The sequence below is a fragment of the Hydractinia symbiolongicarpus genome, chromosome 8, assembly GCF_029227915.1.
Source record: "Hydractinia symbiolongicarpus strain clone_291-10 chromosome 8, HSymV2.1, whole genome shotgun sequence".
NCBI classification, from domain to species: domain Eukaryota; kingdom Metazoa; phylum Cnidaria; class Hydrozoa; order Anthoathecata; family Hydractiniidae; genus Hydractinia; species Hydractinia symbiolongicarpus.
Window position 1 is genome coordinate 6,102,589 of NC_079882.1, and position 204,309 is coordinate 6,306,897.

Genomic DNA, 204,309 nt, shown 5'->3' on the forward strand with positions numbered 1-204,309 from the left:
TAGGTCTTGGTAACATTTGGAGATTTCCCTACTTGGTACAAAGAAATGGAGGAGGTAAATGTTTGACATCTTTTTTTAACAAACTACGGTATTTGTTTTTTACATGATCGCAATACAAAATCAGTATAGAAGCTTTATTATATACAAGTATTATTTATTTATGAGATAAGCTGCATGTGTTCTTAGGGCCATCCAAACATAACATAACATCAAGGGGAAGGAACGTGTTTCCATGACAATGCGCTAAATAATGTAGTAATCTAACATTGTGTATGTATTAATGATACTTCGTATATGCAAGGAGGTTTAAAACTCCTTGGTATATGTTATATATAGTATTATTGGAGCATTATTTTTCTGTTTATAGGTGCGTTTCTCATACCCTACTTCATTTTTATGATCATTGAAGGACTGCCTTTATTCTTTATCGAATTTGCAATTGGCCAACGTTTTCGAACTTCTAGTGTTGGTTCATGGGGTCGACTCAATCCTGCATTGCGCGGACTTGGATGGTCCTGTATTTTGGTTTCGTTCTGTTTGTGCATCTATTATATTGTTGTGCTCGCCTGGTGCATATATTATTTTTTCATGTCGTTCACTTCCAATCTTCCCTGGGATGGAAAAGAATCGTGCATCAATTATCATCAGTATCAAAACATTCTTAATAAAATCTCCGAATTTAGTACGAATGAAACGTTAAAAGCACCCTGGGAAAAATTAAAAGCTGATTTTCCTGACTGCTGTGTGAAGGACCCTGCTCAATGGTATTTTTATCAGCGTGTATTAAGAGTATCAAGCGATATCGAAGATAACGGAGTTGGTATAAATGCCAATTTATTGGGTTGTTTGATAATAGGCTGGGTGGTGACGTATCTCTGTGTAGTAAAGGGAATCCAGTCTAGTGGAAAGGTAATTAGGACATTTTAACTAACAGCTGATATTAATTATTGATATGCTAAAGTGTTGTAACTATAACAATGGAGGTATTAAATAACCTCCTTCGTGCTATGACATTGTACGACTGTTTTGGTTAACATTTCTGAATGAAATGATATTGCAAAATATTTCTATCAATACATTTTATATTTTCACGGTTTAAGTCTTAAAAAGTTGAGATCAACATTACTACGTTAATCTCACCTACAATATAGAAACTAAAGGCCAGTAGGAGACAACATAGTCAGTATGCGTGCCAGGTTTTGAGTGTTTTCATCAAGAGAAAGCAATTTAAATAACACTTTACTCTGCAAGATAAAATTAGATATTATTTTATCTATCTTAGAGTAAAAAAAACCCATTTTTTTTCGCACAAATCAGGCGTTTTAAGAGTGAACATGTTCTTGCCATGTAGCTTTTTTCACGAACTATTTAAGCTTATTACTATATACCTTGCGGATAGAAATTTATAACTTATATAATTAGGAAAAAAAAGTTTAGTACGACTTTTTTTTCATTTCAGGTTGTATACTTTACAGCGGTTTTTCCATACATTGTCCTTGTCGTTTTTTTCTTCCGTGGTATTACGCTTGATGGTGCAAAAAATGGAATCGAAATTTTCTTTAAACCAGACGTAAGTACCTATTGTCGGCAAATATATCAATCATTTATTGAAGAATAAAATTTTTTAAATATTGTGTTGCTCTCACTAGTGTAAGACAAGATTTGGGCCTAGAAATTACTTATATAAAAGCAGTAACTCCATAGTCACATAAAAGAAAAAAATATGCTATCAAAAGATAATAGCACATTCAATTGGTTCAATAGCTTCTGGTAAAATCTCCTTTAGTCCTTTTAAGCAACCTTGTAGCTGATATAATAAATATATATGCCTTGCCAAACTTTCTTCGGCACCGGACAAGGGATGCACTAAGAACATATTTTCGCTTATTTCAATTCTGCTGAACTCAAAATTTTTGCTTACTTTTAGTGGAGCAAGCTCACAGAACCGAGGATATGGTTAGACGCAGCTACTCAAATGTTTTTTACGTTAGGCTTGGGTTTTGGAGCGCTGGTTGCATTCGCCAGTTACAATCCTGTTAAAAATAATTGCGTTAGGGATGCATATACAGTTGTGTTTATAAACTGTGGAACATCGCTATTTGCAGGTGTGGTTGTGTTCTCCATTTTGGGTTACAGAGAATTGAAAACTGGTCTCAAGGCTACAGAGGTGAGGATTTAAGGTTGCTCCCATATTTAATGCAATCCAGTCTGGAATAGCCAAGAACGTTTTTTTGTCTTAACTTTGAATATCTTTGGTAATAATTTCTGTTCTTTACAATAGGAGGAATTATTCCTTTCTGTATACCTGTACACCAGACCTTTTATATCTATATCTCGTATATATCTCTGTGTGTTCAGCATGTTTGCGCCGCACAGAATAGCAACTAGTCTCTATATTACTAATACCCGTACCCTGCCTGCGTGTGCATGTGCGCACACAAGAAAAAATTCTTGCTAATTGCACATAAAAGGCAAATATGATATAATGTCCAATTTGTTTAACCGGTGAAATTCCGTGGAATTTTAAGGACTGGTGACCCCGTGGATTTCGCACGAGCTTACTACTATTCTTTTTAATAATACTTTTATCTTTCCACTGCGTGCAGCAGTGCCATGGGTTGCACGAAGTATGTGAGCGTTAAACGGAAAATTATATCAAAGTTATTTTTACCATTGCTGTCCTTTTTCTAGGTCGGATCTGGTCCTGGTCTTGCTTTTATGGCTTTCTCTGACGCTATTTTATTGATGGAAGCAGCGCCATTTTGGTCAATGATGTTCTTTATAATGTTAATCCTTTTGGGAATTGATTCAGAGTTTGGAACTTTGGAAGCTTCTATCGCGCCGTTTTATGATATGGGGTTAGTGAAAATGAAAAAGAGTTATTTTACAGGTAAGCTGCCACTTCGGTTCCTGGTCTTGGATACAGTACACGTCCATCAGTTCGAACACGCAAGAGACCAAATAAATGTTAAAATTAGCGAATGATCGAATTATCGGATAATAGGGAAAAATAAGAATGTGGATATAATTTCTCAAAAATATTTACTAAAGACTGGGATGTATAAGAATTTGTTACAATTCTTTGAAAAACATTTATCTGCTTGTTTTTTCGCTAACAAGGTGCAGAGTAGAAGTAATTGGAAAATGAGGTGTGATGGAGATACCTTGTAAAATTAATTTTATTAATAATGTAAAATTTATTGAAAGGTTTTGATTACGAGTGCGCAAAAATTTAATAAGCGTTTTTTAGCCTAGGGACCAAAAAAAAACTGTCCGAATTAGCGAATTGTACGAATTAACGAATGTGTACTTGATAACTTACATGATAATTATAAATACTGCAAGAAAATTTTACTTTTAAAGCTACCATCTTTCTTGTAGATATTTGTTGCTTGCTTCTTTGTCTGTTCAGTCTATTAATTTTTTTAGCTCTTGTTGCTTTCATTATGTTACTAATTGGTTTATGCTTGGTGGCTGGTAATGGATTTTACATATTTCAAATATTTGATGATTTCTCCATCACTTTACCGTTATTGTTCATTGGATTCTTTCAATGTATTGGGGTGACTTGGATATATGGTTCGGATAAGTATGTATGCATGTGTATGCTCGTATTCTGTATTTGGATTAAGCTATCGTACAATTCGATTTTGTTTGTTCTTATTGATATCATTTTTACGTGAAATACGGTCTGGTAAGCTTTAAAAAAATTTCCACAACAGCTTATATATGGATTAATATTAACAAATGCATTTTATTAAATTTATCACGATTTTGTTTTGCTGTCAACTCCTGCAAAGGACGTCCTGCTGAAAAATAATATTTTTGCTAAGGAAGTCGTACAAGCTGACCGCTAAAGCACACAACCATCTTAGTCATAACGTTTGATTCTCATTCTGATTGCTAAGCAGAAACCCTGTAGTTAAACTGCTGTCTTCGCACACCTGAACTATACAAAAACATCCAAAAAGCGGGAAAAATGGTTATATATTGTAAAGATTTACGCATGGAAAGTTCGAAAGGGAAAATGGTAGCGAAATAAATCATGCAAAAAAAATTTTTGATAAAGTAATTTAAAACACACGGCTCTTATAAGAGTAAAACACTGCCACTGGATCTTTTAGTTAAGAAGATTGTTCCTGCTTTTAAAATTTATAGCGTAAGTGCTACTAACAATTCGGATGATGGAAAAAGTTAATAAAGTTAATTTTTTTAGCATTGCAAATGATATCGAATACATGACAGGAAGTAGACCAAATGCATTCTGGTTAATTTGTTGGAAATATATCTCACCAATTGCACTTGCGGTTGTTTTCGTCACCAACATCAACGATTTGAGTAAAAATGTCGCTCAATATTCTGCTTATGTCGGGTGCACGAGTGTAAGATTAAGTTGACTTTTTATTTATATTTCTAATTTGGGACTACTTCAAGTGCAACTTAGCTGCAAACATTAGAAGAGATAACTACGACTTAATTATCAAAATGGTAGCTATGTAACTGTTGTTTTGATTTTTTGTTTCAGGATCCCCACTCATCAAAACACGTTGGCACAAAAACATGGCTGACTAGTCTCAATTACCCAACCTGGGCGCAGGCTTTAATCTCGATCATCGTGTCAGCATCATTCTTGCCAACTCTAGTGTACTTGGTGAAAGATTTTCTTTCCCGTCCAGATGAGTATGCCAAAGGCTTTAAAAAGCGATTCTTTTCGAGTTGGGTTGAGTATTTACCAGATCCCTCGTGGGCAGACCAAAGTCGTAGAAAGACGAGGGCCGAGATGGAGGAAATTTTTAGAGAATCGATTCTACAATCAGAAAGGGATAGAAAGACAAAATAAATAATACATAATAATGTTTATCATTCTCATAACCAATCTTTCTCACTGCTTGGTTTATGACGCACACTTGTTGCACTGTGAAACTTTAAGTAATCGCAAGAAAGAGAAATTCAAAACAAACAAACAAACAATTGAATTTAAGGAAAGTGTTTTCTTAAAATTTAAACACAAGAAATAGAAACCTTAAAACTTTGGGTAACTTCTCTATAATAGTCAAATCTGTGTTTTAAATAAAAGAGAAATAACATCAAAACTTTACTCATGTTTTTAAAGGATTTTGTACGTTAGTTTGCTTCATGATTGTGCATAATTCTTGTATATTATTGTTTTTAACTGCATTTCTTTCTTTCTTAGCTATATATTGATGCTTAATCCCTACTGCAACTTAAAATTGGATAAACGCAAGGTTTTTTTCCCCTAGTATCTAGAGTATCTAAAATTTCATAACATCTTTCAAAATACCAATTCTAAAAATTTGTCACCAGACAAAATAAAAACAAAGATCAATCTAAGACTGAGCTTGTTGCAGATTCGGTTGCGAACCCCAGAGATTAAATGAATACTATTTCAGTGGTTTTTTAAAGCAGTTACGTACTTTAAGCATTCAGCTTTACTACGATCATTTTTTTATAGTCTATAAAGGTAACATTTTGCAAGGAGAATTTTTTAATTAAGGCACTGAAGAGATTTTTTTTGGACACATTTTCACACAAAATGCGGAACTTATTTTTAACTTTTGGCTACTTTGGTGGAACTTATTTTGCGAATAAGAGTCAATTATAACTCGTTTTTTTGTGTGTCATAGAAATAAGAAATACTACACACAGCTAGCGAACTAATTAATGCATGCTTTTTGGCTTTTGAAAAAATAATTTAACGCATACATTATATTTTATATAAAACTCTGGCCCATATCTTTTTTTACTAAGAAAAAACAAAGAAGAGAAAGAGTTCTAGGAAGATAAAGAGACCTGATAAAGTTTTGAATTGGAAGTATGTCACCCTCGTCCCGAGGATATTTTGCCTTTTAATATGGGAGAAGACAAAGGCAAAAAAGCCTGGGGACAAGGGTGGGAAGCATGTTAAATAAATTTAATGATCGTTGTTGTCATAGCAGCAATAAAAGTTTTTAGAAAGAATGTTTCAGTCAAAATATACGTAAGTTCTTTAATTACCAGACACGTTGTATTTTGTTTTAATACTTAAACAAAAACGAAATGTTAGCTTTCTATTGGTTGAAAATGACATCATAATTTTCACTAACCAATAAGTTTCAATAAAATGTTTTCATTATTTTAGCAGGCTAATTTCTTAATACCAAGTAACTGAAATTTGGAATAGATAAAAATAAAATCGAAGATGGAAATCCTAAAAAGAAAACATGTATTATATTTATCTCTATGTATGTTGTCATTATGGTTCGGTATAGTCATTTACACGGCTTTTGCTAATCTCGACGTTGAAGACGCTGTCTATTTTAGTCAGCATCCCTTAATAGCAGTGGAGGAGTTGCTACGAGGATGGAAAGATACTAGCGAGGATTTAGCGAATCAGTTTGACGAAGAGGTTAAACAACAGCTAAACCAACAATTTTATGACTCGCTTCACAAAGAAACTATGGAACATATAGAATCTTTGAAATCATTTAAACCAACCCCGAAGCATGATACTTTTGCAGAAGAAAAAAAGAAAAATGAAGTCCTAAGGAACTGGTTAAATGAAAAGACGGAAAAGCAAATAACTAAGGTATCCGTACTGCGCAAAAAGAAAGAGAAAATAATGTTTATACGAAAGAAGAAATGGAAGCATAAAAACATTAAACGAAAGATAACACCATCAAAATTATGGCCTACACAACAGGTAGTGAATTTTACATTGAAACTAAACTTTGAAACAGCCACTAATTCAAAGTCAATTACATTATCAAAGGCTTCAATCAATGCCACTACAAATTTGATTCGAGCACAAAGGAATAGTAAATCTGCAACGGCTACCACTAATAGGAAAATACAGGAAAATTTGCATACTCCTAAATATTTCTTATATTCTTTGACAGAAACTGAAGGATATAGTATAGATAACGAAAAAAAAGACCTTAATGGATATAGCAAAGGTAATCATACCGAAAATACTTTGGAACTTGTAACTTCCAAAGAACAAATAGAAGATGAAAAAGAAGATGGTTCAAAGGAGGACAAGCCTCATAATAAAATCACATACAGTAATAATGATAGAACAGAGATGAATATAGATACGGAAGAAGTAAAAGACGACGAACACTCGAAGATGACTCCAGTTGAAGATGACTTAGATAGTAAAACTGAAGAAGAAGACAAGATAGAAAATGAAGAAACCAGTAAAAATAAAGAAGAAAGGAAGAATACTAATAATTACGAAGAAAATACATTGGACACAAAAAATATTAATATCCATGAGGACAAAGAGAATATTGAGAAAGAAATCGAAAACAAGTTAAAGGATAAGGAAGCATTTGTCGAAAATTTAAATTCTAATCAAAATGACGAGGAACTTAATTTAAACAATGTGGACCCGGGGATAGATGAAACAGAGATTTCGTATGAGGAAGAAGAAAAAGATAATAACGCTTATGATATGGTCATATAGGATTCGAGACCAAGAAAGAATATACCGTAATTCCTCTTCTTAGCCCCCGGGGGCTTATAAATTCTTGAGGTTTTAGATGGGGGGGCTTAATAGAAGGGGGGCTAAATAAAGGGAGGGGGCTAACTATTTTTCAAATTAGTTTTATATAAGATTTATACAAGATGTTAACTTCATCTGTTTCATCATCATCTTCATCTAACAGAAGTTCTACGTCTTCCTTGCACCGCTCCTCTTCTGTGACGTCAAACGGATCAACTGAATAAAAAAAATGTAACAAAATACCTGATATCTAAAATCCTCCATAAACATGATATGTGTTGCCAACACAGCAAATATTTACATCCATGAAGACAAAAGGAAGTATTGGGAAGGAAATTGCGGGTTATTTCATATTGATAATCGCCGAAACAAAAGACAGTGCTAAATCTTTATTTATTCTGGAATAATGCGCACAATGTTTCCAAAGTTAATTGTTTCGAAAAAAGATTCACAAAAAAATATGGCGATGCATATTAATATTGACACGCACAAAAAATATACTAAATATCAGTCAGTTCTTTTCGTGATGTTAAAACACATAAAACTAAAGGTTAAAGGTAAGGTTAAAATGTACTATTTATCGCTCTGCCCTGGCAAAGAAATAGCAGAAGAACTTCCGTTATTTGATATTTTTATTTTGTCGGTAAATTTAAGCGTTCCACCCTAACGGAACCATGTATAAACTATGAGAAAACGACATGTTAGTTTTAAGCCGTTGACAGCCTTTGTCACTGGCGCTAAATAATCAATATATAAGATATCAACACATCGTTTACTAGTTAAAATCACAATTGAAGTGCCTTTAAACTCCTTATCATTTATCCGGGTGTTCAACCCATAACAACGTTATTTTAAAACAGATCCATATTCGTCTCCCTCTCACAAACAACAGAAACACTTATCATTAACAACTTTTAAGGAATTATAAATTATTAATCAACCAATCAAAGAAATATTTTTCGACCCTCCTGTTGTTCCTAAACAGAACAGAATTCTCATACAAAGTATGAGGGTAATTATAATTATTGACGTTATTTACGCAGGATAGCCTCTTCAGTTCCTGTTGGTACTGCTATCAACGAGGGTCCTGCGAAGGTGGTCCTAGTGTATTTAAAGCTTCCTTTAAGCCACAAAAGTCGTACAAGCACAGCAATAGATAACCGCCTAAGATATCAATCCTATTCTCATGCTGAGCGCTAAGCAGAAAGAATAGATTCACACTTTTATAGTCTCTGGCATGACTCGGCCGGGGTTTAAACCCAAGACCTACACACTGAAAGCGAACGCGCTACCACAAGGTACCAGTCGGTGAATTGCAGTGTTGGTAAATAGAACTGTAGTGGATCTGCTTGATTTTGATCTTAGTACTGATCTTAGTAACTGCAACCCTAAATTAACTTAAAAAATATATATTGGCGTGGCTACTTATAATTTTTTACTCTACCAAATATATTTACATTTAACTTTTAACTTTAAATCGAACTTGATAACTTTAATGCATTATTAATATCTAATAAATTAAGAAGAGGAAAAAAAGGAGAAATGAAAAGATAAAAAAGAAGTTACAAGAGAAGACGACGATTAAAGGTTTGCTACTTGTAATATTATCTTGTCAATAAAATCCTTCTCCAACTCTTACGTAACTAATTCCAAACTCACATTTCAACAAGACATTCCCTCAAATGATGATTTCCCAACGACGCTTTTTATCCATTGAAATTCTCCCCGACCAAGACTTATTTAATAAGTACTTCCCAATGTGTCCTATCTTCTATCTTATCGGTAAAAAAAAGTCAGGAAAAAGTGACTAAATATTGGCTAGGTGACTAATATTTTTTGCCGAATAAATTTAAGGTACCTGATGTTTTCACCAACAAAAAATGGTCTCAGACACAAAAACAACAACAACATTATTTTCGCGCCAACTACATTATTAGAATTAACAAACATACAAAAATAATAGTAATAATAATAAAATAAAGTTTTAATTATTTGTTTTAATAGAACAGCTAACTCCTTTTTGATTCTTTCATGAGACTACACTGACACCCGTCGAACACGCGAGTGTCCTGATTTTTACAAATTTAAATTCAATGCTGTATTTTCTGGTACTAATTCCTTCTTCTAATCTTATGGAAAAGTTCACTACTAACCCAATTTATCAGGGAATAACACTTGGTGATTTTCTCAGTATTTGTCATTTCATAACTTTTTATTGAATTTAACAACCTCGTCCCCAAGACTATTTGATTCCCAATGACGCTGTGCTTTTTCAAAGTTCTAGCGAATTTTTCACCGTCCCAGTACAAGGTGCTGGGGTCGAATTTATCCGATTATCATAATATAAATTGTTGTATTTAATTGAGAGCTAATTTCAATGCTGCACAGCCTGACTGCTCCGTTGGAAAATAATAAACGGACAAAGTAAGATATAGGAACAGTCTGACTAAACTCTCCTTATCTAAAAAAATTCTCACAATGATCAAGATGGTGTGACTAAAGAATTACGACACCAATTTTTATTCTTTCTAAACTTTTTCTAGGGAAGTGATAAGCTTTTATAATATTCCTATGCATCTCATTAGTGCATTCACAAGCTTGACATTAAGTGACATATTTTATCGCGTGTTACGATAGAAAGTATAGCAATGACAACTTGTTTACGTTCAATACATCTGCGTAAAATGACACATTTTAATAATTGGTTATAAATATTTTGAAATCATATCAATGCGTTTAAATTTTCCTTTTAAATTATGCATTTGAGATTACATCTTTTAAATGGATACTTTTTTCATTTATTTCTACATATTCTAGTAATTTTTTGCTATATTTATTACCTCTATTTTCTACTTTAATTGCAAACATCTAACACAAAGTCGTACTCAAGATCTTTATTAGACCTGTTACAACTACAGATGTAAAGAGTGGGCACTAAGTTAGTTGCACATTTTTTTTCTCAACCGAAACACACGCGAGTTAAAATAATTAGTTGTTGTATCGAGTCGAAGGTAAACATAGTTTTTTACGACTTTTTTTGATTTATTTATATATCAAAGGTAATATGTGGGTGACACCTTTTGAAAATAGCCTTTTAAGCAGCAGTACTGATTGTTTGAGAAATTTAAGGGGAAAAGTATTTAGTATGGGTCATAAAAAGGATTCTAATCAGGTTAGTTACTGATCTATTGTTCTTAACCTATAATCCCAGCCTGATATTCTTATTAATCATATTTTTTTTAAATGAAAAAGCATGCATACTATAACATATGGAAGGATGGAAAGAGGATTGCAAATAAGTATTTGAATAAAAATTAAAAAATTTTTCGACAAGAAAGTTGTTTTCGCATCATTTCTCCAAGACATTCGGTTCTGTGTATTTTGCCGAACTAAATAAATTCCGCAAATTTAAAAATTTGCTGGTAACTATTGTAGAACCCTTTTTTGTTTAATTTTAGATGGCTTCTAACATATTTAAACGTGTATCCTTGGTGTTCATATTTCTGACGTTCGTATCGGTCGTGTCGTCGGAAGGTAAGCGTGTTGACGTTGTTTTTATAACACAGGTTAAAAGGTTATGCTTCAAGATGTTGGCACTTTCGTAAATGAGGGTCTTGTGGCCCCTGAGTCGTTATTAGCAAGTCGCTACCAACTTTATCAGCAAGGCAAAATGCCCTGGGAATTTTTATTTCGTTTCTCATTAAAATTTATTTGATGTGCAAAATATAGGCCTAAAAACGTCACCTCCATCCTCTGTTCTTATCATGTGCAAAGGCAATGTCAAGTCCTTGTTGTTTTACCAACAATTAATTATTAACATTTTAGGTCTATTTTATTGGCAAGAGTGGACGCTGTGGTCAGCTTGTGAAGTTGTGGAAAGTGCAGTGACAAGTCAAATAACGTGTGGCGCGGGAGCAAATACGACACGATGGAGGACACAACCGACTTGCGTCAATCAAACAACTAGTGACGCAGGACAAAGTTCTTCAGTTGTAGTCGATGAGTCATTTTGTAGTTTTAAACCTTATCAAGTTGAACTATGTATTAAAGTTTGTCCAAGTGAGTGTTTAGTCAAATTAACTAACCAAATTTAGGAGAAGAGGTCATCGAGAGAATGTTTTAAATATAATTCAAAAAACGCGGAATACTTTTAATGAATTGTAGGGTATGTTTTTCACTGAATCACCAATGTTTTTTCACGCAATCCGGAGTGAATGCGTGGTATTATAGTTAGGAAGCCTTTACATGGACCCAACATGACATTTCAAACCGCTATGAAAAATATCGTTGTGTTTACATGGGCTTTTTCATATCGGGTTTCCGTAAGCTATACACGCGCCATGACTTTGTACACATGATGCGCAAAAACTTTTTGAACATGCGCAATAGATTAATTTTGTGTTAATCGTGTTTACATGAATATTTTGACGGCGAAGACTGAAATAAAATTAACATTGAAATAAGTTTCATTTTGCTTTCTCAAATCATGTAAACTTTTATGACTACACAAGATACTGAAATAAAGTTTTCATTTTGCCCCTGAAATGAAACTTCGTGTAAAGGCTGATCTCCATATGTTGAAACAGTTTTTGAGCAAAAAATTTCCATCATGGCCATGCGCATTGAAATACGTTTGCAGCATTACCCGGAAATATTTTAATGGATTGGACGAAATTCCGAAAGTTTAAAACAAAATCTTTAGAATTGATATTTGACTTGAAACAAACAAACTTGAAACATTAGAATCAAAATCTTGTTCCCAGGGCTTCTTTTTCGCTTTCTGATATTTGGCTAGCTACTTCCTTTGCGGTTGTACACGCGCATATTAGATATCCAAATAAAAGCTCTGTGGGCGAGATTGATAGTAAACACACAGTAAGTTATGAAACTGCGAAGAAAAGAAGTTTAATATAGGGATTTTTTGGTCGGAAACATTTCCTGCCCTCGTTTTCCTAAGCAAGGCGAAAAATAAATTTAGGTGCCCATTTCTAGAGAGGGTCGTCGCAATGAAAGTGTCAATGTCTTTACATATTTGTGACCAAAAACTTGGAGTGCGGGGCATAGTAGTAGTAGTAGTAGTAGTAGTAGTAGTAGTATTTATTTCGTGTTAGATAACTGTATATTTTACATTAAATAAATACCTACGGGGAGACCATCAGATAGTATAAATACTAATGTAGGTGATGGCCACCTATATAAGATCAAACGATTGCAATAAGCAGTATGACACTACAAAAAAAAATTTTTTAGTAAAATCTTAGGACTCTTAAAATTTAGGACTTTATAAATATATAGAAATGTATAGTTTAGCAGTTCACCACTTTTACTTTACTTAATTAATGACTCATCATCATCATCATCATCATTCTCGGCTTAACGTCCGTATGCTAGCATGGGTTGGACGGGGTATATTAATGACCCTCTTCCAATCTGATCTAGACTGTGTTAGATCTAAACTCAACTTCCTCTCTGTCAAGTCTGTCCTTATAACCTCCTGCCAAGTCTTTCTCGGTCTGCCTCTGGGCTTTGCCCCAGGAACTATCAAGTCTCTACACTTTCTTACCCAATTATCCTCCTCCATTCTTTCCAAGTGCCCCAGCCAATTCAATTTTCTTATCTGGATAACATCTTTAATTATACGGAGACTTAGCCTGCTTCTTAGCTCATCTGAACTCTTTCTGTCTCTCGGACTGGCATTACACATCCACCTAACCATTCTCATATCATTCCTTTCTAAACGGTCAAGATCTTCCTGCTTCACTGCCCATGTCTCACTACCGTACAACATAACACTTCTTACACAGGCCTCATACAACCTACCTTTTACCTCAATTGACAGGACTCTGCTAGTCAATAAAGGAAGTAACTCTCTAAACTTTTTCCAAGCAGAACCTATCCTGCAAGTAACACTTCTTCCAACACCCCCTTCACTGCCCAACATATCACCTAAGTACCAGAAGTTCTTAACTATCTCTAACGAGCCACTGTTGTACATCATTAAAGCTGGAAATACTTCATTCTCTATAATCTCACCTTTGCAACGCTTGCATACAAACTGTATGCCAGCTCTTAAGACTGTGGTACTTTAATAATGTGAAAACTAAACAAAAACTTTATGCTAAGCTTAATTAATTTTTGAACTTAACTTCCTACTTCATGTTATAGTCCACAGTGGAAACATGTTTAATTTGTGTTATTTCGAAAAAAAAATTCAAATCAAGGAATTATTTTCATGCAAATGTGAGTTGCAAAATATGGAGTTTGAGAATTTGTAAGATAAAAATGCATTTTTAAAGTTTAAAAGGAATTCTTATGTTTTTTTATTGATATATATATATATTATAATACCTATGTGCGTCAGTCTGTCACACAAAATGGTACCACAAGTAGCAAGATGCACGCCATATGATAAAAAAAGAACAGGCGAACCCGTGGATTTTTCCACGGTCTGCCAACTGGTTTTAATAAATCATCTGAAACATGACTTCTACCTCATTTCTGAACAGAATTTAGAAAAGGCAATAGTTTTCTGCTACATTCACTCCTCTGAAAATTATTGTTATCAGGACTGCGGGTTAAAATGTTTGTTTTGTATGGCTATTATATTTTGTTCAGGTTAATAAATTTTGTGCATTGAAACACAGGAAAGTTTGATATTTGATAGATGAAAATACGTGTGGGTGTTTCCAAGTGCAACATCTCTTTTTCTTGTGACTATGCATGGGGGTAACAACTATTTTAACTGAAATATAATTTCTATTTTCTTCAAAAAAACAAACATTATCAGTGACATTTTTTTTCAAAAATGCCATGCACCTGTTGGTTATCTTTACCATAAAATTAGCTTTCTCTTTAGTGGAAACTATATATACATAAATGTTGCAAAATAAGAAAATATGTTTATTTTTTTACGTTATATACTTTGTTAGTCACCATTGCAGTCTTTTTCAGGAATATTTGCGATATAAAACGCACATGCCAAGAATGTTACACATGCGATACGGGCTCCGAGGTTATTTTTGTTGCACATTCATTTTGCGGTAGAAAGGTGGGGACGTTTTAAATTGTAAACCGCAAACACGATGATCGAGTGTCTACTGGTATAGCGACTCTCTCAATCTTAACTTCCTTTTCTACATGTCTGAAGCATGACTATACTGTCATTTTTATATTTATTGTTTATTTTTGAGGTCATCACAAGCAGATAGGCAAAAATATGCTTTTTTTTCAAATTAAAAAATCTTTATCTACATAAATAAAACTTCGAAATTCATTCAGAAAGTTCAGCTACATTTTAACAAACTTTACACACAAAAAAGAATTATACCGCACATGGGTTTCGTTTTTAAGGCATAAAGAAATAATCCATTAAATTCGGACCTGCTATGGTTTCCAACTGTTTTGTCAAATATAGAAATTATCTACAATTATTTCCATGATAAAATGTCTATTCCGCTTGTAAGTTCAGTTTTGCAGTCTTGCTTAGTCCGTGCTCCTTCAGCGTTCGCCTCCATAATTAGTTAAGGACCACATGGGTGAATTTCTTGGTAAGACCTGGTTACCAATGACAAAGGGGCCAGGCAAAAGAGTGTGTTCTGACCAAGACGGAAATCTATTTTATGGGTTGGTTTTAAAAACTCAATATTTATTTTTTAAGCATGAGATTAATCACACGCCTGAAACTATTTAGGCGTGTGCAAAGGTGTGCGCGTACGATTGCACGCCTCTCCTGAAAAAGACTGCCATTCAAAACCAAGCTTTTATAAATATATACATATCAAAACGCTAAACTGTTAAGTGTTACTGGATTGTGCGATTTGGCTACTTTAACGAAAGAGGAAATCATTGCACATATTGCTTCTGCGAAAATTTTATTAGACAGCTTGGTCGACTAACAAAGCTCTTTAGAAAACATTGAATTTTCTTTGCTTTCTTTTAATATAACTGATCTCGTTGTCTGGCAGGCAAACTTTTTTGTTTTGTTTTATTAAAAACTGATGCTTGCAAAACTTCACTAGAAAAATTTCCATCATTAAGATCCTCAATGTTGGAGGAGGTATAAATATACCTCTAGTTGTTATCCTGGAACCAAAGTAAAGCTGGTTCACCTTATTTGTTATGGAACAGACGGATTGATGATATCATCAAAAAAAATTTGTAATTTAAAAGTCTTATGCAGCAATGACTATTTGTTGATTTATACAACAAAGTGAGCATCTAAAAAAGTAGTCAATTTTTTGAGCTGATTTTAAGGAACTGTTTATTGTTATACATAGTTCATTGTTAATCTATACAACTTTACCAATCCACACTTATGCACTTTGTTTCTGTTTTTGTTTAAAACTTATACTCCAGGACAGGATAGTTTTTTGAGTTAATGGGCAGTATTATTTTCGCAATAGATACTTAGGTATATATATACCATTTGTGTACATTCACCCAAGTAAAAAAATTAAATAGACAACCTTGATTAAAGAAATCACATTCAAAAATGCAAACTGTTATATAAATAGGTAAAATTTGCTTTAGAAAAGTAAAGTAAATAATAGATTTAATGTGTTTTTGGTCCTGCATAATATTTTCAAAAAAGTCTAAAGCAATTTACACTATATATATGTAATGCTGCCTTTTCTTTCTGCCTGGATAAGCACAAAAATGCATGAGTTTCAATAAGCTTCAGGGCTTTCCTGAATCTTGATGGGGTTTGTTTGTTTGTTCTGCATGCGTGCCTGGGGATGTGACTAGCAAATTGTACACATTGTCTACCAACTGCAGAGCTTTGACCATTTGGCACTCTTGTACATATTTAGAAATTGACATAGTCTTTTTCTCAATATTTTTATCCAAGAGTGCGGATAAAGTATACAATAAACCTTGGTCTATTTTATTTATTTGGACTATTTACAATTTTTACCTTTTTATCATTATGTTAATTTCTTGAATTTCAGGCCATCTATATGTTTAAATGTTTCTTCATTGCAAGTATTGATATAATCAGTTGCATACTTTTTGTTGATGCATTTAATAATAAATTTTTTTAATCTGCAAGAGGGCATGAAATAAACCAGAAGTTTTTGTTGCTGATTCATTTCTATAATGTACCAGTGCCCACCTTTATAATCTGTTTTATATTCACATACTAGTTAATTTTCATTTTGCGTGATAAATTTTCACGACTGTTGATTTGATTGCATTGTGTGTCAAACAACAGATTTTCTAGTTAATTTTGTAAAATAAGCATTTTTTGTAGCATCTAAAGTACCTTGATCAATGAAAAATACCCACAAAGAATTAGTACTAATAAGGTAATTACTGGAAGGAATTGTTTGCCAGTGCTTAAAATAAATATTTTATCCCTGGCAGTTACTGTTACTGGGGAGAATATAAAGGGACTGGTTTGCTAATTTTATCTAACTTTTGCTTCTATTTCAGATGATGCATTTAAATATCTATATATATAAATTGTAATTTATCTTGTACTTTGTTTTAACATTTTTTATAAGCACAAAAGCAATAAGCTAAAAGCCGATCAACAATAAAATTTCCTTAACAAAAAACTAAGTATGTGTGATATCCCAAGGGTAAACAAATACATTAGGCTATTTCTTCAGGTTTAATCACCTTAATCAGTAAGAATAAGATATATTGGGCAGAGGGAAGGTATTTAACGGCTTATTTGTATGCTCAAAAAAATTGAGAAAAATGTGGATGCCGTAAAATTACCATCTGCAAAATGACATTTAGGCTTGATGTTTAAATTCTGGAAATGTTAAACATAATGGTGGTTGAAGACATTCTTATATCTGGTGTATGGTGTCTGTGTAGGAAAGTAAAAAAAGTAACTTTTATATTTTAGTCATATGTGAAGTAAACAACCAAAGCTGGGCATCGTGGGGAGTTTGTGAAGTGAGTGGCAATTGTGGCAATTGTGGCAATGGCTTCAGAACACGCCAGCATCAATGTCTTTGTAATGGGGTTCCTTCAACCAGTTGTAACACAACAACTGCACCAATACATGTACAGAATTGTTTTATCTCCTGCAATGGTAAGTGAAATTATTATTACATAGTTGTTACCAGAGATCAAATTAAACTTAATATTGGATATGCATGAGAATTATTATTACTAGCCGAATTCCTGTGAAAAAATCCACTAAATCTCTCATTAGATCCATGAAAGGAATACCAAACAAAAACAGTAATTTGAATTTTTTAAACTCACAATCCATCCTCGACCCCTGGCCTTTTTTATAACAGGAATATGTTTGTAAAATTTTCACAATGTGCAGTTTGTAATGCATCATACCAAATCAGCTATTTAGTCTATTGCATACAGCAATGCTCCCAATGTTTTACACAAAATATGAGAAATCAATAATTTACAACAGATAAAAGAGAAATTAAAAAATTGAATAATTTCTGTATATGTATATCTACCGTAATATTTCAATCCATAATATTAAAAGAACAGTTTGCCCTAAAGACCGAAACTCATAATCAAGAAAATCATTCATTTTGCTTTTATGTATAAAAAAAACAGTGCAAACGTGCCGTTTCCAATTTAAGAATCAAATATATTTCAAAAAATTGTGCAACGTAACAGATGTAAACATTGATTTAACTTTGTTTACATTTAGGTTTATTATAACGACATCAACACTGAATCAGTAGTGTTAAAAACAGTAACAATGGAAAAATTAATTTTTTCATTTTATATAAATTCTACCCTACACAATGTTTTTTTATAAGAATAGTGGTTTTCTTAGTTTCAGCCTCCATGTTCCTAACTTTCTTGACAAATCCTATCCTCATTATTCTTAGTATATTCTTAGCATGGCTATAGCCTAAAATATATAATGCCTTAAAAAAATAAAGGTTGCTATAAGTTAATATAGCTATTGCCAAATTTTTTCTATATTTAGAACAAACAATCGAGGTTAGACATATATATTTTTAGGATGTTCTTAACTTCTGACCCATTTTTTGAGAGTACATTCTTAAAAAAGTGCTTAAAGAAAATACGTTCATGCTAAAGACACAGCAAAGAACTTAATATTTAAGGGAAAGTTTAGCTCTGAAAGTTAAAACAGCTAAAAAATCGGTACACCTAAATTCATTTTTGTACCAGATGTTCTAAACAACACACCTGCTTTTCTTTGGTTTTCTCAGTAGGTCGCTATAGCTAGCATTCTGTGGATAAAAATCCAATCATTTTTTTACTTCAATTACTAAACTTGCTTCGTCCCGTATGTAATTGTCTGATACATTTCCAATCGGTTCTCTTTGTGACGTTATACCATCATTAGTTTTTCTTCTTTTTAGAAAATATTTCTGCCAACAAAATTAACATTTTACACTGGCTCGACAACAACAGTTTTGTTTTTTACATTTTAGATTCGAATTATTTATATTCAAATGCGATAAGTTAGCAACCTTGGTCCCAGAACACAAAATTGGAAAATGTAGAAAAACAAAAGTTGAGCTAACCTCATCATGAGTAAACATTGGCATTCCTTGTTTAAAATAACTTTTTTCAGGATTAATTTGAAAATGAGTCAACTTCTTTGCCTTTTTTATTATTATTATTAATGATTAATTCTAAACGAGTTTACATTGCCGTGACGGGGCTACATTGACAGACGGGGCTACTTTGTAATTTTTTCCCATATCTTTATTTCTCTTTGTTTTTTGCTATATGAAGTGCTTCTGTGATGTTAATGTTCAGCATGTCTTTCAATTGTTGATTCATCATTTTTTACCAAGTTGTTTTTAACCTTAGTGGTGTAGTGGTGTATTTTTTCGTTATGTGTGTTTTAGCATGTAGATCTTCATTGCTTATGGTATTTGGCCATTTTATGTTTAGAACAAATTCTTTACTTAATCTTCTGTGAAAGATGCCTATTTCTTCATTGATGGTTGATGTTATTGTACATGTGTCTGAGTTGTATAAGAAGAATTGCATATATTTTTGTCATGATGGTTTTCTTGTACTAATAAGCAAGCTGTTTTCTCATATTGGTGGTATTTTTAATCCAATAGCGACCCTAGTAATTTGCATTTTCTCCATTTGTTGTCGCTGTTCTTGTTACTGATTTTATATTTCTCTGTATTCTCTTCATTTATTTGTATCCCTCTTAATTTTTCTGGTAGTTCACTTTTAAATTTTTCTTTATTGATGTATTTTGACTTTATTTTACTTATATCATCTGCATATCTCTTATAATAATACGCCAGTTTTGTCTGTCTGTCTGTCTGTCCGTCTGTGACTTTCGCAAAGACGATATTTTTTACCACTCGAATGCGCAAGTTTTTCAAGTTTTTTTGTCAATATCTTTTAACGTCAATATCTTGTATACTAATTTAATGAAGCCATTACAGTGCACTTAAAGCTTTGAGGCCAAATAACTTGGAAACCAGGTGGTGACGTCAATGATTTTTCACCGCGTGGGTAACTAGGGACCACCTAGGATCAATTTGGGTAATTTTCCCAAACCTGGGTTGCCAAATCCGTTTCGGAATAGACGGGTTGATGACGTCATCAAAAAAGCTTCAAATCGTAATATCTCTGCAATCGTTTGTCAAAAGTACATGATCTTATACATTTTCTTGATCAGCGTTTCAAGATCTATATGATAAAAACATTAGATATATAAAATTCTGGAAATTTTTTTTTGTGTTTTTGCAGGTCTTTGTTGACGTCAGCAAGATTTTCAAACCCCTATATTTCCTTATACGTTCGTCTAAAACCCACGATCCTATACATTTTTCTCATCAGCGTTTTAACCTCTACACATTACAGGCAACGAATACACTAAACTTTGCTAAATTTTATTGTATTTGTAAAGTTTTGGCTGTTTTCATATGTATGGTCTTGTATTGGTGGTGTATAATTATTGTTGTTTGATTCGAGTGGTTTTGCTAGATAAAAGGTAAATTCATTTGCACTAGCACAATCACCTTGTGGTTACCAGTATCAGTTAAAAAAATATTTACTTATGTATTGACCACATTTTGCTGCTATAATTTCACATTTAAGAGAATCTGAACTAGATGTAATTCGTTTTTATTGATAATGATGTTAAGGTCGTTTATTAACATTTGACAGCTTATGCTGTCAAATGCCTTGCTCATTTCTAGGAGAATAAGGTATACAGTTTTATGTTTTCATGTTATTGTTCTATCAGTTATCAGTTTGGTGGTAAATACATGTTCAGTTGTTGATCAACTTTTTTGGTATGCAGTTTGGTTGATTGGAATTTTGTCGTTTAGTCTTGATCCAATGCGCTTCATTAAACACATTGCTAGAATTTTTCTAAGAATGGATAGTATTATGATTGGTCAAAAGTTGGGAGGCGGTCCCATGGTTTTTGCTTCAGTTTTCTTTTTTCAGTTGATAAACAACTTGTTTCCGTGAGATACAGTGTGCACATGGTAAACCGGGGTAAAATTAAATTATTCTATCCATAACGACCCAGTACGGCTTTTAAAATAAACAACAAATAAACCCTGTGTGGCAATTTTAGCATAACGCCACAATTTGGGGACACAATGCATGAGGCATAAGAAAGTGACCCGCGATTTTAGTACTATGAACTCACATAGTTACTTACTTAAGTGTACTATTATTATTGTAACTTGCACTAGGTTTTTGAGGTTTCAAATATCCCTGGGAGGGAGACAACCAAATATAAGCCTTAAAATAACTTAGTTGATACTTCTTGTGTATTTACCTTTTACAATATTACCATTTAGACCAATGCAAAGGGTGAGTAACAATGCTCAAGAAAGTGACCAAATTTTAATCCTTTTGAGCAGTATTTTAGAAGTTATGACATGACAATGTCTTGGTGCAATCGTTATAGTTATTACCATGCAGACACAGCAAACTCATTCATGTTCATACCATTTTTTAGATACTTGTCCGGCTGAAAAAACGAATGGACTTAGTTTGACATATTATCAACTTAACGAAACAGACTATGGGAATGAATCACACATTGCTTACACGGTTTGTGGCAATCCCTACTTTTGTTTGTCCTTGTTTAATGATACTTTTTCTTGTTTGTAATTGGAAATGGAAAGATACTATTTAAAAAAACATTCTAAAATGTGTTTGAAATCCCCCCAAATATATTATAAAATTGCTAAAATCTTTATACCTTTTTTTGAGTTTATATAAAGTGAAATTCCAGATTGGAATAAAGTGAATGCTCCAGGGAGGTGCATCTGTGCATCAAGGTATGTATGTATAGTTACAGTTTTATAGTGCTTTTGTTTGTTTGTTTTTCTTTAGGGATGTTTGCCAAAGCTGTCATATATTTATTTACTTAAATACCAATTGAGTGGAAAGCATGGAAGCAGCAACAATATCCTAACTCAATTTTTAAGATTTGGAAGTTTACTGCAAGTTAAGATGGTGAGTTATTAAATGTTGCTATGTGCTGCATTTCCTCCCTTAGTACAGACTTGGGAACGTAGGAGATAACCCTTTGTGGAATTTAATTCATGTTGCTAAGTTTCTCAAAGCTATAAGCCATTTAAATATTGCACTAATAAGTGAGACTAAAACCCTATCTATACAATCTGAGACAATTCTTTTCAAGTATGGTCAAACTGTGAAGAAAATATACAGTTATTTTTTGTTAAGCCACAAAAATGGAAAAATATTGCATATAGTAGTTATAGCAAATTTTTAACTTGTACCCAAGAAGTTAACCAGATCTTTCTTATAGTCACCAGCCCTTTCTTATAACTCACCCACATTCTTGTTCTAAGCTTGTGTTTCTAAATTAACACTTGTGTGATGATTTCATTGACACAAAATGTGTTTTTTATTTAGACCTGGCTAATGGATCCTATTGATTTTGTATTGGCTCCACCCGTACTCTCACAGTGTGTCATGGATTCCTTTAACAAACTTAATTTACCTGCATATAAAACAATGTCTGTGCGAATCATGTACTGCAGTAAGATTACAATTCTTTCACATAAGCGTGTTTTATTGAATTTGCCATAACTTTTATTATGTAAAGTTATATATACGTGAATTTTGCATACAAAGCACTTGTTTTACACCATTTTCATTAGCTGTAGGTTATATATGTGCTTATCTTTAGCACAAAAAATATCTTAAACATGATTGGCTCAGAGGAGTAAGATATACACCATGCTTCTGATTTGGAGTGCAATTTTTAATGATCCGAATCCAATTTTAAATATTGGAGTGCAAAATGTTTTCATAATGGCAGGAATTTGCTGAGTTAAATATTATACCATTTACACCAACAAAGCGTTGTTTATTACTAATGGTAAAAGATGAATTGAATAGTTTAAAATGAAAACAATGTTGGCAACAGGAAAAATTAAAGGCATAAAACACTTAATAAAAAGTTTAAAACAATATTCCAAAACCAGGTAACGAAAAAAATTTAAATTAGTAATTGCTAGTTTATAGCTACCTAGTTCTAAATTGTCACAAGAAACGTTAAAATAAAATTTTAAATGCTCATTGACTCAACATGAGCTTACTGCGCCTTCTACTGTTTTGTTTTGAAAAATTTAAATGATTATTTTTTTCTGAATTTTCTGGAGATTTCTAACTGTTTTAAAAATCCTTTTATTTAAAGAACTCAATAAATACTAATAACATTGTTGGAAAAATTGCCTTTTAGCTGCACCTATGTTTGGAGAATGGAGTCAATGGTCGTTATGCAATAGTGAGTGTAACATGACTGGCACAGCCAATCGAAGTAGAAACTGTGTTCGTGAGGGACATAACGTGTCTGCAGATTACTGCTACGGAATGCATCTAGAATACAATGTTTGTCTTGGACCATGTTATGGTATAACTTTAGACTTTTAGTTCATGTTTTTAATTCTTCTATCGATTTTAAGAATCTGTTGATCGATTTTAGAAGAGTATGAGTGCATTTTTATAGGAGTCTTTCCTATTGTTTTTAAAACGTTTAGAATGGTCCGAATGGAGTCCAATCGGTCATTGCAATGGAGAATGTGGAAATGCAACTTTGCAGTATAACCGCACATGTTTACTTGATAACTCCACTGTTGCATTAAGTGAATGTGTTGGGAATCATTCTAAAGTTGAACCTTGTTACACTGGCACGCCCTGTTACAGTAAGTATATATAGCTATGCGGTGCCCTAAACTCTAACATGAATTTTGAATCCAGTGATTTTCAAAAGATCACTTTAGCGATGCACGATTTTTTTAAAAAAACTTAGTGAAGGATCTAGTTGTGAAAGTTTCTTAATTTTGGTCTAAATTTAAAGTGATGTTAGTTTTTTATTCGGTTTCTAATTGTTTTTATTAAAAATATGTATCTAATGATGCTAGTTTAAATATTTCCTAATTTATAGGGACTTGCTTTATTTTCAAAATTATTTTGTAGTTTTTTAAATCTTAACTTGAAAAATAAAAACATTGGATTTTTTAATTGTATTTGAAACAAATTTGTCTCTGCAAATTTGTCTCAGCTTCATTTGTATAGAAGTTTTCCTTTCAAGATAATTTCCTTAAATAAGAAGTCAATAAAAAAAGTTTCTTTACCAAAAAATAGCCATAACAATGCAGTTGTAATTAAGTTATAATTGTAATAATAATATAAACGTGTATCTTTATTAATTCCAAGCAACTCAAACAACTAAAACATTAAAAGTACTGTTCTACAGAATTCCAACTCAGAAGGCCATTAATTATTCTTTTTTTCTAAGGCAATGTACAACAAAAAATTTTATTACAAAAACCTTTAGCTTAAAAATTGCTTTAATTTAGAATTCCTAGCAACTTTTTCAGGCTTTTGATTTTGCAGGAGCAGATTCTTTTGGTTGATAATTTGCAAAAAATTTGGTACAAATTTTTACATAATAAGCGTAGATACAAGATGTATGGAATTTGTAGCCGTTGCTCTATTGTAAGACGAAAATATTTGTTATGCCATACACTTCTCTTGCAATTAAATACCTTGCAGTCGTTACATATTTTAAAAGAGTCATTTGTACAATAATGACCTCCTTTTGCCTTTTTACATGATACTTTTTATTATGTTTGTTATTCTTTCTCCACAGACTTCGATGAATGGACGTCATGGTCAACTCATTATTTTGGTTTGACAAGCTATTCAAATCGCAGCAGGGACTGTTTGGAAAACAATGTGACTGTCACTGATTCACACTTTTGTAATGGAAGTAATAATGAGACTCTAGGTAGCTGGATTGTTGTTGCACATATAAAACAAGGGGAAGGAACTGAAAAATTATTTTCATGCGTAGCACATGCGAATTTTGATTAGATACGTTAAAAATTGTGGCTAGGATCTTTCTATAAAAATAGATTTCTGGAAACTCTTTTGTTAATCTTTTTATCACCGTGTTTTATTTATTTTTCTTTGTAATCTTGCTCCAGGCATAAGGGATTTGTGACGACAAAATTTTATGTGTTAGAAACTTCTAATTTTTGAAAATCGTGAATTAACCCCTTTTATATATTAACTTTAATTCTAAATTAAAAATCTTTGTAACCTGTTATTTTAATTTTTATTGTAGCAAAAAATATCTTAGTCTGCAAAGTTAAAATGGTAGATCGTTTGGTAAAAAAATGTAGTCAGTAAAAGCGTTGGTCACTAGTCCAAAGCTTGATAAGGTGTAAATTTTTGTCAATATCCGCACTGTATGAAGTTCATTTGAAGAAAATTCCTAATTTTTAGTACTGACATGGAGTGAATGGTCTCCCTGTGTCGGGCCATGTGGTTTCAAAAAAAGTAACCGGACAAGATCATGCCTTTCAAATGGTGATGTCATCTTCAATGACACTATTTGTGGTTTGTTAGAAGAAGTTAACTCAACTTGTGCCATAGAGATTTGTTATGTCTTCAGTAAGTATTGTTCGTTTTGTTTGCACTTTAAACAAATAAATAAATGTGATTGGAATCTTACATGATATTTCCTGTTCAAAATAGACAAGAAGTGATTTATTTTTTTATTCTTTGGTTATACTAACTTTTAAATGATTATAAAATTATTTAATTCATTCCTATTTGCCAGTTTTATTATCTATTTTAAGCAGAACAGTGTACTGTTACCAGCAACCTATAACTGCTCAAAAAAATATATATGAACCTGTTTCTTCTGCAAAACTGAAATTGCTATTCTAAAATTGCTAACTCGATTAGCCAGTTATGTGGTTATTTAAATAAAGCGAGTAAAACGTTTGGAGAATCAAGCGGCTACTGTCTGTAAAAAACTTTCTTATAAACCTTTTTAGATGTTACTTCTTGGAGCGAGTGGACTGAGTGTAACGTATGCGGATTTGGGAACATAACCCGAAATCGTACATGTCTCAGAAATGGAACAGAATATGAATGGCAGGGGTGTGCCACTGACAATCAAACTGAAACAATATCATGTTTTTCTACAGTTGAATGTGCAAGTAAGTTTTCTAGCATATTTATTACATATACGATTTTTATACTAGACTGTTTTTTTTTACATCTTCTAGGATTTTATTTTGCGCATTTTGTGCATTATGCCCTGCATGACATCCTGCAGACTTTTTAATTTACGTGGGCACTCTACAATTGTCCAGCTGAATGTCGATACGTTAACAAAAATTCTTTATTTATTTCCGCAATTTTTTTGCCAACGTGGTTTTTACTGACTTACATATAATATGAGCATCAAAAGTTTTGCTTTCTTTTTTTAAAAATTTTACTGTTGATTCTGCATAGACGAATGCAAAAAATATGTGTTGCCCGACGTGAAACGCATTTTTGCCGACGTAAAGTAGCCAACTAGTCTTCGAATCTAGCATTATTTTCTGACTTAAAATAAATTGTATTAGAAAGGCTGCATAGTACTCCATATGATATTCTGTGTAACACCAACACAGAAATCACTCAACTAGATTACCGGCTAACATGTCAATCTTGTTTTCATGCTAAATGCTAAAGAGAATTCACACTTTATGTCTCTGAAAAAACTCGACCTCGGTTTGAACCCAAGACCTTCGGCACTGGAAGTGAAAGCTCTTTCACTAGACTATCAGTCGGCCAGTCTATTTTAGTTAAGACATACCATAAAGCAGGTTAATAAATGACAAAGGTAGGGTACAAAATATTTCAAATATTTTTAGATATTACTTTGTGGAGTGAATGGAGTGACTGCGCAGGCGAATGCGACTTTGGAACAAGAACTCGTTCGCGAGAATGTATGAAGAACAATGCTACAATTGAATGGATCGTGTGTAATACAACGGAGCCGCAAACTGAAACAGAAAATTGCACGATGGACATTTCATGTCCCTATATACGTACGTAAGGCAAAGATCGCAAAAAATAGGACACCAGAGTTAATTAGAAATATCTAAAATTCTATATCAGAAATCTTTTAAAGTATTATCATTTAGTACACTTTGCAACACTTTAGTACTATTGCACACAGTCTGAATCTAAATTTTCTTTGTTTATGTGGACAAATTTCTCTTTGGTTACTGTTGTTGCAGATTTTAATTATTATGCAAATGCAAGAAACGCTTTCTGTATTTTAGTATCCCTTTGGAGTAATTGGACAGAATGCAATGGAGTATGCCCTGATGTACTTGCAACTCGTACAAGACAATGCTTGAAGAGTGACGTTGAATTCGACTGGTCTAATTGCAATACTACAGAACTTCAAACTGAAGAAAAATCTTGCTTTACTGAATTTTGTTTAGGTAAGAATTACATTTACTGTTTCTTTGGAAGGGTCAGAAAGAATACTTTTTAAATTAGATGTGTGTGCTTCAGCAAATAGAACTATCTGTGGTCCATTTACTGTGGTGGATTTATGTTCTACATGGCACAATGTGCCCTGGGATGCTATTAAAAATTCTATTTATTTTTTTTTACCTGAAACATATTGAGAGGTTTACAAAGATTTCGATGTATTGGTATTTTTGATGCCTTACATTTTTTGTCTTATAAAGATGTATCCGAATGGAGTGAATGGTCGGAATGCATAGCAGATTGTGAGGCTGGTGTCAAATCACGAAACAGATCGTGCATACATAATGAAACAGAAGTTGAGTGGGATTTGTGCTCAACGTTCGGTAATGACACTGAAACCGAATCATGTGATACTGGTATTGAATGCTTGGGTAAGTGCGCTTAATGTACCTACTGGTATCTTGATCGTACTCGTACCGCCTCTCTCTTTGTCATTATGTAAGGCAAGCGGGATAGAATAATCCAGCGCAAACGGATCAAACATTTCATCAACTATTTTTGTTTCTATATTGGATGGAATCGAATTTTTGATTTGCGTATTTTGATAAAGCATTATTAATGCAGTCTGATAGTTCATTCATTCGCATCTTCAAAATGGATGGTAACGCATCAATGGCGATGTTGGTCGTCTTAAACGAGTTACCTAGTAGATTCTAGTGACGGAAAAAACACTCGAGAAAAAAACAAAGGAATGAGTAAAAAAAGAAGACAAAATGTATTTTATAATGATTCAAGAACTAAAAATGATGGACTGATTCGGTTTCAAGGAGATGTTACCGATTGACCTTTTGAACTTGAGTTATCTTAGAAAAAATATTTTTACTTTTGAGCCTCTTTGTCTTTTTTTGCTGTATCGTAAAAGCAACACCTGCTAAGAACTGTTGTTCTTTATCCTCACTAAAAGAATCCAATTTTACACTATTCAGTATAAAATATTTATAACCAGTCTTCTAAAGCACTTCATAGCACTCACTCTTAATGAAAGTATCAACAAAACAAATATACAATTCGAACGTTTAACGTTCGTAAAAAAAAATTTAAAAAGTGGAAATATTTGATGAAAAACTCCATCAAATCGATCAAACATAAAATTTTTCCATTTGAAGAAGAAATATGTGTGGTGAAATATGTTCGCGAACATATTTCATCGAACATTTTTTTTTATATTTATGAAAAAAATTGCATATACACAAAGTGATCAAACATTCCACCAAAAATCAGAAAGTGCTGGTATTTGATGAAATGTTTGATCGGTTTGCGCGCCGAACGTAGTTTGTAAAATTACTTGTTATACTACTTGTTTCAAAAACGTGGTTATTATTTACCTCAGGATGGAGCGAATGGACATATGGAAAGTGTAACGTAACATGTGGTGGTGGTAAAAAAGGGGATACAAGAAAATGTTTACAAAAAAATGGCATCTGTATAGGTCAAAGTGTTAAAATAACAGATTGCAATGAACAACCCTGTCCAGGTAAAAATGTATACGTTAAATTTAGCAGGTTGTTGTATTATATTGCAAGTTTTTTGTGTTTATTAGCTCTAAGGAACCTTTATAGGGAATAACCAAGGAGAAAATTAGTTTTGCGCGGAGTAATTCAACTGATATCGAAGAATTTTAGGGTTTTTAATGTAAAAAATACAAAGTTTTATTGGCTTGGTTGGGCTTCAATAGAGCAGATTTTATTTTTGTAAAAGGGACTGATTTTTATGGCTCATAACATTTTTCGTATAACGTTGATGTCAAACAACTTTTTATCGCAGAAATGAACGGAAGTGTTTACAAAGGTCATGCTACAACTCACCTTGATATAGATCATTAACACATAGACTCCAAAGGATGCAAATTGGCGCCAAAGCAAGTCGTCCATTAGCCATAATTCGTGATCACGCAACTTTAAGTTATCAAAAAGTGGCTTTATTTCTTATGCAGCAGTGCTCATGTTCACCAACATTGAGGTAACAGGTGACTAGAAATCTGGTTCAATAACGTTTTTGGTGAAAAACCATAAAACTTCAGGGTTTTCGAAAAACGGCTGCAAGCTCCTGCAGTTAAATCACGACACGGAAATTGAGTAAAACTTTTGTTATCACCATTTAAAGGGCCTGAGAAACCTTTCGCACTGACATAATATGCAAAGATATATAACAGTGAGAGTCTCGGCATGCCGATGTCAGCATCGGAGATACCTCACCTAAACATTGTGCGTAGTCACGTTATCTGATAGCGAGAGAAATTTTTCAAAACCATCTGAAAATTTGGCCGCCATAATCAAAATGAAGAATGAAGGTAGCTAAAAAGTATTAAAATGTAGGCTACATCTATTTTATAAGCAAATTAAAAAACCAAAATCCGGGTGAGATATGCGTATACAAAAAAACACAATTAGCCTTAAACTTTGCTTACGTTATGCTTGTTATGTTATACCTCATTCCGTTTTTCATACAACTATCTTCTTTTGCATACGGACGGGCAGAAAATAATATGTATAAATTTCAACTTCCAAAGTATCGAAATCTCTTTAGACGGTTAGTAAGCTGTAGTACGAGTTCAGATGTTGTCAGCTATAATTAGGCTTTTGGGGACTAGCTTTAACCCTTAGATTCTGAAATACCTTAATTGATGTCACAGTAAGGCTGAAATACCGATATGCCATCTACTAGCTGTAACTCATGACTCCTTGAGATATTGTAACAGCAGGTAGCCAGATGTCGATGAAAGATTGTCAGCGAGGATCATGGATATTTCAAGTTTTTTCTTTCTTTTTGAGTCCAAGGTTAAATTAAATTTCCAGATATATAAAATAGGAAGTTTGCTGAAACAAGTTTATTCTATCGCAAGACATTCGAAATTCTACATGTTTGAAAGAATTATTATTACGGATTACATTATTATTTCTCAACCTGAAAAAGTTGAACTTTAGCAAACTTCCTTTTTTAATATTTAAAATGAAGATTTTCTTCTTTTTTACGTTTAAGAAGGCGGAAACAACTTCTTTTAACATTTAATGTTTTTCTGTTTGTAGTACATGGCAACTGGTGTGAGTGGACAGCATGGACAGTGTGTTCAGCTAGTTGTAATGGAGGAGTGCAAGTCAGGGCTCGCACGTGCACAAACCCACCACCTGCATTTGGTGGTGTAAACTGTAGCGGTATAACACAAGAAAGTAGATCTTGTCATACTGGTATCTCATGTTCTGGTAAATGTTTTTATGATAAAATATCTTAAACCAACTGAGTTCGTGCATATTTATTAGATATGAAATGAACACAATCTGACCTTTACCGGTGTTTTTCAGGTTGTGCAGCGACTCCTAAAACCACAAAAAAAAAGCTGAAAATATTAGAGAATTTCAAAGTAGATTAAAAAAGACAGAAGAGTCAGAAAAATGATAAAGAAAATTTTTGTTTTGTAGTAGTTGTAATAAGTAAGAAAGTTCGGCAAATTTTACATAGTAAAGTCAAAGAATTTTAATTGAAGACTAGTTAAAACATAAAACGAACATTGGCTCTGCTGCACTACCAACCTGTGAGATATCCTAAAATCAACTTGGCTAAAAATATTTAAGCAGGTCTACCTGTAATAAGTAAACAAGGAGCACTTATCTATATTGGCTGATAAAGTATTAACATTCAAATATAAAAATTTTCTTAGGGTTATACTTAGCCGCAGCAGGCAAGGATTGTAGCAGCCACTGCGATTCCTTTGGCAAGGTATGTTGGCCGCATGTTAGGAAATACATTGGAGAAAATGCAGCAACGGCTTTTGCAGCAGTTGGTGTCCCGTGCAGTAGCTCTGAAACCAGCGAAGTGATATGGTCAAAGCCTTATCATCCCAGTCTCAACACCGTTACAGGTGGTTGTGAAGGTGTTAGGAATGTTAGCACAGATATCGTTTGTAACAACACGAACGTGCCACCATCAGCCAGAAGGTTATGTTATTGCAAGTTACAAGGTACATTGTATGACGCTTTATAAAAGATTGCAGATTCTCAGTTTTTAAATATACTTCAGAAACAATAGAGACTGCTTTTAGTACGATAACTTCCGGTTTTCCGTGTTTGGTAAACATAAAAGTTTCTAAACATTTTATTGTAGATGATATCATGTACGACGAATGGTCTCTTTGGAGTGAATGTAGCACCACCATGTGCGGTCATGGTTTTAAAAAGAGACACCGAAGGTGTATAGACACAAGGTTTTGTTCATCAGAACAGATTGATAAAAAAGCATGTAACGAAGTGCCCTGTCCATTAGATGGAGGTTTGCATCAACTTTATTAACTTTTATTTTATGATCTTCTGTCTAATAAGGAAAGCTGGTTGGTCAACAATTTTGAAATAAACTCCTTGCTTATAGGATGGTCAACATGGAGTCCGTGGAAAGAGTGTAGCAAAGAATGCGGGAACGGCGAAAGAAAAAAAGTACGTCAATGTACCTCGCCTCGCCCGCTTTATGATGGAAGACTCTGTTATGGAATGTCAGAATACACTGAAGGCTGCAATTATGGTCTGTGTCCAGGTACGTTTGATTTCTTTTGAATTGTTCTCAAAGGTGTACAGCGAACCATTAAGTAAATACTGGAAATGATTTTGCGCAGAAAGTTGTTTTAAGCCATGTAATATAATGTGCAGCGCTGCCAAAAGTTGGTGCAGAGAGACTGTTTTTATTAAATAATAATAGATAAAAAAGATTATTCAAGGAGGTCAATTATCTTGACCAATCTTATACCTGGTCACTACCCAGATGTGTAAGAGACTCGTTATATATTTTAAATGTCTTACGTATTTTTAGTCCATGGAGGCTGGGGTAACTGGTTGCCATGGAATTTTTGCGACAAACCATGTGGAGGAGGCAACAGAACTCGCTACCGTGTGTGTGACAATCCAACACCAAAGCTTGATGGGATATATTGTCAAGGAAGTGAGAAGGAACATCAAAAGTGCAATAAACGGCCATGTAGAGGTCAGTTGAAACTTCATTTAATTTTTATCATATTTACAGAAGAATGTGAGAAATTTTGTTGTGTTAATGTACTAAATGCGTTTACAATTTCTTTGAATGAAAGTTTTTTTCTTGTCATCAAAACAGTTCCTTCTTTTTGTCGTTTTTAGAGTCAAAGATAAATATTCGTTTGGCTTTCACCAAAGAGAAATTTCATCCATTGATGAGTAAAGAAAGTATGCCCCACGATTTGTTGAAGGAGAAGATTCTTCACAATGTACGTATCTGGTTCACCTGCTGTTTTTTATAATTTTCTTTCATTATCAAAATCACTGCAGTGTCAATATCAACATTAAAGTTCCTCTCTAATTTTGAAACTTTGATAAATGATAGAACCACATATTGTTTTAATGCATGTTGGATAAAAATTAAATCATTTTCATTTGTTTTCTATTTTGTTCAACTTTTGTTGTTGTTTTAAATTTTTACCTATATGACGACATCCATTTGTTTGATGTTAACGCACACGTTTTAGAAATATCTAATACTTTTTCCTCGATTTTTCTCACATGTGTGCTTGCTTATTCAGACTTCTTTTTCTTTAGATTAAAAGCCTTTATAAAGACAAAGGATTAAGGGTAAAAAAGATCATCATACATAGTTTCAGGTATGATTTTTTATTGTGTGTTGTAACTGCAGGAACAAATGCGGGAATAGAGGCATGGTAACGAGTTTTTTGCGTCAATGTTTAAATAACTGATTCCATTTCTTCCAAAATCAATTCGGTTTGTGTTTTCAGTAGTGTTGACTAATGCTTTGACAGATATAACCTTGGAAAATTTTCTCAAAGGAATCATATTATCGAATGTCAGTTTAAACATCTTATTTGATCCAAACAAATGGTATTCTTGTGTTATAGTGACGGTGGGGATTATTCTGATGACTATTTACCGAATGCTACGTAATGAGACCAATCAGAAAGATGTGTGCCGAGAAGACGTAATGTATTGGTGTCTAGTAATTAAGTGATCGTTTTATTTTTTAAAAAAACGAATGGGAACAGGAAGAAAAGCTATTTGGAATAGTTTATTTAAAATCTTAACTTCTTCGACAATGCCAAAAAAATTGCAACTTAATTGAATAAATTTTCGCGAGAATTAATTTGGGCGAAATGATTTTGTTGCCAATGTCGCCATTTGTAAAAACATGTTCTTGCGATTTTTTGTAAAATTTATTATTTGCGAAATTAAATGCCCTGCGAAATTCATTGTTTCGAAATCTTGTTTTTGTGTAGTCTGTGTATTCCCGTAGATGCACCAATTTTGAACCGTACATTGTTTATTTAGTAGCAGAAATATTTTTTATGATTAGAACTTATTATCAGAATGAGAAAGCATTGGTACCAGTAAAAAGGATAAAGAAAAGTCTTACGAATAAATATTTTTACTGTATTTGTTAGAAAACGGGTTGAACGGTTTCTGTTAGAACGTTAATTGTTGATCTTTCGTGGATTACGCGGTTTCAGGTTTGAGAATATATCGTTTTCTTTGATCCGACGTCGGTTTCCAGACATTTGCAGCAAAAATAGCAAAATTCTCGCAAAAATTTATTCTATTAAAGCAATTTGTTTAAGTTGTTGCATGTTTACACACAAGCTACCTTTTGGTAAAAAAAGTCAGAAAAAAAAATCAGCAAAAAATTTAGTCACTTCAGCATAATTTATTCACTTTTTTCCGACTAAATTTTAGGCTGGCCAAAAAAGTTTGAAGTTTTTTTTCTTTTTCACCAATAAGGCATTTTACTCTGTATTATTTATCAACAAATTTTGCTTGATATTTTTTTGTTCATATATTAGCATGTATATGTGTGTGTACATTTTGAATGACGAAGGTTTGCTGACTTCAAGATTTTTTAGCAAAAAGCCTGAGATATGTACATTTTGTAAATATTTTATTTGTTTTCATAGGTTGTTCGTTTTGTTTATTTTCATTGTAATAAACTATTTACTTTCTATAATTAGTTATGGCATGATTTGTAGATATATAGCACAGCCGTAGCATCCTAGGGAGTGAAGGTTAGGAGAAACCATGGCCCTAAAAGTTTATTTTAATCATGGATAATATGGGTGTAGGATGCGTTTTTTATTGATCAAGGGTGGTGCAATCTCAAAACTTTTCCCTCAGGCTTCAACACAACCATGCTGGGACCACATACAACGGTAAATTAAGATCCCACCGTTCCCCCCCCCCCTCCCCCCCAAAAATAATGGTACGCCTGCTACGGCTCTGTAGTATATACCAAAAGGTATAATATTTATAATATTTTTTCGGAGGGATGGAGATGAAGCCGTTATGGTGGAATACCCACCTGTACTTAAGTAATATTTTAAAAGATGTGTGCTTTTCGATAAAATAAATTGTATGCTTAATAATCCAAATAAATGAGTTTAAATGAGTGTAAAAGTATGTTTGTTTTGGCAGTGCGTTAGACGCATTCTTGGCAGTGCGTTAGACGCATTCTATCTTCCTTCGATTACTTAAAAAAATGAGCTTATTGTGGTATAGCTTCCTCTTCCGACCACACTGAGCAAAAATTTGAACATGTTATCTTTATACTGTTTATTTTTCAACGGATTCGTTCTAAACGACGAATTAAATTACACACTGGCAATTACAATATCTATCAAACCATACTCTAATTCTGTCTGCCTGTGACAGGCAAATCGACCTAACAGACTGTTGAACATTTTCATAATACAACACTCACCGTACGTTCGTCTGTTTGTCTGTGGGTGAGTGCGTGAGCCAAAAAAGTAACTGCGAATTGCGCGGGTTTCTCTAAGGGCTATAATGTACGTTACTCACAGTATTAGCATAAAAAAGGGTGTTTAAATTCTAATCCGGCTTATCCACAGCTTTTTTTTTTGCTTTCTTGTTTTGTATCTCCTTTAGTCAAAACCGTAATTTGTTCAACATGGTTGCCGAAGCGCTACTTTGTGCTGAGGAAGCACGAAACATCGATGCCTAGGATATGTACAACGGCGTACTACAATGACTGATCTAAAGGACCAGAATATACAAGACCAGCAAATCCGCGGTTTTTTCACGGACTAACGAATAGTCTTTTAGGTTTAAAGTTCAGTTGGACTTTATCACCTTTTTAAACCTATATATATTAATTTAAATAAAATTTATTTTAATTTTTTTAGCCACCAAGGGATACCTTGATAATGATCTCAAATCACCCAAGCTAATATTACATTACTTGTGATTTTTAGATACCATAATTCCTCATTTTATATTTTGCTTATTAATTAGAAAATATGAATTAAAATATATCTACAATCAGGGAATAAATATGTGTCCAAACACCAAAAATACAAATTCATCATGCAGAAACTGTCTCCCTGCCCCCTATATCAATTTTTCAACGAAATTCAGTGCATGACACAAAACAAAACATGGATAGTGGGGAAAAGGTGGGCTACAGTTGATATTTTCACTATTTTAATGGCTTGGCCACATTTTTTGTCCCTGATTGTAGTAATTTAAAGTATTCTCTCATGGTTCATGCTAATACCAAAAGTTTAAACAGGTTTATTTTTGCTAAATTATTTATGGCACACGGATAAATTGTGTTACACTGGTGTATTATAAGAGGTATTAAACCCTATTCAAACTGAGTCGACATCAAAATGTAGAAGAAAAAGATTTACACTGTTTTTTTTCTGATTCAAGAACTACATAAATATATACCTTATCGATAAAAAACAAAGTCGGGAAAAGGTAACTAAATATTTGTTAAGTGACTAATATTTTTTGCCGACCAACAATTTTAGCCAATGTTCTTTATGTGACCACCCTAACCTTGTCGGCTTTTGTTGACTTTCAGAAGCACTTACATTGTAAAATTTTGTCTGTATGATTATGAAAGTTTGTTTATTATTCTTCAGTTAAATCATATAAACTTTTAACCTATCATATCAGATGTACAATATCATTTCTTGGGTTTCATTTGAAGTATTTTCCCTTCACAAACTGTAGTTGTCTGTCAGTTGAATTAGCCTGCGTAAACAACGGCACTCTAGGCGTGATTTTTATAGTAGTCTACATTCTCAGATCTTTTAATCTTAACTATGCTAAAAACATGCTAGGGATATATCAGGAAGATTCTTCCAGAAAAAGATTGAACGCCATCGTAGCAGCAACGAGAACCTACAATGGAGTTCCTGTTTTCTGTGCACAATTTAGAGCAAATTGTGTAATACACTTTTCAACGTGTGAATGTTGGATCTTCTTTTTCGATGTCCATAAAGTCTGTCTAACAAACTTTTTTTGTTACACCACTTTTCGCTTTTTTGATATTAGGAACGGTATTAACAGCGATATTACCGGCGCTGTTCTCGAAATCAAAAAAGTGAAAAAAGGTCCTGGGAACAAGGTTTAATTCATGACGAATAAAAGCACCTGGTATGTAACATTTAAACATTTTGCTGCAAATATGATGTCGTTCACATAAAAACAAATATTACCTCCACAGCATGTCATGATTATTGTACTATACGTCGCACAATTATATGCAACTTTGGTCCCTTCGTTTTCAGAGCTATTTGCCTTTTTGATATGACAGAAATCTTCTCTTTTATCAGGCAGGCGTAAAGTCCTGGGAACGAGGGTGTAGCTTTGGAAAACTTTTTTTTTGGATCGCAGGACTGCAATTTTTTGTTCTTCTTTTCATGCAGTGCAGTATATGTTTAATTTTGAATTTAATATGTTTTGATTTCTCCTGCGAAGAAGTTTAAACAAATCGCTTAACATGAGTAATAAAATGCAGAACGGTACAAAACAAAGAAGAGCAAGCATAATTTATTTATCAATAAAAAGAGAAGAACCAAATAAAAGAGAGAAATTGCATAAAGTTTTTTCTCTGTATCAATTTTCTTATCAGCAATTTTGTCATTCTCGACCCCAGAGCTCTTTGAGATAAACTTTCGAGGTTTTGGGAACGAGAATGCAATGTGTAAAAAATTTTCACTCTAAAAAACACTTTTTTTGGTTTGTTTTTTTTCCATATACTTGATTGGCTAATTTTCATACAGTGTCGTGCGAATGTTGAACATGTTCAACGGATTTTATTTTGCCGTATACGACACAGTTATAGCAATGATATATGTGTGTACAATTTTTAGTATATAGATGACTTGCTAGCCGGGACACCCACCATAATTTTTCTTACCACCAGAAAATCGGAATAGTTAAGGTGAAAAAAGTGAAAAAAACGCTGGGTTTCAAACGATTATTCTGCGGCGATTCTCATCGCCTTTTTTGATTGGTTAATTCCATTGTTCTTTGCTCACGTGGTCAAATCGGGAAAACTTCTTTTTTAAGCGAGAATGGCTTACTCACCTGAACAAATATAATCAATTCTTGTATTGTTTAAGAGGGTAACATGTGACCACACCAGATTTGTGTACTCATTGGTTGATTGTAATTCAGGGTTTGCTTGAGGTGGATTAAATTGTAGAGATTTGCTTTGACATTTGTTTCCGTCAAAGCTTTTGTTTCAGAGAAACTGAATTAGATATCTTCGAAGAAAGCTTAGTTAACTAGGCTAGTGACTTGCCAATGTTTACAAAAGTTATAAAGTTTGCGGGTTTTCTGCACATGGGCAAGCATTTTTGAAGGTAGAAAAACACCAAACTACAGTAATTAAATAAATCCATTTCTTTTTTATCTTTATTAATAGCCATTTTACTCTGTGAGAATCCTAATTTTTTACCTACACAAAAGTGCGAATACTCTTCTCAAAATGAAATTAAAATAACTACGTCACGCGAAAAGTGCTCTAAACACGGTACGATATGTATGCCGTATCTATGTCGTACGATATCACATTTGTACACATGCCTACCTCAAAAGATTTACATTTTGTCCTTAGTAGCTTAGAGTGAAATGAAAAACGAAGTTGCTTATAAAACATTTGTATCTTAGAAAAGGATAATTTGAATCCGCCATATTTAGTAAAAAGAGCCATTGCACTAAAAATTCACTTGATCAAAATTGCTTAGATGTGCGACTGTTGAATTTTGTTCATATTTTGGCGTGGACTTGCGCTTTCAATTTAGCGTTTAATTTTGGCGCATTTTGAAAACATTAACATATATTCTCGTCATGTTTTAAAATATGGATATATGCAATTACTTGTGGCGACACACTTTGAAATTATCTCCACATTTTTTAACTAAGATTAATGTTTGCAATCTATGACAACAAAACAGAATGAAGCATTTTAAACTTTCTTAAATTTTCGAAAAAGTACTGCTTTCGTGTGAAAAAAACACGAAGTGCCTACTACATCCATTTCGAGTGCTGGAACAAATTTTTCATCGAGAAATCGCATTTAATACAGGTAGTGCTGAGATATTTTCTTGCATTACTTCTTTCACAATGTAATTGTTGACGCAAAGACGACCCACAAGTAGTTATAAGTGCAAGAATTGTACATTTACTTTTGTAGCAGTTTGCAGATGGCTAGTTGTCATCAGTTAAGATTTTTAGCCCACACACATTTGGTATGTACTCTTCCTTATAACATATTAATTACTATTCTTACTAGTTTTATTTTATGACACTAATAAATATTATTAGTTAATATACTAACTTATGCATAACTTATTAATATTTATAAACTACAGAAGAAGAAAATCTTACTACAAGGAACCCCGCGTAGAGACTGCGTGGTTGTAAACTTTCAATTACTCATTTATGCATTTGAACTGATCGAGGTCTGCAGAATCTGTAGGCACTTGCACAATGGAAATAAAGATGATGTTTTCAAAGACTGTCAATGCAATGTGTTTTCAACGCAGGCGGTATGTATTATATTTATAAAAACATTATAAAAAATTTATCAGCCTCCGCATCAAGAAATGTTATAAAAACTCATCCATCAACAAGTTGCAATCATAAAATTGCTTCAAAAGCTTACAGCATAACACTAAGTGAATATTTTTCTTACGACAAAATGGTTGGAGCAAATATATTATTTCTCTTATTCGTGCATGCAACATCTGGATATGTTCTGGTAAGTATTCACTTTATTTTTATTTTTTTTAAATAGTTGTACAACTTATTCGTCTTGAATTATATAATACATATTTCTAATTTATTTTGTCTTTATTTAGCATAAGAATGGAAAAGATATAAATGGAACCAAAGGTAAATTTGTTCAAAATTTTTGTAACTCAAAGTTTCACCAAAATTTTAATCCCATGTGCTGAATTATTTTTTTAATTTGTTTAGGAAATTCAAAAGATGAGTTTGTCAAATTATTTGTGAACACGAGTAAGTAGCTCTTATTCCTCTTTGTATACGTTCAAATTCTTGTTAGAACTATCTACTTCTTTGTTGACAACTTAGCTCAAAGGGTATACCACAATTGCAAAAAAATAATGAAGGCATAAACGTAAATGCAATTCATTTTTTCTAACAGAAATATTTACTAGTTTTTGTTGCTTAGATAAACTGTTGACAGATCAAGATTATCATCAACTACAGAACAATCCAAACTTACCTTCACAATGTGAACAAAGTAAAGCTTCGATTGGAGGAATGTTCGCGAGAGATCAGAATGGAAAATTAGCTCTCCTGTTTTATGTTAATAGAATTTCGGCACCAGGTTGGTGTATTTTTAACGACGTATTTCCTAAAAAAAAGAAAGATTCGTTCGTTTGTTTGTTTTGTAGCATTCTACCAGGAAAATAGATCTGAGATTCCGTGACTAAAATATAATGCCAATTATCAGTACAAAATAAGGAATATCAAAATGATTAATTTCAGGCTGTTGGGGATATTATCTGCATCTTCAGGAAGGATCAAATGTCCAACAAGAATACTTTAATTTCCACAATATTGTAAGTACTTTATATTTCTTTTAACTGGTTTAAAAAATCATCTTTTTGCTTTGTTAATGAGTTTACATTTGTTCCAACATTGTAGAACAAAGACTTTCAAAAAGTTGCTTATCTTCAACTTTCCACTTCGTATAACTTCACTGTGATACCGCTACCTAATGGTCCACCAAAACATTTAGTTTTCACATCACCAAGTAAGTTGACATTTGTGTACTATCTCACGAATTTAATGTTTTCGTTAAATCTTCTGTGAGGAATATACGCCTCATCAATCCTAAATTCTGTTTCCATACTTTAATTTCTCCGCATTATCTGTTTAGGTTCATGTGTGTTTGATTTGATCTATGAAATCACTGTTCGTAAGTGTAATTATATTTATATAATATTCAGTTCATAATTCTTATGTATAATATTTTATTTGAACTTTTTAATATGTTTATTTTCAGAAGTGGGAAAGTCAAGTATGTTTGATAGATGCGGTGTACCAGGTAAATGTTTTAAAAATACTTTTCCCAGAATATTCTAACAGAGACTGAGGGTAGAATAAGCAGCTTTCAAATTTCTTCTATATTCAGACGCCTCTTAAACAATGTTTAAACAGATTTTGTTTTGGTATTTAGGATTCGTAGAGAAGAGAGCAGTTGCTGAAAAAATTTGTAAGGCGTATCCTAGCAACAAACAGAAGCAAAGTCATGCTGTTAGACGCGAGTTACAAAATACGAACTGTATGCTGGAATGGAAAAATCTTTAACAATTATATGCCAAAAAAGTTGAAAGTTGATCTTTCAAGTTAAAAAACTGTACATTGACAATGGAAGTTGATCTTTCAAAAGAGAAGAAAAGAACTGTCTGGCTACACTGTAATTTGATCTTTTAAGATAAAAAAAATTGTGCAGTGAAAATTTTTACTTATTAAATATAAACTATTTATTGTAATCCTTCTTATACTGTGTAAATAATTATTAACTCTTGATGAGTATAGATAAATGTAAACTAGAAGAGGAATAAAATCTGAATATTTAATATGTGTATGTTTGTTTATATTTATCATTTGGCTAAAAAAGAAAGCATAAAATCAAATAATCAGATATAGTGCCACCACACTATATCTGATTATTTGGTAGTTATCTCTTTACTTCTCACTTTGAGTTGCTTTTACTGATATTTGATAATGTTTTGATTTACTAGCCTAAATACCTAAAAGGGTAAGGTATATTTCTGCCACAGCTTGTAAGCAAAAAATAAAAACGTGCTTCTGTCTGTAGGACTGTAGTTTATTTTATGTGTGCAGGTGCTACTGCGCCAACTCCACGATATTCTTCTGTGGAACAAGTCGTTGCATGGCCTTTGCCCATGGTTCTCTATTGTATACAATAGTTTCATTTCATATACCCCTTGTCACTGTCGACCCTAATCCTTAACTTATACTGTGAGAGATGTCTAATATGTTAAGACATGTCCATTTTTCTATAGCTGCTACACCATGTGTATATGTAGTTCACGAATACAAGATTGGAGCCTACAAACATAACTAGCGCGTCTCGATTATATAATTTTCCCTTTGAAATAATCGATAATAAAGAGCGGACATGAAAGAATTTTTCTTTTTTATCCTCCATTTAACAGGCTGTCGATTTGTAGATCAAGAAAACACTAAAAATCACCTTTAGATGGCTTTTCCTGCATTTTTATGGACATCAATAAGCACTCGTATTGTATACAGCTTTATATAAAGTTATTCCCTTTAGCACCTGAATTTTTTTTCATTTTTGCTGTTACTACTTGTATTTCTAAGTTGCCTTTTCATATTTCAAAAAAAATGCAAGAATGGAGTTAAAATTATTCTTCGTTTTACTTTCTTTTTAACATGTTCCACATAGAATACATTAGACTCCAATGCAACTCAGGTGCTATATTTAGTAACAAAATATGGCTGCCCCTATTTCTTCTGTGTCTGCACATAGTCACAAGAAAAATAATAGTCTGGGTAACCGGCCATTTCGGGCCGTCGTAATGAAATGCGTGGTACTTAAAATGGAGTGACCAGAGCAGAGAAGCATTAAAGTAAAAAAAACAAGGCTGCGCAGCATGAAGATTACCTTGTTGGCGATGATGTAGAAGCAGTTTTGGCTTTAATTGACGAGGATATATTGGCAGAGAATTCTGATTTACATCAATAGTCACAGAAGATGTTAATAGTATCTCAAAAGTAGCTGTGTTTGCAAACGGGGTTTTATCTTGACATCAAACCGCCAAACATAGCTCCAACGTTGAAGGTAAAAAACCTACTTCCGTTCCTAAATAACAAGCAGAGGAAAAGTTACATCCATTGTTTCTTAAACGGTTCATGGCAATGCTGTGGTAAAACTTTCTAATGATGAATGCTATCCACCTTCAGTAATGCCAAAGTTTAAGGTTTATAATGTTGCTTCTTTGGATGCTATTCTTCCAATGTATCAATTAATCAGACATGTCATCGAATCTTACAACAGAGTTGCTGAGGACGGATCCAGGTATTAAGGTAGTTCTTGTGTCATCTACAATAAAATATATGTTTACATAATAGCTATCACGTCAGTCAAATATGAGGAATAATCACACAAATATGCTACTTAAACTTACGCCTGAGGATTGCTTTCTGTGGGAAATAAAGTTCACATGCATGTAAGCAACGTTTTTCGATCTGCAATCTTAAAGACTTGTCAATGACACGATCTCTTGTTATTACATTCACCATTTTCTCTCGCCGAGCAACGTTAAATCATCGTTTTCTTTAGGAATTCCAAATATAGAGACTCCAGCGGTGTCTCTAGATACATTACAATTAAAAATTGAACCATTAGCACCAGGCATTTTAAAAGTTTACTCAGTACTAAACACTATTAAAATGGTTTAAATTTTCGTTCTTTTTAAATTTCATGCACCTAAAAGTGGACTGGGCAATAAAAAATCGAAGAACACAACATAAAATGCGGAAATCGGCTTATACGCGCGAGAGTTACCAGTCTATTTTTTCTCTTGTGACTATGGTCAACACTGTGATCCATAAATTGCAATTAAAGTAACCAGTGTTAAGATATCTCCTTCTTATCCCTTTTCCTCCGGCTTAAACACAAAGTTTTTGTGGACAGAGGGGTAATTTCAAAGATTATTTCCAAAGGAAATTATGAATGCACTTTCCATTTCATTTATCATTCTCCATTACGTATTAGGATTTCCCGAAATGTCATGCAATAATATATTTAATTAACAAAAAATCATAAATTGTATGAACTAAACATATTTTTATATACCTTCGAAGTAATTTTTTGAGATTTTATAAGTGTAAAGCTCTTTAATTTTAAGTATAATCTAAATAAGTATAAACTGGCAATGCTAGAGAATGTAAGTTTTTTCTAACGTCGGCATTATCCATTTCCCCATGCTTTTTAGGCTTTAGGGGAAGTAACATGGATTGTTCCGCAACGCACGCATGTTAGAATACACAACTAGTACTTTTTGACAGCTGCTTATCTGCGAAAGAGACGCTGTTATGGCTTATTAGCAAAGTTGCAAAGTTGTTGTTAGCTGCAAGCGCATAAGTATAACAAAAACACGGGACCTGTCTATATACTTTTCATGGGAGATCGCAGATTGGTATATTGTATGTAATAATCTTATTCCTTTTGTTTTGTATGCCCTTAGCCTACACAAATTATATATATATACATTCACATTATTATTATTTTTATAAAACTAATCCAGCTTATTAGTCAATATACTAATATATGCATAACTTATTAATATTTACAATTTGCAAAAAGGAGGAAAATCTTTTGTTTTTCAATGAACCCCGCAAAAAAACTGCGTGGTCTAAACTGCCATGCATCTGCCCTAATTTAGGTTTTGCAGAATCCGGAGGCAGCTTGTAGAATGGAAGCATAGATGACGTCTGCAATATATGTTTTTAACGCAGGCGGTATGTCATTTTTATAAAAACATTACAATAAATTCATCTGCCTCCGCATCAAGAAATGTTATATAAACTCATCCATGAGCAAGTCGCAATCATAAAATTGCTTTAGAAGCTTACAGCATAACATCAAGTGAATATTTTTCATACGACAAAATGGTTGGAGCAAATATACTATTTCTCTTATTCGTGCATGCAACATCTGGATATGTTCTGGTAGGTATTCACTTTATTTTTATTTTTTTAAATAGTTCTACGACTTATTCTTCTTGTGGATATACATATTTCTAACTTCTGTTGTCTTCATTTAGCATAAAAATGGAAAAGATGTGAATGGAAGCAAAGGTAAATTTCGTCAATTTTTTTTCAGTTAGAGTTTTACCAAAATTTTAGTCCCATGTACTTGATTATTATTTTATTTGATTAGGAAATTCAAAAGAGCAGTTTGTCAAATTATTTGTGAACACGAGTAAGTAGCTCTTATTTCTCTTTGTATACGTTCAAATTCTTGTTAGAACTATCTACTTCTTTGTTGACAACTTAGCTCAAAAGGTATACCACAATTGCAAATAAATAATGAAGGCATAAACGTAAATGCAATTCATTTTCTCTAACAGTAATATTAACTAGTTCTTGTTGTTTAGATAAACTGTTGACAGATCAAGATTATCATCAACTACAGAACAATCCAAACTTGCCTTTACAGTGTGTACAAAGTAAAGCTTCGATTGGAGGAATGTTTGCGAGAGATCAGAATGGAAAATTAGCTCTCCTGTTTTATGTTAATAGAATTTCGGCAGCAGGTTGGTGAATTTTGAACAATATACAGTTACTCCTGAATGGAGAACAAAAAGTTTTTCTTGTCTACTGTTTCTTTATACCTGTCGACTTTGATATTTATTTTCACACCAGCGAAACAAATTTGACATGTTGTCACCAACGAAATGTAATAACGACTGCCATTGCAATGTAACAAACATTGAAATAATTTATTCAGGCTGTTGGGGATATTATTTGCATCTTCAGGAAGGTTCAAAAATCCAACAGGAATACTTTAATTTCCACAACGTTGTAAGTAATTAAAATATGTTTACGTCTAAACTGAAAACATTCACTCTTATTAGTTACAAATTCATTTAGCTTATGTTTTTAACCAATGTGTTTTTTCTTTCAACATTATAGGACAAAGACTTTCAAAAAGTTGCTTATCTTGAACTTTCCACTTCGTATAACTTCACGGTGATACCGCTACCCAATGGTCCACCAAAACATTTAGTTTTCACATCACCAAGTAAGTTGACATTTGTGTACAATCTCGTGACTTTAATCTATTCGCTAAATTTCACATATGGAACCCATGCATTATAAATTCTAAGCCTCCACACTGAAATTCTGTTTCATACTTTAATTTCTTTCCATTATCTGTTTAGGTTCATGTGTGTTTGATTTGATCTATGAAATCACTGTTCGTAAGTGTAATTATATTTATATAATATTCAGTTCATAATTCTTATGTATAATTACTTTATTTAAATATTTTAATATGTTTATTTTCAGAAGTGGGAAAGTCAAGTATGTTTGATAGATGCGGTGTACCGGGTAAATGTTTTAAAAATACTTTTTACAGAATATTCTAACCGAGACTGAGGGTAGAATAAGCAGCTTTCAAATTTCTCCTATATTCAGACGCCTCTTAAACAATGTTTATATAGATTTTATTTGATATTTAGGATTCGTAGAGAAGAGAGCAGTTGCTGAAAAAATTTGTAAGGCGTATCCTAGCAACAAACAGAAGCAAACTCATGCTGTTAGACGCGAGTTACAAAATACGAACTGTATGTTGGAATGGAAAAATCTTTAACAATTACATGTTGGAAAAGTTGAAAGTTGATCTTTCAAGTTAAAAAAACTGTACATTGACAATGGAAGTTGATCTTTCAAAAGAGGAGAATAGAACTGTCTGGCTACAGTGTAATATGATCTTTTAAGATGTGCAGTGAAAATTTCTACTTATTAAATATAAACTATTTATTGCGATCCTTCTTATACTGTGTAAACAATTATTTAACTCTTGATGAGTATATATACTTGAAAACTACTAAAGAGGAATAAAATCTGAATATTTAGTAAGTGTATTTCTGTGTAAGTGTGATCGGATGATTTACGAAATTGGTAGCTTTATTTTGATTGAAAAATTACGAAATCTAAACGCGCGAGGTTTATGTGAAAACATCTTATCTGTTAATTTAAAGTTAATCCAATGGATAAGTGCATATTGTAAATAATAATTATTATTTTTACAAAATCAAACATAGAAGGGCATAGGTGGAAGGATGGCAGTGACCAAGGATGTTTAAAGAGAGACCTCCTTGCAATAACGTTTAAAAGTTAACATTACAGGACGAAACGGACCTAAATATCGATTTAACATTCAATTTTGAACATCAAGTTTTCTATATAAACTTCTTCAACCTCAACACATCAAACTGGATCTCAACAGGTCAAAACGAATTTTTGTTCTGATAAACATAACTGCAATTGAATCAGGAACTCTCTTCTCATAAGCTACCATTTCTGGCAAACGACTCTCTATCACAGCAGGCGCACGTATGAAATATTAAGTTTTATGTATCTGTTGGTAAATTTAATAGTTCATTAAACCTACTGACCAAAAAAATCAGAGATTTGACTAATGTATACATTCATAAGACATTTAAAAGGCATCTTGATAAGCATCTTAGTCAGGTTGGTGATGTACCCAGTTACCAAACGAAAGTTGTAGAAGATTTAATAATGACATCGTTATTGCTTTAACCTACCGCAAAGAAGAAATACGCCAGATGCCGGAGAGAGCAACGCTCTCGACCCTTTCTGGACATTAAAAAGAAGATGACAAAGGTGAGGTCATAAACTTCTTCAACCTCTTAAAAGAATCCTGCTTGGCAATATGCCGGTTTTTTGCAATTCGAAGTGCAACAAGGTGTGGCAAAACCTGTTTCCCAGCGGAATGATAGGACAAGTAAATAATAACACCAGTAAATTCATACATCCTTTGCACCTTTTGGGGCAGAAAAAAACTTCAAAACAACTGCAAACAGAAAAAAAAGAGAGATATGAATTGGAACTTCTAAATACGTTGGAACAAAATTTTGTTGAGCAAAGAATTTTGAAAAGTTTTGAGATGGCGATTTTTTTAGAAAGCGCAAAACCATAAAATTTTGTGTCAGATAAAGTAAGATTAGATTCCTAATATTCATTTTTTCATAATTGATAATAATGCAAAACTTTAATATTAAGATTTTTTTGGTAAACCATTCCTCCTCCTCACAAAGCGCTAAGTTTATATAAAGCACTGGGGACGAAGTTAATATTTGTCAATTCGCGTGTGTACTTCAAGTGTTCGGATATCTCCCGAAGAATTCGGGGAAATGCAGCAAAAAGTGCAGGAAAGCCAAACAACCTAGTAAATGGATTTAGGAAAAGCATTATCTGAACTTCCTTTACCTAAACTTTTCGTGTTTGACCTAGATTATACTCTTTGGCCTTTTTGGTGTGATACTCATGTTGTTCCACCGTTCCATAAAAATAAGAAAGGAACTGTAACTGATAAATGTAAATTCCCAATTGTGTTATACAATGAAGTATTGGATATACTACCAGCTTTAAAGGAAAAAGGATGCTTATTAGCAGCTGCATCAAGAACACATACACCAGATATTGCAGAAGAACTACTACAATTGCTTGATATAGGAAAGTATTTTGACTTTAAAGAAATTTATCCTGGTTCGAAAGTAAAGCATTTTAAAAAGTTTAAGGAAAACAGTGGAATACAGTATGAAGAGATGATATTTTATGATGATGAGCAAAGAAATATTGTTGAAATTGGTAAACTTGGTGTAACAACACAGTATGTCAATGATGGTCTTACTATAACAGATGTAATAAATGGTATAAATTCATATCGTACAAACTTGCAGCTTTTGTTTAGTAAAAAATTAGATAAAAAATGATTTTTTAACTGTCCAGCAAGCATTTTTTTGTTAAAAGGGTAATCAGGTTGGTTTGTAATAAACTCCAGGCATTGCTGACTTTTCCTAAAAGAGTTGATATATATAAATATAGCTACGTGACTTTTTTGCCAGAAGAATGGACATGCGCACGCATGTGCACAGGCAAAAAATAACAGACCGTGACGATCAAAAAATTAAGTGTAAAAAAAAACTGACACTAAAATTGGTAATGTCTGCTCTTAAACAGATTCCTAATTTCTCAAAATCTCTAAATTAGCATAAAGGTTCAATTTGGCTATGTGGTCCTTTTTTCTTGCCTGTCAGGATGCGCACGCATATACGGAACTTTGTAAACTTTCGCAACTCATCTATTAGGACTGGGCATTTATTAAGAAACTAAAATGCTTTAATATTCATTTTAAATTCAAGACATATAAATTATACTTTAAAAGGGAAGAAGAATTGTGCAAGAAAAGAATACGGAATTAAAGATTGCAAATACATCGTCAAAAAAAATCATAAATTGCAGAAAGATTGCAACTGATATTGTGTCAAGAGATTGCAGAAGTTAAAATTGTGAATTAAAGCAATGATCCATGAAATTTCCATGAAATCGCTTGTTAATTTTTTTCATCTTTGGCATTAAGATTTTTTCCCTTAAAAAAAAAGGCAGGGGTTTTCCCTGAAAGCCTTCATATAGCAAAACAATTACAGAAATACCTCATCTTTTTCTTGGAAATCGACAAAATTAGATCGCCAATTTAATTTTATTCTTGGAATTGCAGAAGAAACGATAGATTTTTTTATTGGAATGAATTTGTACATTTTACAACTGCTAAATTTTTATCACTGAGGCATAAAGTAGTTTGGGATATATATGACCGAAAAAAATGCATAATTATGTTGAGAAATGCTGATGAGTTCTTCCCTGGAGATCTGCTAATCTAGTCAGCGGGCGTAAAAAAGAACAAAATTTAGAAACTTTTAGTTTAAATAAAAACTGCATATATTCTGAATTTTTTTTGTTGCCAAACGTAAGAATAAGGATAGGGGAACAATACCAAAAAAGGTTGATCAAATTTCTTTTAGAGAAGTATGAAATTTTTTGAAAATTGTGATGTTTTTTTAAACCAAGAATGGGGTAAAAAAGAATAATTGAAAGTTAAAAATAATATATTTCTTTTACCCCAACTGTATATTTTTTTTTACCCCAATGTCCATAAAGTACATTTTCCAGAAGTTAACACACAACATAAAGTTAGAACAAAAGATTAGATTTTTATATATATATATGTATGAAGATAGTTGTTGAAAATATGAAATGCACATAAGAAATGATATTAAAGTGTAGCTCAGTAATATATCCAAGTAGAAAAATGCATACATATTTGAGTTAAGTTTGAAGAATGTTCAGATTCGATTCCTGTATCAAGCAATATTCACAGTATATATAGTTTAGTAATGGCAAATGGCACCCATAGCTTGATAGTCAGATAATGCACAGATAAGACGTTAATTCAAATTAATCATATATTACTGAAGTTTTGATTTTGATACCATTTCTGCAACAAATACAAACTTATCTTAACAAAAGAACTAATAATATCAAGAGTGTATATATACTGTTAACTGTAACTTTTCATTTGAGTCCTTGTTTTGAGATTTCATGAAATTTCTTTATCACTTCCTTCTCAATTTCAAAGGTCATGTGCACCTTTTTACGACTCGCATCTGTAAGATTTGGGATACAAGCACCAGCAAAACAAAGTTTTGCATCAACTATTCCTATGTCTTCTTTCGTCGGCCAATCCCATTTTAAGTGAGAAGGGTCACTTGAATTTTCTACTTTCTTGAAAAACTGCATTTCCACCTGATCAGCATTTGCTTCAACATCTTCTGCAAAAACCTTCAAAAGCTTGCCCCAGTAATAGGTTCTAGGCTTTGTCCAGAATACAGCGAAGAATTTTCAGTTGTGATCATCTAAATGATCAAGGGTAGAGTAAGTGTTTTCTTGGCCTTGGTGATCGGTGTTTTCTTGGCCTTGGTGATTGGTGTTTTCTTGGCCTTGGTGATCAGCGGTTTCTTTTTTATCATTGGCTTCATTAATAACTCCTTGGTTTTCATTGTCTGACTCTCCTGGGATATCTACATCTTCACCACTTCCCTCTTTTTCTGATTCAGTGTCATCACGTACCATGCCCTTAAGCATTTTTCGGAAATCATGGCCCCTGTTTTTATATTGTTTATTTTTCTTGGCTTGGCTCTTAGCCTTCTTTGCCTTTGCTTTTTGTTGTTTTGTCTTTTCGTTCGATCTCTTCTTTTCTTTTTTTGCATTTTCCTCGTCTTCTTTTGCTTTCTTTTTGCCTGCAATTTTTGCTCAATACTCAGGACTTGTCAATACTGCTCCATTCATTGAAATTTTTTGTCTCTTTGGGGCATCTTTTCCACTTGACGTCGGTGTTGTTATCGATGACATTCTTCTTTTTAAAACCTTTTCAAGACTGTCCGTCTCTTTTAGGACAAGTGTAATTGCATCCTTATAACCTGGCGTTGCATTACGCTCTAATAGCTTCAAGATCTCCTCTGGTTTCATTAATTGGTTGGATTGTGGTGTACCGCAGGAAGCCATCTGATCATCAAAACTTGAATTGACACTTTCCTCATCAATGGAATCTTGAAATGAACGCACAGAGAAGGGTAACTTCTTAGCTTTTTTATACACCGTCGCCCCGTTCTTAACTTCATCTACAGCAGTGTTAATAGAGGCTTCAGTGTATAGTTTGGGTTTTGGTCTATATGACCTAACCATTTTAGAAAGTTTGTTGATTTACTTAATAATATGCAATTATATAGTTAGTAATTTAAAATGAATAGAAGTAAATAATTATTTTACACCTCCATCTCCAATTTTACCATTATTACTGTAGTGGGGTAAAAAAAATAAACATTGGGTAATTAAAAATATATTATTTTTTACCCCATTTATCAAAAAAAAATTGGGGTAAAAAAAACCATAGTCATTCCAGAATAACAGCCTACTCAGAGTAAAATCAATATATACCAAGTAACACCCTATGATACTTGTATTATGACAGCATTAACAAAACTTTAACCCAAGTCTACCAAAAAGCTGAAATATAAAGTTAATGCATGTTGTTTGAAAGTTGTTTGTCATAATTTTTCAAACATCCAAAGTTAAATAATTATAAATTAAAATTTATTAACCTTGAAAACTTAATACTTGCCCAAAATATGCTTCAGATATTCGTATAAATGAAAAATCAGCCAAAACTAAAAATTCACCATTATTCCCTATGGAGCCATTGTTTTTATTTTTACCCTGATTTTGTTGATGTTTTTTTTACCCCCGCTGACTATAAATGATTGTTGGTCACTCATTATTTCATCTTTCAGCCTTTTTTCCTAAATGTTTATATTTATATGTAGAGAACAGTTCCTTTTTTTTTAATTTTACTTTAATTGAACCAACACTTGTACACTGGATCAAATGATCTAGGTATTACCATATATGTAAAAAATGGACATCAAATTAAACACATTTTGATAAACATAGGTATTTTTTGGAAGATATATTTTACATCCCCTGTATTTCCATTTGAAGCTATAAAATAATAAACAACTTCTCAAGACATTAGTTTAAATTATATAGATTGATGTTTGTTTCTTTTGATCAAAGTAATGATTTTTTTTTCTTATGAGTTCCAATGGTAAATTGAAAATAAAAACATTTATATTAGTGAAGCTGTCTATAGTGTAAAAACAGTACAAAGATTCCGTCCTAATTTTGTCCCTGTGAGTTATTTAAATTTTCTTGATGCTTATTCGAATATCATACAAAAGCTAACATGTTTTTATCAAGTGAATAAAATTAATTTACGTCTTGTCAATTTTGATAAAAGAGGGAATATTTATTTTCATGATCCTGTCGTGAGAATTTGTTTATTTTTAGGTCAATTACATATAATCATTTTTATATAATAGCATTACGTAAAAAATAATGGAGTTTAATTTTGAGGATGATCTGTTTGAAGAGAAAAAAAGCAACGTTCGTGTGGAAAGTGAGAAGATTTTTTATAGACCCAAGCAATGTACTGATGAGGTATACTGTGGCTGTATAGAACAGTTTTTTCATGTAATATGTTATTACTAGTCGATAACCCCATGGAAAAACCCAGGTCTGTCTTCGAATTTTGATGACTTTAGCAATAAACCGTCGGAACAGAAAATATTTGTTTTCCTGTTTCCTTTTGAGCTTGAAATGCTGATCAAAAAATGCATGGGATTGTGTACTTTTGACAAACAGAGATATTTTCGATTTAAATGGTATTTTGTTGACTTTATTAACCTGTGTTGATTCCGAAATAGTTGGGTTGATCAAGCTTTAGGAAATTGGTCCTAATTTTGTTCCAGGTTGTCCCTAGTTACCCACGTGGGAGATAATGTCAGTTCTAATCACCCGTTTCCAATTTATTTAGCCTTAAACTTTCAAGACACACACAGTCTTTGTATTATTATTAGATGCAGGAATAGTTTATCAGCTTTATTTATAGTAAAAAAACCTTAAACAAATGGTATGTTATTATATGTAAAAATCATTTTAGTGGTTTTTGTCAGCAGACACTGTGGAACTATTGAGTCCAGAGGATATCCAACAGATAACTTTTGCAGCAAACCTGTTATATTATAAAGGTAATTACGAAGCAGCATTGAGAAAATATGAAGAGAGAGTCAAAGTTTTATCAAATCTGAGGAATGCGCCAATGCTTCGTGAAATAAATGAATCCATCATTCGCTGTTACCTAAAGCTTAAACAATATGACTTAGCTGAGAACAAATTACAAATGCTGGTATCTATGATTATGGCATTTTTTTGTTGTTTATAGATATGTTTGTTTTGTATTTAATGACCAAATTCTGAAAGTTTCATCTAGTTTTATCAACCAAAAATTTTTGTTGGAATATACAGCAGTTTAATTACTAAGTTAAGAGTTTTTCCAGGCCACAAAATTTAGGTGTATTGATTGGCTTTTTGATGCACACCGAAAAAGTGAAAAGAAATATACAAAGCAAATTCTTTTTGAATTAGCAAAAAAGCATGAGAGAAAAACTTTACCATTGTTTATGATAGCTTACAAAATAAGAATTACAATTGTATGCCAAGGCATCCATTTTTTTTCAAAAATTTTACTCACCTCTGAAGATTTGAATGATTTTTGGGATGTACTAATTGTAACCTTAACATGAGCATTTTCAGATATTGTCATTAGTAATATGAATTAGGAAAAACTATAAAAATGACAATGGTTTTGTTTTACCACTTCCTTACATTAGTTGGTGCATTATTATTTTATTTTTTTAATTTTAAGTTGCGTGGATATAACAACCCTGCAGATTCATCAATGTATAAACTGGCTTATGATGTATACATTGTAAGTGGAAAACCTCATGGTGAGTAAACTATGCCATAAATATGTTATGATCTTCAAACCATATTTACTCTGTAAAAAAATATCGTTGTAACAAAAATGCTTAGTAAATAAATCATTTCCTTTACAGAGGCTGCTGTACAGCTTGTCAAAGCTATTGACATCAACCCTTACTATCCTGCATATTGGTTGGCGTTATTTAATGTGTTAAAAATACTACATGCTAATCAAAAGATTTTTAGTTTTGAGGATATTAAGTGTTCTTTAAACCCAAACCTTCTCTGTCATATCTTGGTTCAATCAAAGTAAGATTTGTCGCATAGACACATTTGTTACATCAGTCTTCACACTCAGTGATGATTATTATTATTACTATTGTTTTATATTTATATATTTTTACCAGTAATGGATTTTAATAAAAAATAGCATATATAAACATATTTATCTGCCTATCAAACTTTTATTTTATATAATATCTATATATATATATGTTATGTTATGTGTTAAAAATATAACGACAGTCACTTAATTGGACAAGTTTAGGCTTGCAGATTAAATCTCTTTTTCTCCCGTCTGCACTTTTTTACGGCTTATCGGCACGTTCGTAAGATTCTAGGTGAAAGTTTTGACCCCTTTGCACGCTTAATTTCTTGAATTGCAGGGTGTAAATATTCCATGAAATGTACATCCATGCTTTACAGTGAAGAAAAATTGTTAATTCTCACTGACTCTCATTTTCTCTTTTAGGATCCTGCTTACTGACTCTCTAAAGGGTCGCAAAAGTTGTGATTCTAATATAAAAAACAAGACAATGTTAAACGAGGCAACTACTTATTCAATTTGTATTTACTTTATTGTGCTTACAAATATGTTATAGTTGTTGTTTTTATGTTATGCCCTTGCTTTAGATTGAAAGAAATCTAGACAAGTTTACATCGGTCTCTTCAGAGCAGAAATTACTATTTGAAAAGGTATTGTTCCACAAGACATGTTCCTTTTTTTAGATGATGTGACATTGCTTGCGATATTTCATTATAAGAGTTACCTTAAGGAAGGACAAAAAATAATTTTGATAAATTGTGCGATGCGAATCTTTTTTTCGATTTTGGGCCCCATTCACAAAAAACTTCCTAAAAATTGACAAAAAATCACCTTAAATCACATCACAAAAAAAAAGTTCTGAAACTTTTGAATCAAAAAACTATAAAATCGCAAAATTATTTCAAATTCTTAAAAAAGATGCTGTTCCAAATATGTAAAGAAATAATATTAAGGCTATACGTAAAACTATTTCTTGATCTCTTCGAAAATAATTTAAAATCAAATTATTATTAAAAAAAAAGCATTCCAATCAAAAACATCACTTCCGTATTTTATTCACGAGAGCTTTTAATAGCAAAAATATATGTCATTAAATGTCTTTAGCTTAAGACATCCAATACGTTATAAATTTGCTTTCTTGTTATAGACGTGTCGGAGTGGTTACGTCAACGGAACCGATCTAAATCAGGATAACAATGAGAAAAAGAGTGGCAGTTTTTTTAAAAGATGGTTTTATATAACGGACGAATACACGATCAATTAACGGCTGTATATTTCTACTTTTCATTTTGTTTTCAATTTATACTCATTTCTAGAAGTAACTAGAAAATAAAATGGACGACACGAATTACTTCGGAGGAAATACGTTGGATAGGTCGAGCGAATTAAGGACGAACTTAACAATGCTAGCAAATATGATATCCAGTGAGAATGCTAAGTTCTTGGTTTTTAAACGTTGTAATCCACTGGTTGAAAACATTGGTGAGGAATTGAAGTTATGTGTGTTTAACTATCAAGACGTGAATGCCCTATTATTGGATCTTGTAGATGGTGATATAGACACTTTGAAATCACGTTGGCCAGTTAATTTAGTGTTTCTTGGGAAAGAACGAAATGATGCGAAAGCCTTTTGGTTTGCGTTTAATACAGAAAATGAAAGCAAGTCTATTATGACGTCATCACGCGTGTTTGCTCACCAACGGTATGATCTTTTCCGTTTGCGCGTAGAACACGCTTCAATTGTCAGTCAGGCGAAATCTCTTTTTCATTGGTTAGATCGTTATCGCTTTTGTGCAACATGCGGAAAGAAAATGATAACCGAAGAAGCAGGGTATAAACGTACTTGTCTCGATAATGCGTGTAGAAGTAATCGAGGTAAAGATCTTGTAATGTCTCTATTTTTAGTTTAGGAATCGAGTTTGTTTAGAATTATGTAATGGTATACAGATATTGGTGGTCATCATCAATGTTTAAAACATTTTATTCAGAGTAATTTTTGTCGTGTTATTGTATAATTTTGAAGTATTTTTGGTGCTTAATTCTGCGAAGAATGCAAGGAGCGGTTTTGGTTACTAGTTTATGCTTCGTGCGAACTCTGCAAATTTGTGTAGCTAACTTGCTAAGTTAGCAACCCAGTGAATTAAGAAAATGGAGAAAAACACCTGTTCAAAAATAATCAGCATTTTTGATTGAATTTCTGGAAACAAATTTAGTCAATTATATCGTGGTTATTATTTTATTTCCAAAGTGTCGATCGTTTTTCTAACTTAAGCTACTGGGTTTTTGGGTTGTTTTTTATCGTACAAAAACTTTGGATTTTAAGCTGAAATTTTCAAATAGAATTATGAAAAATAGAAAAAAGAAAGCCAGTCATAAACGGTATTATCATTTTGTTAGCTAACTTTATTGTCGGCTGAAATTGTTAGAGTTTGTAATTTTAGCAGCATGTTCCAGCAGCATGTTCTTTCGACCAATCTTAGTGTAGTGAAGAACACTTTTCAGCAAGTTCCTTTAACGTATTACATTTAGGCGTACACAACACGTGTTATCCGCGCACAGATCCTACCGCCATCATGTGTGTCGTGTCTTCAGATGGCGAGAGATTTTTGCTGGGAAGGAAGAAAGTTTTCCCTCCCAAAATGTATTCATGTCTTGCTGGCTTCATTGAACCTGGTGAGACAGCGGAGGATGCTGTGGTCCGTGAAACAAAGGAGGAGAGTGGTAAGTTTGCTGCGCCAATTTTTCTGACCATAATATGTTGTGTGTTTAATGAGGCTGGTTTGCTTAGTAGTTTTACCGTAATCCCACCCTCTTCTACTATAACTCGTGCTTAATGCTGTAAACCTCCTAAATATTTTATATATAAAATTAATAAAAAGCATATATTGTATTTTTACTATAAAAATCCATAGAATTATTTTTAGTGAATGCAAACCTCAGTAATTTTTCTAAAGAATTGAAAAATTTATGTAAGATTTTGATATATAAAGTTTGATGCAAATATTTCATGATTAGTTCGCGTTCGTTTTGATAACTTTTCCTATAATGATCCGACTGTGACGAAAAATGTTACTCAAGATTTAGCTTGATTAAAATAGCATCAGACGGATTTTTTTTTCGTATAGGCATTGATGTGACAGATGTTACGTATGTTTCGTCTCAACCCTGGCCATTCCCTTCCTCGTTGATGATAGGTTTCACGGCCGTTGCAACTTCTGAGGATATCACCATATGCGAAGAAGAGATGGAGGACGTAAAGTGGTTTCCGAAGACGGAAGTAACTCTGGCTTTACAAAACGAATCAAAGATTTTAACGATTCCACCAAAGCAGGCAATCGCTCATCAACTAATAAAGACGTGTGTCTTAAAAAGTAAAACTGTGAGAAACAGTTCCCTGTAGTGTCGTATAAAACTTTTAAATGTGGGAACTATTAGTGTCTGTAATTTACAATAATTTTTTTTAGAATAATAGTCCACCAAAGTTTTTGGTATTATGTCATTGACATCACACCTCCTTGACGGCGCATGCGTTGCGGATACATCTCTCTCGTTGGGTTTGTTGCGTAACGTTAAAGCCGTTTGTTTAACCTCTAGTTTTCTTATGGAGGTAGCTTCTTTTATACCTCCTCCCATGATTTTCTGGAGTGATAAAACTTTGCCGGTAGCATCTGTCTTTCCAGCCGATGACTTTGGTAAAAACAAACTGAAATCAGAATCCTCGCAGAGATTGCGACTTTAAATACACATAACTGCATTGCATTGCAAGACAGCCCTAAATATTTGCATTCTTTTTCAAATTTTATACTTTATTTATTCTTCTGCATGTTACGTGGAAACAATTATAGTTAGAAAAATAGATTTTCCAAGTACGATCTCTTGCGGCCCAGTCCTTTCGTTCCTCACTTTTCAGTATTTATTTATTTATTTAAAAAAAAGAAGTTTACACAGCTACTGTGCAATGCCGCGGGACCAAAAGGGCTGATATTTTGCTACAAATTTTAAGCGAGATTTGTTCTTCAAACAATTTGTTCTGCACTAAAATTTTCAAAAAGAAATTTTCATTTCTTGTTTAATTTCTAGAACTTTCTCCAAATGAACTTCAAAAAACGAAACCTCGAATATCACAGGTATTTTGCTAACACTTCGCGCGCCGTGATAAGTGTTCATCATTCGATGGTAGCTATGGTAACATAGCAGGTAACTAAATTCTTTACATATCATGCTCAAAAGAGAAAAAATAGAACGAACTCACATTCGAAATGGTAGACCTCATGGTTCAATAAACGTTCGAATAAATATGGCGAACACAGCTTTTCTTTTTCTTTTACTCGCATTTCTTCACAAATCATGGCAGGTAGAATGCTTTCCTGTTTTTTTATTATTTAAATCTTGTTTCCCTGACCCCTATGTTTTATCTATTTTTTTCATGGAGTTAGTTCCTTTTGATTTTACGGATTTTTCCCACTACTTGTAGATGGCCGAAATTATCGAGATTCCATTTTCAAGGCTTCAAGATATGGGTTTTGTTGTGGAGCCACACAAGGATAATAAAGTAACTTCAAAGCGTATGGTAAGTAAAAAGATACTGCGACCGACATTAAAGATTTTTATGCCCTGTATACGCCTTACGCCAAGTATTTCGTCAAAAAATGTAAAAATTATTTTTTTGAAATACTATGCAAAAGGTTTTAAGCGATGCAAATCGTGATCAGTAAAGTTGTTTTTTTTTTCATTTTCAGGATATCAATTCTAATTCAAATATAGAGGTACCTATTGAGATTGCTAAACAGCTTGGCTTACTAAAACCCGGTGGTTGTCCGCCTTGTCCTAACCCACCATGTGGAGGCGCTCCGCCCGGCTGTGACGTTAAAGCAAAGTCTATTTCCGAAGTGCAGATTAATGGTCATGGTGATTATAGTGCTCCGGTTGGACCTGTGTTCAGTGTCGGTGATGCACCGCCACCCGGTATAGTGCATCCGGTAGGTCTTTAAAAAGTGGTGTAGCTGTATTATTTTGCCTGCATGATTACAAAATCCTACGATTCTACTAAAGGTTATCTCGAAATTCAGAACCTAAGGATTGTGTAAAAAGGGCTTCCTTTGTTGAATGAGATCAAACGTTTTTAGGTTGTCTTCTGCGAATTGATTGTAGAATTAGGCGTAGTCCCCAGTTGACTACTTAGCTAAAACACTCAACTTTCTCTTTTAGGAACTATTAACGCTAAATTTAAAAGGTAAAGATGGCAGAATCGGTAAGCCAGGTCCTAAGGGACCACCTGGTGATCCTGGACCACCCGGACCGCAAGGACCAATGGTAAGTTATGCGCTTTTGTATTTTTACACACAGATTTTTACATTTGTTGAAGATTGACCTTAGAGTTTGCGTTGGTATAACGTGCACCTTTTTGCACCATTCCCCTGAAAGGACGTATATGTAATGTCAAGATCACGGCTGCGTTGTGATCACCTTAGCCTTAAAAAGAGACAAATAAAATGTAAAAATTGAAAACGGATTAAAATAAGACAATCTAATCTTAATTAAGATTTTAGACTTCTTTCATTGTGTGCTCCATAAGAAACATTCTAAAAAAGAAGTTAAATGCGCTGTGGAATGTTCCCAGATATTTTTTTCAGCAAAATAGCATCTGTTGTCCGCACTACAATTTGTGTTTTTAGCGTTATTTGTTGTAGCTTTTATTTTTTGCCTTTTCTAAGGCGACGCTTACATGAACAATGTCATACCGGCATTAGTTGGTGCCGGTATGAAACTCGTACCTACCTATGGTAAAATTCCCTTTCGTGTTTACATGATTTGACATAACGAAATGAAACTTATACCGGTACAAATCTCAGACCAGTACAAGAGACAGGTATGACATTTTGTACCAGTTCATCTCGCGTCGCATGTAAGCGCTGCCTAAGATGACCTTGAATTCTCTGCTTATCCTTTTTACTAATATTGAGTTATGTCTTCCAGGGACCAAAAGGTGAGCAAGGAGATGAATGCATTGCTTCAAAAATGCCAAAAGATGTGAGTTCACTTTTTCGGTAATAACTCGTATGAGAAACGTCTTACCTATACCTTTAATTACTTTTTATACTTTATTATTTTCTGCAGAAGCAATGTTCTCCTGACATTGTCAACAATCTGCTGCAACGACTTGATAAAATAGAACACAATTGCGCATGGGTAAGTTTTTTTCACCTGTAACATACGAAGAGAGGATATTTGATTTTAATCGATAGTATGTTGTTTTTCCAGAACACTACTTTGCTGGCTTCTATCACCCTTAATGTTGTCAACACACTGGCAAATCAAAAACATCCAAAACCAAAAGCAACAGTAGTTAAAGATCAAAGACCTCCTCCTCCAGAAAAGAAGGAAGATAAACCTGCTTCACCTGCCCCTCCACCATCACCTCCTTCCGCACCACCACCACCACCTCCACCGACATCGGCGGCTCCGCCTCCTCCCGCTCCTCCTGCTCCACCACCACCACCGCCTCCACCAGGACCACCTCCAGCACCATCTGGCGGTGGCGGCGGTGGAGATAGTGATCTTAAAGGAAGTAAGTGGTGTTGTTCTTAAAGCTTTTTTAAAAATAGTAGTTTCGTTATAGTTTTAATGTAATTTTATTGGAATCACAATTTCAATCCGTTGCAATATTTTTCTGTTTAGACGCCAACGTGCAGTCCGATGTAAAGATCAATCTAAATGGAGCTGAAAAAGACAAAGCTGATGCAGCCTGTCGAAGATCTGGTGTATGTGGTCCGGAACTTAACAAACCGCTATCTACTCAACCTGTTGCTGCAGCTCCTGCACCTGCTGCTTCTGTAGCAGATACCACACCACATGAAACTTCTTCTGCAGCCAGTGCGTTACAAGCTTTGCAGCAGTTGGTCAGTCAAGACAAAACACAAAATGGCGTCACTAAAGACACGGCCACCGTGATGATTAACGGCGTGCCGGTAAAAATTCCGTTAGGAAAATAAATTGTTTAGGGTGTATTAACAAAATTAGCAAAGTAGTACTTAGCTTTCTCACAAGTATAGAAAATACCTTTTTTCAATGCTTTCGTGTCTTTGCTGCAATATTTAAAATGGTGATAATTTTAAACCTTTTACGCTTGCCTGTTCGATTTACGGTGCTTATTTTCTTTTTCATGCTATTTTGTTTCCTATCCTAATGAATCCCCATTTCTTATAAACCTTGTTCCCAGGGTTTCTTGCTTTTTTCACATTCAGGTCTGGCATCAAGTAAGCGATGCGGCTCTGACATTAAGCAACAAACAATTGGGACGGGGGTAACTTCTTATAAAAACATATTACCTATATTTTTGTAAACTTTTTTTCAATAAAAAAATATGTACATACAACAATGCTTGATTGTAACATCTTTTACTGGTGTGAATAATGACAATTGCCATGCCTCCGTAAATCTCCTAAAGTTTAATTATTTAAAGCCTTTTTTCTACATTTGCTAGTTGGCGATCAAAGAATGCACGTTATGCAAAATATGTTTCGAATGGCATCCATTAAACTTTAGAAAGAACAGCAATAGTTTTCAGTGAGTAACTTAAAAAGTTAAATCTTCGTAATTTTGAGGAAAACATAAAAAACTGCTTAAATGTTGACCCTTATTACGCGTTGTACCTACGCTGGTATTAATTTGCACAGGCAGAGTGGCCACTCGTTGTTTAAAAAGAGAGTTCCAGAAAATTTTCATCTTGTTTGACAAATAAACAAAAATTTGCATGAAAAAAGAAATTCTAACAGTTTGTATAACCTGACTAAAAATGAAAGAAAACAATCCAGAGAAATTTTTTTCCAGAACTTTATCATTTTTGCAATTTTTCTAGGAAATTTTTTCAGGAGTATATTTCATGAGTTTTTTTCTTAGTGTTTAGGAGTTATAGCCACCTTGGCAAGTTATTTTTTGACCAATCTACCTAGTACGTCTTTTTGGCTTAACTTTTAGGCAAAACTTTCCACATGGCATAAATTTAAAACAATAATATCAATTTTGTCAGGTCCTTTCTCTATCCAGTGGGTGAATATTCAGGTTTTTCGTTTTAAATTTATCAAAGGTAACGGAAAATTCACATTCACAATTAAGACAAGTTATATTTCTAAACTGCATTTTGTTACGATACATTACATTCGTTAGTTCGGTTTTTCTCGTAAAGATACCGCTACGGGGCAAATGTGCCGTTGGCATTCACATTTTGTCGCATTTAGTTCTTCAAGTAATTCGTTAAGATTTTTTTTAGGGCCAAAACTGGGTCCGGGACGGATCGGATTGCATCGGAAAATTATGATTTCTTTAATCAGATTGGTTGATAAATTTTTTGTATACGAAACAAATAGTATTATTGTCAAGAGGAGATGCATCTCCATGTTAAATTGTTTATCAAAAAAAAAAGGATCGGTTGATAGAGTAAGCTATCAACACTATAAATTTTTACACGACTAAACATTTTTACATTTAAATTTCTTCACTACAATTAGTTAAGATGCAAATTACAGTGTTGTGAATATTACCACGCTGTTCAAAAATTATCAAAATATTATACAAGTTTCTTCCAATTAAATAATAAAAAATAATAAACCAAAAAACTGCCCGTGAGGACTTAGAAGACTTATATTATTTATCAACCTCGTCCCCAGGGCATCTTGTATCTTTTCTGACCCCGGGACGGCGATATGTTCGTATCGCCGTCCCGGGGTCAGAAAAGATACAAGATGCCCTGGGGACGAGGTTGATTATTTATTTAGTTATTATCTTGAAGGTAAAAAATAAATAAAAAAAACAGCAACTAATTAATTTCGTAATATATTGCATCTCCTAAAGTATATCTGATAGTTAAGTAATAAAAAATTAAGGAAAAAAATATTGGAAAAAAAATATTGGAAAATTTATAATTTATAATTTTCTTTTTTCGTTTCGTTACGGGACGATTCTTTATGTTCGTCATCTGAGAAAAATAGCAAAGGAAACATTCCGACAATACAACCAATTACAATTCCAACTGCTCGACCCTGAAAAATATAAAAGTAATTACAGCAAATACACAAAAAATTAGAATGATAATTAAGCTAAGGCGCCACGAGGAACATTTTCATGCGCGTGCTATGCAACATTGCTGCATAGCACGCGCATAAAAAAAATTACTCGTGTCCCATGCCTATTTTTCACTGCAATGCAGCAAAAAAATGTTGCATGGAGCAAACATTTTGCTCCACAACTTCGGGGACAAAATAGATCTGAATCTATTTTGCTCCCGTGCTCCGGGGACAAAATGTGCTGAAAAATTTGTTGTGGAGCAAATGTTGCACGTGTCCCCACCTTCTGCAACAAATATTTTACAAAATTATTTGAGGCATTATTTTATTGACCAATCAAATCACAGAAAGATATAAACAAGTTTTTTTCTTGAGAAGTTGAACTGCAAGTGAAGAGTAGCTAGTGAGAAAATAGCGAAAATGGCGGATGAAAAGAAAAAACTATCAGACGAGGAGAAAGTTACTTTAATAAACTTTTATAAAGCGAACCCAACGTTATGGGACAGTGGGAATATATATTACAAAAATAAAGACAAAAAAGAAGCTGCGAAAATAGACCTTGTCACTGAATTTGAGGGGGCGTATAGCTGTGATTTTCTAGAAAAAGCATTCCATTCTCTTCGTTCATCGATGCTCCGTGAAGTTAAACGTAATGCTGGAAGCGAAGTTCCATCGAAAAAGTGGAAGTTTTATGAACAAATGGAGTTTATCGTAACTGATCTAACAAAAGAAAAGAAAAAAGCGCAACTTTCGTCCGACGAGTTGTAAGAATTGATTGATTTTTATCGTGAAAATCCCGCGCTTTGGAACCACACTCTACAAGATTATAGAGACAGAGTGTTGCGCGAAGCTCTGATGGTCAAACTGAGTGAGCGTTTTGATGGGAAGTATACCGTAAACGAGCTCAAAACGTCATGGCATAACGCATTGACAAAGTATAGAAGTGAGCGCAATAGGGAGATTGGATCAAGATCCTCTGGTGCAGGTGTAAACGAAGCATATTTTTCTACCTGGGACCATTATAATCAAATGGATTTCGTTGAGATTACTTGCGATATGGATGAGACCGTCGATACAATGAACGAGGATGAACCACGTACCCCTGCTCCTAAAAAACGACGGAAGAAGAAGATGACGGAGGAGCAGTGTGCCAAAGCCGAACTGTGGAAAGCGTTGACAACTTCCATCACACAAAGGGCTGATCACCATGAAATCCGGCCGCAACAAGCTTCTACATATGGATGCGAAGCGCAATCTGCTGTCGAAAAACGTGCCCAAATTTTTGGAAGTACAGTGGCCGACAGTTTGGTCCAGTGCGAACTAAAAGATTGGCCAAGGTTGAAGAAAAAAATCATGGATATTTTTTTCGAGTATGAAGAGCAGAAACAACACCAATCTATGCCTACCAACCATCATGCTCGTATGTTCGCAGCTTCAACGTTTACTCCATACACCCCATCATAAAAGGGCATCATGTTATGCATATGTTCTCCAATTTCTCAAGTTCTTTCGGAACTACTAAATAAATTCGACTTTGGGGGCGTAAACGCAAAAAAATACACGTATACTTCATTTTTAACTACATATTCGACAATTCTTCCAGCAGAAGAGAAATATATTATCATACTATCAACATGAAACCGGTGTGGGATGTCGGGAAGAAAAATCTCTTCTAAATGAAAAGACATTTTCATTGAAGTAAAGAAAGTTATTTCTCAAAAGTATGTATGTGTCTTTGAAATAATACCCGTATTCCGTCTGTCTGTCTGTCCGCAAAAGACGCGTCCTGTAACGAAAACACGAAATGCCTTTGTCTTTCTGTTAGGGAAACACAAAATGTGATATATAAAGGATGGGCGACCCCGTGAATTTTTCCATGGGTTGACGACTAGTTTGAAAAATATTACCCGTATATGTCACGTAAAAGGGTACCGAAAGTAGTGAGGCGAAAAAGGACGGGTCAACCTGTGCATTTTTCCACGGACCACAGACCATTATATTTAAAAAATCCGAGAAATGCAAAATATTTCAAATAATTTTAGATAGACATATCAAGTTGCAAATTTTATTTTAATTTTCTAACCCTAATTGGAAAAGTAGAAAAACCTCTTACAGTATGGCATGCAACACGAGTTGCCCTCATTGTTAGTTGCTTTGAAGTTAACCTTGGTCCATCGAACCCCATACGAGCAACAAGTGCTTCCACATAACCCGCCAATCCGATTCCAGCAACATCGGAAATCATGTTACCAAATGCAGCAGCTGAAACAAACACAAAAAAAATATTTCTAATGACACTAAAAAATGTTGTTTATAAAGTTCATATAAAACATGTCATTTTACCAGCCATAGTGGAAATTCCTAGCATGGCACCCACTTTTATATCAATATATTCGCCCTAAAATAATAAAAAACAAAGAATGGGATAACAAGTAAGACACAAAAAAACATTTCACAAAATATTGTGAAAAACATACCGCTACAATCATAATGGCGTTGTCAAGGAAACCAAATCCAATGAAAGGTAGGGAATTACTAAACGCCACTAGAATTAAAAATATTAAGAGTAAAAACGCAGTGATGATGGGGGGTAAAGTTTGTGATATAAAAACAGTGACGGCGATCACGTACACAAAACAAGCGATTGAAAAGATGGCGCTTCTTCTTCCGAAATTTTTTCCAAATATATTTCTTCTTTCAAATCTTCTAAAGCTCTACTTAGACGATTCAATTCCGCTTCGTCCATGTCTCTAATAAGCTGGTCGGCAGCCAGCCGCGACGTTATCTTTACCGGTCGAATATTAACGCCCAGGTCACACGCTGAAGTAAAAATCCAGCGTTCTCTATACGTCATGGATGGAGAATGTAATCTGAAATAGTTTTGTGTAGTGTAACGTAAGCCATTTAGTTTGTAACAAGTTTGCCCGGGAGTGTGGCGTGACGTATGAATACATTTCATGCAATTATTTAAAAGTTTGTTTCCACGTTGAGTTCTCCACGATTGCTTGAAGCAATTGGTCATTCTGAAAAACATTTTTTTGTATTTTTTTAATCATGTTTTGTAATATTCGACATAATAAAGTTATTTCTTTGTGTTCAGTACCTAAAAAAGAGAAAAATATCATATTACAACCGCACAAGTAAATATTGTAGTTAATTTCAATTTTAAACACGTGTGAATATAACCTTAAGGGGTAAAGTGACAACAAATCTCGATCTAAACTAGTTCCTGAAAGATGTGGAGTTAAAGTAAGCGAGTTATAATAAGTTTTAAACACAAAAAAACTGACAAATTATTAGACGATAACAAATAGGGTGAAATACGTCGAGACTAAATAAAATGAGGAACTTAAACAAACACATTAAAAGGTTATGGGGCTGATAAAGATGAGATATGAATATAATTTTATATTTGTCTAACTACGATACATAAAATATAGCAAACACGAACTACTAAAAAACAGTGCAAGTTAAATGTTAAAATTGTGTTGTAAAAATAAGTGTTGGTTATAAATATCAAAAATTTAGTTTTGAATAAACAGAAGAGGGTCTTGTTTTAAATTTCAAAAGTATAACAAGTCAAAATCAAATTCAAGCTTTGTGAAAAGTTTCTTTAAGCTGCAAATGGAATCTTTATATAACAAGCACCGACTTTTTGGTTATCTGTCAAAAGTATAAAACTCTTTGTGATGGAAATAGCTTTTAGTTTTTATTTTATAAAATGAAACAATATCAAATTGATAGCATTTTATAGATTAAGTAATATTTTAGATAATGTAATACCATCATATTTTGCACAATGTCTTATAGCATGATATAACTAAATTAGGACATTTTATCTGAATCATACTGGGCAAATATTAGCAAAACAAATTGCAATTGATATCCATGCGAAAAAATGGTCAGCGGATTAATTTTCTACACCAACCACTAGTGAATTTTTTTTAAAACTATTATTTACCGCCATTCAATATTACCGCGTTCTCGCGACCAAGTTGGACATTGACCTGATCACACACATAATTATACATGGTTATCAAACCTAGCTATTTAAAAAAATATAAATTTCAATATTAGAAACAAAATTTAATAAAAAGGATATACAAGCTTGATGGTATAAATATTACTGATACACAAAAAAATATATATATAAAAAAAGAAATATTAAGTTGAAAATGAAACTGTTTTAAACTTTTAAACTAAAACACCATAACTCACTTACTGTCTTCCTCATTCCCTACTTCAACAATATATCAGGTATTTGCAAAGTGTTGCCTATTTCAAATGGATCTCGCGAGACAATATTACTTCCATACAACTTCATTCCACAAACATCAGACGTGTACTGACCATTACTAGGATCGCCTCGATCAACCAAATAACAAATAAATGGCATTGGCCCGTCCGGCAGTTTAAGTTTTTCGTCCAAAGTACTCACATCTAATCGTTTTCTGATTTTCCCTTTCTCTAAAGGTGGAAAATGTATTCCAATGTTAAATGTCAGCGATTTAAACCGATCCAATAATGAAGTTATGGCACTATCCATAGCATCTCGGAAATCTTTATCAAAATTCCAACCAATAACGAAAAAATCGTAACCAAACGAGGGAGTTATATTGGTTACTATGTGAGCTGTACCAAAACTTTTAACTAGTCCCATCAATTTTGAGATTTTAATCAAATCCAAAAAATAATTCTGACCAGTTGCATTGTTGTATTGCTTTGCGCAGTGACGAAAAAATTCCCATCGCCCATAGTGGTATTCCTCAGCAAGCAATAAATGTGCATGACCGTGGCTCTGTGATGCACCGGCTCGACCTTTGCAATTCCAGCTGAACATTGGAAATATTGCTTTCGGATTACTCTCATTCGCACAGTCAAACCACTCTTCGCAAATGCTAAAGATGTCGTTTAACTTTTCCTGTTTCAGAGACAACAATTGTATATTTAAATTTGAGAAAATTGAGGATAATAAATTTTGAATGTGTTTATTTTCGCAAGTTGAAAATAGCATCTCAGTAGCATTATTTACTAGGATTTTATTTTCCAGTAAACAGCACCAAGTTTTTTGTTTAAAATGTAGGAAAATGTAGTTGTCAAAAAAGAAGAAATTTCAAAGTTTCTGTCATGCCTTCGTTTAAAACTAATATAGGTTAACAGAAAGCACTAAATAAACCAAAAGATTTTTTATATTGTTTTAAAAGTTCCAATAAAGTATTTAAAATTTACCCTGATATTTTTTCAGCTCTTTACTGTTGCAAACAATGAAAATTCCCGAAAACAAGTACACATATCAAAGGCAAATTGCCTAATAATTTTATTGATGTTTATGATGTTAAAAGTGAATTTTTTTCTTAACATTTTGTCAGAATTACTGTGATGTGACATATAAATTCGAAAAACAAATTGGTAAATTTATTTGCAAAACCGTAAAGACTGGATTAAGCACCTAGGCGCTCATTTGATATTTCAGGGGAGAGGGCGCTTATTTGAAGGTGCTTATTTGAGTCTTTACAACAAATTCATAATCCTACCTTGCAATATTTAAGTGGGGAATGATCTTTAAATACTATGAGACTATGAAATCCATCATATTTTGCACAATTTCCTGCGGTTAAGCATGTATCTCTTTCAATTCTTCCCCACAAATCTAAAGTTCAAACTGTTATGAATATTTACACATGACAATAGTTTGGAGGAGGCCACTGTGCATGGCTTTAATTTAAGTTTAAGTGAAAACTGTTAAACAAAATCACAAACTTTTGCAAAATTTTTTCATTTTTTTTTTCAAAAGTTATTTTTTATATAATATTTTTTTACACGCTACTTTTGCAAGTTTTAGGCTTTTTCAGAGGAGGCATAATCATGCGATAAAACGCAGACGTTCCAACATAAATTGTTTAAATAAGAACGAATATATAAGCAGAATAAGCTTTTTATATGCGTAACATTGAAATAAAGCGCACAAAATGAAAAAATTGAACTTATTATCAACATTATTACACTTTTCATTTGTAACTAATCAATAGTTTGTGAAAGATTGCAACTGTTTGTTCTTAAACAACATCATTGGTGAGGTGCAAACATTTTTTTAATACAAAATAATGCAAAAATCTTTGATTATTTCTTGCAAATGTATACAAAAAAGCTCACAAATTCAAAAAATCTGATGTATATTGGATGGAAATAGTTTAATTTATTAATATTTTCCTTTACAGATTGCCACAAAAAACAAATGCTTGCATACCGACAGCAGTATAGCTCAATGGCGAACAAAAATCACATTTTTCTGGTATTTCTTCCAAGGAATCAGCAACTTCAGTGTGTGATTTTATCTCTAACTGATTGTTCATTGGCCTAGAAGCTCTCAATGGGTTAAACAGGGTTTGCTCATACGTCCATTTATTGACAATTCGAACTATATAAGAAATTTATGTACCATTCTGTTAGTTCCTTGTTTCTCTCTTTTATAGAAGACAAAAGTTGTGAGTAAAGCAGTGCGGCAACGAGAAATTTTAATTGGATCATATATGAACTTTTACTACTTGGACTCCTGTTAATACACTTTTTTTACATAAATTTGTGTTTGATTTTTTTCACATGTTCAGCCTGAAATTTTTTATTATATATTAGACTTTGAGCTATTTTTTTCACAATAATAAAAATATTTGTAATCCAAAATTTAAGCACAAGTTTCACACTTTTTCAGAAAAAAAAAAGATATCAATACAGCAAAATTCTGCCTTCACATCGTTTTTCTTTTGTTCCTATTCCTAGCCTTATTGTTCTATAAAATTGTGCCTATAAAAACAGCTATTAAAAAGCTAAGAACAGGCTGAGAGTATTTCAATATTAAAAAGAAAAGAAATAAACCAAAAAAAAACATCCTAAATAAATAACTAAATAATTGCTTAACATATTTTTTAAATCTCAATTAAGAAGACTTTGGTAATTTGGATTGGGAAGTTATTATACCAGTAAAATTCTTACCAACAGTTTGCATTTTAAAAGTTTATAAGCGAAATGCGACGATATAAATGTTTTTTAGATCGCATTTTAAAAGTTTAAAAACGAACAGGCTGAGAGTATTTCAATATTAAAAAGAAAAGAAATAAACCAAAAAAAAACATCCTAAATAAATAACTAAATAATTGCTTAACATATTTTTTAAATCTCAATTAAGAAGACTTTGGTAATTTGGATTGGGAAGTTATTATACCAGTAAAATTCTTACCAACAGTTTGCTTTTCAACACGCAAAACTGCTTCTTCAGAAGAGTTGTCATCTATTTTTCCAAACCATTTTTGTACTTTAGAGTTAAATGTTTCGGGTACATAACATTGCCCAATTGATATATGGGCATCGAAAATACCAAGAACCATTTTCCATTCTTCATCCTGAGATGGCATTGCCTTTGCCTGTGCTACTGCTTCTGCAAACTCCAACACACTTTTGATTGTTTGACGAGACATTTCGAAACTAAAGTACAAAGAAACATGAAACATTATTAATAAGAGTTGGATATTTAAATATAAAGCAATATTTAAATTTCTGCGGAACTTACTTTTTGCATTTAAGAGGCAAAAATAATATTATATTTTATATTTTGTATACATAGGTTTTATTTTATTTTTAAAGAAAAACATTATTTTGTTTTACCTTAGTTTTTATTTTGTAGAAAATTGTGTAGGACTTATGTTCACACAAAATTTTATTGCAAATGGGCATGCTGATCCCAAGTAATCGGTTTGCCACCAAAAATTCAAGAGGCCAGAAATAATTGATTTAACTATACATTGTTACAGCCTTTGATTACAATATGTCAAACTTGCCTACATGTGTTTGAGCACTTGCATGAAAAAGTTCATTATTTTCAAAATTCTAACTTTATGCGTAAAAATTTCCATTTTATTACGATAAGCCATTTGTTAGTCATTTTCATCATTTTCTTCACCCAACACAAAATCCTTTTCCAATTTGCTAGTTATTCAGTTAATGACAGACATAATTCAGCATAGTTTTCAAAATTGTTGGACTGCAGTTTACTAATTAGTTTCTGTAGCTCACCAAGAGAAAATCGAATTTTGTTGTTAGTAACATACATTCCCAGAAGTTAATAGACTCATTTGGATAGAAAAAGAAATCTCCAGTATCAGTGAATTAAAAGATAAAAAATCAAGTTAGATTTTCTCACCCCCTTGTGCTAAGCTAATTTCGGATATTTCCAAGTCTTGTCTTTTGCTCAAAGCTAACTCATCAGAGTAGGAGTCATAGAGAATCATGTGGTTTTTATTCGTAGCAATAAAAGCTAAAATGGCATGGCTTTTAACTCAAACGAAGGTGAAAATAGGTCAGTGGTGAAAATGTGTCACTATATATAGTAAATTCACACAATTCTGCAATTCTTCAAAAGTACTTTTGTGGCTGAGTGAAAGCACTGTTTTGCATTTCAGAAATAAATCAGGCAAGTTCAAGAATTAGATCGAGAAGTTTGAGAGAATCAACGAGAATTTTATTCAACGTTTTCTAAGATCACCCTCATATATACAGGCATTTTTGGGCGACTGGACACAAATTTTAATTGGAAAAATAACGAATAATGAATAATAAAATTTTTCTGTAGCTAGCTATGTGTTTTTAATGTGTCTAAAACAATAACCTGTGATGTAATTTTTCTTGGTCTTGTATGCAAAAAAGAGCTATTCTTCACGCAAAAAGAGATTGGGTTTTACTTTTAACTAGCTATGTAGCTAGCGCAGCTAACTACTAACATCTGTTATGGATATCTACCATAACTTGTTTGCTTAGACAAATATAAAATACTGAAGAGCAAATTTGTTGTTGCCATCAACAAGAATATGTGACTTATACAGAATTTTGTTTACTGTTATAATAGGTAAAGGTTGGGAAAGGAAAAAGGTATGACACACGTTCAGTCAACAAAACAACCAGTCACGCCATCTGCTTGTCCTTTTAAATTAAAAACGTCTGAGCAAGCGAGATCAAAACATTATCGAGACAATGTTTTCGTTAAATGTCTAGACCAGACAGACATGAAAGTTGAATGTTGTCTCGTATGTTGTTACTTATTCATCTAAATTAGCGCTAGTTTTTAATGTGTTTGAGGACAACTTGCTATTGGTTTGATAAAAGTTTGAATCCGTTTCGTGCATGTTGTTACCAGATCACAGTTTGAATTAGCAGCATACGTCATTTCATCTCGTTGAGCCGAAAAAATGTTTTAGCCTTTTGGCCTTTATTTCAAAATAAGCGAGTTAAAAACAATCAGGTCATCTTTTCATAATGGCTTACGGAAAAGATTTCGAAAGACCAGAAGAAAAAACAACACGAACGTGAAGAAGGCTGTATCGTTTAGGTTTATTAAGCTACTTTTAGATGATTTTAAATTAAAATTAAATGGCAAGCCCAAGAACACGAAGAGTGCTTCGAGAGTTAAAATTTAAAGATGGAAATAATGTATGGTTCGTTTTCCTAGCTATATTTTGTGCTTTCAAAGAAAAAGAAAGCGAGTCTCTAACACGTGACGTGTACAAACACTAAATTTTTTGTTGTTGTAGGAAATTACCAATCTTAATTTAACTTTTTTATTTCTTTTTTATCATCAGTGCTTTTTTGTTTTTTACATTTTTAGCTAGCTAGCAGGGATAACCACAAATTATGCCATAATAGCCTAATTTGTCTATGACGGGCTATTGAGACAATTTATCTACCCTAACAGATGAATTCCAGCATGACGTTTTTTGTTTACTTTCAAGTTGTAAGCTCTGTAGCTCTGGCAATTGCTTGGCAGAAGAAAGGATTTGGTAAAAAGAGGTCTTTTCCCGGGATTCCCACTGCCTATCAGGTTCTTCCACGCACGATGATGCCGTCACAAAAGACAATTTTTTTAACATTGTTTTTAATTAATTTGTGCATTTTTATTAAATAAATAAATCAGAAGCATTTGGCAAAAAAGATCAAGAAACAAATATTAAATATTTAAAGTAAGAATGTTCGTTATCCGCCCCACATCGTTTAAACTTTAAAGGTCTGACGTTTAAAGAAGGTTTTAAAGAAAAAAAACAAATTAAACAAATTTTCGGCCTTTTAAATGAACGTCGTAAAAGTACAAAGTGTTGAAGGTTTTAAAGATTTATTTCTATATCTAGTATTTTTCAACCCATAATTTAAGATTCACAAAATTAATTTCACAAGTTTTAAAACACTGTTTAAAATGAGTACGCAGGTTTTCGGTACTCTGCAAATCACTACCTCCAGGTGGCCTGTAAACCCCACACACGTAAATAAGTTTAGTTTTTTTCAGGCACACTTTCACCCATAGTGATTCAACCTTTTTGAAGAATACAGTGCTGTTAAAAGGTTTGTTAACATCGTGTTCGTGTAACAAGCGTGGTGCACACGAACCACAATAAAATCGCGGTCTTTATGTATAACAAACATTCAAACATTTTATCGTGGCTACCACGCTATTATTATTATCTTCACGAAGGATTGTGTGTCCCACGATTATTTTTGCGAGCTCCACAATTTTTATAACCAGTATAATTTAATTTTTTTCTTCTCAAAAAAGTCTTTTATTAAAGTTAATTTGTTTGTTTCAGGTTTTATCAAGTTAAAAAAGCATATTCGTAGTTTTTGCTTGGTGTATACTTTTTCGTCATGGACGCGATCGTATTTTTCCGAAATGTCATTTATCTAGAAAAGTTAAATTTGTCTGCGCCGATAGAAATGCTTTTAAGATTGCATTTTAAAAGTTTAAAAACGACAAGCGGCGATAGAAATGTTTTTTAAAATCGCATTTTAAAATTTTATAAACGAAAAGTTTAAAAACGAAAAGCGGCGATAGAAATGCTCTTTTAGATCGCATTTTAAAAGTTTATAAGCGAAATGCGACGATATAAATGTTTTTTAGATCGCATTTTAAAAGTTTAAAAACGAAAGGCGGTGATAAAAATGTTTTTGGGATAAAAACAATTTACAGTACAGTCTGAATGTAATCTAACGCGGACACGAAGCTTGCATGAATAGTTACACAGAACAATAACATTGTGATAGCTTTTGTTTTTTTTTAGAAAATAATTACCTCGCTGATAAACAATGACCCCATCGATTGTTTAATCACAATAGGTTGCAAGATCAATTTTAGCAATCTATTTTGCGCGAACTCTTTTGAAATTTTTAATTGCAGTAATTAAATATAAAAGGTTAGATTCCATTTTAAAAGTTTATAAACAAAAAGCGGCGATAGAAAAGGTTTTTTAGATTGCATTTTAAAAGTTTATAAACGAAAAGCGGCGATAGTAATGTTTTTATTTGTTTCAATAAAACAGTATACTGAAGGATTATTTTACGTTGTTTGTTAAGAAGGAAATGTTTTCATCGAGAAATGTAGATATTGTATTTATTTCAGAATATACACCATTTGTTTTACAAAAATAAACCGTAGTTGTATTCTTTTAATAAAAAAACGCGCAAGTCATTTAATAGTTCTGAACATATGTTTTTTAAATTAAATGCGCTACTGGCGCTACTTTTTAAGTAGTTAAATCAACAATACATTCTCGCGCAATGTATTATAAAACTTTGTGAAAGATTTTCATTATTTAATTACTTCACGCTAATACTTAAGGGAATAGCTTATCAATACATTTACACAATGCATCTCGCTATTACAAGAAATATAATTGCTCAAATATTTCTCCGCGAGCGCATTGTTTTTTAACACGCAAATATAAACTCGCAAAACCCTTAAGAGATTTAATTATAACAAAAGACAAACAACTGCCGTCCTCCACGCAAAGGTGGGATATTAGCGTGTACGCGAAAGATTACATTCAGACTGTACTGTATTAACAAAAACAATAATTTAAAAACTAACAAAACAACAAATTAAAGAAATGAAAAAGATATAAATGAAGTAAAGAAGGCAGTACAATATATAATAAATAAAAAAAGACTGAGCTGTCAAAGCGGGAGCTCTTCAAGCTTTAGTCTTGTTTTTTCTTTCTTAGACTTAGCGTGCCAAGACCGGAGCATTTTAGATACGTCCAACCTCAACCAGAGCTGAGCATAGAAGCATGAGTTCACATATATAACTACAGAAATATTTAATAATAAACCAAGAAAATTAAGGTTTTTCATTAAAAACTAATCGGGATTATGTTTATATTCTATTGCAAAAGTTTGATATAATGAAATTCTATCAAGAAATAAAATCTAAGCACATGCAGCAGATTACTAATGATTTTCCTAAGTGTTTAATGATGAACAAATTGGTAATCTAGTCGGGATAAATTATTTTATTTATTATTTTTATTTATTTTCTATCTTAATGTTTTTTAGAAAAACTATAAGCTCTGAAATCAAATGATTCCAAGAAAATCTAAGGAGCATATACTAAGTGTGATAATTTTCCATAGGCGTGTTTCGAGTGTAATGGGCATAATCCACAATGGGTTAGTGTTACATATGGTATATGGATTTGTTTGGATTGCTCTGGAAAGCATAGAGGTTTAGGAGTACACTTAAGGTAACGTTTATTTAGAAATTCATACAGTAGGTAAAATTCTTGTGACATATGTATATATATATATATATATATATGATTTGTGATTCTGTGTTGATCTAGCTTTGTACGCTCAGTTACAATGGATAAATGGAAAGATGCAGAGCTTGATAAAATGAAAGTGAGTTGTGATTTGTGTAGAGTAAAATCTGCATTTTCTGTTTAGTATTAGGCAATATTTGATTTTTAATACACATGCGAGAAAAAGCAGAAATTTCAGTTTATATTAAATAATTTAGGTTGGTGGTAATATGAAAGCTAAAGCATTTTTTAACTCACAACCAGATTATACAGAAGGGGGATCATTAAAAGAGAAATATAACTCTAAAGCAGCTGCTTTGTATCGAGATAAGGTAATTATTTCTTGTGATGTGTTGTTTAACCCTTAATGACAGGTCTGGTATATATACAGTTGACCACCACAACTGAGGACTTGGTTTTTATGAAAAGTGCCCACCATGGTTTTAAAAAATGATGAATTGAGTTACCCAACCGTCCCGAATATGACCCAACTATGTCTTTTTCTCGACCACCAAGTGCAACTCAAGTTTTAAAAAGATTTTTTTTTTCTGTCCAAAAAGGGTTCTTTTCAGAGACATGTGTATATTTTAAGAATTTAGAACCTTTTCGATTTTATCATAGTATTGTTCTTGTTTAGATTAACACTGAAGCACAAGGTAAGACTTGGTCAGAAGCAACATCATCAGCTCGAAACTATACAGCACCTGTTCTAAATGGCTCAAATTCATTAAAATCCAGTCCTAACCCAGCACGGAGCAAAATGTCATCAGCCAGCTCTACACAAAATGGCATTAACAGTATGGACGACCTTGAATCATTTCTGGGAAAATCAAAGTAAGCAACAAATTCTTTATATTTGCTGTATTTGTTTACGTCAAAGTTGTGGTCTTATACCTTATCTCTTTTTATGTTAGGAACGAAATCAACCGTGAAAAAGATGATTATTTTAAAAAGAGGCAACTTGAAAATGAGGCACGACCAGAGTAAGAATGAATAGCATTAAATAATATGTTCATCACAACAAATATTATTTAAACTGTGTAATATAAAAGTTAATGTTCATGAAATCATGATCATAACAGAAGATTGTAGCCTAGTTTAAACCCATATCTTAAAATTGTGATTCTATAAACAAATACTCTACGAAAAAGATACTTTATGTTAAATTTGAAGGAATTCTTTTGAATATTTATGGAGCCTGACTACGAAAATGCCTTTTAGCGTCAAATGCTTTGTCAATTCATAAGTTTCATTTTTTTGGTTACGTTCCCACTCTGTAGAAGGCAAGCAATGCGATATGCATCACATGTAACCCAAACTGGGTATCCCTGGACAAACAAGCAAAAAGAGTCGACCAGTGTGTTTTTGTCCCTTCCGCAGATGGTTTATATGATCTCGTGTTTTTAAAAAGATGTTTCTTTTAAAATAACCTGTTTCGTTGTCCAATTAGAAAGAAAAAAGTTCGCAAAAATGTCGTAATGCGAGAAAATAACTGGCACAGAGATAAAACACGTTAAAAAATTTCAATTATTAGGGTTTATTCCTTCTTTATTTCACAGGCAATTGATTGACAATTAGTGAATACTAAGAGATGATGGTGTATTTTATAAACCAAGATATTTGTTTTGTTTCTTATTAGCAATTTGCCACCAAGTCAAGGCGGTAAATATGTTGGCTTTGGAAGCAGTCCAGCCCCACAAAGTTCAAATGCAGATTCAGGTAAGTGTGACAACATTGTAAATACATAAATTTTGAATAAAAAACAATTTTATAGAATCGTTTAATCTTTTTGTCAATAGGTTGGGACAGTACGTTATCCACGCTCCAGTTTGTACGTATTTTAAACAGCTTTAAATTTGTTGTTGTTGTTGTTGTTATACTTTTTGTTGTTGTTGCTTTGCTTGTTTTGATTTATTTATTTTTATTTATTTTTTAGGGATGGTCTTCTTTTTCTCTTGGTGCTCAACAGCTCGCAGCAGTTGCATCAGAGAAGGTATTGCAATGAAGAAGTTACCTTAATTTTTTTCCCGTTTATTATCCTGGGTACAAATAATAATTTTGGTTAAAATTTTGTAGGCTGTTAAACTCGGCAGTAAAATGAATGAAAATGTTATCAAACCTGCCTCACACAAGGTCGGTTGATTTTTATTTACTTGTTATTTTACTTTTCTTACTCTTTTAGTATTTTTCTTTTTATAACGGATTGCTTTCTATGTTACAAGTTTATAAATTAAGAAAGTTACGTTTATAAAACTTTTAAAAAAAATCCACTGATAAATTTATACCCATACCAATTTTTCTCCGTCATTCCTAGTGTTACTCGTATACACTTCATCCCTATAATGTCAAAGTTAGCTTACACATAAAAGCGAAATTTTAACTGCAACAATAATTTCGCCAAAACCGACTCTTCCTGAAGTTAAATTAAGCTGGTCTAAGTTTCACAAGAAAAATATGAAATTTGGAGAAGGTGTATTTCATTCGAACAATGACACGTGGCACGCTTATGATAAATTTTAAAAAAATTAATATTTTTTTTACTAGCTACTTTACGCTGCGTTTAACTTAACTGACTGTACGAGTGCTTTGAACACCAGTGACGTAGACATGGATTGTTCTCGATCCCCTGTGAAACAAAACATGACTCGACAAGGCACTAGCACTGCATGTGGTAACGAGTACATGCGGGATAGATACATAAAACATTCATTAACCGGTAGCGTATTTACTTTCAAATTTTTTTGGACGTTGCGATAATTATAATTTTAACAATACCATTAAAGTTGAAAACAGTAAATATTTAATATAATAAATATAAATACCATATAAAGTTTAATTTAAACATTAAGATACGTTTTTTAAACTTTTCTGGGTTCAGCCTGAATGTTTCTTTAACACTGTTGACCCCTATATCTTTAAACCTTAAAAATGCTGTTTAGCAAGAACTCTGTTTGTTTATTCATTTTTTTGAATATCATTGAAATTTTATATAGCTAACAGTAGAGTACCTATAACCTGAGCCTCTTGTTTCTTATTAAAAAAGACGCATGTATACCTTTATGTGGTGTTTTGGAACGGTGACTGACCTTTTGGGTTTATTTTTAGGCCAAAGAGCTAGGCACAAATATTTCAACGAAGGTGAAACTTTTGTTTTGTACCGAATTACTTTGTTAAGTTCACTTCTTTGTACATTCTTTTCACTTTGTTTATATTTTTTTTCACAACGCAGGCAAATGAAGGAAAGTTAGTTGATGAAGTATCATCGTCATTGCACGGAGCAGCTTCAAAGGTACGTGTGGCATACGAGTACTCCTACGTAGTTCTTTTTATTGTGGTTCTTATCAATATAACGAAATTTATGGATCGTTTTTTTTATAGGCACAGGAGTATGGTGTGAAAGGATGGTATAATTTGCAATCTTACTTAGGTTATAGTACAAGCCAATCCATAACAAACGGGGGAACCGCTGGGAATAGTTCATCTGAAATGCAAGAGAAGAAAGATGCGGGCGGCTATGGCGGTTTGTCTGCAGACAATGGTGTGAATCCATTTCAGGCTGCGATGGAGATCAGAAAAAAAGAAAAAGAAGAGAGCAAAACGGAAGATTTGCTGGACGCTTCGTCGTCGGGTGCGAATGACGGATGGGAAACCGCTGATTGGGGTGGCGAGTCACGCGATGATTGGAACAGCGATGACTGGGGAAACGAGCAAACTCCTGTGAAGACAAAAAAGAAAAACATAATTAAACAGGACAGCTGGGGCAATGACGTAGACGAGTGGGAAAACTGGTTAAATGACGATTCTACTACGTCAGCACCGAAGAATCGGTCACCAGCTGTTAGGAAGAAGGGAGAATAACTAATTCACATCAATTTAAAAATTTGCAAGTTTTGAAACCTGTGTAACGAAGTGAAACTTCGCGAAGAAATCTTCCTGAAAGGACCTGTTGTTATGCAATAGGTGGTTATTTTTGTGATTTTATTTTGTGTCTTTTTTTATTGTCAGAGATAATGTGTCGGAGGTTCGACGTATTTCTGTCAAAAACCCAACGACTTCATTTTCCTTGATAAGTTTTATAAATTTCGTAATTTTCGCAAGATTTCTAATTTCACGAATGTGTCAAGCCTCAAAAGAGCCAAATTTTTTGAAAATTATTTGAGGTGTTAGTTACATAAATCGCCCTAACGTAAAAATAGCCCATAAAAAATTCCTGGAAAAACTTCGATTCAGCGTTTCGCGAAAATTTAGATATTGGATGTACTTTCTTATATTTTTACTTTGTAGAGAAGCAGCATTTTGTGGTCGACACTTCTCTTGCATTTTAAGTAACTTTCACAGTAATATATTTGATAGACAGGTTTTTCTCCACCTTGCAAAATTTACCATATCGGTGGATGCAAACAGTCAATATTTTCCCTTAGTAATCCTTCTCCATAATAAACTTTTGTGTTTTGTCCTAATAAGCGAGAGTTCGTGTACGTAAAGTTTTATGTGAAAGAAGTATATAAGAAAGATTTTCATGATTTTATGGTGAAGTATATATTAGTAAACAATTTTTTGTCAATTTGTAGTGCGCATGCGTAGTAATTTACATTTATAGAATTATATTTATTTATCATTTTAAAATATGTCTTTAATTCTACCCCAGCTTGTTTCTTCAAACAAATTATTAACTGCAATCTTGTTACAGCTATCGCTCTTTTTAAAATTAGGCAGTACAAAATAGTATCAGTTCTTCGTCCAATTCTACAAATTGGCTAAAAGCAGTACCAATTTGCAATATTTCTTAGCCGGTAGACGAGCAGATGCGTAGGAAGGTACCAAATCATATAAAGAAAAAGTTTTGAAAAAATTTTTATTCATTGCAAAACATTTAAACTTGGCTGGAACAACAAGTCCAATTCTCTTTTTCTCTCCCATCCATTACATTCACTATAATTAAATTAGAATCATCTGTTTGAAGATTGGTTGTTCAGTTTTGATAACTCGATTGGTATGTGTCCAAAAAGAAGTTCTTGTTCATCTTTACTGTCTGCATCTCCAGGTGTGTTCTAATTTTGGTTTTTGTGCTTTAATGTTTGTAACCCGAAATTCTTAAAAGCAGAAATATAATATAAGCGCCGGTCTCTTATTAGCACCGCCTCTATTAAGTGCAGCATCAAAAAAGTAAAAGTTTAATACGCGGCGCTTATTTGAGGAAATACGGTACACTTTGACATAATTAAAATCACTATTGCCGAATTTTTTAATTTAATCGCTTTTTGCCGACTAATTTTTAGATAAAAAACGACCACAAAAGTTTGAATTTACAAAAAGGTTTTCTAATAGAATTTCACTAAGAACACGATGAAAACTATAAAATCAATCAATTTCAATGATTATTTTTATTTTTATTTCATCTGCTTTCGTTTTCAGCTTTTGCTTCGTCCTTTTCTCCTCGGCACTCTTTCCTCTGCTACGTTCACTTGAAACTTTATTCAGACTGATACAAGGCTAAGTTTCGTGTTCTCTTTATTACCGTTTCATAGTTAAGTTGAAAAATGGGCAAAAATCAAAATGTACAAATAGGAAAAAAAATGGCAAAAAAGTTTAGACAACAAGAATTGTAGGTTGGGAAATAATATTGGTCATTCAGCAAAAATTTGGTCACTTACCGTTAAACAAGTTCGCGTTAAGTCGTTCCCTTAAACCTTCCGTATTTCGAAACCGTTCACATCAGAGGGAAAAACCGGGAAAAGTATTATGTTGACTTAAGCAAAAAACTTGAAATTTCCTATATTATCGAATAACTAAATCTGTGAGTCCTAATTCGTTTGTAAACAGGCAAGAAGTAAGCGGATCGTACGTATGTCTTATATAGAAGGAATGCATAATTATTTTCGGGACAAAAAATATCAAAACGTAGTGCAAGATGCGAGCCGAAACTGATGCTTTATAGCCTCCACTTATAATTTATATATATCCAAATAAAATGACCAACAGAGCCTTGCTTTTAAATAATAAATTTTCTTTTTTGATAAAAATCACCGTGTTTTTTTTTTTCTTAACTAACGCCCAAAATGTACGTCACGGTTCGTTACATTTCAGCTTTTTGCCTCGTTTAGCAGCTGCCATTTTTGTTTCAGGACTCACTCACATAAGCATGGAAGTTTATCTCAACTTTTACAGCTGATAGTCAGCAAAACGCATGTAAAAATGTTTTTATTTACATTATAGCAACATGCGTTTACTTTTTTTATCGTTGCTTTTGTGTATTGAAATCATAAGCAAACATCAATACGTACATTCAAGTTACTTATCGCATATTGTGCAGAAAAAAACTTTGATAGAACTTCCTGTGGATGTTGAACAAAAATATTATGTCGCAAGCACTGCTCGAGCCAGAGTTCAACAGATATCGAGTTACAGTTCGGACCATGTTGCTGAGCGGACGTCCGAGGAACCTCTAAACAAAGAACAAAAATTAACTAACGTAAGTGCAACCAGAGATGTCAGTAAAAACAAGACAGTCGATGGACAATCTGACGAACCTGAGGAATGCGCGGAAGATGATACAAGCGCGGATGGTAAAGAAGATGAATTTGTTAGTGGCGTACAGGCGATTAACAGTTTAACGAAAGATGAGAAACTTTTATATAAGAAGGACAATAAAAAGAAATCAGAGAAAAAGAAGAAGAAGAAAAACGAATTTTCTACTGATATTGACTTGAAAGAAATACAAAATCTATTCAAAGGTAAAGACATTGAAAAGTTCCAAGAAAACTTCACTGCAAAAATGAAAAAGAAAGCCTTTGAAGAAATTAAAAAGAAACTATATAACAAAGAATCTAAATTAAAAATTTTAGACTCGTTTGATTCAGTTGATAACAACACCGACATAAAACTCCACGAAATGCTGGAAAAAGCATTAAAGAAAGAAGAAGACAGTATTAAATATAAAATAAATTTCCCGATGTTTTATCACGCGGTAGGAACTATAACTCTGCCGTTTGATGATCTAGTGGAGCCGTTTGAAACTTGGTACGCTGGTGAATTAAACATGAGCAGAATTGATTATTATTATGGTGAGGTTAAACTAAATTTAAAAGGACTGGCGTCAACTATGATGTCACAAAATTTACTTGTGCACCTCTCGTAATTTGCAGAACTGAGATGAAACAAGTCAGTTTCATCGCAGATGGGGACAATTTTGAAAGAGCACTCTTAACTTCAACAGAAAGGAAATCTCCGGCTTCACAATGTTATTGATTTAAGATCTTCCATCTTATTCTAATTTTTTAATGTTTTATAAATATAAATATACTTTTCGTTGAAATATGGGTATTATTAAAGGGACTAGTCGTCAACCCGTGGAAAAATCCACAGGGTCCTTTAGCATTTTGTGTTTCCGTAACACGACTTTTTCCTCGCGCACAAACAGACAGACGGAATACGGCTATTTTAAAAGAGATAGTAATATATATTCCAACCTGAATGAATAGTGTAAGTGGACCACTAAGGAAAGGTTCTGGCATATTTGATTAGGGGTAAAAAAACACCTTTTAATCCCATCTATGACATGTGGCAACACCTTTTCCAATTTGATCTTGCCTTTTAACTTTCTTTCTTTCCTTCTTTTTCATTATTTTTTCTTTTTTAATTATTTATTTTCAAACCCAATTTGACTTCTCTTCACATCGTTTTCATCGAAGTCTTAACAGGTAAAACCTGTGTCTTACCATATATCTTTTTTCACACAATTTTCTAGGTATGGATAAAAGCTATCAACGAGGTGACATTGGTAAACACGGAGTCGTAGTGAAGATTACTCCCGCTCACTGGAGCAAAAAAGCAGACCTGGATGAGAACACTATATCCTGTTGGTACAAAGAAGAATCAAAATGGTCGAACAGAAGAGGACAAACCGTTATTCCCATGAATGTAAAAAAGTTTAAGGTACATATATATATATATATTTAGATACATTTGACTGGTATATACATTGATATATTTTTCGTAAAATTATGTTTGCCACAATTTGAAAAAACAGCACATATACAACTTCATATTAAAAAGTTTTTTTAGTCACCATTTCTTAACATCAAAAATCTTTCTTTATGAAGAGTTGCATTTCAATTCATTTATTTTAGTATGCTGGCCCACATCGATTCAATGGTGTTCCTGCTTTTAAATTTGTTTATCAAAAACGCTTCGTGGATAAAAATAATACATACACATTTCACGTTAGCCAATCAAAACCGTATAAACCATTGCGCTACGAAATGATTGGCTACGATCATTTATTGCGGTCTCACTACGACCACTACATTATTGATTACTTTTCATTCGAACCGTGGAAGTTCGACTATAAAGTACTTCAAATTCCGAAAGGTTAGTTCTGTTAAACAACCATATTTTGTCTCTATAATAATAGGCCCTTATCTGTCTGTCTGTTTTTCGGCCAAATCCGGGCTATGCTAAGCTACGCTCGAAATCTTAAAGCTACATATAACAAACGCGATACATTTTTATCGACTTTGCTTCGATAGGCGAATTTCGATGGATTTTCCACGACTAACGACTAGTGGTGTAGGTAACAGTTAACTACTAACTCCAAGTCCGTGCTCGAATCAGTGTTTTTGTTACAGTAACCAATGGAAATATGTACGGAACTTCCCTAACTAACTCACCTCACCCCTCCATCTAATAACCCCCTTCCCCCCCCCCCCACACACACACACACACCAATAATCTTGCACTCTCGTAATCATTTTTGCCAAATAAGCCCCCGGAGTACTTAATCGAGTATTTACCGTATGTATTTATTTTTCGTAGAGTTTAAATGTTACAAAAAATTAAAGAAAATGAAATCACATTTTGAAGCAAACCCAATGTGGGATTTTTTACATAGTGAAGAGCCGGGACATCGAGAAAACGAACTTAGCGAGACTTACACAACTTATAAACACAAACATGATAAACAATACGACGATTTGGAAAATCAGAAACGGAAAGATATATTTAGACATAACGCACGGTAATGACTATAAAAAAGTTTATGAATTATCGCAAAAGTAACATACAACAAACCCAGCTCAGACAAGAAAACAACTGTTCAAGTTTTAAGAAGACTGCCTGACTTCTTTTTCTCTACTTTTTTTACTGCTGCATTTTTGTTTTGTTTTCTTTTCTCACTTCCTTCTCTAAACGGCAGGCTCATCAAACTAGAACGTCTTGTACGTTATCAACAATTTCAATATTCTTTGAGATGCCTTGAATTTAAGCCGATTATTTGTCGTGTAATTTTTAATGTTTCACGGTAAAACTTGTTAGGGATTTTTTTAAGTTCTTTGTGCATTCTAATAATCGAGCAAAATTTCTCTTTTACAGCTTCGTACACTCTCATAATCGAGCAAAATTGAATTATTCTTTGGAGTTGAATCATTTTTCTGATCTCTCCGACGAAGAATTTGAAATGATGAAAGGACAACCCAATGTTGATACTCCAGATATGCAAAAAGAAATAAATGATATTCCTCAACTGCGCTTGGAAATTCCAACAACGCCTTTGCCAACAAATTTAGACTGGAGAGATTACGGTAAATATGTATACTTTTTTTACTTTATACGCCAATATCACAAAAAGTGCACCGATTTTAGAAAGTATAATACCCGCGAAACTCATTTTAAAATGTGCTTCTTACGCAAATAAATGCATAGGATTTTGTCTCAATTTTGTGATTTGCGTATAGAACACGAGATAAAAATACAGCATAACGGATTTCGGTTTATTTTTATTTTCTCTTGCCATTGTTCTTTTTTGTTTTTATTTTTTATTATTCCCAACCTTGTTGTACTTATAAAATTGTTCTGAAAAAAAGAAAACTGTAACCAATTACAATCGTTGGTTCCTCACCTCCACAAATTCCTTCCATTTTGACAATTCGCAAAAACTTACACCCGCAAATTTGAACCTTAATTTTTCGCGAAAAATTATCCATTTGCATCAAAAATGAATGCACGCTACAATTTGATCCAGTATTTTTGCTTAAGAATCATTTACTCAGATCAATCAAATGGTATTAAAAAAACGCAACTCACTTTTTTAGGCGTTGTAAGTGCAGTACACAGTCAAAGTTTTTGTGCTTCGTGTTGGGCGTTCTCTGCAGTTGGAGCAATCGAGGCTGCCTTTGCTATTCAAGTAAGTTTTTTTGATTTTTTAACAATGTATAAAAGATATATGATAGATATATATATGATAGATATATAAAAAATCATAAGCATAAAGCTAATCCGTCAATAATTTTAAAACGGCCTGAAGTAAATTGTGATGCACCTTAGAATGGCAGTTTAGAAGAATTATCTGTACAAGAGCTGATTGATTGTAGTTGGGGATATGATAACAACGGGTGTCGAGGAGGATGGTCATGGCGTGCTCTGAAGTTTGTTGGTGAACACGGATTGGCAACAAGAAAGAGTTATGGAAAATATTTAGGACAGGTAAAGTACATATTCTTCTTCGTCCCACTCTTTGTGGTGCTAAACTCTAACTCCAGCTTTAAAGCCTCTGCGAGGGAGAGTTGAGAGCACTTATTGGAGAGGATGTTAATAAGCTATTTTTATAATAGAGGCTCTTGGTGGACAGGCATACTCAACCAGCGTAAGCGATTAATAGATGGATACTGTGACACAGGCGGTTCATAATTTTTCATGTTTAACCATTATTAAAAAGAAGTAATCAAGCGGCTATGTTATTGTAAGCAGTCACTCTTACCTAGAATGTCTTATTGAAGCATAGAAGATTTACCGTAAGCGAGTAATATAGAGGCGAATTGTTCCCTTCATATTTATTTTCATCTTAGGAGAGTTACTGTCATTGTGGAAAGAAGGACAATTGTGAAATGATAAAAAAGATATCTTATCGAACTATTGAAAAACATGATGGTGAAAAGTTAAAAGTTGCTCTCTCGATGTTCGGTCCTGGAAGTATATCAGTGCAATGTGCAAGAAAGACATTTAAATTCTATTCTTCAGGAATATATGATGATCCCAAATGTGGTAAGTGTGACCATATATTTCACAAAGTGTATCAGAGCTAGCCAAAATTGGTTCCAGTAAAAAAACTTTGAATCTGGTCCTTTAAACCAACGAAGACAAATACATGCAATAAATAGCTTTTGGATATAAGTTATATTCTTTTTATATAGGCAACCTTCGCCTTCATATCTAGTGCAGCTTAATGTCTTTGCAATTATTTTTTCAGGAAATAAAACAGACCATGCAGTTGTTATTGTTGGTTATGGAGAAGAAAACCAAATTCCATACTGGTTGATAAAAAATAGTTGGGGAAAACTTTGGGGAAATAAAGGTTATATAAAAATAGCGATGAAAAAAGACTTGTGCGGTGTATTACAAAATGGAGCTCTGATGGTTTCAATGGGAACCTGGAAAGAGAACGGATTTCCTTTTCAAAAAATGAAGAAAAGAAAAAAAGAAACCACAGAAAATTTTAGTAAATTACAGAACGAAGAAAGCATATTAGATTTATTTTCACCTTCTGATCACGTGACTAGATACATCGAAGAAAATAAATATTAATACGCACCTTGTTCCAGACCTCTCTCGATATATCCAGATATCGCAATATTTTATAGTTTTCGTTTATTATTCATAATGATTTACAAAAACAATAAACGTGTTATTCACAAGAGAATTGATTTTATCAATACTTCTTTTTACTACACCTTATGCACCTGCGACTTATTAGGATAGATTTTTTTTCCCAGTTTTTCTTTATTCTTATTTCATATTTTTGCACCTGCATTGGAAAACATTCGAGACCAGAAAAGAACATGTATTGAGTGTTTCACAGGTAAACTATCTGTTGTTGCCAATATTTGTAATTATTTATTTGTTTATGCTAGTTTTATTTGTTTGCTTGTGTTATATTTACTTGTTTGTTTTTCTTCCAAACAACTAGTTAATACAATTTCGCAAATTATAATTTTAGAAGATTTGATTGAGACTGAAATCACTGAAGATGACGATAGACGTGAAAGGATTGGTTCGCGAGTATATCCTCATTATTGTCCTTTACTGTATCGATTTGGGTACAGAATTTGCATGTTATTCTGAAATACAGAATTCTCGTTCTCGCTACGAGAGCCATTTGTCTAAAAGTGCGGTTTACTTGTTCAACAGGACAACTAAGTTTGGAGTATGTCAATCAGGAGAATGGGATAGAGAAGAATTTCAACTCAAAGTTGATGTTTACGGACGAGTCGTTGCGGCTTATCTCTTCTTTCTCGTCATCTCTGGCTTCATATTTATTTGTTACTGTGCTGCGTATTTCTGGTTTGTTCTTCGGGCCTGGCATCGTGCGACGTACGTTGAAGACAACCGCGATCAAATCGTTCGAGTGAAATTTGCTTTTGGCTTCCTGCTCAGTTTTGTTCTTGATATTCCAGGCTCTTGTATTGCTGTTGTGTTATATTCAATGCGTTACGGAGAGCGCGGCTTACACTGTTGGGATTGTGCCCAAGATCCGACAGGTTGTTTTAAGAAGCAGGAGCTCGAACATCGTATCTACATGTCTCAAGTGGTAATTGTGGTGATGCTTTTTGGATTAGTCGCTGTTTCTTTGTGGAAGGGAATAACAACATTTTACAGATGGTCGAAAACAGATAAAGTCGATTGCTGGCAGATACGTGGCTGTGTAGCGCTCTTTGTTGGAACATACTATGTCGTGATCATACTCACGCCCGCACTTGGTGTATTCAAGTACAAGTTCTTCATGCTACCTTCACAAAAAGAAAATGTTTTCGCCAATATCACTGATAGTTTGTTCATGATAGGAATGCTTGGCTGGGTAATCTTTCTCGTTGTTGGTTGTTGTTTCCCGATTCTCAGGTGTATCCGAATCGGTTCGCCAGCGAATTTGTTAAATTCAAAGAAAACATATCAAAATGTATAAAAACAATGAAATGCAACGCGAAAAAGGTTTGCCAGCATAAAGATACATTCACAGAGCTAAACAGCGTTATTGGAAACGAATGCAATGTCTTAAGTAAACTTTAGAATTAACTAATTTAAGTAAGGGTATCATATCATTGTATGATCACTTCAATAATATATTTATTTTTACATATTATTAATATATAATAATTATTACTACCCTGATGTCAAAATTAACGATTTTAGGAGGAACATTTTAAATGTATTTTTGACGAGTGAGGAGAAAATATACAAAGAACAAGTTCCCTTTATGTGTGAGCAAATTATAAATGAAACAGTAGCTACCTTATAACTAATCCCGCTTACAAAATACGACAAAAACGTTCACCACTGGAAAGATAATGTAAAATTGTGATGTATCAATATTATTTCATCACAACAAGCCACGGATATTATTTGCTGGTTAAGGCATAATGAGTATATGATACCACAAAAAAAAATTAAAAATTTATTCCAGTTTTCACTCGACTACGATAGGTTGTGTCAAAATCTTCCTATGTATGCACATTCCTAATCTTTCTCCGATATTTTTGTATATCCTAAGAGATGAAAATTTAACTTGTATTTAATTTGGCAATTGGTCGAAATCAGATCTTTGGCATGGATTAAATTTGGAGAGCGATAGAAGATGGTACTTGCTTGAAAATATTCTTATATTAAGTCTTATTTAAAAAATCTAAAAAAGGCAGTGTATATTGTGTTCATTCATCATTGATTTTTTTGACACCAGCACTGTAGATTTTTGAAAGAATTAACGAATAAAGTTTTTATTAAATAAAAATATTTTAAATTTCCCATGCAGTTTGGCGTATTTTTAAAAAAACTGAACTCTAAGATCTCTAAACTTTTTCCACGCCTAATTATACCTCTTTTTCCCTTCTTCCAGAAACCGTTCGTTTTCCCTGATAACCATTTTGTTATTTTCAAGCAAATGGTCATAAAGTATCGATAATCATCGATTGACCTATTCCTGTGTTACGGATAAATTTTGAGAGGGACTGTTTTTTTTGCGGACCGCGAAGAGAAAACTTTCGCAAGACTATGTTTTTTGCAAATCTCCCGGAAAAACTTTCGCGAGAAAACATTAAAACTTCGTCTATACGTCAATCGTCTCTTCCAACCCATCGCTACTTTCATCGTGATTCAGACCTTCAGGAGAAAGGAGCGGAGAGAGCATAAGAGCTTGGAAAAGTTTCAAACCATAAACCTTTGTGAGAACCGCAAAAATTGCGACCCTGCTCGCGAAAATTTCTGCTGGTCGTGTTAATTATTCACAAGTTTATAATGTGATTTTTCCCTGATCTAGCAGACACTAAGTACGACTTTGCAAAAAGAAAATTTAACAGTTGAAAAAGTGATTCTGCGAGGATTTATTTTTACGTTCAAAGAATATCATTTGAGACATAATCTTTTTCCTAAAATAAGACCAGAAAGTTTTAAAATAAAATTAAATAAAAATAAATTCAAATTTTATATTTAAACCAACTCTTTTAACACAGGCATATTTTCAAGTTGTTCCTCCCTAACTAAATCCCACAACACACCAGTTATTGGTTTCCGTAATTTCTGTCTGACGTTTATTATTCTTGTCGGCGTCACGATAATATCAACGGGTAAATCATGCGTCTCTAACAACGACGTCGAAAGTTCTTTTTCCGACAATACTTGACAATCATGCACAGTAGTGACAACTGTCGTATCTTTTGACACAGCCCCCATTGTATATAAAACCGCCCACTCCATTTCGGCATAACCCATGCCTTTACCTAACCGAACTCCATTTGGCGAGCATGCGACAGAGGCCACAACAAATAAATCTATTTTGATTTTTTCTTGCGTCGTTATAGCTCGACCTAGTTCTTTAGATCCAGCTTTACTGGAGGCACGTTTCAACTGCCAAAAACGCTTCAAAAGTTTCGGGTCTACTTCATACATAAAATCCTCACTTAGTGAAGGCGAAGGAACATATAATGTTTTTCCATGTTGCAAAGTTAAAAATCTCAAGTGCATTTGCGCGAGAGAAGGATTGATTTTTACACATTTGGCTTTTTTGAATTCACGCAATCGACTCAACTTTGTAGCAGCCATGCCGCATCGTTTGAAGTTTGGGATCTTGTTATGGCATGGTCTTGGGTAATCTTTCACGAAATTTCTTTTTTCCATTAAATCCCATATCTTTGTACGAATAGCCATCTTTAAATCGCCCTGACATGTATCACGACGCGACGGACGATCATGAAGTGAGATGTTGGTTATATGACGCGTCAAACTTTCGTCGTTAATATCAACTCGAGTCGGTTGGTATTCTTTCTTTTTTATTTCGGTCATTTTACTTTTAGTTCCCTTTGAAAAAAAAACAGACTCGAACAATTGAGAAGGAGTTAGGGATAGCAGTATGGCTATTGCTTAAAGAGGGTGGCAAATACATAGAATTGAAGTTCTTGTTCAAATGAACAATCAGTTAAGGAAACAATCAATTTAACAATTTTTCTTGATATGAACTTTTAGTTATTTTCGGTCACGTACAAGCGTACGTGACAGAAACCAATCTTCGTGTTACGGATGAATAAAAATCTATTATAAATACAAATTATCAATATAAATTAATTTAAAGAATAAACACATAAAAAAATAACGCAAAAATACTTAATGAAATTTTGGCGAATTAACAAATTTTAAAGTGACAGCTAAATTTTTGCGGACGATTTTTACGTAAACTTCAAAATTAAATCCACGTTGATTCCTTTCAAAACTCAAGAACAATCTTGGTTGAGTGGATTGCGCTTCATAATATATAATTGTATTTTCAGCTTTTTCATTAGCAAATATGAATCAACACCACAGAAATTACCTACGAAATGAAATCTCCGCCAAATCTAGCAAAACACAGTATACTCTCGTTAAGTGGGACCGCGGATAAGTAGGACGCCCATTATATACACAGTGGACTCTCTATAACTCGAATAGCCACGGGGAATCGGAAACCGTTCGAGTTATAGAGAGGTTGGGAAGTTGGGAGTTTTTCCAAGTTTTTGTACAAATTTTGTATCCTACTTATTCGCTTAAGTAGGACGCCCGCCAAGTAGTACATTTATTCTCCGTCCCTTGAATGTCCCACTTAACGAGAATCTGTATACGCTTCCCAAAAATTAATCTGCACTCAGAATTTTAGTTAGTCACTAAATTCACTCCAAACCAAATCATTAATTTAACAGCATCACAATCTGCATCTTGTTACATATGTACATGTTAAAGTTACATAATTTTAAAATTGCGTCAATACAAATAAAAAGAATAAATAACTGTTATCAAAGTAATATACACACAATAAATAATTTAATTTAGATAGTCGTAAAATTTAGGGAAAGCGATGTAGGAGTGGCGTATCTTTGTCAACAAAATCACTGCTTTCACAGTATGTAAGACTTCACAATATTGATATATACTTCATACTAGATATCCCATTTTTTCACTTTAGAAATCTATAACACACCAACTTCCCACAATTTAATAACTTAGGAATTTTTTATAATTTACTCGTATTTCTATAGAGGGGTATAAAAGCATTTCATATTTTAAGCTTACTGACAGCAAATAATTTAAGTGGGCTTATATACACCTAAAATACGTGTACCTAGACGTAAGAGTTGCCTATGAATGCCTAATAAATTTTCGCAGCCTCTAGCAAATTAAATACACTTCATCAAATCTCCAACTAAAAAATTCATTCTACAGTTTTTTTTCTGGGGAAGCCTTTCAGTTTCAGATCAGAAAACACAAATTCACTTTCATCAATTGTTCCCTCTAGGAATTCCCCATTTAAATAATCTCTATATCTTCTCAAGGCTTCAAAAAATGGCACTTTGTCGACAGCCCTCGGCAACTGCGCACATCGAGCGCTTGAAGAAGGCATCACCCAAATTCTTGTCTTCGTGTCTTCCACCATTTTTTTTTGCAGTCCAAACTGAAACTTCTTTTGCTTGGAATAAATTTCATAACTAATTTTACCGTTAAAAACAACAATTTTCGGTTTAAATAATTTCAATTTCTCCGTCAAAATCTTCCCGCCTTCCGCTATTTCCGCTTTGCTCAAATCGTTGCTACCTTTCGTCGTCCTAGCAACCATGTTTGTGAATCCAATCCCATAATCCATCATTTTAACATCGTCATTAGAGTTCATTTTCGTCTCAACGAATCCAGACAAATACAAACAGCTCCAAAAATGATTCCCAGGGCCTGTATAATAATGCCCTGTATAAGCAGCAGCCAGCCCGGGGTTGATACCGACAAAGACGATATCTAAACCTTCTTTCAAGTGGTCAGGAAGACCACGTTTGAGTACTTCCTCCTCCGGCATCCCATTAAATCTGTCAAATTTCCGCTTGCTCACTGGAAATTGGTCAGTTATCTTAGATTGTTTACGTTTGTTGCAAGATTTCTTGGTATCATGTGTATTATCAGAAACACTTTCTGTAGTAGTGAAACAATGGAGTTCTTCATCACCTTGTAGCACATCCATTGTTGTAATTGTTTTAACCTATAAAATAGACAAGTCAGATTTCAACAAGGTTAAAAACGTTTTTAGTATCACCAATGGCGACTTTGAAAATTTTGAACATTACAAGCAATGTCTGGTTATTATGCAAGTCCTAAACATTAACTCGAAACACTGCAACTATTTTTTTTTATATTTATATATGACAAAAAAATGGTACAAGAGTATATAAAATGAGTATAAAACTGTCTCTATTCTACACATGCAGAGAATGCTGGATGACGCGTCTAAAAACAACTAAATACAAAACCAATTTCAAAAATTTACACAAACCATCAAACTGAATAGAACACTCCCGTGTAGGAGACACATGGAGATTTTCTTTTATTTTCCCTAGTCAAGTCACATTTTTCTGACTTTTGGCAATTTTCCAATATTCCCAAACCAATTGGCTTCTCTGTAGTAGATGATATAAAAGTACGATGTGTAAAATGCCACGAAAAAAGATGGCGCTTTTTAAAAAAGAAAAGCAGAATAACGTTGAGTACTAAAAATTAGCGAAAAAATATATTATGCAGAACCGTGATAAAAATTATCAGTTTTAAATCTTTCTTTTTTTATATATATATAATATATATTAGAAATCACATTTTCATTTTTTAAATTTTTAAAAAGACATTTTTATATATATGCGTATGTTGGGTATAGTACCAAATAATATATAAATGACAAATATAAAGAAAGTCAATAAAGAAATAATAATTAGCTTTTCATAAATTGTTGCATAACTATTGCATAGTCAATGTTATTTAGAGCAAGGGACCATGTTAAAATATCTCTGCACGCTTGCATTTAGAGAATCCATGCTATGGACACAACATCTTGGAAGTGATAAACTATGGTGTATAAACACAAAGTAAACCGGCAATCCAGCCAGAATAAATAGTGCCACTAATGTCGATTCTAACGGATTCCTAAAAAACGGGATAATAACTAGAAACAGTGAAATCAATGACATCAAAATCGGGATCAAAATAAAAACTTTAAACGGTCGATGTGCATTCGGTTGGCGTAATCGCAAAATAACAACACCAAACAGAGATGCGCCATACATCACCCACTGTGCTTGACTGAATATTAAAATCAACGAATTCAAGCTGCTTGCACTTGGAAGAAGCATCAGAGATGAGAGCAAAGTCAACAAAATAATAGCCGGGATAGGAGCACCACTGCGCCTGTGAATAAAGGAGAACATTGTTGGCATGTGACCTTCCCGAGAAGCTGATAAGGTGGTCCGAGGGCATGAAAAAACTGTTCCATTCAATGTACCATACGACGACAATCCAACTAACACCATCATTAGATAAGACATTTTTTCGCCAAGAACTACTTTCACAAAATCGACGCCAACTGCTTTCGAAGTAGACATGTCCTTGTGACTGAGCACTGATAAAAATGATATGTTGACCATCATATAGCAAAGGATTACGAACGGAAATGAAGTAATTACAGTTAGCAGCAAGTTTCTCTCAACGTTATGAAGTTCCTCAATGATGTTATTTATAGCCGCCCATCCATCAAAAGACCATAGTGCACCAAACAATGCAATACCAATATGCAAAGTGCTACCTACATCCAGATCTGTCCCATTGAATATATTATGGAAATTTTCAACATTGTGTTCCGACAACTTCCAAATACCCAAAACAATAACAAACACAACTGATGAGATTTGAGCAACGGCAAACACACTTTGAACTCGATTCGAGAACTTCACACTTACGCAATTGATAAGGCAACTAATAATAATAACACCAAGTGCAACCAGTTTTGCAGCAGTATTGGCTTCTTCTGGCGAAGAGTAAAATGGCTTTGTAAGGTAGACACCAATAGTCAATGCAATAGCAGACGTACTTGACGGGTCGATCACAAAACACGTCGTCCATGCACAGAGGAACGCACATACATTTCCATATATATTCAATATATTAGCATAGTTTGAGCCAGTCATTTTGATAAGGCAGCCTAGTTCACAATAACAGAGGGATCCCATTAACGCCAAAATACCAGCACACACCCATATAATTAGCATCATACCCGTCGAACTTGTATCATTAGCAACTAAACCAGGAGAAATAAATATGCCACTACCCAGTATCAACCCAACCATGAGGGAAAAACCTTGTGGTAAACCAAGCGTACGCTGCAATTTCTGTTTTGACGAACTCACCAGCGATTGCACACTTTCCGTGTGGCCATTCTGCCTCAAAGAATCAACAAACTCCAGATCAGCGTTTAAGGATGACGAATCTGCAGTTTGATCATCATGTTCAGAATTGTTCATGTTGTTGTCCTTATAAAAACTAATAAAAAATTATGCTATATAATGTATATATATATGACAGATATAATAACTTCTCTTCAAATCAACTTTTTTTAGCAATTGCAATCAAAGTAAAAAAAAAACTCATAAAAATGCATAAAGGCCTGAGCCTTAAAAATTTTAATACATGTTAAAACTCTAATTTTAAAAATAAACTTCGTAAATCAATTATGTAAAAAAAAAGATTGCGTCATGATAATATTGTCTAAGCAAACAAAATCAAACAAAAATTGGACTTATCCTATTGTATATGTGTCAGAATTTCGCGTCAACTTTAAATATTTTAAAAGCTTTTATTTATCGTTATTGCAAATAAACAAGCCATTTATTTGCTAACACTTTAGTGACTATAAAAACAAGAAAACCCTGAATCGCATAATAGTAAAAATTCTTTAGTTATAAACAAAATTAGTACTATAATCAAGATAGAAGTATTTTAGACATTTCTGTTACTCTTGCATGGAAACTTAGTATTGAAACAGATTTAATAAAAACAGGCAAAACAATCCTAAATTAATAAACAAGCATGGTCTCTGAAAATATCCAAAGTTTCTTATTACAGAAGACCATGAAGCCTGAGTGTTCAACCATGTAAATTAGTGATGTAACGCAGTTACGTTATGATTAAAAACAGGTGTTTATAGTTTTCTTACAGTCTGTTATTAGTACATAAACGTATTTATTATCTTTATTATATATTTAATATACTATATTTTCATAAGAATACTCACATGCCAAATTAAGATAAGACCATATGCTGACAAAAATAAACAAGAACCCCAGATTGTCAGAAATCACAATCAAAAATATTTAGCAATGTGACATCAGCCTAATAATAAATAGCTGTTTTGTCTGTCATGTGATGCAAATGTGTGTCAAGAACAATGTATACATGTGTACTGCAGAGGGATAAAAATATAAAGCAAAGATTGCTATAATTAGAGAAATTGCATAAATTCAACAATCATCCGAGACGGTAAACTGCCGTTATGTGGTTTTAAATATGAATCCTGTAGATTTTTTTACACATGAGATAACCATCAACGAACTAGCAGAAAACACGTTATGATGAAATGGTTTAAATTTCCTGCAAAATAAAGGATCAATTTGCCACTAAAAGACATTGTACCAAATGACGAAGTTCTTACTAAATATGCCACAATTATTCATAACAACACATTCAAGCTGGAAAAATAAATAATCATTCTTCCTGGACTAGACTGGTAAGATCATTGACTTGGGTAAAACAATTTATATTCAAGAGGTAAAATGTTGATAACTAATACAAGAGTTGTGAATATGAAGATAATCCTTGAAGTTCAAAAAGATTCTTTTGCTGATGAATACAAGCTTGTTTCAAAAAGTTATTTCATCACAGAGTTCGATATTTTGTTTATTGTCAATCGTTGATGAAGATGGAATTCTCAGAAATGCAGAATATTTTTCAAAAACTGCACGATTTCCAATCATTCTATCCAAGAACCAAAGGTTACAAAGTTGATTATAAAACACCAACAAGAGATTGATGATCATTTAATATGGCAATAATGTCAACTTGTGTTATGAAGGAAGTTCTAACCCTTGCTATGTGTGTAAAGCCAGGAAAACGAAAACTCTGGCCCTAAGCAACATTACGTGTATTTGAACACACAACTATAGATTATAATGGACCCTTTACTACTATCCAAGAAGATAACATTTCGCATGGACACCAACTCATTCTTAAATATAATTATGAAATGACATGTCTACTGACTACCAAAATTATTTTATCAGATAATGGAGATAATTTTGTTGGTGATGACAAAGAGCTATTTAAACTAGTAAAGTTTCTGGAAAAAGATAAAATAATATCATCCACAGCAGACAAAAGGAATCAAATGGGATATTACCCCCCATTGAAGTCTCATTTAGGTGGAGCTAACAAAGCCATCATAACATCTGCGAAGAGAGTGATCTATGCTATTCTCAAGAATTTCAACATGACTTACAAGGAGTTGACGACCACTATTATTGGTGCAGAAAGTTTACTTAACAGCTGCTTGTTAACGTATCAGACTTCCCATTCAGCTTCTTAACAACTAACCATTTTTCTTTATGGTCAAGCATGTGGTGAATTTGCACCAGGATCTGTTGATTGTACACCTTTCAGTTTGCTTGAGAAGAGTGCAAGAGTTTCTAGGGACAGTGGATCAAAAAATGATAACCATCAATCGGATCAACTTAAAAATGGAGGAATGCAACTGTAAATCTAAAAACTAGCAATCTTTTGGCTATATATGCCCCCTGATTATAACAAGGGCATCAGAAACTTAGAAGAATTCAAGTTTTTCCTTATGTAGATGGTTGCATTCATGTAGTTCAATTAAAGATTAGAAAAAAACAAATATAAACGTTCAATCAACAGAGGAATAATGTGAAGAACTGTTAACTCATTGTGTTTAAAAAAATATTGTGAGACGTATCACTAGGGATTTTATGAGTTAAATAAATTTTATTGTTTGGGAATTATTCATACTTTTACTCCTGTAATTGCTTCACAATATTGTCATATGGATTTATAATATAGAAAAAGTATAAAAATGAATTCTTGTAAACTTGTAAACAATGATAAGGTGGAAACATAAGAGTTAAAAGCATCATCAATCAAATATCTTCTTTGTTCATAAAAAACAATTTAGAACAATCAAGAAAATTGACTTCTTCTACTCCATGTCTATTCTGCCCCTTTTCATATTCTTTTAACAACAAGTATCAATGTATGATGGCACCTATTACTTCTCTTCTTGGTCAATACACTTTTCTTCTTTCCTCTGAAATCTTCTCTTAAGTTCCAAACACTTTCTTCTATGAATTAAAAAAATTCCCAGACCTAATTCTGGTCCGGAATATTGATTAAGCTCATATTTTTGAATAAATGACCAAACACCCTCGTCCTCAGGGTTTTTTGCCTTTTTTATACATAATAGATATACGCAAATCCCTGGAGACAAGGGTTAGTAAATGTAGGCGAACAAATTAGCTCATGTTAATTGTGGCGACCACAGTAACTTTTATGTTGCCTTGTTGTTTATGTTGTCTTATGTTGCCCAGATATAAAGGGCTTGGGGTTTTAAGACATCTTATACAAGGAACTTAACTTGGGGTCATATTGGTTAATACACGATGGGAGTGTTGCCTGGCTTGTTAGGACAGGGTTGTAAATACCTGTCTATGTCTATTTCAATTTTGAATTTATCAACAACAGTTAGAGCTAAAGATGCCCACTTACACTTCCTATAGTATTAGTGATGCTGTATCTGTTTTGCCAAAGCGATAAAGCATGTAGAAACATCCACTTAGGCAGAAATTAAGTTGTATTAGGTGTATTGCTGACATGAGCAATGCATATACAAAAATTGATGAAATTCGTTTATCTGTTGCCTGTAATGTGTAGCTATAGCTTGAAACGCTAATAAAAAATGTATAAGATTGTGCGCTTTTAACGAACGTATAAATAAATATAGGGGTTAATAATTATGGTGACATCAGCCAGGACCCCTTAAACATAATTTTTTTTTTTAAATTTACTTTTGACGAACAGTTACAGAAATACAGCCCCGTAAATCTAGGTTGGCACTCGGCAATGCCGACCTTCATTAAATTAAAGTCAATTTGTACATGCCACCCTATTATTCTTTCCATGGTCGGCATGCCAAGAAAATCAACTTATTACGTTGGCAAAACCGACCTTGTTTCATAAAAAAGTATCAAAAATGTAGCTTCAACGAACTGTTACTTGCTATTAACAAGATCTTCGAGAGCACTCAGTCTAGAGCGTCTATATTTTGTCAGTGTCAATCAAGTTTCCTGCATTTATAATATTCGAAAACCCCGTGAATGAAAACGAGGTGAAAAAAATCAGTTTAATTTTTTATTATCATTATTAATTTTATTTGTTAACATTAATTTTCGAATGACAAGTGGACCAATTTCAATGGTGGTGAAGATGATTAGTTTGAACAATTAATAGTTTTACCGTTTAAAACTAAGAAATACATTTTTTATTTAGAACCACATTGTATATAACTTTGTTTTGATGAAAATTAAACCAGTATCGTACCAAGGACTATCCCCCTTCAACTGCACCCATGTTTTTTTAGCAATGCAAATGAGCTAGGATCCTCCATACCTTGCTAAGGATAGCATTGTATCTATATAAAAAACGGAAGTGGCTTTGGACCACAACATTTGCTGAGTCTCAAGAAAAGCACATACTCTGTACTTGTATAACTCGTAGAAAGCATAGGTTTAAAATTGCAGACCAGCTGTTTGCATTTAGAAGAGAAGTGCTTTTAAATTAAAAGAGAAGTGAGCTGTAGGGGACATCGTAAAATGTGGGGTCTTGGCCTCAAACTGGTGTGTCTCACGCATTACCTTTTAGAAAGTTGGGTGTCGCTGATATAAGGAATAATGAAATTTTCATGTAGCTAGCTAGCGTTTTTGAATGTCTGATTTCCTTAGCCAAAATGTAAATTAGAATTAGCAAATTTTATTTATTCAATTTTTTATTTTTCATGACGTGAATTACATCTTTTATGGGCAGCATGAAAAGAGCAGCAAGAAAACAGAAAATAATTTAGTTGAATAAAATATAACCTACGACAACGGAAGGATATCAAAGTGAGTGCCATTAATTCCAGATACATATCGAACAGTGCATAAAATAGAATTTTGTTTTGTGGTTTGTTGTCTTTCTGTTTATTGTTGTGGCATCTACAGCGCCATTATTAATTTATGCACCCTAATATATATCGTGTTTCTCCGAGAAACGCTGCATAATTTTACCCCCGTGCCCTCTTTATAATCTCCAGCTTCTTCGTGGTGTGGTTTTCTTCGCAGCGTTATGGTTTTCGTCGTGGCGTATTACTATTGTTGGCGCGATCTCATGTTTCGTCGTGTCGTATGTCACTTCGTGGGGTATTTCATTTTGTGGCGAAATAGTTATGCTTTTTTTACACGGAATTACTAATTTCGTGAAGCTTTTGCACAATATATTTCACTTTTTTTCTAGTGGCTTTGGTCTTTCCTTTCTACTGGGTAGAGCTAGCTATTATTTTTGCCATTTTCTTTTAATAAACGATACATTCTTAGCTATAGATTTAGCTAGCTATACATTTTTAGCCTTCTACACTGTATAATCTATTATCTATTTTGTATCAAAAATCAAGTAAACTAACTACATAAACATAAATTGCATAAAACTCTTACACAACACATAATATTTCTTCATAATCACAAATGTAAAACTAACTTAAAAATAGAATATAATTTTTAGCACTAAACTAAAGGTTTTGTTTATTTTACTGCACTTTATTCATATGACTTGGATTTCTTGTAACTGCTACACAAACTTAGTAATTTCGTGTTAAAAAAGCATAACAATTTTCGCCACGAAGTGAAATACGCCGCGAAGTGAAATACGCCGCAAAGTGAAATACGCCGCGACGAACACAAATACGACTCGACGGAACGTAAAACCACCCCCCTAAGAAAGATACGACTCGACAAAAATCACACCACGATGAAAAATACGACACGACGAAAAGCATTTACGACGCGACGAAAACCCTAACGAATATTGTCCCATAAATAACTCGTGCTGACGCGAAAGATTCGCACTACCCACTCATATCAGAAAGGGAAGAATGGTCACAAAAACTTTCAGCCTTCGTTATATTTTCTGTTTTAGTCAATAAATGTTTGAACTAAAAAAAAAGGAAAGTTTACAACAAAACTTTACACAATGTATGTATGTAGTACCACACTTCCCCACAGTTTCAAGATGAATGGCTAACATAGCAGTGCGACTACTAAAATTATTAAAATGTTTCTTTACCCAATACTTATTTACTTATTACATAATTCTGGTGCCACGAAGGAGACTAACATGACCGAGTCGACGCTGGGGCTTTGTCAACAACTTACTGAGCACATGGATCTGCAAGTGTAAGTGTGTTGCATGGCTATGCTTTTGGATGGATGACAGGAAGGGGTAGTGATGGGTCAGCCGGTTGATGTTGATCTAATTCGGTTCCATCAACCTTGCCATTATCATCCAGTTGAACGGCCACACTAGTTTTGTTACATTTTCTAGGAAACCTGCCATTCAAGTTCTAAGTCCAACAAGAAGAGCCAATTTTATTAAAACGGATGATTTTCGTCTTAGCCGCCAACGATTCGGTTGTCTTGAAAATTTTTCCAGCATTTTTTCTAGATGTTCTCCCATAAGGAATTAAATGGCAGAGTCGTCGTAAACCTGGCCCTTGGCTGAAGCGACAATGCATCATGAAGTTTCCCGAATATCACTTTTGTTGGCGAGATAACATTGGCAGGATCATGTATTTTTCAAAACTTTAGTATTGCTTGATTATATATTCTGAGTCTATTTTTTCAAAGATTGTGACAACATCGGTCAGAAGCCTTTTAATGGACTTAACCCTTGTATTTAGAAGCAGGAAAAACACGTCTGTGCGTTACTCTATATATTTTCAACTGAACTTATGTCTAGATAACCTCAAACACAATATTTCCTCCCTCTTTATTTCAATGTGTCCATTGTCACACAACAAGTTTGCAGATTTTCTTATTTACATAAATTTACAATGAATCTGTTACTGTTGTTCAGACATGTACACATTTATGAAAGTAGTCTGGTCTTCTTCTAATTTTCGAGGATTTTCACAGTATGATGGCGGCGAGGTCGGACGTGTTTCGATTTGCTCTTTTTGTGTTGATTTTATTATGTTATATTGCGAAGAGAAAGCTCGTAAAAGAAGGTAATGGAATATTCCCTACCGAAGATTTCCTGGAAAAGAAGGACAATTATGCATCGTCTAGTTTATGGATCACACGAAAGAAAATATCCACAAAAGCTGGTAAACACTTATTCATACTTATTTTGTTGTCCGGCGACATTGAAACACAGCCAGGACCATTTTTACCTGAACTGAAAAATCTCCTATCCAAACGAGGTATAAAGATATTCCATCTCAATGTGCGTGGATTATTAAATAATATCGATCAAATTGGAATTTTGTTGCATGATTTTAAAGATATTGATATTTTAACTTTATCTGAAATTCATATTACAAAAGATTCATATAATGACAACCCGGACCTTTATCACATACCGGGCTATAGTTTTATATACCGAGCCAGAAAAAAAGGCAAATGCGGCGGTGTAGCCATGTATATATCGGATCGAGTTAAGTGGAAACATCGGACAAATTTGGAACATAATGAGCTAGAAAGTTTATGGGTGGAAATTTTCCAAAAAAACGCAAAGAGTTTTTTAGTCGGTACTATGTATAGACCACCGGTAGGTTCTAAATATCTACCAAGGGAATTTAAAACTCATCTTAATGACTTGTTACAGCTTGTTATGTCTGAATCAAAAGAAGTGAACCTTTTGGGAGATCTGAATATTAATTTCTTAAAGAAATCAGATGATAAAGACATTAAAGAACTTTTACGTCTTTATGGATTGAAACAGCTTATTGAAAAACCGACTAGAATTACCGATAATACACAAACGCTAATTGATTGTATTCTGACTACTCGAAATGATACGACATACCAAAATGACGTCATCCCCATCGGTATCAGCGATCACGATATGGTCGGTTTCGTCAGAAAATTAAGAAGAGATAAGTTACCACCAAAAATTATCAAGACTAGGAATTATGCCAAGTACTCTAGTGAGCAAATGGTTGACGAAATTAGTAAGCACGACTGGGGTGAACTTTATGGAATGAACGATGTGAACATCGCATGGTCATATTTCAAAACTACTCTCACCGCATTGTTCAACAAACATGCCCCTATCATCGGGAAGTCAGTCAAAGGACAATTTTGTCCGTGGCTTAACAATGAGATATATAAATTGATGAACGAAAGAGATAAGGCTTTACGAAAAGCGCGAAAATCGAAAAAGCCAAGCGACTGGAAGGCTTACTGCAAAGTTCGAAACTTATGTACACGTAAAATACGAGAATCGAAGTCCCAATTTAGTAAAAACTTACTAGCACAGAATTGTCATAATCCAAAGAAATTTTGGGATACGATAAAGAAAATAATGCCAACTAAACCACGAAACGTCGTAAGTGATGCTACAGCAACCAAATCGAAAGTTGAATCACTATGTTTGTTTTTCTCTTCAATAGCAGCTCAAATCAAGGAGAAATCGATTCCCTTAAAAGATTTTGTATGGAAACAACCACAATGGTCGAAATTACGAACTACTTCCATATTTACCTTCAAATATGTATCGAAAATATCGATCGAAAAAGAACTGAAAAAATTAAAGAGAAGTAAAGCCACAGGTGTAGACGATCTTCCACCTGGACTGCTCAAAGATTGTTCCAGTCAAATCGCTGCTCCACTTTGTCACATAATAAACTTATCGATACAAACGGCTATGATACCTGGAGAATGGAAGCATGCTGTAGTTAAGCCAATTTTTAAAAAAGGTTCGACTGACGATAACAATAACTATAGACCTATATCTATATTGCCGGTCATCTCAAAAATTCTCGAAAGGGCAGTATGACCAAGTCATCGAATATCTTGAGAAGAACAACTTACTATCTCAGTATCAATTTGGGTATCGTCGTCTCAGATCAACAGATTTGGCTGCTAATCTATTGTTAGATGACATTAGAAAGGAAGTTGATAAGAAAAAATACGTTGCTGCAGTTTTCATGGACTTGTCAAAAGCCTTCGACACGGTTGGTCATAGTATTTTAATTGAGAAATTATCAGCTTATGGTATACGTGGTAACGAACTAGAATGGTTTTCTGATTATTTGTTTGGGAGAAAGCAGGAAGTAGTGGTAAATAACATCAAATCTGACCCACAACCAGTGAATTGTGGTGTTCCGCAAGGGTCCATACTCGGGCCATTATTATTTTTAATTTTCTTTAATGACTTTGATAATGTCCTACTTAAAGCTAGCGTTATTAAATTTGCAGATGACACTGTTATCTACTTCTCAAGTGAAAGCTTTCTCGTCCTTGAAAATGTATTAAATGAAGAACTTCTTGCTGTTGAGACATATCTACGAGAAAATGATCTTGTTATTAATTTAAACAAAGGGAAAACAGAATGGATGATATTCGGGACGAGTAAAATGTTGAAAAGTGCTGAAGGAAAAATATCATTGTCATGTAATTTTGTGGAGATTAATGAGACGAAAAGCTACAAGTATTTGGGATCAATTATTGATCCTAAGTTGTCTCTAAATAACAACTTCCACTCTACATACAAAAAAGCATCTGGAAGACTCCGTTTACTGACGAGACTACGATCCGAAGTTGACGATACAACTGCTAAAAAGATTTACGAAACAATGATAACTCCAATCATTACATTCAATAGTATCATTAATTTGAACCTGAATAACACCCAGTTGAACAAACTGCAGTCCTTGGATAGACGTGCCAGAGTAGTAACTAACAACAACAGTTTACAACCCATTTACGACAAAGTTCAACGAAATGCTTGTAATGTTGTCAGAAAATGTATTGATCGTAAAACATGCTCAAATTATTGGAACCACTTTCAGCTGCTAAACCATCAAAGACTGACTCGAAACAATTCTTATTCGCTAAAGTTACCAGCAGTACGTTTGGATATGGCAAGAAATGGTTTTTACTATATGGGTGCCAGTATATATAATTCTTTACCAATAGATATACGAAGGGAGCCTAGTTATATGAAATTTAAAAATAAATTGGATAACCATATTTTTTAATCGTTTGGCCTACTTACACACTTTATTTGGACTTTGGACCCTAACACAATATGAAGCTCTTAAACCTTGTCTAGTCTTCCTTATTTATATGTTTTCACCTCTGTTTCTCACCCTTTCTACTTGATGTTTTTAGATACTGCAAGCTTATGACATACGCGGTTTTGAATTAAAATGTTTTTTGCCGATTATTCATTCGACATTTAGCAGTAGGAAGCATTTGTGATATGGCATGTTTCATCTTTCGTTTCTTAGTATAGCATTTTCAATATTTCATATATTATACTAGCTTTGTTGCCTCACCCATTTATACCAATTATCTCCCATTTGAGCGCTTAACTCATGGACACCTATAATCTTATCTTTAGTGTATTTTCACCATTTCATCTATGTGCTTAGCGTTTTTCTTTTTGTTTTGCCTATTCTTTTTCATTTTATTGGATTTTAGAACATCGACGATTTTATATTAAATTGTATATAATGTAAAGTATTTGATTTTAATTTTAGCAGGACACATTTGAAAAGCAGAAATTTATTCTGAAATGTATATCCTGGGTAAATATTGATGATAAATAAATAAATAAATATTTCCGTACATATAACTCAGTAGGTCTAGCGGTAGTTTCGTATTCTCCTGGAGTGTCAATATCGTTCTCTTCCTCCCACTCTTGATCAAAGTTGTTTGGTTTAAGCTTGAATAAGAACTTAAAGTGTTGAACGTTGCGTATGATAGTATGTCCCGGTCGGCTTGCCGTCAGTTTTATACCTTGAACTCGTACGATGCAGTATGGTTTTGGATCAAAAGGGCTTAAAAGCTTGTTGCGTTTCCATTGTTTTACCAGCACGTAGTCGCCTTTGTTTACAGCTGATCGGCTAGCATGAAAACGGGCGTCGACATACGTTTTCATTTTAAGGTTTTGTTGTGCATCTCGGTGTGATACATCCTTAATGGAATCCCTGTTCGGTTGGTTGTTAATACTGGACAATTCTGCTCTAACTTGATGTTGAAATAGCGCTTCAGCTGAACTGACTCCGGTTGTTGGATGCGTCGATATGTAATAATTTAACAGGGAATTATACAGTGCGATTTTCCAGGGCTTTCCTTCTACTGCAGCAATTTGTCGAGTTTTGTTAAGGTTGCGCAAAAAATTCTTGGCAGTTCAATTTGCTATCGGATGTAGCGGAGTTATTCTGTGATGATTTATTCCTTTAGCATGCATGTAAGGTTTTAATTCGTTGCTGTGAAATGGACTACCGTTATCAGAAATGATTTTATAGAGGAGTCCATGCGTTGCAAAAATTTTACTTAGAGCTCCCAAAGTCGGTACAGCAGCTGTTGAGCCAACCATCTCTACTTCGGAAAGCGTGTACGTTGTTGTATTACTACCAGTAAGTGCGAGCGATTTGGTAACGGTCCCAGAAAGGAGATGGTTTTAGTGGTGGCGGTGGGTAATGCTTTGGTTACGAGATGAGTGATATACACGTGCAAAGTGATTCAATTTTCTACACGATCGACACACTTGATTTTTAGCAGGGCACTGTTTCAAACGGGCCTAAGCATTTCCGCAGTTATAACATGATTTACTTGGATTTCTTTTTTGTTGACTTGCAGTTGTAGATCAGCGATTTGTTTACGTAAAACTTGAACTTCCTCTGCTTGTGAAGATCCACCTATATTGTTTGTTGCTCCAGCTTCAATTTTTTGGGATTGATGCTTCACTCTTCGTATAATTTACCTCGTGCGAGAATGCCCTGTAGTGATGCCTCTTTGTGAAACAGTATTTTCTAAGCTTATTTGATGTTGATCCTAAAATTAGCTGTGTTTTGATCTGTTGGTTGATAGTGTCGAAATTACAACGTGAAGCAATATTTTTAAGTCGTACATAATAAGATTGTAAAGTTTCGCCATCATTCTGTATTGTTTTTGAAAAATTCCAAACTTCAAAACATTCGTTCGTTTTCGGCTCAAAATATCGACTAAATGCATTAGTTAAATCTTCGATCGTAGTTCCAGTATTGTCAAGTACTTCAAAAATATCTTGTAATTCAAATCCTCCGTAATATAATAACAAAGCTCTCTTTCTTGTTTGGTCTTCGATGTTCATTGCCATTATAAAGTTATTAAATCTACTAATATATTTCTTCCAACGTATACCAACACTGTGCATTTCACTTTCGTCGAGAGGAAAATTAGGAAAATCTGGTAAAAAAGTAATCGTCGCCACTGTTGTATTTAAAAGCAGGAAAAACACGTCTGTACGCTACTACATTTCAATTGAACTTAATGTCTTGATAACCTCAAGCACAACATTAACTGCTACCTCTGCTCTACCATTGGATCTTGGATGATAGACAGAAAATTTACAGTGTTTTACACCCGAACACTGGAGAGAATCTTTGGTCTTCTTTGTCACAAACTTTGGTCCACTATCAGCATGTGCAGCATGATGAATTTTGGACACTTCATGGTGCAGCAGAGAGGGGGTTAAAATCCGATCACCCACAAGAAAAACTGCATCTACAATCAAAAGGTTTTTTGCGATATCTTTAGTAAGGTTATATGTCGCAGGACAGGTCATCAGGTACGATGAGAAATTGGTAATTTTGAAATGTTTTAACTGTAACACGTGGTCATTGTTTGTGACACATTTCCATATCACGTCTTTAACCTTGTCAAAAGCCGTACGAACAATGATCAGTCCACAAAAATAGTGTTTCAGAACTTAGTAGTGGCTTGAACGGTTTCGTGGTGTTGGTTAGCTTGCTGTAATGAGAGACCTGATTGACTAGATCTGAAAAGGCTCTCACATATGTAATGTTCTGTGGCCGTGGAAACATTTAAATAGAGTAAAGGCATTTCGGTTGTGGCTTACCTTATTTGAAGTTATCTGAAATCCGCCAATCTCAATTGTTTTCTGAGCAAATTTGAATTATGAAGGGCTTAGAGCTTCTTCACCCATAAGCTCCAAGAAGTCAATCAAACGCCAATGGGTTTTCAGACAATTATTGTGACGTTAATATCTGTCGTGTTGTCATATCCATTGCCCCTTACCATGTACACTTGTGTAACAACACAATCGTGGTATCGACTGAACTCCGTGATAAACGTAAGGAGATGTCTGTCCTCTCCGCACACTGGGACAGAATGGTAACCATTTAGGGAGCCTGTAACGGACAGATAAGTTCCAGGCAGTATCAATCTAGCCTGTTAAAACGTGTGATTGGTGTCACGAAGACAAGGCTATGTTGTTGCTTTAATTACACCAAGAGTAACGCGTGAGCCTAGTTGAACCTTAATCTGTTGACGACAGTGAATAGGTATTGATGCCGGTGTATGCACTGCCGTTGGCTTCGCGGTAAGATCGAAGTAGATATTGATGGCTGGTCCACTTATCCGGTTTATGAGGGCACCGGTTAAATGTGGATTCTGCATATCTTTTAAGAAGCTGCTCATTTATACGAGGTACGTTTTCGTCAGTTGCGGGAGAAGAGGAAGTTTCTTTGGACACACAGCCACCTGTTCGTTTTGGACAATCACATGGACTTTTCTTTGTGATTGATAGGTTACTAAGCATTCATAGACGCATCGGCACCAATGACATAAGCATCTGGCGATATTGTCCTTACATTTTTACAATTGCTTGTTGAATTATGTCGAACAGATCGGTGGTATCTGTTTATACCATTTCAAGTGCCTCGAAGCTTTTGCCATAGGCATCAGTCCCGGCCAATTAAATAAATGCGGCACCAAGAATATACATTCCTTCGTTGTTAGTTGAATTTATTTTTTTTCGACGAGTGATAAACACGAATCTAATCTTCGTGAATTTAGCACCTTTAGTCTCATAAAGGATGATTATGCCCCTTTATCAGCAATAGCTGAGATTTTTTATGGTTTGATTTTAGGAAATAGGACATTGAAGTGGCTATAGTCATTCTCTTTTGTACACATCCTTAAGGTGACACAAGGTTGCTTGCGTGCTTCCTTTTCCTTCCACCCATAGTTTTCGTCAAATATATGGATGTCAACCGATGTGTTTGGGTGTGAAAAATTTCTTTCTTATTGCCATACATGGTGCACCAGTTGTACTAGCATTTTTTGAAGGTTAGTTGTGATGCTTATGCCATCATTTAATGCAATGTGTAGATTCTTTAGGTATTCTTCATAGCACGTATCTTTTTTTCTTTTCTTTTGATTAGAGAAGTTTTTTATATTGAGGGATGTTTTGTCCAATTTTGTATGGCTAATAATGTCCCGTTTTGTTTCTTTGTCTGCAATGCCAGAAATGACAACATACTTGACAATATCCTTCGTATAATAAACATTCTGTCCACAATTAGCACCATTGTAGCAGCAAATGAACGAATGATCCTGTCGCATGGCCAGGACTTCTGTTTTCTGAACACTTGTGGCGGTTAAGATAACTGTGAGACGTTTAATTGTAGCAAGCAAAATGTTTTCTGTCATTGCAGAAATGCCCGTCATGTCTATCGGGCTTTTCAACACTACTAAAGCTGTGGTAGGATCTGTATATACAGTGGGTATATACAGTATAACAAGTTACTGATATCAATGGCTAACAATTTTCTTTGTCGCCAGCCTCGATGTCAAAAAGGCAAGAAACCCTGGGGACAGGGTTGGGACCCAGTTGCGCCTACTGCAGCAACATCATCTCTGATACAAATTCCTTATGAACTGAAGTCATGAAAACCCTCCCACTCGCCTTGCTAACCCTAACTGCAATCCTGGACATAATATTATTAGAAAAGGCCAAGTTTTGGCTATTTCTCGAACTGACCAAATGGAATCGCCTTGTCAAAATTCTGCAGCCGGCAGGCTGCAAAAGCTTCGCTTTGGGAGACATGTAGGCCAGGTTAATACCGTCGAAAATGCACTACTGGCAGTTTCTGCCATGTCCACATTTTGAAACAATCCACAATCACTGCTTGTGGGACGAACTATGATATTCGGCCCTTTTTTCCAATAAACTAAGTCCGGGATTGATGTGAACCCTGGCGGATAAGAAATAAAAGGGGCGGTTCTATGGCGCTCATCAAATCTAGCCTTTGAAACGCCCGTCATGCCATGTTGATAATAGTCTCATTGCATCAGACACTAAAAGGCAGTTTGGAGCTCACCAAGAATATTGAGCGAGAGAAAGTGGAAATCACAACTTTTGATAAAAAAGAAAACATGCTATGAAGCTCGTAAACTGTCTATTTGTTTCTTTTAAATAAACAGGTGCTATTTTAAGTTTAATTTATTTGTAGCTATTCCCAACGCAACATTCTTTGTTTAGCGAAATAATGGTTGGGAGAAGGCTGCTTAGCTAGCTAGCAAGGCTGAAGTCATTAGCTAGCTACACGAATCAATAGAGGAAGAGTTTTTGAGAGGCTGCAATTACATTGCGAGGCAAAGGTAGGCAAAGCAAAGGTGCGGTAAGGGCAGGAGAAAGCAAAGTAAGACAGCTACCACAGGGTGTATACAACCCAATCTCATCAAGAAACAAACCGCTTCCAAAATTTGTACATCCGAAATATCAATCCGCCAAGAAATCCTATTTGTTATAACATAAACCAACGTTTACATAAATTTGAATACATGTTTCATCCTACTAGAACGCTACAGATCCTTGGATTGAGGAGGTTGAAAAGCTGCAAAGTTGCATTTTTTATAAGAACCAGTAAGTTTTCCAAAAGAGGCGTCCCCTAGCAAGGTTATAATGTCAAATTTTCTCCTTGTAAAGTTGTCTTTACAATGATCAAAAATAACATGCACACAAAGGCAATATTTAGCTTTGTAAGAGTTTACTACACCACTTTTTGTTAAAACTTCATGTAACTGCAGGTATAGCTTTCAAAATATTTATTTTTCTTCTTGCTCAATCCCATCTTGGCTATCTTTTTATTTTTTTATTTTAGCTCCAGTCTTTTTTAGTGGCACGTTACCCTGTTTATGTAGCGCTTAAAACATTTCTGAATGTTGTAGCCAGAACAAATGCCTTTTCTCACCAAAGTGAAAATAAATTCTTTATATGCAGATGATACAATAATTATTTCGTTCCATAAAAACTTGGATACCCTTGTCTCCCAGGTTGAGTTAAAACTTTCACAAGTCGACCTCTGGCTGAATAATAACAAAATGACTATTAATACGGACAAATCTGAAACAATCTTTTTCAGCAACCACAGCCAGTTAAAAAAAAGTTGAGAAAAAAATTATCAACTATATATGGGTATTTCTTTGTAGAGGTGCGAAAAGTTAAATATTTTGGGGTAACATTTGATCAAAAAATGCAATGGAAAGTGCACATTAATGACATAAAATAAAAATTAATTAATGCATTTGTCATTCCATATTTAAACTACTGATCCTTGGCATAGGCTTGTGACACCCAAGGTAGATTGAGAAAACTAGGAAAACGAATAAAATTTGTCCACACCTTTCTTGGGAAAGAAAGGGAATATTTTTGCTAAATAATTTACTCATCAAAAACGATGCCATATTAGTTTTCAAGGCCATGAATCACATTGCTCCTGATTACATGTGCTCAAAATTCCTTTTAGCAAAAAACTGTCATAATTATCAAACAAGAGGAGCTTCAAAAAACAGGTTCACGCTTCCCTTGGTCAACGTGGAATTTGACAAATAAGCCTTTTCATTTACAGCTGCAAAAGTGTGGAATAATCTTCCAGACCAAGTGACCTGTAATGGAAGTCTGCTTTTGTTTAAGACTTCCATCTCTTATGGCAAATTCTAATGGAGATCACTTTTTAGTTTTTGTTTTTTATTCTTTTTCTTTTCAATTTTCACAGATTATAAATGTTACTATGTTTGTTTGATTGGCAGTCTAAGGTTTATCATTTTTTGTTTCTTTATTGTTCTAGTGGCCCCCAATGGAAACAATCTACTAACTATAGGTTTTTGTGATTTTCTGGTATTATTATTATTATTATTATTAAAGTTCTCTATAAATGATTATTTTTTTAAAAAAAATTAAAATAAATTTGCATAAAGTTCTTTACGAACAAATATTTTTTTTATAAAATAGAAATAATTCTGCATATGTTCTTACATATCTAAACAATCAAACAAAAAATAAATTATGCATGATTTTTATTTTAAAGGACTTCTTATTTAAGACGCAAGTTGTGCATGATTTTTATTTTTGAAATTTACTGATTATTTAACATGTCACACATTTGTTTATAATTTTTATTTCAAAAGGATATATTTTGGAAGGCAAATAAAAGTAGCAAAGTATCAACTTGTAACTATAAGGCCATAAAAAGTGATGGGAAAAGTTAAAGAGGGAAGGGACAGGGGACTGCACAATTAGCATTAAGGGCGGTTACAACCGTTGTAATTTGAGATGGCACTCTGCATTTGCTGATGTAATTATTGACATATTTTCAAAACATATAACGTTGCGTCTGCAATGGTGAAATCGCACATAGGAAGTCCTCAGGCCTTGTGCGATCAGACGTGTTAAAAAAAATAAAGATATAACAACGGAAAAAAGTATTTGTTTTTCCATAACATAGTTCAGTTGCTTCTTTGGCAATGCACGAAAAATAAAACCAGTTAACATATTTTTTGCGCTTCAACTGCATCATTAAAAACAGTTTGTCACTATTTGTGGTTTGATTGAATCATTGCAGAAAACGCTAAAATAAGTTAACAAAATGTCATTTTTCTGCATTGAACTTTAATATTTAAGCATTAAACTATTATTATTTCTTTTCTTTTTTGCTTTTCTTCAGTAATTTTTTTTTAAGAGGTAGCTAAAACATTTTTTGTGTTTTGTTAAGTTTAAAAATTTAGAAGCTGCCACAGTATTCTAATAAGTGCGAAAATTGCGACGACAGTTATTTATAGACACTAAAAATGCTGAATTATGAGGGTTTCGCCGTACAATGTATGCTTTTAAAAGGTCTTATTATGGAGGTGCAGAGCAGTTCTGAACCAAAAGGCCTGGGGACAAGGTTAGCATACTCTAAATTTGAAACTGATTACCCCAAATTTTCGTATCTAAACATTCTTAGGACGAAACCAGCAGTGTTGATGCTTGCGCTACATGTTGATAAAATATCGTCAAAAAACAAACTTTAATTACGCAGTAATTTCTGTTTCTTCCATTATCGTGGGATGAATTAAAGTAGTGTTCTTTTCTATTGATTTTAAATATTTTTCAATAAAGTATATATCCATCTGTCAGGTAACTTAGGCAACCTCTTCCTCAAGGAAGGTTGCAATACTCATTTGAGAATCATACCCCGCCTAGGTCAACAAGTTATGGATCAGTAATTTTTACAACCTGTTTGTTCAAATGAATTCTTTTAAATTTGAAATAAGAAAATAATGCACACCTGCTGCTATTATATTATTATTTTCGTTTTATTGCTTAGACGGCTAGTATATCACGTTGAATTATTTTTTTAAACAAAAACAAAAATCATTTGTACAGAAATCCATTTTTGGAAAGTTTGAATTTTTTTAACTTTGTTGCTACAGCATATTTGTTTTTGGCTATGAAAGTTATTAATTATAGCGAATGAAAGTCATTAATTTCTGAGCGCTACATAAAAATGACATAACAGGGTCACGTGCCACTAAAAAAGACTGGAGTTAGTCTGAAATTTTTAATGAACAAGAAGATCGAAGCAGCCATCAAGGTGGCAAGAAAAACAAATATTTAAAAAACGATATCTGGGGCCACATGAAGTTTTAACAAAAAGTAAATATGTCATTGGGAATTACTTATGAAAATCTTTCTGGTAAGTTCAACTTGTAAAAGTACCTTAGGATCCCTTTAATAGGCTGGTTGTATTTTAGGTGTGAAATCCCACTGTAGGACATTGCCCATCTTCTTTTCATCACAGCCTCTCAGTTTTGCAAGAAACAGTCATTTAATTTAAAAGTAGTTGAAAAGAATGTTTAAAAGTTATACACAATATTTACATCCAGATGGACATTTTATGGCATCTAATCTGCTAAGTAAGCTTCTGCGTAAAAGGAAAGTTTTTTGAAGTCCCAGTCCTGTGATTTATGTTTCAATTTCAAGATGAATTTAGACCCATTGAAATTACTTTGATGTCATTATCTGTCAGCCATCTAAATTATACTCTTGTCTGCCAATTTAAAAACTGAGTTTTAAAGGGGTTTTAATCGAAAACATATTTCTAATTGACCTTAAAATCATAGTAATACCCCTGGTAAATAAATAAATAGTCTATGCTCATAGACATGCAAGGCAATGATGTGGAAAATATATATGGCTTCATATATGTTGCTTATATTTTTGTAAAGAACACTTTGCACAACAGATATTAAATAACATTTAAAATTTTACGACAATTTGATTTAATAATTTTTGCTGCTTAATTTTCATGTTCTTGCAAGTATTTTTAGCTTTTTTTCTCTGGTTGGTTATTTTAGGGTATTTACTTCTGGAGAATTATATTAAAAGCTCAACTAATAAAAACAATAACTTTTAATGAGATGAATAATTTTTTTTATGCTAGGATCAATGTCATGATAAATCTTAAGCATTATAAAATAGATTTTTTTTTTGGTAAAACAAATTTTCACATATATTAGATGATTTTAATTTTTCTCACTATTTTGATACAAGACAATTTTTTTAAATTCATCTCAAATAAGGAAAACATTAAATCAAATTGTGAAACGAATACGGGATCATCTTCAAGATACTTATATATACTTTTAAAGATCTTATCCTTGCTATTATACTTGCCAAAACACTTTTAGGCCAATTTACATTTCATTTCTTATCTTCAATTCACGTTTTTTTTCAATTTACCTACCTGCTTTGTTAATGTTGTGCTTTTTACGTTGGCAATTGCTAATTGCCTGGCTTATGATAGTATTTTTATTTGACATTATATCAAAAGTGTCTGCTTAAAATCTAATTACTCTACTTTTACCATTCTGTTCAAAGTTTCTGAAAAAAGTTTAGATATTACATGACAATGCCAACAATCGCCCTAAAAGCTGATATTTCCTATTTTTTTGATAAAATCCAAAATAATTGAAAAACCAGGTTAATGACATGTCACAACTCTCTAAAATGTTTCCTTTTTTCATAAAATAAAATTTTATATGTTGTTAGTTTCAAGTTCTAATCATAATAAGTTCAAGGGTTTGTTTTAATTAATAGCCTATACTAAGGCACTGGAAGATATAGGATCTTAATTTGGCAGGCAGATATCTAATAGATAAATATAAAAAATCAGTATTGTATAATAGTTATTGCACAGAGCAAAAAAAGCTATTAAAAAAACTGGCTGGCGTGTGGAATCCACCCACTCCTATCCAAGGCCAAAACAGGTTTTACAAATCCTTGAATTTACTACATCTCCATTCTTTTATTAATATTTTTATTGAGAATTTTTTTAAGATGATAGGCTGTCATAAAATCTTTTTTTATTTTTTTTATGAAATCCATGAATTTCCTTGTCAGCAAGTAATAAATTACTTTACATGGCTACATCCAACCATTTTAAACACACAAAATATGGTTTATTACAAGGATTTGCAACATTATTTTTTAGGATTCTTTAAATTATTCGACAGACCTTTTTACACTTTAAGTTATTCCAGATAGATTTTTAGTTAATCACAATTAGAGAAAGAATTCTGTCATGCATCGATCACATCAGGGAAATCACACAGTACACAGATGTATCAAAACAACCTCATCCCCATGATTCTGTCTCGTGTATCCATGGGAATTAGGTTTATGTTTAATTTTTATTTTTTTTTTATTTTAAAATGAACTACAAGATGTGATAAAAAGCTTTAAAGATTTCAAAATGAACATAGTAATAGATGGTCATCCAAGCAGCACTACCTATCTCTATATGCAACATTTATCTTTTTTTATAATTCTGTTTTTTCCTCAAATATAAATTTTGTAGCTAAATAAATTTTGGTGTGTATTTGAAAGATCATTATTTTATTTTTTACTTACTTCTTTTTATTTACAAGATTTCCCCAATGTGAACAAAAGAGTAATTTTATTCAATAAGTTTATGACAGAGTAATGTCTACATGGAGCCATTATTGCTGTAATGCCATCCTCTTTTGTAGTTTTTTTAGTAAAGGTTGTTAAAAAAGACACTTTTAAATGTTTCTATGCTGGCTTGTTAAAATAAGCAGAAGTTTTTTGCAAATAGAAAGGTGTGAACAATCAATATTTGATCATATAGAAGCCTAGAAGCTTCAATGAACATTACAAAAACATGTTGAATTTTGGTTATGAACTATGTAATATCATTATTGTTATTTTAATTGGAATTTAAGTTGTAAATTTAAATAATATTAAGGCTGTTCTCAATGGGATTTATTATATACAATTTGTGTATTTGTATATTATATATAATTTGTATATATTTGTATATATATATTCTTCCTTCAGTAAACATGAAAAAAAGTTAATTATTATTGGTTACAAGAAATTATGGTTTATAACTTTAAACATCAAAAGGATTTAGCAAAGATATATTTTTTATATTGGGCTTTGCATTTTACATGAGTAATCATGTGAAAAAAGCATTTTTTATTTTAGTGAAAAAAAACAACAACTAAAAACTATGCTTAAAAAGCAACATGTTCTATGTACTTGCATTAATTTGGCTAACACAATCCACACAAGAAGTATCAGCTAAAGGTATGTAGAAAGATTTACTAATAATGGTTTATCTTTCCCAAATACTGTTATTGAAAGTTTAAAACCACAGCAATAAGAATTTTTATATGACTTATATAATGATTGTTACAAATTTTATTAAGGTTGCTTATCTTTTGTATAATCAGTAAAATGAATATGTTAGACTGAAATGAAACTTTGTTCCCTTAAGGGTATAGAAAAACTGAAAAATCTAAAAAAAAGAAATTTTACTGTTTTTTTTAATTTGTTATTATGCCTTTTCACTTTTTGTGTACATGTACCATTCAGGGGGAAGGGGTTCTGTTGTTTCCATTTTTCTTGTAGTGTGTATAAGGCTTACCTAACTTTGTGCTAAAATATTTTTAAATGAAACCAATAACAAAGGCCAAAGAGTTACAATTTTATTGCTGTCATTCTCAATAGAATCGAAACAAAATTTCAGATTAATAGGGTGTATAATTTTATTTTATTAAAGAAGATAATAGATTTAAAAGCAGAAAAGAGTAAGGATGCTAGGCTGGAGAAAAAAAAATCTACTAATTCATGACTAATTTCCAGTATATTTTTAATTGTTATCGGAACCACCTGAACTCTTTTGTGACTGGTGTCCACATGTGTCACCAAACAGAAGTTGTATGGTAAGAAGTTCCCTGTTGTGTTTATGTCAAAAGGGGGGTGCTGTTAAGTACACAAAAAGAAAGAGCATTAGTCAAATAACTCCGTGCAAAGCAGATGTTAACGAGAAAATCAAAAGTTCTTTTCAGGCGTAAAAAGGGTTAATAACCTAATGTCAACAATGTCAAAGTTGTTTGTTTGGGTATGCGAATGCTTGTAAGCATTAATGGTTAATTAAAGCACTGTCTTCTATAAAAGAAATTCTTTTAAATTTGTTTGTATTTAATAAATCTTTCGTATCATTTTTAATACAGTCTTTGTCGTATTGTTGAATTAGCAATTTTATACAAAGTTTGTGTAATTTTCTTATGAGGTTAACAAGTTTTAAATTATTCATTTTGTATAAAAAAAATTGTTTAATTAAATGGATTTCATTTATATATACATTGTGCTTTTATTACACAAAGTGTATATTAATTTAAAGATTAAACAATGTCATCAATACTCCCCAAGCATGATCATACGAAGCTTAAATAATGGCATATTTGCTTTAAAATTTCCATACAATTGTACAAAGCTTAAACAACTCTGTATTTTTTTCAAAAACTATTAAAATGCGATCATACAAAGCTTATGTAAAAATGATGCTGTATTTTGTTCCGAAACTCCTATAACACAATTATACGAAATTTAAACCATGCCATATTTTGTTCTAAAACATTGAAACGGATTCTTAAAGCTTGAACAATGGCATATTGTCCCTAAAGTCCCATACCATTGTTTAAAACTTAAACAATACTGCATTTCATTCAAAAACTTTCAAACTGTTGATTGTTTATTTTGGCACTTAATCTTTTAGCAAAAACAACTGTTGAAATTAAATTGAGAATGACTTTTTGTCACAAGTTCGTTTGAAACTATAAAAAAAATCATATGTATTTTCCTTTGTTTAATTCTTTTTGTTGCGATTGTACAATTTGAAGTTCATTTCATGTTAGCTATAAGTCTATACACCAATTCAATTTGTTTGAATTTGAATCAATTTTTTTATTACAAATTTGCGTAAGTTTGTATCAGTTCTTTAAAAAGTTTGTGTGAACTATGTTAAGAAGTTTTATTTCATAAAAGCCAATTTAATGAAACATAATAGTTTGTAACATTCGTATTATTTTACAAAAACATTTTGGTCCCAAGAATACAAGATCCCTTATATTTAAAAAATCTTCTTTTTCCAACTTGCATGAAAACATAATTAATTACAATGTGCCTTACACACAGCAAATACAGCTTTTCAATTGACTCATTTTGGATTTAAAAAAATTGAAAATAAAAACGTTTTCTTTAGTTCCATCATGAGCTCTTAAATGTATTAATTCAAAAGAGCCTTGAAACTAAAAAGAAGTCATTTTTACATAAAAGTAACATTTAAATTTTAGAATGCACTTCACAGCTACGATTATCATTAAACAAGTCAAGTCTTGCAGTTCATTGGGGAGATAATGTCACGGTTGACTGTGTAGCTGGTGCAGCAGCTAGTGGAACGGCTCACACGTTTTTGCATTGGAAAAGGGAAAGAAACAAAAATTTAACAGCAGCTCATGCAGTAACTCTACCTGATCTCCATCAACAAGATGAGATTTGTGATGTAGAAAGACTTCTAATTTACAACTTTACCTCGAAAGATAATGGGAAATATATTTGCACTAGAGAAAATAATCAACAAGGATTTTCACCCAACTCAGTGGAAATCAACATTACCGTGTTCAGTAAGTAGACTGCATGTACTTGTCAATACATTTTATCTACTGCTATAACATAAACAACTAAATTTTAACCTATAACTAACCCAGCGAAAGTAGAAAAAACAACTCTTAGTTGATGTTATCATTGCCAAAGTGTAGTAAAGGATCACAATAAAGAAGTGGAAAAAACTTTTTTTTAAAATAATAATTTCAGGGATATGTTTTTTTGCTACATGTGAGAATGCCTAAATCATAGGCTTTTATTTGTTGCTTTAAAAATTAGAAGCAGGCCTATCAATAAGAAAATAACACCAGAGCTATAAATCGCTCTCCCAAGGTTACAATAATTTAAACTGGGCGAGCAATCTGAATAAATAGAATAACTTTATAAACGCATGTTTTATTACAAAGTCTTTTTTATCTATTTTATTTTATCTTTTTTTATATATTTTGGTTCTTTTTTACTGTAAATAATAGGAAAGGGAACATTGATTTCCATGTAAGATGAATTAATATTGCTTGGCCAAAAAAACTTTTTTGGGAATTGGGGGAGCAATTAATGGCTCAGCTAGTTTCTCATTTCTTAGAATTGCCCGAGTCTTTGCGTGAGCAAGAGCAATTGCTCTCCCCTTATTGATAGGCTTGTAGAAGTACAAAAATTAGGTCTTCAATGTTCAAAATGTTTTCAAAATAAGTTTTATTCGCATTTTCTCGGATTCGAATTTTTTGTTCCTGATTGCATAGAAAAATAAAACCTTGTTTTTAGTGTAGAAATTTATAAAACAAGATAATAGCTTCCTTCATATCATATCATATATATTAAAAAGTGTGAGAAAAGCATAGTCTACATAAAAAATGTTGTTATTCATTATTTACATTTTCTTGTCATTAAGATTTCGAATTACATCCAAGATCTTATTAAAACGAGCGGTCTTTTTCTTCTTCTTCTTCTTCTTCTTCGACCGATTTTTAACCGATTGCCGTAACTTCACTACTTTTAAAGTCCGACCTGGCCTTGCGTCCTAGCTCTTCCGTACCTATCTTAGTATACGCAAAATTGGGAAAGAATGAAGACTGCGTTACGAATTTAATCACAAATATTGTTATAGACTGGTGTTTTAATATTATTTAATTTGCTATGCTAGATACTCCTTTAAATTTTCATTTCCAGTTATGTTTTTAACGAGGCGGATTTTCTTCAACTAAACCAAGCCCTAGGGGTTAAGGTACGAGTTGTTACTTTTGAGGGACCGAGTTGGCCATATTGATTATACTCCAGCTTGTTCACCAATCTGCAAAGCAAGTGTTTTGTAGTGAAGATAAATATTTGAGTGGGTAAGTATAGTTATTTAACTGCCTAAATTTTTGTTCTATCAACGTTTAAGATATTCTCTTCATTGGGTCTATGTTTTCACATGTTAAAATGAAAATATCATCACGTTTGCTAGCCATGCATAAATCTAAAACAAACCAATTTTAAGATTTTACCTACAAACGTAGATTTCAAGGCAGTATCCTGCTGGAACCTAGCTTTATTTATTCTTATTATTTTAAACCTTGGTATATTATTATTTATTTTTATGCTGGGGTTGTAGCTCTTTAGCTACCTCTGGCTGGAAAGTAGAAGTAGCCAAATGCAGTTTGGCTAGCTACAACAAAATTCTTAATCAATATTTCTTATGACAAATGCAGTTAGTAGGTAGCAACAACCTTTTTGTTACTTTCGCTAACTTCTATTTATTTTTTTGTTTTTAAAATTAGTAGGATCCAACTTTATGGTCAAATCTTAGATATCTTAAATTTCATAACATTTTTAGTCATTTTGCAGGTATATAATAAAAAGTTTCAGAAATATCGCTACACCACAAACAATAATATTTAGTAAGTTGATATCTAAAACGTCTTCCTTCACAGATTACTTTTTGTATATTCGGGGAGAACTTAATTCTAATATAATTGAAAATTTTTAAAGATCTACGATAAGTTGCGTCACAGTAATGTATTGTTGAGAAAACATATTTCATAGAGAAGGGGGTGACCAACAAAAAAAGGTGCACATGCAGTTATACACTAGAAATGTTTAAAGTTATACTAATAACATTAAAATAATTTCAAAAACAAGTCGAAATAAATCAAAAATCAAAACCTTAAAAAATCCAAGCAATTTGTTTGGTTGGCAACTGGCAAATGGTGTGTTAATAGGATTGGATCCTACTCTTTTGCCTGGTCGCTGCGACCAGAAGAAATGTTTCCACAAGCATCTGATTCTGAAGTCTGATTTACTTGCATTTTTTTACCGCTTTGGGCTATTTAACATATGACTCTCGCTTTGCTTGCTAACAGTAACACATTAGTTTGTTCTAGCCTGTATCTCACGCACTGCATCAAACAATTTGCAAGATAATGCCATGGGATAATACCTGTTTATTTGAAATGACAGAACAAGATTTTAGAAGTTCTACACAAAACAGACTACTGGCGACCTCGAACGGTATATATAGGAAACAAAATTGCACACGAAAAAGAATCCCAAATCTTTTAGCCTGCAAGGGCTTTTCATTTTATCTTTTATTCACTTTTGTTGTATCCAACAACAGCATTGTTGCTCAACAAATTTGTAACATGTTTAAGTTATGCTCTTGGATACCACACTTTCACTATTTACACTGTGGCTCAACCTCAAGATGTTTGCTCTGTTAACCTGCAAATAGGATGCCACACCCAAAGTAAGGATTTTTAGACAGTCACAATGCTGTGGTGCTGTGCTTCTTAACATTCAAAACATTCAGGAAACTTTTACCTTTAAATATAAGAGTTATCGCTTGCCATCCCTCTTAAAGCTCCCAATTTTGATTCTCCTTAAAATTCTTTTAAATGCCTTTTAAAAGTAGAGTTTTAAACAACTGTCTCCTCAATTTTACAACCTGCTGCATGTTTTTATTTTCAAAGTGCATACATATGCTTCATTTTCACGGCAAGTAGCATACAACATCATTTGCATGGATCTCCACTTGTAAATTTGGGGAATGGATCAGGTTGCCGGTTAAAAACAGTAATCGATGTGAGGCAAGACAGATTACGTGTGCTGCCTGTAATTAAAATGTGATAATCACACCAAAATACTTGCCCAAGGCAAAGAGGGTAATTACCACAGAGTATGCACTTTTTCGTTGCCATTCACAATAGCACGTTCTTGTGGATCAAATATGTGGTTTCCAAGGCATTACCAAAACACATTATCACAGTAATGATAATAACTCGAAATATTATCAAGTAATAATAAAATACACAGGCCACTCACATGCATCTGTCCAATTTGTCGCTGGCATAGGAATCTTGAAAACCGGCACAAAAACTTTGACAACTCTTGTGGCCAAATGGTTATACAAGGTAACTGTGCAGTGAGAGCAATATTGCCTGTAATTAAAATGTGATAATCACACCAAAATACTTGCCCAAGGCAAAGAGGGTAATTACCACAGAGTATGCACTTTTTCGTTGCCATTCACAATAGCACGTTCTTGTGGATCAAATATGTGGTTTCCAAGGCATTACCAAAACACATTATCACAGTAATGATAATAACTCGAAATATTATCAAGTAATAATAAAATACACAGGCCACTCACATGCATCTGTCCAATTTGTCGCTGGCATAGGAATCTTGAAAACCGGCACAAAAACTTTGACAACTCTTGTGGCCAAATGGTTATACAAGGTAACTGTGCAGTGAGAGCAATATTGCATGCAGCCATATTTATTGATCCAACCTCATCCAAGGTACTGTACTAGGCCAGAGATGGAATAGTGCATATTATTCTACAAGACAGCTAAGAGGTTTACTGGAGTCACCACAATTAACATAAGCTAAATATTTATCAATTTGTTCGTCACTCATAGCATCCCCTTTAAATCTCCTCAAATATTCATTAATTTTATTTGCCAAAATATGAAAATGTGCTAAAATCTCATATCGAATACATATATATAAAAGAGTAAGTGTCCATTATTTCATGGTTCGAATTAACAGGTCACAATTCATATTTTGCAGATCAAAATTCCGTTTTTGCAAATTCTCCGTGAAGAAAATTGTGATTCTCATTTTTTCATAAATCATTTGTATTAGATATTTCTATAATAGTTGTTGCAATAGCTAGCCAATACAAGAGGCTTACAGTGCTCCTAGAGTTTTTTGTATTTGCAGTCAACGCATTTTTGCAAACCAACTTTATATTTCTATTTAGAACTAATTCTAATTTCCCTTTGATCTTTGTAAAACAAGGTTGGTGAGGTGATTGGTGTTTCAGAGAGAAGGAAACTATATAAAGTGCATTTTGCTTGGATGTAATTTCTAGATTGAGGAATTGTCTATAAAAAAAACCATGTACATTTTTACAAGAATGTCACAAACAATGCAAAATTAAGGCCGTTTACATTAGACTAAAGTGAAATGCAAGTGAAACGAAGTAAATTAGGGGGGGGGGGGGGGGAATGATGCTACAATTTAGACTGAACTTAATTTCGGGTTTTGCCTGTTGTTGCCTGGGTGTTTTAGATTTAAAGCACGCGCACTGATCCAAACCATTCCACACCAAGGTGTAGTGTTGACATGCAAATCTATATAAACTTGTCAAACTTTAAATGTGACAGCGATGTTTAAAAGTAACTTTCACTTTTTTGCTTTTTCATTTAGAACCATTTGCTCCTGTTGTGAAACTAAATGTTGCCAGACATATCAAGATGTTGGAACATGAAAAATACAATTTAAGTTGTCGTGTATCAGGTTCTCCAATTCCTGTTATTCATTGGATCATTGAAAACAAAAATGTTATTACTTGTCATAAGAAGAAATATTGTGTTGTGGAAATTATTGCGTTAAGAAATGAAACGTATGTATGTCATGCGGCCAATGAACTTGGTCAACAGAATAAATCTGTTCATATCAGTGTTTTAGGTGAGAACATTGAAGAGTTTTGTTTGAAGGGATTCAATGTGTTGTAGGTTAAAATATTATATAAGAATATTTTAGCTGTCATGATTATTCCATAGATAATTAAAGCTGTCCAAGAAATATTATGTTAATCCCCTTTTTATTTATATTATTTAAATTTATTTATTTAAATGTTACTTTCGTATCTTTATGTCCTTTCTAAGTGGAAATCTTATAAAAATGTGACCATAGCTTCTCGAAGAACAACTGCAGTGAATTTTGTGCCCTAGCTGTAATTATTCTTTCCATAAAAATCATGTAAATGATTTTACATGCAGTGTTTTATATACGGTAAATGGGATGGGTGTGGTTGTTGAAACAAATTGGTGGTAGGGTGTTGGGAGCAAAAAGCAATGGATACTTTCATAGTTAGTTTTATAAACTACAGTATTAAGAATGGTTGGTGTGTGGGCTTTTATGTTGATCAGTTTGATGGAAAGTGATTTCTAGTCCATTTGGGCTACAGAAATTGTGCTTCACAACTTGCGCTTTACATCAAATGAGTCATGTGCACTTAACATAACATAATTGTCATAGTTAAAGATCTGTGAAAATATGAACTATGTATTTAGTTAAATATTTTATAATGTATATCCCTCGCCTATTTCAGTGCCCCCGGAAGTTCAGCGTAGCCATCTTGGTACTTATGGTAATAAGCTAACATGCACTGTCAAAAGATCTATACCGGCTCCACACATCCTATGGCAATATCAGGAATACAACTGCAGTAAAGAAAATACACATTGTGTCCCAGAACATTTGTGGAAAAATATTTCGGGTAGTTTGTTTAAGGTAACAAACAAATTATCTTATGACTTTACCTTTTTTATTTCTAAATAAAAATTAATATGGTCATACAAATCTGCCTACCATTTGCTAAAGTAGAAAAACTGGTTGTTACCTTATGTTTAAAAACATAATAATTATTATTTTTTTTATTTATTTCATACCACCATGGCTTAAAGGGAACCCGAGGTATAAAATGATGTTGGACTTATATTATAGAGCTAAAAAAGTTAGCTAAAAAGTGTTTTTAAATTTTTTAAAAAGCTCTCTTTGTTCTCAAGATATTCACATTTAAAGAATTTCAGAATAAATTATGCTGCATGAATTATGATGTCATATTTCAGTTCAATTAAACTTTATAATATCTATGCATTGATAAAGTTTGAATGCACACCCCTTAACAGGTCTGAAATTACTGATGAAAGAAAATGTCCGAATTTGCTATTACTGAAATATGACATCATAATTCATGCAACATAATTAAATCTGAAATTCTTTAAATGTGCATATCTTGAGAACGAAAAAAGCTTTTAAAAAATTTAAAAAGACTTGTTAGGTAACTTTTTAAGCTCTATAAAATAAGTCCAACATCATTTTATACCTCGGGTTCCCTTTAAGCATAAAATGTGATAAAATTTGTCAGGTTATTGTCTATCACAGATCAAGGTTAATTTTACAGATACTAAATATGAAGGTATAACTCGTTCAAACAAAGGGCTAGGATGGTTTAACAGATTCTATTTTTTTTAGATAACTCCTGCTGCAGAGAAGGTTTCATTTGTTAGCACTCTACATATCTCTGCAAGTCACACCAATGCATTTTTTCGCTGTTTTGCTTTCAACGAAGCTGGCAATGACAGCGATGTGATGAGAGTTTTATTAAATAAAGGCAACTCTAAATCTTCCGGACTTGATCGGAGCGCAATAGCGGGGATAATAATTGCGGCAATTCTACCTTGTTGTTTCATTGTGTTTTTAATCTTTGTAATTCGCAAGAGGATGCTTACAAATAGATATGCTCGCTTTCTATCTCCATATTCAGATTATCAGGTTTGTGAAGTTATTCCTTAAAACATGTTTTTGTTATTGTTATTGTTGTTGTTTCTGTTGCTGTTGTTGTTTTGTTTTGTGATTGTTGTTGTTTTCTTTAAAACGAATCTTTGGTTTGTCTTACACATACACGTTCTTTTATAAGAAGCATAATATTTAAGTTAAGCCTGGATACCTCTCAACTTAAGCTTAACGTCTTATGCCCTCAAAATGTCTCTCAGCAAGGCCCTTGTCAATTTACCAATTTACTTTTTCAATTTTCTCGATATTTCGAGCGAGTTAGCAGATCGTTAGCAGTTCAAAGTACCTATATTCTCATCCTCCTGTTTCTAATAATACAGCTTATATGATGTGAAATTATACGGAATGGTTTCAAATTAAAAAAACAACAAGACTTTACATGCTACCTTGTTTTTATAAAGTTGGTAGAATTTTAGGGAAGGGAAAGATTACATACCTGACTGGCTAAAATATACAATCAAGTAGCTAAAGCATATTCATCCAATAACGAAAAAACTAGTTTAAACTCAATATTGAAAAAACTAATTTTCTTAGATATGAAAAAAACTAGAACTTTGCAGAGTTTAGTCTGAGGAAAAATTCGGGTAAATTTACAAGATGTCCTAGTGGAATATTTAAGTGGAATAGCGATAAGGTTTACTTTACTTAATAGCTTAGTAATGCTGCATTGTTTAGACATTTCATACTCTAAGCCTGGTGTCATAAAAATACGTTCTCCCTGTCTCTGGTTTGATGTTGTTCTATAATTCATTTCTTTTCATTTGCAGATCAAAGTAGACATTAACCTAATGGAGCAAGGTTTACATTTACCTTACGATACTGCATGGGAGTACCCCCGCAATCAGTTAGAGTTTATAAAAGTTCTTGGCTCGGGTGCGTTTGGTCAGGTTTGGCTTGCCCGTGCTGTTGATATACAAAACTGGAATTACAATCCTGACATCGTAGAAAGAAAACGAAAAACAAGTTTGTACGATTATGTTAAGAAAACAAATCGAAACAACAACAAAATGAGTTATCACGCTTTTGTAGCTGTGAAAACCTTAAAAGGTTAGCGGAAGATTGGATTAGTTGTTGTTGTTGTTGTTCGTTGAAAATGTTTATACGCTGTAATTAGTGATGTAAAGTTTCTATAACCATTTTATGGTTATATGTCAGAGAAACTCATGGATAATGCATAGATATCTGAATTTACCTTATGTTCATTGTTTGTGGTTTAAATATCGACCATGTGTTCAGCTATGTGTTTTTTCGTACATGTCTGGCAACATGTCTTGTTGCAGGCATCTTTGAATTGTATTGATTTCACGTCTTCTTTGTGTAAGGCAGGATAGGAAATCGTTAACGCTGAAATTTGTTCTTTATTAGATGATGCAACTGAAAGCGAATACAAAGATTTAGCCTCCGAAATCAAAGTTTTGATACACATTGGGAAACACAAATGTATTGTCAACTTGCTGGGGGCGTGCACGCGTAATGGGAGCTTGTTTTCAATCATGGAATATTGTCCCTTTGGGGATTTAAAGAACTTTTTGAAGTCGAAACGTCAGTGTTTTGTTCCAGAATGGTCAATCTCTTTGCATGATAATATTTGCGATAGCTTTACGTTTGGTGATGCAGCTACTATGGTGTTTCAAATCGCAAAGGGAATGGAATTTTTACATTCTAAGAAGGTAAAAATTGATTTTTTAAGTCATGTTGCAAATCATGCGAAGCGTATGCACCTATGCAATTCTCTTGTTTGCAAATTGTATTAAAAAAATCATTTAATCCTGACTTCGTAACAGCTGACATTTCTTAAGCCTTTTTTGCACAATATTACACAACTACCTTCCATTTTGTTTACAGGTTTTTGTCGCCGGCTGTTCTATTCTGGTGTTATTAAACTCCGTACCACGTTAGGTTCAAAAAAATATTTTGTGATGTAAGCCACTTTTCGTCTCTTCCCAATGTTAAAATAACTGTAAGAGATAATAAATTTTCCGATGGCGAAATCGAATTTTGTGTAAGTCACTAGAATGGAGAACCAACAGTCTCTTTCGTAACCCCTTAATTGTGTAGAATATTCGTAACTTTATGAAGTTTGATTTAAACCTGTTTAGTTGATCCATCGTGATTTGGCATGTCGTAATATTCTCCTTGGAGAGCAGTACTGTGTGAAGATTTCAGATTTTGGTTTAGCGCGCGATATTTATGAGGATGATAATTACGTAAAAACTACAACGGGTTTGCTACCTGTCAAGTGGATGAGTCCTGAATCGCTCTTTGACAAAATCTACAATACTAAAACTGATGTGTAAGCAGTGTTTTTGGTTCTGTTGTTGTTATTGCTGTTGTTGTTATTGCTGTTGTTGTTGTTGTTGTTTTGTTGCTGTCGTCGTGGTTGTTCTTTTTTTTCTTAATTTTACCGTGGTTTCCAGCAATCTGCAATACTCTGAGAATAATTATTTTGCTAGAACTATTTTAATACCTTAATTTTTTATCTTATTTTTAAAATTTACAGGTGGTCATTTTCTATTGTTTTATGGGAAATTTTCACACTTGGTGGTTCGCCCTATCCCGGCATACCTGTGGAAGATTTATTTGCTTACATACATAAAGGTCATCGCATGAGCCAACCTGAATCGTGCCCAGATCCAATGTACGAGATCATGATGCAATGCTGGAAACAGGAATCTAAATATAGGCCTAATTTTACGGAGATTGTTGCTATGGTTGAAAATGTATTAAAAACAAATGTTGGGGTAAGTATAATATGAGTTAAAGCTATAATTATTTATATTTTTATGGTTGTACATACACGACGTTTATGGGAACGCAACATTTGATTTTGTATTGAGTTTAGCTTCCAAACTTAGTTCAGCTTAAAATTTGAGAATTTGACACTTTTAATGCAATCCTAGTTAAATAATAGTAATAATAAAAATAATAAAAAGTTCTGAGCATTTTTGTAACTCTTTGAGTTTAAAAAGCATTAAAACATTTCACCCTGCTTCAAAAAGATGTGAAGTCTAACTGTTAATTTATTTGTTTATTTATTTTAGAGCAATCCTTACTTGCAATTAGTGGCAGAAGATGACTCTTTGTCAAGATTAGAATCAAATCTAAATATCACCACTCCGGATTCCAACAGCAAACGTGCTAAGAAATTCTCTTTTGTTGGATTAATTGGTGGATTTATGTCTTCCAAAAGAAGTAGGCCGGTTAGGTATGTGTTTTGTCGTTTTCACTTTGTTTTGATGAATAGTTCGAGAAAATATTTCGAAGCAGACTGACTGGTAGCCGTGTGATGAAATGTTCGCTTTTAGCGTGGAAGGCCGTTGTTTATAACCCCGGGCAGGTCATGGCAGAGGCTTAGCTATCAGCATGAGAATCAGATTGTAATCGTAGACGATTGTCTATTAAGGCGATTGCTGCGCTTGCGTAGTTATTTCCACTTCGCAAGACCCTTGTTGATAACAGTACCAATAGTAACTGAGGAGACTATCCTGGGTAAATAATTGTAATGATAATGCAACGCTTGTGCAATGTGGATCTTGACTGATATTTTATTAAATAGAAACGGCCCTTGAGTAGGCGCCGTTAATTTCTTACACTAATAAATAAATAAATAAATAAATAAATAAATAAATAAATAAATAAATAAATAAATAAATAAATAAATAAATAAATAAATAAATAAATAAATAAATAAATAAACAAACAAGTGAATAGCAGAAGTAGTGACATCAACTTAGAAAATACAGAGGTTGAACTTTGTACGTAAGTCACAATAATGCTGCAGTGTAAACACTACTTTAGTTAACATCTTCGTACGTGCCTTCTGTCTTAAAAAATATTGTTTTTGGCAGGTTTCTCTCACAGTTAAATGAGAATTTTCTAAATTTCATGCAATTTTTTTATTTGTTTTAATATTTTGCATTTCCATATGAACTACAATCGCATATCGATTCAGCAGTCTCTCCTTTTCGCGTTTTTTAAAGTTCTTTTGTTGATTTGTAATATTTTGCGTGCGAAATTATGCTCTAAAAAACCTTTTGTGGCATAAAGTTTGGATTTAATAAGCTCAAAACAAGTGTATTTGACTTGCTTAAAGAGGTTAACGTTGTTAAAATTTATTAAGCAACGTAACAAACCACAAGAGTATTGAAGAAAGAAAAAAAGTTTATTTGTATTTATCTGAAGAAAGCTTTTGTAAACATCCTCCCATACTTTGCGGTTTTTGTCTAACTGTTTTTGTGTACTCTTTTTTTCTTGTTAATGAGATATCTGAGCAGCAATGTCGATGTCGATGCATTCAAAATACAGGAATCGGTAGCTATCTTGTGTGAATATTTGGAAATAATGATAACTTATTATTTACTGAAGATTTTAGCATCGCTTTAAGCATTATTGTCGCTCTTAACATTAACATACAGGCATGCATCTTGACATGAACCACAATCGAAATTAAGTGGTGTTTGTAAGAAAAGCGTATACTTAAATTTCTCAATGCTCAATGGGCTTAAGTGTTCAGGCGTCGAGTTGTTTATAACAAGTTGACTAGTTTCAAGTAACTACACTTGCTTTTGACAGTTAGCGACTTCTAATGTCCCACTTGTTCCGCGTTGTGTCGTAGATATATCGAGATTGTGGTTAGAAAAACCAAGTTTTCAAGTAATTTTCGTAAAAAAAATAATTATTTTACCGCAGACGACACACTCGCGCCATCCATGTGGAAGTTTATTTGAGTGTTTACATCCTACTGTCAACAACGCACAGCAACGTTTCGAAATGTGATTTTGTGACGATAAAATTTAACGACTTCCTTAAGCGTTGACATATATTAGCTGTTTCGCTCTGAAAGAACATTTGATTGACAACTGAGAAGTAACTGCCAATCAAGATGTAACTATATTTTCTTTAAATATTTTCTTAGTGCCGAAGATCAGTTGTTGTCTCGACTTTCGTCAACAAATAGTGACGTCTTTGAAAGAGCTTAAATTACGTCAAGTCGAAGTACCTGACGACGTGGAAAATATACGTGCCGTCTTTTCAGTGTCGTATATTATAGATAATATTTTTTGCGCGTTATGAAATGTATAAATGCATATAGTATGAGAGATATTTATTTTACTGTATTTATGAGTAATTTTTCTTAAGTATTAATGAAAATTGATTTGGCTCTTTGAAGATGCACACAATCAATATTTTTTACTCTCAATATTTTTCTATTTCTTTGAAACCCTAGTAAAATGAAAACTATGAACTACTTAAAAGCAGTTAATTACACGTGACACACGTTCGATAATTCGACCTTTGCGAAAGAGCCGACGAAAAAGTTTAGTTTACAGGAATCTACTGATCGAGATATTTGTTCACATCGCGAAAAGTTTATAAATTGAATTTTTTAACCCAAAAAAAGGGTCAAATTGGGTAAAGGATAAAAATTTGTTCTAGATGGTAAATTTGTTTTTGATATCAAACATAAACAGATGATTTAAGTTTCTTAAAAGTTTTGAGAGTTTTTTAAATCTTTTCTCGATTTTTTACTAATTTTTAACTTATAAAAATATTATTCTCGACAACTTATTAGAGTGTTTGTATATAAATAAATGCAATTTATTCTAGTGTGTATTTATCCAACTTATCGAGGCGTGTTTGACAAATATGTATACATAGTAATTTATTTGAAGTCATATGTTTTTAAGAATAAGATTTACACCTCCCAGGGTTATTTTATACAACCGCACCGGTAGTAACTTTTGTAAGAGTATCCGGTGGTAAATTTGGTCCGGTATGAAAACAATCCGGGTTGTGAAATTCTTAATCTTATTCACATGAAAACTTATTATTAACAAAAAGTAGCTAAATGTGTAAATTTCTAAATAATGATATTTTTAGTGTGCAGTCTAACTGTGAAAATGCTCTAAAGAATCACAACAATACCGCCGTATTCTTTTGTGCCGACCTCGTCCTCAGGTTCTTTAAGAAAAAGCCCTGGGGCCGAAGTTGCTTTATCCGATCTGTTCAATGAAAATTAAGCATTCTGATAAAAAGAAATTGTAAATACTAAAATAAGTCAGGTAGCTTCAATTTAAAATTAAGACTTTTAGCTTTTGGGTTAATTATGTGTTAGCATACGCGTGATATGGTCATGCAATTAGCCAGGAGACCCAGCATAAGTTTTCATACCACCAGGGAATCGGAATAGGTGGAAAAATTCAGTGGCTCTTAAACGGTTTTTCTGCGGTCAGACTTCTGACCGCGCTTTTTGATTGTTTATTTCTATTGTTTTTCGCTCACGTGGTCAATATCGCGAAATCTTGTTTTAAGCGAGAATGGCTACACTCACCTGAACAAATATAATCAATTCTTGTATTATTTAATAGTTATTATGTGATCACGCCGGCTTTGTGCTAATTGGTTCATTGTAATTCGAGGTTTGCTGTGAGGTGGATTTAAATTTTAGGGATTGCTCTGACATTTGTTTGCGTCTAATCTTTCGTTTAAGAGAAACTGAATTAGATATCCATGAAGAAAGCTTAGTTAACTAGGCTATCATGCGAATTTCATCATTCAAAGAATATATTTAGTGTGAATAATTAGTATGTCAAGTGTGATCCGATCAAAAAAGAGACACGAATGTCTCTTTTGTTAAGACTTAGTTTAATTTGTGTGAATATTCCCAGACAAAAGAATGAAAATATTTGCTATAAAATTCATGCTCTGTTCACATGGCAACACCATAGTTTTTTGTTCAAAATGTCAGGTTTGACTTGTAAAGAAGACCCGGTCTCCTACGTGTTAAAAATGCATTATTTATTGCCAAAAAACAGAATCTAATTTCTTTGTGGATCAAGATCTTAGAAAACATTCTTCAACTGGAAAACACTGCATTTTTTCCTGTCGATGTGAACAGAGAGTTAGCTCTTCTCTTATTATTGCACATGCGCAAACGACTATTTTTTCTGTTATACCTGTCATGTGACAAACATTAATTAGCATATTTACCCAGTGAAGTTTAATAACTGAGAGTAAAAATATGTAACAAACATATAGTTAAACTAAGTATCGTGTGTTTTTTGTTTGATCTGTAAAAGAACTTGTTACTTGTGTTGACCAAGACTGTGCTATTGTCATAACCTGATACATGTCCCATATTGTGGAAAAATCTGCCAAAATAGTGTAAAAACTGGACAATCATAGGCAAAAGTCGATGTTGGATTTAAAACAAGATGTAATATATTTGAAATAAGTTTTTTACTCGTTATGTATTTACAATATTAACGTCACTCAAACGTCAGTAATAGGGCACATACGGCAATTTTCCGTCGTTATTACTATAACGAAATAGGTTAAATCTTTGTGTCGGTATATAAATACAAACAACATTTACAGCTCTTTTAGTATTCTCCAGTATAAGACTCGATTACTTTTTCGTCTTGCTTATCCCATCAAAACAACAAAAAACCAAAAAAAATTGGCGCCAGCAATTATATGATGCAAGCTAGGGGTGTATTTTGCCAATTTTTATGTGTAATGAATTCTTCCATCCAGAATAACGACATATCTGAAGCTTTTGGACATGCTAAAAAAATAAATTAGAACCATTAGAACCTCGTGCAATTCTTACACGAAACTTGAATATTTTTTCGGAAAAGATAAGAAAGAATTTCACCACAGGAGGGAAGTTAATAACACTTTAATTTGTGATATATGACGGACTTATCATAGTCACGATAATTGACATGCAAATTTTCTTCATTCACTACTATTTTCACAACATACAAGTTTTTGAGATGGTGTGCGGGCTCGTTCGATAACTGTTTTTGGTTGATATCGTGTAAGATAATCCGCTGAGGATAATGTTCTTCAGACACGAAATGTCATATCAGTAAGAAACAATAAAAACATAACTCACGTTTATGGCAACGTTTTCCGTAGAAACCACTCCCTGAACATAAACATTGAAATTTTGTAACTCCTTTCGTTGCTTTACAAACGCCATTATGACATGGAAAACGTTTGCACGCTCCTAAAAAAAATGTAAACAAGAGCTTAGCATAGATTTACCTTAGCCTTCTCTAAAATTCGTTCCCGCTCTTTTTCTAACAAAATCGAATGACAAAATGACGTAGAAGCCCTGGGAAGTAAAGTTGTCTTCGTGAGCCTTCGTGTTTTACTTTCTTGGCGCTATTCTTGTTTCAAAGTGATAGGGAATATTTTTGTTTTTGATTAGCTGGATTAAGATTCAAGTTATTATCCTTTTGAATGAGAGATGTTGAATTGAAAAAGATGTAAGAAGAATAACTCGGGTAATCGTTAAAGTTATGTCATCTATAGGTGAAAATTTAAGAACCCAGCTTTTTCGAGTTTGTTTGTATAAGAACAAATTTAGAAGAGCATGAAGGCTGAAATTGAATAATTTGGGAACATCTGTTTTTAAACCTGAAAAATGAAGTTAATTCCTATTTTCATTTTAAAAAATCAAAACTTTTATAGAAATACGAAAATAAGGAAAAAATTGTGGAGCATTAATTATCTTAAATCCGATGTTTTTTATTTGCCATTTAACAAATGGTCACTGGTACTGCTAAGAATTCTCACCTTCAACTTTTGACACGGCTTTCATGCAAGATGTCGCACTTTTGTATTTGAATGGGTTCTCACATCGACGTCTCGTTTTACACAGACATAGACCTAGCGAAGGCCGGTAGAAGCAACCGTAAAATTTCTTTGCTTTCTGACATTTTGATTTTCCATTTTGTTTACAGTAAACTGAAACTGAAGAAAAAATATGGGGACGATCATACATTTGTAACGACACGATTTAAAACGGTTCCCGTGTCAATAAAAACAATTTTAGCAAGTAAATAGAATTTTAATAAATTATCTCAAAGAAGTCCTACGACTGGAGACCAGAGAAAATTTAAGGACCTCTAGATCATTTCACGGGCTAACGACTAGGTTGAAGAAAGTTACATGTATTGAAAAACATAAAAAGAAAATAATGTCAGTAAAAATTTTCATCAGACAGTTTTCTGAAGAGAAACAAAAATTTATTTAACTTAATTTATTTCCTCTAATTTTCAGCGCAACATTGTATTCACTAATTTTTGTTTTTTTTTCTTTAATTTAATGCGACTATGGATTTTCCTCTGATTAGAGTGCAACCAGATCATTTGAGAGACATGTTTTCATTAATTTTGACATTGAATCAAACTTAACTTAATAAAATGCCACAAGCAGATGTAACAGAAGCAAATAAGTATAACGAAAAACGAAAATTGATAAAAGAAAGAAGTAATAAGAAGAAAGAAAATAGAAAAAATAAAAAATAAAACTAAAAAAATTGTTATTTTTTTTTCTAATTTTAGCACGATCAAGGTCAATTTTACTCTTAATTTTAGTACGAAATTAAATATCCGAAACAAGATAAGATGCGACCCTCCGAAAATAATTATTTTTTGGTCGCACTAAATTAGAGGAATGACGGTATGTTTTTTGACAAATAGGTCGGTATTCTTTTTATTACGAATCCCATTTACATGAGGCCATCCCCCTTTCTTACATAAGAAATGAAATAAGTACTAAGTTGCTAATTATTAACTAATATCATGCACCTAATTACTTCAAGCAAAGTAGACTCAACCTCCGCTCTGTGTGTGCTTTGTTTTATCGTCTTTCAGACCAGAACAAAATTGCAAACGAGGCTAGGGTCAGCGGCATTCATCATAAATACCAAATATAGAAACAACAGCACCTTATTTATTATGAAAGACTAAAGAGGATATTTATAGAAGTGTTGTCATAAAACTCCGCCTTTTCAATTCACCGAATAATCTTACCGCCCGAGATGCCGTCCCTATTTGTTCGTATTTTTAATCTTTGGGAAATTAAAAAGTGTTATGATATCACACGTATTAATGATAAGCTCTACCAACTGACTAACTCCTTTCCGTCTGTCTTTTCATTTTTTGATAATAAAAGAAGCCGCTAAAAGGGTTATCATTAGAACGAACTACACAGAACTACACAGTGTCTACCTAGCTTCTAAATAAGCGGGTTGTAAATATGACTAATAAATCATCAATTTCAAATGAAATGTTGGCGATTTTCGGTGGGATAAATAAAGCCGCAATGAGTGAACGAAGGAATGTTGAAGAAGAAAAAATTAAGAAGTGTGAAGTTGTGATTCATTTCACCGCTGCATAATGAGGATTTATATTCGAATGTTTATGGTGTAAGCAAAATTCTGTTTAAAAACATTAAACGTGTGTGATGGGGAAGCTATTTTCTCTCGAAATGTGTGATTTTTATCTTAGTTGTTTTTATAAACTTTCTTGTTTGATGACGGAAGTTTCGGAAGCCACATGTCGACCTATGTAAAAATCAACAAGTGTACATAACGGAAAAAAATTGACTGTGATTTAAAGGAGAAGTCATTCCTATCAGCAACCACAGTCACAATCAAATACTTTTGTTTCTGTGTTTTCTGCGTGAATACATGGTTTCATTACAACTAAAAATTCTCTTTTCAAGTTTACAAAGTTAAAAAAAATTAAAAATAAGAAAGTTATTCAGACAGATCAAATTACCGAGTAAATAAGGCTTGCCATTGAAGACTTTGGTGATTAACCAAGTGTAATTTTCGCTTTGCGACTAATCTATGTATTTGCTAAAAAGTTATATACAGGCTTGTTCGTGAAATTTTATCAGTTTAAATTTTCTAAATTCGTATGGAATTGAGAAATATTTTGTTTTTAAAAGTTACGACCTATGAAAGGAAAACACATCGTAGGCATATACACGAATCTGCGTAATAAAATCAATATAGGTTAATAAATATTTATTCATGGCACTGCCTGTCTAAAATGCAGCTCAGAAATTCCATAGCCCTGTCAGATAGATAACAACATTATAATTGAATTGTCCGTCACATTTTGAACGCGTATTTTTTATTTTTCATTTTTTCTTTGGTATTGGTATTGTTTCTCCGCACATTTCAGAACAGAATAACCAATACTTATAACTAAGGCGTTTTTTGTAAGTAACCCAAATTTTTAAATAGCCTCGAAATTCTCAAGGCTAAGTATAAGCAAAGACGGCAGTTTCTCACTAATAACTTTAACTCAAAATTCCTTGTTTTCCTGTTGCAAAAAAAAAAACGTGTTTCGATAATAGCATCTACTGCGTGCTTATACTGCGCTCTGTAACATAAACATCTATGCCTATTTCAATATGTACTAGTCTATGAAAAACGCATAATAAAAAATAAATAAATAAATACATACCAACAGTGAGAAGCAACACGCAAAACGTTGTAAGTTTCATATTTTTTTTTTAGTAGTTCGATTCTTTTACTCGATAATCGATTTCTTCTGTCCACTTTAAAGAAAAATTCAACTGTGAATAAATAGCGCTCACAAGGTTTTATCAATGAAATTGACAATAATACTCACCCGGACACAAATATATTAAATAAATAAAGTAATATGACCCCCTGGTAATGCTATTTTTACTTGCGTTTCCGTGCAATAACAGCACAAAACTTCTTAAGGTCAATGGAATATTAAGCGGGGGTCAAATGTTGTTAAGAAAAACAAAAGATTGATGAAGACGCTGTATTAAGGTGTAGATGCAAAATAACGACGTTCTGAATCTGACGGACGTCATTTTCAAGAAAACAAATATAACAGCTTTTATTTGTTTACATACTTGACTCCCATCCAAAACAATTTAACTGCTTATGTCGATATCATCAAAGCACGGATCACATAAAAAGGTTTAGCAATTTTTCTTTTCAAAGAAATAACAGTTAACATTATAAATTAATTATGAATTATTTTTATTTCTAATTTTTTTTAAAAAAAGGATTATTCCAAAAGCTTTTTATAATTTGAAATTTCTACAGACAACTAAAATTTTCATCCTTAATTAACCTCGCGTGAATTAATTTTCACCAATTAAATTTTATCCTTTAGTTAGTTTATGACGTCTGGTAAACACTAGCTAAAAAGTAGCTTACGTAACATGGCTTTAACTTTCTCTTACAATCTCCTTCCCAAGGCCACACATATCCAAAAGCGAAAAAGAAAATCTGGGGACGAGATTGGCAGGCACTAATAATTTTATTTGAAGAAGATGGGAGATTTGCCAATAGATCAACCTCGTTCCTAGGGCCTCCTGTCACTTTCTGATTCGTTATGACAAGAGGAACGAACACATTTGTGTCGCCATTTTTCTATAAACTAAAGAAGCCACTAATTAGTATATTTCACTATTGCATGATAAATTATTTTCACACCATCCCACAAAATTTCATTGGTGATATTTTAATGTGTCTAACTACTTTCATTTCATTGGAACTGAGTTTCATTTTTATTTAATCACTATCCAGGACACTGGCGTCGGACGGCGGCCCCAAAAGTAGTTGGAACAAAGGAACAAAGAGTATCATTGAATGTACCTCCGTAGCGGTTGTTGCACGAAAATAGAGCGCGTTGGTGTCATTACCTATATAATCAAGATTTTTGCTACTATTTTGAATTTTTTATTAAAGCTTCGTTACCAGTGCTGCGTTTTTTTGCCAATATTATCTTCGCATACTATTGTGGTAAATAGTTAGTTTCTATCGTTCAGTGTATTTCGTTGTAGAGTGGAAACTCCTTTTAAGCAGACACTTACGGAAACAAAGATTTTGTCCGCTTTAGAGAGGTGTATGCTTGGACAGGTTTTGCTTTATTTGGCAAGAAACGTGAAGAAAATTATACTCCAAAACCGGAAATCCATTAGGTTTTAACAAAATTGAACGAAAGAATGGTGTTCCGACAAGATTACCGGCTTGAATCCGTCGTCTATATAATAGTTTTCAGCTTCAAGCGCCATGACGTCATATTCTAAAATAAAAATATTCATAAGAACACAGTCGGAATATTTCAAGCATGCGACAAGAAAGGGCGTAGCACCTCTGAAAGAATTTTTAGAGGACTCCTCCCCCGCCAAACTCGGTCTGATAGGGTTGATATGGGTTCGGCTCGGGTCAATGCAGTCTCTTTTAACAGCCAAATAGATCTTACACATATCTGACGTCTCTGACACAACCTGTATCAAATGACAAGATGAGCTTAAACGTTTGGTTACTATGGCTTGACCTAGAATATCTTGTCTTAGCAATCATTGATTAATTGCAACGCTCAACTGAGGGTTATGTAAAAAGTCACATATGATGCAGTGGAAAAGTTGGGCTTTAAGACCTTCGCATGAAAGACTTTCAGTATTCAGCAAGATATTATGGAGTATACAGTTGGACGTTTCACACTGGATCACAATTATTTTACCACTCATATCAATTCATACACATGCTGTGTGAGATATATGCCGTGGTTTAACCAACCACAATACTAAAATTAAAAGTTAACCTTTCGGTGTCAAGCACCTCTTTTGCTATTCTTTCAGGTAACTAGTTTATTCCCAATAAAAGCAAAGCATTGATCAAGAACAAGGGTTTGTCTTGCTTATAAAGTAAGTCACATTGTTTTCTTGATAATGGAATTTGGCAATGTAAGTCAACATAGGCCTCCTTTTCACCTCCTCTGCTCTCGAATCAGATTTTCGTTGTAAACATTAACGGGTGAAATTGTTTTGTATACGTGGTTAGTTATATGCATAGAAGTCGTGGCAACCTCGTCCCCAGAGCATCTTGTATCTTTTTTGACCCTGGGACGTAGTCGTTGGTAATGTTATAATTAACCCGTTTTACTTTATCATCCTCACCATGTTTGTTAACATTGACTTCTCGTTTGAACCTGTGAATTTTTTTTTGCTTGATGTTAATATATAGCTTCTTCATTAAATTATTTTGTTCGACTTTGATGAACAATTCATTTGCGCAACTGGCAGATATAATGGAGATTATTTTGTTCGGACATTTAAACAGGGCGGCTGACTGACAAAAATACAAGTGTATTTGGCATGTAAGACTACTTGTATTTTAAAGTTATCAATTTTTAATCGCTCGCTGATGAAAGAATGAAGTTTTTTCTCCTTTTCTCAACAATGCTTTTCGCGTATTACTTTTTTTGTTTATTATTTTTTAAATTAGCGTCCCTTATCTTTATAGAACTGATAGCTTTATCGGTCATTTGTCTCACTTTAGTGTATTTTGTGTGGGAGTTGCATTTTTATTTGTGGTAGATAACTCTATAAGTAAAATCAGAATTGGTAACTACACCTTTTTTACATAAGCATTAAGTAAAACTAGTCGTTAGCCCGTGGAAAAATCCACGGGTTCGCTTGTCGCAGCTAAGTTACCATTTTGCGTGACAGACAGACGGACAGACGTATACGGGCATTATAATATGGACTAGCCGGGAAACCCGGCGTCGAAACGCCGGGGTAAGCCACAAGTCAAGGTGTGACCCGCCATTGAACACTATGTGGAGCGCTTAATAAGAGCCGTAAACTGTACTACACGGTCAGGTGGAGCGCTTTAGTACAGGTACGCAGTATGTCGTTAATCGAGTAAAGCGCACACAACACTATAGTGTTTCGGCTGTAGTGTATTTTTGAAAATATAACTCTACTGTAACTTTAGCCAAAATAAAAACACAATTTACAACCATTTGTTACCCCGTCATAGGAAAAACAATTGGTCAATTTTATTTTATTTTGCGAAATAAGTTTCAGTAAAGGTTAACAAATTAATTGTGACACTGGACTGAGCACTTAGTACAGGTAAATCGTGCGACACATGCGTTTAGGCTTAAGACCCTATTTAAAAAAACTATTGAAGCTTTGGTTTACAAAACACAGGATACACTCTGTTGAAACGCCGGGTTGAAGCCACAAGTAGCTGTGTTACCCAGCGTTAAACACCAGATTGAGTGATTAATAAGAACCGTCAACTGTGCCACACATTCAGGTAAAGCGCTTTAGTACAGCCATATAGTGTGTAGAAAATCAAGTGAAGTGCACACAACTTTATGGTGTTTCCGGTGTAATATACTATTCAAAAAATAACTTTCAACAACTTAGGTAAAATAGAAACCCAGATTACAATTCAATGTTACCCCATCATAGCGAAAGCAGCTGGCCAACCTTCTTTATTTTTCAGGGAATGTTCCCGAGAAAAGTTCAAAAAAATGTTAAGCTGAGCGCTTAGTATAGGTAAACAGTGTGTACTTTTTTTCTGTAAAAAACGTTATCACAACTTCGGTTAAACAGAAACACAGGAAACAGCCCATTGTTACCACCGGACTAAGCGCTTAGTACAGCTAGACTGTGTCGCACATGAGTATAGGCATAACACCATTTTTAAAAAAACTTTATCGCGACTTCAGTTTAAAAAAAATCAGGAAACCACCTGTCGTTATCAAGTTCAGTTAAAAAATATATATACTCAGCAATTTTATTTTTCAGCATAAGCTTTCATAGCAGTAATAAATTTGGTAGCTGCCTATAACTGCATTTAGCTACTTTCACTTTTTAGCCAGAGGTAGAGCTAAAAGGAGCTAGATAGGTAGACCCAACTTCAACATAAAATAAAGAACAATATACCAAACTGAATAAAAACTTTAAAAGAATAGGAATAAATAAAGATAGCTATAGCTAGCTGCCTCAAAATGTACGTTTTGTAGCTAGCCAAAAACTTAAAATTGGTTTGTTTAAGATTTATACGTAGCTAGAAAACGTGATGAAATATTCACCTTAACATGTGAAAACAAACTAAATAATCCTATAGGATAAAAAGTACTCAGAAGAAATAAGGAGGATTGAAAGGAAACCTATAAACTTCACACCATCACTTCCAAACCAAAATGGCCTTCGTAGGGGTAGCATGTTTCCTTCCGTCGGCATGTTGAGGCCGCGAAGCACTTGGATTGGTCATTAGTGAAAATGGAGCCTCGTGATTGGTTTATTACAATGAGCGGCAAAGCAAGGCCTGTAAAAAAACGGGGTCTGCCGGGGATTTGAAATAAAGCTGCAGGGCCGCGGGGATTTTCGGCGGGTCTCGCTACTTGCTCCGCCATGTTGCGCAGAGACAGACAGACGGAATACGGCTATTATTATAGAGACTAGTCGTTAACCCGTGAAAAAATCCACGGGGTCGCCCGCCCTTTATATATCGCACTTCGTGTTTCCGTAACAGGACGCAGCTTTCGCGGACAGACAGACAAAATACGGCTATTACTAGCCATAGTTACCACTAATGCGCCCCGAATTACAAATAACGATTTCAAACATTCAAATTTAGAACGGGATTTAAAATTAAAATGGAAAATGGTGGACGTTTGAAATCTATAAAAACTGCAGTGTTAGAACTTATTATTTTCGTTATTTTCGCATTTGGCTAAGGCTCTATCTATAAAGTTAGATCTTGATTAAATATATGTACACTTTAAACGCCTCTAGCCTTCTTGTTGTGTAATTTCACGTAATCATTGCTTTTGATTTTTGGTTAAAATTCGTTCAAAAGACTTACGCATACATTTTTGACTTATCAAATCTCCAAAAATTCTTGTGCTGTAATAACAAATTGTGTCTGAAAGCTATTCTGCTGAAACATTTTCCGCCAAATATGACGAATATGATAGAAATGCAGTACGGAATTGCATAGAGGCTTGTGAATAAGCTTATTGCCCAGGGGAAAATTTTTAAATAAAAAGCCCTGCGACTTGAAGATTTCCGTCATTAGCCTAAAAGATTCTGAAATTTGAAGTAGACTTTAAAACGGAGAACAATGGGGTATATAAACACATCATAAGTATCCTAATTCTCAATTATTATTGTAATTAACGTAAAATACAACTTGATAAATAAAAAATGAATTTTTTTTTTACATATATATAGTATATATTCTAAAACAATAGTTAAAACTTTAACTAGATTTTTTTATAACTGATCTCGAAAATTCCAGGATGCAGGATTGCTATGTATGAACTTCATGATTCGAATATATATAATAACTTCTGAACAATTTCAATTTTAATGAATTATTACTGTGTTAAGTTACCAATAAAATCCTTAAAAAATTTCTCTCGTTGAAGATTTTTCGAAAATGCTGATGGTGCATGGTTTGATAACAAATGATCTGAAAAAGAAAGTATATTTAAAATTGAGAAAGAAGAATACAATTTTACCAGAACTGAATTAATACTAGGTTGTTTAATTATTGTCTACTTATCTGATTTAAAGTTAGAATTTATTAAAAAGATACAAATCAATGCCATGTGATACACAAAAGGTATACTATATAAATAAAAATATATATATAAATTTAGTCAAGCTGGCTTTGATATCATTGTTAAACAAGTATAATATTAAGCAGGCGATACAAGATTTTCAAACCTGTGGACAATACAGGACTTATTTTGTCGAAATCGATTTATTGAATTTTACAAATTTGATTGTTTATTATCGAGGAAATTGATTGGTCATTGTTTTCGAATTGAATTCAACAAGTTGATACAAAAAAGAGTAGACACTCAATTAATAAATTTGTCAGATTTGATAAATCAACAACATCATTTATAATTTCAAGAAAAAACATGAAAAAGGGAAGAAAACAAAGAAACCTGTAACATACTGTGGGTAGCGTCTAGTTGTACTGCAAGGGCTAACTATGTTATGTTATTGGTTAATTTATCAGTTCAACTTGACTGTTCCGGGCAATGAACAACAATATTTTTTCATGATTCAACAAATATCTTTTTATATATATTCTTGCGGTCTGATTCGTGTCAACCAATCACGGGCAGCCATTATGAAATGGGGTACAAATGCCGTAATTAATGTTTTTGTGGTGAAATCTTCATAAATACAATACTGGATTTTTCAAGGAATTCTTTTTTTTTTAGTCAAATCTTTAATATGTTTTAGATACTGCTTAATTTTTGCCATTTTGCGACATTTTAACGACGTTTTACTTGTAAATTCTGTTTAAGTAAGGTTACTACTTTGAAGGTTTGACCGTGAAAAGTCCACTTTGTTCTCCATCGGATAGCAACGAAGGAGAACATTCTGACCGCAAGAATACATGATAGCAGCCTCACAAAGGTTCCTTTAGAAGTTATTTTACTCACCCAAAACGCCTATACTTTTTACTGTGTATGTGGCTTATCAGCACCCTCGTTGATAAAATTACACAGGGCAGGATAAAAGTTTTTTGTTGCTTCTGAAAAAAGGGACTCTAATGAAAGCACTATTTTGTGCAGTTCTAGCTTGATAGCTGTAGTACAAGTGAGAGTAGTTTTACGACTATTAACTTATAAAATGCAAGAATTTAAAAATAAGTATTTAGCTCCCTAGCTACATCATTAAAGCTATTACGACAAGCCAGACCATCGGGAAGGGAAGACCAACAAAATGCAAGCAGTTTTAATCATGGCCATACACGGAATGTTCTGTTCTTGATTGACTTTAAATTGTGATGCATTTATAAATTGCGGCCTTTGGATCAACGCCATAAACCGTTCTGAGTTTAATTTCATATAAAATATAAGTAATCCTTCTACTTACTGTTAACAAGTTTCGAAACAACTTGGACAAAGAAAAACAAACCTTTTCTTGAAGATAAATTCACGTGGGCTGCAGTGACATTTAAGCATATTAAACGAGACAATATTACAAAGCTTTAAATTAACATAACAAAAGAATCTCGATTAATATTTTTAATGGCAGTCAAATCTTCAGAGACAACAAAGAAACCGAGACAAGATAAGTTTTGCTCGATCAGTGTTATTTTTGTCTTGATGGTACCAAACACACAGGTTGTGTTATATCAAACCTAGGTTGGATGTTCGAGCCGAAGTTCCCCAGCGAAGTTGAGAGTAAGAAAAAAACTTCTCCCATACATAAAACTAGCCATAGTTACCACTAATGCGCCCCGAATTACTAATAACGATTTCAAACATTCAAATTTAGAACGGGATTTAAAATTAAAATGGAAAATGATGGACGTTTGAAATCTATAAAAACTGCAGTGTTAGAACTTATTATTTTCGTTATTTTCACATTTGGCTAAGGCTCTATCTATAAAGTTAGATCTTGATTAAATATATGTACACTTTAAACGCCTCTAGCCTTCTTGTTGTGTAATTTCACGTAATCATTGCTTTTGATTTTTGGTTAAAATTCGTTCAAAAGACTTACGCATACATTTTTGACTTATCAAATCTCCAAAAACTCTTGTGCTGTAATAACAAATTGTGTCTGAAAGCTATTCTGCTGAAACATTTTCCGCCAAATATGACGAATATGATAGAAATGCAGTACGGAATTGCATAGAGGCTTGTGAATAAGCTTATTGCCCAGGGGAAAATTTTTAAATAAGAAGCCCTGCGACTTGAAGATTTCCGTCATTAGCCTAAAAGATTCTGAAATTTGAAGTAGACTTTAAAACGGAGAACAATGGGGTATATAAACACATCATAAGTATCCTAATTCTCAATTATTATTGCGTAAAATACAACTTGATAAATAAAAAATAATTTTTTTTTTACATATATATAGTATATATTCTAAAACAATAATTAAAACTTTAACTGGATTTTTTTATAACTGATCTCGAAAATTCCAGGATGCAGGATTGCTATGTATGAACTTCACGATTCGAATATATATAATAACTTCTGAACAATTTCAATTTCAATGAATTATTACTCTGTTAAGTTACCAATAAAATCCTTAAAAATTTCTCTCGTTGAAGATTTTTCGAAACTGCTGATGGTGCATGGTTTCATAACAAATGATCTGAAAAAGAAAGTATATTTAAAATTGAGAAAGAAGAATACAATTTTACCAGAACTGAATTAATACTAGGTTGTTTAATTATTGTCTACTTATCTGATTTAAAGTTAGAATTTATTAAAAAGATACAAATCAATGCCATGTGATACACAAAAGGTATACTATATAAATAAAAATATATATATAAATTTAGTCAAGCTGGCTTTGATATCATTGTTAAACAAGTATAATATTAAGCAGGCGATACAAGATTTTCAAACCTGTGGACAATACAGGACTTATTTTGTTGAAATCGATTTATTGAATTTTACAAATTTGATTGTTTATTATCGAGGAAATTGATTGGTCATTGTTTTCGAATTGAATTGAACAAGTTGATACAAAAAAGGGTAGACACTCAATTAATAAATTTGTCAGATTTGATAAATCAACAACATCATTTATAATTTCAAGAAAAAACATAAAAAAGGGAAGAAAACAAAGAAACCTGTAACATACTGTGGGTAGCGTCTAGTTGTACTGCAAGGGCTAACTATGTTATGTTATTGGTTAATTTATCAGTTCAACTTGACTGTTCCGTGCAATGAACAACAATATTTTTTCATGATTCAACAAATATCTTTTTATATATATTCTTGCGGTCGGATTCGTGTCAACCAATCACGGGCAGCCATTATGAAATGGGGTACAAATGCCGTAATTAATGTTTTTGTGGTGAAATCTTCATAAATACAATACTGGATTTTTCAAGGAATTCTTTTTTTTTTAGTCAAATCTTTAATATGTTTTAGATACTGCTTAATTTTTGCCATTTTGCGACATTTTACTTGTAAATTCTGTTTAAGTAAGGTTGCTACTTTGAAGGTTTGACCGTGAAAAGTCCACTTTGTTCTCCATCGGATAGCAACGAAGGAGAACATTCTGACCGCAAGAATACATGATAGCAGCCTCACAAAGGTTCCTTTAGAAGTTATTTTACTCACCCAAAACGCCTATACTTTTTACGGTGTATGTGGCTTATCAGCACCCTCGTTGATAAAATTACACAGGGCAGGATAAAAGTTTTTTGTTGCTTCTGAAAAAAGGGACTCTAATGAAAGCACTATTTTGTGCAGTTCTAGCTTGATAGCTGTAGTACAAGTGAGAGTAGTTTTACGACTATTAACTTATAAAATGCAAGAATTTAAAAATAAGTATTTAGCTCCCTAGCTACATCATTAAAGCTATTACGACAAGCCAGACCATCGGGAAGGGAAGACCAACAAAATGCAAGCAGTTTTAGTCATGGCCATACACGGAATGTTCTGTTCTTGATTGACTTTAAATTGTGATGCATTTATAAATTGCGGCCTTTGGATCAACGCCATAAACCGTTCTGAGTTTAATTTCATATAAAATATAAGTAATCCTTCTACTTACTGTTAACAAGTTTCGAAACAACTTGGACAAAGAAAAACAAACCTTTTCTTGAAGATAAATTCACGTGGGCTGCAGTGACATTTAAGCATATTAAACGAGACAATATTACAAAGCTTTAAATTAACATAACAAAAGAATCTCGAATAATATTTTTTATGGCAGTCAAATCTTCAGAGACAACAAAGAAACCGAGACAAGATAAGTTTTGCTCGATCAGTGTTATTTTTGTCTTGATGGTACCAAACACACAGGTTGTGTTATATCAAACCTAGGTTGGATGTTCGAGCCGAAGTTCCCCCGCGAAGTTGAGAGTAAGAAAAAAACTTCTCCCATGCATAAAACAAACACTATATACCCGCGGTCCACTAAATGTGCGCCCCTTCGGCGGGGCGCAACTAGCCATAGTTACCACTAATGCGCCCCGAATTACTAATAACGATTTCAAACATTCAAATTTAGAACGGGATTTAAAATTAAAATGGAAAATGGTGGACGTTTGAAATCTATAAAAACTGCAGTGTTAGAACTTATTATTTTCGTTATTTTCACATTTGGCTAAGGCTCTATCTATAAAGTTAGATCTTGATTAAATATATGTACACTTTAAACGCCTCTAGCCTTCTTGTTGTGTAATTTCACGTAATCATTGCTTTTGATTTTTGGTTAAAATTCGTTCAAAAGACTTACGCATACATTTTTGACTTATCAAATCTCCAAAAATTCTTGTGCTGTAATAACAAATTGTGTCTGAAAGCTATTCTGCTGAAACATTTTCCGCCAAATATGACGAATATGATAGAAATGCAGTACGGAATTGCATAGAGGCTTGTGAATAAGTTTATTGCCCAGGGGAAAATTTTTAAATAAAAAGCCCTGCGACTTGAAGATTTCCGTCATTAGCCTAAAAGATTCTGAAATTTGAAGTAGACTTTAAAACGGAGAACAATGGGGTATATAAACACATCATAAGTATCCTAATTCTCAATTATTATTGCGTAAAATACAACTTGATAAATAAAAAATAATTTTTTATTTACATATATATAGTATATATTCTAAAACAATAGTTAAAACTTTAACTGGATTTTTTTATAACTGATCTCGAAAATTCCAGGATGCAGGATTGCTATGTATGAACTTCACGATTCGAATATATATAATAACTTCAGAACAATTTCAATTTCAATGAATTATTACTCTGTTAAGTTACCAATAAAATCCTTAAAAATTTCTCTCGTTGAAGATTTTTCGAAACTGCTGATGGTGCATGGTTTCATAACAAATGATCTGAAAAAGAAAGTATATTTAAAATTGAGAAAGAAGAATACAATTTTACCAGAACTGAATTAATACTAGGTTGTTTAATTATTGTCTACTTATCTGATTTAAAGTTAGAATTTATTAAAAAGATACAAATCAATGCCATGTGATACACAAAAGGTATACTATATAAATAAAAATATATATATAAATTTAGTCAAGCTGGCTTTGATATCATTGTTAAACAAGTATAATATTAAGCAGGCGATACAAGATTTTCAAACCTGTGGACAATACAGGACTTATTTTGTTGAAATCGATTTATTGAATTTTACAAATTTGATTGTTTATTATCGAGGAAATTGATTGGTCATTGTTTTCGAATTGAATTGAATAAGTTGATACAAAAAAGGGTAGACATTCAATTAATAAATTTGTCAGATTTGATAAATCAACAACATCATTTATAATTTCAAGAAAAAACATAAAAAAAGGGAAGAAAACAAAGAAACCTGTAACATACTGTGGGTAGCGTCTAGTTGTACTGCAAGGGCTAACTATGTTATGTTATTGGTTAATTTATCAGTTCAACTTGACTGTTCCGTGCAATGAACAACAATATTTTTTCATGATTCAACAAATATCTTTTTATATATATTCTTGCGGTCTGATTCGTGTCAACCAATCACGGGCAGCCATTATGAAATGGGGTACAAATGCCGTAATTAATGTTTTTGTGGTGAAATCTTCATAAATACAATACTGGATTTTTCAAGGAATTCTTTTTTTTTTAGTCAAATCTTTAATATGTTTTAGATACTGCTTAATTTTTGCCATTTTGCGACATTTTAACGACGTTTTACTTGTAAATTCTGTTTAAGTAAGGTTGCTACTTTGAAGGTTTGACCGTGAAAAGTCCACTTTGTTCTCCATCGGATAGCAACGAAGGAGAACATTCTGACCGCAAGAATACATGATAGCAGCCTCACAAAGGTTCCTTTAGAAGTTATTTTACTCACCCAAAACGCCTATACTTTTTACGGTGTATGTGGCTTATCAGCACCCTCGTTAATAAAATTACACAGGGCAGGATAAAAGTTTTTTGTTGCTTCTGAAAAAAGGGACTCTAATGAAAGCACTATTTTGTGCAGTTCTAGCTTGATAGCTGTAGTACAAGTGAGAGTAGTTTTACGACTATTAACTTATAAAATGCAAGAATTTAAAAATAAGTATTTAGCTCCCTAGCTACATCATTAAAGCTATTACGACAAGCCAGACCATCGGGAAGGGAAGACCAACAAAATGCAAGCAGTTTTAGTCATGGCCATACACGGAATGTTCTGTTCTTGATTGACTTTAAATTGTGATGCATTCATAAAATGCGGCCTTTGGATCAACGCCAGGATCCGTTCTGAGTTTAATTTCATATAAGACATAAGTATAATCCTTCTACTTACTTACTGTTAACAGGTTTGGAAACAACGTAGCTCACACAAAAACGAATCTTTTCTTGAAGCTAAATTCACGTGGGCTGCAGCGACATTTAAGCACATTAAACGAGACAAACAAAGCTCCATATTACAAAGCTTCATATTAACATAACAAAAGAATCTCGATTAACATTTTTTATCGCATTCAAATCTTTAGAGACAACAAGGACACCAAGACAAAAAAAGTTTTGCTCGATGGGTGTTTTTTTTGTCTTGGTGGTACCAAACACACTGGTTGTGTTATATCAGATCCGGGTTGGATGACCGAGCAGAAGTCCCCCGCGAAGTAAAGAGTGGAAAATTTTTTTGCCATACACAACACAAACACTATATACCCGCGGTCCACTAAATGTGCGCCCCTTCGGTGGGGCGCAACAAACACTATATACCCGCGGTCCACTAAATGTGCGCCCCTTCGGCGGGGCGCAACAAACACTATATACCCGCGGTCCACTAAATGTGCGCCCCTTCGGCGGGGCGCAATTAAAGAGACTAGTCGTTGCCCGTGGAAAAATCCACGGGTTCGCCCGTCCTTTATATTTACCCGTCGCAACAAAGTGGATAAAAGTATATCGCATTTGATATTCGTGTTTCCGTAACATCATTTTCTAACTCAGCGGGGGGTCCGCGCAGAGACAGACAGACGGAATACGGCTATTATAATAGAGATGAGCTTAACCTCGAATATGTAGCATTTTGAAAATATAACCCCTGGTATGTTTAAAATATCCTTAGACTGTTATGCAACAGAAGTTAGGTTTATATTAGGCGAAAAAATTTCAATTCTATTTTTTGCAATTGTTTCATACCAATCCTATGTTAATTTTTATTGTTTTTATTTATATTTTTAATCTCGAAAAAAACTTTAAAAGGTTGAGAAAAATATTGAGTGAAAAAAAAAATTAAAAAGATGGCGTCATTAACAAATTACTGAAGTCCTTTTTATATTCATTATTATTTTTATCAAATTTTACTATATAAAAGGCTGTGTAAGTGCATAATTTTATGTCCTTATCTGTTCCTGTTTCGGAAGATAGAAGGGGGATGGGGCGGAGAGGATCACCTAAAAAATCCCGGCTCCAATAAGGCTAAATATAATGATTCGTGAATGGATAAGCGTAAGATATCAAAATTAAAATAAACACGTATTAAATGAAATTTATTGGTCGGCATTTGTGACTTTTTAAATAAAAGTGCTAATCTGCTGAATTTATCTAAGAAGATGGTTAGTCTTGTTTTTATGTTTTATATTCTTTATAAATTTGTTCAAAATCCCTTCTATTTTAAAGAAACTTTTATTTTAAGGATTAGCTGTATAAAAGAGACTAATAAAAAAAGGAAAAATCACAATAAATTTCCTTCTTCATTTTAACTTTCGTAATTCTTTTTTCTCGTTTTATTCTTTTTTTTTTGCAGAGTTACCCAAAAGGAAGTAAGCCATTTAAACATCCATCCACATGAATTAATAAAAACTTATTGCGAGTCAATTTCGTTACCAGCATCTTTGAGAAATTTCGGGCCTTAAGGTTTGGTGCAAGCATGGAGGTAGTGCAATGAAATACGTTTGTTTAATTCTTACGACACCATTGTTCCTTTAATTTGAAGCTGCTCTTCTTCACTGCTGTCAGTATCTGAACATAAGAGTCCGTTCTCTTTGCGAAAACACAACTGCGGAGATACTTCGTGTGGGTCAAAACATCTGGACGACTGAATGGTATCTAAGAATGAAAAACGCCTATTTGAGCTAGTCTTACGTAGATATTGCTTTCGTGGTAACTGAGTTGAATGCGATACATATCCTGAGGGTGCTAACACTTCTTCCTCAGGGATTGTATTGTTATAGCAGTTTGGCCCGTTTAGAACTGGATACTTTAAAATTTCTGAAGCTTTTCTCAACGTCTGTGTGATTGAAAATTCACCAATATAGCGTTCTTTAAATTTGGCGCGCGATCCCTTCACTGCTCTTATAGAGGCGATGATGAAGACAGTTTGATATAACACGTATACAACAATCGAGACAAGTAAAAATGCAGAGTCATACTTGTCTTGTTCATCTTCGCCTACTTTACCGACAACTGCGTTTTCAATAGCGACAAGAAATATAAAAGCGACGTTGAATAAAACGTATTTGTCAAGTAGTGTCAAATATGAAACCTTCGGTAGTATAGACGAAACAAAATTCTTGAATGCAACTACTGTTAGTAGCAGAGTCAAACTCACGCTTAGCCTCTTTCCGATGTCGTCTCGATCAATTGCGAACGAGGTAAACGCAAGAAAGGAGATCATATTAACCATTGCGGCAATGTTCCATAAATAATAATTATACTTTCTCTGCGCGTGCACGTGAAATTGAAAAAGAGGCTCTCGAATTTCTGTTGATATGGTTTCCTTTGTCTCTTTCATGTCCATGACGTCACTTAATATATACTGCTGCAACACCCACTGTCCGCTATCAGCAAAATTTGAAAGCGCGCTTGATATGCTGTTGCCGATACTCATTTCCTGCCGAAACTTCACTACACTATCACTCCAGTATGAAGACACGTGAATACTTAACACTTGATCATCAAAGGGAAAGCTTGTGATATCAAAAGGACATTTAAATCGACCCTTCACACGATATGACCATTGAATCATGATTTTCTTTTTCACGGCATCTGTGAAAACCACTCTCTTGTTCAACGAGCTTCTCATTTCCACAGCATTTGGAAAATATAATCGTGGATTCCACATCTGATCCCAATCGATATCACCCGACGGATGTCTCTTATAGAATGTTAACTTCTCAAACCAGTTAGCCGATAACAAAAACTCGCACACCATTTCTTGTCGTAACGTGTTAATGTTTTCGATACTATAGATAAACACTCGTAAATCAATAATCACCTGATCCTTCCTGCACATATAATTCATTTTCTCCTGCACGACTTCGGATTTGCGTCGATCTCGTACCTCGTTGCTACCATTTTTATTCCGTTCATTAATCCCGCACATAAATGATGTTTGGATGCTATCGGAGCTAACCGACATTTCAAAAACAAGTCAAATTTGTTGCTGATATTCTTCGACGTTCATAGTTTAGAACCCATATGTTAAAAATAAAACAAAAATTGATCCGTGATATTCTGGAGAGAGCAAAAAGCAGGTGAAGTTTTGCTGGATTTATTATGAAGGTGCAGCTGCTGAAAAACCTAATTTCTCCTTTCACAGAAGTTTTTTATTTTACAATGAAGATAAACCTTTCGCAGTCCTGTTTTTGTGATTGTGGAGACAATCTTTTTCAAACATTTTCTTTTATCTCCACAACTGAAGCGAGTTTGAAACGGTCTTTTTGCATAACAAAGTTAAATAAAACGTTTTCTCGTGGGCACATAGTGAGCAAAGAGCTTTGGAGTGTTAGTAATAAAACAATAACAACAACAACAGCATCAACAACAACAACAACAACAACAAATAAAATTGATTCTGGAAAATTTCATTCAACTAAAAATGGCGGAAAAAATATACACATTTATGCATCTTCTTTTCCATAATTTGCATAATTCCTTCCACTGTAAAAACATATCAACTTTGTGAAAAATTCTACAAACTTGACTCACAAAATAATGTACAGTCAATTATTAATAAACCACAAAGTATGACAACTAAATAAGAAACAGGCACAATAAGATGACCCATCACGTTCACTAAACAGTACGCTTTCAAGTTTAAACAGGTCGATTTAATGTAACTTCGCTTTAAAAACACGGTTTCTGATGAAATCCATGAAACTACAAAACTAAAAATCCGTCAAAAAAATTTTTAAAAGTGTTTGGCAACGATACTCTAACAACTGAAAATCTTGCACAGTTTCGTTTTTTCTCCGTAACACAAGAAATCTCCGTCACCGTAAGATTTAGTTCTGCGAATTTCCACGTTTTAAAAATTTGTATTCAAAAGGATATCTTTGTGTTGTTTTTTCATTCAACCAAAAATAACAATAAATTTGAGATAAACAAGAGATTTATTCATTGCAAATTTCACTGTATATCTGCACTCGCGAAAGAAATCGCAATTTTTTTTAATGTAAAAATCCGGCATCAGATGTATTGATGATCTATGCATATAATTCACATTTGCTTAAATTTTACAAAAGAAAAGAATATAATTACAACTGCATTTAGCGATATGCAGCGCCTACGTACAAACAAGAAAAAGTTCTAGTTCCACGATACTCAATATACGCCTATTCTTTTGAATATTCGCTTTGGGAAAGAAACACGCGACTTTGCTCGACATAAACTTTAAACAAGAAGCCTAAAGACATGTCTGGAGTGCCTCACTTATCCAAATTACTGCACAGTCCACACAAGTATTATGTTTCCGCCCTTTTAACGAAGAACATCTATATTCTCTTTTGCTGTCCTCTTAATAATTTTTATTGTATTTTAAAAATCTTATTCAAAAGGCAGTTTTTTTTTACATATTTTAACACCTTATGCATAATTCATCTGAACAAAACAAAAATTTGCCACCCCCTCTTTTAGCACGGTTATTTTTATACACCAAACTAGATTGTGATGGAACAAGTGCAATAAAATCGACGACCGGGTACTAAGTTCGTTTTTGCTTCTTTGGAGAAGTTTCCTTTCCTCTGTTGGAGTAAAAACAAACTTAGTTTCCAACGGTTAGACACCCAGAGAATACGAATTAAAAGCCAAGCTTAAAATAAAAGTCGCGCTTTAGATGGTCTACTCAAATATCGTGTTTAAAGAAAATTGTCCTTCCTACAGTAATCACCAATTAGTTTCTAGTCTCCTCATCAACTACGAACAAGACTCCAAACAAAAAGAACTGCAACATAAATTGATGCGAACAACTTCAGCAATGGTAGCGGTTACATAGGGTTTTAAGGGATTACTTGCAAGCACAGCAATCAATCAAATTTCTTTCCTGCTTCCGTTTGCAACTCGTCTTCTGATTCTTCCGCTTGATAGTTATTGTGTTTCTCGCCAGGTTTTAACAACTTACCAAGCAAGATGTACTTATCATTAAACTGGTTCTCCCACTCCGACACCGACTCCATCTAAACATCGACCAGTGAATTGAAACAAAAAAAATTGAACACAGTGAATACACCTTAGTATCGGACAAACCGAATGTTGTCCAAATTATTCTTAGCATTTCAAAAACTTGAAGCTTAATGTATGATGCTTGTATTGTGCTGAAACCTTCAACAATAGATTTTTGCATGAGTATGAAACATCGAGCATAATTATGCACCGTGCCACTTTAACCAAAAGTTTGAAAGTTTAATAAACTTGACTGGTATTTTTGCGAACGCTCAATGCAAACACTCATACAAAAAAAGTAAAAAATCGCAAAATATATTAGAGTATAGTATCGTTACCTGCATTGAGTTAAGGTCTGATAAATCATCATATTCGTCTTTTATGGCTGATTCATGCATGGAAAATGTAGCAAGAGATCTGCTTCCATCACGGCCGGCGATCAAACTATACGGTCCATCTACAAACATGAAATTTAAATACTTTTAAAAGAGAAAAAAAATACCGTAAAAAACAGGTAGATCTCAGTTGTTATTATCTGTTAGTCATCTTTGACTTTCAATTTTTGTCGTCTGCTTTTAAAATTTACTGCCTTTACAAACACGTCCAAACCAACCCATTCACCAGGATCCCTTAGATATACCTTACATAAAAAAAAGTCCTATTTTTGTAAGGACGGACACAAGGTTGACTATCAAAAAAATTATAAAAAAGAAAATTAATTTTCTCACGATTTAATTTTCGAGAAATCAGCAAATTCTAATTATTTGGGAGAATTAATTAATGTAGTGGAAAAAGACATGAAACAAAGACTGCCAAAATTGAAATTCATATCACTATTATAACTTAGTAATTACTTAGTATTTTAACTAAGTAAACCAGAAGGAAAAAAACGTTCTTCAGAGAAAAAAAAAACGTTTTTCAGAAAGAAAAAAAGAATCTGAATTTTACTGTAATTTTACGTCGGAACTAAACTCCTAAAATTTGTAAAAACTAATTTCAGCAACAATTTAAGGTGTCTGTTAGCAAAGATATCAGTTATTTTTAAAATTTTTTCACAAACATTATCGCCAATAAAAGCAAGATTGTTGTGTCTTTGCTTAATCACATTTCGACTATAGGTAGGTATTACATTATTGCATTAAAAAGGTAAAGGACATTCTGATTTTAACTGTTTTTCCAATGTCCAAATCTCTCTGTTGTGTTGTTTAAAGGTGCTTTCACAATCATATTTTACATTACCTATTGTCGTAATCATAATTTTGACAGTGAAACATATATTTCTGATAAAAAATATCTAAAAAGTGAAAAATTCAACAACTTTTTTAATCATTTTAAAACCGTACTCTGTGTGCTAAAGTAGACGTCTTCAAAATTAATAGATTTCCGCATTCGTTTGGATCAGGCCCTTAAATTCTTTATTCATAGTTACATTGTCACCCGAGGCCTACTAAATTGCAGATTTACATGCACATACAAAATTCTTTTTACGCAAATCGTGCAAGTTAATATGAATACATAGTTGCAAAACTAACGCTACAAACCCGACATAAAAAATTGTCTATATTAAATTCTTATGCTTCAAGTCAAAAATTAAAATGCTACATTAAACTCAAGGGCAGTATTTGTCCTTTTTTTATTTAAAAACAATATCAAGTCACAAGCCAAACAAGCAAAACTTAGTTAACCAGTCAACAAAGAAAAATCTAAATAAAATTTTCCATTGTGTGAGTCAGGTTCTTTTTAATGTATGGCTATATCTCAGAAAACAAAACTGAATGTGTTCCTTTTTGGAAATGTTTAGTGACTAAGAACAAAACTGTGAAACAAAAGAAATCGCACAAATGACATTATATACTGTATTTTGCAAGCACAACTAGACTTTGAAATAACACTTCTGTATCATACAATGAACTATGGAGCAGACATTTAGTGATATTTTTTATTTTTTTTTGTCTTAAATCTAGACCACAACAGCCTCTCTTGGTTAAAGAAGGGATAAACTTCTGAAAACATTTTCCAGGACAAAACAACAAAAGAACAATAGTATTTCACAAAAGGTTAGGTTCAAATACATTACAGGGGGCTCGACATGTCACAATAGTTAATCCTATGAACCTTGTTATTGAAACACCAAAATATATTACCTGGTCCATAAAAACTCTTTCCTGCTGTTACATCAAAAACTTTGCCATTAACAGCAATTAATATTCTTTCATTGTCTTTACCATTATATTTTCTAAGCTCCTCAATTGTAAAATCTCTTTTCTTCATGGGTGGTAACTCTTCCACCTTAGGCTCTATATATGCTGGTTTAGTTTTGCTCAGAATGAATCTCTTGATCAGCGATACCATGATAATTAATATAACAATTTGAACAGGCGTCGTAATGTAACTAGATACTGTAGACAACAGCGAGTCCATGTTTTATATTTCAATTTACCTTTAAAAGCAAGCAACATAGTAAAATATGTATATTACATTCCTGCCACAGTGAATCATGACAATGGATTCTTTATAAAGTATTCCCTAGATCTTTATAAAAAAAAGTGAAAAGGAGCAAAAGCAAACAAGGGATGCACATATGCATTTAAGTTAGCAATATGGAGTAATAAACACTGTAATAATTAGTATGAGAGAAACTTAAAAGAAAATACATTAAGCTTGAGACTAAATATTTAAGGGCATGCAATCATAAATGGAATCAGGCATACAATTATTGGGCCACAGTCTGTTATAAAAACAAAAAGTTACTTCACTAAAAATGTAGATTTATGACCAAAATACCAAAAAAGATTCTACAACTGCAATCAATTTCTATATCTATTTTACGTTATCATGTTTTTTTTTATAAAGTTATTTACTTTACTAGTTTCTCTAAAACAGAGAAAATATATTAACAAAAGGATCAAAATAAAACCATAATTAAAAAAAATATTAAAAATATAACACTTTTTTGCATCTGTTATAGCTTGTGTAATAAAAATTGTAAAAAATAAAAAAAAGGTAAAACTTTTTATCTTCAATCTTATTACTAAAATCTGGCATTTACTAAAAATAAATTTCTAGATATCTGGCTACAACATCTGTTTATACTAGATACTTTTTATTCACCTGTAGCTTTTTAAAATGTTGAGATTCTTTACAAAGTGATTAACAGTATAATCACCTTTTTATCATTAAATATTAAAAGTCTTGCACATTTGATAGTGCAGAAAACCCCATTCCGTTTTAAACTAAAAATTAATTAAAAATCAGAAATGTACTAGTGTAAGAAGTAAACCTCATTACAGCCTGGAAGCACAGCGGACAACTGTTGTTGATTCTTCACAATGTTTTAGGAATGTCTCATCTGGCTTTATTTTAAAGTTTATACAACACAAAAACAAGAATTTCATTATTAAGATGAAATAATCAAGCAGGACGAACTAATAAAACTAAAAAGAACTAATAAAAAAAAGTTGGATTCACAATTTTTATACTTCCTTCATAGGATAGTACAGAAGAAGAAAGAACATTTCTGTTCGCAAATTGCAAAAAAAATTTGAGTCATCCTACAAATAATAATCTGATGTATTTCAATTAAAAAAAGCTTTGACATAGTTTTAAATAATAATTGTAACATTCATATATAAATTGAAAAACACACAAGGCTACCAATTCAAAATTATCAAAATTACAGAGTGAATGCTTTGTCTTATAAAACAAGGACACCCTTGCTGTTTACAATGTTCCAAATAGATTCTGAAATCTTAAAAGGTGTATAATATGCTTGTGAGTTTTTTTGAAAATTGCAGATTCATTAATGCTCCAAATAATTAGTGTTAGGGACTATCCATAAAATAGTTTTTTGTCTTTGCCATGATCATTATGATTTTTTGTGAGGAGTTATTTCAGCAGTTATTATAACAACCTATCTAAGGCTGACATTGTAAAATAACCAGTAATGCCATTTTGATAAATTAATAAACCAGTAAAAAAAGTAGTTATAAATTAACCAATCAACAATTTAAATCATGAATCACTTTATATTCTGATGAAGAGTAAGATGGAGAAGCTGACATTTGTTGAGAAGTTTTCAAGCTTCAGGGACCCTTGAAATGTTTTTTTAGGGAAATACAGTAAATAGTTGCCAAGATCAAACTCACCATAACAATGTTTCATACTTATATTACCAGTAGTGCGTACAAACACTTGCCAATAATATCCTACATCTGAGATTTTGATTCAGGGCCAACGTGTGGAAAAGAGTGCTTAGTGATTTTTTTTTACCCCTGGCGAAAACGTTCAAGACTGGAAAGAGCTGGGATGACTGCAGAGCTCTGCTTTTGATTGTACGGCAAAGGTACTTTTTTCTCACCTATTTTAATGATAGTGATTCTGGATCTGGGTTTGTGCCCTGGATCACAGCTTTTACTTGACTGACTGGATAAAGCAGGTCTTAGTTTATTACCTTCACCATGTTTTGTTACCTATCTAGCTATCGAAATGTCTATTATCTAGGTAGTTTCTGTGGCAAGTATGATCACTACCCATGACCATCACCACAATTCTACAAATTAATATTGTAGCTATATAGCTATCTGCAGCTAGCTCTGTAGCTAGCCAGCTAAGCTTTTAGCCAGAGAAAAAGATAATATATGAAAACAGCTAGCTAGCTAGAAACTTTAGAATAAAATTAAAGCTTTAAGTGAAACGTCTTGATGGGGGATTTAACACTCCTTACATTGATAAAACTGATTAACAAACCGCAACATAGACACATTTGTTCTCCTTTCCTGAATGAACACGACATTCACTTTCGTCTCCTCAGAGATTTTCCGTTTGAAGTGTAAATCCATACGAAGTACCGCTACCCCCAGGAGGCATGTATCCGTGAACCCAGCGCTTGCGTGAAAAGCTCTCGAGGTTTTTTGCGAATAAACCGCAAAACTGCAAAAATTAATTCACGCGAAAATAGATTCTTTTTTCCTCGCCTCAGATATCAGGAGAAATATGCTGGGTTTTTTTTCACTCAAGCTTTTTTAGCTTTTTGTTACTTTTTTATTTATAGTGTCAGAATTTTTAAAAAAATGACCATATGTTGTTTTGTAAATATATACGGCTAAAATCAATTTTGACGACTGATAAAATAAAATAGTTATAACTTTTTATACCCCAATGAACTTTCAAAAAAGGGAATACAGATTATAAGTTAGCTAAAGTAATTATGTCAAAAATGTCTGGAGCACCAAAATTAATATCCACGTCTTTCAACCCCTGAAAAATCACACAAAATTTGAACCAATCGCAATATTAAATCCACGCGAACTTTTTTACGTTAGTAGAGAAACGGAAGTGGTTGGTAAAAGTATTGGACTAGATTGGATATTTCTAGTAAAAACCTCTACGATTTACTTTATTCGGTTCAATGACATGTCGCAACATTGTTCTGGATTATTCTGTACTTAGAGTAACCACTTGAAGCAACAACGCCCTGTGCCTGTAGACGCCACCTTTTAAACCTCGGACATCAGGTCATCAGCATTGTTAAAAGCACCTTTTTTCGGAGAAACCTGGTCCTATAATAAACACTTAAGTCTATTTAAAACTAGTTTTCTCGTGTGCAGCTTTTGTAAACAGTAAATAACAGTAAGAGAGTGTACCGACGTATAACACGCATGCGTAAAGAAGAAAGAAGAAGTTGGGTCAAAAACGAACGATTGGGCACATCACAAAGAGCGAGGCGTAGAAGGTTTTCAGTTAAAGGAGTGAGGTTGTTGTATATTTACCGACTTTATATCGCATTGAATAACCAACCATCATGGGTTGGGCCTACTGAGCAGGATGTGTGGGATTTTCTATCCTTTAGATTGGCTAAAATGCACTAAATTACAGTACTACAGTATGAGATTTGTGTAAACAGCTCAATTTTTTGTTAAGCATATTTTAAGCCCTCGAATTTATGTGTTTATTGCGTTCATTTCGTATTTACAAGGTTCGCGTTTCAGTTTAAAATGCGGATATGTTTGGACAAATGCCTTCCTTTTACCACAGCTTCTAATCAATAAAATGCAATGTGAAGGGAATTAAGTACCGTATTTCCTCTAATAAGCGCCGCGGCGCTTATTTAATTTTTGTGATTTTAGGTGCGGCGCTTATTAGAGGGCGGCGCTTAATAGAGGGCGGCGCTTATTTCGAAATTTCAGATTTCAAGTTTCTGAAGTTTTTGCCTATTCTTCAAATTCAATCCGTTGGTTGAATGCTATCCTTAGTAAAAGTTTTTTTGATAGATTTGGGGTTCTATAGAGGGGTAAGTAACGTACGAGAAATAAATAACGGGTGAATTATCGTGTCTTTTCCTGTTCTCTTTCTATCAAATATAACAAAGATAATTTCAAACATCAATTTCTTCGTCGCTTTCTTGATCAGAGTCAATCAAATGAAACGGCCCGCATGCATCCTCAACATCCGAATCTGTTATGTTCTCAAAAGGATTTATTTGACTCTCTTCCTCTTGCAAGATATTCAGGGATTCTCTTAGCCGTGATGCCCCATCAGGACAAGCTCCCTCCTTTTTAAAACAGTGGATCTTGTCATCTTCACTACCATCGACTGGAAGGCTTAAACCGCATGTTTTAAAAGATTTCACGATGAGCTCACTTGACAGCTTTTTCCAACCTTCTAAGATCCACTCGATTACTTTCCTTCGCGGAGGTGGCTTCATATTACCTGCTTTTGTATATTCGTGGATCCCTTCACTAAGCCATGTATCGTAAGCTTCGGTAACATGAGCTTTGAATGGCTTATTCCACGAAACATCGGGGGCTTGAATATACGGAGTACAACCACCGGGGACGATAACTGAATCAACATTGAAACTTTTCAAACGTTGCTTGATTGTTTGCATCATGTGGCATTCAAAGGAATCCCAAGCTAACAATCGCTTTTGAAAAGAAAATTTACCAATAACTGTTTTAATGTATTCTAATGTCAATTCCTCATTCATCCAAGCATTTGAAGATGAAGCGATAATACATTTAGATTTGTATTCTTCGTTTAGAGCATTACATTCCCGCTTTGCACCCCCAAAAACGATGAATGGTTTGAGCCGTGTTCCATCAGCCTTTGCTGTAAGGCACACAGAAACTCTGACTTTCTCATGGCCAGTGGTCTTTAAAGGAATGTCTTTCTTTCCTTTGCTTTCTACAGTTGTCCCTGAGAGCATGTCAGACCAAATTGCAGTTTCATCCATCGCAATGATTGAACCAGCGGAGTATTTAAATTTTCTTTGTAATCGTCGGCACTGTAAAACATACATGACAAGTTTGTCGACCATACAACTAGGATTCTTTTGAGCGGTAGTTGTTCTTCTCCTTAAAGAAAGTCCGTTTCTTTTCATAAATTTTTCCAACCATCCACGACTGGCTACAAAGCTCTCTTTTACAGCAGGGTCATCGGTGCTTTTGTCATGGATAATCTTTGCTTTCTTCATTATTAATTTTCGAGAAACTCTAAGCATTGCTGATCTACGATCCATTATCCAGATGAGTACTTCTTCTTCTAAGTCGTCGTTCGTGAGCTTTCTTCCCCCACCATCAAGTCTTCTTCTTTTCAGTCCACCTTTATCAGCAACCCTGGCTTTGATGTCTTCCATTTTTGCTCTCCATTCACGAACTCTCCTCTCGTCAACATTGTATCGCCTTCCTGCTTGGCGATTTGAATAATTGATTGCATATTCCACGACTTCCTTCTTCAGATCCAAGGAATAGGATTTGATTTTTTCTCCTTTGTGTGAATTCTCGGTTGGAGCCATGTTATTTTGCACACACACACACCTCGCTCGCAAGAAATATTTTGTTTATTATACACTAGAACGACTTCATTTTTCGTACCAAAATCAAGCATTACAATAGCTTCCCGCATTCCATTTTTTCAAAAGGTAAACAAACAATGCAATGACTTCGCTGTACATTCAAGAGAGGGCGAAACATGGCTAGAACTATTCCAAGAAACTTTTCATTTGCCTTTATTGTGAAGTTTGAAACAAACATACGAGGCCACCATGTCTACAAAGATGTTTGGACTCCAACTCTGGGAGAGAAACTTAACTGCAAACCAGACGAAAGAGAAGAGGCCAAAGAATATGATCAAAACGCCATAGGTGTATACAAACTAAAGCCACAGGTTACAGTAAAAGGTGAAGATGAATCCGACAAAAAACCTACAGAAGAAAATAAAAAGACAGAATCAGAATCAAGTACTACACCAGCGGTTGAAAACGAGAAAAGTGAACCAAGCGAAACAAACAAAACGAACAAAGTAACCAAAGCCAAAGGAAGAAAATCAACCAAAGGAAGTAAAGCAGCAAAGGAAACTGAAGCAGTCAAAGAAACTGAGGTCGCGATCGAACCAGTATCTAAAGAGGTCAATAAAGAAGTTGTCGAAATAGATTCAGACGATCTGGGAGAAAAGGATGATGAGTTTTTAGTCGGACATTTACCCATTGAACTATCCAAACTAACGAAACAATTTTTGAAATCTGATAAAAACAACACGATGATCGCAAAAGTAACGGGAAAAAGGAAACGAGAGCTTGGCTTGGTCGTCCCTGCCAAGTTTCTTTGCTGTTCAACCAACAGTAAAATTGCAAACATTCTTTATGAGGAACTTAATAAGAAGAAATGTAAATTTAGCTATTTAGAACTTAATGTAAATGAATATTGCAATAAGAAGACTATAGAGTTCGAATAAAAGCATTGAAATCTCATTTTCTCTTGATTTTCTAATAAGCGCCGCATTTGAGGGTGCGGCGCTTATTAGAGGGCGGCGCTTATTTCGAAATTCGAATTTTAGGTGCGGCGCTTATTAGAGGGCGGCGCTTAATAGAGGGCGGCGCTTATTGGAGGAAATACGGTAACAGTTTTGAACAACGTAAAATAAGAATAAACATCTGAACCTCGCCCCCAGGGCATCTTATATCTTTTCTGACAACGTGACGGCATACAAGCATTCTCCCGAGACAATGTTCGTCTCCCTGTTCCAATATAAAAAGACATAAGAATACAACATCATCCCCAGGGCTCTTTTAAAAAAAGCTGGGAACCAGGTTGGGTGGTGTTGAAAACTACAATGTCAGTTATTTTCAAGATTTTGGTATGAAAGAAAAATCACGGGAAGAAAAGTTCCATTCAAACCGGAAAAGTTGGACAAGGAACTTGGTGCAGCATATTAACCCAGCTTAAAAATAACACAACGTGTACCGAACGAACGAAGTAAATCATTCGGTTGTAGAAACTCTGTCCAGCAGGAAAGTAAACAATAATTTTAACGAATAAGATATTACAAAGGATTCGCAATTTCTTAAGTGATGTCCATTTGATGTATAGAAAATCCAGGCGATGTGTAAAAGAAACATTTTGGAATTTGCATCAAAAGTTACTTAGAAATGAAATTCCGCATATGGTAAGAAGAGTATTTATAGCCCAAAATACTTTGTCGTAACTATAGGCCGTAAGCTTTTTCATCCATTTGATTCTCCATCGGTAACAAACACAACTTTGTATTTTATCCGCCAAGGCACAGAAATATTTTTCGCCACGTTTCTGTTAAAATAATATGCATTTGTTTTATGCACAATTTTCATTATACTCTACCTACCATTCACCTAAGTAAATATTCTCATCCCAAGGTTTTGCGGCTGATGTCACAAGTGCTAAATTTCTTGTCACCGATCACGATGTCAAAAATGCATAAACCCCTAGGGATAAAATTGTCATCCAACATACTTATTTTCATTTCGCTAGTGAAGCTCTGTTCACACAAAACCTTTAATTAGAACTATGTATATTAGAACTTGTTATTAATACGCCGGTATGTTTAAAAATGAACAGACTGAACGATTCCACATGGCGCAGGGAGTGGACAATTTTGCATTTTGTTGCCCTCAGATTGTTGTAAATGTATTTCCCGCAACATTCCTCGCTATTTTGTAACTACATAGTAGGAATTACAACACAACAAAAACCCAGTTTTTTTGCAATCAGTAGTCGGCACAGAGAACCAAGTTGTTATCACGTTGATGCATCTTTTCTTTTTTCTTTGTGACTTAATTGAAGAAAAACACTGAGATAATCTATTTTGGCCACTCAGCAATCTCAACACGGAGGGAATCGTAAATATAGGGCGATCGATGTCAAAGCAAATCCCTAAAATTCAAATCCACCTCATATTACAATCAACAATAGTCACAAAGACGACGTGATCGCATCTTACCCTCTTAAATAATAAAGGAATTAATTATATTTGTTCAAGTGACTAAGGCCTTTGCGCCGAAAAGAAAGGATTTGTCGACAATGATCACGTGAGCAAGGAACAGTATTATTCACCAATCAAAAAGCGCCATCAATACTCTAACCGCAAAAAAAGCGTTTGAGACTAAGCGTAATTTTTTACTAACTATTCCGACTTCCTGGTGGCAATAAAAGTTATGCTGGGTCTCCTGGCAATCTGGGGATGGCAAGACGCCATGCTCGTCTCGCCAGAAACGGGATTCAGTGTTTTGATAAGCTACAGTACATTTTACACCCCACTGCTCCCTATTCACAACCTCGATCCCACGCCATTTTGCCTTATTGTCCGTAATAACGGCTCAGGGGCCACAAAACCCTGGGGACGAGGTTGCCCTATTCCCACTCCCCCAATTTTTTCTTTTTTTTCTTTTGCTGTTTAAGAATTTACAGTTTAAAAATAAGATACAAATCTTAAGCTATTATATCGTATAATCTAGAGATATGATTGCATATGCTAAAAAGGTTAGCTAAAAGTGGTTAAAAAATAACAGGAGGGAAAAGAAGGTTATAATAGCCTTATCATTAAGCCAAAACCTACATAAAAGGTAAGCATTGAAAATAAGAAGAAAATTGTGTTATATGTGTATTTACTTTACCCGTAAAAAATGCAGCGAAAGTGATCCAGCTCAATTTTGCACAGGCAAACCAAACTCCGCATGGCGGTAGTATATTTTTTAGAAAACTCCGTATAGTTATCCACGCTCTGCACATCCACAGGATAATTATAATATCGAGTATGCTTTTTTTAAAGATCAACTGATTCCGTACTTGTAATATTTTTTTTTCTCAGTAAATTAGGTTGCAACCAATAACTTGGAACTTTAAATCATTTTTTAAACACCACAAAATTTCTATGAAATGTCGAGTTGACCCTGTGTCGTTTGTGTCGTTTAGCATCAAGCACTTTCACTATCTATGGCTTACTTAAATCCAGACCGTGAAAACTTTACAAACGATCTTTTGGCGTTTACTTTAATTAACGAAGAAACTGTTGAAAAGATTTTAGAAACCAGAATAACAGTTGTAAGTTAAGTATTTTAGTTTGCGTTATACTGTCCTAATTACGTGATTATCTAAACAAACAGCTCTAGCGACGATCTGGAAACCCCATTTGCCACATAACTTCATGGTTTTGACTACATAAGCCATTCCTGAAAACAACTTCTCAAAAATGCTGCAAACAAAGCATACGTTTGAGCAGCAAGGCGAAGCGAAAAAGAAACCGTCAAAAACGTCCTATTGCCATTGTCTTAAAGGAGCTACGAACGGGTTAAAATGCTCACATTCTGTATATCCCGTGCACATATTAAAAAACCTGGCAAATGCTTTTTTGCGCAATGACGGACCAGCGTACTTTGCTCTCTGGTTCAGTATTTTTTTTCAAAAAGTGTATTACAAAGAAATATTTCAGCAAGACCCATTCTGGATGAAAACATGACCAAGGCTGACGAAGATAAAAATTCTAGATATCTATATTTTTGAGTCGAGTAAATTACATACAAGCAGGAAAAATAGCCATTTTTGTTTTTCGCCACCATCAGCTCGATCTTCGTGTAAGTCACTAAAGTCGAAAACCAACAGCCGTTCTGTAGCCCCTTTAATTCTGTGATGTGTTTTTTCAAATGTGAGATTGACTGGAAATATTTCTAAAGACTATTTTATGATTAAAATGGTTGCAATACTTCGTGACTTGTCTCAGATGGAGTTAAGTAGTTGCTTGAAACATCGTCATGTACCTTTTTCTGATGCTCAAAAACAGACGTGACATTAGAAAAACTTGGTGATGAGAATTACTAAAGGGGATTTGTAAAAACATTCTCCAGCCTGTCTAGTTCCGTAATAATATGGGTTTGTTTGGTATTTAACCAATGATTACGAAGATGACAATTAGATTAATATGTCATACCCCCACTGCGCAAAGATTTCCCCATGTGTGATCTACCCCAGCAATGTTTGGGATGTCTGTTCCGTAAAGTGCACAAGTTTCAGTGCTGGTAAAAATGGTAATATGGTACATCCTGTATGAAGCCCAGGATATCATGTCATAGCCAGTCATTGTCAGTAAAAAGAGAAAGTTACTAAGAAAGGTGAAATCATGGAATTAAGATGTTCCCGGAATTTGGTCGGTATACGCTACGTATTAAAGTATTATGTATTAACTAGGGAACCTACTTATAAAAAGGGAGTTGAAGTTTAAAAAGTTACCCAGGCCTAAGAAATGATAAAATAATTACTAATTGCTTATGGGGTAACAGCAGAGTCAAAGCGTGATATTTTTAAATCATAGCAGAGAACAGATCTCACAGTTTGATTTTGAATTCCATGCTATTTTATTCAAAATTTAAAGTTGATGAAAGTCACGCAACATATTTTAATTATTTAAATTTAACAATAGGTTAATAATGACAATGAAAATTCTGAAGTTACGAGGGCTCATCCGAAGGTGATAACTATTGCGTACATGTACAGTTACATGGAGCAGTACTGTAAGCAAAGCAAATCTTGTACAATGCTAAAACAGAGAAAGGCAAATGATGTAACCTACAAGTGCCAAACAAAGTCAGCAATTTAAAAAAAAGTTTGTTTTTTTCGTATAAATTAATTCGTATAACTTCAGTAAAAATTAAAATAATGACTCGAACCTTGATATGGCGTGTTTTTTAAGAGGTTTTATGGTGGTTTTGAGGCTCAAATACAAACACAACAAGAGAAAATTTGAGTGAAAATTAAAGTGTCCAGAGTTATACAATTATACTCTACAGATATTTCAGATATTTCTACCCTAATTTATATGCAGCCATTGCCCAATTACGACCAGAAATACAAATTGGTATATATATAACTTCTTCCATTTCCTACAATGCTATGGTAATTATTTTTTATGAGAAGTGAGAATCACTTTAATCACTTTATTTGTCATAAAATGTTGGTTAGAAGGTTCACAAAAACCATGTGAAAATTTTTGGAAATATTAATGACCAATTTTTTTTGTATACTCAAGGTCTGTTTGTGCCATGCATGTGATAAATAGCTGTAATTGGCATGAGAATTATTTAGACCAGATCGTAGTTTATCATAGCAATTAATAAGTTTCAACGATAAAAGTAAACATTGGCTATATATGGGCGAACTAACTTTAGAGACAGCCCTGAAGGCCAGAGAAAAATGAGGTTTATTGCATTAAGTGGATTTAGTCCATCAACATTGGCACCCACAACCTCATTTGTGGATTTGTTTGTATTACTTTCATGTGCACAATACCCCATTTTTTGTTAACAGAACTCTATGGAAGCTGAACACCAACTATTTTTGCTGAAATATACCTTTAATTTTCAATGATGATCATTGAAAATTGATCAAAGGAGTGCAATTGTTGTTTTCCTGGTACATGTGTTTAATCATATTCTTCTAAAACAGAGACAGAAGAGAATCTCAAATCGACTAAGTGTGACAAACCTCTTTTGTCGCTGGTCCCTTAGGCTGAAGAATTAGTACCTCAGTTTAACATTGCCTGCATTACAGCAGTGCCATGTAGAAAATTTCCCATTTTCATTTATTTATTTTTTCACCTCTACACCCTATGTTTTTTAAAAGCCTGCCTCCCTCTCGTATAACGTCTGCTTTAGTGCAATTCTGTTTGCTTTGTCTTGCTCATCCAAAATAATAAAAAACAGGCCCATAACCCTTTTATAAAGCATGTCTGATGGAAGTGGGGTTGCAATTGATAAGTACTTCATAAAAACTTAGTGAAAAATATGGGAAAATGTTGGACTGTTCATACGCAAAGCATCTCAAAGCAGGCCACACAATTTTGTTGTTTGAGGAGAAGGGAGTTCATTTACCCCAATTAATGGTGAATCATTTTTCATTGCCAACATTTCGTTGTAAAAGTAACAATGATGTAATTATGCACAAAATAAGGTAATGATTTATACTTTTGCCTAAAAAGATTATTCACACTACTTAAAAGTTATGGTAATGATAGGGTAACTGGCAATCATTACCCCAAATTTCGTGGCCTGAGAAGTGATTTTAAGATGTTTTTTGGGTCATTTACCTCATTTTTTTTTTTTTTTTGGGGGGTAAAGTCAGGGCAATACTAATTTTTTAAAAAATATTGAGCTTTTTCATGTGGTGGGGTGAAGGTGGGGTAAACAGACATGCTGTTGGCCAAACATAAACTGAGGTGCAACTTCCTTTGGCCTTATGTTGGAATTGAACCCATTACGTTTTGGAGGTAAGTCAAATATTAACTTGCATACAGCTGTACAAGTTTGCCATTTCAGATCTCACCAGAAAAAATATGATGTTGATCAGTCATTTGCACCATAACTAATTGCATAATATTTTTGTGTGTAATGTTTGCACACCAAGGGGTTTTATAATGTGAAAAGAAAATTTGTGTTATGTGAAAAGAAAATTTGTGTTATGTGAAAAGAAAATTTGTATTGTGCTGTAGATGTCATCTTTCTTGTGAACAGTTTGTCTCTGTGGGTGAGAGAAATATTTAGTGTTCAAAAACAGTACCTGATGTTATTTGTTTTTCTTTCTGGTAAAATCAGACGAATTTGCTACTAATAAAAGGTTAGTAGCAAATTGTTAATAGGGAATAAATAATTAAAAAACAGTTATTTGTTTGTTAAGGGTTGAAAAATAAGAATGCAGCGCTTTAATGCTTTCTTTCTACTCTTTTTTCAATGAAGTGTTTTTCCATATACAACTACGGGACTATAGCATGTCATTATCAATAACAATACACTTTCTATTCTTTTTTGTAGCACTATTTTTATTTATATGGGATTCACACATAGGTCCTTCTACATTTTTACTTTATAATTTTTTAAAAGTTATTTTGTTAAACTAATGTTTATATTTTATACACTAAACTTTTTAGAACTAGCATGTTTAAAATGCAGCAAGAAAATTAGGTTACATTGTCTCAAGGTTTAAATTACTATCAACAAAATTGTCACAACCTAATTTTGTTTTTGCTAGTCGTGTATGACATTTCTTCTTCCAACAGGGCCTTCTTTTTAAAAAGTCAATCATGCGTATATATATAAAGAATTACGATTACATGTGGAAAATGATACTAAGTGGACTGAATTTATTAATGTTAGATTCGATGGAATTTCCTTAGTACATTTCATGCGAAAAATGATTATGCTCTTTAGTGCTTAATGCAAGAGGGTGCTTTAATTTTCTTTTTGACCTTCCTAGTAGTTTTACGTATTATTTTTACTTTCAATGTACAGTTATTTAAAAGCCTATCACCAATACACAGATACATACATTCCAAATCATTCATTTAACACATGTTTTTATTTGTATTGTATTTGTGTTTAGCACAATCAGAGGATATATAAAATCAAATGGAAGGATTCCTGGTTGTTGGAAGATCAATTGAAGGAGCACTGTCTGGAATTAATGAAAAGATTTTGGCGATGTGCTGCATCTGTTAATCAAGATCCATATCAACTGCCATGCTTTGGAAAGGTAATATTGTATATAGTGTAAGTGGTTAGAATTTTTGGTAAAGTGGGACTTGTTTTTTGAAGCTAACATCACATCTTTAGCATTGTCGTTTTGTAACTTTGTGAAAACGAATTAACATGTTTTTGTGCACACTTCCCTGTGAGAATCAGCCATTTCCGAATGTTCACAAGCTACGATCATGGTGTGAATTCAATTTTCTTTATTCACCCTAATGGAATTTAGACATTCTCCAACACTTCCACATCATGCGAGAATCCTGTTCAATCTACCGACATTTTGAGCGATCTTGCGTTTTCAGAAGAACATAGTAATGTTTCGCAGCACCATTCGTACATTCCGTCGATCCATCCAAATAGAGAGAAACATGCCGTGCAACAACAAGTGCGACCCCTTCAGCACAGTGGAACATTATCGAATCAGCTGTTACCTAATTCTCAAGGTATTTTTTGTTTGTTTTTTACATAAAATCATGCTTATTAATTTTTTTTGATTTTTTATGATGCACTTATTTTTAAGAGGGGCAAATGTTAAGGATAAGATGTGGGCAACCAAACATTTGACAAAGCTGAGTTGTTTTTTCTGAAAAACCGGAATTTGACCTTTGACTCGTTTTTTTTACTCAATTTTAGAAACAGTAAAGAAATTTCGAGATTAAATTTCTAATTTTGTTGATTTTAATTATTAAACGCCTTATACTTTAAGAACGCAAAAGTTGTTTATGTATAAATTTACGGAACAAATATTTGGGTTCAACGGGGATGTTTAAAAGAGACTTTTAAAAAATTTTTTGAGCCGAGCCACTGTTTTATACAATCTTAGCAAGCGCACTCAATTTACGAATCTTTTTTTTTTAATACCGTCAATGTTAGTTGGAAGTTGAAAGTGTCTGTATTCTCAGCCTCGCATTTCTTAAAACCTTTTTTTCTTAAAACCAATGATAAGAAAAGATATAGTGTGATAAATCGATGTAAAAATACTTTCTAGCAAGCGATAATTCTTCGGTCACGTCATATCAACTCATTCCAAACATAAACAACAACGAAGCAAAAACAGTGCCACATCAACATTCAGTAAAAGACGGAAGTGAAAGTAGCACCAATGATGAGTTTCCAAAGGATGCTATAGATTTTATTACTGACAGTGAAGTTTTTCTAAAAAATTGTCTCGACTGCGACGTCGAGTTCCATACAAAATGCAAACATTGTACCAATTGTAGGGATTGTCGAAGTAAGGCAAAATACCATTATTTGGATTGTGATGGTGATAAAGTATGCGCAATATGTGGACATTGTTTTGTAGAAAAGGGGTGTAAAATATGCTGTCCGTACTGTGGACAAGTCTATCCAACCAGTGGCCACTGGCGTCGCCACGTGAAAGTTACCCATCTCGGACTCGATAAGACAAAAACAAAAGACGAACGACAAAAGGCTAAGCTAGCTAAACAGCAAGACTTATCAATTGTTCTTGAAGAGAAAAGATTCGAATGTAAAACCTGTAAAAAGTGTTTCGTCAATCCACACAAGTTGAAACGACACGAGAAAATACACAGCGACGTGAAAGAGTTTAAATGTGACGTGTGCAACAAAGAATTCGTTCAAAAGGTCCATCTTCAGAAACATTTGTTGCAACATGGTATCGGAGAAAAACGGTTTAAATGTCATACCTGTGAAAAATGGTTTAACCATAAGATTAGTTTGAAAACACATGCGCCAAAATGTTCACAAGCCTGACACAGTTTTCTTCTTCTTGCAATCTCTGTTTGTGATAAAGTTTTTCAATGTTTTCAATACTTTCCAGGATTACTATACAACATTTATTTGCTGTAAAATTCGTTGCGTTTGTAAAAAATATCGTCTTTTACCTAATTTACATAGATGTGTTTTATAGATTTATTTTATCAAGATAAAACTAATTTTGCTGCTTATTGGAAGAAAAATTATATCGCCAAAACATTCGTCATCAAACTAATAATTTTCTGGGTTGCAATTTCAACTGTTAATTTTTTTTTCTTAAAAAAGAACACAATGATAATCGTTTAAGGTCATACAATTTTGCTCTTAAGCTTGCCTATTTACCTTTGGATAACAACCTTGCTTGCTAGACTTTCCGCATACGGACGGAACTAACCCAACAAGCACTGGGGACGAGGTTGTACTGATACTTGCTGGTTGTTCGAAACAATCAACCACCAAGGTGCTTATTTGAAATAGCGCATTGGTGGTTAGAAAAAAGGTAAAAAAAAAGCTCTGTGAATGAGGTTAATTACACGATGAATTTTTTAAAAACTGTTAACTGCAAATTTTTGCTGAACTACTACTGGTAAAAATATTTGGTTGGAAAAAAAGAAAAGGTGAAAATGACAATGCTATCTGATTTTATACAAAAACAAGGGGAGAAACAAGACGATATACTACGGCCTATCAAACAGCTAACCGGTTGACATCATTTGCTTAATTAATAGTCCTAGAATAGTCCTGGAAAAATCCACGAGTTCGACCATTTTGCGTGACAGACAGGGTATACGGGTATTATGACATAGATACGCCATCCCGTACTTCATATTGTTTTTTACTTTTCTAGATAATTTTCGCTACTTTCTGCGCTGCTCTTTGATCTAAGCTCATAAGAAATAAAATAAAATGAGCGTTGTTTCAGTGTTAAAAAAAGTTTTGTTGAGTTTATGGACTTACTTTGTGTAATAGCCACAACACGTCTTTTACTCTTTCCTCCACGCGGAGTTTCTACGATAACTTGTTCCTAAGGTTTCTCAACGGGTTAAATGACAAATTTGTCAACTTGATTTAAGAATAAAATTTTAACTCCATATGGATGCACTAGGTTTAATACACCGCGCAAGACTACCTTGTTTAAATCTTTTTGGCTTTTGGTTTATTTAAAAGTTAACTTCATTCACAACAGCACGATGCTTCCATCAAAACAACAGCTCACAAAAAGCAGAAAAGAAAGAAAACAAATGGTAAAGATATAATTCTATTCTAATTTCTTACAAGTAATTGACACGATATAACAATTTGTTTTAAAAATAAAAAAAATCGAACATTGTTGTCATGTTTTGTAGAATAAACTTGTCACATGATGTACCTCCCTAATAAAAAACCCAAATATTTTAATTTAAAAAACATTGAATCATCCACCAAGTGAATAAACCCATGACCATGTATTTTAAAATTGGTTTTATTACTTGTAAATAAAAAATAATAAATGTATGCGTAGAAGCGTACATTTCTAATATTGCATAAATTACGGACAGATGAGTCATGACCTTAAAAGCTAAAGTATATGAATTTGAATCCATAACGCTTTGTTTAACCGCCCCCTCTTTTAAATAACCTTCCACAAATTACCGCCACAAATTAATGTAAGCCCCAGGCGTTAAATCAAAACATTACAGTACAACACTTCACAATTTCGAGCAATGTTAAATATACTCTTGACTTAACCGCGATGGCATAAAATAACGAATCTTTTACGTTATCGCTAACTAAAAAGTTTTAAACAAACATTTATAGATTTTACAGGAAATATATAAAGGCCAAGAAATAAAATTTCACATTCGGCAAAAAAATAAATATCTTCTTTTAAAAGTTGAAAAATAACATTCGAACGTACGCTCCCCTTACGAACGTATTTTTATTAATGTTGTTCTCTACTCTATTTTATCTACATATTGACCAGCAAATTCAGACGCCAACCAGCACATCTCAAATTGCCATCCAATTATAAATGATTTTGAATACATAAATTATTACTAAATTGCCACAAAGTTAAATCTGCATGTTATTGGAATTTGTTATTTTCTATAACAGCCTGTTGGTACGATGATATGAGCTTTTTTATTCCCACCATCCATGGCATGACCTGCAGAAACAAAAATAAATTCACGTCAAAGTTTAAAAATTAAAAATGCGACACAATATGACACTCCAGTATATTTAAATACGCATGGACCAGGGTATTTGTGCGGAAAGGGCTTTTTTTAAGATAAGGGGCTGTGCAATGTCTTCGAAACAGCGAAGTTCATATTAACAACATTGGATTAGTGTTTTTGTACTTAAATAACTGTAAAGATCTTACCTCTTTTGAATTTTCCAATATAAGAGATTTATGAACACTGTCAGCTTGAGTAAATTCCCTTTTATCGAGCGCTAAAAGAAAGACAAAAAAATCAGTGTGTGGTAGTATAATAAAGTAAATATTGGAGGGAATAAATTTCGCGGATTTTGCAATTTTTATGTCTACAAATAATTTGCTTATTGATCATTAGCGAAATTTTACTACCTTAGGATATTTAACACAAGAAAAGAATGTTTGCTTTTATTAGACACTTTGTGAATCTCCATGGAAAGCGAACATCTTTGCAGGTCAAGTCAAAAAGGTAACGAAAATGAAGAACATAATTTAACATATCAGTAATACCTTCTGACAGCTGGGACATCCTCATTTTCACTGTTGAAGACAACTTCCCCGTCGTCCAAGATTGTTCAAATGATACTATTCTTTTACTAATATCATCATTAATTTTATTAGTTAAATGACATAAGCATTTTTCACGACAATCGTTAAGTCTTTTTAAGGTTTCCTTTAATAACTGGCTATCATTTTCTACGCTTTGCGTATCTAGACCAGGTACTGGCGAATTATGTCCACTGTTTCCTGGAGTTATATTCTTTGGCGAGCCTCGGCTTCCTGATGTATAAAACCCCGTGGTCGGTGGTGGTCCAACATTGGTGGGTGATATCCGCTGTGGAAGGCCAGGAGATGACACACTCCTGGCATATAAATTATTTTGATTGGCGATGTTATTAACTGCCGGCATTGGCGGCAAACTAGACATCTGCGGTGTCGTGTTTTGATTTTGTAAATATAATGATTCTTGATTCTGAATCGATTTAAAACCAGTTGAACTATTGTTATGAAACATTGGGTAGGTACCACCAACTTGAAAACCATTAGTTGATGCATCTGTAGAATTCGCAGGAGTTGGTTTAGTGAGGTGTGACGACTGAAGCATTGTTGGGGTGCCTAACTGTGTAATCAAATTTGAATCCATGATCGCGCTGGGTGCGCTAAACTTTCTGTTTGGTGGCGTCACGCTCTGTGGCGGAGTCATGTTTTGCGGTGGCGTTGTACATACTTGGTTGCTGCTGCTATTACCAACAGGAGGTGTATTACAAATACTAGGTGGTGGAGTGCTAATACGAGCAATTCCGTTCGGCATGTAGCCATTATATTGTCCCACTGCATTAATTTTGTTAGGCACACTAGCCGAATGATGCAATGGAGACATAATGTGAGAGGGTATGCTACCATCTGACATGTTATGAAGGTCCGGATTGCTATTGGCATGATGGAGCATGTCTTTTTGGGGTTGAAGAGACATGTTGTGTATATTTTGAGACAATCCATTAATTCCGCTTGATTGAAAAGCACCATTGAGCACGTTGGAAGGTTTATAAATACCTAGATGGCAAAAAAATTCAACTTAAGGAAATTTTTTAACAGGTATATGTAAAAAAAGGAAGTAATGTTAGAATTGACCAGCATTTTATAAAAGATCAGTCAAAATATGCAAATATAGTTGACAAACTTGTGGTCAAGATTTAAACAGTCACTTATTTTCTTAGTCTAACCTTTTATTCAGTTTTTGACCCTTACGCAATCCAAAGTATATTCCTACCTGTTGAAGCATTGATGTTATGTCCAACTCTTGCTTTTCTTGGATCTATACGCTTTCTGTTCCCGGTTGCATTTGGGCTAAAAACTGAGGTTGGAGGATCATTCCAGCCACGATCGTTGGTTACATTATACGTCAATATGTTAGCTTGTTGAGCTAGTGTAAGAAAATAAAAATAATGTCAAAGTTGCCAGTTCAGTCAATAAGCTCCAAAAAATATTACAGTTATCTATATACCTGTGTAGTTTCCATAATTATATTTCATTATTTTAGTCATATTTTTTAATCAAGTTTTGTTTAAAAAAACCTTTACCACTTTTTGAAAGTTCAAAAACTTATCTGCAAACTTTCAAGTTTGAAATCTTAACTCCAAACTTAAAAAAAAACGTTCCTAGCAAGAAATAGTATAAACCACAGAACAGCTACGTCCAAAGTTAGAACAAAAATAAATAATTCATCAACCTATTCACTTGCTCAAAGTTTATTTTGAATCTATAGCAATAATAAGAAAGGTTTAAAAATTTTAAACATGCAATTAATGTTACCTAGCAACTGTAAAAGGAAAGAAAGAATCAACACAATGTTCACATAGGGATTATATATAATTAAATAAAATATAAAAAGAATGGTGGATGAAAATTCAACTTGTTAATTATTTACCACCAAAATTTAGCACGCCAAGGTGAATTAAACCTTTCAGAAGATGTAAGATCTATCTGTTAAATATGTCAGTTTTACAAATAAAGTTACGAAATCTTTACATTTAGATATTTTCTTTCTTAGCGCATTTTTTATATGTTATGAAAATAAACGAATAAATAAATTACAAAAATCATCACTACAGAAAGCTCTTATCGTGTTAGGGATTTAACCACAATTTAAATATTCATCTTAGCTCTTACACAACGCACCTAAATTCTGACACGTTTACTCACCCTAGCTTGAAGAAGTTCGCGCAAATTTGTTAATAATAAATATTCTCAAGCTAAATATATCTCTTGATGAACTAAATTTATTCTAATTAACCAGTCTTGTACGTCAACCTGAATTTTTTAAGAACTATATAGTAAATTATGTTTCATATTTTGCTTCATATATTCTCATTTTTTGCACATTTAGTCTGAAATTATTTTGAATTTGTTCTTATATTTGAAACATTTTTTAAATTCAGTTTTTAAATTCAATTTTTTTAAATTAAGAACAAGTTTCACAAAATAGTGCTTTCTCTGCTTTGTTTTATCATTCAATTGTAGACTATATTTAAACTAAATACTTTAGTTTAATTTATTGCGTCCCCCAACTAATATTTTCTCAATACACATTTAGTTCAACTCTTACGAACAGAATGATATATATTCCGTGTTACATCCAATACATCATTCTGCTGAAAGATGTGTTGGATGTAACATGAAACATACAAAAATTTTAAATAAATTCACTTGTCTTATAATATCTGATAAGATAATTTGACTTGATTAATTCAATTGTCAGACTTGCTTTTGTTCTCTATTACATTAAATTGTCAGCTGGAAAAGGTTAATGTAATGAAAATTGAATATGCTTAGTTCTGACGTCCAAACAATGAAAGCTGCAGTCATTCACTATAATAATAGAAGCAATCTTAATAAAAGTATATACAATATACTTCAATATAATGTTTTGTCAAAAAATTAAGCGTCTCTCCATAGAAAAGCTTAAGCACAAGCATATACTGTAAATGCTTAATTAGGTGACCACTGTTATTTAAAAACCCCTCTCAAGTAAGCACCCACTTTTCCTTGTAATATTCTTTACCCCTCTCAAATAAGCGCAAATGGGTGGTTATTTAAATATATTATTAGAGCCAAAGGGAAAATATTTCTAAAATTAAAAAACAACAAACTTCACTCAAAACACAGCTTGTTCTTTATCTATGAGTGCCTGGGTACAAGTTTTCTATTGTGTTTTAGATAAGAAATGTATAACAGAGCATACTATACAGAGCGCGAAGATTTCAACGCGGTTGTGATTTTAAAGAACACTTTGTGGACAGCATTAGTCTCTCTCCACGATCGGGAAAGCAGTGGACTTAAAAAAAAGGACGAAGTTTCTAGCAAATAAGTCGCTAGCACTCTTGAAATTTCTGTTGTCATAGTATTTCCAATCTTATTTGAGGATGATATTTTTAGATCTTATCGATATGCGGCATACCGCCAATTCTGTTGGTTTGTTCATAACCATTTGGGAAAAAGCGTTGATCTTGTGTCGTGTCTAAGATACGTAAAGAATATCCAAGTACGAATGGGGTGTATACTGGCTTCAAAGAAGGTGAAGAAATACCTGAAGTTGATTTTTCTCGGACAAATGAAGTTGACGACAAGAATATTTGATTGTAAATTACAAACAACAGTCTTTCTAACAGAAGTGTGCGATCGCACGCACACGCCGTGGCACACGCGTAAATCGTTGCAGGCGTGCAATTAATTGCACGCCTGAAAAATAAATATTGAGTTTTAAAAATCAACCTATAAAATCCCATTTTATAGCGTGCGATGGCAGCCCTCGAAATAGTTTTTGGAGTCTCGTCAAACAAAATGCCCGCCACATTTCCAGTTTGGTCATGCATGTCCTTAGCTCGTTTAGAACTTTCGTCAGACAAAACGTTGATAGATTTCTGTCTTGTTCGGACACTTTTAGATCTTAGATCAGAATTATCAAATAGTCCTGGTCCTTTTCATCCACGAGCAAGGCTATTCATAGCCAACCTGACCATCCTAGCTAATTCACCGACTCCTGACTTAGTTAAAAGAACTACGTAGACATGAATCTCTTTTGCCTGGCCCCTTCGTCATTGGTGACCAGGTCTTACACAAGAAATCGAGCCATGCGGTTCTTAACTTATGCAGAGGTGAACGCCGACGGAGCACAGATGAATCAAATCTGCAAAACTGCACTTACAGGCGGAACAGATATTTTATCATGGATTTAATTGTATATAATTTCTTCATTTGACAAAACAATTAGACCATTAATTAAACCATAGCAGGTCCGAATTTACTGGGGTTTTTTTTGTCATGCCTCAAGTGTTATTTAAACAATTTTTTAATCCTTGTGGGTATAATCTTTTTTCTGGGGGCGTTTAATGGGCGTTTATTCGAAGCATTACGGTATAAAAATTATAAATATGAATAACCTCGAACCAAGTATTTTTTTTTCGTTTGCTAATTGAGGTAGCTTTGGTAATAGAATAGGGGTACTGGGAACGAGGTTTATAATTGTTGAGGAAGTGTAAAGGTACATAAAACACAATTTAATTAATGCGTTTGTATTTTCTATACTTTCTTCTTTTGCTATTCGGTTTTCTAAAGCACGATATATTTACCAATATGACAACAACAGTTGATGGTTTGGTATATTACAAAAAATGATTCAGATTTGTCAAGGAATTTAACTTGTAATGTTGCGTCAGATTTTTTCATTTCATCATCGCACGATGTTGTCTGCAATTGGGCATCAGCCACTCCAACGGATGTCTGCATAGATACACTTTTATGTAAATTATCTTACCCGCGTCTGGTCTCAGTATCGGCACAAAATATAAAGCAGCTTTAAAATAATCTACTTTAATTTGTGTAGAGAGAGACATTCTGTTTGTGTGGACATGGACATACAGTTCTATCTCTGAAAGTGAGTTGCATGCTTTGAAATTAAATATTCATAAATTGTTACATTTTTTAAAAAAGGGGGTGAAATTTAAAAAAAAATAATTTAATCTGGTAATATTGTTCAGAGTAAATCAATCATTTTCTATTTACAATGTTTTGATTCACCGAGAACCAAACGCTTACGTCACAACAAATATTTTATTTTAGCCTCCCTTTCATGTAGAATGGCTTCGGTATAAATTTGCTTTCGACAATGTGCGATATGAAAAATTTGTAAACATAAAGGAAACGTTATTCGAGTTGTAAAACTTTAGAAATATAATCACTTTTATTTTCGCAAAAAAAAAAAAAGAAAAGTTCAGGCTACTTTTTTATTATTATATTTTTACTGGACAGTACCTTTAAGCTAAAACAGCAAAACTCACCTAAAACTACACAATATGTCACGTTGGAAATTAGAAAACGAAGGTTTTATGAAAAATTTAATCTCTCTTTATGAAAAGCTGATCATATGTATGGCGTGTTATTCCTCAATTTATAATGGCTGCCCTGAAAAATTAGGACTTGTAACTGGTTAAAAATTTAACATTTGCATTCTCCTAATAGCAGCAAAGTAAAAAACAGAAAATTTCTTCTGCTTATGACGTAGACTTCAGTCCCTCAAATATAAGTTCTGTGTTGTCATTTTTCATCATAAAATCAACACATTCACTTCACCCCCTTAATATGTTATTTGTGTGGTGGCAACATGATTATTATTCATATTGAAGGCATCCCTTACCATAACACAGATTGAGGAAGAGTATTCTAAAATAGAATGTTAGCAAGGTTGACTGACATTTTGTGATGTAAGTCAGAAAACTACGGGAAGGAATATACAACATATGCTACAACGTTTATAGATGAGTTGCGAATGATGTGCGCACATCCTGACAGGCAAGAAAAGAAGGACCCCATAGCCGAATTTTTTTTTTATGCTAATTTATAGATTTTTTAGGAATATAAGGTTAAAATGCATTTGAATGGTTTTTCTTAACTATTATCCTGCCTTTTTAAGAGTAGACTTTACCAATTTTGGCGTGAGCTCTTTTGTTATACACTTAATATTTTCGATCGTTGCGGTCTGTTGTTTATATTTACTGCCTGTGCACATGCGCGCGCATGACCATTGTTCTCGATGCAAAATTAAAACATTACATCACACCGCAACTCATCTATTAGTTATTGTGAAATAGTATTACTTATATAATACTTCGAATTGGGTTTGAAGGCAAAAAAAAATTTTAAAATTGATTATATAAAGATGAGATCAAAGTACTATCTTCTATTTTATAGCAATATAAGATTTTTAAATTGTTTAGCTATAGAATAATTATGTAAAGTTTGTTTTATAACAGTTTTTACTATGTAAGTGTAGTGTACGTAGGTTATTAGTTTGATCTTATGATGATGTGACATAGTTTACAAGAAAATACAATGAATTTTAAAAATTGTTTTTGTCTTTAAACCCAATCCAAAGTATTAAATAAAAAATGGAAAGGCAATCCTATAAATCTTAGCTAGCTTAATTTTTTTTTTTTCTTGTCTGCTTGTTCTGAGTGCAGAAATGAACATAATAAATATCATAGAATTCTGGCCTGAATAAACTGTACACAGGGTTACGTAAAATTAAAGGAATAGCTTTAAATCACTTGAATCATATCGGATAAAGCTTACCATTTTTCATACCATGGTCCGCCATGACAGTCTCGTATACAAATATTGTTGTGATCTTTTGGTTTATTGTTTCGCTTTAAAATTTTCTATTGTTCCACCGTAATTATGCTAAATATTTTAATTATTCCAGCGTTATGAGGTAATAGGCGACTGTTCAGGGGGTCATTATTTTTACCTAAAAATTCACATCAAGATTTATTACTTACAAACTACGCTTTTATAATATTCTAAAAAAATGGTAAAAATCATATTTTACTATAAAATTTTCAATCTTAATTTAAAATTTGATTTTAACATAAAACTGCTTAACGATTTCTATTCCACGACGACCTATATAAATTTGTGGATACTACCAAAACGAGACTCTTCTAACGTGTATATATGAACACGGTTTCTTCTGCAGACAAAAATTCAACCCTGAACTCTCCTCTCCCCTCCTCCGCTCGCCCCCAAGCTAAGCTGACGCTTAACGATTTGTTAAATCGGAAGCACTCTCTAATCGATATGATAGAAATTTTAATTTCCCATAAAAAACGGCACAGTCCAGGCGCATTAAGGAATTCAGTCAGCATTCCCGCGTCAGGGCAACATGCTATACCTATCTAGCGGTAATGTAACATAGATACACAGTCGGGAGGGGAGAAATAGCCAGCCTTTAGTGTGGAATTTTCAAGGACGTAAAACTTCCTGTTACTTACTTACTGGATTGTCCTAATCTCCCCTAATTTTTTCATTTGCTGTTCTATTGTTCGATTTATTTGGCCCTATATTTTTACAAAAATGGGCGTGGAAGTAGAACAACATTAGTTAGGTTTCACAAAACTGGCAACACAGCAAGTAGATGAAACGCTATATCTTTAATTTAAACATTTAGCAACTCCATTCAGCAACTTCTTTGCGGCAGTTTTGAATTTTTTACATTCACAGGGCTTACTGTCGAGCCGTGTTCGCTTCAAACTGCATCGTACAATAAAGAGGTCGTGGGATCAATTCTCATTCGAATTATTTGCAGCGCTTCGAAAGCTATTGGGTAGGTGTGCCCATACTTACCGGCAATAAAATGTGTTTTCGCGGTTAAGATGCAAATGTTAGACCAGGCACCAACTGAAGAAGGAAGTTATCTTAAAACATCAATACAACAGCATTTCTTTTCTTAAAATATACTACTAGTATTGATTAAAAATTATTTACAAAAGAATTGATACTAAAAGTGAATTTAATTTGCTATCAAGTTACAGAGGACAATGATTTCCACAGGCGCTGCATAGAACTTTACACAAGTAATCCATTCAACCATGGAGGTATCATGATATAACAATCGTCTACGTAATTAAAGCATTAGCATCGAGCACGGCTTTTGATGGTGCAATTGCTTGAATAAACATAAATTTTTTCACAACGTCTGTCTCTTTATCGTACTTTCTAAAAAGGTAAAATAATATGAAACAAAAAAAAATTAACACTTTTTAAGTGACTTGGTCGGGTTGGTTGGGTCGGGATGAAATTCATGACCTACCACAAGCTTACTTAATTTCCAGATTTTCAAAAATCCACGAACGCTTCAAAGTATTGAAAGCAGCAAGTTATATGCAACACTGTTTATTCTTTCACAAGCACGGGGCAGACCATTAAATCTAGGGTAAATTTTATTTACCTTTTTGTTTCGTCGATTCAATAACGGATTGGATGACACGTTGATTTCTTTTAGACGAATTTGTTCCTCAAATGGTACTCGCATAGCTTGCAAAGCTAAAGTCATTTCGTCCTAAACAATAAAAATTCAGATTCGAATGAAATATGATCCCACTAAGATAAGGACAACCGACAACAATGATGTTGGATAAGGTACGAAAAACAGACGCTTTGATCAACGGTCCACACACACACGTACAATTAACATTTTCCAAAGAACAAACCTGAGCTTCGGTTAACATATCTTCGTCTTCTGCTAATATTGCGGCAGTGTGCAGTGGGGTTTGTGGAACTTGTGTGTAGCTCTACATAAATCAATGTAATTAGCTACATTTCAATGAACTAAAAAAATACTCTCAATAAAAGTACATATATGAGGATTTCTGATACCTTAATCCAGGGATGATTCATGACTTCCTGAATGGAGTACCTTTGTGCAGGCTCAGTCTTCAATAAACTTTTTATTAGATCTTTAGCTAAAAAGACGAAAGGGAACGTTGTCACTATTTTTAGGGAGTGAAAATTGAAACTTTAAACCCATTTTTGAGCAGATTTGGGATTTACTAGGTGTACTGCAAAACAGCTTATTCATGTAGTATTTCTATGCATTTATAATAAGTGACAAACCATCAAGTTTCGTAAAACTAAAATTGGGTAGATTTGAGGAGAAAGTTGTTTAAAAGACTACTTTTAGGTGAGATTGAGGAGTTTAAGGGGGGCTTTTAAAAATTGAAAAAAATGGAGTAGTTTAAAGAGATGTGGCAATTTCAGCAAATACGAATATTTTTAAAAAAGACGGATACTATCCTACCATCATTTGAAACGTTCTTCCACTCAGCTTCTGGAAACGTATACTGCCCCTGTCGTATTCTGCGTTTCATTCCAGGTGATATAGCAGCACCATGGTTGCTATAGAACGGTGGATACCCACACAAAAGAATATATGTGATGACACCTAATGACCACATGTCACACGATTTATCATATTTTTCTGGTCCTAACACTTCCGGTGCAACATAATATGGTGTGTAACACGGAGTTTGCAGAGACACGCTAACAGTCTCTTTGGCAAAGCCAAAGTCCGTCAATTTTAGCAACGAGTTTGGTGTACGATTTAAGTAGAGCAGATTTTCTGGCTAAAACAATAATATAAAAGATTTACTTTCCTTACAGTGCAGAATGATTTAAAGTCACTCAGCAGGCACATTTTTAATGTACTAACAGATTTCGTTCTAGCAATTAGTTCTTTTAATTTTGGTCACATATTTTAAAGTTATTTAGCCCGATTTTTATACTTGCCACATAAACTGAATATTTGTCACTAATAGTTGCTTAGAAATATAAAATGGAAAAAAAGAAAAGGAAAATAAATAAAAAAATTAATGTTAAACGTAAGATGTACCTTTAAATCTCTGTGTGCAATATTCATTGTATGTAGGTGAATTACTGCCATACTGATCATTCGGACAGTTGCGGCAGCCTCTATAAAAAGCATAAGTAGGCAAAATAAGAAAGCATATAAAAACATCAGTATAAAAAATCTACTATTTTTACGAGACTGGTTTTAAAGTGGCTGACAAGTAATAATTTAAAAGCCTGTTAATCTTCCTATGTTTGATTTAGTGTAATAGAAAGTGCTTAATGGTTGTTGACATCATGGAAAATAAGTTGGAATTATTATCAAATTAAATTCACCAACCTCGTTCTGTAAATGGGTGATCACCTCTAGTCTGTATCCTTTCAAATAACTCACCACCTTCCATGCTAAAAAAATATCAGGAAATTAATCAACACTGGGATATTTTTGAGTCTCGCGTAAAAACATTTAAAATGGTAAACAAAGGCCAGATTGCAATACTTTTTGTGTATTTTATGCTTTGAGTTTGAGTTTAATATCACGACATAACCAGTGCAATAACAATATAAAACTCTTACCATTCCATAACAATGAGCAAACAGTCATCTCTACCAAATTTATTTTCATAAACATCTATTATTTTAACTATATATGGACATTCACAAGCCTTCCAATGTAAATCCAATTCCCGTCTTGCTTTTAGGGAGTCTTTAAGCACCTTTGGTTCAAAATAGAAATATTACAACACAAAGAAAAGCAATAAATATAAAGTTATAAATTTTTATATCTTGAGGTGAAAAGGGATGTATTTGCAAAATTGTTAGTCATACAAATAGAAACGAATCTTAAAGTTCACATAACAAGTAGTTTTTTAATAAGAAACTGCCACATTTTGTACTAATCTTACCAACTTGGAAGCTAATTTGCGTTTTTGTTAAAAAGAAATGCAAACACTTAATTAAACATTTAAAACTCTACTACTCTTTTCTTTCCTTTTGCTCTTGACTTATTACATTTTTATTTATTTCCTGATTTGTGCTAAATTTCAGAAAACAATTCTTTTCTATAAGTTGTTATAGGCATTCACGTAAATTTATTTTGTGCCTCTTTAATTTCCTGGAATAAGGTAATTACTTTAATTTTAACAGTTATTCACTTGACTTGTTAATAGTGAATAAAAGGCAACTTAATCAGGCTCTAAAAAAAACAAGTAATAAGCTGCAAAAAAGAAAGCACAAAATGGACTGGTCATAACATTTTTAACCTGTCTCACTTTCAAGACATAGGATCCTGCAAAATTATTAAAAATAAACTGAAATCTAAATACCCTCACTTAGCTTTAAAAATCAGTAGCTATAGCTGATATAGCTACTTCTTATTGTAATTCATAATAAAACAACAGTAGCTACATGTCACAAAGGATATATAGCTAACTGTATTAAGCTCCACATGTGGTTGCATTTTTCATGCCACGCAAATTAGCTTAAGTTTTAGTGCGTGAATATAGTTTGCATTTTGTTTAGAACATATATCTGTGAAAAGATTTATTAGTCACAGCAAAAGTTTATCTGAATTCTACATTTTATTCCTTATATCCTGTTGTTTTTTCAATTTTTGTGGACAAATCCCATTAAAATGCAACCGCATTGAGATTTGTCTTTAGCTTTTACCTTTAATTTTTAAATTTTGATGGGTAAGGTGCTTTCAACCTCATAACAGGCAAAGATGCAAAAAAACCTACTTAATTATGCAGATGGACAGAACAATGAGTTTTCCGACTCAAAAAAAGGAATATATATAAGGAATAAAAAACAAATGCAATGTGAACATGAAAGAAGGATGGATAAAACAAAAGGAATTATTAGTTATTTCAGAAAAGATAAAGAAATATGCAAAAATTGAGAAATAAAATTAAAGATATATAGGATGGAGGAGAAAACGGGAAACACAATATTTTATAAAGAGCCCTGCACGTCAGCAATGGGGTGTGTTTACAGATTACAGCAAAGCAGACGTTGAGAGATCTAAAAAAAGAAATACTGGGAGAATTCAATTTAAAATTTGCAACTTTTGTCTGACAACTCCTGAAAAATTGAAAAACTTGCTTCAATTATTCTGAAATGTAAAAGACAATTCTCGATAATACAGGCCCAAAGCTTTAGGACTGCATTAATTACACTTTCTTAATAATAAACAATTGCCCTAAAAATTTAATTATTAAACTATTTGTTGGGGTGAATAAGTGATAATAGCATAAATGATCAAATCACCTTTATAATATCTACACATTGATAAAGTTTTAATGCACATCCCTTACTGATGAAAAATTACTGATGAGAGAAAATTTCAAAAATTGCCATTACTTAAATATGAAATCATAATTTATGCAATATAATTAAATCTGAAATTCTTTATATGTGAATGACTTGAGAACAAAAAGAGCTTTTTAAAAAGTTTGAAAATACCAAACTTGCCTGAAAGTCTACAAAACCAACTTTTTAAGCTATAATATAAGTCCAACATCATTTTATACCTTAGGTTCTCTTACCTGAATAATGTTTGGGCCGAAGTACATAAAATCAGTTGTTTATTAAAAAAGTGTAATGTTTATGGAGCAAATTTTAAGCCGTTAATAAATACTGCAGCCACTAAGAAGGTCATATTTGTCCCACACAGTTCTTGTTAATGGACAAGGTAAAGTCAACATAAATTATGGGCTTTTCTGCAATTCTTGTGAGAGTTTCAGGATAAAAAATTGTCGGTGCATTACCAAAAATATTTAAATTGAATGTTTTTGTCCAGCAGAAATTTTGAGTTTTTTTCAAAATACCAAACTTGCCTGAATGTCCACAATGGTGATGGCTGGTCAAAAATGCCAGGTTATAAGACATCTGGGTTAGGTGAATTTTTAAATAAAATTTCCGCTTTTTATCAGAAATACAAATCAGCACTTTTACTGACTTTATTTAGATAACTATTTAATTATATTAAATGAATCCTTTTTGAAAACTTCACACCAACATACATTCTTGACAAAGCTTGTATAGTATATCTGACTTTATTTTTGAAACAGTGATGCTTTACACTTTACCGTTTTTTTTCAATTTTTGAAATGGATGTGGGCTTTTCTGGGTGAAGTTTTAAGTTTCTCCAAAACACTGAATTTGCGCAAATCACCTCCATAATTTTTGTGGCTTTTTCTGATGGTCAGCACCCTCCTAAATGCTATCATGGTTTTTGTGGCATTTCCCAATAAGTTGTACTATAGGCGGGCACACCCTTGTCTTGTACAAAATTAAATTCTCTCTAATCAAAGATATAAACATAGCTTTCCTTACCTTTAGTGCAAATTTCCCCTTATCACTTTTGCGATAACATTCTAAAACTTTTCCATTTATACCAACACCCAGAGATTTCTGTGAAACATCGTAATCGTGTGTAATTGCGTGCCTCTTAGTTGTAAAAGGTCGGTTCTGTGGCCAGAAGTGTGACATTATCTAAGTATTTTAGTAGCCTAGATATAAAATGATTACACAAACTGGAACTTTGTCATTAGGTCAGCAAAATTAGCTACGTGATGTCGTCCTAGCTTTTGACATGCAACATATATTTATAACTTCAGCATAAAATATCCGCCATGTTCAGCACAAAATTATTTCATCACGGCAATAGTATACAGTTCTGAAATATGTAAATCCAGGACTATGAATATGTTATAATTTTTTCAACTATGAAGCTTCCTTGTATTAATTTATATTCAAAAGTGCGAAAATATTTAATACTTAATGTAATAACACGTTCTTCACCTAATTAAAAAAGATAAACCAACTAAGTAAACCTAAACTTTTTTTATATTGCGCATCCAGGTCCTGAAACTTTACCGAGTTGTTCTTTCCAGACCAGCGAGATGATAATCAATCAAACCCTGTACTCAGTCGATCTTGAATTTCATTCACACCCAGGGTAAAATATTGTGTTTTTAAGCAGAAGCCAGAACATAGTGAAAGGGCAGTCATAATAATTCTTTCTAGTTCAGGTATAACATGTAGCTAGCTAATCATTTGTTTAAAAAAAAGGCTACAGTTGTCTTTACGTTTTTAGTCATAATCTTTTGCATAAAAAATGCCTTTGTTAATGTAAATACGACCGCTAAGGTTTTTCGTTCTTTAATCCTTGGGTTACCTAAATCCCAGGGCTTTTAGTCCCAGGGTTTACTACCATTTGGGTCATAGCTACAATCTTGCATGTCACCCAAAAATCGACCTTATAAAGGATAATTTTATCCTTGAATATAGTCTAGCCAACAACTAGCTGGTTAACTGGCCAGATATCAGTAAATCTAATTTACCTATGGTTAGTATGGTATAGCTAAACTATAGCTAAAGAAAAGAAATCTTCAAAAGTGTTTAGCTAATCACAGTAGCTATCACTAGAGCTAACTAGCTACCATGTTCCTATTTTCACATCAATTCTTAGTTGCGATTTGATTTCTTACCATATTGTCATTCCAAATTTCTGTTATATACCAAAATGTGCAATTTTAGTGAAAATGGAGGGGCAAGAAGAGGCAGTTCATCCAAATCAGGTAAAATATAATTCATTTGGATATTTTATTTGAAACAAAGTTGTTTTACTTGAAAGTTAGCTAGATGATTTGATATAAAACAAGGAATAATTTTAATATTCTTCTCTTTATATCTTTTTTTACATATTTTCTTAAAAAGGATTTTCGCATTATGTGGTTAATAATGACAATGGCCTAATAACGCAACTCAACTCTAATCATCTATATATATATATACAGTAAAATACTTTCCTAATGCATAAACAAATTTGTCTTACATTGAAAAGCTCCCACCATATATACAAAGAGAATTTTAGCTAAAATGTACAAATGAAATTTTGATAAGCCATTTTGAAATTTTTATAAGCCATTTTAAAATTTTTGGCTGTTATCAATTGTGAAGTGAAGTGAGAAAATTTGAGCCTTGCATTTTTTTGTAGAAAAGCATACAAAAAATGTTAATAATACACAATAGCTTTTTTACATAAAAATAACACCATTTTTTTATAAAAGAATCATACTTTTATCTTGAGTTTGTCTGATTTACAACAGCTTGGAAAAAAGCGATAACTTCACCACGAATGGCAACTGTTCGTAACGTGGATGCACAAACTGTAACTAAAAAGATGATGGTTGCAAGGTCAATATTTAATATTTAGTAAATTATCCCTTCAACTCTTAAAAACCACATAGAAACTTCTGATTCTAAAATCATAAAATAATTAAGAAATCCAAGCTTTTCTTATAAAAATGTACATGTGGTGACAACATTATTTCTTCTCTGTTGTGACTTTCATGAGGGAAATGTAAAAATATTTCTGATAAATTCTCATAAAAAGAATTCTTACAAAAAATGTTTTCTACTCAACAATGTGAGATCTTTGTATATGGTCTTACAATAAACCAGCCGGATACATTTGCTACTTGTTGCTTTTACAGATATTAGAAATGTACTTTCTGGCCATTGTTCAAAATTTGTAGGTACAATATTGGCACTAAAGATACAAACAGACTATAAATTAGACTGAACAACATTGTGCTTTAAATGTTTAATTAAAAATGCTTGTGTCATTATGAAAATAACCCTAAATATATTTATACTATAATTTAAATTAATGATTTACTTTGCACACCAAAAAAAAAAAAAATAAATAAAAGTTATACGTAATGTTTTTTTTACATTAGAAACCTGTTTACAGTACAGAACGAAAAAATAAGGATGACTTTATAACTACCAAAATAACTACCCAAAATTTTACAAGGACTTATTTTTAAAGATATCAGAAGTAAAATCTCTAAAATAAAACATTTTTTATCAGAATAAACAAATTGGTTTTTATACCCTAAATTGTCATCATCGAATTGCTCATATAAAATATCAGTTTTCCCAAATATTTCTCGCAAAAATGAATCCAGGTTAGGTAGGTTTCCTATAAAAAAATGTAAAGAAAAAGGTTAAAAATCCCTTATTAAAACAATGTCTTTGCGAGCACCAGGGCGCTATAATTGATTTAATGAGAATTCTGGAAATTTATCACATATGAACACCAAGAAAAAATTAATTTCATGGGATTTTTGCAGATCTGACGAAAAATGTACATGAACACAATTATTCAAAATTTAGCTAAGAACGTCGTTTAAAAAAATGAATTTCGCGAATGACGAAATTACCAAAAATCCGCGAGAGCATATTTTCGCGGACGCCGACAGTGGAAATTCGTGAAATTTAATTTTCGCAAAAATTTTTTGATATTTCCTTTTAGCTTGTCATATTTGCTTCATTATCTGGCGATGGTAACCAGTTAAGCAATAGCCACTCAGAAATGCATTCTATTGATCAGCTAAAAAATGATTTGTCACAAGCAGTAGTTGGAGATGGTGCCGAACTAATGTCAATTACAAAAATGATGTCATCATCACAATCTGGAGTAAAGAAAGGTAAAAAGCAGGCTATAGCCTAGAACAAGGCTTATTACTTAATTGTTCTTGCACTTTGACCTCGCGTTGATAAATTATTGTTTAATAATAATATTTTGTTAACTAATCTTGCGAAATTAATTGTTGCGCGACTTATTTTTGTAGTTAAGTCTTGTAAGTTGTTAATAAGTCCCGCAAATGCAAATAAGAACAAAGATTTAATTTCTTTATTCGTACGGAACTTTTCCCTGAAAATCGCCCCTTAAAAACGTACGATCGTAAAATGTTGGATTGGTAAAAAAAAGATCCCACGAAACATAAAATATTCTGCCATTGAATCACAAAATTATACCCAGTAAAATTAATTACGTCAATCCTTAAAGGCCTGTTTCCATTTGTGTGCATTTTCCACTATAGCGCAAAAAGCGCTCGAGCGCGCGCATCGTGACAAATTAGAGATATAATCACCAGAAACGTCGTCTAGGCTCGTTTAACTGGGTAAATTTCACGAGATTATAGCAGGGCAAAGAAAGGGATTAAAGGTTGGGATATTGTTTTTGTTTCTTTAGAAGTGGAACTATACTTATGTGAAAAGTGTAACCGAACATTTAAACAGAAATCGCGTTACGAAAGACACGTGACGAATCATCCCAGCGAGAAGCACTATTTATGTAACATTTGCCAGAAGACCTTCACAAGAATGTCACACTTAGAAAAGCACACGAGGACTCACACAGAAGAGCGGCGTCACATCTGCGATACTTGCGGTGCTGCTTTTATTCTGCCTCATCATTTGGTGCGCCACGCACTCGTACACACTGGTGTCAAACCGTTTGAATGTGAAATTTGCCATAAGCAATTCACTAGAAAAGCTGGACTCAGTCAACACAAGTACGTACATACGGGTGTTCGGCCGTATGCGTGTGAGAGCTGCGGTAAGCAGTTTACAGACCGGACCACACTACGACGCCACATGCTGACGCATTCCAGAGAGAAACCGTTTATATGTAAAGAATGCGAGAAAACATTTCGAACTAAATCAGCCTGTCGAAAGCATTATCTCCGTCATTTTAAAGGGGAAGCCTCTTTTAAATGCGGTATTTGTGAAGAAATGTTCAAGAGTCAGTCAATGTTAAACGAGCATAATTTGATGCATGAGCAAAAACAGAAGAATGGAAACTACAGATGTGGATTCTGTTTACGCGTGTTCAAAACGCAAACAGACCTCAATGCTCATGTACCGTTGCATGAGAAAGGTCTTACGCACTGCTGTAAACAGTGTCCTGCTAAATTCTATACTGAAAAGGATTTGGCAGCTCACACGGAGGGGCATATTGGCGCAGTACTTTCGTCCTCTAATACGGTTTCCGAAGAAAAGATGGACGTCTCTCTCGAGAAAAATAACTATATCGATAAGGATATACCGGGAACTTCACTTGCTAATCAAACGAACTCTACGGATAATAATAAAGTTGTAGTCGTGTTACAGGTCCCGTCATCCGTGGGTGATTCAAAAGGGGAAGAAGGGGGGCTACAAATTGACAATATTCAACAAATTCTTGGGAGTGCACAGATTGATAAGTTGCTTGTTACTACGGAAAAGGTTACGGACGCTTCATCGGGGTTGTCTTTAGAACTTTCTCAAGACCAGCAGGAATGTATACAGCAAATATTACAGACCACTAACGTCACCTCAGCGGAGTGCAGAAAACAAAGTGAAACTTGCGTGAATGCAACTAGCGCTGTTCATATGACAGTGGACGAGGGTCCTGTTGTTTCCAGCGTTCACGACAATGTGTCCGTCACCTCGAAAAAACAGTACATGCTGACGTCAATTACGAATTCGCTGAACGACGAAAAACCTCCCTACATCATAGTTCCATACAAAGATGGTAACCCAGAACACCGTCTATCTTCTAGTTTTGCTAACGAAGGCTCGGCAACTTTAGCAAAGCGCGGTGGTGATTCTGTATTTAAATCAATCAACCAAACCGCCTTTTCTTCTTCGAATGTTAACCTCCCTGTAGTATCTGTTGTTTCTCGACCTATTATGGTCGTCAACGGTGACGGTGTACCTGCGTGTGAAAAGGCCGCCCAACAAACGATGACTGATGAAAAAGTTTTATCCCTTGTACACGACTTAGAAAGTCATGGCAGCGAATTTTTACCCGATTTTGGTGTTGAAAGTAACTCAGTGTCAACGTCAAATTCAGCTATTGAAGATAGATCATTACAGGACCTCCAAATTGCACAAGTGCAGGGACCAACAAAACCCGCATTTTTTTCTGGAGAATTTGAAAACCCACTTAGTGCTGGTACCATTCTTTCGGGAGAGGAAACGGCTTTTACAATTGCTACTTCTAATTAAAATAAAAAAGAACAGTTTCTTTAACTATTTAGTATTATAAATCTGTAAATATAAATTTCGTATCTTAATACTCTTGTCAAATGCGTTCTAAATCGGAGTTATCTTCACTAAGTAATTTTAGTGTCACGTTAAATTTTCATATTTTTTCACTTTTCTCGATTATCTATTTTGCTGAGCTGCTGCGCTATAAAGAGGTGTGAAGAGGTGTTCAAGCGCTGTCCATTCTTTTGCTAAAACTCTACTTAATGTGGGCGCAAAAACGAATTCACAAAGAAGCGCGAAAAATATGGGTGCGCGTAACTTAACAATGTATGCGAAAATTGGGAAATTTTGTCAGCCTCTAGTTGAAGCAGTAAACAGAGTTGCTGGCATTTCTGTTTACTGCCGTATCATTTTTTTGTAAGTTCACTCTAACTATATTATTGAATCGGGTTCCGAAACAATCTATTAACTTTGCTGTTATCCCATGCCATTTCTGCTGCTTGTTTTTCTAGATATTTCACTTGAGCAGCCATTTTCTTTTTTTCGAATTCTTGAAGTAAACCATGGTGTTTTGTTAAAATATCAGAGTCATACTCATCGTAACAAATAAACTTCTTGGGCACACCCAATACTTTTAGGCCGCCTATAGATGTATGTTCCCGTTTAGAAGTTTCATCGTGGTCCCCCTCAACAAGTATTATTCCGTCGTTTTGAGATATGCGTATGCAGTCATCTTCGAGCGTGTATCGTCTTCTTATCGCATAGTTTAATCGTTTTGCCTCGTCCCCTAAGTTAAATTTATGCAATGATTGGACCATTCTTGTCGTATCACGAGACGAGCTCGTTAGGCCACGATGCTGTGATGCTGACATTTTTTTGGTAGGAGTTTTGTGATATATTTGAGTTGACCTTTCTTTGTCAATATCCTGTAGTGTTCTTTCATTTTTTAGTGCTGCTTCTCGTTTCAAAATTGAATTCACTGAGGAGGAGGAACGCCTTTGTCTTGGATTAGTCTCGTCTGCTCTCTTCTTTTCCGCTCTCCTACCTTGAGCTGTTACAGCATCCTTTTGATTTTCGCCTACGCGTTGATTGCTTATTTGTCGAAGCTTTTGATCTGTGTATACACCAGGCTGAGGTAGTCTCAATCTTTGCGCACTCGATGTAGCCATTTTAAAATCGCGTTTATTCTCTTTAGATCTATGCTTTTTCGTTTTATTAACTTGTTGAATGCGAACTGCATTTTTTTTATTTCTCGCAGCATTTGATGAATTATTAAAATTTTCTTTTGATGCAAGATTGATAGATTTAGCTGAACTTTTTTTCTTTGGCAAAACTGTTTTTATTATAACAGGATCAGTCAATTTCGAATTAAGTTGGCTTTTAAACTGGAGTGTGCTGTAGACGCTATCGCTGTTACTTGCTTTACTATGTTCTTCTGTTGTCGAACTACCGTCTGATACGTAGCGTTTTGATCGACTTGTTCCTGGAACTTGTTTTATTTTACTTCTTGGCTTCAAGTCGGAAACCGTCTTTCCATCAGTAATGAATTTCAATCTTTCGTCTGTTGCGCCCCCTCTTTGCAAAGTGTCGTATAAACCAACGGACATGCTGAATTTCTCTCGTGTCTTTTTTTGCTGATTTTCAAATTTTTAACTAATTTTATTCGACAACGCATGATAAAAAATTTAGCGTTTTGTAAATATCTTTAACCGACTATTCCCAACACATTAATCTTGGTTTACTTTTAACAGGTGCTTTCGATACATCAGGTGTTTTTAACAACACCAGGAACTTAAATCTTGATTCTAAGTTCTTTAGACAGTAAATTTTGATTTAAAAATAAGAACAGTTGTGTCACATTTAATTAATTCTTACTCGAATTGATTAATATTGTATTTTACTGTGAAAGGCAAACAAACAGGTGGTAGCTATTCATTAAATCATAATTTTCTGCGAGAATACTAGAGTTATATCGCTTGATAATTCTTATGAGTAACCCGTCATAGAAAGTGAATGGAGTAAGCTTGGTTTCCATCTGGCGTTAATTAGAGTTAATTTTTAACGCCTAACGCGAGTTAGCACAAACACGCTTTTGTATAACAAAAACAAGCATATGCGTGCAAAAGGCATTTCTACAAACATTTTTTTTCCAAACGGGGGATTATATATAAAGATTTTTCTAGAAGATGATGTTGTTCTCCATATTGTTCCCGTTTTACGAAAAATTACCGGATCAAAAATCGTGACTGTTTTCATTTTTGCTTTTGTCTACTTATAATTAGCTTCGTGAAAATCCATAACAAGTCCTTCTCGATGCTATTAGACGTATTTCATTAACAAAAATTAAATCAGCGTTATTTTTGCTTATAAAGGAAACGTCCTAGCTCTAAATTGCTCTATATGACTAAATTATATGGCGTCAGAAATTAGCGCAAAAAAAATAACGCGATAATGCTAGGATGGAAACCATTGCGAAACTCATTTTTACAGATGATTAGTCTCGAAATAATTTCATTCTGCATTTCATTTATTTTGCCTAACCGTTGCCATCAATAAAAAATATTCATTATTTAGGTTTTGACCGACTCTCTTTCCACTCTTTAATTATTTCGTTAAGGTAGACATTGTTGGTATACCTTGAGCGAAAACTCCGCATCTAGATATTTTAGGTTTTTTAGCGATATACCTGAAGGAAAAAAAAGCTTGCGCAAAAAAGATTACGAATTCATAGTAGGAAAGATCGTAAATTGCGGAACTAAAGATTGCGACTTGGTGATACAATCGTCAAATTTCGAACTCGATATTGTGTCAAGAAATTGCGGAATTTAAAATCGCGAATTGAACCTTCATATAGCAAAAACAACGACAAAAATACCTTGCTTTTTTTCGGAAATCAACAAAATTAGATTGCTAATTTTTTTTTCTAGGAATTAAGGAAAAAAAGGCTGCGAATTGCTACTCCTGGCTAGAAATTGCGGAAGAGAAGATTGGAAATTTTAGCCAAAATCACAAACTTTTTTGCGAAACAATTTCTTCCCTTATTTAGGTGGCTCACATAGCAAAATCTGTGTGAAACGGGAAATTTTTTGATGTGTCTGAAGACGATCGTGTTTTCTTCACCTTTTGTGAAAATTGAAGATTTCCCAGTAGTCAAAATTTTAGCGCGCACTGAGAAATTCAATTTTGCGATTTATATTTTCTTTTAGGATTTTTTAAGAAAATTTGAAAACGGAGAATTCCATTAAAAATATATATATTATTCTTTAATATTTATATAGTCAAAATTCACAAAACAGTCGCACACAAAGTAACAAAAAACACGTGTAACAAGTGACAAACAAAACAAAATGTTTAAAAGATAGCGAATTACGATTTCGCCACACAACACACACAAACCAAGCCACACGTTTTATTAACAACGCTCTTTTTCAGTTCAGACACAGCATTACTTTAAAAGAAACAGCATACAAGAAAAACATTTTTTTTTCAGCATTTCCTTGTTTGTTCAAAGGAAAACACTTGTCTGATCTGCTTAGAAATTATAAAATTCTTATAAAAACTGATGTACACAAGTTGTGTACACTCTTCCAACGAACGATTAATTTATATGATATTTCAAAAAAGGGCGAGATATCTTATCAACAAAAACATATCGACAAAAGTGATGAAATTTTTCAAGGGGGTCAACAGTTTTGTCAAGAAAGAATTTTGACCAACAAATTATGAATAAAAACTGTTCTTTACCGTCTCTACACAGATAGTTGACTGAAAAATGTAAAAAGAATTTTCAAAAATGGGCAAAAGTGCTAAATTTGATCTTAGTTGATAAATCTTTATTCCGACATTATTTTGTCCGAGGTTCGGTTCTTCTCTTAGTTACGCTAAAAAGAGTGACTTGACATTTCTTGGCAGGATACACAACCTGGGATACAGTTAAAATAAAACTTAAACCTCAAAATATTTACAAAATTAAAAAAACTAACCCCGTATAGTTATTAATTTTTTTCCGAGCTGATACTACAAATTTCATTGAATAAAGTGATAGGTTTTCAGAACTGTTTTAGAATTTAAGAGGCTAAGATTTCTTGCACGAATTAAATTTCGCGGATACACAACGCTTGCCATATTTTACGCATATTTAATTTCGTGAAAAAGCAAAGTTGATTAGTTATTTTACTGATTTTGTGAAATTGCACAAATTTTAAGGGGAGAAAGTTTCGCGAGAAAAATATTTCGCGAATTTTGTCTCTTCGCAAAAGTTCATGTTTTGGAACATTGCCAATTGCAGAAGTTTTTCTCTCACAAAATTACAGATAATTCTCGGCTCGCAAAAGTTTGTTTTCTTTACTTGTTCCTGTCGAATAAGTACCGGTGTCTAATCTCTCATAACCTAAAACGTGTCAAATTTCACAATATTGCATAAAGCGCCAAAATCCATAAAATCTGAAGGTCTGAAAAACTGGAATGTCACAAAAATCCTCAATCATGGATGGTTATTCAAACTATGAAGTAACTGTTCACTTAACCACCAGTTACATAACAAAACATTACCCACACGACGCATCCAAAAAATCGTTAAAATTATCATCAGAGAGTTCAGATTGTTGACTTGGTGATCGAGGTCGCCCGTCTTCAATGTCTCTTTCCATATTGGGATAGATCAACTCTCTTGGTGACAACAACACTGTTCGATCGACACTCATCCTTCTTGCTTCTTTTAGAGCTCGAGCAGCTACCATCTTTTCTCTATGGCGCATTAGAGTTGTGCTCGTTTTATTGCACAGACGGAGGAGATGTTCGTAGATCAAAAATATGACCCGCAACAAGTAATGGCCGATCAAACGTATGAACGTGCTCAAAAATACACACAATCCGCCGATGTACGCAAATACTAAAAAAACAGGTAGAGAGAGATAAAAAAGGACTGCAAAAGGGAAAAGAAGGTTTTTTATTCGCAAATGAACCTTTTTTCAGCACTTTGAGCGAGATTAGAAAAACAGGTAATTTAAAGTCCAACCCGCTCTGCCTATGAAAAAAATTCGTATTAACTAAATTATACAAACCGTAAGAAGAACTTGAGTCTTAAAATTACAGATTGTTAAGAATAGGTTGTTTTTAAATTCTGAGCTTAACATGGATTTGAAACTAAGAAAGTTTTCTTTTCGTGCCACAACGTTGAAATATATATTTCCAGGCAACGAACACAACAAAATTCGCAAAATGCAGGGAATGAAGTTTCGTCAATTGGCAAATTTTTCGTTTTTCGCGAAAATTTATAAATTCTCGCAAAATCAGTGAGTGAGAACTGTTATAACTATTACGCGCACTTTTATAAGCAATAAATTCATAACCAATGTCTCATAACCCTAGAACTCTGCTACATTCTTTTCTCAATCACTAAGATACTTTTATTTTTCAAAACTTTATCCACAAAAATAAACTAATTGACGGAAAATTTATGTATGTGGTCAATCCTTTCGTCCTTTAAAAGCACAACTGCATTTTAGTTTAATAACTGAGATTTCTCTATGATGCTTTAAAGAGCTGTTTACAGGCATTTATCATGTAATTTTTTAACACCTAAGCAGCACCATAACTTAAAAGTTAGCAAAATCTAAAACAACAGTACTGAGGCTTATTTGAAAAGAGCGTTTTTATATATAAAAAAGTGTATAATTAAATAGTTTAAAACTTTTTAAAATTAACCCTTAGTCTTCAAGCACGTTGAACGGACCATGCTCAAATAAATAAAATCTAAAGTAAGAGGTCGACGTTGTTAAATATTAAACTTTTGATGATCGCCTTTTGGAAAAGAACAAATGCAAGCCAAAATAGCTTAATTACCGAAATTTTTTTTTCACGGAAAAGTCATGTCACACAAACTAGGGCTACTTACTGGTTAGAAACTCCACCACGCTCATGTTATAGTTGAAAATACAAAAAGCACCCTAAACGAATAAAAAACAAAAATAAATAGGTGCTTCTAAATTGCACGAATAAATTTTTACCCAATACTCCATACAAGCACGAAAAAATACATAAACGATAATGTTCAGTCAACAAAATATAAAAATTACTACTGGCATAATTTTCCGCGCCCGTTGATACCTTTTCTGACGCCTTGGGAAATTGCACGTTACAAGAAAATTGTCGAGAGTTTGTTTGGTTTTTGAAACATTTTTTAATTCCTTCTGTTGAGCATACACTGCAAGAATAACATTGCACCTAAAATTATAACAAAAATCAATCTAACCTTAGTAATTACAACGAGATACGTTTTCCGAAAATTCCAATTTCAGTACACTTGCATCTTTTATGCACAGAAAATTCGACGCTTTGGAGGAGAGGGAGGGGGATCATCTCAACAGCTGAAGATTTCATTACCCTTTAGTGAAATGTATATATCATTGCTCTACTTGCTCTCCCTCAATGCATGACGGTTTATAGTAGAGCGGAATATGCAACCTTGTAATAAGGGAGACAAGTAACAAAAAATTATCCAGACCTGTTGCGTGATTTGACATAACTGCATCAGGTCATCGTGTCCTTTAAAACACGCCCATGAAATATACATCTTGGTAAACCACATCAGCATGGAAGCGAACATAATCAAAAAAATGCAACAATAGTTATAGGTCAAATGAAGTAATCCAAACGTACGCACTGGAAGACTGCTCTAGTAAAAAAGAAAAAATTATTTCTTTTTCTAATCTAGCTACTAATTTTTGAAGTATTTATTTTTACAATTAGAATAAACAAATTATAAAAAATGCCTGTGACCTAAAGATACCAGTAGTTACAGGGGGATCCTGGTAGAGAGATAAATGTATTACAAGAGCAGTACATATTAAAGCATGGTTGCCAAATTCTTCAAACTATTTACAGAGTTTTTTATTTTATGGCTGTTTTTATAAGTTTTTTTGATAAAATTTTACACCATATTTTAAACAGACACAAGATAAATCCCTTCAAGCAAATGTAAAAAAGACAAAAAAAGGGAATGGCAACTATTCAAACAAATGGACAGAAGATTATTAAATATCTACATTTTAAGAAAATGATGGATATTAAAGTTTTTAAGTCCGTTTTGTTTCTAGATTGTTTCTAAAAACCGATAACAAATGTTTAAGCTTCACCTTAAATTTAAAGGGCATTCTTTTTCTGTTATAAAACAGAACCATTAAAATGTTTGTACCGCATAACGCTAATGTAGAAACTTGTAATTCCATACCAGACATTCTACTAGGATAGTATCTGTAAAAAGAATAAAATTCAATTCAATTCAATTTATTTTATTTATCCTTGGCATCAGACAGGATACTACATATTTTTTTATAAACATACTTTCTTTTCCAGCCTTGGTGAATCAGTCTGATGTTTGTTTTTTCTTGTGCTATGGGTATTTTATTTATATCTACAGTTTTAAAGCTGAACATCACTACACTGTCTGAACTTTGCCTTGTATAACTATAGCTCTAGTTTTGTCACTGTTTTTTTAAAGCTAAAAAAAGACCATTTCATCTTATTCAAAAAGAGCTTTAGGCTTTCTATCGCTAGTAAGCATAACGAAAAGCACACTTAAACCCTTATTGTGTTCCTTGCATATTCATATCCCAGCCTTATCTCGAATTTCAACTCGCTCATAAAATACATGTAATGACTAAGCAAAGATCCTTAAAAAAATTCAAACACATATTTGAGGGAGTCCAGAGTAGGAAAGTCTTAACAGCTCAGCTATCATTAAATTTTGGTCGAACAAAAAGTTCAATTTTGTTACCTCCAGTCAAAATATTTTTGTCCCCAAAAATTGACAATCCAAAAGCATAAAAACGCAATCGATAAAGAGATTGTTAACAGCCACGCTTGACCTTTAAATTTCAACCAAATACAAACAGCTACGTAGGCCTAAAATATAAGAGTAAACGCTTTCTGTAAGTTCTGACTTCACTTGGATTTAGGTTATATTAGTTTTTCATATAAAAATAAAAAATTTAAACAAAACCAAGTATACCAAAAGAATGGACAATATAGGTAAATCCATCAGCCGCATGATGCCCTATAAATAAAATTTCAAATCAATTTTTTAGCATACAAAAACAAATTACAAAATAGGTAATAATTACGTAACGTTGAATTTGTCTTTTTAGAACTACCTATCACCTCCCAACACACTTCCTCGTGTTTTTATTTAAGATCCTTTCTACTACCCATCTCCCACAGCGTTATGTAATTATTACTTGTTCCCAACATACATTTCTACATCATCAACTGTGATCCAAGAAAACACAACATTAGATTTAACTTTTCTTTTGCCTATTTAAAGGTATGTAAAAATAATAACTTTAACTTACTCCTTGTGTATACCTTGGATCATTCTATGAGAAGAAAAAAATTAAAAATTAAAGCATTAAGCTGGGCAATAAAAACTGACAACGAAAGCAAAGAAGAAATCCATACATTAAACTAAAATTTCGTAGGTCTAGATTTACCTGAAATATGCCCTCTGGTAGTCGATTTTCTGATATGGCATCACCATAGGCATCAAAAAATGGAGGATTATTGATAAATTCTACCAGTCCTGCCCAAAGGTACGCCATCACAATAAGAAAATGAATTAGCTGCAAGCCTTTGAAAAAATGATCCTTCACTTTCTTCGTTTTTTTATTGGAAGCATGCTTGCCAAGTTCATTATCAGTTGTGTTAACATTCATATTGTTGTCAGGATACATCGGTGTCAATTGATGAATGGGAGACTCCATTTACATGCGATGCAGAAATGTTTACAATGTAACTAAATCACCATCTGTAATAAAATTTATGATTAAAAATGGTTCAAAATGCCTTTTTTATTAGTGCACATATAGTAGACATTTCGAACAGTGTAAGCATAGTAAACATACATAGTTTGAAGAGATGGAGGCAAGAAAGAAGTAAGAAAAAACAATTGCAGAATACTATGTCTGATCTATTTGAAAAATCCTGTGGTAAAATTCACATATCATAAATATCTGAATAAAAAACCTATATGAGCTAACTAAAAAATATTTTATGACTAATGCCCACAAAGTATTTGACATTGAATGACATAACATTGAATTCACAAAAACAAATTCCTACAAATGTTTTTAATAGTCGTAACACAGTGATTTGATTACTTTAAAACTCTGTAGCCATTTATACTGAAAAAGGTTATGTTTGTTAAGGATAATGTTTTTAAAACACACAACTTTCACGGTCAATCAAGTAATCATAAAAATTTATTCCTGTGAAAATTAGTTACTTTATTAAGGTAAGAATTTTACTTTAATATCTATTTAAAGAAGGAAAACAAAAGATATTCAAGAATAATATTTTCTTTTTTGTGTGTTAACAGGAAGGAATTCAATAATAAGGGTGTTTTGTTTTTTGATAGGAGGTATAGAAGCCTCTTTAGAGGTTTATTAAAATTTTGCTTAAGCAAGTTAGGCTAAAAAAATAGAGTAGCTTATCAACATGAGTAGTTGACTTGGACTGTAACGTTCTTTTATCACTCTCCTTAAAAATCAACTTATTGCTGACTAGAATGTATTCTGTTTTAATAATGATTAAAGTGAAAAAGAAAGTTTAACATGGACACAAGTAGGATCTCTTTTTTGTGTATATTGTACACTGCAGAATGATTTAGTCAACTGTTATATCACAACTTTGCATGCCCATATTGGTTTACCAGTCTTAAAAAAATGGGCAAACGTGAAAATATCCAATTCTCACACAGCTTTTCATAACTGTGCACGACTCGTCACCTGGTTACCCAAGCTAAAATAACTACAAATGTCCGTTGTTGATGTCGATGTTGGGAAGTTTGGATGGCATCAATATATTTAGGTATTATTATTATTATTATTATTATTATTATTATTATTATTATTATTATTATTCCGAAAATATTTATACAGGATGAAGCCACTTCAGTGTTGAAAACACTGCTATTAATGTGGTCCTGCGTACTGAATGTCTACATTAGGCATAACCAGCTAGCCTACCCAATTTCCCTCACATGGCATGGGTTGACCTGTAGCTGTAGTAAAGACACTTGCTAAACATGCCCGTGCTGTGGATCGAACCACGGACCTTGTGGTTATGAAGCGAACCCCATAACCACAAGGCCAAGCCCCACTCAGAGTTTAATTAATGTGTATGATATTTAAAACCCACCAAAATCAATGGTTCAGTAAGTGAAGTGAAACTTACTATGATTGAGGACAATTCAAGACTGACTAACATAAATGAGGTACTAAATAGTTTGTCACCAATGTTTCTACAAATGGGTATCATGATAAAATTTTTTATCTTTTTATTTATATCTGAATAATCCACCTGTGGTGGATTATTCAGATAAAAACATTAGCTAAGAATGTAATTTAAAAGCTGTGTCTGCATTGTAAAAAAGAGACGATTTTATAAGAGACGCGTTCATATCAGGAGTATTGGAGAACAAGTTGTTAACTCTTGAAGTCAAGCTTGATCAA

At 33.3% G+C, this 204,309-nt stretch overlaps 23 protein-coding genes and 1 long non-coding RNA gene across 37 annotated transcripts in view; 14 read left to right on the top strand and 10 right to left on the bottom strand.

Annotated features, from left to right (window-relative positions):
- LOC130654733 (sodium-dependent neutral amino acid transporter B(0)AT3-like) overlaps window positions 1–5,602 on the top strand; it is a 6,736-nt gene extending 1,134 nt beyond the window's left edge. Inside the window, exons 2-9 of the mRNA XM_057457350.1 lie at window positions 1–54; window positions 368–909; window positions 1,460–1,570; window positions 1,928–2,167; window positions 2,692–2,890; window positions 3,430–3,589; window positions 4,217–4,382; window positions 4,526–5,602. The exon at window positions 1–54 is cut by the window's left edge and continues 99 nt beyond it. Coding sequence (XP_057313333.1) covers window positions 1–54; window positions 368–909; window positions 1,460–1,570; window positions 1,928–2,167; window positions 2,692–2,890; window positions 3,430–3,589; window positions 4,217–4,382; window positions 4,526–4,840 — 1,787 coding nt within the window. The 3' untranslated portion in view covers window positions 4,841–5,602. The remainder of the gene's footprint in view (window positions 55–367; window positions 910–1,459; window positions 1,571–1,927; window positions 2,168–2,691; window positions 2,891–3,429; window positions 3,590–4,216; window positions 4,383–4,525) is intronic.
- Window positions 5,603–17,314: 11,712 nt separating this feature from the next.
- LOC130654482 (SCO-spondin-like) lies at window positions 17,315–34,679 on the top strand. Its single transcript, XM_057457074.1, has 21 exons — window positions 17,315–17,549; window positions 21,417–21,511; window positions 21,797–21,919; window positions 22,343–22,469; window positions 23,175–23,345; window positions 23,473–23,637; window positions 24,588–24,725; window positions 25,226–25,393; window positions 25,783–25,947; window positions 26,650–26,826; window positions 27,064–27,228; window positions 27,481–27,651; window positions 28,611–28,754; window positions 30,307–30,480; window positions 30,936–31,235; window positions 31,379–31,543; window positions 31,640–31,801; window positions 32,075–32,245; window positions 32,395–32,501; window positions 32,830–32,891; window positions 33,144–34,679. The coding sequence occupies exons 3-21, from the start codon at window positions 21,917–21,919 to the stop codon at window positions 33,187–33,189; spliced, it is 2,781 nt and encodes a 926-aa protein (XP_057313057.1). The 5' UTR covers window positions 17,315–17,549; window positions 21,417–21,511; window positions 21,797–21,916; the 3' UTR covers window positions 33,190–34,679.
- Window positions 34,680–44,738: 10,059 nt separating this feature from the next.
- On the top strand, window positions 44,739–46,326 carry LOC130655434 (uncharacterized). The gene is made up of 5 exons (XM_057458190.1): window positions 44,739–45,159; window positions 45,271–45,379; window positions 45,519–45,557; window positions 45,646–45,687; window positions 45,819–46,326. The coding sequence occupies exons 1-5, from the start codon at window positions 45,016–45,018 to the stop codon at window positions 45,947–45,949; spliced, it is 465 nt and encodes a 154-aa protein (XP_057314173.1). The 5' UTR covers window positions 44,739–45,015; the 3' UTR covers window positions 45,950–46,326.
- A 1,133-nt stretch (window positions 46,327–47,459) lies between these two features.
- Window positions 47,460–51,148, top strand: LOC130654238 (magnesium-dependent phosphatase 1-like). 2 transcript variants are annotated; one of them, XM_057456786.1, is made up of 2 exons: window positions 47,460–48,036; window positions 48,551–51,148. In XM_057456786.1, exons 1-2 carry the CDS (start codon window positions 47,556–47,558, stop codon window positions 48,640–48,642), a joined length of 573 nt encoding a protein of 190 aa, XP_057312769.1. In that variant the 5' UTR covers window positions 47,460–47,555; the 3' UTR covers window positions 48,643–51,148. The 2 variants fall into 2 exon arrangements, with proteins under 2 accessions (XP_057312769.1, XP_057312770.1); XM_057456787.1 differs by having other exon boundaries at window positions 47,461–48,036; window positions 50,617–51,148.
- Window positions 51,149–51,304: 156 nt separating this feature from the next.
- LOC130654236 (uncharacterized) lies at window positions 51,305–55,361 on the top strand. The gene is made up of 7 exons (XM_057456785.1): window positions 51,305–52,218; window positions 52,721–52,966; window positions 53,486–53,567; window positions 53,676–53,850; window positions 54,293–54,368; window positions 54,454–54,516; window positions 55,014–55,361. Exons 1-7 carry the CDS (start codon window positions 52,117–52,119, stop codon window positions 55,128–55,130), a joined length of 861 nt encoding a protein of 286 aa, XP_057312768.1. The 5' UTR covers window positions 51,305–52,116; the 3' UTR covers window positions 55,131–55,361.
- On the top strand, window positions 55,201–58,063 carry LOC130654235 (NAD-capped RNA hydrolase NUDT12-like). Of its 4 annotated transcripts, none has more exons than XR_008984375.1 (5): window positions 55,201–55,741; window positions 56,396–56,587; window positions 56,992–57,245; window positions 57,331–57,420; window positions 57,947–58,063. XR_008984375.1 is itself a non-coding variant. In XM_057456784.1 (5 exons), the coding sequence occupies exons 1-5, from the start codon at window positions 55,201–55,203 to the stop codon at window positions 57,367–57,369; spliced, it is 960 nt and encodes a 319-aa protein (XP_057312767.1). In that variant the 3' UTR covers window positions 57,370–57,443. The 4 variants fall into 4 exon arrangements, 2 of the variants coding, with proteins under 2 accessions (XP_057312767.1, XP_057312766.1); XR_008984376.1 differs by having other exon boundaries at window positions 57,331–57,443; window positions 57,947–58,044; XM_057456784.1 differs by lacking the exon at window positions 57,947–58,063 and having other exon boundaries at window positions 55,201–55,348; window positions 55,415–55,741; window positions 57,331–57,443.
- LOC130654234 (protein enabled homolog) lies at window positions 57,923–61,244 on the top strand. Of its 2 annotated transcripts, none has more exons than XM_057456782.1 (8): window positions 57,923–58,063; window positions 58,341–58,436; window positions 58,606–58,845; window positions 59,075–59,179; window positions 59,843–59,896; window positions 59,984–60,055; window positions 60,128–60,434; window positions 60,545–61,244. In XM_057456782.1, exons 2-8 carry the CDS (start codon window positions 58,341–58,343, stop codon window positions 60,856–60,858), a joined length of 1,188 nt encoding a protein of 395 aa, XP_057312765.1. In that variant the 5' UTR covers window positions 57,923–58,063; the 3' UTR covers window positions 60,859–61,244. The 2 variants fall into 2 exon arrangements, with proteins under 2 accessions (XP_057312765.1, XP_057312764.1); XM_057456781.1 differs by lacking the exon at window positions 57,923–58,063 and adding an exon at window positions 58,086–58,220.
- Window positions 61,245–62,624: 1,380 nt separating this feature from the next.
- LOC130654134 (transmembrane protein 65-like) lies at window positions 62,625–65,962 on the bottom strand. The gene is made up of 5 exons (XM_057456669.1): window positions 65,560–65,962; window positions 65,406–65,473; window positions 65,272–65,326; window positions 65,042–65,190; window positions 62,625–62,904 (listed from the first exon to the last, which is right to left on the bottom strand). The coding sequence occupies exons 1-5, from the start codon at window positions 65,960–65,962 to the stop codon at window positions 62,782–62,784; spliced, it is 798 nt and encodes a 265-aa protein (XP_057312652.1). The 3' UTR covers window positions 62,625–62,781.
- On the bottom strand, window positions 65,723–72,089 carry LOC130654133 (uncharacterized). Of its 3 annotated transcripts, XM_057456668.1 has the most exons (6): window positions 71,123–71,833; window positions 70,163–70,407; window positions 69,176–69,346; window positions 68,463–68,578; window positions 67,151–67,849; window positions 65,723–66,031 (listed from the first exon to the last, which is right to left on the bottom strand). In XM_057456668.1, the coding sequence occupies exons 2-5, from the start codon at window positions 70,398–70,400 to the stop codon at window positions 67,166–67,168; spliced, it is 1,209 nt and encodes a 402-aa protein (XP_057312651.1). In that variant the 5' UTR covers window positions 70,401–70,407; window positions 71,123–71,833; the 3' UTR covers window positions 65,723–66,031; window positions 67,151–67,165. The 3 variants fall into 3 exon arrangements, with proteins under 3 accessions (XP_057312651.1, XP_057312650.1, XP_057312649.1); XM_057456667.1 differs by lacking the exons at window positions 65,723–66,031; window positions 71,123–71,833 and adding an exon at window positions 71,859–72,089 and having other exon boundaries at window positions 67,000–67,849; XM_057456666.1 differs by lacking the exon at window positions 65,723–66,031 and having other exon boundaries at window positions 67,000–67,849.
- A 17-nt stretch (window positions 72,090–72,106) lies between these two features.
- On the top strand, window positions 72,107–80,161 carry LOC130654132 (ADP-ribosylation factor GTPase-activating protein 1-like). Its single transcript, XM_057456665.1, has 13 exons — window positions 72,107–72,405; window positions 75,369–75,478; window positions 75,578–75,635; window positions 75,754–75,867; window positions 76,173–76,369; window positions 76,450–76,518; window positions 77,175–77,254; window positions 77,335–77,366; window positions 77,472–77,528; window positions 77,612–77,668; window positions 78,641–78,673; window positions 78,765–78,824; window positions 78,914–80,161. Exons 1-13 carry the CDS (start codon window positions 72,346–72,348, stop codon window positions 79,391–79,393), a joined length of 1,407 nt encoding a protein of 468 aa, XP_057312648.1. The 5' UTR covers window positions 72,107–72,345; the 3' UTR covers window positions 79,394–80,161.
- Window positions 80,162–81,394: 1,233 nt separating this feature from the next.
- LOC130653663 (uncharacterized) lies at window positions 81,395–87,217 on the top strand. Its single transcript, XM_057456184.1, has 10 exons — window positions 81,395–82,599; window positions 83,283–83,470; window positions 83,665–83,905; window positions 83,949–83,958; window positions 84,321–84,551; window positions 84,905–85,113; window positions 85,624–85,715; window positions 85,856–86,014; window positions 86,377–86,572; window positions 86,778–87,217. The coding sequence occupies exons 1-10, from the start codon at window positions 81,756–81,758 to the stop codon at window positions 87,110–87,112; spliced, it is 2,505 nt and encodes an 834-aa protein (XP_057312167.1). The 5' UTR covers window positions 81,395–81,755; the 3' UTR covers window positions 87,113–87,217.
- A 41-nt stretch (window positions 87,218–87,258) lies between these two features.
- LOC130654205 (uncharacterized) lies at window positions 87,259–88,779 on the top strand. The gene is made up of 2 exons (XM_057456748.1): window positions 87,259–87,386; window positions 87,525–88,779. The coding sequence occupies exon 2, from the start codon at window positions 87,555–87,557 to the stop codon at window positions 88,485–88,487; it is 933 nt and encodes a 310-aa protein (XP_057312731.1). The 5' UTR covers window positions 87,259–87,386; window positions 87,525–87,554; the 3' UTR covers window positions 88,488–88,779.
- Window positions 88,107–90,899, bottom strand: LOC130654207 (uncharacterized). The gene has a single exon (XM_057456749.1). The coding sequence runs from the start codon at window positions 90,854–90,856 to the stop codon at window positions 90,005–90,007; it is 852 nt and encodes a 283-aa protein (XP_057312732.1). The 5' UTR covers window positions 90,857–90,899; the 3' UTR covers window positions 88,107–90,004.
- A 114-nt stretch (window positions 90,900–91,013) lies between these two features.
- Window positions 91,014–100,069, bottom strand: LOC130654208 (G/T mismatch-specific thymine DNA glycosylase-like). The gene is made up of 2 exons (XM_057456750.1): window positions 100,049–100,069; window positions 91,014–93,065 (listed from the first exon to the last, which is right to left on the bottom strand). Exon 2 carries the CDS (start codon window positions 93,045–93,047, stop codon window positions 92,253–92,255), a length of 795 nt encoding a protein of 264 aa, XP_057312733.1. The 5' UTR covers window positions 93,048–93,065; window positions 100,049–100,069; the 3' UTR covers window positions 91,014–92,252.
- LOC130654204 (b(0,+)-type amino acid transporter 1-like) lies at window positions 93,199–95,591 on the bottom strand. Its single transcript, XM_057456747.1, has one exon. The coding sequence runs from the start codon at window positions 95,365–95,367 to the stop codon at window positions 93,829–93,831; it is 1,539 nt and encodes a 512-aa protein (XP_057312730.1). The 5' UTR covers window positions 95,368–95,591; the 3' UTR covers window positions 93,199–93,828.
- A 10,259-nt stretch (window positions 100,070–110,328) lies between the features above and the next one.
- LOC130655607 (uncharacterized) lies at window positions 110,329–116,186 on the top strand. The gene is made up of 2 exons (XR_008984701.1): window positions 110,329–110,405; window positions 110,498–116,186. It is a non-coding gene; the product is annotated as an uncharacterized LOC130655607 (long non-coding RNA).
- A 546-nt stretch (window positions 116,187–116,732) lies between these two features.
- On the top strand, window positions 116,733–131,211 carry LOC130655592 (fibroblast growth factor receptor 2-like). Its single transcript, XM_057458357.1, has 11 exons — window positions 116,733–116,890; window positions 118,942–119,271; window positions 123,941–124,201; window positions 124,848–125,029; window positions 125,774–126,073; window positions 126,862–127,141; window positions 127,460–127,764; window positions 128,194–128,387; window positions 128,595–128,835; window positions 129,136–129,299; window positions 131,010–131,211. The coding sequence occupies exons 1-11, from the start codon at window positions 116,830–116,832 to the stop codon at window positions 131,071–131,073; spliced, it is 2,382 nt and encodes a 793-aa protein (XP_057314340.1). The 5' UTR covers window positions 116,733–116,829; the 3' UTR covers window positions 131,074–131,211.
- A 2,081-nt stretch (window positions 131,212–133,292) lies between these two features.
- LOC130655595 (cys-loop ligand-gated ion channel-like) lies at window positions 133,293–153,308 on the bottom strand. 5 transcript variants are annotated; one of them, XM_057458364.1, is made up of 7 exons: window positions 149,963–153,308; window positions 144,593–148,528; window positions 138,914–143,165; window positions 137,368–137,461; window positions 134,681–134,857; window positions 133,995–134,108; window positions 133,293–133,661 (listed from the first exon to the last, which is right to left on the bottom strand). In XM_057458364.1, exon 1 carries the CDS (start codon window positions 153,019–153,021, stop codon window positions 151,567–151,569), a length of 1,455 nt encoding a protein of 484 aa, XP_057314347.1. In that variant the 5' UTR covers window positions 153,022–153,308; the 3' UTR covers window positions 133,293–133,661; window positions 133,995–134,108; window positions 134,681–134,857; window positions 137,368–137,461; window positions 138,914–143,165; window positions 144,593–148,528; window positions 149,963–151,566. The 5 variants fall into 5 exon arrangements, with proteins under 5 accessions (XP_057314347.1, XP_057314344.1, XP_057314345.1 ...); XM_057458361.1 differs by having other exon boundaries at window positions 149,959–153,308; XM_057458362.1 differs by having other exon boundaries at window positions 138,914–138,972; window positions 139,042–143,165; window positions 144,593–153,308.
- A 137-nt stretch (window positions 153,309–153,445) lies between these two features.
- LOC130655604 (membrane-associated progesterone receptor component 2-like) lies at window positions 153,446–157,512 on the bottom strand. The gene is made up of 3 exons (XM_057458373.1): window positions 157,187–157,512; window positions 155,381–155,499; window positions 153,446–155,056 (listed from the first exon to the last, which is right to left on the bottom strand). Exons 1-3 carry the CDS (start codon window positions 157,461–157,463, stop codon window positions 154,907–154,909), a joined length of 546 nt encoding a protein of 181 aa, XP_057314356.1. The 5' UTR covers window positions 157,464–157,512; the 3' UTR covers window positions 153,446–154,906.
- Window positions 157,513–166,166: 8,654 nt separating this feature from the next.
- LOC130655600 (zinc finger protein 888-like) lies at window positions 166,167–172,816 on the top strand. Its single transcript, XM_057458369.1, has 4 exons — window positions 166,167–166,393; window positions 170,717–170,866; window positions 171,089–171,305; window positions 171,851–172,816. Exons 1-4 carry the CDS (start codon window positions 166,286–166,288, stop codon window positions 172,594–172,596), a joined length of 1,221 nt encoding a protein of 406 aa, XP_057314352.1. The 5' UTR covers window positions 166,167–166,285; the 3' UTR covers window positions 172,597–172,816.
- A 1,027-nt stretch (window positions 172,817–173,843) lies between these two features.
- Window positions 173,844–182,067, bottom strand: LOC130655596 (uncharacterized). Of its 2 annotated transcripts, none has more exons than XM_057458366.1 (5): window positions 181,922–182,067; window positions 176,565–176,717; window positions 175,304–176,347; window positions 174,962–175,032; window positions 173,844–174,745 (listed from the first exon to the last, which is right to left on the bottom strand). In XM_057458366.1, exons 1-5 carry the CDS (start codon window positions 181,944–181,946, stop codon window positions 174,665–174,667), a joined length of 1,374 nt encoding a protein of 457 aa, XP_057314349.1. In that variant the 5' UTR covers window positions 181,947–182,067; the 3' UTR covers window positions 173,844–174,664. The 2 variants fall into 2 exon arrangements, with proteins under 2 accessions (XP_057314349.1, XP_057314348.1); XM_057458365.1 differs by lacking the exon at window positions 181,922–182,067 and adding an exon at window positions 176,799–177,137.
- Window positions 182,068–183,065: 998 nt separating this feature from the next.
- On the bottom strand, window positions 183,066–188,615 carry LOC130655601 (MAP kinase-activated protein kinase 2-like). Its single transcript, XM_057458370.1, has 9 exons — window positions 188,309–188,615; window positions 185,549–185,688; window positions 185,313–185,377; window positions 185,016–185,095; window positions 184,425–184,749; window positions 184,004–184,089; window positions 183,838–183,918; window positions 183,576–183,686; window positions 183,066–183,343 (listed from the first exon to the last, which is right to left on the bottom strand). Exons 1-9 carry the CDS (start codon window positions 188,462–188,464, stop codon window positions 183,332–183,334), a joined length of 1,056 nt encoding a protein of 351 aa, XP_057314353.1. The 5' UTR covers window positions 188,465–188,615; the 3' UTR covers window positions 183,066–183,331.
- A 291-nt stretch (window positions 188,616–188,906) lies between these two features.
- Window positions 188,907–193,911, top strand: LOC130655593 (zinc finger protein 350-like). Of its 2 annotated transcripts, none has more exons than XM_057458358.1 (4): window positions 188,907–189,006; window positions 189,515–189,555; window positions 191,298–191,472; window positions 192,021–193,911. In XM_057458358.1, exons 2-4 carry the CDS (start codon window positions 189,520–189,522, stop codon window positions 193,817–193,819), a joined length of 2,010 nt encoding a protein of 669 aa, XP_057314341.1. In that variant the 5' UTR covers window positions 188,907–189,006; window positions 189,515–189,519; the 3' UTR covers window positions 193,820–193,911. The 2 variants fall into 2 exon arrangements, with proteins under 2 accessions (XP_057314341.1, XP_057314342.1); XM_057458359.1 differs by lacking the exon at window positions 188,907–189,006 and adding an exon at window positions 189,091–189,323.
- Window positions 193,912–197,037: 3,126 nt separating this feature from the next.
- LOC130655599 (uncharacterized) lies at window positions 197,038–202,646 on the bottom strand. Its single transcript, XM_057458368.1, has 9 exons — window positions 202,291–202,646; window positions 202,153–202,176; window positions 201,813–201,857; window positions 201,579–201,706; window positions 200,938–201,055; window positions 200,307–200,477; window positions 199,910–200,026; window positions 199,698–199,749; window positions 197,038–198,692 (listed from the first exon to the last, which is right to left on the bottom strand). The coding sequence occupies exons 1-9, from the start codon at window positions 202,558–202,560 to the stop codon at window positions 198,349–198,351; spliced, it is 1,269 nt and encodes a 422-aa protein (XP_057314351.1). The 5' UTR covers window positions 202,561–202,646; the 3' UTR covers window positions 197,038–198,348.
- Window positions 202,647–204,309: the final 1,663 nt, after the last annotated feature.

Bases quoted from the DNA above. Each gene is read 5' to 3' on its own strand.
- LOC130655601 (XM_057458370.1), bottom strand. From the start codon at position 188,464: ATGTCACACTTCTGGCCACAGAACCGACCTTTTACAACTAAGAGGCAC. The intron at 185,378-185,548 runs GTAAGAGTTTTA...ATATTTTTTTAG, and splicing joins TTGCTCATTGTTATGGAATG to CATGGAAGGTGGTGAGTTAT. The intron at 183,687-183,837 runs GTTTGTTCTTTG...TTTATTGTTTAG, and splicing joins ATATGTTAACCGAAGCTCAG to GACGAAATGACTTTAGCTTT.
- LOC130655599 (XM_057458368.1), bottom strand. From the start codon at position 202,560: ATGGAGTCTCCCATTCATCAATTGACACCGATGTATCCTGACAACAAT. The intron at 201,858-202,152 runs GTAAGTTAAAGT...TTTTATTTATAG, and splicing joins ATCCAAGGTATACACAAGGA to GGCATCATGCGGCTGATGGA. The intron at 200,478-200,937 runs GTGAAGCTTAAA...CTTTTTTACTAG, and splicing joins GAATGCCCTTTAAATTTAAG to AGCAGTCTTCCAGTGCGTAC.
- LOC130655600 (XM_057458369.1), top strand. From the start codon at position 166,286: ATGGCTTACTTAAATCCAGACCGTGAAAACTTTACAAACGATCTTTTG. The intron at 166,394-170,716 runs GTAAGTTAAGTA...ATTTGTGTTTAG, and splicing joins TAGAAACCAGAATAACAGTT to CACAATCAGAGGATATATAA. The intron at 170,867-171,088 runs GTAATATTGTAT...AATGGAATTTAG, and splicing joins AACTGCCATGCTTTGGAAAG to ACATTCTCCAACACTTCCAC.
- LOC130655596 (XM_057458365.1), bottom strand. From the start codon at position 176,838: ATGACTAAAATAATGAAATATAATTATGGAAACTACACAG. The intron at 176,718-176,798 runs GTATATAGATAA...TTCTTACACTAG, and splicing joins TAATTATGGAAACTACACAG to CTCAACAAGCTAACATATTG. The intron at 174,746-174,961 runs GTAAGATCTTTA...TTGTTTCTGCAG, and splicing joins TATTGGAAAATTCAAAAGAG to GTCATGCCATGGATGGTGGG.
- LOC130654133 (XM_057456668.1), bottom strand. From the start codon at position 70,400: ATGTCTCGTCAAACAATCAAAAGTGTGTTGGAGTTTGCAGAAGCAGTA. The intron at 69,347-70,162 runs GTAAGAATTTTA...TTTCTTATATAG, and splicing joins TGTTGAAAAGCAAACTGTTG to TTCGAATTGTCAATAAATGG. The intron at 67,850-68,462 runs GTAGGATTATGA...TCTCTGAAACAG, and splicing joins CCCCACTTAAATATTGCAAG to GAAAAGTTAAACGACATCTT.
- LOC130654132 (XM_057456665.1), top strand. From the start codon at position 72,346: ATGGCAAGCCCAAGAACACGAAGAGTGCTTCGAGAGTTAAAATTTAAA. The intron at 75,479-75,577 runs GTAACGTTTATT...GTGTTGATCTAG, and splicing joins GGTTTAGGAGTACACTTAAG to CTTTGTACGCTCAGTTACAA. The intron at 77,669-78,640 runs GTCGGTTGATTT...GTTTATTTTTAG, and splicing joins TCAAACCTGCCTCACACAAG to GCCAAAGAGCTAGGCACAAA.
- LOC130654482 (XM_057457074.1), top strand. The intron at 32,246-32,394 runs GTCAGTTGAAAC...TGTCGTTTTTAG, and splicing joins CAATAAACGGCCATGTAGAG to AGTCAAAGATAAATATTCGT. The intron at 32,502-32,829 runs GTACGTATCTGG...CTTTTTCTTTAG, and splicing joins AGGAGAAGATTCTTCACAAT to ATTAAAAGCCTTTATAAAGA.
- LOC130654235 (XM_057456783.1), top strand. From the start codon at position 55,201: ATGGACGACACGAATTACTTCGGAGGAAATACGTTGGATAGGTCGAGC. The intron at 55,742-56,395 runs GTAAAGATCTTG...TATTACATTTAG, and splicing joins TGCGTGTAGAAGTAATCGAG to GCGTACACAACACGTGTTAT. The intron at 56,588-56,991 runs GTAAGTTTGCTG...TTTTTCGTATAG, and splicing joins TGAAACAAAGGAGGAGAGTG to GCATTGATGTGACAGATGTT.
- LOC130653663 (XM_057456184.1), top strand. From the start codon at position 81,756: ATGCGTTTACTTTTTTTATCGTTGCTTTTGTGTATTGAAATCATAAGC. The intron at 85,114-85,623 runs GTAAATATGTAT...TCACTTTTTTAG, and splicing joins TTTAGACTGGAGAGATTACG to GCGTTGTAAGTGCAGTACAC. The intron at 85,716-85,855 runs GTAAGTTTTTTT...GATGCACCTTAG, and splicing joins AGGCTGCCTTTGCTATTCAA to AATGGCAGTTTAGAAGAATT.
- LOC130655604 (XM_057458373.1), bottom strand. From the start codon at position 157,463: ATGGACTCGCTGTTGTCTACAGTATCTAGTTACATTACGACGCCTGTT. The intron at 155,500-157,186 runs GTAATATATTTT...TCATGTTTGTAG, and splicing joins AAAGAGTTTTTATGGACCAG to ATGGACCGTATAGTTTGATC. The intron at 155,057-155,380 runs GTAACGATACTA...GTCGATGTTTAG, and splicing joins CAGACCTTAACTCAATGCAG to ATGGAGTCGGTGTCGGAGTG.
- LOC130654204 (XM_057456747.1), bottom strand. From the start codon at position 95,367: ATGAACAATTCTGAACATGATGATCAAACTGCAGATTCGTCATCCTTA.
- LOC130655593 (XM_057458358.1), top strand. From the start codon at position 189,520: ATGGAGGGGCAAGAAGAGGCAGTTCATCCAAATCAG. The intron at 189,556-191,297 runs GTAAAATATAAT...ATTTCCTTTTAG, and splicing joins AGGCAGTTCATCCAAATCAG to CTTGTCATATTTGCTTCATT. The intron at 191,473-192,020 runs GTAAAAAGCAGG...TTGTTTCTTTAG, and splicing joins ACAATCTGGAGTAAAGAAAG to AAGTGGAACTATACTTATGT.
- LOC130655595 (XM_057458364.1), bottom strand. From the start codon at position 153,021: ATGTCGGTTAGCTCCGATAGCATCCAAACATCATTTATGTGCGGGATT.
- LOC130655592 (XM_057458357.1), top strand. From the start codon at position 116,830: ATGTTCTATGTACTTGCATTAATTTGGCTAACACAATCCACACAAGAA. The intron at 119,272-123,940 runs GTAAGTAGACTG...TTTTTCATTTAG, and splicing joins AATCAACATTACCGTGTTCA to AACCATTTGCTCCTGTTGTG. The intron at 129,300-131,009 runs GTATGTGTTTTG...ATATTTTCTTAG, and splicing joins AAAAGAAGTAGGCCGGTTAG to TGCCGAAGATCAGTTGTTGT.
- LOC130654207 (XM_057456749.1), bottom strand. From the start codon at position 90,856: ATGACCGAAATAAAAAAGAAAGAATACCAACCGACTCGAGTTGATATT.
- LOC130654208 (XM_057456750.1), bottom strand. From the start codon at position 93,047: ATGGATGTGCTACAAGGTGATGAAGAACTCCATTGTTTCACTACTACA.
- LOC130654238 (XM_057456786.1), top strand. From the start codon at position 47,556: ATGGATTTAGGAAAAGCATTATCTGAACTTCCTTTACCTAAACTTTTC. The intron at 48,037-48,550 runs GTATAAATTCAT...ATACTTTAAAAG, and splicing joins TATAACAGATGTAATAAATG to GGAAGAAGAATTGTGCAAGA.
- LOC130654234 (XM_057456781.1), top strand. From the start codon at position 58,086: ATGCTCAAAAGAGAAAAAATAGAACGAACTCACATTCGAAATGGTAGA. The intron at 59,180-59,842 runs GTAAGTTATGCG...TATGTCTTCCAG, and splicing joins CCGGACCGCAAGGACCAATG to GGACCAAAAGGTGAGCAAGG. The intron at 60,056-60,127 runs GTAAGTTTTTTT...TTGTTTTTCCAG, and splicing joins TAGAACACAATTGCGCATGG to AACACTACTTTGCTGGCTTC.
- LOC130654236 (XM_057456785.1), top strand. From the start codon at position 52,117: ATGGAGTTTAATTTTGAGGATGATCTGTTTGAAGAGAAAAAAAGCAAC. The intron at 53,568-53,675 runs GTGAGTAAACTA...TTTCCTTTACAG, and splicing joins TGTAAGTGGAAAACCTCATG to AGGCTGCTGTACAGCTTGTC. The intron at 54,369-54,453 runs GCAACTACTTAT...CCCTTGCTTTAG, and splicing joins ACAAGACAATGTTAAACGAG to ATTGAAAGAAATCTAGACAA.
- LOC130654205 (XM_057456748.1), top strand. From the start codon at position 87,555: ATGACGATAGACGTGAAAGGATTGGTTCGCGAGTATATCCTCATTATT.
- LOC130654134 (XM_057456669.1), bottom strand. From the start codon at position 65,962: ATGTTTTTCAGAATGACCAATTGCTTCAAGCAATCGTGGAGAACTCAA. The intron at 65,474-65,559 runs GTACGTGATCGC...TTTTAATTCTAG, and splicing joins TTTTCAATCGCTTGTTTTGT to TGGCGTTTAGTAATTCCCTA. The intron at 65,327-65,405 runs GTATGTTTTTCA...TTATTATTTTAG, and splicing joins ACGCCATTATGATTGTAGCG to GGCGAATATATTGATATAAA.
- LOC130655434 (XM_057458190.1), top strand. From the start codon at position 45,016: ATGTTGTCACCAACGAAATGTAATAACGACTGCCATTGCAATGTAACA. The intron at 45,160-45,270 runs GTAAGTAATTAA...TCAACATTATAG, and splicing joins ACTTTAATTTCCACAACGTT to GACAAAGACTTTCAAAAAGT. The intron at 45,558-45,645 runs GTAAGTGTAATT...GTTTATTTTCAG, and splicing joins GATCTATGAAATCACTGTTC to AAGTGGGAAAGTCAAGTATG.